Source organism: Idiotropiscis lumnitzeri, chromosome 18 (assembly GCF_059441095.1).
Source record: "Idiotropiscis lumnitzeri isolate Australia: NSW breed Sydney's pygmy pipehorse chromosome 18, RoL_Ilum_1.0, whole genome shotgun sequence".
Lineage (NCBI taxonomy): Eukaryota > Metazoa > Chordata > Actinopteri > Syngnathiformes > Syngnathidae > Idiotropiscis > Idiotropiscis lumnitzeri.
Genome location: NC_142408.1, coordinates 10,268,820 through 10,534,510, shown reverse-complemented (window position 1 = coordinate 10,534,510; position 265,691 = coordinate 10,268,820). Strand labels below are relative to the sequence as shown.

The window sequence follows — 265,691 nt, the reverse complement described above, 5'->3', positions numbered from 1 at the left end:
TATTATTTCAGATGGAAATGGTTAAAGATTGCTATCGTACGAATGCTATTCATTTAAATAAGCAATATTTGCTATTTATATAAAAAAATAAATTTTACAAAGTTAATTTTTAAAAAAGAAAAAAAAAAAAAATCAAATCATTTGAATAACACTGACTGTCTCAATAGTCAGAATAAAATAAAAAATAACGCTGAATATTTTTGCCCAGCTCAACTAAGACGGTAAAAAAGGACAGTGTCTTATTTTTATACGTTGGAATTTGGAAACATATCTATTTGTAAATCTCCTTGATAGACAGAGGAAAAACTAGCAATCAGTAAATTGTGTAATTGTAATGGGGTTTTTTTGTATTTCACTAGGAGCCAAGTGTGTCCAAAAATTTTCGATTTCAGATGCCAGAAAATTATTTTTTTTCAATAGTCATTTAATCTTTCCACCCTAATCTTCCTGAATTTGGCTCCAGTAAATGAGTGTTATTTTCCAACAGTGTTCTCCTTCTCCTGAATCTACACAGCATTTGTATACATCAGATTTAAACATATTATTACTGAATGCTAGCCTGGCATCACACCAGCACAAAGCAACTGTCAGTACTAAAAAAAAAAAAAAAAAAAAAAAAAAAAAAAAACGTACTGCGATTCCATGCAGAATTCTTCACAGCGCAAGTCCGATTCTCAATGAGAAGCCTGTAATGCCGCACCTGCAGAGTTAGATTAGCCCTCAATCGCCGCTTATTCACGCCCCCCCCCCCCCACACACACACACACACATATTCTATTCTCCTCTGTAATACCCAATTGGGAAAAAAAGAGAGGAAAAATATCATTATAAAAGAAGAGCTGCAAGCAAATTGAAAAACAGCGTCAGTTTTAACCATGAATATTAATGCACGTACCTTATCTAATATAGTTTTCATGCTGTGCGCTGCAGCAGCTAATTCATCCTTTGATGGTGAACAGAGGGGGATGAATGCGCTGAAAGGAATGCGATGAGCATAATCGACTAACCGACGACACCTTTGACAGCTGACGACTTATTTCACAATAAAATTCAGAAGCGCGATGGCGCAAAATGGAACTCGACATCGGGAACCGGGGACGGATGACTGACGGCTCGATTCAGTGCCTTCTTTAAAAAAAAAAAAAAAAAAAAGGTTAACATAAAACAGTCACTCATTGTACAGGTTGAGCCATTTAGGGATCAGCTCAAAGTCGCTTGATAAATAACGGATGCGACTTTCTTTATGTAGGAGTTAAACGGCAAACAACATTTTTAGTGGCTTTAGAACTTTAATTCTACAGTACCCATTTGGTACTGCTTGGGGGATCAGCTTGGTGGCATTAGCATTAACCTCAGTTCTAATTTTCCTCCGCAGAGTTGTTGTACACTAAAACCAAGAAACTGTTTTGGTTTTTGAATTCTCTGCGTTGTTTCCGAGTCTCATGTTGAGTCGAAAGCTACAGAATAAAATTGTCTTCAAACAAGTTTTAAAAGTGGACAGAAAGGGGGGGTTGTCTAACATTCAATGGGAGGTCAACCAAAGAGAAGGACCGGCAAAATGCACGATCCAAGATTGCAATTTGTCCTCGGCACCTCTAGTAGTATTTGGTCCACAGACCTGAGGCAGGTGCGTAGGGGTGGAGAAGTACGCTGGTGCGAGGCCATTTAAAGATTTCAAGACAAATCTCACAAGGAACTCTAAAATGCACTGGGAATCAGCGAAGAGAGGCCAAGATTGGGGTTATGTGAAATTGGGGCCTTTGAAATGACATCAGACCAACTTGATCAAACACCTCGACCCATTACAAAACCACAAGGAGGTTTAATATACCGTAGCAAAGTGACTATGAATGTAAAGCAGCACAGTGCCGGCCGGAGATTTGATGAGGAGACGCGACTTTTGGAGAATATGTCGGGTCATCAGAATCCTGTGATTGCAGCAGAAAATGCATTCGGAAGGTCCAGGAGGGGCAGAGCACAAAATAAAAAAAAAACATCTCTAAATGTAAATGGAAATGTAATGAGCTCACCAGAGCATAATTTAATTGCATCTACATATGAAAGCATCTCCGCAACGGAAAATATTAGGATGGGAGTTGTCGTAATTAGCTTTATAGATTGAAAGATACAAGCCTATTTACGAAGGCCCAACCTTTTATTGCGATTTTGACCCAGTGGTTGCTCATGAAGGATAGTTATTCATATTTGACTAAGTGCAGACACTTTAAGAAATAAGTCACAACTTATTGCATCAATACGGATCAAATAACATTAAAAAACAAACCAAGGCTTCATTTACAAATTAAAAAAAAAAACAATGGTAAGAAACGCCAAAATTGTGCATAATTTCAACATTAACACCGCGTTTAATTATCCATCCATCCATTATCTGTACCGCTTCTCCTCACAAGGGTCGCGGGGGGGGTGCTGGAGCCAATCCCAGCTGTTTTCAGGCAGTCGGCGAGGTACACCCTGAACTAGTTGCCAACCCCTCACCCTCATAACCACACCTAGGGACATTTTAGAGTGTCCAATCAACCGACTACACAAGTCTTCAGAATGTGGAAGGAAACTGCAAAAACCCGGAGAAAACCCACGCAGGCACGGTGAGAACATGCAAACGCCAAACAGGAAGCCTGCACAAGCTAACCAAGATTAACTTGGATAAACCTCAATTTTCAGAAGGCCAATCCCTATCTAATTTGAATTTGACAAATAATTTTCATTTGTTTCTGATGACAGATGCATAATGATTGGCCTTTTATTACTTAAATTATAATATATAATATTATGTTATTATAAAGGGAAGAGACCAGGAAAGTTTGCGCCCCAAACACTGTGAAAAACAAACAGCACAAAGCGGAGCTGCTCTTTTTTAAAAAAAAATGTTTCCACACTCTCTCGCTAAAAAAAAAACGGATCAATTAAAGCATTGTTGAGTTGTCAAGTGAATGTGAACAATTCATACAAGTTCATCCTATACAGAAAATATCGAACCCCTTATATTGTCTCATTAAAATAAAAAAAAATGAAAAAATAAAAAAATCAATACCAGGCAGAGGATCTCTGGGGAGGCTGCCTCACATAGGAACGAAAGCAGAAAGGATCCGGAAAAGAAAATGAATGTGCTGATGAAAGTCACAGCCCACACTGTGAGGGGTAAAGACACGAGGGGACCAGCGGGCGAGCTCATCCGTTAGCTTAAATTAAAGTGGCATGTGTCTCCCCGCGCTTACTTGAGTCAGGAAGCACACGTGGCGTCAGTCCGGTCGCAAACACTGGAGAAAATCCTGACGCCCCAAGAGGCCATCAACTCTTACCGAGAGCCCTCGTCGCTGTTCACTCACTCAGCTTCAAGTCCTCAGTGAAACCAAACGGATTTCATGTCTCTGTTTAAATCCTTCCGCTTTGGATACACTCGGCTCGCCACCCTTGAACAAACTATTTAAGGAGTCATTTATCCAATTTTTTTATTTTTTTTTTAAACAGAGGCACTGGGCCCAGATTTTACCCTGGACATGCTTAAAGCGGTGATGAATTGGTCATTTGACAACGGTCAGTCACGTGTACGCACAGTGGAATCTCAGTTTACAAACAAACCAGTTCAGTCACTGCCATCGGCTGGAGGAAAGTAGTAGCTTCGCTTTTGCTTTGTGAAAAATCGATTCTGAACTGATTAATTAATCTCAGCAAATACAATCCAGATAGTCGAGTGACTCGATTTTTTTGCACACGCCTCGTAGTTATAGTGTCTAGTTTATTAGTGTGTGCCTGTGACATCACATGACTGGATCTTGGCGTGGTTTACATTCGGGCGTTAGAATTAAATTTGGAGCAACGGTTCGTTTGGAAAGGTTGCTAAACGAGTGCTAAGCATGGATTAATGTCTGAAAACAGACATTATGGCCCACGAATAATCAGATATTGAGGATAATCTGATCAGACAGTTTGCCAGAGTCTTTCAATCAGATGCGTGTTTACAAAACGATTGAGCTGCGTCCAGATTTGGCAATGGCGAAGGCCTTGAAAATTGAATTGGACATAAGTGTAGCTCAGTGGCCGCCCCGCATGATGCGGGATGGGAAGAGAAGGCACAGCATGACACGCGTTCTTCGGTCTGTCGTTTATTCCAGGGCATGCGAGCAGGCGGCAGATTGGCCATTCCTTTTCCATTTGGATTGATCCCGGTGAGAATGAATGTATGGCGGTCTGGTAATTAAATTCTAAAAGAAGCAGAAGAAAGGGCAGAGATATCTGAAGATTCAAAGTAATGGGTTTGAGGGCGACAGGACAGAGGATGCAACGGACAAAGTGGAAATGTAGATAAAAGGATTCTATTCGGGATAAAGGGGAGAAAAGCATGATGGGTCAGCACAGCCGGCTGGTATGAGGCCAACGTCTTGTTGCGGACTTGGTACTGATAAAGGACATCATTAAATAAAGTGGGACAACCTTCATATAATCAGAATTCTAAATCCACGTCAAGGAAGCGCTTTATGCTTGTACTTGGCTTTTTATTTGTTCGTTGTTGGTTTTAACCAGATGCCTTCCGAAAGAAGGCGCAACCTCAACAAGTAATGTCAAAGAAAAATATGTCTGTCATTAAACGCAGTGTTTTTTTTATTGTTATGAAGTAAAAAAGGAGGTCACACATGACCTAGCATAATTGACAAATGAGTGACAAAAGATGCGCTTGATATTAAATGTGGCCATTAGCAGACATAATCGTCAAGCGCTTGATGATGTCACACATCACCCAAATGACAATGACAACAACATCAGTGTTCACAGTTTGAAGTGCGCTTAAGATTTACTACTACAATGTGCAACGTGTAATCGATTGAACTTTCAAAAAGGATCTGCATTTTGTTACTACGTCAAGCAGAACCATTAATATTATATTTTTTTCCCAATTGAGTGTGTTTAAAAGGGCATATCCAATTGTAATTTGTTTGCATCATCATTGTAGTGCTGCAACGCGCATAAACGATAAAAATATTTCATTTCCTTGGGTCGAAGTACTGCTGAAATATATTGGTTGCCATATAAAAAGACATCAAGATGGGAAACCCTCATTTTAATTAAAAATAAAAAAGAAAAGGCGGTTGAGCGAATTGGGATTCACTCTCTTTTTGATTTCTTGCAATAATGAGGTAACAGATCGAACAACTGCGATCGGGACATCTTGAGTTTAAATAAAGATCGTAAAAATTTGTAACATAAGCCAGAACGAGAAGCAAGGCGTAAGTAACTCATGATATTTGCATTGAACAGTTCTGAAAAGACAACCATCAGCCAAAAAGAACAATTTGGGCTTTTCACATCCAGCACCGCACATCACCCAACGCATAAACGCCACACACACACACACACACACACACAGACACACACGCCTATATCTTATCAGTGGAATCTATGACATGATTTTTCCTCATTCGTTGATGACATCTGTTCCTCCGCTCCACCGATTGCAATTTGAGGACCTAATAAGGCCGAGCAACGGGCCATCGGCACACTTCATTCTAACTAGAAACTGTCAAATTGCCATTTTCAAGGCTTCTCACAATTTTCAGCTCATGTCTGGCCTCAAGCCCACGGGATGGATCAATATCTGTGTCTGCCTCTCCTGCCCAATGCATCAAGCTGCTGAGGAAATACGCACGTGCCGCGGCTGGATACCAATCGACTACACCACAATAACTATATGAATGTATATATGACCCAACAACTCGCTGCGCCATAAAACGATATTCTTCATGTTTGGGGAGCAGCAGTATGGAGCTCACAGCTCAAATTTACTCAGTAGTTATCAGTAATATTTATAGTTATTCATTTAATTGTTCGGAAGATTACTTTTTATTTTTACTTGAGTCACATTGTAACAATAGTCGAACTTGTATACAATTTTTGGCAAGTCTCCCCACCTCCAGCCCGAACAAAGGCACTACCAGCAAGGAATCCAAAAGTTACCAAGAATCAAGTTGACTTTATATGACACTCAAAACAACTAGATCCACAAAATTGTGTTTTGTTAGTTCAGTTACAAAATATCAAGTGATCCAGCTATAAAAAAAAAATTATAATAATCATAATAACAATAAAATAACACATTTTCGTGATTATCTTGATGTTGCAATAATTGGAATTTGAATTATTATTTCTATTAAAAACGTTACAGCTGTCATGTACCAACGAGAATGGCAGTACATCACGTTCACTCACTGAATCTTTCGCGAATGGGAAATGACCTCACTGATTCTGCGAACGCCAATAGCATGGCAGTATTTCTAGTAAAACCCCTCCTCCATCCGACACTAGCTGCAGAGTGATCGTTCGTGATGATTGACGAAATGCGCATATCTGAGCTTTTATGTTCTGAGAAAAAAAACAAATCACTTGAGGAAGTGACCCATTTGCTCACGTTCACTGAAAAGATTCAGTCTTTTTGAGCAAATTCTTCACGAACGACCCAACACTAGTAGTGCTCCTGCAGTCCCCCCTCCTTTTTGCTCCACCAGTGGGGCATGTGTGTTGAACGAAAAATAATTATAAAATACAACCGAGTACCATTTTTAGCTAAACTGTCTATAAACAAAGAGGAAACTTTTTTTTTCTCACCAAAACGGCACAAGTTCATAAAATGCAACTGTAACACGAAGTGTGTTGCCCCTCCGGTGAGTTCATTGATGATGTAGACAAATTTTCATTGTTTCCAACAGAGCCGAAAATATAAGCCTCAGAATATTGTTGGACATTCGGTGGTCTTGCATAAAAAAAACATTGGCGGTCCCGCCTGTGACCATTTTGACTTTTCTTTTTGATGACAGTCCTCCGTAATGTTTCCCTCTCCCGAAAGTAGCTCGGCCGCAATTGGCGAGGCAATTGCATCCTTGCGAGCCACTTCCCCATAGGTTTTGAATGTGAAGTCGAAAATGATGAAGTAGATGATTATAATTTTCCACAATCCCACTGTGGCTGGATTCATTAGAGAGAAAGGGTGTTGACAAAATGGTTGCTTGGCAATTTTCTCCACGGACCGTCAACTAAAACTATGAGGGGTCTCAAACCCACAATTTTGAGATTATCGCTCTCCTTATTAATCGCTCCTCACTTTGGCGGATCTGACTCATGGGCTGAAAGGGATCTGCTCGACAACGGCATTCAAAATGATCGCTTTCCACAAATGTTCCTCTGCCTTGCTTTTAGAAAGTGTTTGCCCTTTCCCAACAGTTGATATTGTCATTTTGCTTCGGATTTGTGAAATGAACTATTTATGAGGAAGAAAGAAAATAAACCCATGCCACATTATAAACATAAAAAAAAACTATAAGATGCCACAGTCGACAAAATCAGAATTGATCACTTTCTAAAAATGTAACTAAAACAACATGAAGGAGTCCCCTATGCAAGACAGATGCAAAAAAATAATTCTGCCAAGCGGATTTCTTTCCTTAATTGAAGACGCTCTGCTTGAGAGACTCCGAGAGGAAGGTTGATGTTTGCAAACATCTGCTCCCGTACGACTGCACTCTGCTACCAGTTAACTTGATATGACAGACGCCTCTCTCTCAGCTAGCCTGTAGCTAGTTTTAATGACATTTCCATTTAAGCAATCAACTCAAACTCAGACAGACTTCATACTAAACCACCCACCACCGCTTCATTCGGTCGTTTGAGATAAACGCGGGATGACACTTGGATTGATTTGAACAAACAAAATCAGAATAAGACTAACGCAGTGGAACCTTGAAAGGATCGGGCGCGCAAGCTGAAGTGCGAACACAACGGTGAAAAAAAAAAAAACCCAAAGCATCATACATGACGAGATTTCCCCAAGTGAGTTTTGCTTTTTTTCTTTGACCTGTTTATTATGTTTGCGATACATACCGGGTGCATCAGAAAAGTATTTCAAATCCAAACTGCAAAATTCCCCCTCACATCCTTCCCTCTTCCAAGCCTTGATGCACTCCAGGAAAGATTCATCGGATCTTCTGCAACTCATTCTATCCACGTATTCCAAACAGGTCCCTTTGACGACCCCCCCCTTTAAACTCGAGAAAGCAGAAAACCAAATTAACATGTGAGTTGAGTAGAAAGGTTGCCCTTGAACTGCGATGCTTCTCGGCCGGGAACTGTAGGATGCTCAGGGCATTGTGAGCAGTTACGTTACAATATTAAGAAATTCTTCCGCCATTGCAGTTTATTGCGCACCGTTCATAAAAACAAAATGTCGTCGCTATCGGAAATTGAGGACCAGCAACTCCGCGGCACCGTTTCTACTACCTCATTAAGTGGGGTTCCATGTGTGCAAAGCCGAGACCCTATGGTGTCTTTGACCGTGACTCGTCACTTTCATGGTCACGGCTAGAAATGAGCGAAATGATCATGCCCAACGTCAGATTATTCTGTTGCTGCGGCGTATTTCAGGACACAGCAGTAAAATGTTCCACTCTCCACTTCTCTGCACAATTTGCCCTCTTGCCTTTTCTGCCGAGTCTCCTTTCGAAATATATTTTTAAAAAAAATTAAAAAATCTTCACCATATACAGGGGAGCATCATTCTCCTTCATTGCAGTTGTTGGACAGCGGATCGTTCAGAGTGATGCTTTCAAAAAAATGATAACTGAAAAAACTGAGTGTGGATCGTGGCTGCCGACTACAGTAAAGCAAAGCCTTCAATAATTAAACTGAATTTTCAACGGAAAAAGATTCATTGATCATCAAGGATACCGGCTGCAATTTTTTTTTACACTTATATGTAATAACGTTAACAATATCAAACTGTAACTTAAAACGACCCTGAATGGGTTTTATGGTAGTGTGTTTGACCCCCGAATGGATTACTCCCATATCCATTATTTTCTACGGTGAGAAATTAAAATCCAAAGAAGGAATTTCCCACTATTTGATGAGCTGGCAGACATTAGATGAATGACAGATGAACTAAAAAGTTGTCATGGCTGTGGAGAGTCGCAGTAGCACGAACAGACTTTATGACAGCGCAGCCCAGCGGGACTATTGTTGATGGAATCAATCATGTTCTCCTGATGGACCAAACAGCACAAGGCAATTGCTTCTTGTTCATAAAAGTGGCAGAAGTCTCCTATCACGACTATATTTGGCTTTTCTTTGCTAGCTTCGACATTTACTCTCGCAAACAAAATGTAAGGAGCCTCAAAGTGATGTAATGTCAAACCACCCGTGTGACAGACAGGACATGAGCTCCGGGACAAGCGCAGGTGATGCCAGATATGTCACTACTATTCCGAACAGAAAAAAACTGTGTTAACCTTTTTTTTTTCTTCTCCTGTGATTGCGCAGCTTCATTAAAATTTCCGTTTGATTTGCAGGGTGTGTGGCGAGCTCGCGCTTGCGAGTGTTACGTTAGTTATGCTAATAGTCGACAGACCTCCCGCTGGTGTGCGATCCCTTCCCAGTTGGAGGCATGTGAAGATCTTTGCCCGCTGAGACGGGGGTCTGTGTGTTCGTCTCAAAGTAACTATGTTTACAGTCGGGGAGCCACTACTCGCGGCGTTATCGGTGGCGCGCATACACGCAGCGTTGTGCGACTGCATGCGTCAAGGCGTATTAGCTCAGATCTTCATGCACCAACCATGGTTGGGTACACTGTGTACATATAACAGGTATTGCTGATTGTTTGGGAGTAGGAGCACTGGGCCCCACTGAAATATTAAAGGTTGGCCAAGATGGCCCATTTTTCACTAACAAGCTCAGTTTATAAATTTTTTGATCAGGAAACTGAAATTAGTTAATTATATTTTTTTAGTTATTCATTTTGGACAGTGGTGGAGCTTCAAGGCCTTCTCTGTTGGCCTAAAATAAATCAGGAAATCATGATGATATGCTTCACATTGATGTCAGATTATATCCTAGAGTTGAATTTTTAGGTTAGAGTTTTGTATCCAATCAGAATTCAGCTCGCTCGTGTTGCCAGGCAGATTTCATAATACCAGTCGAACGCACTATTCGTCCTTCAGATACAATCGTGCGGGCGTCTGTTCTGTGTGAGTGAAGGGGGCGCTTACAGTTGATAGACAGTTGCGATAGCCAATCAGATCACAAGTTGTTTACAGTGAGCTTTCTCGCATGCCTCACGTTGAAGGAGTGAACGCGTCTTGTGATTGGATACTCACTCACGAGGGACAGCGATATGCGGAATCAGCACACCAGAAAGTCATAACTGGCAACTGTTCAAAAATAAAAATATTCTTGCTTTTTTAAACCACTGGCCAAAGGAGGGAAAGGTGTGGATTTAATTGCAGATACACTTGTGAGGCCATTTTCAAGACGGCCCTTTCAAGAGAAGCTTGGTCGTCCAACACTCACACAGTCGTGCGTACGTTTCTTTCTGTATATTATTCCTCCAGCTGTGGCGTCCTAAAAGAAGGTAATATGAGGGGGATTTATTCAAATACGACTAAGTGGGACTTCACTGAAGGCCTACGTGTGAAATGCACGGCCCGCCACTGATTTTGGAGAAATTAGGAAAGAAGAGACGACTTGAAAAACGCCTGCTTTCAATGAGGAATATGGCCATGCCACCCTGCGCTCCCCCCATTTTACTCGAGTCAATGAAGGTACCGATTACAAACTCTCCATTGGAATTCATTGTACTTTCATTGCTTATAACGTCCAAAAACGACGATCAATTGGCACCAAATTTCATGTAGATATTTTAGTACTTGATGTCATTCTTATATGCAAGGCGATTTTATAAATTCCAATGTTAAACCTTTTTTTGCTTTGCAGAGTACCTGAAATATCCTTGCCCCCCCAACCTCCCAGCCACACCCCCAAAGGACTCGGAAGGAAAAAAAATCCTAGCTCTGCCAGTGCCAGCCAGGACACTTACCATGTTGTACTAGAATTAGCATCACCACCAACCCATGCTTTTCAAGTAACTTTTGAAAGTTATTAATGTTGTCATCATCTATGGTCATAATAAAAATATGTTTTATCAATAGGCGGCGTGATAATAACTCCAGGGCACGAATTAAAAACAATAAAACATGCAAATATAAAATATAAATATTCTCACCGTTATGATGATCTTCAATAAAATGACTAGCACTGTCAGCTAAAGTGATCCGCAAATGAACATCGCTAATTAAACCCCCCCAAGACTTCTGCAGTTGTCTACTCAGAAAGTGGCGGAACACAAAATAAGAAACGCACCTCAACATGTGCTGAGGGGCCAATTTCTCCTCAAATACCTGCGAGAATGTGTTTTTGTTCTACATTTTTGTGTGCTTACACAAGAAGAAATGTTTTTCTGGGTCAATCCACACATTGGACCGTTTTGAAAACAAAATGTTCTCACAATGCGCATCACAAGAATTAATATTCTGTTATGATTTTGCAACCATTCGACTTGCCAGATAAAATACTAATAATTGTATCTATCAGCTAGAAGGTATTTTCAATGACACCAATAATTATATTAAATACAGCATTTGCCAAGTACTCAATTGCAACCCTAAACATCCACAAAATGCGTCCTTTTTTTTTTTATAATCTACAATATCTTTCACATATGCAGTACATCTGCCTTACACTGAGACCAACTCATTGTTAAAGGTGTGATCATTCCTGCGGACTTGGAAAAAAATTAATATGAGCACTCTTGCCAAGAGAAAAACTAGAACAAGTGGTAAAAATGCTTAAAACATCCGCAATTGAGTGGTTTAATGGAAATGGTTGAACGGTGTGTAATGCGTGATAATGGATTTTTTTTTTCCCTGAATGAAACAGCCATATTGGCAATTTTACAAACATGTCGTTCCATTAATACGTCCCATGTCCCCATTGTAGTTCAATGTCCGTCAGGTCCCATTGGTCACACTAATCAATATTTCTATCATTAATGCTTCAAATGACTTCATGTAATGACAAGCGCGTCCGTTACGGTGGGAAAATAAACAATGCAGTTATTTCTCCACGCAGCAGTTCAGATCCAATCAGGTATGTTTTTTATTTTTAAACTTGAATTTCCATTTTTAAATCCAGCTTTATTTATTTATTATTTTTTTTACCTTAGGCAGTTGGCTAAAATCAAGCCTCTTGTCTCATTTAGAAACAGTAATCAATGCCTTTGTCACGTCTCGCCTGGCTTATTGAAATCCAACTTCATTTTGGAGTCAGCCAGTCTTCCCTCAAGCATCTCCAGTTGTTTCAAAATGTCGCTACTTGCCTCCTTACTACTAATGTTAACTTTTTATGGTATTCATTTCTTGTTTCCAGATGGATCATTTTTACTTCATGTACAGCACTTTGTCTGCAGCTGTGGTTGTTTTGAAAGTGCTCGATAAATTAAGTTGAGTTAAACACCTTTATTCTGAATGGTGATAATTGTTTATAATTTACTATTTTTACTATGTTTGATATATACTCTAGTTTGACTGAAAAAAAACATATATATCTTTGAGATGCTATTGATGGTAAATTTTAATTTAAAAAAATTTAATTACCTTTTGCCGTCTATAATAGAGTGACATTTATGAAATTTTCCAATGACCGAAATGACGCCTTTTCGTTTATTACATGCATACATAGAGAATACCAAATGATATTTTGCATCATTCTGACAAATGTTTCGCACGCAGCATGTATACTAAATCCATTTTAATCCCATCCATTTTATTTAAACCATTACACCGACGGGCATAAAATTATTTCTTTCACATTTGTACTTTTTTTTTTTTTTTTTTAACACGTTTGGCAAATAAATATCACACACATTCCTAATGTACATTGAGTTTTTGTATAGAGTACAGCCTCTGCGTTACGAGGCATCCAACATGACATATGGCTCACTGGTGCAGTGTTTGCTCGTACTGCTCCCTGGAGCCTGATGTGCAATACACTGCAGCACAGAGGCCAAGCCAGCCTTCATCCATCACTGCATGGTACTGCACTTGCACTGGAGTTTGGAAATTACTAGAAAAAAGTTTCTCGGTTACCATGCTGTGCTAACAGGGAGGTTGAAAAATGAATTGACAGAAAAAAAAAAGATATCAAATTGTTATAGCATATTTAACATGCTCATTTATATTTCTTTTATGTTTCTGAGTTCAAACCTCAGCTCAGGCCTTCGGACGTGGAAAATTGTCCATAGAGTTAAATGTGAATGGTATTTTTAACCATTACACCATGCCCGAGGAAAAACAACCAATCAGAGACCGAAGGCGTGACTGACAAGGTTTCAGTCATTTGCCATGCATTTGCGGGCACATCCTCGCGGCCTCAAGCGGACGGGTTTCCTTGGATTTTAGGCGGTTTGCTGAACCCATGGAAGAATATCCACTTCTGGAAAAACAACGGTGAACATAGGATTTGACCTTCAAAGATGAAAGGACCTCACATTGCTGCAAGGATTTAAAATCGGTGTCTTAATTAATTGAACATTCACTTCAAACCGATACCATTTAGTGTTTCTGTAACAGTCCATTACGAATAAATTAGGCTACCAACAGAGTGGCCATGGCTAACCTCAGCTTGTTTAAAGTGCTAAATTAGTACTGCGCATGATTATAAGTGCACGCCATAATGGCTATGTTTGGAAAGCTCGTGCCCCGCGAGGGGCATGTTTTGGTTAGAGATTTGAGAGTTTGTGACATTAGGCTTATCGCAAGCAGTTTTAAGACTGCACACTCGTCCTTTAAGCAGCCAACAAGAGTAGAACTGAGGAGATTTTTTTTTTTCGCTCCATGCAAGAATATTTCAGAAAATCAGCTTACATTTCAAGCTTCAGCTATAATAGCAAACCCGCTCCTTCAAGTTGAGGAGTTGTTCAAGTAATATCCCCCAAGACTTTAACCTCCAGAGTTTATATTTCACAGCTGTAATGTTGGCATAAGATCATCTGTTTTAAATCTTGGGCTTTCCACCTCTTTCGTCAGTCTCCCACTGAGCTAACCCATGTGAAGCAGCCTGGAATAAGCATAATCCACAAAATCCACTCCAGCCTAAAGAAAAAAAAAATGCATGCTCAATAATGCCAAGTGAAAAATCAAATAAATAAACTTCCATGGGGATTCAAAGCAAAGAAGGGCAGGGCAGTGAACTGCGAGTGTGTATCCAACCAAAGCACATTAGCGAGAAACAAAGCTGAACAGACAAAATCCTTAATGTACGATGCAATAAAAGAAAGCACAGTGAGCTCCATTATGCAAGGCTGATTTGACTGGGGGCTCATTGGAAATGTGTTAATTGGGGCTCATTAAAGCCTTTTAATTCAAGAACGACCCATCAAACATAAATGCTCTCCTGTTATCGCGCTGGAGAAAACTAGTCAGGTGTTGCCTGAATACCCTCTCTGGGTCGATTTGACCAGGATTGTTTTTGTCTCATCTTGTCTGTCTTAAATTAAGACTCAAGTGGACGACACGTTTACTTTTATTTCATTTTTGAGAGAAGATGAGCACATTTTAAACATGTTGGATGAATCCCATGTGCACTCAAATGAGGTTTAACACATTCACGACCAGCCCAGGTCAAATCAATGTACTTTTTGACGTCGATATTCGTCAATGGCAATGAATGAATAGTGCAGACATTCAAACTTTGAGGCGACGCGTGACTTTTTAGGGTATTCTTCCACTTTTATTGTACCGAAATGAAATAAGAAGAGTGCCACCTTCTGGTGCTGATCTAGCACTATCTCTCATTTTCAAAAGGAGCCAATTAACTTTCAGCATCTCCGATGCATTGTGATGATAGCGGATTGAAAACAATGGATTTATTTGATGCGGAATGCACAGATCTTGGCATCAGCGTTCTTTTTGAGCATCATTGATCGTTTATATTACACCAAGAGACACATCATTAAATCACAACTGATGGAGTCCTATTCTCATTTGGAACAATGCCCCTTTATTAAACAAATGCAGTCAACTAGCAATTAAAACTTTGCAGCATTAAGACAGTGAGAACATTTGGACACAATGTCTATTTCCACAGGACCATTGACCACGCAAAAATCCAGAAGCAAATCATGTTTGTATTATTCTAAGATGTTTGGAATCGGAAGAGCAAAATTGCTAATGCAAATCTGCGACTATAGAGGATTTAGAGAATTATTTTTTTGGATCATTGAAAAGCGTACACTTATCAATTTCTGCCTTGCAAAAATGTCATACCTTGTCCATCCTCTTCCCTGAGACCTCTTTCTGTTCAACACAAAAGTGCCTAGCCATCAGACTTTTATACACCGCCATATATGACAGCGGACAGTGTGACAAGTCATCTTTATGGGAACATTTCCAAATGATTTGACGGCTTGTGTGACAGCATGCCTGAAAGTATCCATCCCCACCACAATTTGACTGTCAGTGTACACACCTCATGGAGAAACCTGCAATTTGGTGCATGGTTTTAAAATTACAATACTGCATCAAAACCACAAACAAACCCCCGAAACTCAATCTCTATACTCCATTTACACATGCAGGCGCTCAAAAGGATTACTACAAGCATGTCTGAGTAGTCATCATCATTTAATGATTATTAAAAAACAAACACAGATTTCCTTTTCGTAACCTAGATTCATTAACATTTCAGATTTTTCCATTCTCAGAGGATTGTGAATTCCTCCAGAATAATGCAGACATCAGGTTGTACTCCTTTTGACAGCAAACCAAAAATAACGACGGCATCCATTTTGACCCCATTGCAAACAATCAGCCAATCGATTCATCAGTTACTCCGCCCATCTCGATTTCTAAAGCCAAACTATTCCGAATAAAGTCGATAAAATTAAAAATATCTTCGAGGGGAAAAAAGAAGAAGTCTGCGGGGGAATAGGCAAGATTTAATGGGGGTTATGAAAACATCAGTTTGGTTTAGAGTTGGGAGATTATTTGTATGAAAAAGGCGTTGTGGAAAAGATCAATACAAGATATTTCATTCGCCGCTCACCTCACCTCGCTATGCTTTATTAGCTATTTGCTTTTAGCGTAAGCGCAGACAAACAGGTTGGTGCCATCATAAGAAAGCCCTCAAAAGTGTAGCATCTGGAAATAAGCACATATCTATTTGCTGCTGCAGACACGCAAAAGGACATTTAAAAAAAAAAATAGGAAAATAATCAAACAATGACAATGACAAGAGCAAAAACCTTTTGAGATGCATGGTCACAGACAACCACATTACTTCAAGTCCGGAACCGCCCATGTCACAATTTGGTCAATTTCATATTTTTTCACAAATCTGTATCGCCCCTCAGTTCAGTCTCCTGTGGGTGTCATTTTGGACAAATTATTGACTACTGTGAAGTGTCGAAAATGACGGTGACATTAACGATTGAACAAACATGCCATTTTTGGTGTATCCTGAAAAGGGATGATTTTGGAGCGTTCCGCCTGACGCCAGTCATGTATATCAACTATAAAACCTGTTTAACAAAACAAATGGACTCTAGTAACAATCCATCAATCAAACTGTGACCTGAGTTGTGGCACAAAGAGCGTCTGTCATGGGAGGCATCTATGGATTCAATCAGTCTCCAAGGTTACGCCAGTGCGATCCAACAATGACAACATGCGACACAATAACTATGGCAAAAGTCAACAACAACAAAAACAGAACCAGGAACCTAAAAGGCACTCCGGTTAATCACTCAATTGATGCAAGGGTAGGTCATGGAAATTGAGGGTGCGGCCAAACAATCTCAATTTGGGCCGCCACCAAATTGTACTGTAAGCTTATATTGACTTTGATTTAACAGCTCGTTTTAATCACAGATGGCTCTGTGTCCCTAAATGTATTCCTGACGCCAATTTAAAAATAAATTATCTTACTTTTTTTCCCATACTATGAGGTTTGTGAGATATTGCACATTTTTTGTTGTTGTTTTTAAGTTTGACCTATACAAGCTTGCTCAATATGGATATTGAAATTACGTTGCAATTTATAGCCAAGATGTTTCAGGACAAAATTCACACTGTTGCTGAACCTAAGCCTTCATTAATAAATGGTTACTAAAAATAGGTTATTGTACACTAAACTCCGACAAATATTTAAAAAAAAATAAATCAGTGTTGACAGTTGACTTTCCTGAGCACGGACTTGCCGCAAACTCGCCGTAGTAAGACGTGAAGCCACTGGCTGCCATTTTGCCTTGCCACATGCTAAGCGAGCCTTTCTCTGTGGCGTTTTCCCATTATTTTCCGTCTCTATGGCAAAAATGCCACCCTAAAGAGCTACATGCATATTTCACCAGTTTGAACGCAATTATAAATTTTCTCTTTTAAGGTAAATCTTGATGATTCATCGCCGTTACGTTGTCAGAACCATAAACAATGAAATTAATGACGGCGTGCCCTCAGAAAAAAAAAATACATACAATACCTAACCTCTGTAAATCAGGATTGAGGGGTTATTTTGGCAACAGTATATAAATTTACTAGCTTGTTGCCATCGAAATGTATGTTCAGTTCCTTTTACAATAGATAGTTCATCATCTTGGGATCAGAGATTGCGCTATCCTGCAGCCAAGATTGTTCAGCCACAGTCTGCATCTATTGCACACTCAGCCTTCAACAAGTCTCCATCCCTCATATTGGAGACAGTTGTGAGGATCAGGCTGGCACAAAAACGGGCACAGAATATTTGTGTGACAACTGGATGCTGAAGTGTGCTGGATTAGTTCTTGGCCAGGGCGAGAGGCTTCCGGGAACTGTGTCATCGGGCTATCGGACTGACAACTGTGAAGTCTCTAAATGCCTTTTAGTGGCCAATAAACTGTATATCCACTTCACCACCGCGGCTGTGCACAAGAGCAGAAAACACGTGTATGCAATAACACTCGGGTGTTGCCCACAAGAATAAACAAACATCGATCCATTTTCTGTATTGTTTGCTCTCGTCGATCCAGCTGACTTGAAAGTGGTCAACATGAGACTTGACGTGCCAACCTCTCATCCACCGTGCTGCCCGCAAGCAAATATCAATGCAATTTCACATTTTGTCCACAGGCAAACAGCAATTTAGGACACCAAGAAGACACTTTTGGATAAAACTGTGAATCTGCTCTTTTCTGTGAGTGCCATTTTTAATGTCTTTGATCTTATTAATTGACTGGTGGCCAGTCCAAGGTGTACAGTACACCTTCTTTTGCCCCAAATCAGCCAGATAAATTCCTCAAGCTCACCCATGCCATGGCACTGAGGAGGATTAATAACATTAAAAAAAACGAATGCATGGTATCTTGAAGTTATACTGTAGTGTGATACTTCGAATTAATCTGTCATTCGGAAAACTACACGTTTGCTTTCCATTAGTGCTTGTTGTAGTGCCTTTTCTGAAAATGGATTTAAAGAACACAGCCTCCATCACCAAAAAAGTAAAAAAAAAAAAAAAAACAAGTGCACAATCCAAAACACGAGCAGAAGTGTTATGTGTATATTTATATATAAATATGCCGCAAATCAAATATATGCCTCATTTCGGTTGCAGCCTGCTGAACTGCATGCAGCACCATGCATCACATTCCTCACACTCACACACACTCGCGCGAACACACACTCCAGGCAACTGTCACGGCGCATTCATGTTAATATTACAAGTCATTTTGTATTCTGCCACAACAGCTTACAGCTAATTACGAGGCTCATAAATTATCTATGTCCGCTTGGCTGAAAGGGAATCATTTGCATTTCATGATTGTTCCCCACCGACTCAAACGACTCCATAAAAGTTAAATCACATGCACTATCCCGTATTATGGGGCCATATATTTTACGTAGCGTCTCCGCGTACTGCCTATATCACGCCAAGTGACGTGCACGCAAGTGTTCCGTGAATGTGGCATCTCGTCGAGCTTTCTTACCTGTGCACAAAAGTGCTGCGAGTCCCACGCACCGAAGCGGCTGCATGTCTCTTGGCTTGTTATCGTCTTTTATTCGAGAAGAGCCACAGGATGGTTCCCAAAAGCACCAAAGCCTCGCTACTTGGCACGCAATTTATCCTCTCCCGAAGCTGGTCTCCATTTGAAAGTGAGCAGATCTACTGGCTGCGCCATGTCACACAAGAGAATGGAAGTGACATTCGGCGTCCCCCACCACCTGAAGTCGAAATAAAAACAGGTGCAATTAATTAGCCTGTTTATCACCGGAATTATTTATTCAACTGAAGTTTAAGCTATATAACACATATATATATATATATATATATATATATATATATATATATATATGATATACAATATAATATGAGTAACCGAAGATGATAAAACAAGTGATGGGCGCTTTTTGGTTGTGCGTAAAAACGCACCGCGTTGTTTGCGTTTACCTTACTCTGTCGTTTGCGTACGTCGACTCGCTCTCGTTCCTTGCAGTAAAATTAAACCTTGTTCACTAAGTTTGTAGACACACCCACACTAAAAAAGGTCTTCAACCATTGCCAAAAAAAAACAGGTCATCCCCACTCGCTCCGAGGGACAAGTGTGTGGCCGAACAATGCCAGAATATGTGGGTGGTGAGGGGGGTTGGAGTCCGTCAACTTTCCACGCGGGGAACAAACAATTCGTGCACAGATCCGTGGGTTTGGATTCTCCCTGCACCCTGTGGCGCTGATCGGAGAGTGCGGGTGCACAAACTGAGGGCTTGAAAGCATTCCAGGCTCGGATTGGCAAACTGGAGAGTCACGTCATTGGACAGTTTAATTCGCGGCTGATATCAAACGGAAATATTTGGCTTGTAAGTCTTTTTTATTGAGATATTAAAATTACATTTAAAAGAAGCTCAAATATTCTTAGTTTTTTTTTTTTTTATCAAATCAAATTCTTAAAGATAAATTGTACGTAATATGCACGTATGCTAAGGAATCCTCGAAGCAAGTGTTTGGACTTTAGAACCATTTTAATAATATTGTTTGTTCAAATTCAGACATGATACGCTCGGTGTGATGAATTTAACTTCAATCTGCCATCTGATTATTTTAGAAAGCATCATAACTTCCCACACTCTGGCTTTAAAACAATGACTCAGAAAAAAACCAATAAAATAACACTCCCATAACTAGATGAATCATTAGTATCATTCTGAGAGTGCTGCAACTGGTTGGGCCAATTGTGGTATCATGAGAAGCAACAGTGCCCCCTAGAGGGGAACTCGGACTGCAAGCAGCTGTCCTCTGTTTGCTCCAATGACTCATGACATAGACAGCACTGTAAGCTCTTTGAGGCTCATTTTGAACAGTAGGACAGAGACAGACGAGAGAAAGAGAGAGAGAGAGAGAAAGAGAGAGCGCGCGCGCGAGAGAGAGAGAGAAAGAGAGAGAGAGAGAGAGAGAGAGAGAGAGAAGGAGCATATTGTTTGTTTGTGGAGTCACTTCTAATGCCATGCAGAAGAGGCTTTTTGTTGTACCTGGGATATTGTCAGTGTGTTCACATATCTGAGAGGGTGAATCACCAAAGGTGTTTGTTCATAAGATGAAAAATGGCTCCGGGAACAGAACATGCATACACTTCCATACATTGCAAAAACAATTACTGCTATAATGAGGAACACACAATAGTTACTAAATCAACCAAAAAAACTCCAAATGAAATGAATGAATGAATGAATGAAAATTAAAATGCATTAAAAAAAAACAAAACAAAATGATACCACAGCTGCATGGAAAAAGAGACGTCATTCTCAACACCGTGTTTCCGAACGTAATTATGCTCCAGAATGTAGGGGAAATCATCTTTTTATCATCTCTCGTCTACGGAGGAGCGATGCGGGAGGAGGTAGAAAGATTTTGGGGAAATGAGATGAGGCTTCCCCTCCTTCCATGGAGATGTCTACGAAAGATGACATCACGTCATTGCCGCACGTAATAAATGAACCGTCCCCGCGGCTCAATTACGACTATCATCACTTTATGCTTTGTGTTCCAAATCTGATTTGGGTCTCATTTACCCGCAGTCTGAATGTAACTAAAGCAGGAGTCTGTTAGTGGCAGGGGTCTTGGAAAATGATACTTTCATCTTGCAGTAGTGGGACCGAAAGTGAAATTTCTTTCATGAGGCCCTAAATTCCTCACAAAGTCCTTACTAACGGACACAGAAGACATATACACACACTGACATCGTAACTCCAGTGTTGTTTGCCAGTACCTGAGGAAAGTCGGGCTTCAATAACTTTCTTTCAGGCTCTTCCACAAGTCTAGTCATGAACCTTGTTTGGAACAATTTGACCCTTCAGGGCCACCATATTTTCTTGTCTCTCACAATGCAGAAATGAGCCGCATAAGTCAGAGTCCATCCAGCCATCAATTTTTCACTGCTTATCCAGCTCTGGGTCACATGTGGGCTAGAGCCTAGCCTATAGTTGACTTTGTGTGTGCACCACGCGTCTCTCAAAAACCTAAAATGAGTGGGTGTCAAACTCAAGGCCCGGGGGCCAGATCTGGCCCGCGACCTCATTCTATGTGGCCCGTGAAAGGCAAATCATGCATGTCAAATTCCTGTTTCTATCGCATTTTCTTCACTTTTAACAGGTATGAGATATTGCCATTTATGTGTTCCCAATCCCCTCCTTTTAAAATAAATTGAAGAATTGTTGAACAAACAATTACTGAGTGGTTTGTGATTTCAAAACTGGCTTTCCATCAATTGGTTGTGTGGATGCGATAATGAAAGGTGATCATCCATTTGTACGGGAATAGAGTCGTAACAGCCCTCGGAGTGAAACCAGAACTACGATGTGGCCCGTCCACAGAAATGAGTTTGACACCCCTGCTCTAATTAGACTACTCTTGCTGTAGAACAACATGACTCGGGTAAATGCAAAAGCTAAAAGTGTAATTAATTACTAGGTTAAGAGAGTCACTTTAATTAAAAAAAACAAATCTGAAATTTTTAATTAAAACAAATAATGGAAATGAAGCCTCAAATGTCCTTAGATTAACTGTTTAAAATATGAAAAGGGAAGATTATTATTTGCATGACTTGTAAATAATTTGATTATAATGAACTTTGACAGGAGGGTTCACCGAAAATTCTGCTAATATCTGCTTCATTGGTACGAAACCAATTTGAGAGTTGGAGACTTTCATCTTAAAATTTAGCGCTTTGCATGCAATGCGGCTTGCTTTCCTCACAGCTCCTTTTGAGCTCTCACTTTCTAGGGAGGAGGAATCAAGAGCTCAAATGGTTTGAGTGGGTCGGACCAACTGCAATTCACATTCACGTGCTGTGGGTGCACGTGCTGGTTTCATTCCGCAGAGCATTTTTTTATTTTTTGCAAACATGGACCGTCTGAGTGTATGTATCTCAAATTCCAAGTGGGATTCTTGACGGCTGAAATGTAGACATTTTTGGCAAGCACAGATGACAGGGTATGACATTTTTGTCATCCTTTCATCCATTTTCTACACCACTTATCCTCATTCTGGTTCACGGGTGAGCTGGAGTCGATCTATAAAGCAAATATAGATTTCCGGTGTTTTTTACAGAAGTAAGTCACGCTGAACAATTTGCTACTGCATGCGCTCATGGGACCCGCCGGGCCCTGTACTTGGTCAAATGGAGTCTAACGTCATTAGTTGTTATGCTGGATTGGTGAAAGATTGTGACAAGTAAAAATACCTTCAGATCACAGGTGTCAAACTCAAGGCCCGGGTGCCAGATCTGGCCCGTCTCATCATTTTACGCAGCCCGTGAAACCAAATCGAGCATGTCAACTTTGGTGCTGCTTGCTAAACCAAATTTCAAACTGTAATTAATAATTCCATTGAATATTGCAAGCATTTTCTTGTCACGTTATCAAATGATTTCAAAACAAGCTATGCAGTTTATTATGTACTGACAAATTTGCTGCAAGAAAAAATTGTTTGACACGCCTGCTTTCGTTAGAAATTAACTTGTGAGAAGAATGCAGCCACAAATTGCAGCTAAAAACTCAAAATACAATTGCATATGTGGTTGTTGCAACATTTGGCTTGTCCAATCAGGGCTTGTCTCAATAAATCACTCGCATGACGGGAATCAAACCCACGCCGGCTGCACAAATAACCTATAAACTTCCCAAATACTGTAGTACATTGTCCGATCTTTGTTCTCAAGCAGCCTGGCCACATCTCTGTAAAACAGCGGTTAAAGGTTGTGAACGGAGCACAGTGGCCCAGCGGACGTTGGAGGAGAGGGGCTCTCCCTTCATCCGCCCCTCAAACTTGCAACACTCAGCTCAATACAAGGAGAATGAGATATCAAATGTGTATCGGATTCAGAATTCCCCTCTCGGAGGACGTCACTCGAGGAAGTTGAGTCAAGCGGAGGAGTGGATGTAAAATATGAATTATGACGGGTGTTCTTTGATATACTGACACACAGTGCTTTAGCTGTATTTAAGATATCACGGTTTCGCGCGAGATATAACGATCACATTTCCTGTATAGTCCTTAGAATAGTGATCATTTAAGGCTACGAAAGATTGTTGATGACGTGGATGCGTCAAGGCTGAAAGTGTTTTTTTTTTGTCTCAGTTGATTATTAAGGGTACAGGGTGCATCTGCTTGTAAAGCGGCAGCAAGCAGCTCTTGTGTGAGTGTCTCCTGACGTCGGAACAAAGTGCTGTTCCCCCTTTACAAGCCATCTGTTAAAGACATGTTACATGAACCTCTCATTGAATCGCATTACAGATTAAAAGCCCGCGTGGATTCTCCGTCATTAAGGTCATGGTAAGCCAGGAAAGTGGAATAGAACACAACAGGATTTCGTTTTCGTTGAAGACAATTCACCTACTATATCCGAAACACTTGCCCAGGAGAGAGCCATCAATAATCCAGAGTGGTCGCACGTGAGTCCTTTGGTCCGAAATGTGTCTGGCAAGTGACTGACTTGCATAATAATGAAGTCATTGAAGAGTTGTTGACCAGACTGGAAACAAAAAAAAGTTTGTTAGAGGTCGAGGTGGGATTTGCGCAGTGAAAATTTAAAAAATACAAGTTTAGAAAAAAAAAAAACCTTAATGCACTCATATTTTGTTTTGGGAAGAGGGAACTTGACGATGAAATTGTGGCATTTGTAAACTACTGTAATTATAAATGTAGATGGCAGCGTTGCATCACTTTGGATTAGTGATCAGCACAGCTTTTTGGTTGAAGATAAAGATTGGGGGTTAATCTATTATGATTTGTTGCATATGTGAAAATAAACTGCTTTTTTAGACATCAAAAGCCTTTTCACAGTCATGCTTTTGTTTTAAAGTTTGAGATCAGAAAAGCAAAAACTTTCAGCTTCAAAGTCACTGTCCTGCTTGATGTATGTTTTAAAAAAAAATGTTATCTCTGCTTTTGGGACAAAAACCTGTGTTTTGGTGGAACCAACACATTTTCTACAGCTGTTTACAAAAGACTGATAAAAGCTAGAAAGAAACTTTTTTTTCCCTGGTGAAAAAAATGGTCTTCTCTATCCTTCCTTATATTGTCACACAACACAATAGTCTGATCAGTCAAAATGCTCCAAAATGGCTGCCAGTGAATGCGTTAACAAAAGAGGGAAACCAAATGTGATGTCCAATTGTTTGTTTAGTTCTAAGCCCATTTGTTGGTTTACTGGAGAAGGATGAAAGGCAGCATTTCCAATTGTGGACACTGACATAGATGGCATAGGGCTTCAAACCGGGAAAATCAATTACTGTGACTACACTTTTATCAGGACTCTTTCCAAAATTTAATGAGCTCCTTCTTGGCCCATGTGCCACCCCTTTTTTCAAAAGTTCACAATTTCTGGTGATAAACGTGAGCTGTAAGCAATAGACTGGAAGCTAGAAGAGCTGAATTTTCATTGACGGGCAAATTTTGTAGTGACTCAGAGGCCTTAAGATATGATGCAATGCGATTTTGGAGGCGTTGTGCAATTTTGAAAGTCAGAACACAACAAAGTCTCGACCACCAACCTATGTTAACGCCAGTAAAATCATAATTGCTCTCCACGCTTCAACTGTAGTCTTCTACGGACATACCGTACTGTAATTCTCCGTTTTGTAATTGACTTTATCTAAATACTGCTATCCTCCAAAATTAAAAAAAAATAAAATAAATCCCTTCTCCTTGAAATCCAAATGAAGCGTAACGCGTACATGTAATGAAATATAGTGCGTCTCATTAGGTGATGTTTGCCAAGTAAATTGTCCGGACACAACTGTATGATGACGTAACCTAACAGCTCATCCCTCTTTGAGCCGTTTATCAAAACGCAACACGAGCTGATGTGGAATCAGTCCTAAAACGCTCTGAGTAAAGCTCACATGACGTATGAATCAAATTGGTGTTATTCCATAAATTTGGAAATGTGCAGATTTGTTGGAGAGCAGCTGACCTGTTACACTTCCCAACAAAACATACAGCGGACTCTTCCTTTTTTTTTTTTTTGATCGAGTATAGTCACATTTCTGTCATACTCCAACCCATTTATTAATTATAGCATGATTGCCAGAGGTCAACTCACTATGAATTGATGTAGAAAATTGTTTTGTGTCCTTCACACAGCAGGGGCATCACCAACGAAACAATATCGTAAAGCTTGATGCATGAGGCGATACAGGGTGTATGCACACTAACAGCATTACGTTGTAAATAGAAATAAAGTGCTCCAGTGGAACACATTTTTGCTGGCTGTGTGATGCACCTTTTAGATAACATTCAGTTCACACAAAAGGAGCACACACAACCTCGCACAAACGGCGAAATGGGAGCAGCTGGAAAGGAAACGCATATTGCGATTGAGCTTGTGACAAAGCTAATCACGACTACAGTGCAATTTATTCATAAGGCACGGTTATAAAACCGAGCCGGGGACCCGTTTCAACATCTTGCAATGTCTGTGAGGATATTTTTTTTTTTTTTATATATAATTCTGGTCACATATCCACAAAGGGTTGAATTGAGGGCATTTAGTCTCGGGTGTTTCACCTCTCCTCCAAGTTCTAAATGGATGGAGAGGAGTGGGTTGGAAGTTGTAAATTAAAAAAACTAAAATTCTATGATGGTAGATTTTCATGAACATACATACAAAATACGTCTTTAATAGTCTTTAAAAACCCTACTGGCAACTACCAACTTGGTTTAAGGCTGGCTACTAGTTAGCTATCATTTAGCTAGCTAGATATTAGTTGGGCTATTGATAAAAAAAAAAAAAGCAAATGACCTTATTCATTTTGTTTGAGAAAAAAACACTCAAAACTATACTACAAATCTGATATTTAAAAAAAAAAATGTCAATCAGTGGCAACGTGAAAAAATACAAGTTTCCTCATGATACAAGACAAGCAGCTAGCATTAGCATCAGGGCCTTCCATAAGTGAAGCACGTTATTTCCTTAAAATATAAAATTCATAAAACGTTAGGATTTTTCTACCATATTTGTTTATTTGTTGTTGATTTAAACAGTGAAAATAAGAGTTGCCACATCCAGGTTTAAAGAGGAATGTACCGTGTTTGATTTTTGGGAAGACTTAATGATAAAACCGTGATTCTTACAACAAAACTGAAAAGTCATGGAGGATACTGTTTGGATTTGCCTGTCTGTCTGTCGGTAAAGTATTAATCACATATTGTGGATGTGCACAGTATTCACAAAGAATCCACTAATGGCGGGATACAAAATGGATGGCTAGTTTTGTCATTATCCTGCTGACTAATAGACAAACAAAGAGCAATCATAATAATACCTGTTGAATGAATACTGGTCCCCAAGTAGATAGGGTAAATGCACCTTGCATCTCGACTGCTGCTTTGTTTTTCTCATTTTAAGTCATGACATTTTTCTTTGTGATGATGTCAGACCATAAAATACTTATCAGAAGACAAAACGACATAGTAAATAAACAGAGAGGTCACTGCTGAAGCGGTTCTGACATGAGGGTGTAAGAAAACTCGTTTCTTTAAAGCTGTCTGGTACTTTTTGATAAACAAAAACCATAAAAGGCGTTCAAGGTACTCTCACGTACATACATTAATATACACACAAAAACAGTCACAAGAGCAAAACAAAAGATACTCATCAGTAATCTCTTGCTTTCTGTTATCGGGCCTTCTTGGTGCCAGGTTCCGGTTTCTGGCTCATGTCAGAGTGGAGTAATTAACATTTATCAGTCTCGAACAGACCTTTCTCCAGCAGACGATGAGTAACCTGCAATGGTCTTTTCTCTCTCCCATTGCAATTCTCCCTCGCCCTTTTAGCCTTTCGGGGTGAGGGCTCCGATCAAGGCCCTCTCAGCTATTCAGCGGCTAACACCGATTCACTGGCAAATGTTTGACGGTGTGCTACCTTCAAAGTTTACCATCAGTTATTCTGCGAGTTGAGGTAATGAGCAGAACACTGAGGTATTGCCAAGGTTTTTAATTGGCTGTTTGTTAACAGCAGGGGAAAAAAAAATGACACCCATTTTTGGACTCTTAACAGGAAGTGCCTCTTTAACAGAAACATTTAAGAATAAAGTTTGTGAGATAAAAGAGTACAGTTGAAATACACACCGGAATCAAAATTGTTTTGTCATTGTTTACTTGTTTAAGGTCATTGGTGAAGGCAGCATTTTTTTAAAAAATATTATTTGGATTTACATCAGTGATACCATTGAGGACTTGTATATCGGCTGCTGTCGGTAATCAACACTGATGCGACAACATTCACAGTGACACATGAAGGCTCCTTGCTTATTAAAGAAATCAAATAAGCGGCAAAACTGAAAATGAGACCCTGCTGTGATTGAAACACTTTAACCGATGCGCAATTTTGACACATCTTTGCCGGGTGACCTCATTACCGCTGATATTATCGTATCCTACAAAGTCATAGAGCGCAAAATTTTAATTGCATGGAACCGAATTCCAGGTAGCGGCAAATTAGCAGCAAAATATGACCAATGTAGACTCTCATTTAGAGAACACTGTTATGGAAATGTTTCTTCCACTGTTGGTTATTGGCTATCGAAAGGTCAGCGCTATTCTACCTTCTGTTATATTGATTAGTATGTCTGAGCTATGAGCTGCAGGTTGAACGGAGTGGATTGTTTCACATAACATTTAGGTACTTAATGCGCCGTTTGCCTCTCAATCATTGACTCATTGAAAAAAAAAAAAAGGAAAAAAAATGTCGCATTAAAAGCAAAAGAAATTGCTAAAGGATTAGAGTTGCAGTTTTTGTTCCGCTTGTAAGGACTTTGTTCCAGTTCAAAACAGTACAACCCCTTTATGGTAGTGGTTCCCAACCCCTGGGCCACGGCCCGGTCTCAGTCTGCGGCGGGGTAAAGACAAAAAAAAACAAAAAACAAACAAAAAAACTTGCAGTTGATGCATGTCACGAATTTATTTATTAATTTACGCTAAAATTAAACACACAGGAAATACAACTTGGACAGCAAACTGTTGCTAGCCTTCTACCACTTGTCCATTGAGAGTCAGCTGACTTACTGTGGCTCCACCTTGTACAGCAGCTGCACTGAGGCAGACAGAGTGAGACTCCAGAGGACAGTCAAAACAACGCAGAGGATTATTGGCTGCCCTGTCCCGTCCCTGTCGGACATCTACACCACCCGGTGCCTCAGCAGACCTCACAAGCTCCTTAAGGACAATATTCACCCGAGCTTACACCTGTTCGACCTGTTGCCCTTTGGCAGGCACTACAGGTGCATCAAAACAAAGACAACAGACTGAAACGCAGTTTCTTCCCGAGGGTCATCTCCATGCGGAACTCTCGCACGTAACTACCTTTGCCTCGAAGACCTGCAAGATAATGTGGCACCCAGCGCACTTTTTTTTTTGTTATCTTATTTTTATTATCTTTATTTGCTCTGGAGAGGGCAGCTCTCCAGTCTTGTTGTACACTGAGTATAATGACAATAAAGGACATTCTGATTCTGATTCTGGCAAACTAGCGAAATGAGTACTGATAGCACGTACGAAGCCCACTGGTCACACGGCAACCCCGCCCCCAACTCCTCACACTATGTCGCCTGCACCCGGTCCACAAAAGTTAGGGTCATATATGAACCAGTCCGCGGCGGAAAAAAGGTTGGGGAGCACTGCTTTAGGGCATTCAAATTTTGAGTTCGCACTGTATCTGTTTCCAACTAATGACATTCCGATGTAACAAGACTATATTCTTTCAAAACCAGGCTCCATAGTGAGTTGCTATTATGAAAGAACAAAAAAACTTTTTTTGTGGTTGAGGACATTGGACATTGGAGGAGTGTTGAACTGCAGAAGCAGCATGTTTCATAATGAGTCGGCAACAGTCGAGCGCACTGCAGCAGCATAAAGAAAGAGAAGCCGTGTTGCACATTAACGTCCAGAGTGTTTTACGGAGCAGATGAAACCTTTCGACTAATCACGTTTGCCAGGAGCTCACTATCTTTCAACCAATACGATCTCACGGATTTACCTGCATGAACAGCATTTCCTCTTTTGCGAGGCTCTCATCAGATACAAACACGGAAATTACTTTGATGCAGTCATGCTTGATATGCAAAATTTGAATGTTGCTTTTGGGGAGATTTTGTCACAGCATTAGAAGAGGCTGTGACTCGGGTGCATTTAAAAGACTTTTTATTTATTTATTTTATTTTATTTTTTATTGAATGTTCTCCAAACAAAATACAAAACAACTCTCTCCCCACCACCGATGGATGACAATTCTCCCTCTTTGTACCAAAGACACTGACGCATTCATGAGTTGCCTCGTAACGGCGTTCGTGACACAAACGCAGTTAGCCAATGACACAACAACACGCGAGTGGCGTTTGATGATTCATTTGGCCTCGCTGGATTCGTAGCAATTAAGATTCTCATTAATTTCAAGGAGCTACTGAACAGAACAGGAACGTGGAAGGATTCCTGCGGCAGGATGACGCGGAATCACAAACGCAAGATGTAATCAGGTTATGATATTAAGCCATCTTGTGTAACAAATCTACCTGCTTGTTTAATTCACGAGACACAACGCAATAATGGATATTTTGATGCAACATAATTGGTTCAAATTGGCAGCTGTGTGCATAGCAGTGTCCTCTTGCCATCGTTTATTATGCGACAATTGTAAGTATCTACAATGCGAATATAGAATGCCTTTTATTTTGCAGTATTTTGTCAATTATGTATGTACAGAATTGTCACTGCAAAGAAATAAACTAACTGACTTCACAACAAGCAGCAGTTTGGCAGATAATGAACATCATCCATCCATTCATCCATCATCCAAGCTGCTTTTCCTCGCAAGCTTTGGGGGCATGCTGGAGCAGCAGTCTTTGGGCAGTAGGCCGAGTACACCCTGAACTGGTTGCCACACAATGGCAAACAACCACTCGCAAGCACAATCACACCGAGGCCCAGAGTGTCCCATTAAGCTACCACGCATGTCTTTAGAATGTGGGAGGAAACCAGAGTACCCGGAGAAAACCCACTCAGGCCCAGAGAGAACATGCAAACTCCAAACAGGAAGGCCGGAGCCAGAATCGAACCCTGGACCTCTGTACTGTGGAGCGGACATGCTAACCAGTCTCCAACGTGCCACCCTGGTGAACATCAATTTTTCAAAAAGCGCCTTCCCGTTAAACTAAAAAAAATAAAGATAATTTGTTCAAATCAAATGAAAACAACTACGGAGGTATGCCTTTGGAAAGCTAACAAACACTACCAAACAAGGCGAAACGCCAGAGGCGGGCTAATGAATAATACATCATGGCGGTGTTATAACCCGTAAAACAATGGATAATTGAACACAAGTAGATGGACTCAGAGGCAAATATTATTTATCCTCTGCAAAGATCAACTAATATTACTGCTGAGGAGTTCCATCTCCATGTATACTGTATCCACACTCGAGAAAGAGTAGCCCAAAGACTATTGAATTGCAGCAAAAAAAGTCACTATTGTATTTCATTAAGTCTTTAAATCTAACAGATTTTGGGGGAGGGTGCAAATAATTATTTCCATTTATTTCAGGAGGGAAAGAAGATTTGATATACATGTGTTTTGAGTTACGACCATGGTCAAGGAATTAATTAAGCTTGTATCTCAAGGCTATATTGTACAGTGACTCGGGCAGCAGAAAACAATCAGACTCATTTCCGATAGAAGTTGAATGCTGATGTAACATCTTCATGCCATGTTTTTAGTTATAAAATGGAAAATTCAAAGAAGAGAAAATGGAAAACTTAAGCATTGTGAAAGATTTTTACACAAATCTAATAGTCTGAGATGTGTCTTATAATGCATCAATTTTTGAAAGCGCTTATCCTCACAAGTTTTGCGTTTATAAAAATAAATTCACCAAAGCCATAAAGACTGACTTTCAGTTGTTGATGAAGATGCGCAGTTCTAAAAGGCCACCAATGAAATACAAGGTTCAACAAAAACATGTTGCACACTATATTTTAATACGACGGTTACAGTCACCCAACAGTTATAGTGAGTTTTTTTTTTTTTTTTCCGAGCATTTGACTGTAAGTTATTTTCTAAATTTTAAATAAAAAAAATGTTCAAATCCAATCTACCAAAATGTCAAAAGCCTTGAGGTCTGTTCGGACATGCGGTAAATATTTGAAAGATATTCAAATATGCATTCTCAAGGGCCACGAAGTTCAATGGGGAGAGGCAGCATCTGCATCTGACGGAGTGAACCATCTCCCCCTCCAGCGATCATTAAGAAAAGACAAGCGAGCGTTTCACCTTCCACACAGCAGGGAATGTGCAACATCATATGCACAACCTCCAACAAAAGGTTACAGGGGGAAAAAAAAAACACAATCAGACTGGAAAGCATTGTAGGAACCAATAACTAAGACAGAATGTTCCTTTTCCTCCAGAAGAAAAGTTAGGATAAGACGAAGTAAGTACAAAGACATGATTTCTAATGTTAAATAAATCATTTAAGAGTGTAAAGCTTAAAAGACGAGGTGCGGCCACAAGAAAGGGAAAGTACAGGAGGATAATTGAGGGTATGGGGGTGTGAAAGTACCCTGACAAGATAAAGAAGCTTTTCTTCTTTTTCTTTGACATCCATTTTCACCGCACGGCTCTTTCCGGACCAGCATCGGTGCAAATGTATGCTGATAAAATTCTTACATGTATTGTACTGCACATTCAAACGGAACACTTCATTAGACACTCTGGAACAGTGTAACTGAAACCAGTCTATTAAAAAAAGAAATTGGATTGGTGGTTTTTTTTACCAATATAGGTCAGAATTAGTAATAATTAGATTCATTATTTTAGATTTTAATAAGGTTTAAGAACAGTTTTTATGCTTTCAAAAATGCTTCTTTAGGCCTTTTTGTTTTAGTGTTAGTTTATTTATTTAAATATATAAGGAGTCCATATTCATAGAGCGCAAGATTAAACTAAAATAAAATAAAATAAAATAAAATAAAACAAAATAAAAAGGTCTCAATAAGTACTGTATAATAAGGAAACTGCAATTACTACCTAAAAAGAAAAAACAGTTTGACCTTCTTAAGTACGGCCGTACAGTAGGAGAAATTCGGTCCATAGTAGGGGTGATGTACCTCGATCAGGAAAAAAAATGTTTGAGTACCCGCTTATTTGTCAGGAAGAGACAGTCAACAAAACGCAGCATCAGTTGTTCATACTATGCATGACAGTAACACGGCAACGACGCGGTGAGAAGGCGAACTTCAAAATAATTTTTACCTTACCATATATGGACATCAAAAGCTTGCTATGCTTTTATTTTGAAGTTGTTCCCAGCAGCGTGTTGCGGCGTAACGGCTGACTTGATTCGCCTTCTGGACTAGTGACTGTGGTTGGGGTGTTTATATTGCCGTCACAAACTGTTACTACCGACGTCAACAACACGTCATCATTCTGAAATTGAGTACAATCGCTAATTAAGGACAAAAAAAAATCATTTTTCTAACATTGTATAACACGACGCCTGATTCCAGATTTTATTGTCAGCTCTAGCGTTAGCAGGTAGCCACTATGCAAGTGCCCCATATAAAGGCTGGCGAGAGCTGTCGGATTACCTTTCAAGGCAGTTTAAAAGATGAAAATGACTCAGCACATTTGGATGCTGACGGCCTGACACAGTTGCCTTTCCCTACTGATCACTTTATAACAAACCAGGCTTTCACAAATGTATTGTTTCAGCCAGCAAAAACCGCTAGCCTACCGTGGTTCTGACGTCACTTCGCCTCTTAGGCCAAAATCTATGGGCAGGGATTTGTCTAAAATCTCACTAATGATTCTGGTAAGGAAAACAGCATGTTGCGAAGCACAGCTTGAATTTAAGTAAAAAATATTAATTATGTAAAAATGAAGACCAGTTGGTTGTTTCTTTTGAAGTGGAAATGTGATTTATTGTTGTATCTTCTGTATAGCGATAGTTCATTTAGCAAAAGAGGCCTCCTCAAGGCCTTGATGTCAGAGGTGGGCCGCAGCCACAAGATCCATCATTCATCTGAAACTCTGCTACAGTGGCAGTCAGATCAAAGATACCGCGAATAATAACTACCACGCTGTCACCCCTGTCTCATCATCCCGACTGACACACCTTTCTGCAGATTGCCTTTGCAGATTAGAACTGCATTAGACGGGCTATTTACCCACCTGAAGTCCCCCCGGGCTACCCACCTTCATTTTGTTTGCCTACCAAAAACACCCCACAAAAGGACATTACAACCATTTTCCAAGTGAGAAATCACGTCTTTGTGTATATTTTTCTGGAGGCTACGGATTAAAACGGGCTAGGGAATGGCAGTTTGAGGTAAGCCTGCAGTGAAGACGGGCAATATTTAGGTTAAGGTCAAAATTCAGATTTCGGAGTCATTCGTAATAACCAGTTTATATAGCTAGAGCGGACTAAGTATAAATAACCCGATTGTAACGACGACACGGGGGCAACGTCACGGCGCAATTATACATCCTCTCCATTTGTTCTTTCGCTTTGTTCCTTTCTTTCTCCCAGCGCCAAATGTGAGGTGTCGTACTTGCTCTAGCTTTCGCCAATGTTATGTTTATCACTAATTGTCAATTTCCCGCGGGTTGCACTCCAAACACCACGCATACAAGCACTTCCTGTACTACAAAGAGCAAGATTCCTAGCAGTTGAGCATGCGCAGTGTGTCCCGGGCGATCGACGTATTCAGGCGCACATATTCGGATTGTTGCGCATGTTTAAAAACTTAAAAACTTAAAAACCCGAATTTTGGCAGTATTCGACTTTTAAAAGGTTTATTGGCTGTGCATGTAAACGCACTTGTGGAAGTTTGAGCGTCTGGGAGCACTTTTCCCACTTGGTGTGCGCCATTCATTACATTGCCAGCCTATTCACCTGTGGCATCATTGACACATAGTTAAAGGTTAGCTTGGAACAAAACCACTTGCCCTTTTACTCGAATAAATATGCAGAATCCTTGGCTTCGCGGCAATGAAAAAGAGCAATACCCATACAAACCTTTATATATCAGGTGTGAATATATATTTTACAAAGTCTCACAAAAGAATGACCAAACTCTGGTTCAGCATCATTCCTTCCACTCGAGGCTCGCAATGGTGTGACAGAAGAAGAAAAAAAAAGAGCCATTAATCACTTGGCTTGGCACCCCGGCTCAGTGCAGCTCTCACTTGTAACCATCATTAGAACAAGCAGGCCTATCGCATCCTTGCCCTCCCCCGACGTTAACACTTAGCCATTAATCACCTACATCACTTTGGAAGGAGCAAAGAAGGGTCCTCATTTCCACTGAAACAAAAGAAAGGAATTATTTTCCGGCCATTACATCATTCGGAATGCGTCTTTTGTAATGAAATGGAAACTATGGTGACAATGAATGACAATGAATTTTACTAAAGCATGATGAAGGCTCCCATTATTTTGTCTAATTAAGTGATCAGTCGAAACGGTAATCTATGCATATTTGTGACGCAAACCAGTTCATTAGGGATGACATTTCTTATAACATTGAAGTTGATAGTTTAAATGTGGAAAAAGTGAAAGAGCAAGATTTTAAACGGTGCTTGGAAATATGGCAGCGCTCCATCTGATTATTATGGATGCTGCAGTTTAATCAACACTGGGCAAGGGATCTTCAATAAAAAAGAAATTGCTAACTTTTGTGTCCTGCTCATGATTTGGTTTAAACGAACGGCGTGTAAACCATCGCAACACCTGAAGAGATAAGAATGGAGGGTACCACGTGAGCAGTTTTATCAGAATTCACAACAAAAGAGAATCAACCTTTCGGGCCTCGAAGGTCTTGGTCGTTTTTAAACACTTTCCGTCAGCTCTTGTCCCAATGGATTTGTGAAACAAAACATTTTTGAAGCAATCCATCTGGCGTGACAGATTAATTGTTCAAAAAAGCTATATTTATTCAGTATGGACTATGAAAAAAAATTCTTTCAACGGAATCGGTATTTAAATACAAATGATGCAGGCTGATAATGTAATTCTCTTGTTGTTCATATTTCCCAAAAGGCAGAAAAGGTTGTTTTGAATTTTCCGCTGCCAATCTGTCTGTGCATGAGGAGAGAAATTACTTGAATGAATCTCGTCTCTGGCAGTCCATTATCGGTTCGGCGCTCTCTTGGAGATTTCGCTGCCGTGCGACTAGTCCCGATAGACAAAATGGAAAAGCGAAATGTCATATTTCCTCCACCACTCTTTAATTCATGAGTGCTCTGCCTTATCAGACCAATGGAGTCTTGACCCGTTTTACTTTCCGCCTGCGTCCATTGTGTGTGGGTGTTCTTCCATCCCTGAAGACTTCTGTCTTTCCCTTAAAGAACACTGTGCGGGCCAAGGGTCCCTTGGTTCCCCCGTGGGACTGATAACACCTCACGCATTCTGAGTCAAGGGGATGGGGTAGGATAAGGCTTTCAGAATTCAGAATTGGTTTTCTTAAATTTGATTAGCATTTCATGGTTCCATTCCATTTTCTCACTGTGCTCCAAGGGCAAGGAGTGGGATTATGCGGTCTACTTCACGTGCCCGATGTACGTAACAAATGCATTAAGCCGTGGTTGGGAAAGCCACGGCTCCAGAGCAGCATGCGGCTCTTTGATCCCTCTGCTCTGGCTCTCTGTGACTTTTAAAAAGGATGAATAAAGAGTGCCGGTATTTAAAGACGAATGTTTTAGAATTAGCATTATTTTCCTTTTTTTAAACAAATTTTACATTTCTCGACCGGTTCAAAGCATTCCAACATTAACATTGTCCAAAAATTCACAATTTGTGGGCTATTGTGATTCGTATTCCAAAAGTTCACAGTTTTCCCACAATTGCCACTTATTCACCCAAAAAATGTTCAACATTTTGTTTCGAAATGTTCATCGTCATTTTAAAAGTGTCACAAATTCCCACATTGCAAAATCTTTCAGCAACATATTGCATTTTTTTACCAACAAAATTCCCATTTTAGGCACATTCAACATGTTTTTTTCTTGCCCTTTTCCAGACCAATCAACACCATTCCAACTTCAACATGTTACAAACAGACACACACACACGAGCCAATCGGATATATTTTCATCACACAAATATTTTCACATTTCAAACAAGTCTGTATTTTTCACCCCAGAAATTCCCATTCATTTCCAATGAGCATTCCACAAAAAAAAATTCTATGCAAGAATTCAAAACATTCAGCTCTTTCAATTCAATCCCCAATCTTTGACTGATTCAATCTTAAACTATTCAGTTGATCAATACCATATATATTTTTCAAACCCTCAAAATAAAAGAGAGAGAACAAAAGATTTCTTGTGGTCTAATTTCTAAATTTTTTGACTGATTCAAAACACTCCAACTTTAAACTGTTCAGATAATCACGACTAGATTTTTCCTCTCAAAATTTCCAAATAAAATCCATTGATTAAAAAGCTCGTATTTTCCATATTTTTGAGCGATTCAAACCGTTCAACTTTTCAGCTCATCTCTACCCATTTTTTTTTTCAAACTTCAAAATAAGCTTTGTATTATTACACATGATTTTATTTCATCCAATGCCCTTCCGCATCATTTCATATCATTCAGTGTCATTTGATATAATTTGATGCCATTTCACATTCTTTTCCTTCAGCATTCACACATATTTTCTTTAGAAATTGCATTCTCTAGTTTCAAAAGGAACCCCCATCATTTCATATGGCAAAAAGTAAATAAATAAAAATAATAAAGATTTCTTTTATGCCTGTTAAATTCTCAGGTGTTAGATGGTATGCACCAAGTTTGAAGTCAATGGGATGACATTTTATGAAATTGATTGCAGCAACAAACTGCCAGCCATTACCAAAGATACACCAAACCTTTTTTGACAAACAATTTGGCAAACTGAAATTTTCCCTCCATAGGGCAACTGCTGAATATGTTTACTTCTAATAGTTTAATTTTTTTCTAAATAATATCGGACTCAAACTAAAAAAAGAAAACAATCCAGCCATTAATTCAAAGGCAATTGTTCAGTGGGGGAAAAAATCCCACAAAGAAGAGAATTGGTGATATTAATTCATGTGTGACACAGTTACGAGCACACCTATAACTTTTTTGTACAATTGCCTTTCACCAATAAAACAGCTCCTTAACTTCCGCTGTAGTGTTTCACAAGATGGGAGAATACAGAAAACGTGATCTTGGACCATTACACGTTTTACAATTCCTCTGAATACTCCAGCGACCTCTTTAACTCACTTGACATAATTTCAATGGGGTTGAGGTCTGGGGACTGAGCTGGCTTTGGTAGGAGCTGGAGTTTGTGTCCGGCGCACCATTTCTACAATTTCCAGTATGAGAGTATGCGCCTGCAATAATAACTGAATTCCTTTGAAAATGGGTGCCAATAATTACATCTTTGCTGCTCATCATTTCATCCAGTGCTTGCCCCAGCTGACATTGGAGTGGTCAGGTCACCAGCCAATCAAAGGCATCATGAAGATAGCCATTATCTCACATTCACACCTGCGAACAATTCTAAATATATTTTTATTTAATTAACCTAATCAGCATGTTTTTGGAATGTAAGACAGGGAAAACATGCAAATGACACGGCAAGGTCAGAGCTGGGACCAGAACCTCAAAATAAACTGTGAAACAAAGACACTGCTGACCACTCGACTGCCATGTTTCCTTTCTCCAAAGTCATTACGTCAACATAACAAACCATATATGCGATCCATTTTCTATCTTCTTATGGGTTGTGGGAACGATGGAGCCCATCCCAGATGATTCAGGGCGAGTGGCTGGGTACATTCCGGACTGATTGCCACTCAGTCAGACGGTGATTGCGATGGCCATTGCAGCTGATTGTGCATAGTTGAAAATTACCTGCCTTATTTCCACATGGCTTCACTTCAACTGCCGTATCTGAAGGCTTGCGGGCTTTGGCTGGCTTTGGCTTTGGACTTCATTTATCATTTGAAAGCTGAACGTGGGATGTTTTGCTCGAGATATTTAGATGACTCTTTATTCAGTTATTGGTAACCCTCAGTAGTTTTATATAGTCACATGGAACTTACATACCATGGCGATCTAGTAAATAAAGCAGTTCCAACTCTATTTTTAAGATGATGGATTCAGTCTAAATGAACTTTGTTGAAAATACGGAATTAAACACCATTAGTTGGCGTCACTCTAGTGTTTAAAAATCAAAATCTAAAAACAATAAAAATCGCAATCTTGATCACGATCTGTACTAGCACACTTGTTTTTGTTTTTTTTTGTTTGTTTTTTTATATAAGAACGGACTTGCCCGGGCGACTGAATCGTGAGTTGCAATGAACATTCAACAAAATTGCCATCCATTCAAAGCTATCGCCAACGCAACAACTTCTGATCTTTACGCGTAATAACGGGACAACATAACATTATGTTATTCTTAATGTGATAATGTACATGATGATTGAAGCTGTTTGTTTTGACAGCTGCATGCAGGATGAAGTGGAAAGTGTGAGCTATTATCCCGGCATGACTTCTCATCAATCATAGTAGGCCGAGTCATGTTTAAAATGATAAGAGGCACAGCTGCAACGACCGCTGAGTTATTTGTCTTGCTCTTCAATATTGTCTATCTCCATTAGCATTGATTGGCTATGCAAAATGAATGACGGCAGAGATGGGAAGATTTAGGAAAAGGCAGCATGGTCAGGAGACAAAAGATATGCTGAAGGAAGAGGACTGGGAATTCAGCACTGGCAGGTTAGGAAAGCAAAGAGGAGTAGCCTCCAGTGGCGAGACGAGGCATGTGGTTTTTTAAGAAGAAAAATAGCAAAAGGAGCAATTTCGCCAATCAATGACTTCATCTGAGGAGCAATCTACTAATTTCAATCACCTTTTTTTGAGGGTGCGGGCCAGTTAATCCCAGAACCTGAAGCACTGGTTTTATTAAACATTAGAAATAGGAAAATATTACGAGGAGGTTGAATTTAGGGCTGCAACTATTGAAAAATTCAGTATTTGATTCTCTTACCGAACATTCTTCAGAATCGTTGTGAATTCGGATTAACTGTGATTTTACTTAATATATTTCACTTACATTGGTCGTTTTCATTTCAATTCGCCTAGGATTGTTTTACATACAACGCATTCTTTTTTCATGTTTAGTTCAACAGTAGACTTAAAATGGGAGGGGCAACAAAGAAGTTAGTTGAGTTTACTTCCAAAATAAAGTGCTAGTATCTTTTTTTTTGGCAAGAACAACGGCTGGTATATCGAAAAAAAATTGTAAATCAAGTGACTTGTATTTCAAGGCACCACTGTATTGTTTTAATTAGAGGACCGATTTTGGGTATGAGTGAAATTAAACAGCTGTTTGCAAATAATTATCCAGGTTTAGCGCAAGTTCGTCCCTAGTCCGGGTCACATGGAGGTCAAGCAGTCCGCATCCATCAGCAAGAAAATACCGGATGGACTCCTAAATGGCCTTTCGCAGCCCTTGCAGCCATTTCAGAGTGATGACGGCCTTGTCGGAGATAAAACCAGATCCACTGGCGTGATTTGTGGACAGTGGGTCTATTTCAATACCTGTCTCTGGCTTGATAGATGTGGCCTGAGCTTGGTAAAGGGCCAATTTACCATGGGGCCAATCGCAATGAAATTGCAGCACCCTGCATCCGTTGCAAAACAAGGCTGAAGGAAGGGATGGCTCATTATGCAAAGTAGACACAGTCAAAACAAAACAAGTTGTGACTGAAACTATAACTGCGTTTGATCATAATGTAATTTTCAGTTTCTGGAACAAACAAGATTTTAACATAGAAATGTGGAGAAACCAAAATAAACGTAATCCATAGTGCGCCACAGTAGATATCAAGAACCCAAATCAATAAGCCCATTTGAACTCAAACAGGGCGATTGCACCTGACAGCTTCTCTCTGGACTGGCGTGCCCACAGTATAACTGTTGACGACAGTGTCATCTAAAAAAAATAAAAACGCAAAAGATTTGATGCCGAGTCCATTCTTGCTGCGCGCTGTCGGATGGAAAAACAAATCTGCCTCTTCTGCCAACGTACCCAGATCAATCTTTTGGATTTTAAATGATACCCAGAGAACCTGCATATTGGTTGAATTCTTTGGGGAAATGTTATCGTCTTAGGGGTTGAATTTAGATTGTTTCAATTGGACCAAGTCAGGCACCCAATATTGGCTCTGGCCGCAGGGAGCGACATCCTTCCTCGTTCATTCCTGCAGCGCTTGTATTGTAATTAGGAACATATTTGCTTTACCTGGGAGCTTTGGAGACAAGGAAGAGTGGCCACTGCAAAGACAATTCATTTGGTTGTCGGTCCTTGTCTCGGCAAAATCCATTGAGCTTCGAGACCATTGACGAACTGAAATGAAAAATACATTTTTCTAAATTTCCAGGGCTTTTGTTTTGGGTGTTTTTTTGTTTTTTTTAAGAAAAAAAACTGTGGTCTAGCATGCTTACAGGTTTGGCATCACACAGGTCCATGATTTACTGTCAAGGATTATGTTTTCAAGTTTATAAACAGTATGCAATGATTTTAAGAAAATATTACGGGCTCAAAGCAAGTTGACGTGTTTGTTGTGGCTTCACAGCTTTTGGCACTTTATTCAGCCTGACGCAAGGCAACAAGTGCTCTCCTTTTTGTGCGTGTGAGTGTGTGTGTGTGTGTGTGTGTTCATGTATGAAAAACGCAGTACAGTACGAGCCAAATGAACCACAAGTACTTTTTGTCTGTCAATCCATCCATTCAATTTGACTGAAACACAAAAGTAAGGATGCAAGAGGCTTGTAGAATTTTGCATGGAATACTTTTCAATGGGAATTCAAGTCACAATTGCACTTTAGATGTTGACAACTTGGCAAACAAGGGTTGAAAAGGGAGACCAGCCGAGCTTTATAAAAGGTTACTGTTATACTTATTCGACTTCAAAGTGTGTGAACTGTTATACTGCATCTGTATTTGATTTGTGGAGAGTGGTTGAATAAAAAAACAGGTTTTTTGAGTTTCTTCTAACAAAATACTTAGAATAGTTTAAAAAAAACTTGCACAAAAGAAACACACAAAATAGAAAAAATAACCAAACCCAAGACTAATACAAAAAAAATAAAAACTAAACCTAATAAAAACGAACAAACCCGTTCTGAAAAAAACTAACCAAATAATAAAAAAAAAACTCCAAATAAAATAAAAACTAAACATTATGAAAAATCTGAGATCACAGAAGTAGACATTATATTTTCTCTAAATTGTATCTAATCGTAAGACAAAACAATGGAGCAACAGTAAAGAATATTTAGAATAAAGGAGTCAAATGTAAAACACACAATTCTTGCATTGAAAAAAAACTCCTAAGGGCACCTTATTGCAATATTTTTGCTTTCTTTTATGATGAGGAATATTTTGCTGCCGATAGCCGAGCCAGGCGGCCCTTTGTCCGGCCGCAAATATTGCACATGCCGCAAATCGCCACTGGTCATGCGGCACACACATTCATTGTCGTATTTTCATGGTTTTGTTTTTTTTTGTTTGTTTGTTTTTTTTCAAACAAATATTGAATGTAACAAAAACATGCACAGAAGTAGATTGGTGATCGACTACCACGCATTCTGAATTTGAGTCACATCACCACCAGAGGAACGGAATCACATCGCAAACCGAGGACCATCTGAGTTCTTTTCTAAACGAGAAACATGCATTGTGTTGCACAAATACTAAGAGTGCACTGCACATCGCGAATACATATTTAAGTATGATATATGAGCAAAAACTAAAGGAAAAAGCAGCACGAAAAGTCTAATGACAACAGAGAAAAATCACACCAAAACGACAGAAAAGCAAGCGAGCAGAAGGCGGGAAATGAAAATGTAAAATGTGTGATTTGTACAGACCTCGAGAATAAGTTGAGTGCCAAGGCTTATTGGCATGAGAGCCTAAATGTGATTATGCTAACCCTCGCTCTGATTGCAACACCTGTGCTCATCATGTTGTCAAGTAATAACCTCAAATTCAGCGTCTCAGACAGAGATTATCCGTAATCTCATTTCTGCCTCTTGAGTCTCGATCGTACTTGAAAATGGCCCGTATTGGCAAGCAAAAAGGCTGAATTCATTTGCATGGATTCCTTCAAAGCAAACACCTGTTTAGAGGAAACACTGAATACTTTGGCGCCGAACAAAATTGGACGTCTTGGAACAATTAATACACACCGAAGCAGATTTTTTTATGAAACCTGCGGCAAGTGTAAGAATTTCTTATGTCATAAGTAGCGGGAATTTCATCATAAGTGGTCACACTCTGTACTGAAGCAGAAGTACTGTACAAATATTTAAAGAATATAAGATACAAGTAGACGTGCTTCAATTCTTAAGTACAGGAGTAAAAGCAAAAACAAAGTAGTAATGCTACTTATACACAAACCCATCTTGATAAGCCAGTATTAAAAAAAACATATCTACACACAAAGTTTTCCTCTTCTATTATATAGTGTTTGTACTTTGTAGAAGGAAAAAAAAACAAATCACCTTACATGTCGCGTTTTGTTCTTTCAGAGCTAGCAACATGCTATGAAAACAATGCGTTCACGTAGCCGCGCTAACGTCGTGATATGAGTAGCAAACAATTGCCAAATTTGCAAATGATAAAAAATACCTTATTTGTATGTGTTTTTTCAGATGGCATTTTTAGCCGGGTACTAGCCACAACTCAGTCACCACAAACCCATGTTAAAGCCAACAACAAACTTTTCGCAAATAGTTGGTCCTATTTATTCATTTATTTATTTATTTATTTATTTCAGTTTTATAAGATCCCAAGAACGCAATTAGGGCTGCGACTAAAGATGAATAATTGATTAATATGTTGAATATTTCCTTAATGAATCAGATAAGAAAAGAATACATCCTTGAATGGTGAAAATGTAGAAATTTGACAAATTGATTCATTTATTGGTTTGGCCAATAACATGTCAGGCAATTGGTAAAATGGGACCTGAATATGGAATTTTTCATGATCGGAGGCCAATCCATTGGTTAGACGTTTTTAAAGCTGTTGTGATCAAACTAAACAGAAAACAGAAGAACATTTCACATTATGTAGTCAAGCAACCCCCGCAATTATTAGTATTTGATTTATCTCTCTCTCTCTCTCTCTCTCTATCTCTCTCTCTCTCGCTATCTCTCCCTCTCGCTCTCTCTCTCTCTCTCTCTCGCTATCTCTCCCTCTCTCCCTCTCTCTCTCTCTCCCCTGCATGGATGATCTGTGTAGCATGATGCATTAACCAGGCCAAGTGTGTTTTCATCCCGTAATCTTGCAGATCAATGTTGTTGTTGCTTTTTACGTGCACGCACAAATTGGAACACTGATAAACAACGAATGGCTCACATTGATGACCAGCCACCAACTGAGAGGACAACAAGGGCATCTATTTCGGGTGCCCAGCCTGAGGGGCCCATTTTTTATTTGATTTTACAATGTTCCGTTAAAGTGAACCAAACACCAAGTGTGGGGCCATTAAGAGCCTGTACTGAAACAAACCAGCAACAAAAGTTAAATTTAGATTTTACAGAGACATTTCATTTATCCAAAGTTAAACATCAAATCGGACTCCTCGGGGTAGGACATAATGTGCACTCAAGTTGTGAGCAGTCTGAATTAGGCCTGTTTTTCTCCAGGGATGAAAAAAAAGTAGCTTATTCAATAGTTGGTTTTTCTTTAGATTTTTGTTTTTATTTTTAATTTATTTAGAAATGGCCGAGCACCGATACTAGTCTCATATCAATATTTATTTATGTAATAATAGTCTTATTTTATGGTAGTGGGTACTTGTGGAGGCTGCCAATACCAGTCACGATACTTAAGGCAGAATAATATCTGACATTGAGTAAGTCCTCTTCGGCAGTAGTTATCACTTATACTGCTGCAGTTTGACACATCGGCGAATTGTCTGCATCAGAAAGAAAGATCGTTTTTCACATTTTGTCATTTTAAATGAGATTTTAAGTATGAAAAGCACTCGACTCGAGTACTTTTTACTCTATGGCTGATGTACGAAGACATCACGTGCATGGCCGGATCTATTCTGGTGAGATAGAGGGAAGTTGGCCACCGAAATATTTTGACAAAACCTCAAATATTTGCTTTATCACCTTTAACAGAACATTTATCAAATAAAATATAAAATACAAACAACATAGAATTACTTTCTTGATTGACTTTGCCATGTTCGAAAAAGTTGAAACATTTGAAAGTCGACCATTTTTTGTAAGCGGCCCTCAAAATTAAAACTTTTGGCCACCCCTGTATTGGAGGTATCTCTAGTCACGTGGGGGGGGGGGGGTGTCATGAGTGACATTCCACGCACATTTCATTTCACAGTGATTATGCAAATAAATGTACATTCAGGCAAACCTCACACTATACTTGTCACATGCACAGTTCTTTTTATTTTCTGACAGTGTTCAAATATTTTGATTATAATTTATGTATATAAAAAATTAAGTCTAATGACGGCGTACGACTTTGACAACAGTGTTATATATCAAAATCACTATCATTATGTAAACATTTATTCCATACTGACGTGAGATGTGTTGGTTGCATAGTGACCACAATCCAATTGAATTACCAGCTATTTGTTAATCATTTTTGACTGGGCCAATAATTTCCGGCCAGATCAGGGAACTCCATATATGTGTATACAGGGAGGGTGAATTAACGTCAAGGCAGGGTGCAATCAGCCTGGCAGGGGGTTGCGGTCTCCCCCTGCAGGGGTTTAATGCTCCATTATTTAAAAGAGGCCATATCAATGGGAAAATAAGTACAATCAAGGGGTTGGACAGGTCAATGAAACAGGAACACCAGATGTGCGAGACTCACGAGGGGTGATTGCGCCCTTTCAAATATGCTCATTTTTAAATGATTGCTAGTCAAGCCATGACCCGCTTCTCCTCACGAGGGTCACTGGATCCTATCCCATGCTGTCATTGGGGTGCACCCAAAACTGGTCGCCAGCCAATCGCAGGACACACAAAAAAAAACGACCAAACAGCTAGGTGCAATTTAGAGCGTTCATTCAATCTACAATGTATGTTTTTTGAAATGTGGGAGGTAACTGGTGTACCCGGAGAAAACCCACGCAGGCACGGGGAGAACATGCAAACTCCACAAAGGAAGGCCGGAGCCTCTCTGAACCATCTCTGAACTGTGAGGCCATCATGCTAACCAGTCAACCATGTGCCAAGCCGTTGAATTATAAATCTACAGTTTCTCCCAAAAAAATAAATAAATAGGAAACTCAGAAATAGAAAAACAATTTAAATGTTAAAGTAAACTGTGTGGTGTATGGTAAGCCTGTATTTATATTTCCACAAACATTGCATCCTGACATTGAGAAAAGAAGTGAGACTGCAGGTTTGTCGCTGCACTCTCCCCAAAGATTACACTGGACGTACTTTAAAAAGTGATGTTCTTATCTTTCATATTTACTTTGCAGGGATAATGAAAAGTGTTGTGGGTGTTGGAGTTTTCCCTCCTGTGTTGTTTGACTTGTACAAATGTAGAATAATCTTTCATGCTCACCAGCCGCACTTGGAATGATGGAAAAAGGAGATAGCAAAAAGTGCAGCTAGGGGCAGCACCGTGACCAAGTGGTGCCCGTATGCCTGCCTCGCTGTTTTAGGTTTGGGTTCAAATGTCTGGAATAAGTTATCCTTCCATATTCCATGTTTTCGGTTGGTTAATTGAAGACTGGAAGTTTTGATGTGAGTGTGAATGGTTGCTTGAGATCAGATGGCGACCAGTCCAGGGTTTCATCCTACCTCTTCAGCTTCTGCTAATCGGCCACCCGCATGAGGACAAGCTCTTTGAAAATGAATATAGAGCTGCTGAGGTGACTGTATGAGGAGTCGTCTCCTTTCTGTTCAAAATCTGTGGCACGCTGCCACCTATTGAGATTTACCAACAATTGCAGGTTGCTTTGAAGAATTGAACGTAATAACGTAATAAGCTTTAGTTTTCATTTGCTCTTCTTCATGTCACATTTAGAGTGTTGTGTTACGGTAACAACTGCAATAGACGTCCATCACAATTGTCTGTTGCAGAAGTTCAAATACACCAAATATTTATATTGTGTGCCTTATGTATTGATTAATAAATGATTATTATTCAATTGACATATCTAAATTTTAAAACAAATAACGTGTTTTCAGGAGATATAGTTTCATGTGATATATTCTCAGGTCATATTTTGAATACATTTATGGATCAATATAATATCAGTAGCTCAGTGCTTTCTGTTTGGCAAGACAAGAAGCAAAATATGTCAATGCCGAGAATATCTGTATTTAAACATATAATATAGCATACTATAATCATCATCTTTAAGGGGAAGTTATAAAAAAAAAGTGCAGTAAAATGCTTTATTTACCTTAAGCAGTAAAATTTTAGCCATCTCAGAGAGCGGCCATTTTGTCACTGCTGTCGACTGAAAATGACATCACAATTGTTCAGGGTCAGGTAATGGCCAATTATGGCTCACCTGTTTTCTCAACCTGAGCCATGAATAAGAAATAAAATGAACATGATTACATAAAAAATGTTGGGACCGATAACATAGCGGCTAAATTGTTCATCTTATCCATACAATTGCAAGACATTGGAATTCATGCCACCAATATACTCCCAATTTAAAGTGCAAGAAACTTTCAATCCCAACAAATTGTTTTACATTAAAGCGATAATGATTAACGGCGGGTAGAAATGAACAACATTCAGTGACCTTTAAGGCAACCTTTATTGAAGACGCTTAACCTTTTCTTTGAGAGGAAATTCTCATTCCCAGAATTCAGCCAAGGAATAATAATGCTGTAGTATTAGGTGACATATGTAGGTAGGAACCTTACGTATGTACTGTGGGCTTGGGGGCAAATAATAAACGTTACGCAATAATACGGCACGGTGTGTGTCGTCCCTCCTGTCGCCTCCTGCCAATATAGTTCGGCCAGACTCACGAACCAACAATACATGGTGTCAGGAGTGGGAGAAGAGGGTCTTTTTGGAGCTGAATCTTACCGAGAGAGTGTCCCGCGTACACGCGAGTTTTCGTTTCATACGAGACAGTTCAGGCTGCGGGGGCGAGCCCGCGTAACGGCAAGATGTCTCAGTTTCAAGTCTCTCCACCTGAAAAATTTACGTTCAGGGCTGAAGACTGGACGAAATGGATAAAGCGTTTTGAACGGTTTCGCATTGCGTCCGGGCTGGAAGCGCAAGCAGACGAGAATCAGGTGAATACGCTTATCTACACCATGGGGGAGGAAGCGGAGGACATACTAGTTTCTCTCCACCTGAGCGCCGTGGAAGCGAGTGACTATGTCACAGTCAAAAATAAGTTGGACACCCACTTTGTGGCTCGCAGAAATGTCATCTTCGAGAGGGCAAAGTTTAATTTGCGTCAACAAGAAGAGGGGGAGTCGGCTGATGGCTTTCACACGGCACTACATTGTCTCGCGGAGTACTGCGGATACGGGGCTCTTCACGACGAAATGGTGAGAGACAGATTTGTTGTCGGCTTGAGAGATAAACGTTTATCAGAACAACTGCAGTTGGACCCAGAATTAACACTGGTGAAGGCAATTACCAGAGCTCGTCAAAGTGAGCAAATAAAGAAGCAACAGGAGGTGTTAAAGTCTAACTTTAAAGTTGACATCGCCAACACTCAGCTGGACAGCGTGCACGCGCGTCACCGCGGAGGCGCGCGGCCGAAACAAATGCCGCGACAACATGGAGGAACATTTAAAAAAGCACCGAAGGACAGACAGACACAATGCAAACGATGCGGTGATCCAAAAGGACATAGTCTGCAACAATGCCCAGCTAGAGAAGCAATGTGTAATTACTGCAAGAAAAGGGGGCATTATGCAAGAGTGTGCAGAACGAAGAAAATAACAGGAGTGAATGCTGTCATAGAGACTGATGATGAGGCAGAAGTTGCATTCCTTGGCTCCTTGTCAGCCGATAAAATGACCAGTCCATGGATGACAGACATAAACATGGACAATTACAGTGCAGTGTTTAAGATTGACACTGGCGCGGATGTTACAGCTGTTTCAGAAACACTTTACAGCCGTGGTAAATTCAGAAGACTGGTGAGACCTCTTAAAGTTCTGAAGGGACCAGGGGGCGCACGTCTAAAGGTCAAGGGCATGTTCACAGCCACACTCAGTAAGAACAATAATTGCGTCAAGGAGAACATATATGTTGTGAAAGGGCTGAGCACACCACTGCTGGGCGGGATGGCTGCGATGAAACTGCAGCTGGTCGCTCGACTGGAGAACATCAGCCTGGTCTCCATGGAATCCATAAAGGAGGAGTTTCCCAAGCTTTTCAGTGGATTAGGTAAAATGGAGGGTGAGTACAACATTGTACTGAAGCCTGGGGCACAGCCTTTCTCTCTTTCGACGCCCCGACGTATTTCTCTCCCACTCCTGCCAAAAGTTAAAGAGGAGCTGAAGCGTATGGAGGCGCAAGGAGTCATCTCTAAGGTGGAGGTACCAACGGAATGGTGTGCACCAATGGTGGTGGTGCCGAAGCGGACTTGCAAGAGCAGAGTGAGAATATGCACAGACCTCACTGAACTGAATAAATCTGTCATGAGAGAAAAACACCCTCTTCCCTCAGTCGAACACACCTTAGGTCAGTTGGCAGGCGCTAAGGTGTTCTCAAAGTTAGATGCCAATGCTGGTTTCTGGCAGATACCGCTATCCAAGGAGTCTTCTTTGCTGACTACGTTCATCACTCCGTTTGGACGCTACTGTTACAACCGTCTGTGTTTTGGAATCTCATCTGCACCGGAACACTTCCAGAAGCGTATGTCGCGCATTTTGGAGGGCCTGGATGGAGTTGTATGTCAAATGGATGATGTGCTCATCTGGGGAGCAACGCAGTGTGAGCATGATGAGAGACTGAGGAGGACTTTGTTACGTCTACAGGACGCGGGCGTCACACTGAATGAAAAGTGTGAGTTCTCAAAGAACACAATAAAGTTCTTGGGACAAGTTATCGACTCATCGGGGGTCAGTGCAGACCCTGACAAAGTGAGTGCTGTAAAAGTTATGAAGGAACCAAGCAACATCAGCGAGGTGAGACGTTTCCTAGGGATGACTAATCATCTTGGCAAGTTCCTACCTCACCTGGCGGAAAAGACGCGTCCTCTCAGAGACCTGCTTAGGAAGTCCAACATGTGGGTCTGGGGACCACAACAGCAGCAAGCATTTGATGGCATTAAAGCGGACTTGACGTCGACCCCTGGGCTGGCGTTATATGACCCAAATGCTGAAACACTGGTCTCTGCTGATGCATCCTCCTTCGGGTTGGGCAGTGTGCTTCTCCAGAAGCAAGCTGATTCTCGTTGGAAGCCAGTGGCGTATGCTTCGAGAGCCCTCAGCAGCACCGAACAGCGATACGCCCAGATCGAGAAAGAGGCACTAGCTTCGACATGGGCCTGTGAGAGGTTCTCAGAGTTCCTCATAGGGAAGCAGTTCCATATCGAGACAGACCACAAGCCTCTAGTTCCCCTGCTGGGCTCCAAAAGTCTAGAGATGCTTCCGCCACGCATCCAGCGTCTTCGTATGAGATTGATGAGGTTTTCTTACACTATCTCTCATGTAGCTGGTAAGAACATTGCAACAGCGGATGTGCTGTCACGGGCCCCTGTCAGCGCCACGTCGGACGGGTTGCAAGAAGAAGAGGTCAACTTGTATGTTGATTCTGTCATTGCGAACCTTCCTGCTACTGAATCGAGGCTGGTGGAAATACAAGAAAGTCAAGACAACGATGCCATTCTCCTGCAGCTGAAGAAGTTCTGCCTGGAGGGATGGCCGGACAAATTTTCTGTGGACCGTACAATCCAGCCCTATCTGCCGTTTTCTGGTGAGCTCACAGTTCAGGATGGACTACTGCTGTATGGCTGCAGGATTGTGATTCCAGCGTCGCTTAGGGCAGACATGCTGTCCAAGCTTCACGAGGGCCACCTTGGGATTGCTAAATGCAGGGAGAGGGCGAAACAGTCTGTGTGGTGGCCAGGTCTCAGTACAGATCTGTCCAGGACGATTGCGGACTGTGATGTGTGTGCCAAGGAGAGGACGACTCTCAGAGAAACAATGATGCCTACTGAGTTCCCATCGAGGCCATGGTCCTTGGTCGGGGCTGATCTGTTCCGGATAAATAACAAAGATTATCTGGTCGTAGTGGACTATTTTTCAAGGTTCTTCGAAGTGGCTTGGCTGACGTCTACTACATCGGAGGCTGTGATCGAGCACTTCAAGTCTATCCTTGCTCGTCATGGAATTCCCGAAGAAGTGCGCTCCGACAACGGGCCACAGTTTGCTTCTGTGGTCTTCAACAAGTTTGCCTCGGAATGGGGTTTCAAGCATGTGACGTCCAGCCCACGTTTTCCACGGGGTAATGGTGAGGCTGAGCGTGCGGTGAGGACCATAAAGGGTCTTCTCAAAAAGTCTGCAGACCCGTATCTTGCCCTTATGGCCTACCGTGCTGCTCCCTTGGCGAATGGCTACAGTCCCACGGAACTCCTCATGGGGAGGAGGATAAGGACACCTGTTCCTGTGATTTCATCTCAGCTTAATCCCAGATGTGCGGACATTGAGGATTTGAAGACTACAGAACAGAGGTACCGACAGATGCAGTGTCAAAATTATGATCGCAGACACAGAGCGCGTGATATGCCACACCTTCGACCAGGAGATCAGGTGTGGGTCAGGGACACGCGAGAACGTGGCACAGTTGTGTCTACTGCGGGCACACCGAGGTCCTATGTTGTCGAGACACCCGGCGGTAGGCTGCGAAGGAACCGTTATCATCTCTCGCAGACCTCTGGAGGAGCCGAGACATCAAAAGACTTGCCAGAGGCCCAGGTAAACGCTGATTGTCAGGAGGTGAGTACACCTGGCACACCTGACATTCTTCAACAACCAAGCGGTCAGCAGAATCCAGTGTGTGAGAGGCGTTTTCCCACAAGAGTGAGGACACCTCCCACATTCTTGAAAGACTTTGTTTGCACATAGCTATAGGAGCTGAGTGAGCATGAGGCAGAATAATCCTCACACTCAGTTGGAGGGTTTGGGCAGTCTACCCCATCCCTCATAGAACATATAGGAATGTGTGATGACTTTCCGTTTTCCTTGAGTGGATTATTTTTTTGGGTTATTAATGGTGTGCATTGACGAATGTTTGATAGTTAATATCATATCTTGAGTGTAGGTGTTTATATGCTATAAGGCATTCCTCAGCTAATGACTGGAATGCTGTTTTGAGTTTGTTTACTGACTCGGTATAATACATGTTGTTGTGTTTGCCTATAAGTGCATATGCATCTTCCCTAGAAAGATTCTTTAACCTCGAAAGGGGGATGTAGTATTAGGTGACATATGTAGGTAGGAACCTTACGTATGTACTGTGGGCTTGGGGGCAAATAATAAACGTTACGCAATAATACGGCACGGTGTGTGTCGTCCCTCCTGTCGCCTCCTGCCAATATAGTTCGGCCAGACTCACGAACCAACAATACAAATGCGACATGTTTTCGCCCTCGAAAAACCAATGAGCACGCGAAAATCAGTGTTTGTTGATTAGTTGAGTGCTGGTGAAGGCCAGGCATATGGAAAGTTGTTTGAGAAGTTATTTGATACCCAATTTAAGATCCGTGTACTATTCCGTGCTTTGTCCTCAGTAATAAGACCAGGGCTGGGTCTAGGCAGGGGCAAGATGGTGCCTGGCCCCCTCAAATAAATGTGCAGCCCCTCCTCCCAAAAATATGAATGCCCGAAATATATTATATTTCACTTATTTATATGAACCCATGTCATTAAAACATTTTAATGAAATTAGCACTGAACATTAAAGGTACTCTAAAATGGCTGCATTTTCTTTCATCGTTGAATTAAAATTTGCAAAACTAAAGTATGACTACAAACCAAAAGGAAAATTGTCTTCTTAGTTGTAATTTTACATAAAAGGCTCATTGTGTTCGCATAATTGGGGGAAAAAAAGTAAAAAATAATAATAATCGTTAATAGTCTTAGAATTTATTTTTGGCAAAGATAATTTGTTCAAGCCCCATTTCTTGTCTGCCAGGCTTCTGCTTTGATTTTTTTTAAGTGCTGTTTTTTTTGGTTTGTGTTTTAAAACGTTCAAAATGTTGGCATTTTATTGTCAGAAATCTGGCTATACCAGCCATTCAAACGGGTTTCTTGAACATACTAACACGAGGTTTATATGCTAGCCCTCAGTGAGGGTAAAGTGAAGCCCGGGATACTTCCTGTGAGCTTTTTCGTCCCACTCGCTCGTGTGGTCGGCGTCACTAGAGAACGACGAAACGTGGATGTTGTCAAATGTCTTGTTTACCGGGGTCTGTTGCTTGACACTGTTTAAAAGAAACTTCCTTAAAACCGTAGATTGGGGAAGTTTTAGTTAGAGGGGGAGAAAATGACGGGACAGTCGGCGTTGTTGCTACGTAAACAATTAGCAGGTAAGTTAGCAAAGCGGCGCTACGGCCAAAGAGAGGCAAAACTCTGTGACGTAACCAACTACTACGTAGACATTTAACTTTTGGCTGTGTTGGGATCCAGTTTTGTCTCAAAGTGTGTTAGCAAACAAAGAGTGGACACTTACAAGTTAAGCTAGCTGTTATTGCTCGCACGTGAAGTTGTCTCTCTGGGCACGAGGACCAGTGAAAAGATTCGATCAGCAGCTGTTACATGGCTTCACCTTTCAGATCTGAACAAGAACCCGGTGGAAGGCTTCTCGGCTGGACTTGTGGATGACAATGACATCTTTCAGTGGGAAGTGGTCGTCATTGGCCCCCAGGACACGCTCTTGTAAGTGACGTTACTCCAGTCGTTGGCGACCAAGTTAAAATGCTTAAATTGGTTTTGATTTCAAATGATATAACTGCTGCCATATTTGCATTTTGTAGTGAAGGAGGGTTCTTCAAGGCCACTTTAACCTTTCCACGGGATTATCCGTTAAAACCACCTAAAATGAAGTTCGTCACAGAAATCTGGCATCCTAACGGTTTGTATTCTTAAATGAAAGTCTTTTCCATGCACTGCTTAGGTTAACATTATTTGTAGTCAGACACGGGTAAAAAGTTATCATCCTTGGAATTCAATTCCCATCTAAACCTGATCTGTACATGAGTCAAAATGCAGTTTTCTATTACTAACATACACAAATGCAGTAGCAAATTCTGTTAGCAGTAAATATTTTTATAAATATTTCCCACTATAATTTTGAGAGTAGAATTCAGAGAACTATAGTGGGCTAATTCAAATTTGGTTATTTTACATGACTTAAGATTTTATGGCTACAATAAAATTGGAACCAAATCAGTGACACAAAGAACAGCAATAATTGTGGATGCCTTCTCGCATTTTTTAAGTCACTTTTTGTGGGGTTGAAATGTTTTTGTTTCACTGATTTGTCTTTTGGTCAGTTGCAAAAAACGGTGACGTGTGCATCTCCATTCTGCACGAGCCCGGAGAAGACAAGTATGGCTACGAGAAGCCGGAGGAGCGCTGGTTGCCAATCCATACCGTGGAGACCATCATGATCAGTGTCATCTCCATGTTGGCAGACCCCAACGGCGACTCTCCCGCCAATGTTGACGCTGCAGTAAGTTTGTGGCTAAACCTTGATGACTTTCATTTGAAAGACCAAACGCTCACACTTGTACGTGGCGCCTTGCAGAAAGAGTGGCGAGATGATCCCAAGGGCGTTTTTAAGAAGAAGGTTGCACGTTGTGTACGGAAAAGTCAAGAAATGGCTTTTGACTGACGTCGCATAAGTAAGTGCGACAACTTGTAATGTGACTGGGTGGCGCACAAACCATGGAAGCTTGATTTGGGTTGTGTCCTTTTTCAGTTTGGGGACTAAACAACTTGCTGAGATGGACCAGGAATGCTGAGACGCAGACCAGAGTCCACTTTTGACCCTTCAATGACATGACGTGTTTGCGGATTTCAAAAAATGTAACAATTTACCTGCGCAAGCCATTTTGATTTTTTTTTTTTTTGCGCAGAATCTTCTTGATACATGCATCATATTCAAATCTTAGTTTTTCTTTATACAAACTATTTATTTTTAAATGAGAACCAGGGAAGATTTTTTTAGGCTTTTTCAGGGGGGGGGTGTACTCTGCCACACTGAGCCATACAGCCTACAGTGCCTTTTATTAAAAACTGAGGGCTTGTGTTGTGCTAAAACAAAAGGGCAAATCAGAATATAATTTATGTGGTTTCATTTATAATCTTTGCTCTGGCAAATGTAGTTGTGTGATGTTTGCAAGGATAGAACGTCAGTATGGAATAAAGTGAACCATTGTTCAAATACATTTCGCTTCCAACTGCATTTACTTCACATGCACCTGTTGTAAATATAAAAGGCTGAGTGTGGAAAAAAAAAAACTATACAAGTGTTATAATAATCCTGGATAATCCCTTGCTCTCTTACAGGATGAGAACGATCTCAGTAAACAACTGTTGATTCAAAAGGCATTTTAAGTCAATCCAAAAATTAAGTACCATCACTTAATATCTGACGTTGATTCTTGCATTGTTATTGAAAATGCCCTACTTTTGTGCCTTACATCATCCACCCATTATCTGTTCCGCTTCTCACAAGTGTCGCGTGTCTTTGTGCAGTAGGCGGGGGTACACCCTGAACTGGTTGCCAGCCAATCACGGGGCACACAAAGACGAACAACCATCCATCCTCACACTCATACGTAGCTAGGGCCACTTTGGAGTATTCAATCAACCAACCCTGCATGTCTTTAGAATTTGGGAGGAAACCAAAGTTCCCGGAGAAAACCCACGCATATGGTTGTCATCTTTACCTTACATCATGTCATCAAAAAATGTTCTTGTCGGCTCAAAGATGTTCCCTATACCTTGTACAATTTCAGCGTGAACTTGACTTTCTTTAAAACGTTTATTAAGAGCACATGCATTAAGAACACAGTACAAAATTATCCCACAACCATAATTGCTTTATTGAATTAAGCACCAGCTCAATTTAACGTTCACTTTTAAGCGAGGACACATCCTTATCAACTCTGAGAGTATAAAATTGCACCACAAAAAGCACAAATCCGACCATAAGAAATAAAGTGTCCATGTGGCAGGCACAGACGAAAACACTGCACGCTGCCCGTTTATTGTCCTGGAGCTGACAGACTTTTGTTCATGAACTGCTTCTTGACGAAACACATCCACCACTGAAAGAAACAATCAGACCCGGAGGTTTATGAATACTGGTCCATTTCAACCTGTCATACTGTTGTAGACGTGAAATGTATAGAAATGGACCTCAAGCAAAATTGAGATATTTTGATATCTATATCAAGCCACAACATTTGGTCCAGAAATGTACAGAATGATAGATTTCCTTTTAAGTGCGTGTACAAAGTACTCACCTTGCTGGGTTTGTCTGTCTGGGAATCAAACACACGGTCACATAGCCTCAAGCCGGTCTCCTGTCTAATCTGCTGGAGGTAGAGCCTCATCGTGTCTGGACAAAGTTGGAGAACATCAGTCAGATTTTGTTCAATTGCTGGAAATGTTCTTCACTGGATTGTCTTTCAGGTGCATAAATCACACACTAGACTAGTCAAACGGTACTGTTTACACGTTTTGGTCTTTTTTTTTTAATTTTCTTTTGAACAGCGTCTCACCTTCCTCTTGCTTGTTAGCGGGCTTGGCGTACATGGCATTGAGCGGAAAGCCAGGCTCTCCGGGAATGGGAAAGTTGGTGATGCCGAGCGTGTACATTTCCTTCTCCCCTTGGCCCCTGGAGCTGCACTGCAAAGTGTAACACACAAACACATTCTATGATCAATGAGAAATCAAGTTGTCTGTTGCCTTTTGTTTTCAGAGCCAAAATGTGACAGACAAAAAAATAATACTTTGATTGCATTGAAATGTCAAACTTGATTTACTGTAGACAACTTTAGGGAGCCATTTATTCATTGATGGTTTTATCTAATGTTCTAAGACATGTTGCTTAGCCTGTAAACTCCCCACACTTTATGTTCAAATTTTAAAACAAAGACAAGATTAAAAAAAATACAAAATAATGTCGCAAACCTGAAAAGCAGGTTAAACATTTTGAATGAATGCCTGATTTGCTTTTATTACAGACTCAGCGTCCAGACACAAACAAACTAGATACACAACATAAGAAATATAGGCACAGACCATGCTCGGATTTTTGAGTCATTTTGATGCAATATCTTCACTTTTATCAACTTCAAATATATTTACCTTTTGCAGCTTCTTTAGACACTCAGAAATATAGAGCGTGACGTAGATCAACGTCCTGTCCGCCTCATTCTGAAAGAAAAACCATGTTAAGAGTTAAAAATTACAAATAGATTTTATTTAATTTATACAGGAGTATTCCTAATTCCTAAACTTCAACTCTGGGCATTGAGATGAAATAAGCTTGGGCTTGTAAAGGAATGACGTACACAGCTACTTCAAATGTGTATTTAGTCAGTGAAGAGCTGTTTTGTCCTTGAACATTCTGTCTGATAGCGTGAAATTGGGGGGCAGCTTGTTTGTGCAAATGTCTCACCTTGATCTCATAGTTCTTGAAGAAAACATTGGCCTTGAAGTAGTAAATAGCTTCGTCAATAATGTCAGAATCTATGCCTGAAATGGACAAAAAAAAAGGCTAAATCATCTACATTTGTAAATCATGTGTCATAAGATAAGTAGACAAGCAGATAGGGACTTAAGAGAAGTGTATCGGGGCCACACAGAGTGGTGGGATTTGAAATGAGAACATGGCAATTGTTTTACCTTGAGAATATATTTACCGTATTTTCCGGACCATAGGGCGCACTTTAAAGTCCCAAATCTTCCAAAATGTCCTCAAAAAGGGAATTGACACGTACAAGTAGAAGTGACAGGTACACGTGTCTATTATGTTTTTTGTTTTCCTTATCCAATTGGGGGGGCCTAGGGAGCATCTGATGCCATTGCCCTGTAAATCTCAAAATCGTTAATTTTACTCATGCACAACCATCAGTTGTGCATCTTTTTTTTTTGGGGGGGGGGGTGAAAAAAAAAAAGAGTATGTCATTTGATAGTTTGGTGTGCATCTATAATATTCGACCACAGCATCCTGTGGGTCTTGAAAATGTCAGAATGCTCTAGAACGGCTGAATACGTTTAATGTCAGGGTGCCAATTGAATGTATATGTGCCACAATGTTTCGCTGGTTAAAAAAATTAATACAACTTGACTGTAATGCTAGTGCTTCACTACCTCAAACAGGAAGTAGCCACCACACCACTCAATTATCAAGCTTGAGCAGCTAACTTGATTTAAAGCAGGGTAAGAACGAGCACACTCACCGTCTCCTCTCGCTGGTCCCTTAAATTGTGTTTTAAGGGGCAGTAAAGCCATGTTCCCCACCGTCCTGGTGTTCTCCTCCTGCATGGTTGAGTGATACGCCTGACGAGAGAAGTGCAACTCAGCTGCTGACATACTCCAAACTCACAGCGTCTGCTCGCATCTCTGTCGAAAAGTCTTGACTGCTGCGACGTCCAAACAAACGTCGCAAACGCTCCCAACAAGGTTCAACATCAAGAGATGCGGACTGAAGCGGTGACACGCCATTACATTTGGGAGCGACTGCTAACCCTGCTAGCCAACGATGCTAACATCAAAGATAGCACGGTCAATGCGGCGTCCCTTTTTAGTTGGTCGGTCTTGTTTTGAGTTATTATCCGAATACGGACGACTGTAAGGCACTTACCGGCATGTTGATGTTGAAGGACAAATAATCAATTCAACCACTCCAACGACTAACGTTAGCACCGCAAGATGCTGCTTCCGCCTGTCCCACCCTTCTCTTCAAACAGGAAGAGGCCACACGACATTTTTGCAATATGGTCGCAAGAGGGCGCCAAATACGCTGTTTGGACATTTATTTATTATTAAAATATATTTACAAAGTATTTTACACAAAAGTCGCATTTATAATAATAGCAAACAGGATTAATGAAAAAGTAAATCACACAATCAAATCCCTTCGTCATTGAGCCTCACTTCCTGGTTCTTCATTCACCTTTTAATGGAAAAGTCAAGTCAATGCAAAGTGTCGAAATGACATCGATCAGCTTTCCCCTTGGCCTTGAAAAAACTCATCATAATTGGTGTCACCAGCGTCCTCGTCAGTCTCCTGTAAAAGAGCAGGGTATAGTAAAAGTTGAATGCCCATTAAATGAAAAGTCTACATATAAAGGTGGACACCAGGGTTGACGGTCCCATCGTACACATTTTGAAGACATGAATGGGGCGCAGCCTAAGCATATACTATCACGTGGCAAAAGAAAGCACACCGCTGCTGTACATAATGTTTTGTGTTTGACTGAATTATATTCAAAGCCTAGAAATGTTTTTTTCATGCAAATATAATTATCGCATTTCAAAGTTACTAACGGTGAAGTAGTTTAGCTGCAAGAAAACGTAGTCACATCTTACAAGGAGACAGTTACCACACTGCTTAATATTTTTCATTTGTTTTTTTTCTGGCCTAGAAGTGCTTTTCATAAAACTATTTACTCTAATTGGGCATTTAGTCCTGCATTAGCGAGTGTATGTTAGTGTTAGACTACCACGTGTTCCGGTTTGCGTACTGATTCGGCTCACATCGCCACCGTAAGAACTGAATTCCATCATAAATCAAGGACTCCCTATAAACGGAATTATGGTTGTTACCTTCGGCTCCTTGACCTCCAGATCCTCTCCATACTGAATAGAGAAGTCAATATGTTGTAGCACTATATTGATTCCTTCCTCATCCGTCCGGTCAAACGGCATAAATCTCACCAAACTGTAGTCATCAATCTGCAGACAAACAGAAAACAACGTTCAAACGCCCACATCTGTTCAGATTCCATTCCAAATCAAGTGTACTTTGTGGAACTTCATTTCTGCAGCTGTAGGCGCTTGTGTGTCATCAACACATACAACAAACAATTCTGGCAATTAATGACTTTCGTTAAAACAATATTGCAAGTGATTAATCGAAAATTAATCAATTATCAAATTATTCAATAATTATTCTCTTTGTATTTTTCAAAATAAGAAATTTGCAAACATCTGCTTTTTTTCTGGAAAATAATGATCAACATTTTTGCCCATTGTGTAGCAAATCCAAACAGTAACTCAATCCAAATTCATTCAAATTTCTGCAATTTCGTCACTGCCAATTTTAAGTGAAGACCCGTTTTGGAATCCAGTAAAGTAAAGAAAAACATATTTTAAATTGCCTTACCAGATCACAAATAGCTTTGGTCAGCTTTTTGAACTTTTTACTTCTGATGGTGTCCGAGTTGTCTTGCATCATGGAGTACATATCAGGATCAAGGTACCTTGTGAAAACAGAAGGCTGCATTTAAGGGACAACCACTTTGAAAATGTCTATAGTTACTGCCTGCTTCTGCTTAGTGAGGTTTAATAAACTACAAAGTAATATTAAGTAAATGGGAAAAAAAAAAAAAACAAGATGCAAATTGCAGAGTTTCAGCTATGCCTTGAGGGTATTTACATCCAAATCAGGTGAACCTTGTACAAATAAGTTTAAAGTTTTCATGTGTGACAGGTCTCTCCCATAATAGACACCGAGCAATCTCTGCCATTAGATGAGGAAATATGGTGAAAGGCCAGCAAAAACTGCAGTTTACTGTTCAATTTCTTTCTTGGCTTTGGGACTGAGCAGATCCATTTTCGTCATGATGTTTATTTGGGGAATCTCCAACGACACCATGGCACTCAGGGCTGCCATGACTCCTGAGATGAACTGCAGTCAGAGGAACGGCCATGTCAAACTAAGAACATATGAAATGGTGTTTTACATATGAAAAATAAAAATGCAACCTTGAAAGACTCCACCATGAACTGGGAATCCACCAGGAAGACTCCACACACCCGAAACTCCCACTGCTGTAGCTGTTCCACCAGCTGCTTCATGACGGGCAGGTGAGTGTACAGCTCAATTTGACCTGGAAAAAGCAAAGCTGTTCATCTCAACATTGTATGATATATTTACTTGGATGATTATTCGACATTTTAAATGACACTGAACACCCCACCTGAAACGTCCAACCAATCCTTTGTGTATTTTTACTAACAAAGGCCAGATACCTTCAGTCAAAGATAAATGGACATGGTTTGAAATAGTGAAAATAAACATATTGTTTGTTCACCTGGGCAGTCAAACAAGATGTAGTCATCCTCAACATGACCCAAGGCTTCCTCCAGCCAGTCAAAGTTGTTGGCAAAATATTCCATGCAGAAGACCAGACCGCCATTAGGGCCAAATCTGAGAGATTGATCTTCCATCACATCTTCAACCTGGATGAGTTCACGGATGTCTGACAACATGGATACCGCACCGTAAGGTTTTTATCTCAAAATCATTATCATACTCAATAAAGATGGGATTATATTTCATGTTAAACTATATGGATGGCTGGATAAAAGTTACAAAAGAGATCCTGTTTACATACAGCTATACCAGGGACTCTCTAATTTAAGGCCAGGACCCAAACGCTGACCCAGGTCAATTTTTAATGGGCCACAGATTGTTTGAAATAAAATTGTATTAAGCATCAACTATTTTTTTATCGAGTGGATTCGTATGTACTATTACAATACAACATCCATTTTATCCAGGAGGAATCGCATTGCTTGAAAGGCAAATAATACATTAAAAAAATATTTACTTTGCATAGCGTTGTGCCATTTTGTCTGCATAGGGACATTTATTGAGATCAAGATACATTTAATGGTCTCACTCCCTCACCTGCCATGACAGGGTAGTCAAAATGCTCTGCTGCGGGGTCCAGATTGACCACTTGAACCGAACGGTTCAGAGACTCAAAGTGTTGGATCATAGTGGCGCAGTAGGTGCTCTGTAAAGTAAAATCAAACAATTAAAGCACGTGTATCTTGCGTTGTTGTTATCTTAAGAGCTAGCAAGCTAATACAACATGCCATCTCGAATATGTGCCTCAAAATGGCATTTAGGTCAAGAATCGTCCGTTAACTTACCTTACCGCTACCCGCAGGGCCCATCACGATCTGAGCATAACGAGGCATTTTTTTTCTTTGCCAAAAAGCAATAAATGTGTTTGTTATTGTAAATCGATCACTCTATCAAGAATAACTACATTTTCTATTACGACGTGAGGCCTGGTACTTCTTCGCGATCGTTTGACGAAAGTCATATTGTTGTTCAGGCAAACTTCTGCCATCTAACGTTAATAGTGTGAACTACTACAATAACACTGTCGCGATGACCAGAGATGTTACGCAGTCGGGAAATGCAACTGCAGAACTAAAGCAAGCTGAAACGGATCTGTGAAAACGTTTGCTTTTTATCATTCAAATCCTACGTGATCAAATTGACCTTATCAGAAGCTTTAAAGAAATCTTAAAATAATGATTGTGTTGTGAATGTGTTCCTATGTACACAGACACCATAATACCTCCAACTAAAAAGAAAAGTTTATGTAGAAGAGGAAGATAATTGAGCATTTATCTTAATAAATACACCGAGTAATTACTTAAAAAAATTATAATAGAACCCAGTTTTACTAACGGCGCAATGGGATTGCCTCATACTTCCAATGGGCGTCGTGCGTCGTGGAACTAGAAATCTCATTCGCAGAACATCTTTGGTAAGACTCAAGGCGCTTGTCAACCAGGAGAAATGGTTGTAGCTAGCTTGTTATGGTTTCACTAAGCTAACAACAACCCAAAATTTTGTAACTGTAAATTATTTCGCGTCCGAAGACTTCGTCTGATCTTACGATAACACAACGATACCCAGCATTCACTTATAACCGTAGCTTCATGACCGACTGACAATAAAAGTAACGCCTTTAAAAACCGACTTCTGAGGTAGTTTGTTGCAGTGGCAGAACTGAAAGGTGAGTAGATTACGATTAAGAATATCCACCTGGTGCATTAACTAGACCGACTATTACTATACAGCTATGGGAAATGTAACAATTCATCGATCACCAATAGGTGGTTCTGAAAATATAACTTAGTGACGTGCAGTAGATTCATGTGAATATTGACATACAGTGTGCTATGCAATAGTGCAATAATTCTTTTCCTTATTCACCGCAGAAATGGAGTTAATGACTGGGTTATGAAAGTGGGTGATGGAGGACAATCAGTGTGGGGACGTGGACTATCTCATCCAAGATGAAGACACGTTAATAGAAGGTGTGAGCAACCAAGTTCTGTTTGTTGTGGTGCTCACCATCACCTTCCTGGCAGGCTTCCTCACGCTGCTCTGCAGGTAAGCAAATACAACAAAAGATATCAAATGACCTGTAATCACACTGTAGCACCCCTCCGAACATGATTAGGTACACGCACTGCTCCGTTGTTTGTATTGTTGACTACGTCATATCTACATATTGATATTTCAGAGAGGAGCAGCAGCAGAATATTCATCCTGAGAATCAGGAGCATGTTCGAGCTGTCCGACAGCAGCTTCAAACAGAGCAGGTTTGCTGGCAAATAACAGATGTGATACATACGGATACCTCAGTATATGAAAATCACATAAATACAAAAAAAAAAAAAAGTCAAATAGTGCTACTTGAGCTGGCTCTCTATAGTTAGCCCTGAAAAATGACATCGGCACAAATTTTCTTGGTATAATATGTCACATGTAATTGTAGGTCATCTAAATTATAGTGATAGGTATCTTCTGTACATGCTTTAATTTAAATGTATGTATCTCAGGAGGAAAATCCCCAGCCGGAAGCCAGGCAGCAGTATTATAGAGACATGTCTTGCCCTGTGTGTTTACAACAAGCTGTTCTACCCGTTGAGACGAACTGTGGTCATCTTTTCTGTGGTAAGGATTTAAAACTGTCTAACAAGTATGCACGCTGCTAATCAAGAAGAAAAAAAGAGGTGGTTGACTAATCTTCTCACTTAAGCAATTTATAAACTTGGGTCGAGGTACTAATAGTCGAGTAAATTTCTGAACTTTTATCAAATATATTACTTGTCCTTAATTTGAAGTGTTGTCATATCATGAAGAATTCCCCTGTCCCATGTAGGTTCCTGTATTATCGCCTACTGGAGGTATGGTGCCTGGTTGGGTGCCATTAACTGTCCTATATGCAGACAAATGGTGAGACTTGACTTCTATTTATTTGTTGTTGGTATTTTTTTTTTCCATCTTAGATTTTCTTCAAGACATTTTTTTCTCCTCCTGTGCCCAGGTCACTTTGCTCTTCCCGTTGTTCCATGAGCATGCCGCTCCTCAGAGGGTCCAAGAGGGCGAGGCAGAACCTCAGCTCATCTTAAGGGACATCAACGATTACAACCGTCGTTTCTCAGGCCAGCCGAGATCTGTGAGTTTTGAGTTCCCTCACAAAAATACACAGGAAGGATTGAGCAGGTGCACTCCATGCACTAATTGTGCAGTCAAACTGTCCCGAGTTTGTAGCATTTCGAGTTCTTTTACTAAAGTTGTATCTTCTTTGACTTATTTTTTGACACTTAGTCCCAAAGAAAGCTTTACCATGTAAAAATAGATGGTGAGGAGACAAAAGCAGTCAGATGTGTCCCAATACTTTAGTCCAGAATCACCATCAAGCAAATTGTTGCCTGTCAAAGTTAAGGCAGGGTGTTGAATTGTTTCAATGTTTTATATTATCAATTATGAAGTCATTTTGACACGTCACTATAATGGTTATTATAGTTGTGGTTTTTGTTTAGTTTTTAATTTTGTTCTATTTTTAATTCAATTTATTTTTTTTAGACCAAGTGTGTAAGTGAGCAAATGTGTAAGTTTGTATTACTTGGTATTTTTTTCAAAGAGTTTAATTTTTTAATATTAGTTTTAGATTTTTTTAATATATGGTGTGTTTGTCGTGGGCACAATTTGAGAAAAGAAAGTCATTAAGTATTATGTAGTAAACTACAAGTCTTTACTTCTCTACAGATATACAACAATACCAAAATAAATACATTTAAATTGATTTTTCGCTATAATTATACTTATTAAGTTAGTTTTATAAACATAAGATGTAGTTTCAATTAATATGGCATTTTTTTTAAGCATTTTCATTTTAGTTTTCTTAACAAACATGTTTCTTCAATTTTACTTAATTAGTTTTAATCAAAGCTCATATCTCACTGAGTGGCCACGGCTTAGCAAGTGTTTACTCACGGCCCAAATGTTGATATTTTATTTTTTATTTTTTTCGTCACGGTTCGTTCAAGATTGCAAATGATCGTGAAGACCTGCGGCGGACATGTGCCAACAGTTTGAATGGTCGCAAAAATTTTTTTGTTGCGACCGTTAAAGCTATTGCCGAACGTCTTTTCGACCATTTGCGACATTAAAGGAGCTCTGAAAAAAAAAAAGATTCGCTACATGCACACACTCGCAAAGCTGCGCCGCTCAGTGAGATACGGGCTTAAGTATAATAATGTCGGTGACCATTAAGAATGTTGAACATGAGAATCATTTTGTCTTTGTCAACAATTATTCAAGATAGAAACAATTTATCGTATAACTTGAATCATTTAATCACAAAAGAAGGTGGAAACAAAATCTGTCTCAAAGCCAAGTTTTTCCACTCAGACAGCTACATGTAGAAATAAGTTGCAGCAATGCCGGCATCCCACCGTAACTAATAAGAATTTCTTTTTTTTTTCCTTTCCCCTGCATTTCTCCCAGTTAATGGACAGACTGCGTGACGTACCCACCCTCCTCCGCCACGCTTTCAGAGAGATGTTCTCCATGGGCGGCCTGTTCTGGATGTTTCGAATCCGAATTCTCCTCTGTCTGGTCGGAGCTCTCACCTACCTGGCCTCGCCGCTCGACATCCTCCCCGAGGCGCTTTTCGGCCTTCTCGGATTCATGGACGACTTCTTTGTCATCCTCCTCCTCTTTGTCTATATCTCGATCATGTACAGGGAGGTGGTCACGCAGAGACTGAACGGCTAGGACGGCGCTTGCCGTTGAAAGACGCTCCTGTGCCCTTCATATGCACAAAGTCGCAGCTCATTTTTGGGGGAGGCATATGTATAAATTACCAAAGAGAGGATTATCAACACTTGGTTTGCTTTGCTTCTTTGGTAGCCTGTGCGGTCAAATCATCAGTGGTGTCGGATTAGAAAAGATTGACTTTATGCAAGGCAGAACATTTACTCTATTTCCTCAGCTAGGGGTTTGTTGTTACTCAACTTCCGTACCAGGCAAAACTGAATTATAAAAGTACAAATAAATCAAAATGAGGGAATCCAGACGACCATCGTAATGACATGTTTATCATAGTAAAGAAAATTATAGGCACCCAGCTTTCTTAAATGGTTTTGTTTTGAGGGGTCAAAGGGATATATTTCTGTCAGGTGTGGTGTTCATTTTTCTTTTCAAGTTGCGGTTAGTTAGGCAGCAGGCCACGATTTGAGGAAATTCGGTGTTGGCGTATTTGTGTGATGGGACCTTGTTTACAGTGGATTCAGCACAACAAAAAACGTGTGGTATATGGGGCTCATAAAAATGTAGAACTGGACGATTCACCAACCAAATGTGTGAGTTATTATTGTGCGAATCTGTTCAGCGGCTGGCAAATTGTTAATTTTGTTGAATATTCTATTCATGTCAAAAACCTAATTATCCATATCAGTCTTTGGATGTTTTGACTTTTTTCTCTTATGTTGCACCTGTGGCTGTGAACTGGTGCTTTCTGTAGACTGGACAATTGGTGTATTTTTTTGTAACCTGCACTTGAGAAATAAATGTGACGCTTGAGCAATGTGCAATTGCTACATCTGTGACATTTGATTTATTCATTTGTGATTTTTTTTAACTGAAGTGGCAGTCATGAAGACCTCTGGGTGGAAAATGGCTGCTTTTGAGATTACTGTGTGGTGTTAACATGCAATTTAAAATCATTCAGGTGTTCCTGGCCTTTTTGGTGTGTTGTACCTGCGGTGTTATTGATAATGTAAACTGGTTGGGCAAAAGTCCGCTGACACTGACTCCAAGTAAGTCAAGGCTGTGGTGCACTCCACACAAGTGTTTCAAACTTGCAACAATCACTAATACAGTCCTAGTGATTAATAGTGCAACTCATCATTTTGGAATCAATTGTGCAAATATTGCTCACTGGGTGTGATCATAACTGAGAAACACAGTTGCAATAAAGCAGGAAAGATTAATACGGTTCTAATGCCTCTGTATTTGGGGGTTTTACTGTCTGCCCAAAATGATTTTTTAGACCGTGTCAACAAAAGGAATGGAAGTGCAGGAAGTAAAAGTCAGAAAAATAAATACTCAACTACAGTACAGATATCTAAAAAAGCAGTAAAGTATTTCTAGCTGTGACATTTTTTATAATGTCGAATATTATGTGCATTGTCTCAATAAAGGATGGGGAAACGTAAACATCGTTTACAGTACAATCGAGTACAGTCCAATCCCAGAGTTGTAGTCTCCGCCCACACAGCCCGTCTCGGGCAGACGCCGGTGTCGGATTGTGAGACACCCAGAAAGCGAGAGACCTCGACAGCGTCTGAGGTTGCTAATAACTTTGAGGCGCGATATCATCTCGATTTCGTCTAATTTTATTTACAATGTCTACATCGGGGTCATTGGATCGAATGGAACTCTGCGAAAGCCTTCTGACATGGGTAGGTCATCGACCACAACGTCCGGTATTGTTCCCCCCCGTCCGGCGCTGATGGCTAGCTAGCATACGATGCTAACCATAGCTAGCGAGCTAACAGTGAAGGAAAAATGACACGAGCTCACGCCGCTGACGTATGCAGGCCAGCTGTTGGCTGCCCGGGCTGCTGATGTGTTGTCAGCTAGCCGCTTGCAAGCCGTCATATATGGCGAGATTTATCATTTTGGTCAACCGGACAGTTAGCAAATTCCACGATCGATATCAGTTTTGTGACAAGCGGGTCAAGAGGTTCACAAAATAAAATCTTTCTCTCTTGGGATCGATCGTGGATATTCCACCCTGCTTTTTATTTTTTTTTGTTCTCAATTTGACTTGACTTGCAGTCATTCATATCCTGTCTTTTGTTTCTGAAGCAGGAAAGGGCATCTTTAAAGTAGCATGTGCTACCGTGTATGCTTATGTTTACTTCTGTTTACATGAGTGACATACAACTTAATGCATGCAATGAATACATATTCATGTTACATATTCATTCTAACTATCATTGTTAATATACCTCCCGCTGACTTCGCGACAAAAAACGTATTACTGTATCGTAGGTAGACTACATTTATTATCAGTGGTGGGTCGAGAGAAATTGTAGTCACATAAGAGGACCAATACTTTAGCAGAGCTCATTCTTTTTCTTTCTTATTCACCACGAACGTGCCCAATGCAAGAAAGTATGCACTGTTGGTGTTATAGGAATTGTGGTATCTTTTTTTATTTATTTTACACATTTTGGGTCACATTTATAGTGTATTTTTTTTTTTAAATCTGCAATAAAGAAAGGTGTGTAGACTTTTTTATAGTCATTGTACATGTAATGCATTATAACACCATAACTGACACCCAGTTGTAAGTAGGGAATGTCAAGAAGGGTATAAATACCGACACACGACTACGTCATGTCAACAAAGTAATGAAATGGCATGTTTTCGATAATACATAGCCTGCATTGTCTCGCGTTGACAGTAAAAATATGCAGCGTTAATACAACGCTTTGTCCAGCACAGTTGACTACTTCGGAACCAAACGTTAACGTTACCAATTACGTGTTTGTCAGGAAAGAGTACGCGTTCAAAAGTTCACTTTTCATTTTTATCACTAATTGCTAATTAAACAAAGAATGATGGCTTTGTTTCGATGCAGATGTTTTAGTAAACGGTGCACTTTGCGTGTCACATCTCTGAATTTGTCTGCCTGTTAATGCACATAAAGCAGCAGTGCTAACTCATTTACTTTTACAACTTTTATTAACAAAGTGGCATCATTTGCTTATGCACCAAATTGCATGCAAAACAGCAACAATTAACTTCCAACAAGACAGATCATGACATTTTGAGTTTGATTGCGTTTGAGAACTGTGTTCCACCTGACCAAACAAACCACGCAAAGAGGAAAACAAACTAACAAAGTGTGCTGGTCTGAAGGCACCGAAAGCTAAAAGGTAACCTGGTGTCAGGACCGGAGCAGTAAAAATGATTTGTCACAGGTTGGTGCGCACATTTGTTTCAGTGCCACTGTGGGAAATGCCTGAGTGCTCAAATGTGTCACAAATATCAGACATGCACAACAGGAGCCATCACTTTTCCGACATACGTTTTTCGTAGCTATGTAATTACAATGTATTTGTCGTGTGTGCATGTCGTAAATGAGGGTAGTCAAGTTATGTCACTGGCATGTACTCAGTGAAAGTCTGGTCACCAACTCACTGATTAACTTTGCAAATCTACTGCACACCACATCAAAACGCAACAAATCAGCCTGTCTTCGTTTTAGTCTTGGGCAAACATTTTTCACATACTTGTGAACTACACCGCCCACAACACCATGATCACTTGTGGAATGTAAACATATCCAATACAAGAGTTGTATCTAAAATGTTACTCTTGCAAAGGGAGCTTTTTTAACCACAATAGGAAACAGTTCATATCTGTCTGGCAGTGTCAAAACTGAGCATTATTCTCTGTGGAAAGAAATGACGTTTCATCAAGCTTTTTTTTTTTTTTTTTTTTGGCACTGATATTATATTTTGCATGATCACAGTGTTGTGGCTGCTTGGTATTTGTAGTTAATGTGAAGTGAGCACAGCAGTGGCGTCAATGTCATGACTTTGTTGCTATCAGAAAAGCTGTTCTTCCTGTTGTAGAGCAATATCGGAAGTGCAGTTGAGGGTTTCTGCGTGTCATGTAGCAAAATTATTATCTTGATTGAAATATAAATATATATTTTTTTAATACTGATCACATTTCAAATATAGGCCCAAAATGATATCTGTTGCTTGGCTTTTCATGAAGTTATGACATTGACTCTCATGTTGTTTCACAAGAAAACTGGCACTCATTAGATTTGTATTTCATACAAAATAAAGTCGGAACATATTTAGATAAAATGTTGAAGAATGAAACTGTTTGGGAGAAATGTATAGTACAGTTTCTTCTGGTCTGCACGTCTCGGCCACAACGAGTCAGCTCATTTTGGTAAACAATAAAATAAAATACAATGCAACAATTTGTGTAAAGGAGCTCAGTTTGCTGCAGTAATTTCTTAGGGGTTTTATCCACAAAGGATAAAGAATATATGCCTGTGAGTTTTCACATATTGGTGGTTGCGCCACCATTTGTGTTTGAGTATCTGTAACTTAAAATGTCTCAACACTGCACCGCTGCTTGTTGTGAATCGTGTGCTACACAAATTCCTCCAACAGGCCAGTTGAAAGTAATATTCAACATATTGCTTTTCCTTTTGTTGTCGTCGTTGTTATTGGTGGGGTCGGGGTTATTTCTTTGGTCGTAACTCTGGAATGATACCAAAATAACTGTTATTGATTGAACAGCGACTAAGGCTTTCCTTAAAGAAGAGCTCATGGGCTGGGCTAGAAACTTTGCTTCCCGTGATGCCGCTCAATTTGGCGAAGACAAAAAGCTAAATTGTATTTCAAAACTGAACAGCTCTAACACACGTTAAGTGACTTTTGCTTAACTCCTACTTTTGTTCCATTACACCCCTTTCAGTGCCTCTGGCCGCTACCTCCAACTCCGACCTCTTTTTTTTTTTTTGCACGCTGAAGCTAGCTTGTCGTTCGAATCAGCATCCAGCATGGCTTTGTGGGTCTGTTGCTGCCTGGGATTTAGAAGGTTAAAAAAGAAGGGATGATCTATTACATCAACAGCGCTCAAAAATAAGTGTTGCCATCCTGCTCCCGGTGTATTATATGGTGACGGCCATTTATCGTAAAGAATGCTTCACGTTCTGACAACAGCTGGGAAGTCTTTTTAATATCATCATTGTCGCTGCCGTGGGTTTCTGTGTTGGTTGTATTGAAATTTTTGTTTCCTTCTGCTTGGTTTCTGGGGAGTGGAGTGAGTAATGTGACCAAATGTTGCAGAGCGGTATCATTTGCCGACTTTTCCACCATGAAATTGGTCTCTTTACTTTCAACCGTGGGCTCCTCCAGAAATCAACTGAGCAACACATGAATGGGTAAAATATACCACAGCAAAAAGCTCTACTGCTCCATTTAGGACAAAATTGTGCTGGGTTATGCTGCTGTTGTCATTTTGAAATACAGGAAGTTTTTTTTCTTGATAACCTGTCACCAATAGAACTTGCTTATGTAGCTAATATTTATATTAAGAATTGAAGCCAATGCAGTTAAATTAATCATGTATTGTTTTATTCACCATGACCTTATCAAAATGATAAAATAAATACATCTGCCTTGATGCTTGATGGCGCTGACGTCGCCGCTTCCGCCAATTTGTTTTTGATACGCTACTTTTGTGTAGTGGCTCAATTTTGCGTGACATGTAAAGTCACGTAAATTTATGGAGAAACCGTTGTTATCAAAAGTAGCGATATATGGTTTTATGAATCGATATCGGGCTATGAAAAGGAACATGCATTCAAATCGAAATATTGATTTTTTTTTTTCTTTTAAACCCAGTCCAAATACTAGTGTACATCCTGACATGGATGGTTTTGTGGGTGCCAAAAAAAAAAAACGTGTTATGTAATAAAGGGGTGTTGTTTGGATTCTGTCTGCTGGCTGTGAGCCAGCAGCTAGTCTTGAGATATTTGTTTGCTAGACACGGATCCTCTCAGACCAACTCTTGGAGTATTTTAATTTTTTTGGGATTATTTGGACCCTTTTTGCATTTCAGTTCATCACGTCAGTGTAGCACAGTCATGTTGTTGGTATAGTAACAGTATGAGTGCCAATTTATTGACATGTTTTCGTGCTTTACAGCTTTTCTTTTTTGAACAATTCCTGAAAATAAATAACTGTATTAATTCAAACTACTACAAATTGGCTTTTTTTCCCTGTATTTTTTTCCATTCATCCTTTGAGAAAACAAAGACTTGATGGTCTTTTGACTCTTGTTCTAAAAAAAAAAAATAGGGAATGTGATAAATGAGCCGGAGTTCCAACTTTTCATTTCCTCCCTGTCAGATTTCCAACATTCCTGCTCTCAATGTCACCGCCTTCTGTCACACGCATAAACTGTTGGCATGTGGACTTGCCATTCTGCGCCACCGATTTCTTTCAGCTTTAAGTTTGAGAAGACAGAAATGGGTGAATGATTGAAATGAGTTTGAACTGAATTATCCCTAAGAATCTATGGCCATGCGTCATTTTACATTTGAGCTTGCTTTCATTGAAATCACATACTCCACAAAATTTTTAGTTTGCCAGGTTTAATTGATGTTCTATTGTATATTGAATTACTTTGTACAAACATGATGAAAGGCAGTCTATTTGTTACCCTCAATCCAGTAATTATTTGTTTCTTCGTTCAGGTGCAAACATTCGGTGTGGAGGCTCAATGCAAGACTGTCGAGGACATGACGAGTGGCGTCGTTATGGCGCAGGCTCTACAGAAAATGTAAGTTGGGGATTTCAAGTGTTGCGCCGGATGGATTTTATCACGACGTGCATTTATTTTGGCGGCACACTTGGGAGCTTCGTTACACTCGCAATGGAAACGCGAAATATTCCATGATGCTCACGCCAAGTATAGTTCACTCAAATGGCACATTTTCGTTGTTGTTCTTTTATAGAGACGAAGTGTATTTCAACGATGCATGGATTAGTCGAATCAAGCCAGATGTGGGTGACAACTGGAGGTTAAAGGTGAGGATAATTTTGCGTTCAGAAAGAATGATGCGTGTTAAGTGGTGTGTTTTTGTTTGGTGCTCACATTCGTTCTTCTCCAACCACTCAATGTCACATTAAAAATGTGATGCAGTTTTTATAAATTTGTTTCAGGTCAGCAATTTAAAGAAAATTCTCAAAGGTATCCTAGATTATAACCAGGAGGTAAGACCGATCACTTTTTACACCACCCCAATCAGTTTCCTTTCTACCTCAATATTAATTTTTCTTTAACAGAAGGATTTTTTTTTTTATGATCTTAACATCAAAATTCTTCCCCTTGGTGCCCAAGGCTGTGATGTTTGAGTTGACTTATCAGGAAACATTGCTCCAAATAATCTGCTCTCCCATTCAAGATTCTCGGCCAGCACATAAACGACTTCACGCTCCCCGACGTCAGTCTCATCGGAGAGCACTCCGACCCGGCAGAACTTGGGAGGATGCTTCAACTCATTCTAGGCTGTGCTGTCAACTGTGAACAGAAGCAAGGTGCCCACCAAATATTTTTACGCTCTGACAGTGCTCAAACGTAGCTCATCATTTTTTGTTTGTTCCTCTAGAATACATCCAAACCATCATGATGATGGAGGAATCGGTTCAACACGTCGTCATGACAGCCATACAAGAGGTAGATTTCGATCATCAGGCCTTCCATGACTTTGTGAAGCACTCTTTAACAATCAGTGTTGGTCAAAATTGAGGAATTTAGAATTTCTTACTTTTCCCCCAAGTGCACGCTAGACGTGTGACTTGATCTCATCTTTCAATATTCCTGACTCTTGTGGCTCTATGTAGTCATATCTTTAATCATTTTTTTTTTTAAATGTTTTTTTTTTTGTGTGTGTTCTGTCAGCTGATGAGTAAAGAGACTCCAGTGACAGGAGGGAACAACTCTTACATTGATCTAGACAGACAGGTATGCACGCCTGCATTGACTTCATATCTTTCCTGAGCTGCTGGCAAAACAATTTGTCGAATGATTGTCTTCACATATTTGCCAAATCTGCATATTCATGGGATGTAAATGTGTTACATGCTTGAATGCATCTGAATGTCACTTTTTTTAATGGTCAGTCCCATGTCTGTTCTTTTTTTTTTTTTTTTTTTTCCAATTGTGTGCTCGAATTGACTTGAAGAGGACGGAAATGAAATGAACAATTTCTTTGCATTTTTAGTTGAAGAAGTCTGTGGAGGAGCTGAATGAAGCTTTGGCCACAAAGGAGGAGATTTCCCAGCGGTGTCGTGAGCTAGATATGCAGGTTGGTTTTGTGTAATTATTATTATTTTTTTGGTGTTTAGAAATCAAAGGGAAGTGAGCAGTTAGCCTTTTCACACCTACCATAACATTTTTTTTCCCTCTGCCCTCTATTTTGTCAAATTACAATTAAATGTTATCTTCACTTGCCTTTTCCTGCCGGTTCTTATCACCTATCAGCCTTAAAAATGCTATTATACCTTCAGTGTGTATCAACCTGGCAGATGATCAACATTAACTTGTTTTTTTTTGCATGCATGTGCATTTCCCGCCAGCTCCAGAAATGAGCTGTGGTTTAAAGGATTATCTCATCTCCTGTTGTGTTCAGTCTGTTTCCTCTAATTTCCTGACTATTTCAATTACTTTGTGCCTTGCTTTAAAGGCCCTCCATGTACAAGAGGAGCTCGATAGACTGAGGTTAGAGTTTAATGAGCTAGAAGAGAGGGTAAATTCAAATTTTATTTCTGCCTCTTTCTTCCATTCATTCTGTGTGGTGTGTCTACTAAGCGTTCTGGAGTTTTTTTTTCTTTTTCTTTTTCAGTTTGCTTGCATTCAATGACCCCTTCCGTGTTATCTGTGTGTGCGTGTACACGTTTGTGTACAACCATGCACACGTCTACACCCAACTTAAGATATTCCGAGCAAAACTGCAGATTTGTGTCATGTGTCAGCCCTCCACAACTAATCTCCTGTGTTTTCCTCTGTATCACGCATTCCCACAGCATTGGTAGAGTGAAACACTGGCCTTTTAGGCCAGGAATAGGTTTTTAAAAATTAAATTGTGTACAAACATGCATTTCCACATGAACACAGGTATTTATAATTTGTATAGATATACGCTATTATCTGAAATCGAATTAATGTGTGTGTTTTAAATTAATTTGACCAAACGCGGTAGTATTTTGGTTGAGTGAACTTCAACTCTTTTGTATTTTGTTGACATTATGACACATATGCCAGAGAGAGTAACTCCACTATAAGTCTCATTTTTTTTTTTTTTTTTTGCGTGTCCTCCCCTCACGTTTCTTTCTCTAATAATACATCTGTTTGTGTGGACATAGCCGTAAATTTCAAGATGATTCTATTTTTAGGGTCGTGCCGCATAGTAGTCACGGACTAAAATTAGGATGAGGCTTGTGCTTTGCTTGGTGTGGAGTTTGATACCCTGTCTATTACACAGAGACGACAACATCAAACCATATGTAGCCCTCTATGTTGGTTTGCCCTGTTGAGAATTTGCCGTGTGTTTGCCTTGTTTTTCCAGCACTGATATTGCAGCGTAGCGACTCTTTCAGGTGTCATCTAGGGCTGGGTGATGCGACGTTACGATAAACTTTCTTTTGGATTTTACCCGCAGAAAAAAAGCACACGACCGTTTTTCTAAACCAGTTTTCCTTTTATTTATTTTTTTATTTTAATATATTTATTTTTATTTATTTATTTTTTGCCACTTTTCGATTAAACTGACTTTTGCTTGTACGAAACAAACTTTCAAACAGCAGCGTTTTCCCATTGCCTTCCTCTGGTCTGCTTTCATGCATTAATAAAAACAGCGTGAAAATGATTCCGCTTATTTTCAAAAGTCACAAAGCGAGCCTGTCCATGTTTGCAGCCATGTTGTTTAAAATATGTATGTAGTATCAGTAAGGATGCATTTTAAACTATGCAAGCCACAAAAAAAGATAAAAGATCACCCTGATGAATAAAAAAAAAAAAACTTGAATTCTTTAATAAAACTGATTAATCACCCAGCCCTAATGTCATCTATCTTGAATTTCTTAAACTTTAATGGCATTAATTTCACCTTTGAACTTCAGGTCGCAGCCCTGCAGGAGGAAAAAAGTAGTTTGCTTGCGGAAAACCAGCTTTTAATGGAGCGACTTAACCAGTCGGACTCAATCGAGGATATAAACAGCCTGGCTGGCCGCAGGCACCTCCAACTCCAGACACAACTGGAGCAGCTCCAGGAAGAAACATTCAGGTGCGGACCCCCCCGAAAAAATCTTATTGGTCTCATGAAGGAGTTGGACGTCATATAATATTGCTTGGTCATCTTTTTCCAGGTTAGAAGCAGCTAAAGACGACTACCGGATCCGTTGTGAGGAGCTTGACAAAGAACTTTTGGAGGTGAGGTCACAGAATGAAGAGCTGACGTCTCTGGCTGATGAAGCCCAGTCACTGAAGGATGAGATGGATGTGCTCAGGTAAGCAGCCTTGTTGGATGTATCTACTAGTTTTATCTATTAATGTTGGAAAAAAAAGTTTTGAAATGATTTATGGTGCTCTCATTTCATTATACCACAAAATATAATAATATATCACTTGTATACAAGTATCTGGTGGAGAATAAACTACTTGTTGTTTTTCCAACCAGGCATTCATCAGACAAGGTGTCAAAGCTTGAGGGCACAGTCGAACACTACAAGAAGAAACTTGAGGACATGGGACTTCTAAGGAGACAGGTACAGTGTACAAACACGCTCTGAATCTCTTTTCCACCGAGCTGATTATTGTTTGTTTTCATCTTATATTTTCATTTAATTGTATATTCATTTCCAAAAAGTTGCCAAGGTTGCTTGAAACCTGTTCTCAAATACAAATTGTCTTCCCCTACTAAAAAGACAGCCATCAGGATCCACTGTGTTGCACTTTTGTAATAATATGCAATTCACGTTGCCGAGGCGTCTTTCACCATCGCGCTATTTTCCGAAAAGCCTATTCTGAACTGCTTGGTGAAAATGTAAATCCCGATGACTTGTTAAAGCTTTGGTTGTGTGACAGTTTTCATCAACCAATGAATTGTTTTATTTGCATAATATTCTGCGCATTTAAAAAAAAAACAGTTTAGTCACATTTGTGTTTTTATCAATTCAGAGTAAGCTTTTGGAGGAAAAAAACACGGTGTTAATGCAGACCAACATCAGTTTAGAAGAAGAGCTTCGGAAGGCGAATGCTACCAAGGGCCAGTTGGAGACGTACAAGAGACAGGTAACTCCAAAAGCCACACCCGCGTGACCTCTCACACCCGCCGTCGTGTATGTAATCCACACCACCTCGCTGGGGCGGTGACCATCTACCTCCCGCTATGTGCAGGTGGTCGAACTTCAGAACAGATTGTCTGAGGAATCGAAAAAGGCTGACAAGATGGAGTTTGAGTACAAACGTGTCAAAGAGAAAGTAGACTCTCTGCAGAAAGAAAAAGATGTATGTACAGGATTGCAACACTTGTTTTCTATGCTGTGTTCAAAATCCGAAACGGTGTATTCTGTCATTACTGACAATTAACTGATGTTTTTTTTTTTCCTCCACGTAGCGTATGCGAACGGAGAGAGACTCTTTGAAAGAGACGATTGAGGAGCTGCATTGTGTCCAGGCTCAAGAGGGACAGCTTACGTCAGGTACAGTGCTAAAAATGTGGCCAAATGTGATGAGTCTCTTTCAAAAGTTAAGCTTCGTTTTAGCCTAAATAGACAATAATGTTTTTTCGTTTTTTTTTTCTGCCCAGGTCTTTTCCCACTAACCAGCGCCGATGGCTCCGATTCGTTGGCGGCTGAGATCACAACGCCAGAGATTCGGTATCTTCTCTGCACCTCGCCACTTGTGTACCTTCGTGACGATCAAAGCTATGAATCCAAAAATCTTCTCGAGGGACATATGATCTGAGCTGCTATTCAATTTGCAGCCAGGTTTTGTAGCTCATTCTGCTTTCCACCCCGGCTGGTGTGCGTTTTATGAGTGTGGCCTAAAAAGCGCTCCTCCTTAACTGAGTTATGTAACAGCAACATTCTAGTTACATCAGCCAGACTGCTGCTTTCCAAGAGGGCTTGATGTTGTGCTTGCACTGTTATTTTTTTTTATTTTTATTTTTAAATACTTCCGCTACACATGTGAAACCTAAAAAAAATGTTGCTGGCCCTCCCGCCTTTTTTCCCCCCAACAGAACCTAATAGCGATTGTTGCTTTCAATTTTAATCCCATCAAGTGTTATGGCTGCGTGGGTACCAGAGAATCAAGTGGTTAAAGATGGGATTACCACTACTCATTGAAAGGAACACAGTTCTCAACTTAATCACCTTTTCTCCGATGCATTTTCTTTCACACAGGGAGCATTTAATTCGCCTTCAGCACGAGAACAAAATGCTGAAGCTGGCTCAAGAGGGCTCGGATAACGAGAAGATTGCACTTCTGCAGAGTCTGCTGGAAGACTCGAATAGGAGGAAAAGTGAACTGGAGACTGAAAACAGGTCAGCAAAACACGAAGCCTATCGAGACATATAACCCTTGATTACTACTTTCTTTTCGGAGCAAAGTACGCTATTACCTCCATACATTAACAGTAACCTGTTTGCCTTTGTGAAATGTAATCTCATACTGTCAGCCTGGAATCCCCGTGCTATATTCAAAGCAATGTTGTCCAACTGGTCTCTGTGCTTGGCGTGTTTGCAGGTTAACCAATCAGCGCTTGATGGAGGAGCAGAGTCAGATAGAAGAGCTACAGAAGCATCTTCAGGAACAAGGCTCCAAAGTAGATGATGTACGTAATAAAAATGTTCCGTTTAATAGCCGCATATGTGTCACTGGATTTAAGAGACGACAACTAAGTTCTGCACAAATATTTATTTGGATTAAACGCTTAGTTCTCTACTGGTAGTATTCTTCTCTTTGCCACTTTGACAGTCACTCCGGGTTGTCTGATGTAATAATAATAATTCAAATAATGTTGGTCCTACAGCGAGATTTGTATGCTGTGACGAAGTTGCTCTTTCAAATTGTTTTCCATCCACTTTTTTTGTTCAACCCGTACATAGCAATTTGTATTCAGTCCAGTGTAATCTAAGACAAATTCTCACACAGGTGCAAGTTTAATGAAACTCAATGATGAGTTCAGTCATGCGGTGTGGTATGTTTCTCTATTAATCCCGATTTGTCTTCCACATTTCAGTCCTCCATTTTGAAGAAGAAATACGCGGAGCACATGTAAGTCCGGTAATCGTTTTACAGAATCACCACTTGGCATTGTTCGTTGAAATTTCTTCACTGAATATTCTTGGAATTCAAACTGGGCCATCATCTTTGTCCTCCTATCCAGGGAGAGGCTACAAGAGGTGAACAATGAGTTACTCAAGAAGAATGATGAGATGGAGCCCAAATACGCGGCCAGCTGTGAGTTTGGAGCCCAGCGCACCGTAAATTGCGGCTGCTGCCGTCTTTGAATGTCGTTTAAGACAATGTGGCTACATCTGATTCAATGTGTCTTTAGCGCAACGAGTGGATGAACTGGAGGAGGCCTTGAAAAAGAAAGATGACGAGATGAAACAAATGGAGGAGCGATATAAGAAATATCTGGAGAAAGCCAAGAGCGTGAGGATTTATTATTTTTTTTTGAACATTTAGATCTATTAACCGATAACAACAGAACATGTATGACTGATTTCACTGGTTACTCAGGTGATTCGTACCCTGGATCCTAAACAAAACCAGGGCTCAGGTCCAGAGGTTCAAGCCTTGAAGAACCAGCTGCAGGAGAAAGAGCGGATGTTGCACTCGTTGGAGGTAACCAGTTTGGCTTTCTGACAGAAATGGAGTAGCGTATTTTGTGACTCGGTGACACTGACAACTGTGTGATTCCGTTGTACAGTTGAGTTTAATCCTGAACATTTCTTGATGTGACAGTATTTTCGCTTATTTTTTTCTTCGCAACAGAAAGAGATGGATAAGACGAAGAGTCAGAGGGATTACGAGGAAAAACTGATCGTGTCGGCTTGGTACAATATGGTAAGAATGACGTCAACTGCTTGAAAACGAATGAAACAATCAATTCATGTGTGTGCCCGAAATACTGAACAGAAATGACCAAAAATTAGATGTTTTCTGACAGAACACGTGCACACACTGAATTAATTTGAAATGTTCTTGGATTCCGGAATTGGAATTTATAGGGTCCGCCCGCGGCCCATTTAATTCATAAAGATCTCCAGGGAATTGAATGGATGTAGGAATTAGTTCAGTGATGCAATTATATGCTTCAACACTAGATGGCAGTATAAGGCTAAGCATAACAGATGTTTGCGAACAGCTGATCTGGTGGAAATGATTTGAAATCATTTCACCAGCATTAGCAGACTGGCGATCATAGATTGAGCTGATTCTGTTTAATACTCATCTTCCCGTTTGTTTTCCCAGGGAATGACTTTCCAGAAGAAGGCGGCAGAAGACAGACTGGCCAACACGGGCTCTAGTCAGTCTTTCCTGGCCCGCCAGAGGCAAGCCACCAGTTCCCGTCGCGCCTACCCAGGCCACGTCCAGCCAGCTACCGGAAGGTAGAAAGGCAGAAAAACACGACAGCAAAAGTTCCTTACCAAGCCCTGAAGTGTTCATTTCAACTTCTGCCTATTGATTTTCTTTTGTTTTGTTTTCCCACCCTTCTTCCTGATCAGATCCGTGAGGTAGAGATGCCAGGCAAGACTGCCAAAAACTTTTCGCCACTTTTATTCCCGCCTAAACTTATTTTTCCCCCGGACTCAAGTGGTGGCAGAACGCACGTAGCCCAGCATTGTTATATCATCAGGCATTATTAATCACCTGGAACGCATTGCTTACCACTTAATGTCAACCTCTATATGCAGTACTCATGCACAATTTTACCTACATCAGTCTTAAAAGGTTTTGTAGTTTGTTTGTTTTTTTAATTTTGCGACCACCAACTACTTATATCAATTTATGATAACCATCCTGAGAAAGGAACAAGTCAGACATCCTTTTCAACACTAAATGAGCTCATGAGTCAAATATGTTGCCTTAAAGTGTTGACATCATTTCAGAAGGGACAAAATCTTCACCAGCGTAATACTTGGTTCTCTCATAAAACATGTTGTGCCAAAATGGAAAAATCAACATACTATAAAAGACAAAAGCACCTGCAAGTGGAAATTGAAGAAATGATGGAGTGGAGCACCTCTCACAATTTTCCTTTTTTAGTCAAGACTTTCATCCAGAACAACATTCATAGCTCACAATCTTTTCAAAAGCGTTTTTACTCTCAGTCTTACAAAAATTAACGCTGTTAATTTGTCATGTTGGAAGACCCAGACCTGACATGGGGAGATTTGTATTTATTGTTTTTAACTGAGGCCAAGAAGAACTCATTTGTGCCCACAAATGAGGTATAATGTGCGCACGAAATGCTAATTAGATTTCCTGCGCAGTTATATGAATAAATTGTTCAGACCTTCTTAATAAACTGTAAGGTTAGATCGAGAGGACTTTCTTTAATTGCTGTATTTAGATTAAAGTGTGCTTTGTGCACCTTATACCCGTTTCGTGGCCACAATTTAATTCCCCCCCCCGCATCACGTCTGGGACGCGTTAGTGATCCGCTTAATTTTCCTGCTAACATTCCCTGCTATCTGACCGGTATCTCCTGTTCTCCTCCCTCCCCCTAACAGCAATATCCCGGCATGATCGGCACTCCAGTGACCCGGCCTGATACGGCCCGGTCTGTGCTGGCGAAACCCGAGGCGCACGATGCATGAAATGCCTGCCTGCCAACACTTTGCATGACTTTGCGTTGAATGTGAGTTAACCCGGCATACGGCAACAGCAGCATGAGCACTAACATTCCCTCTACAGCGTTGCAATGCTCCGTCGTGCCACTAGAGGGCGCCGTGAGAAAAAAGATCCTCTCCTCCATATGACTTCATTCATTCTTCTCTTGCTTTCCTCTTGCCTAACTCCCATCATTGTTCCTTTCTTGCTCCTCACGGACATGCCTGCTCGTGTTTCCAAACTGCATCAGGTCTGTTACAACTCCGTCTGTTTCGAAGGCCTCAGACAGAGCCGGGGAGGCACGGTGATATCTGCCCTGAATACCTCAGCAGCATTTTTCCACATGTTCAGTCGTGAATTGATGTCAGTATTTGAGAAAAAAAACAACAACTTTATATCAAGATTGCTCTCCTCTCCAATTTTGGGCACTTTGTCATTGTGTATAAAAATCGATGAAAGACATAACTTCTCTTTAACATGACCCGAGGGCATGCTAGCTGGGCTTTTACCTCAAGTTTTAGCAGATGGGCATAGGATGGGAAAATGTTTGTATACAACATAAAAATCACAAGTCCACTTTTAAGTATTTTTCTAAGATAGAATATGTCTGATTAGTATGTATTTTGTGATGTAATGTTGATTTGATACAAATGTGTATATAGAGTACTTGAACATAAAGCAGGCATCCTTTGCGTGTATGTCCAAGGAAGTAAGAACCAGTATTGAGCCAAACGCAAGTGCTCACACATGTCAAGCATCTGTGAAAAAAAACTGAGAAAACTACATTAGGTTATATAGGCTAATGCATAGTACCTTTTTTTAATTAAGAAAGGCTAAGCAGATGGAAATCCCTCTTACATTTTTCTTTCTTTTCCATTGCATGCAACAATAATCATGACAAAATGATCATAGGTCAACTTTATCATTCAAAATATTTTACATTTGGTGTCGCTTTTCAATGCGTATTTCTATTTTATTTGCGGGGCTCAAAATGTCAACTAAGGTGAAAAGTGGTGGTGACATATGCATGTTACAAGCATAAATGCATATTTTGAGATGGTTGAATCCTCCTCTTTAGTGCCTTTGTTACTGGTGCGGTGATTTTTTTTTAAGGCAGTGTGTGCAAGCTGACCTTAAACGTCACTTTTTTTCTTGTTTTATTTGAAAAAGAAAATCAGAAAATGACATCAACCGCCTCCATATTCATAGTTGATTAGAAAGAAGAGTTGATGAGGGCTCGTCTTTTTCTTATTTTACTCAATCATGTGTAACGGTTTATCTTATGCAGTGCATTTTATTATTATTATTTTTTAATCTTACCTGGTTATTTATTCTTTTGTGACTTGTGCAGAAGTGTTAGTTATTATGTTACCACATTAACAATTCATATGACATTAAATTACTGTTTGATAATTGTCTTCTACAACGAGGAGGTGTTCTGCAGTTGAATGGAGTGACACGAAGCTCAGAACAGTCAAGACCAGTGAACGGTGTGGTTGTGATTTTTATTTCTTGACAGGGATAACACAGTTTCAGGTCTTAAAAGGATTGCTCAATCTTGTAAGAAGAAAAGCACATTTTAAACCTCTAATGACCTTGTTTTGGATTCACTCTGGTTCTCCAAATCGAAATAGCTCCTACTTTGTGTGGCTGTTTTCTCACTGGGGAATTTAATAAAATGTTCTTTCAAGGTATTAGTGCTAAACAGTTATTTGCAGTGAATAGTCATTTGATTTAAGAAAAAAAATGCAGTGGAACCTCCAAAGTTGAAACGCTTTTTTCTTAATGTGGTTAATTTTTCATTTTTCAGACATTATCCCATCGGATGTTTTTTTTTTAAATTAGATTCCTTCTGTGCTGTCTATTTAAAAAAAAAAAAAAAAAACGAGAATGCGGATTGTTTTTAATTCATCTGTTTAGTCTCTTCTCGTTTGTAAGCGTCTTTTATTATTTATAATCATAGCAAGGGAGGAAGTTACATCTGATCGATTTATTTGACAGACTAAGCTCTAATTGAGCTGATCTTTGGTGCTTGATAATCCAATTATTTGACTCCATTTTGCAGTTGAACTAATGTATCAGAGGACAAAATAATTGAGAATTTGCTGCATTACTTATATGCTAAGCAAAATAAACACTCGGTGTTCCTGAACTGCTAACTGAACAGAAAACACTGTCCGACGGCATAACATTATGCAATGTGTGTTCCTTTTTTGGGAGTGAGGTGAGGTGGGGTTACTCATTTGGACAATGAAGGTGAAACTAACTTTCCATTTGCCAAGTTTTCTATTGTTTGTATACAAACCCACTATGTGCATAGTCCTGTCTTGCAGCTGCAGTATGAGGAGGCCTTTGAACGCTTTTCGGGAGGGTGATAAAAGTGGTTAGATGGGTCGCATCTCTCTGATAATGTGCTTCCGACACTGTAAACTTTTGAAGATGACATTGTAAATAAAGCTTATATTAAAATATAATGTGCTTGTCTATTATGGGTCTTACCAGGCACATGCACACACTTTTTTTTGGGGGGGGGGTGTGCTCAAACCCCCCAAAATTAAATAAACAGTTGCATATCTTTTTCAACAATGTAGTTCCATGATCCAAATGTTTTTTTTTAAATAATATAAAGGGTGACTTTGTGAATCTCCAAGCTCTACTGTTTTCTGACAAATTTGAACATTAAACCAGGGGTGGGAAAACCTTTTGATTGACGGGCCACAATGGGTTCTAAAATTTGACAGATAGGCTGGACCAGGAGCAGATGGATGGAGTGTTTTGGTAACCTCACCTCATCGGAGAAAAAAAAAATACATTTCATTTTCAATGAAAGTGAACAAAATTATTACAACAATATACATGTATTTGAAAAACCACAGTATTTAGAAAAATAAAACATTAACACGGTTTATTCATTTAATTTTTTTCTAGTTCATCGGGCCGGATTAAAACGTTTAATGGGCCGCATGTGGCCCCCGGGCCGTAGTTTGCCCAAGTGCATTACACTATGTATCTCTAATATCAATATATATCTCCAAATTGTAATGGATTTCCTGCCAGCAAACCAGCCTTTCACACGTCACTAATTGCAATGAGCAAAGGATTAGTGCCAGTTTTCATGATTTTATTCCCTGATAGCGTGTTTCCTCTCCGGTCAATTAATCCTGGATTCTCTTAAAGACTCAGACATGGAAATTGGAAACGTGCCCGGGTTGTCATTCACATATTCTTCATTCTGCAGAGCTTCTTTTTTTTTTGCCTGTCTCTTGCCTCTGGGTGTGTCCTCTTGGCATGTCAAAGCGCTGGTCCAAAGTCAATACAAGACGCACTCTTCTGGATTTTCGCACATCCATTACAAACAAATGGATAAGCGTTTCATTGTTCTTTTTTTCTTTTGTTTTTTTTTTAACTAGGCTTTTGAGTTTTCATGTCAATTTGAGTACCTGAGTCAATGCATACTTCAAGTACAGCTTGCAACATTTCACATATATCAGTATACAAATTTGTACATTGATTTATAGATTTCCTAAAATTGGCCAGTTTTCCGTGACCAAAGAATTACATACCGTTAAATGTCAAGGGACCCAAACTTGTCTGTGACATCATTGACCCATTATATCAAAAGGTGCAAATGAGGCACTTTAATTTTACAAATGCTTATTGTTAAAGCACACCACAATTACCAAGACAAAAAGTCTAGATGAAATATGAGCTTTGACACAAAAATGCGGCTGTGTGTTTGGAAGGAGTTTCAACCGAGAGCGATTTAAACCCTTGCGTAGTGGTCACGAAAAATTGATGGTGATTCAAAAGTTTTCTTTTACATGCTGATCAGCTAAATGTAGAGAGTTTGTAAGGTACATTATGTACTTAAAAGAGGCTGAATTGTTACCTGTTAAACTAACTAACAGCTTAACTTTTTTTTTTTTTTTCCCTCATCATCCATGGTTAGAATTTCAAAATAATATAAATCCGGAATCAATGTTATAACCACCCCATGACAAAAATATAATATCAAGTGATGCATCAACTGAGGCCTGAAAAAAAAGCTGCAGTAGACAAACCTCTCATCTTTTTACAGTGCGTCTCAATTCCAAATGTGTTTAGCCCGCAGAGAATCATCATATTCATCAGAAGACGAAAAAAAAAATGACAGTGAGAGACATTTATTGAGCGCATGAAGACACCGCAGGCAGACAGGGACAAATATAAATATAGTGACTCCAACCGCTGCCACGTTTCCTTACAGGCCTCTCATTTTTTTATTTATTTTTTTTATTTTTTTATTTTTTTTAGTGGCGACTGGAAGTACCACACAAGTCTATGTGTTTCATTATCACTTCACTAAAGCCAGGCATGCTCAGATGCCCAACAATGGGCAAAAGTATTGGGACACCGCCTCATTAGTCTACATTCATAAAAGTTGTGATCTGAGTGTGTCTGTGGGAATTTTTATGGCTTCATCCAGAAGAACTTTTATGAGTCTTCTCATGGATCTTGCATTGTGCACTTGACTCCAGTCATGAAAAGGTTGCAAGTGGGGTGTGCAAAATTTACGGGAATTTTCAAAGTGGAAATCAACCATTGGAATAACTTTTAACGTCTTCATCGAAAAAATGTTACTTAAATATGTCTGAAAAACAACTTGTTGCCTAATCTTAGTGAGAACCAGCACCCTTCCTGCAAATTAATAAATAAATAAATATTTTTTTTTTGCGTTGGAATTCCCCACTTGCAGAAATTTGAGGGCCAACATCTGTCAAAATATTTAAATTTCAATTTTGAGTACCTTTTTACACTCTCCCATTTAGTTGAGCCGCATCTAGTATACAACTTGTCTTCTGCTCGGCTTCACCCACTTGCATCTAGATTTCGGCCTGTTTTACTACCGCTTCCTCACTCTTCTCCCTCCACTACTCAAAACCGACACTGAGATGTTTTTGGACATTCCGGAAAGAAACATGGAAACGGCATATTTTGAGCTCCAATAAGTAGAAATGTGCTCTTCAGAAATTATATTTCAAATGTGAAACTTAAGTAGCTTATATGAAAAATGTTCTACTGCTGGATTTACACGATCAATTTAATGTCTGGATCCGTTTTTTTTTTCCGTTTCCATTTACTTTACAAATGCCATTCACTTTCATTGAGTACGTGAAACAACCCACATACACTGAAGTACAGTAAATAACTCCACAAGCGTCAACACCAAGCAGCGACAACATGGAAGTGAACCATATTGCATGAAAAAAAAAATACAATGATTAAAAGTTTCATACTGTTTATTTCCGTAACGAACATTTTTTTCTTGCAACATGGAGGAAAAAATTTTAAATAAATCACTCGAGCGACCGGAAAGCTGGTGCACATGGAATTCAAGGTAGCGCTGTATAGTTTGCGTAGCATCAAGACGGCAGCAAAGCACTATTTTTGTGCAAATGAAGCATCTCAACCCACTTCGAAATAGTTCCCAAGAACTAAAACGGGGCCAAAGCAATATAGTTTAACTGCTTTGGCATGAGCACAAATATCGAAAAAAGAATAATGGCAGACAGCTGAGCAATTTCCAACCCTAGTTGGAGGCGTAAAATTGCTCAAAATGTCCTCACAAGATAAAGACTTAATATTCAGGGGAAATGGAGAACCGTCACCTGATTAATTAACGATGAATAAATGCGAACAAGAACGAAACCACAAACCCTGCAAAAATCCATCTTGAGAAAAAAAAAAAAGCTTTGACACTTTTGACCAACTTAACGAACATAAATACCCAGAAAACTGTCGCGCTCGCAATCTTGGCTTTGATATATCAAGCGAAAAGTTACCATGGACGCCAGATGTTCTTGTTTTTACAACACTCCTCTTTCCAAATATCAAAGTAATTACTGAGACATTCCGCCGGGAAGAAAAATCAGAGCAAAGGAGAACCTTCTATTATTTCTACGCAACATTGACCGACAACGTGGCCTTCATGGCGCGATAACACAATGCTCTCATTGACGCGCACAATCAAGACACTCCCACAAAATGATGTTTCAGCACTTTGCGTCTGACACGTTCGATCGCACAAAGCGTTCCCTCCAACAAAAACACATCGAGCGCGCGCAAGCCACCGCCGCCGCTCGCGATCATTTTTTTGGCGCCGCTTCACAGAGGCGCAGGTGGGGGAAACTTAAACCTCGCGCCCGGGCCTTGTTGACACAGTCGGAGTCAAGCAGAAGACAGGCACGCCTCTTAGGATTCTATTGACCTCCGAGAGCACAGGCCAAGCAGGTCGACGTGACTGACAACCGCCGCGGACGAGCCGAGCCGCGTTCGGGTCGAGTTGGGATAAGATGTTCTTTTCAAGACAAGAATCCCTTTCATTTTTTTTTTTCTCCCTCTCTCGATCCTTCCTGCTGTTTAAACACGTCGAGCGGAGGTGTTGATAGGATACGATGGACCGGCAAAGAACAGTGATCCGATTTTTCCAAAGTTAGGCATTGCTGCCATGTTCACATCCCTCTGGTACGCTGATAAGTTTGCCGCGTGAGGGCAAGATGGAAAAACAAAGATACCGTTAATCATTCAAGCAGCCTTTCAACACATTTGGGGTTCACGGCAAAGTGTGTTCTGTGTCACATTCAATCACACTCTTGCGCAATATCACACTCGAGAGGTCGAACCACAATGAAGTCTACTGTTCTAACGTGGATTCTTCGTTTATTCAACCTAATCGGATGTACACGATCCTGGAAAACAGTGAGTTACAGTAGTGGTGCCCAACCGCCGGTTTGCGGCCTGGCACTGGTACCAAAAGGTTGAAAACTAGGTTTCATACAAACTCCGCCAGCAAGTTTATTTTGTCATGTTTTTTTTTTTTTAGTCGGTACATGCGAAGAAGTTGATAGATAAAGCATTTCAGTGTTTTTTAAATGTGACATTTAAGACAAAAAATATATATAATTGAATAGAATATTCCTTTTTATGATTTATTTATGTCATCGTTGTTCTTTAAATTGACCTAAAATGGCGACGCAACACACCAAACAAAGTTGTCATCGACTAGCCGTCGTGTGCCGAAACATTCATGGCGGCCGTGAAGGCCAGGACAGTTCAGGAAATACACCGGGGAAATTCTCAAAATCTCCTGAAGTTCCCGATGGCCATCGTGCTAATAATTAAAATAAAATTCTGATCAGCTGGTTTGGCTCAGGATGTATTTTGCATTTAGTGCAAAATCGATGATTGGTTGTATTGTTATTATTTTCCAATTGATCAGGTCCTTAAAATAAGACATTAGAGCAAACACAATCTCGTTCAAGGACATTTTATGGTGCCGTCGTGAATAATCGCAGATTTCTCAGCATATCTTTTTTTTCCCAATATTTTTTTTTCTGCTTTTCATTTTTAGTGCAGTCCATGACACTTTAGACATATTGGTTCATCTTCTGATCATTTTATTTATTTATTAATTTTATACCTGTTCATCAGCTCGTGCAAATCATATATTCTGATCTGATTTTTTGACGATGTTGGAGGTATGTTTAAATCTTTCTGCATATCCCAGTTCAAATTCTTGGCACGACTAATCGGATTTACGAACCACAAATATCTTGCGCAGATACATCATGCCTAAATGAAAGCTTTTAATCGTTTCCACTCTGTTGACGTCTTCTACAGTCCACCCCCTCCCCACACCTGCATTGAGAATGCATCCGGCATGAGTGCTCTGCACGACCTGTGATCATAAAACCCAATATTAGGTCATTAAGTCGAAAACCTTTAGACAGGAGCTACGGAGCAAACATTCAGGTGATAAAAACAGACATTGGAACAATAATCGTCTTTGATTGGAGGCATTTTTGTTTTTAGGCCTGGCTGGGTGCAAGCACTTTGAAAGTCATCTGGGCTAAATTCAGAATATGTAGCTCAAGATGTCACAGGGCAGGCAATCATCTTCAAGACAGGGCGGATTGATTGGGTTAATATTAGCTCTAATTGGCTCCAGCTTTCCAAAATAATTTTTTTTTTTTTTTTTAAAAAGAAGCTCAATCAAACCACACGCTCTTGCTCACAATACAAAAGACAAGATGTGGTTTGCAGAGGATTCTGCTGATGAGAGGAACTGGGATGGTGATTTCATTTGCAGGTGGTTCATCAGGAATGCAGGGCAGGGGGTATTAACCAGAGGCACTGGTGCGTTACGAAAGATTCCCGAACTTATAAAATGGGCGACTCACATAGAATTGAACAAAAACAGTTTAAGACTGACAAAGTGCAACAAATGATGCTGGCATTAAAAAAATAAAAAATAAAAAAAACACTTGCAAAAGTCAAGGATAAATATGATGTAAAAAGCTTGCCGTCAAATGTTCAGAAGGCCAAAAGAACAAACAAAACAGCACTTGTGAAAACTGCAAAACCTCAGCAAGATGAAACATGACTAAGTGACCGTCCAGAGAATTCGACACATGAGACAAAATCATGAGGAATAATCCAACAAAGGTTTGTCAGGTTGGCAGTGCCTTTATACCCCGCTAATTGAGATACAAGACAGGTGCGCCACTGAAGGGAACCGCCCAGCACCGCAGCTGGAAACAGAAACCAAACAGAACAGACGTCACGAAATGCTCTGCACAGACACAAGTGGCTTAGTAATTGGTGTTTCTGCACAATTCTATTTTGATAGCTCAACTTAAATATTAATTCAAGTTTTTGGTTATCTATTTTTACATGACTCATAAAGAGTCAAATCCAACTGCATCTAAAAAAAAAAAGTCCGACCACAGAAAGAGAAACCACGTCAAGTGAAATAAAGCACGAGACAAACTCGATTGTATGCTTTTGATTGTTTGAGACATGTGGAACAAAGGCCAGCGGGCGAAGCAATTCAAAAATCAAAAGCAGAAGCAACGTCATTAAGATCAGACTGACGGCCCTGACCTCACTGAAATCTTTTTGGTGAATCTCCAAAAGATTTTTTTTTAGGTGTTGCAGCCACACAGAAACAACATTTTATGAACCCAAAAACATTGAACTAATAATAAAAGCATGTGAATGTCCAAAGTCAAAATGTTTTCAAATCCACAAGAAAAATATAAAGAATTTTAAATTTGCCACACTATTGTAATACTTTTTTGTATGTTGTACTAAGATATTATAGAGTATTACATATATATATATATATATAATTTATTTAATTATTTATTTTAATGAAATGTTTCCGATCTCTGGTCATCTGTTCACGTTGACTGCGTGTTCTATTCCAATCTGCCGGTTACATGCGCCACTATATTAATCAGAAAGTGTTTTGACCCACATTCAGATCAAATCAATGTAAACACATCAACACATTTATGGAGCTGTAGTTCCAATGGAGTATTTAACTTAAATTGTGCTCACTTTTTTGGAATGTGTGTTTGCGGTTCAACTCGTAGGCAAGGCTCAACTTTTTTTGCCTTTCTACAAAAGTGTTTCAACCCATGAAGCGGTTGCTGACTCGCCATCTGGTCATCTTCTTCCTCTTTTGAGTTGTTTTAAGTGTTTTTTTCTTGGACAGGGTTATTTCCTGAAATGGCTCCATCTTGACAGACATGGCTTGAATCATGGAACCAATTCAGACCGACCACAGAGACGAACGTTGGCTTGGTAGAGTACCAAACTTGATGAGAAGAGTGACGTGAAAGTTTGACACTCACTTTCAAATTCCCAAATCTCCTTGACAAAACTGAATTGCTGCAAACGCCAAACGTGTTATTAATATTAGCATCTCGACAATCTGTCTTGCAGACAAAGCCAAGAATTTGCAACATGAATGTTTTTAAGAGCGACAACAGAACGCGGGGTGAAGGCGGTCGTCATGTTACAGTTGCGCTAATTCACTACATAAGCTCGGATCAAACCGTGAATGTACGTGGCATGTGTGTCAGACCACAAAGACACCGGGACATTGTGGGTTCTCGTAAATGTTTTTTTAATTAATTTTTTTCTACCGTGAACACCATTTTGGCTTTGATGCTGTGACTAACGCTGTCGTCACACAACCACTCCCATCGGAGATGACTGTGAAGCATCAGGCTGGTTTTCAAACCCCCCTAAAAAAGACACATCGCAATTTTGAACCTCACCTGCCTTGATTGTAGAAATCCTACTGAAAAGGAAAGCTTACAACCTTAATTGCTGATAGTGCAAAAAAAACTGTTGTGGCGTCATTTTCTATCATCAGTCCGTTATCTTCAAATAGTGTCCCGCCATTCGTCAGTGACAGACTGCTCAATCACTCTGACGGGATGCACACTTGGACCCATTCTTAAAATTTAAACCTGATTGGCCGCATATGAAGGTGTCATGATCCGCGTCGGGCACGACAGGTTTTTGTTATTGTTTTTTTCGTTCCATGCTTTTGTGTTATTGTTTTGCTTGTTTTCGGGGCGTTTCCCCTCAGCACTCATCCTCGTCAGCCACACACCTGCCCCCCGTTAACAATCACACACCTGACTCCCATCTGCTCCCCTAATCAATGGACTATTTAACCACCCCTTGCCGACAGCTCAGCGTTGGAACATTACTCCATACCAGGACTGTCACGGATGCTTCCCGAACTCGTTCTTGCGCTCGTTCACGTTCATGTACCTCAGTATTTGTTCACTATCGTTGTTCCTCGTCCTTGACCCAGTTTAGTCACGTTTAGTTTGTCTTTGTTATTTTGCACCCTGCTCCGTTTGTTTGTTCACGCCACGTTGTTTGTCCTCGTTTGATTACTTTAATAAATTCCCTTTAGTTTACCCTTTGCCCTGCTTCCTCGCATTCTGGGTCCACCTCCTCCTCCTCGCCGACCGGCGACCGAACCTGACAGAAGGTTTCCAAAGCTCAAAGCAAGAGTCGACGGCAACAGCAAAATAAACTGTCGGTGGCAGAGAAGATTTAGCCTCAACGTCTACGCTGCTACTTATCCCACAAATGCATGTTCCTTCTAAATGTCGCGCAATTTTGAAGGGAAATCAACTTTATTAAGGTGTCATATCCATTTGTACCATAAAGACATACATTTCCCGTAGGAAATATTCATAACTTTTATTGTTTCACTAATCCTGGGATGGACATAACTCATTTTTACGAATTTGTCGATTGTCTGTAATTGATTGTGCATTACAAAGTGAACTACTCTTGCCTTCATTCCTGAAGGACACGCAGATGTCATGCGGAAAATTCGCATCTCGTCATTCCCCAATGGTTGTATTCATTTTGGCTTCCAAAACCATCCAAAGGCAATTGAGCGTCTTCCCAAAACTGCGTTAATGCGCTACGTTTGTACAACAACTGGGGACCTCTTGATTTGCAATTTCGTGGCATTCTGAGCCCCCATGTGGAGGAAATCAGTCTCACTTCTAAGCAACCGCGCACACTCCAGCTACGGCTTTTCAATCAGAGTTTAATGCACTGTGAAAGAAGCGGGACACGCTCGATATAACTAACCATCTGTAATGGACTGACTCAGAAGATGTGGAGCTGTTGTTACTGGAAGAAACTTTGCTCGAGTCATGTCCTCATGTGGTCACTTGTGAGGATCATAAAAAGAAAACAAGGAATGTGGAAACGGGAGTGCGTGCAGACATCCAAACGGTGTAATCAAGAGATAGGAATCTCAGCTCTCGCCCACAGAAACACATTGAGGATTCTCGTACTTTGTTTATTGCTATGCTGGGCAGTCTGCTTTGGCGTCAATCAATCCACATTGAGAGAGGAAAAAAAATGTAGCAGAAGAAAAACAAATATTGTAATCTATGCGTGTTTCATGTTTTCACTGGAGAGGTTTACAGGAAATTGTTTGAACTTGACTCGTTTCCAGTATAAAGAGTAAAACTGAGGCGACTATCCAAAATAGCTCGCTGTCAATCGCACTTTGAGACAAATCATAATTCACACCTAAGGAGAATTCTTCAAAAAGTCCACACAGGAGATTTCAACATCTTTGGATTTGCATAATTTTATGGAGTGTATAGTTTGGAATATTTGAAATTGTTTTTTTTTTTTCAAGCAGGACAAAAGAATGTTCAGTAGAGTCCTAACACAAATAACATCTTGGACATTTTTTTTTTATTTTTAAAAATGAATAAATAAATATTTTTATGGTTACAAACTTACCACAGACAACACAACTGTGATATATAAATAAAGTAAAATAAAATAAATGCTAAATTCAGCTACATTTTCTTGTTGCTTTTGTTGGGACAATTTTGTTATCAGATTTGATTTTTTAGGAAGATTTTAAAAATAATATAAAAATATGTTAACTAGGTGGACTTAATGGCAGGAATTTAATAAAAGTTTAACAATGTGCCGGAGAGGTAGGTCAGGACATGCTTGTTTATTTATTTTTTTAACATTTTGTCTAAGTCCCTAACAAACAATGCAAGGCGATTTTCTAATATATCGCACATTTCAATAACCCAAAAATATTTCCGTCTGGTCGATTTTCTAATATATCGCACATTTCAATAACCCAAAAATATTTCCGTCTGGTCTATTGCAACAAGTCCACAAACATGGCAGTCGTATTACATTTAAAAACTATATTTTGTCATTCAGGGGGTCCTATGTTAGAACAGCTATGTTGTTGTTTTGCAAACGTTTTTTTTTTTTCAATTCACCCCAAATATGTTAGTTCTGCCATCCACAGACATGTCTGAATTACAACAATGCGCTATTTTTAGGTTAGGACAATGTTCTTTGGAATATGGTGGACATGCTTCACAAAACATAGTTACATTTTGCACCATATTCCAAGGGGTGGTCCTTACAGCATATCTTTGTCCTAAATCATTCACTGATTTAGGAAAACTGCATATTTGTTTCCGAAAGCAATAAATATGCTGCACTAAGAATGCAATTGAACTTTTTTCAGAGTAAAAGCCACAATACGCCAGTTGCAAACACCAATTAGGTGACGGATTGCTTTTTTTCTGACATCCAAGTGAGCTCTCCGGAGAGCAGATTTCACTTGTTTAGCATCAAGAATTTGTGTTCCCGTGGCATCCACTGCTGCGGGGGTCACCTGGACTTGACGGGATCAAATAGGTCCACCCCCCGGCCCGTATAAAACGAAACATATGTGGTTATTTCCATATTGTGCGAGTCTTTTTGAAGCCTGTCTCCCATGGAGGCAGGCAGGCAGAATGAGATATTTGCGCTGGATTCCTCAGAAGATTTATTTGATCTTTGTTTCGGACTGCCACTTTAATGTGGAAATGTGCAGACGCAGCAGCGTATCACTAGTGACAATGTCATAAAGGCCAAGGTGGTCTTTGAACACTCTCCCTTTCATTCAACCAAAGACTGAATTAAATGTGATTTTGAAGCGTGGGGAGACTTTCAGGTGGGTGATATTTTCAATTACGCATTTATGCTTTTCATGGCTTGGCTCTTTGCTCGTGTGATATATTTATGCTTTATTTATGTATATATATATGTATATATATATATATATATATATATATATATATATATATATATATATATATATGTATATATATATATATTTATATATATATATATATATATATATATATATATATATATAGTCAAGCAGACTTAAACTACTATTAGAGAAAATTTAACTTATTGATGACCGCCCTTGTCTTTCCGTTAAGGCTATCAAACCACAGTAAAGCTCGTGGAAATAGTTTTTCTTTTTATTTGAAAACTTAATCGAGTCTTCAAAAGATACTGTGTGTTTCCAAGACTAACTTCTAAGTACAGTTTGCCTCTTGAGCATTAAAAAAATATGCTTGTTACATTTGTTGCGCCTGTTGTGTAAGAACAAGAATTGCTCAGCTTGTTTTTTCCCCCCCAACTCGGGGTAAGAGAACATCTATTGCATTTTAAAAAGCGTCCACTGGGGGGCGCTTTAAGCGGACTTGGTAAAATTGTGGTCCCACTGCACGTTTACATCAACTCACTGCCCCATTAAAAATGTATTGAATAATCCACTTGGTTTGTGTGTATTGTCTTCATACAGTTGAACTCGTTGTGGTGATACAATTCCAAATTTGATGGCAAAAGATGACTAAATTAATTGCTAGTAACTTTCTAAAGACAGAAAGCAGAGCAGAGGCCAACATGCTAACGTATAATAAATGGAGCAATGTTCACGATATATGGCGAGACATCTGCTTTTTGTGCAATAAGATCCACCTAGTCAACAACACGATTCATGCATGTGCCCACTGCCTCGTCGGAACATGTTTCAAGCAAAGCATATGATCTACATCCAAAACAATTCTGTCATGATCTGTTTTTGCTTTTGGTTTCATGTTTTTTCCTTGTGTTTGGTATGTCTCGTCATGTTCATTGTGACCACCTGTGTTCGTCTCCCCAACACTGGGGTGTTAATCGAGCAAGGTGCTCCTCGTTGTCTGTTAATTTGTTTGTATTGAGTTCCTTGTTCGCTTTCAGTTCTTGTCGGTTCATTGTCCTTGTCAGATGTCCCCGTCTGTGCTTCTTGAGTTTGTTGTCCGTTTTCATAGTTTTGTTGCAAGTGTTTGTTTTGTTACTTTGATCCTTGTTTTGTACTTTGTTTCCCAGTGCCTTGTTTCCCGTTTTGCTTCATCAATAAAGTACCCCTTGAAGTTACTTCTACCTCACTTCCCTGCAATTTTGGGTCGTCCTCTTCCTCAACCTCCACAAAGACCGGACAAATTCAAATAAACTTTTCGAAATTGTTCTCATTTGGCTTCAACCAGCACCAGTCATCTGTCAAGTTTGACTTTCTTGTTAAGAGTTGTAAAAGGCGTGAGCCACGTGATACGACTGAAGAGAAAAATATCATGCATAGAATAAAATGTAATTATTTTGTGTTATTGTGTGTACAGACCTATTGGAATTCCTGAAAGTCCGACTGTTTTCTTTAATTCCCCGCCTCTTTAATTCGATTTTGTTAACGTGACTACTGACAACACTTGAGAACAGCGCGACTGGGCTAATTGAGTGTCCGCCCCATCTTCATGAATTTGCAGTGCAAAGCGCCTCGTTATTGCAATGTTTTCTCATGTTAATGGCGCTTACGTTGTCAAGCTTTATGCAAATCGGGCCCCTGGCACCTCTCGTCTTTGCCTGCCGGCATCCTGCGACTTGCACCAAATATGCATTTATGCATCAAATGATTGCGCCTGTTGCTTGTCTACTCGATAGCAGCCGGTCTCATCTTCTCTCCATCGAAATCAATGAAAGGAGAGAAAGTTGCCAGATTGGTGTGTGGGAGGGGGCAGAAGGGCGCTCGTCATAAATCTGTTTGCACGGTCACACTGTCCCTGTAACGTTAATCATTCAATGTTAAGGGTCTGAGAATTGGTGTAAGGTTAAAGTAAGGTTAGAGGGTGTGTGGGTTTGTTGGTGTATGCGTAAGGGGGTCTGGTGGGCGGAGGGGGGGGTGCAGACGACACGGGGGGTAGACCCCTGACAGCAGAGATGTTTGTGCGCACACACACGGACTCAGCGGAGATGTAGACACATTCACAGAGATGCAAATAAAAACAGTGAAGCAGTAGGGAGACTTTTTTTGAGTGCTTCCATTCACGTCAGTCGAACTTTTCTAAGGTCCGCTGAGACGCGCGCGTGGTTCTGTGTGTTTTACGCACCAACTTTGGATCGCCGCGCAGGAGGAGGCCAAACAGAGAGAAGAGGAGCAAGGAGAGAACATCGACATGCAGACGATGTGACGTGACCCCCCCGTGGAAGGAAAGGAAAAAGCCCACCAAATGACCACCACGGCGCCGCCCGAGTACCATTGCGGGCTCAACGCGTGAGCATGACCGCTTTGTTTTGCGTGGCCGCGTGGAGCCGTGCACGGACCAACTCACCCATGCTTTCGGTGGAATAGTTCGGAATACTTTTTCTTTCGGGGGGGAGAAAGTCACGATGATGCGCGGCACCCTGAGCGCACTGATCCTTTGCAGCCTGGTTCTGTTGGTCGGAGGCGACCCGTGGAGGATCAGACAGGACTCAAGCAACTGTGAGCTCAACAAGAAAGTAAGTCCAAGATAGATAGATTGATAGATGCCATAAAATAAATTATACATCGATTAATGGCACAGGTTATGGCCAATTTATAATATAAACTAATGATACTGCCAAATTTCAATGCATGAAAAAGACAAGCATTAATTAAAAATGTTTTAATCAATATTGTATAGGCGACCTGAAACATTGGACCGTAAGCCATTTTTGTCAGTTTGGCCCAAATTTTGTCAATCCCGCCTTCCAGTCAACTGTCAGGCAAAACAATAATAAAATATGTGTTTTAGATTTCCTCAAGGCAGTTTCTACAAATCAAACCAACAAACAAACGAAAAAAAAAAAAAAAACAGTAGTTTTGAAAAGACACCTCACATAGTAGTGATGTCATTTGATGGTTGAAAGAAAAAACAAGCAAAAAAAATGGGGATACCATTTTCAATGTATGCAAATATTGCAGAAAATATTAAATCTTTCCAATACTTTTGCTACTCTTTCATGCACCTTTATTCAACCACTTATATAGCAAAATATGCGGTACAATTTGCCCAACTTGAGCTCTTTAAAACTAATGCTTCTGTGTTACTAATTGGTTGAGAGGCTTGTTAAAGTGAAATGTTTCATACATTTAAAGACTATTTTGCTTAGCCAGTGAACTCAAAGTGATCATTCCACATCCCATGTACATTTGGGCTACTAGGTTTTAGTGAATCAATTTACATTTGAAAAGGTAATATGATGTCAGAAATAGATTTCTATAGACGTCAATGGCCCTAAAGGCAAACAAAAGCGCTATTACAAGGTTCATTATAGTTACTTTTTTTTTTCAAAGCAGTTGCCCAAATGACAAGTCATGCAAAGTCAAAAGTGACAATACCCAAATAGATATAGTAAAATGAGGATGATGATGATAACAAAAAATCAATGTGAATGAAAAGAGGGATGTGTGTGTTGGTGGGTGTAAAAAAAAAAATGTTTTTCTTTTTTGTTCATATATAATCGTTAAAAAAAGAAAAAAAACTTTTGGCCCCTGAAATTGAATTCCTTGCCCTGCAATAGTGTAGAATGTGCCCAATCATGGATTCCTAATGTAGTGCACCATTCTTCATATTTTATTGCCGAAAATTGAAAATGCTTTAACGTACACTTTGAAATGTTTTTCATGAATATAGAATGTCCGAATGTAATTCATTTTCATCACTGCAGTTGTGACCACAAGTTTGGGTTGTGACTCACAAATTTGCAGCTTCTGTTTTCATGCTTGAATATCGTTGTAATGAGCCTTAAGTTGTGACTTGCTGGGTCAAAATAAATATTGACTTTTTGCACAAATTAGATTAATCCTCCCCCACCCACCACAAAATATTTAAAAGAGCTGAAACTCAGAATTTGAGTCACTTTGGGCACTTTATTACAACTGTAATAAATACACGCTCTATAATTAAGAACGCCATCAATTATACACATTCAGTCTACAATCGGTCTCTAGTTTATTATTGCAAGTCAAAAGCAGCTACAAACATTAAGACTGCTAATCCGCGGTCTGATCATGTGACATCGTGTGTATTGTTGGTTTGACACTTTGTTCCCAAGTGGCCTGTTAATAAGTCATTATGGCTCTGTTAGCACTTGGCTAATAAACAGTCTCTTGGGTAAGTGTCAGACAGCCCCGGTGAGCGATGTGCAAGGCGTGAATTAACTTTTCTTTGAAAATTGCTGGCTTGCTGCAGTGAAATGCTAATTCAATTGTTAATTGAATTGTCACTAAAGTACAAGTAGACTGCTAAGTGAAAGTTCTATTCAGATCTGGTTGAATTTTCAAAATCCCGATAAATGTGACTGAGACATTTTCTAACCCTGATTGTACACCACTGCTCCAAGTGGTCAACACAAGTCCTTTAAATCTGTATTGAGACACAAAAAAATGACTTCATCTCTAATGTGTAGTCTATGAAATAGCAAACGAGCCTTCAGTATGTTGCTGAACACTGGCCTTGCGCTAGAGACACACTCGAGTGTGATCTCCAACGGCTCAGTGTTGGAATTTATATAGAAATATATAGAATGAACTGAACCCAGGCCTAAAACCCTCTTTTTACACCACAAAACATGTTTGAGTATTTTGTTAGTGGTTAGCACGTCTGCCTTACATTTCTGTGGTATGGGCTTGGAATTTCGGCACCCATGTGCAGTTTTTATCTTCTCCCTATGCTTGTGTGAATACCCCCCCCCCGTGGCTTCCTCTTACATTCCAAAAATATGTATGAGGTGTGTCAGAGAAGTTCCAGGATTGGTGTCACAAACGCTAGATTTTAAATCCAAACTACAACTTATAAGTTTTCCACTTCAAGACGGGCCTGACAGAGTTATGATAGGACAACTCGTGGCTCCTTCAACATGATATAATCTACCTGCTCAAAACGCCCTGAGCATCTGACACTTCCTGGCTTAGATGAACATTGCTGTGGTGACGTTAACTCACCTGACATGGCATGGTGCAATTCCCCCCAACCCATTTATAGACTATTCGGCATCGATGAACCATGTAAAATCTTAAGTTTAAATAAATAAATAAATGCTAGCAACCTTCTTCTGTTTTAATTCATCTTAGTAATTACTGGTGAGCTATTTTTAGAATAGACCCGTGGACTACTCATTGTCCTTGGGACTAACTAGTACCCGCTGGCACCAATTTATTTATTTATTTTTCTAGGACTATGCACATTTAATCAGAACAAAAAGGCATCTGTGTTAGCGGTGTCTTTCATTTTGCCCCCTCGCTGCTCCTTGTCAGTGCGTAACTGCTTACCCGTTTGTAACTGCTTACCCCTCCCCTCTCTGCTGGTGTCTATCCTTGCTGACTCACGTCGAAAGCCAGACAACACCCAAGACCGATCACTTCTGAATCTTAGTGCAATTGTTAATTATAAGAGGCGACCAATGATTGCAAGTATTTTCCCATCCAGGAATATTAACATTTATTTTCTACTTGCAGCAAACTGACTTGAACTCCTTCTTGTGGACTATCAAACGGGACCCTCCCTCATATTTCTACGGCACGATTCATGTTCCCTACACTCGGGTGTGGGACTTCATCCCTGAAAACTCCAAGCAGGCCTTCCAGGAGAGCAATATAGTCTACTTTGAGCTTGACCTGACTGATCCTTACACCATCTCCGCCCTGACCAGCTGCCAGTTGCTTCCTCAGGGTGAGAACCTGCAGGACGTTCTACCCAGAGACATCTATCGCAGACTTAAGAGGCACCTGGAGTATGTAAAACTCATGATGCCTTCGTGGATGACACCAGATCAGAGAGGGAAGGGACTCTATGCGGACTACCTCTTCAACGCCATCGCTGGAAACTGGGAGAGGAAGCGGCCTGTCTGGGTCATGCTAATGGTTAACTCGCTCACTGAGGCGGACATTAAGACTCGAGGGGTGCCGGTGTTGGACTTATACCTGGCCCAGGAGGCAGAGAGGATGAGGAAAAGGACGGGAGCTGTCGAGAAGGTGGAGGAACAGTGCCATCCCCTCAATGGCCTCAATTTCTCCCAGGTGAGTGTGAAACAGCAGCTGCTACGCTCAAATGTGTGATTCTTATGGGCAGAAGTCACTCTTTTAACCAAGAAGTAAGATTGGAACAAATTTTTTACAGTTTTCTTTTTAGGCATTGATTTGCACAACACTGTTTTTTTGGTGTACCAGTCACAGTGCAGTATGGTTAGCTAGCGTAGCGTAGCGCTAGAGACACTGCAGTTCTGCTCTGTGTTCACCTCCGTGATTGCGCGACAGAGAATTGTCAAGTCCGTGTTACAATCGAATGGAAGAATGATTAAGAAAGAAATGAAATCATTTGTTTATAAATAGCACGATGGGAACAAGTTTGATTAAGATTCATCAAACCAATACATTGAAAACCCAACTGAAGAGGGCTAATGTTACAGATGTTGAGTGGAGCCAATAATCATGTCTTGTTCAGCCTTTTGACTTTAGAGGGGAAAAAAAATATCAATACTTTGAGATGTTTGGCATTGTTCAAGTGTCCTGGGGTTTAATATCGACCGTAGTAGTTCCAAAAGCACTTGAGTCAAACTGCTCGGATCTCGCCAATGTCTGAGCAAATTTTTGAATTTTTGTCTCACAGCTTGAAAACGATTAATTCATTCTTCATTTAAATTTATTTGATTGTAGTGGTTGCGTTGACTTGCCTTAACAAAGGGTTTGACTTGACGCCACTTAAAGCAAGATACGACCTGGAAAACATGACTTGGGTTATGCTCAACACGTCAAGTCGTCATCAAGCGCAACAGCATGAATGTGTGTAGAAGTTAGAATTGGTGATTTAACTAATTGATCATTTCCTCTCCATTACCATCAATCAAATGCAACATGTTGCATTTCCCTCCGGAGAAAGTGATAATTTTCTTTTGGAGTGGTTTTTGTTGATTGACTGACGGAATTGGAGCACATAACTTTTTTTTATTTTTTTATTTAATACGGCCGTCCGTTTCTCACAAGTTTATAATCAAGTCAATAGAACAACATCTACAATATTTATTTTATGCATTTCATGCATGTGAGGTGCGGAGGCATAAACAAGGTAATGTACTGTGCTTCACATAGTTAAAAGCATGCATGACATAATTTGAGACATTTAAAAGCAAAGTAGAGAAATAAAAAGCATCTTACTAATTTTACAAAAAGAACACACTGCACAAGAATTGGTAAACAAAACAAAAAAAATTAAAAAGCTTTAAAAGACCTCAATCATGGGTATGGGGAAAAATGATTAATTTCAACCTGATTTTAAAAGTATGTAAACTTGATGCTGACTTCACTTCTGTTGGCAGCTTATTCCATTAGCGTGCAGCATAACAGCTAAATGCTGATTCACCGTGTTTGCATTGAACTTTGGGCTCCACTAATGAATTTGAATATGTCTGGTTTGAAATGACAGGGGCCTGAGAGTGTAGTTAGCGCTCATTGGCTCAGGTTCGTCATTCTGCGCATTGAGTCACTTGCGACCATCATAAATAAAGTCACTGAATGTGCTGATTTAATTTTTTCATTTGGTCAAAAAGACGATTACAACAGTTATGACTCATCAACCTTTTTACTGTGTTATTTTCCATTTCATTGCTGTTTTAATGTCAATTACTTTAGCTTGGGGACAAACATTCTAACAGTAACCGATCCAATTCCGAGTTGCGTGTACCAAAGCATAACATATCAAGCTGAACCGAACTCTTCCGCCTCTCTGAAATGTGTAAACAAACAACATATGCGCTGTGGTTTAGCAGCTCATAATCCTTCAAGTGTTATTAGTAGCCTAATAAGTGGACCTGCTGGATATCATTAATCATTATTTGTAGCGTGACAAGCAATGATGATGCACTCATGGTATGTATTCTGCTGAATGACCATGAATGCAACAAAGTCTTAATAGCGTGTCCACTTAATGGATGTCACCTGATGTATTACCATCCAACATGTGTCTGCCCCCCCCCGTATTCAAACAGTTTAAATTAGTCAATTTTTTTGCACATGACGTGAAGTCCTCCCTCACAAATTGATTCCACCCAAAGACTTTCAATATAATTGACAAAGACCAAATACATGGATTACGCCTCAACAGGATTGGAGTCGCAATGCCACCCCGCCCCATCCTCTTGCTCCCGTGGCTGCTTGTTTGAGCGGAGCAAGGTGTGGTGTTAATAATCAGCTGTGCAAACAGTTAGCCGCTCTCCACCTCGCCCTTTGTTATGATGGAAAAATGGATCCTGATGGTTCAGGTCTGAAATCACCCGAAAAAAAAAAAAAAGAGGCATCTTGTTCCCCAAACGAGAGGCACACTTGAGCCTCCTTGTCCGCCTGCCTGTCTGTCTGCGCCCTTCGCTGACCCTTCCAGTATTACAAACATCTCACTAAGGCATGAGTCCCTCCAGAGTCATGTTGCCTATTATTGAGGAATTTCAGTTGGGAGCTGAGGGGATTATACGCAACCATTTACTCTAACACCCAGAAGCTTTAAGTGCTGTTATTTTAAAGCGGGCCTTGCCGGCCTTCACCATATAATTCTCTTCCCCCAAACCACCCAGCAGCATTTGATTTTTGATCCTGGGTGGCAACGAGCAATGTGTGAATGTAGAAAAAAATGACAATTGAATGGCATCTTTTATGTTACGCTTCCATTATTTTAGCTGGTGTGCCATTTTCACTGGGTTGTATGGAACAAGTTATAGCGTCCTTGGAAAAAAAAAAAAACGCCCTTCAGTCACCCGATGAAGTGCTTTGCATGCTGTGTTAAATGTGGGAATGAATGAAAAGCATGCAAATGCAGCCCTTTTGAAGTCCTCGCCCTCACAGCTGATACATGTGTCTCATATTTTGCAGCTGTATACATCTTGCGCATATGTTCTTTCAAATCGATGTTGGCTGTTTTGAATGAAACGCTAAGCAACCATTGTCATTGATGTGTTTTGGGAAGGATGTTCAGATTTACAATGAGAACAAGAATAGCACTCAGTGGAGCACAGGCATCCGCCACGGTTGGATTGTTTGTGCAACCACATTGTGGCGAGCAACGGTTTTTGCAGTGTGCACTTTTACAAGAATGAGGCAGGAGATAAAATAAAAGTCCAAAACTCCCAAAAATGTGCTTTACTCTGGTTTCTGTTCATTGATAATGATGTCATTTAAAATTGAATCGACTGCTGGTATTCTACCATTTGGTTCCATTATAAGCTGATTTATCATCATTTTAGTTCTTCCTGGTCACATTTGACAGCCCTCCACAAAGCTTTACGAAATGTGGGCTCAGGATTCTGCGTAATCCTGCTCGGAAACAAACGAGCAGCAATGAAAAAAAAATGCCTCTCAGCTTCAGAGTTGCTAAGGGATGAGCAAACTAAATACTGGAGGGAGCCAACATTTTTTCATCAGTGATTTTGAGGGGCCACAAAGGACCATTGCACTTCCTAACCATATGTATAATAGAAATGCTATTTTAAATATGGACAAAATCTGTGCAAAAATACGGGTTCTTAATGTGTTTCAGTTTTGATAAGAACATTTTTCAATCCACTATCCCAGTGCTTAATTATTTTATGTTACGCCCCCCAGCAAGAAGACAACAATTCGCGCCCCCACCCCACCACCCACTCTCCGCCGCAACTATAAATAATAGCAATTTCGCAATACTCACTGCGCACAATGGCCAATGAGAGCGCCACTGCCAACTACTGGAGTGGATGTGCAATTACACAAGGGGGGGGGGCACCCCAATATTTGAGAAGCACTGCACTATCCTAACCCTACAACAAAACAACAAAATGAACATTTCCCCCCTTGCATGAAAATTACCATTTAAGGACGGCAAAAGAAACTGTGAAAAAAAACATTAATTGCCAGAATTCATTTTGTACATTTTGTCACAAAAATGAACTCATTCAACATTTGAATATTATCGCAATACTACCAAATGAGCAAAATTATTATTTGGTCTACTCACGTACGTCTAGCACAGGCATGGGCAAACAAAGGCCCGGGGGCCACATACGGCCCGCTAAACGTTTCAATCCGGCCCGCCAAACTTGAAAAAAATGAAATGAGCAAACCTTGTTCATGTTTATTTTCTGAATATTGTGGTGTATCAAAGAGAGATATTTTGTTGTAATGCTTTTGTTCATTTTCATTTCAAATTAAATGTATTTATTTTTCCCAGATGAGGTGAGGTTACCAAAACACTCAATCCATCTGCTCCTGGTCCGGCCCCTCTGTCAATATTTACAACCCATTGTGGCCCGCCATTCCCAGCACAATTTTTTGATTCCTCCTGTTTTTTCAAAGAATTTCCCCCTCCCATTTCTCTGCCCCCCAGTTGCCCATCCCTGGGGTCGCTGTTTCATTTAACTTCGTTGAACACCAAATAACTTCCTAAAAACTCAAACTCCCCCTGCACAATAATGGTTGCTGTCATCCTACTACTCAAATGAGGGTGTAGGGTCAGAAGGTTTACTGCGCCGATTGCTCCGGAGACGCGTGTTATACAAATGGAGCAGACCGCCGGTCTTTCCTTTCCACTTCCTCCACTTTGTTTTCATCAACAATCTCCACAACAATCTTAGGAACTTGTGAAAGAAAGCAGAAGTAACCAATGGCACCGCTTGTGGTCAACATGTGGCGCCTGCGTGGAGATCAGTTTAGGAGAAGATGCACTTGAAAGTTCATTTGCGATCTGGAAAGATTTTTAGCATTTCAGCTATTTCGTTTAGCGTGTCGTTTGCTTCGATGATGAGGGTTTATTTTTTTGTGTATGATCAAATATTTGGCAGACAAGGTTCTCACCGCAGCTCCAGAGGATTACTGGCTGCTCCCTTTCTTCCTTGGTGGAACTCTTCAGTTCTCTCTGCCTAAGGATGGCACCGTGCATCCTCCGGGACTTTGCAGGAGATGAAATTGAGATATTTTTCGTGTGATATGCAAAAAAAAAAAAAAAAAAAAGGCACCTTCAGAGTATTCAATTTCGTTCTACCTGCTACAATGACAATATACACATTATTGATCTTATTAGGTTTAAAAAAGCACAGCTGAGGGAATGATCATAAAATATGAGTAGGTGCATTTGAAACATTTGCCCATTCAAGTGAGTTCATATTCATCAGATGTAAAGTGTAAAATGCACATGACTGATGAAATGAAATTTGTCCAGCTTAGCAAACTGAGAAAACACACACACGCACTCTCCTTAAACCAATCTCGAGTTTCTTCCACTAAATCTAATTAGCAAGTTGCAAAACCCAAATTACACGACCATAATACTGGTGTTGCGGTAACACTTAATGCAGGGTGACTTGAATTCTCGTGTAATCACATCCTTCATTGCATTTAAACCCTCTAAAATCTCCTGAGGAGTAAACAACGACTTCTCGTGTCCCTCAAATAACCTCCACGCCGACAATACGCAAACACACCGCGCAACTTGGCACTGCCTTCCGCTGGCACTTTTAGGCTAATCAGCGGCGGTTTGATGTGCGCCCAGATTCATCTGACTTCAAGCGGTCGGCTCAATATTTCAATAAACAACCCCCCACCCCCCTCCCACCTCAGCTCTGCCGTGTATAGTTGAAAAGGACAATCTCTTCTTTGAAATCCTTTAAACTCAAATCATCTGCAAGACTTGTAGCAAGAGTGTGACGAGTGAAATGCACCCCTAAAGGGACAATTATGCTTTCTTGCCCGTGTTTTTCTTTTATCCCGGCTGTGACTGAAGAACAATGTTCGTGATCTCTTAATGGGCTCTGTAATGTTTTCACAAGGAAATTCCATCGAGCGTTAAACCAAACGAAAAGTACCCAATGGAATTTATAAGTAATTTTCATTTCATATCTGCTGCTTTTGTTTTGAAAGATGATGATGAAGAGTGCTCGCAATATAATATACAGTGCGTCCCAAAAGTCACTCTACACCTTGTTGGAATTTAGTCGCCAAGCAAATGCGAATTACGAGGGAATAAACCCTTGATTAACTGAATGCATGTTCGTTTTTTGTTCAAACAAATTTGTTCCGATAGTCTCTTCAATTCTCTGACATTCAGGAAGTAGTACAAGTCAGATATCCCCGCTACTATTCTTATCCTCGCGCAGACCCGCACCCAAGATGAATGCAGACCGGAAAGAAGCATTGTAGCCCTTCAAAATATGTAGGGTCCCTCACACAGTTTTTCATCATATGTCATGTCGGTTGAAATCGTTCTTCTTCTCTTCCTCTGTCTCACGGGTCCAAGGCCAGGTCCCACGGCTTGGCATCCTGCAGTCTTGTCTTTGGTGTGGGAGTGTATGTGTTCGGATCGCAAAGTCGAAGTGTGAAGGTGTGTTTTTGGCGATTGGGCCCTCGTGACTCCTGTTGTGCATGTCTTGTGTCTGATTGGTTGTGTCTTTGGCTGTACTGTCTATGTGGCAGATGTGCTTTCGGTTAGGGTGAGGGTGCAGAGTAAGTGTTGTCCCGTGTATATGCAGACTGACTATGAGAGTGTGTTGCAAATGTGTCATAAACCGTCGACAAAATTCAACACATTTAAACTAAGTCATATATGGAAATAACGCGAGAATAAAAAAAAAAAATAGTAAACACACTTGTGCACGTTACTTCTAGTTTTATTTGCTAAATGCTTTGTGTTTAATAAATGCTTAACACCTGTAGCAAATGTTGCAAATTTGCCACTTGGCAAGAAATTTCTCAATTCCCGATTGCAGCGCCAGTTTGCAAAATGTCCGTGGTTACGTTACCAAAAAGACATGTTTTACCAAACCTCACCTTCAGAGAGTTTTATTCCCGTTGAAGATTTTTTTTCCTTTATCGCTCTTTCAACCCACTATCTCGAGCTTCTGTTGATGCCGAGTTCTTGTTCTACAAGTTCAGTTATCGTAGTCATGGGCATTCCACTGCGTGGTTTGTCAATAAGAGATCTCGTTTCGAGAAATTCCACACAGAAAAGCGATACTATGCCTAGTGTGATGACCATAAAGATCCTCAAACTGGCGCTAGACTGTAATTGTGGGGAAAAAACCTCTTGCCAGGCGGCAACATCGAAATGCTGCTCCAGGGTCAATTGGCTTTGCTATGCTTAGAAAAATTGCAAAGTACACGTCAAGTGATACCAAAAACGGAATCGAGGATAATCACCCATCCACTTATTTCCCTTTACCCCTTATTTTGTTCTTTGGTCGCAGTGATCTTGATCCTTTCCCGTCTGCCACTTTAGATTCGTTACCAGGCCACATATAGAGACAGACAACTATTCACACAAAAATTCTGACCATCGACTAGTGAACTACTGCCCCATTGGGGAGTGAGTCAGAAGGACAAATAATTGCCCTTCTGGTAGCTGCCAAAACATTGAGATCCAAATTTATGCCAGAGTACAACAAAATAATAAAAAGCCCTTGTTCTAAATTTACGACTGCTTGATGATCATTAAAATCGCTTTTTGTTTTGAAATCAACCAGCGAGCCAAAGACAACTGACCTAATGATAACCCCATCAGTGGTCTGCGGTCTCTTTCAGGCTGAAATGATCCCAAATGACATTTCATAATTCAACCATATTTATATAGCGCGTTTCATAACAGCTGGAGCTGTAACAAAGCACTTTACATATGGTGTAATATAGATTCGCAGTAAATTAGAACACAAATTAAAACACAAACACATATACAGTAGATACCAGGCCAAACAGCAGAGCACCGGCATTCTCATGTCGAGTAGAAAGCCAAAGGATAAAAATGTGTCTTGCCTAACATTTATTGGAAGGTCATACCATAGAGATGCACAAGAAACAGAAACGGTGTGATCCCCTCATAGGCTCCGCTTAGTCCTCGGCACCTCCAGCAGCATTTGGTCCGCACAACTGAGGCAGCAGGCAGAGAACTCAGAGAGGTCTGCTGGGCCGAGGCCATTTAAAGATTCAAAGACAAACAGAAGTATCTTAAAATGAACTCTAAGGTGCACCCAGTAAAGCGAGGGCAGAATTGGAATTAAGTGGTCCCTCTTTTATGTTCCAATTAGAAGGCAAGCAGCAGTATTATGTACCAACTGGTGACACTTGAAGGAGGACTGGCTGACTCCAAAATAAATTGCATTACAGTAAGGCATGGATTACTATTTCTAAGTGCTGCTGAGAATGAAAGGGCTTCCTTCACCTTATCCAGCTGCCTAAAATGAAAAAAAAGCTGGATCCAACGACAGCACTGAATTGCCGATCTAATTTAAAATCAATGTCAAAGTAAAACAAAGGTTTGAGATTGTTGGCTTCAAATAAGACGCCAGATGACCAAGGTCAACAGGGTTGAAACAAGAAGTGCCACTGTGATCGAACACCAACTTCTGTCTTTTTTTCGTTGAAATTCAAGACCTCAAGTGACATCCAGGCTTTGATTTCCTCTAGACAGGACAAAAATATTTATTACATGATAGTAATGTCTATTATTGAGTAAACGAGGCCCGTTGAGCGCTCACTCTTTACACCACAACAAATGATCCTCTCTGTTCTCAGATCTCTAATCTGCGTAAGCATGACTGCTCTTATTCATGCACTGTGCCCCTTGTCTTTTGAAGAGTGGGCTCCACCAAACCCATTACACTAAGTGAGCTTGTTGACGACAACAATGGGCGCATGAAGGCCTCCTTTCTGTGTCCGTGTTGTTGGAAAGCCACGGAACATTCCGCGTCTCACTGGAGCAGAGCTGCTAATGAAAGTGTTGTTTCTTTCCTGCCATCACTGGGAGTAATGGTGCATGGCGCCGGGATGAATGCAGGTCTATGAGGAATGTTTGAAGCCCATTTGGTCTATTCATGACGGCTCGGAATTGGCACATAGAAAAGTGAGATGTGGTCTTGGATCTCGGGGAGAGTCATTAAGGAGGGTAGGCGTGACTCCATCTGCGTCTTGAAAAGGCGTCGTGATGTTACTTGCTCGTTGCTGACTTGAGTGTACGCTTCACATCTTTGGATCGTTCACAAAGTAAGGTCTGAGGAAACCCCAAAGGAAACCCAGATTCATAACCCGAGAGTAATACAAGGATGGCTGGTTGAAAATAATGCATCATTCACAAATGTAGTGCGCATGTGAAGGAGCAATTGAGATCCCTTTTCCTGCTCTCGTGACCTATTTGCCAAGTACCGTGTGGCGTAAATGTCAGCTAGCTTGGCTGTTGTCCTGACATAATTGCACAGCAGTCATTTTGGCATAGTAAAATTGCAACGAGCGAGACATTCCAGTTAGGTTCAAGAACAGGGGTGGGCAAACCTTTTGATTGGTGGGCCACAATAAATTCTAAAATTTGACAGAGGGGCCGGACCAGGAGCAGATGGATGGAGTGTTTTGATGAGTGTTCATCGGAGAAAAAAAATACATTTAATTTTAAATGATAATGAACAAAAGCATTACAACAAAATAACTCTTCGACACACCACCGTATTTAGAAAATAAAATATTAACAAGGTTTATTCATTTAATTTTTTTCAAGTTTGGTGGGCCAGATTAAAACATTTAATGGGCCACATGTGGCCCCTGGGCCGTAGTTTAATCATGCCTGTTCTAAACAAACAGTCCCGCTTTTGCTCAAGTTTTAGTCTCCAGTAGAATTTCTTCGTAATACCTTCTATTTTCCTATATTGCTAAACAGCAAGGGGAGACTTTCCTAATGCGCAAAAATGAGCAGCAAAATACTTATGACACTAATTGATGTAACGGTTAAGATTTCTAGTGGTAATCGGGGAGAAAAAAAACAATTATATAAGTACCGTATTTGACGTGCCGCACTGTGACCTAGCGGTTAGCATGTAGCAAACGTCTGTAGCTTGGTGTTCAAATTCTGTCTTTCTTCTGTGTGACGATTTAGTTATAAATCACAATCAAAATGGACTTATAAGTATCATAGTTAGATGAGAGGGCAAAGCATTAAAATATCTCACAGGATTCAGACAAAACTGCATCATACAAACAGAATGTTTGGTTGTACTCAAAGCGCTTCTTCTCTGACGGACCCTGAGCAGATAGTGAGCATGTGAACTCATGCGTGTGTGCGTCCGGAAGAGCGTGCTGTCGCTCTGCGGTGATGCTGGCACGATGACAGTATCTCACTGTAACACACAGGCAGCCAAACTGATGACATCTCACCCAAAAGAATCACATCCTGTTCCAGCCTGTGATGGCACAAATGGCTCAAAATCTGTTGAACTTTTTGTGCAATGACGTATTTATTCTTTAATGTTCCCCTTACATGAGCAAAACTCATTTGCATGATAACGTGATGACATCATTAATAAAAGTTTAGCGGTCTTAAAACTTGGAAACATCCCATGGGAATACGTGGGAATTTGGCGGTTTTGAAGATTTAAGGGGGATGAGATAAAAGGAAATTAAATATTCTTAATTAAAATAAAAATCTTATCTTGCCTTCTCAAATTAAAATATTTTATATTAAACTAAAAAAAAATGAGGCTAAAAAATACAAATAGTGGAGTCCTACCTGTCACTTTCTAACATCATAATCCTGCATGAACTCACGTTTATATGACTTTATTCACATATTTTTAACATCCAATGCACAATAAAACTATTCCACCTGCTCTACAATGCAGTCATGTTCTAATCTGAAAAGTTCACATTATTCTTTTGAAGTAGAAAATAGCCCGCTTAGTGAGAGACAAAAGCAAACTCTATGTTCCAAAATTGTTTTCACTTTTTTTTCATAAAGCTAAGTCATCTCTCATTTCCATTCCAGCCACGATCAAACTTCAGATAGTCAAGTTCTGTCCATTTTTTTCCAAATCATTCCGCATGAACCAGAAAGCAGCCTGCTAACAACACAAATGCACTAATCCATAAACATTTTACAATTATGCAATTCAATTTTCTTTCAAGCATTTCAATCTCAAATTTAATTATTCCCCAATACAGAATCCATATTGCTAGGTACTGACTTCTGATTGACAGGATTTTGCCTAGTAGTTGAAACCAAGTCCAATGAAGCAAAAAAGCAGAGGAAGAGGTCCCCCCCCCCAAAAAAAAAACAGTCTATTTATTACAAAAAAGGAGGAATTAACAAAGCTGGTAAATTAACAAAAGTCCAGGGGGAAAAAAACAAGTTTACAAGAAACAAAACAATCCCTTTTTTCATTTTTCCTCACCCTCCTGGGGTTTCATTAATATTTGTCGACCATATGCATGTGAAGCCCTTTGAGACTTTCTTGTGATTGAGGACTATATAAACAAATTTGACTTGACTGGAATCAACATAACTGGGAATGTGACTGACAAGAACAGACGTAACGACAACAAGTAGATGCAGCGATCAACAGAAGCAATGAACCAACAAAGACAGAAAAGAAAGAAACCAGGGAGCTAAATACAAATAAACCGACGAGACAACGAGGAACACCTGGACAGGAGCTGATTGGTCGACACAATGGACCCAGCTGACAAGAGGAACAGATGGCGACAATAACCTAACGAGACTCAGAGAAAACTTAACAAAACTAAATCCACTCAAAACCACACCAACAAAAGCACACATCATGACACTTACGGCAAGTCATTCACCATGAATCAGGAAGTAGCTAACTAGCGAACAAACTAGCAAACTGATTATACCAACTAACTCCCTTTAAATAACACAAGGTTCCATCTTTTTGTCTTATCTAAACATCTGTTCCAAGTAGAATTAAATGTTAATGTAGGTCTTTGTTTTTTAGCATTTGTTTACTTTAAGCATGTACTATGTGTCTGTCACGTGCTAATTCCATGATTAGGCTTCACTTTGTCATAACAATGGTCCCGGAGATCTTGGTCACATTCAGCCTGTGAAAATCTTAAGCTACACAACAATGGAAAAGTGATGGGCACTAAACATGTTGAAATAAGCATCGTAATGACTTGAATGGCCTTTTACGATATAACAGCGATTCACTTGCATTCAATTCAATATGAAGGGGTCTTACTGACTCTTCAATACATTTGTAGATGCTGCGATTTAAATTCATAAATTGAAATATCCTACAATGATCAGCACGTCTCTCTGCAGCTGTTTGTCCTTTGGAAGATTTCAGAAAACCGCTTCAAATGTTGCTTCTGCTTTGTCATCAATTTTCCTGAATTAGTTTATTTTATGTCGTCAACTCAAGCCAGTTTCCCAAATGACGCATCGTATTTGGTTCAAACACAAGACGGCTACTCTCACACGATCGGCATTTACAGTAATTCACAGAAAACATTTACAAAACATGCTGCAATGACTACAGTGGTCACACATTGGAAGGAACTTCACCACTAATCTCAGAGCACACATGCACGAAGAGTTTGTTCCCTGCTCTATTTCAACACAAACAAACATTTATTTACACAGTATCACGTATAAACGATATGGATTTCTACAGTTTGCTTAGCAGGGATGCCAAAACGATGCCAAAGTCAGGGTGGTGAATTTGTTTGCTGTCAAGCGCATGTAAACGGCTCAGTAGGTTGGTTTGTGTCCTCTGGACAAGACCAACAGGGTGTTAGCAAAATAGCTCTGGAGGCAGCTTGTATCTTTTTTTTTTTTTTTTTCATTTAACTGATATTCTTTTTCTTCTTCCCAAAAGTTAGAACACATTTACAGATACAGATATTAGTTAGTTAGTCTTGACTTTTTGAAATACATTTAAAGTTAACCATAGGTAGCTTAAATGGTGAAAGGTGTGTGCTGACTCCCATTGAACATGAGCTTAGATGTGAATGGTTTACAAATATAAGAAAACACGTGAAACGGATTCCCCAGTTTTTTTATTTTTACTTATCCCCTCTCGAAAAGATTTAAAAAAAAATCCATTAAATTTATTGAGTTGTATGGGTCAGGAAAAGGTTTTAAAATCGTTTTCGTCTTGGTGTCATTTTTTTTGTAGCACAGAAAAACTGGAACAGGGGTGTGTAGACTTTTGAAATCCACTGTATTCACTTGAAATTGCGTTGTTTGATTTGAGCATTTATGAACGCGCAAGGCTATAAAATTTCTTTAACAATGCCTGCCTTTTTTTTTTTTTAACAAAGATTTAAGGGAGTAACAGGATAAAAAAAAAAAAAAAAAAAAAGGAACTCGGTGTTGTGTATCCTGAGTGATGGGCAGATAATGTCAGAGGAAGTGGCGGACATCTAATATGGGAATGTTTGGTCAACAGAAGGGAGGAAATCAAGCACCGTCATGTGACATGATACCAGTGGCTCCAAGCGAACTGTCAGGGCACTTTGGAAATTCAATCACTTACGCACACATACCAGCCCATCTGCAATTACCCCAACCGAAATGAAAAACTGCACATAAATGCGCACGTGCACAAACAAGCATGCCTACCCAGACACAAACAATAACAAACACACTCACTCAATTACGGACAAAGTGGACAAACACAGGCTTTGCTGTAATTAAAGATGGAAAGTTTATACTTCCTGTCATCAAAGCTCAATGAAATGATTGCAGACAAGAAAAAAAAAAAAAAAGAACGCAACAAACAATCCTTCTGAGATGTGCGACATAAAAGCCGAGTACACAGTATTAAGAACGCTCGTTTCGTAAAACAACATTGTCATAATTTGTCCTCTAAATCATTTGAATTGTACGCTGGCTTCTAATTAGGTGAGTCGCACGTTGTGTGCTATTTGTGTTTTTATCTTCACATTGTCGTTATTACATACACAATCTGTTTTGTTTGGTCGGAGAAAGCTTCACCAATCCAACGAAACAACTTGTGAGGAGGTGGGCTGTCACATGACTGCACACAATATTGGCATGGCTCCACCCAATCAGTTTTCAAAGTGACTCATTTATATGAAATGACCTGTAGGATAAGAGAAAAAAAAAAAAAAACAGCAGTCATACATATAGCATAGGTGTCAAACTCTGGCCCGCGGGCCAAATTTGGCCCACAGTGTAATTATATTTGGCCAGCGAGGCTAAACCAAATTACTAGTATAGAAACATTCTATATGATAATCATAACATTCAAAATGATATTAGTAATTTTAAAAAATAAATATTGTATTGCATAAATAAAACCACTTAAAATAAAAAAAAAAATCTATTAAAAAAATCAGCATTTATATTGTTTTTAAAAAAGTTCATGCTGGCCCGCTTTGTTTTACTTTTCGGCCCACTGTGTATTTGAGTTTGACATCCCTGACATAGAGTGTGATCGCGTCTGCCTAAAAATGTGAATATTTATGCCTACAGGAACTCCACTTTGAATTTAAATAAAACATGCAATAGGCTGCCTTGGTCTACGTTTGCTAAATATAAAGCTAATAAACACGGTAAACTTCGCCGCGTGAATGCAAATCGCAGTTCATCTGACCCACTCAGGCCCATTTCATTGCTTTGTCACTCGCTCTAGAAAGGGATGTGCACGTTTAAAAGGACCAGGGAGAAGAAGAAATCTGCATTGTATGCACAGAACAGACCCTTAAGATTTAAGTTGGCACAAGTAATAAAACAGATGTCAGAATTGTTGATAAATGAGCAGAAATCCAGCTGATGAAGTTCAATGTAAATCAAATTACATATAAGAAAAAAAATTGTGTTGAAAACTATTGGCACTTCCCTCCAGATGTTTCGCCCCGGATGCTGTCCCGGATGTCAGCGCATATTTAATTAAATAAGTACGTAACTACCGGAAAGCGGCACGTCTTTATGAAAAAGGCGAAACGATTACACGGTAACAAAAGAAAGTGGTGAAGCGTCACATCGTATCGCATCTGCTAATGGTCAACTTTAAATTCGTGAATAAATAGTGCGCAAACCGAATGAAACCGCAAACCAAAGATGTTTTGTTTTTTGGGGGGGGGATAAATCGATTCCCCAAGTGCTCAACATGTCAGGAAAAATATTGGTTGACGATTGTTCTCCGACAGGCTTTATTTTCCAAATGAGCACGAACCTGACATGCGGTTTGAATATCTAAATGTGCCCATGTCTTTTTGGACGGCTCCATACTCGCCATGTTTGTTGCTGGTCTGCTTTAAATGCAGCTTCGTCAGCACTTAGCAGTAATGAGCCAAACCTCGCTGGACTTCAGCCGAGGGACCCTAAGCCAAAGTTGCCCGCAAGCGACCGACACAGTGGTTTAACAGTTTCTGCTGCCGTGTGCAAACTCACCTGTTTTGATTTATTGGCTTGGATTTATTTATTTTTAATTACAGCAACAGGTTTATTTTTTTTGTAATTTGTTTTAATAGAAAATATTGTGTATATTCGAGTCAATGCGGTTCCATATTTTCATACGTTATTGGTTTTAGCAAAAATGAATCATTAATTACATAAAATCATCTAAAGGGATGATCAATTATTTAAGTTTGAATTTGCCTTGTGTGACAGATATCATTTTTATTTGTTTATTATTGTAGTTGCAGTGCTGCAGCATCATATGAAGGATGGGTTTATCATTTTTTTTTTCATGAGTCTAATTTTACAAGAAATATAATTTGTAATTAAATTAACTTTTTATTTGTAAAGCCAGCGTTGTTACCACAGCTCTTCTCTTGGCTTACATTGAATTATGCAAAAGTATGAGTGTATGTAAATATGTTTAGCTCCACTATGGTATTTGGACTAAACTAACCATAAACCTTCTATGTGCTCAGTGCACATTTTTGGTGGGTTTTGTGGAATTTCACATGGGCGCACCACACAGGAGGCATTTGTTGCATCCCCACAGATGTTTGGACCAGACACGGAAATGTTTGCATAGTGTTACATATCTTCAAGAGTAAAATCAACAGTCACCATAAACATCAACGGGAATACCTTCTATCCTGGTGATAGTTTTAAACCCGAACTGTAATGTTGTTAGCTGGCGAGCTTGGCAGACTGAATATCTTCGATTAGACCGGTGCTTCTCAATTATTTTCTGTTACACCCCCCTAGCAAGAAGAAAACAATTTGCTCGCCCACATGACCACCCACACTCCGACGCAACTATAAATAATAGCATTTTCATTGCAAAACAAAACTCGCTGCGCACAATAGGTAATGAGAGCGCCACTGCCCACTACTGGAGTGGATGTGCAATTACACTTTATTGCAGTACGCCGAAAAAAAAAAACATGTTCCCCAGGTGCACACACGCCCCCTTCAGTATCGCACCATGCCCCCCCAGGGGGGCCCGCCCCACTATTTGAGAAGCACTGGATTAGACATTAACATGTTATAATTTTTTTTATAATTTCAGACTATTCTCATTGGCAATAAATCAACGAAAAATATTCTGAAATTATTGAGAAGCTGTTAAGGCCCCAATTTAACTTCCCTAGATAACATCTGCTAATACTCTGATATATGCGGCATCTGCAAAGTTATGCTTTTTGTAATAAGGTTTGTACAAGTTGGTCCAAGCCTGTGAAGTCGTGGTAAAAAAGCGCAATGACATTTCTCTCATGTAATGAGATGACGTGTTCTCCACCATTTCAATCTTTCAAATTAAATTTTTTGTTGGGTGCCCCCCAGAGTGTTTTCATTCCCATCAGTGGTTCGAATTTCAAGTTGCTACTAGGTAGATTTCTACCACTACGTGCTAGCTCGCTATGCCGACTTCCGAAAATACATCTTGTGTCGTTTATTAAATTCCCAAACAAGGAGGTAGACGTGCGCAGGTGAATTAAACTAAATGAATTCAACTCAGGAGTGATGACTAAAACTAGAAAATAGGCTTAGCTGGCAGCAGAGAGGCCAATTTGACGGTCCATCTGATCGTCTGAACTGGTGGAACAATTTTATAGGGTGTTCCGACAGCAATTATGCAGCCTCAAAACGGTTTTGGCCGTCCTTTCGCTTCATCTGTGATTGCGATGAGACATTTTCTTCAACCAGACAAATTCAACATTTTTGGGTGTTTCTCCCATTTTGCTTGTGTGCGGTTAAGAGGTTGCGGTCAGTGGCAGAAAGCTGCGCATCAACAACCACCAGTCAGTGTGTTTGGTTTTTTTTTTCTATGGATCGCGCTGATGGAACACGCTTGTATGCATGTCGGAGTGACGTGTTTTGGTGTGTGTGCAGTTGATTAGATTCGGCTTGTCAGCAGGCGCTTCAGTTCCAAGTGCGACCCGGTGGTTTATGCAGTCTGACTTTGCGCTATGATTATTGCTGTCTCTATCTGTTCTGCTGAGCCAAAAGTTGCACGTTTATTTTGGGTTGGGCTCTTTGTGTTGAGCTGTTGTGAAAAAAAAATGTTGCCTTTGCAGCGTTATCCCAGTCAACTTGTGAAGTTGCGGAAAAAGCACACAGGAATAGTATGGGCATCGTAACACTTATTTTATGAGGCATAAGAATCTAAAAGGCGCATATTTACTTTTTATAATATGTCATTATGTAACTGATGACAGTTTTTTCGCTCTTTTTAGCCAGTAAAATCTCAAATAACTGTAATTCACAATTTATGAGATTTGAACCACGTAAATACCTCCAAGGTTTATCTTTTGCAAATTTTAACACAAATCCATCTTTTTCGGTCGTTTCATTTCCCTGCATTCTGCTCGTGAGGATTTTGAAGTCATGAAGTTGGCTTGCATCGACAAAATGGCACATACAGTCTGGCCAAATCTTATCATACTGCTCTTCGGCGCGATTATTAGGTCTGTCCCCCTTCACTCTGCTAGATATTTTGCATTATTACAAATCTTTGTGTTTTTGTCTAATGGACAAGATGGTGGTTATCATTAATAACTCATTCATTCTGCCGCCAAAAAGCTTAATAATCACCTCAGCCACCTCAGCTGTATCAATCGGCGTGGCAAAATGGCCGCCCCGACTGAGATAAAAACACGCGGATCAAGATGTCCTGTTTGGACTCGTGTGGCCGCATTGAACTTAATGTAAATTTGATTTGATTTGACTTCTCCTTCGCGTGAAATAAAAAAAGCATTCATGTGAATGACTCCATAGCGAGATGACCTTCGCATAAAGATACCACATTGAAGACAACGTGCACTTTATTTACGCTTTGGCCAACGTGACGTCTGCTGACAGCTGTTGTGGCTCACCAACTCGATGGACACAAGCGCGGGGTGTCTTGGTGCTCTGATGTGAACGAGCGTGAGAATCACACACATAAAGAAATAAATCAGCTCGTGCGGTTTCATCAACTCTCCGCAGTGATGACAGGTGCCGTCGTTATGTGTGTGTGTCGAACTCTTATTTTCATACTGAATCTTCACACCATGGTTGAAAAACTATCATCCGAATATGAATGGCGACCACAGCGCTATATCAGGAGACCACAGTATAAGCTCAGCCATAACTATTAGTATCCCTGTCATTAACTTGTCCGTCCTCAGTTGTTTAGTCTAAGACGTCAGAAGAGAGTTCTCCTTTGCCAAAAAAGTGGCTTATTCAACATTTTTGGTACGTGTGACTAACAATCAAAGTCATTAAAAAAAAAAAATAGGAAAATTAAATAAGGCACAAACCGTCCGATCAGAAATTAAACTGTGGAGCCTTTAAAATTGAAGCGGAACTGCGCTTAAACAGCTTTTTGGGGCGCAAGTGAGGAAGGATAGTGTTCTAGAGGGATTGACGTTTCAATCAAACAAACTCCAATACACGCACACACGCGCACGCAGACCTCCAAGCCATTTGGGTTGAGGCTGATTTCCCGTGACAGCCTAAATATTTTGGCTGCGTCAGGGCACCAAGGTAAATGCACCCTGCGAGAATGTTTTTACAGGGTGAGAGACTTAGACGAGAGACAGTGAGAGAGAGAGAGAGTGAGAGAGAGAGAGAGAGAGAGTGAGATAGCGAGAGAAGAGAGAGAGAGAGAGAGAGAGAGTGTGAGAGAGAGAGGGAGATAGAGAGAGAGAGAGAGAGAGAGAGAGAGAGAGGCTTTGGATGAAAGTAAAGAGGTGAAGGCAAGCTGGATGACGGGACTCTTGGTTTATGAAATGTGGTTTGTATATTTGACTGAGGGCCCAGGGTGACTTTTGTTCAGCGGCTAAAATGTTCATGTTCATTGAAGACAAATCAGACCGGTGAGAGAGTGTATGTTGAGCTTCATGTTTATTGACGCGTGTGGTTACATTCTACAGACTGACTTGTTAACAATGTGGATGTATTGTTATTATATCGGATTTATTATACAGCAGAGGAGTTGCATCACTGGATTGCTTATTTGTCTGACATTTTTTTTTTTTTACGCTTATGTGATGATTGTGATGGTTAAGTGCCGATAATCAAGTTAAATTAACTCGTTCACGACCAGCCGAGTTAAAAAATAAAAAAAAAGGATCTTTGACGTCTTTAACCGTCAATGGTAGTAAATGAGTTAAATGAGGTATTGAATGAAGTGAAGTTATTTCATGGAGTTCGTTTTTCTCAAGTAAAATCTGATTTTTTTAAAATTATTATTATTTTTTTTTTTAATCGGGCCTACAATGGCATTACTGTGAATGCTTGTCTCGGCATTCACACAATTACTGTATGTGTTTCAGGTAGCTTCACACTATCTCTTTGTGAGCTCAGCATGAACGAAAGTACACACAGTGGCCGTAGATTGACAACGGTTACACAAAATCAACAAAGATTAGCCGATGCATTAGGAGCATTAAGTAGTTTAAAAAGCTACACCCAGAAATCCAGGACGATGATTATTGCTATTTGAACTGAAAACACACAACACCCCATTTTTGAGGCTGCTAATACTGAGCTCATAGACCAAAAATAATTGAAAGGCCGATTCCATGAATGATATCATTCATAACGGGGCTCAGCAACGTGGGGCCTGCTACGTTCTTTAATCTGGCCATGCCAATGTAAGGATTCTTTTTAAAACAAAAAAAATGAGAATCCATTATTTAATCATTGAAATCTAACTATTTTAAATTGATTTTGTATACATTTAAATGCCCCTTCACTCTCCCATTATTAAAATACGCCCCTTGAGCACGAAAGTTTGTCCATCGCTCGTCGTTGAATCATTTGCAGGCCTTTTCCTTGGTGACAAGTTAATAAAAAAAAAAAAAAAAAAAAAAAAAAAAAAAAAAAAAAAAGTCCACCATTGGCTCCGCGGGAGGGCAGCAATAATCCACAATATTGAAGCGTTTAAAAAGACCCACGTACACCCGCCGTAACATATATACGGCCGTACTCCATGTACACTCGGAGCAAAGCGCTAATCTCACGCAGGTGTACACACACTTGCGCACACAAAATACGCACACGCGAGCACGGCGAGGAGGTCATTAGTGACCCGAGGAATGCAGGGGTCACGTCTTTAAGAGAGCTGGCTGATAGAGGGGATGTTTAGGATCAAAGCATCGAGCAGGGGAGGGAGAGATGGTTGGAAAGAGGCGTACGAGGCGCGGGAGGAGAGGGAACGTGCTCGATCAAAGGGGGGGCTGAGGAGGGGCGGAATGAAATCATTGCGTGAACGTGTTAGTGAGAGTAGAAGGGGGGGGGAGGCCACGCAGCGAGATTAGAAAGGATGTAGGATAAAGCGTGGAAACAGTATCGCTAAGTTAAACAGACAAGTGTGTGTGTTTATATACGGGTGAGTGTTTAAAAGCTGAGGTTTCAGCGTAAAAGCGAAAGCGCCGCGCTGAGTGGCGTGTCGGTTAAAAAGCTGCTGAATGAAACTTGGAGCGTGAGCGCCATTAGCTTCTCTTGACACAGTCGTCTGTCTGCAAACGGTAAGAAATGAGCAGCTAAAGCTCACGTCAAACCACATAGTCACTCGCGATATCATCACGGTGGAAATTGCAACCATAAGGATGATTGATAAACTTTTTAGGAACTAAAAATATGACAGCGAGCTTGTAAATACAAGAACTCTTTTGCATTGGCAAAATTCTCCAGAAGAGAGGAATATTGTTCATGAATAGCTTCCAAAAAACCAGGACGGTGAATTTGGTGCCAGAGCCCGAAGTGGCGACTTGAATGATGATATAGCCAAGATGGCGTCGACACGAATGGTCGCTTTCGGAACTCCTCTCCTGTAATGTGTCTCCCGTCGGGGTGCTTGTGCAGCCAACGCAACCTGGAGCTGAACACGCTCAAGAGACGATCGTGGACACATTGTCCTCACGTTGTCCGACTTCCCTGTTCCAACTGTCGAGACCTTCAAGTCCCTGGGAATTATAGTCTCTCTATAGACTGCCCTTATACATCGATAGAGGGAGGGTATGATACGGTATTCCAGTGTGGAGATGAATTCAAGGCATGGCTTTCAGGGATGAGACAGGAGGTGTGAAAACCACACGAAACTACTACATAGTCTCTCTGGACCTGAAATGGGACGCCAACATCGAATCCATCCTGAAAAAGGCCCGGCAAAGGATAAACTTGATGAGACTGCTGAGGGAGAACTGTTGAGACAGCAGTTATCGAATCAGTCCTGTGTTCCTCCATCACAGTCGAATTTTGTGCCACCACAAAAAAGACAAGATCAGATTGCAACGGTTATGAAATGTGTGCAGATCGCTACGTAGAGACATGTATTGTTGTTTTGCAACTTGACCGACCAATCAGAAGATGGAAAATGTCATTTAGAGCTAGTAGCCTGTCTTAGGAAGTCCGATTTTTTACAGCACGGGTGTCATCACAGGGATCAGGCGAGGTGGTCCAAAATGTCTAGGATGTAAAAGAAAATAAATCATAACACTCGAGAGATGGTGTGGCAAGAGTTCTTTTTTTTTTTCTAAACTGCTGAACACTCCAAATCTCCACATGTGGGAATCGGAGTGCGATAATGTTTGCGGTGCATGCACACTCCCACCCCACTCAATCTCAACAAGAGGGAGCATTTCCATGACAATGGACAATTATTGACTTTCATTGGCTCCGTTTGCTTTGATATCAGCGAGGGGTGTGTCTGTGTGTGGATGTTGGAGCGGGGGCAAGCGGGAGGAGGGGGGGGGCAGCCATGGATGAGAAGAAGGAACGGGGGGGACTTGATGAAAGGAACGGGAGTGGGAAAGTGCACCCACTGACCCAGAGTGCACCAAAACAAGAAGAAGAATCACCGGCAGAAACAAAGACATCATTCGTTCGGCTTTTCTTTCCGATTCTGTATCCGTCTTCACTTTCATGTTTGTTTGCTTCCTCTCCATCTCCCGTCCTTCTCTAAACGTCGCCCTGTTTTTAGCTGCCATCCTTTTTATCTGGCCAAGACTGAGCCCCCCCCCACCTTCTCCTTTACCCCCTTCTCCCCTCACAGCCGTAATTTAAGGGGCTGAAAGGCACGGCGAGTGGAGAAAGAGGCGAGAGTTGAGAAAAAGAGAGTGGAGACGCTGCAGATGAGGGCCTTCCTTCAGGGACGGGGCACAGATGTGAGGGTGTTATTGTGAAATGAAGTCGGGGAGGGGCGGCGATAGGCTAATTTGCGGGGGCCCTTTTCATATGCAGAGTTCCACTTTGATGCGCGGCTGATGAAAGCTGGAGGGTGCGCAAAGGAGAGGAGAGGACAGAGTGACGGAGGGGTTCTTTGTCCCCTGACAAGAAGGCATCTGCTCCATGCTACCCTCCTCTCCGCCGCTATCCCGAGGCTCCCACAATGGGGCGGCCGAGAGGGAAAAGTGTCATCGGAGGACCTTAGAGGCCAGAACATGAACAAAACAGACGCTCGGGTCGGCCTGTTTGGAGTGAGGGTATGCGCGGTGAATTGCAAAAGCATTCATTCATAGTGTGGACACATCGACTTAATTCCACAGCTGTCAACACACATCTTCACTTTGAAGAGACGTTCCCACCAACTTCACTTTCCTGTGCTTTGTGCCGGCGATGAGATCAGAGACCACGCGCAGAGGTGAGTGGTGGTTTCGGTGTATCTAAGACGAGGGGGGGGTGTGCGTGTGTGCGTGCGTGCGTCGCCCTGATGGACGGCAGGCTCACCAGGGTCCTCTCACCGAACACTGGCCGATTTCACGCTCACACAAAAGCTGAATCTCCGCGGCTATATAGCGTTAAAGGAGCTCGCGGGACAAACCGCCTCTGTCGTCTTAAGAAGTTGTTAAGTAAATCTTCAGGGGTTATCACTTGAAGATATTATCAAGGGTCATTCTCTCGGCATGGCGTCCCATCACCTCATCAACATGGGTTTTCATTCACTGGCTCGTCAGTTTTGATCCTCCAGATTTGGTTGGCACCCATCTATCCTGAGCAGCTCATAATGTTTCGGTTTTTGTCTGTCTGGTTCTCATTGAATGCCAAAATATGTTTTGTGGCGTTGGTTTGTCATCACATGACCACCCGTGATCATTATCTGAATCCAATAAAACTACACAACAATGCAATCCTTGTTGACAGTCATAATCCGTTTGGATTTTGAAATCACTTTTAACACAGCGTGATTGAATTTCTCGTGAAGTGTGGATTCTTCTCTTTTGTGGCTCTTCTCCTAACAAACATCGCTAATCATTTGACTCGATTAAGTGCCATAAAAAGTTTGAGAAAACAAAACGCACAGAGATTTAATCAACTGTTGCTCACTGATGTGAGGTCATCTGTGCTCGGCAGAGGTCAGTTCGAACTGCGAAGCTCTGTGTGACATTCCCGGCGAGTTTTATTTTTTTTTTTTTCAGAAACTTTTGCTGGAATGTCAAATAATGCAACCTCACTGATTAAAGTTGAGCTGTGGTGGAGTTCATTTTTTGCTGTTGTACTAAAACTATTTCAAGTTGATGTTGCCTGTTGTACAACGGCTCCACAAAATTGTGGGATTTGAAGTCACGCAATTAACTCCGACAAAGTCAAGTGGTCTCATTTATTTGTATTACTGCTCTACTGTGATTTAAGAACATTCAAATCATACTTGCTGGTTTTCTTCTTCATTTTACAGCATGGGAGATGTCATATATTCTACAAATCTGTGTATATGTAGACCAGGGGTGGGCAAACGTTTTGATTGGCGGGCCACAATGGGTTCTAAAATTTGACAGAGGGGCCGGACCAGGAGCAGATGGATGGAGTGTTTTGGTAACCTCATTGGAGAAAAAAATAAATTAAATTTTAAATGAAAATGAACAAAAGCATTACAACAAAATATTTGTCTTTGACACACCACAGTATTTATCAAATAAAACATTAAGGTTTATTCATTTTTTTTTTTTTTCTAGTTCGGTGGGCCGGATTAAAACGTTTAAAGGCCGCATGTGGCCCCCGGGCCATAGTTTGCCCACGCCTGATGTACACAAAATAAAATATTGTTTTTCTTCCTCTCATTTTAGGTGATCTTTGCCCTCAATCAGACTTTACTACAGCAGGAGTCTTTAAGGGCCGGGAGCCTGCAGGTCCCGTACACAACAGAAGACCTCATCAGGCACTACAACTGTGGAGACCTAAACTCCATCATTTTCAACCACGACACCTCACAGGTGACTCTTATTTCCTCCACCAGGGAAGTTGATTATATGTTAGTGATGAGGTAATCCATTTTTTTTCGTGGAGTGGTGGGTGGAGCATCAGCCGAAAAAGAAGTTTGGTGCAGATGAAGGATCTCTGTTCAAATATCATCATCAGCGGCTTTCCCTCTCGCTAATAGGCTAAGAGTCATTTTGACCCTTTCACCCCATGGAGTGTTGCAATGACACGGCCCTTGACCTTTTGTAGTAACCCTTAACCCCTTTGCCCAACCTTTGCATCCCACCAAACCTCCTCCTTGACCACCCCCCCATCTCTTCTGAAGTCACAATTCAGACAGGTTTTCTTAGCTTAATTTTGGACTAATAAGAACACTGTTCCGTTCAAAAGTGAGTCCAATGCTAGCCTTTCTGTTATACTTGCATCAAAAAAAAAAAAAAGAGTCCTCAATCGGTACTTTGTTCATGACAGGTCCCAAACTTCAAAAATGTAACATTGCCGCCCAGCGAGCAGGTGACCGCCCAGGAAATAGACAGCTACTTCCGACAGGAGCTCATCTACAAGAGGAATGAGCGGATGGGCAAAAGGGTGAAAGCTCTGCTGGAAGAGCACACAGACAAGAGCTTCTTCTTTGCCTTTGGAGCAGGTTGGTGTCATTTAGATGTTCTCGCATAATCTATGCTAGTGTTCCAAAAACGTATTATTCAAAATACTCTGCATCACTTTCATTGTTGGAAAGAATTTTTCACCAGCTTCATTAAACTCAAATTATGAGTGAACTCCCTCATAGTTGCCAACTTCTCATATTTATTCTTCAGTTACTTGCTGGAAAAATCACCAAGCACCCTTTTACCATCAGATGATGCTCCATCGAAATTTAGGGCCCAAACAAATTGAAGCTGCATTTGATCTTTCTAGAGAGCAGAAGCGCCAAGAAACCAAGTTGGGGCCAACCAGAACTGTGCTCGTTGACTGTTTGAAGTCTTTTGCAAGGTTTCAGAAATGTCGTTTTAATACTCCGAATTCCTGTGTAACTGCGTAACAAGCTGTTAAGTCTGATAAGAGACAAGATGTGAGACAGGGCTGGATAAAGACAGAAGATAACAGCCCAAGTTAGTGTTTGCGTCCATGTTTCTTGACTGGCTGATGTGTATCTAAGGTAGACAACCTTTGTCCTGTCGGGAGTCTAGTTGCTTTGGTTGCAAAAAAGCGTTGATCCCGCCTCGGAAAGTAGACAAGGCAGGGTTGTAATCATTTACTACGGCAGGTTTTCAGTCTGACATTTCTGCCGTGGACAACGTTTTTCCACTTTTGCAAGACGGCTGGTCTCATCTTATCTTCTATATCATGTTATAGGACACGACATCGTATCCAAGCTAAAAAAAAAACGGAAAAAAAAACTGTTCTCTATTTCACTGTTTAAATTTCTCTTTTTCCATACGCTGGCATTGACATAACATGAGAAATCGTACTGTGGCGATTTAAATAGCTGAAGTTGCAGTGGCTATTCTGATCCAGCAACATCTTATTTTCATTGTCATCTTTATTTTTTTGTTTTATCTAGTACATCAAGATGTATAGATTTTTTCGAAATGATGTTTTGATCTTGGCTTAGACCCTAAATTTTCAGAATCAAATCTAAATTAGTGTGAAAAATATAGTTTCCTCACAATTGTCGGTTAAGATTAAGAATATAAAGTTTGCTAAAAAACAAAACAAAAAAAAAAAAACATTTTTTTTTTCACTTTCATGTCAAATACAAATTTGTCCTGAGAATGAATAATTCGGGTTTAACTATATTGTCTTAATTAGTGGTCGTCAACTGCTGAGAGTTTTTTGCATTTTCTTTAAGTTGGTGTGAACTGGAGGAAAATATATTTGCGGATATACTGTATTCTATTTAAATGTGTTCCTAAATCATTGTGGCCTCACACAAGAAATGAAGCTTTGCAAAAGGCACCATTCACAGAGTCAAAAAGAGACACATGGAAAAAAAAAAAAACATCACGTGTAAAAGTCATGTTTATTTAACATTAAATGAAATTGTGCTTGAACATTTTACACTTAAAAGCCAATTAGAAAGTACCCAAAACACTGGAAGGCAATGGAAAGAACGTTTCAACATGTTTTGTTCTAACGATGGCGTACATTTGGTGGGGAGAGGATCAGATTTTCGTGCCATCCATTTTGCTGTCACTTTTTCCCCTCCTCATGAAATCGTCCGCAGCCAGAGTTTCTCACTAGGTCATTTCGTAGTCCAGAAAGCAGCTTTAAACAGAGTCGGGGAGTAAGAGAGAGGCCTTCACAGGCTCCTGGCAGGAAACAGCTGAGCAAAAGCAGACACACACACACACACACGCACACGCGCACACAAACCGAGAGTACATTTCATGACGAGTCCCCAAGGATGCACCTTTACAAGGATTTGGCCTCAACATGTGTGTGTGTGTGCGTGTGTGTGAGCTGGTGAGTGAAAGTGATACGACCAATCAGCCCAGAAGCACTAGTTTTAGACAAATGGAGGGCAGCTTGGGTCAGCATGGACAAGGAATTGGATGGAGGACATTAGCGTGCATTCACTCTCTCTCCCTCGCTTACTCTCACACACACACTCACACACACATGCAAGCACATTCATGCACCTCAGCCCCCCCCCCCAACCCACACTGAAGACAAACTACGGTAAAATGTGTCCTTAATTATACCTGGAGGGGTCAAAGGACACACACGCATGCACACACACACACACCCCCCCCCCATCACAATGGAGCTCATTATGGCGGCTTACTCAACTTCTCTGTTACAATCCGTTGCGAGACAGGTCTTATCCGTTATCAGTGACCATGTCTCTGACCACCAAAATATCAGGCTGCAGATTATTCGATATATTTTATTGCCAAAAATTGCTTATGTTTGCACACTGCAAATTGTGGACTGATCTTTATCTTTATTTTTATCTTTATCATTCAAGCCATATTATAGTCATCCTAGATTTTGTGTTATGTCTCGAAAGTGTATTGCCCAACATTAAAATGAAGTCGATGACTGGAAAATGATCCCTGGTACTCAAAATATAACTACTCAAATAGTTGAGTCCATTCTGAAACAATGGTTCTCAACTTTGGACAACGTGGAAGCCGGATTTTTCTATTACTGCAAAGTCAAAACGCACTTTTATAAAAGTTAATAACAAAGAAAATATATTGTTGAAAAATATCTTTGGGAGCATCTACAGCATGTCACATTTTTAAAATAACCACACATGCTTACATATAAATGTAGTGATGGTCAAATGAAGCTTCGTGAAGCATTTGTGATCATTTTTGACTCAGCTAGATAGCACTCTTTGTTTAAAAATGCAGTGGAAATGTAAACAATTTCATTGGTTTACCTTTGTCTTTAAATCAAAAAGAACCATCAAGAGAGGAAAAAAATCTCACAAGTTCATTTACCCATCACTACTTCAGAGCACATTATTAAAAAAACTGAGAACAAAAAGAACGTATATAAAACTGTATATAGCAACTGCACAAAATCGGGTCATAAAATGTCATATTTCTGGCATTGATCTCTCTTTTTTTTTTTTTTTTTTTAATTTATTTATTTTTATTTTTTTTCCCTACGCCGGTTTAAAAAATATTTTTATCTTATAGATATAGAATAATCTTAAGTTTATATAGTTTTCTAATCATTACATTAACTTGCAAGGCGAACAAAGCAGTGTATGAAAACTCAACTTCAAATTCCATGATTAAATGTTGATTGTGCCTTGGCTTAGTGAAGCATAAAAAAAAGAAATCACAAAATTCCAGAGTGTAAAAGAAGTGTTTGGGTTGTGTCAGCTTGTATTTGTGTTTGTCAGGGGTGATAAAATGTGGCGGGAAAATGTCCTACAACAACAGTCCAAGTGACAAATGAAATGGTTATGGCAACAAAATGCTCCTCGGAAAAGCACACATCTAAAACTTCATCTTCACGCTTGAGTTGGGGCAAAATCACAATGCTGCGTGATGAGTGATGCAGCAGTGGAGGGAAGTGGACCGATGTTTCTGCCGAGATGTTATCCGAGTCAAATGGAAAGAAATACTCAATTGTTGAGATTGCTTAAGGAGAGGGGATTAATGTTCCACTGGCGAATCTTGCCAAACTGGAGCCCATGTGTCTTATTCTTCACACATAATCATTGTACTCGCTTATTGTTTTTTTGGTTTGTTTGTTTTTTTCCCTCCAATTGTTTTTATTGTGAGAACATTTCACACCACAATTGCTGGACACATTCATCACCAAAATGAGACTGGAACCCCGTGTGACGATAGTTTGTCACACACGCTAGTAGGCATACTAGAAAGGAACATGTGTTATAAAAGCAAGGACGAATAGTAACGAAATAACTTCCCAAAAAAATTGAAGAATTTTTGTGAACAGAATAAAATAATAAGTATAATCATAAGTAAAAAATCTTAAAAACAAAATAACTATCTATATATATATATATATATATATATATATATATATAAATATATATATATATATATATATATAAGAAAACGGACTAAGAATGACAATAAAAACAACAATAATTATTACAAATATCATTTTTTAGTGAAAAAAAAAATACAATCCATCCCGACAGAAGAACGAAAATCTAACGATTGTGAATTATAGCTTACCTTATTACATAATACCTTCTTATTCTTCTTTTAATCTTGGATGCAACTAAAACAAAATCTAAAACTAAAACTAATAAAAACTAATAAAAACTAAACTAAAATGAAGCATTTTTTAAAGCCTCATTTCATCGAATCACTGTGTTGGTTCCTCAACGAAAGGGTAACAAAAGATCAGACACTGTATATTGGAACCCTTTATAATGAAAATGCGTTCAACATTCTGTGATTAATGCAGCATCGCAGCCTTCAGCTATTTTGTACATCCATGTTTCAAGGAGCATTTTGGAAATACGTCAGTCCTCTCAGTGATCCGTCTCTATATTTTTTTTAAGCCACACGGCCTCAACATTTGCATGCTTGCAAAAGTATTTGCAACAGACAAAATGTATCCATTCTGCATTTGTCAGATTCCATTGCAACATTTCACTTTGAAGGTAGAACAAGAAAAGGTTTTCATTTCATTCCAGTCTAAAAATAACACCTCAGTCCTCTACCGACCGATGTTCTGTATTCAGGTTTTGTCAGTGCGCTGTGAGTAAAGGCCTCCTAAAAGCTGTCTTTTCTCCACGTTTGTCCGAACCGCTGCAGTCATCACTCGGGATAAATGACAATGTTGAAAAGGTGCCACATGTTCCGAGCGACATATGGAAGCAGTTATTGGTCTCCTTCTATAGGTACAGTAACCCAATCCTTGTATACAACCTGAACCCGTGTTCCCGTCATTAAGTCTGCTGCATTCCTGACTTTAATAAAATGATATGTTAACATATCATTGAATACTTAAGTCTGCTTTTTAGTTTTCTTAACAAGTTCCATTTCACTTTCCCAAGCTGTTGAGCTTATTGTAATTGACCACAAAACTGCTCCAAAGCAAAAAAAAAAAAAAAATTATTGGCCTGACTATGGAAATTAATTACAGTATGTCAGCCAGGAGGGGTATTTAGTATTATTAAGATGTATTCAATTAGTAAAAAAAAAAAAGTTCCACAAAATTAGAAAATTGCTCCTCAAGCGTAGCCATTGATTAGCAAAACTGCTCCACAAAGAAAACAAGTTTTTTTTTTTTTTTTTGCCTTGGATGACTATGATTATAATGAATAATTTGTGAATGATGCATATTCATAAATTTTCAGTATAGCAAACATTTAAAACATTCAATTTTTACGAATATTTTTGAACAACATTAAAGAACGATAAATTTCTTATAATCATCGATCCAAAAAGTTCAAGTCCCATTCAAGACAACAAATCGCTTCCACTTTTTATTTATTTATTTTTTACAAGTGCAAAATCTTCACACGGTTCAAATCAAGAAGAAAAGATAAAAGGGAATTAATCCGACATAGACCAGCCAGACCCGAACCAGAAACAGGCGCTGAAGTTGATTCAAAACAAATCACACGGAAACAACACGATAGCGAGGAAGCATTTGATTGGTTGAATAGTATAAAATCAGGGCGGGGTTTAACAAACAACATTTTCAAGGTGAGCTGTAACGATCAACATATGCGCACACTTGCAACATGCAAAAACTTTAACAACCCAAAGTCCAAAATTACAATTGAAATATTATTTGCTCATTCTGATGACCATTCCTTGACCACCTTTCCCAAATATTCAGGCCAAACATGACACATACCTGAGCCAGAAATCCCTCCAGTATGATTTCACACAGAGCACCACAACACTGTGGGGGCCGCCCTCCGTCCCTCACATTTTTCTCTTTCGCCAGATGGTGTGAAAGTCAAAAAATGCGGAGCTTTTTTTTTTTCACAGCAACTCCCCCTCATAAACAGCTAGTTTACAACTGTTTGGGGCAGACGCTGACATGAGTACACACATGTCATGGAGTACCATTAAAATACAGACCCGACCTACCACACACTTGGCTTGGACGCCGGCCGGCTGGGGCCCAAACATGGTTGAAGTCCCAGAATCAGATTTGAACCACATTTGTATTTCGCTTGTTGCTATTCTTCTTTTTTTTTTTTAAACTTTGATCACTTGGGTTTCATTTCCTGTGGAAAATATTGTGGGTCTGTTCTGTTTGGTATTGATAAATATGTTGTTTCATATTTCAGTTGAGATCACCAACAACCAAATGTTGTGATTCATAATACGGCCTTATATTTAAGACTTATTATTATTATTATTATTATAAAAAGCACATTCAGAACTGAGACATCAATTTGTTCTGCTTCATTCACGCACCTCAACATATTAAATTTGCGCTAATCCTTATTGCATACAATCAAATTTTGGATCAGATACATTTTAAAATCTCAGATACTTCCGACTTTGTGTTCACAAGGGTCATCTGTGAAAGCAGAGCTCGTGTGAGCTGGGACGAGTATTGCACAACCCTTTGTGGGCCACATTGTGATTGTTGACTTGTTTTCCTGGAAAGTGTTCATGGAGCCCACCCCTTTTATTTCGGCTAGCAAAATAAAAGTTTTCAGTTCAAATATGTCAAAGATTTTACATGATAAACAAATTGGGCATACGTAGTTTCATTAGGTGAGGGACGACAGCTTTATTTCTATTGTACATTTCAAACAGAAGCCAAGTTTCACACAAACTAAGACACAACACATAAAAAAGCATTTACAAATACAACAACAGAGCCGGGCACTTGACCCGTTTTTGCCGGTCAGTCCCCCACCCTCTGGCCGTGATCTCGGTACAGTTACCACATTAATAGACGACTTTAAAAGTACAAGTTTAAAAAGACCGTATGTGGAATTGATTTATAAATGTTTTAAAAATGCCTTAATAAAAGATAAGAGAGTTTTTAAACTGCTTTTAAAAACATTTAAACTCCAGTTTGCTTGACTTCATTTGACCGCTTATTCCATTTGTGTGCAGCATAACGGTTAAATGCAGCTTCACCATTTGTGCTTTGAATGTTGGGCTCCACTAATTGACCTAAGCCTGAAGACTTCAGACTCCTCCAGATGTTATATCCAATCAGTACTTCTTTAATGGATTCAGGACCAAACCAGTAATTCATAGACCCGTAGCAGAAGTGATTAATTTTAGGACCGGAGTAATATGTTCTGATCGCTTACAAAGTGATGCAGGTGAAAACAGGTTGGGAGCTTTTTCAGGTTCTTGGGAATTGGGATTGTTTAGGAAACATCTGTACACAAAACCTTTCAAAAACTTTTTTTTTTTTTTTACAAGACTGCAAGAAAAAGCTCTTTTGATGTTGCCTCTCCCTGTCTCCGTCAAAGTCACGTTACCAAAAAAAAAAAAAAAAAAATGCTATGATGAAAACCATCGCAGCGGCTCAGGATGTCAGGAGCATCTGTGACATCTCCTGTGGAGCGTCGCTCACTCTCGGATAAACCTGTCAGCCCCTCCGAAGAATGAATGCGCCATAAAGCTCAGGAGTGAACAGCACCTAACACGTGAACATTTTCTTACACTCGAGGGGTCAAAGGTCCAAGGACTTAAAAGACATATTTTATATAGCATACGCTTCTTTCTTGGTCATCGAAACTTGTCACGACAGCTCAGGATGAGTTATTAAAAGAGTTGGACTCCTCACCCTTGACCTTATTCAAACCCAAAAAATACTTCCTTTTGCACCTGGAATGAGCTCTTTACGTACTTGCCCAGCGGCTACACTCACTTATTACTCTCATTCGGAGAAGAGACACCGTGCAGAAAAATTATATATTCAGTTGAGAAGCAGTCGTGCAGTTATTGATAAGTGCAAGAGGGGATGATTTTGAAGCAACAGTTCCCTTTCATTGCAGGACTTGTGTGATTTATGTCCTCCCCTGTTTGTCTGCTTTCTCTTTTCTTTCCTTATTGAAGGAGTGATGTATGAGAAATCAAGAAAAATTAAGAGCCAGATTTTTTTAACTGGATGATTTTTCTTATCGTTAGTCATTTCTAAGATTCACTCTGGTAATAATGGATACAAGCAAATCAGGGTACTTGTATTAGGCACAAGCACAGAAAAAAAAACAAACAAAACAGCCTTTTAAAGGAGATTTTTTTGGGGGAGACACTGAGGAGGTTTTTACTCACAAATGTGGCTCAATGTCTTTAATAAATAGAATTGAAATTGACAACCGCAAATGTGATGAGGAAAAAAAAAAGCCTATCTCATGTTTGCCAACATCTGGGATTCCGATTAGAAAACAGACGCATATAAAAGAAGGAATTTGGACAGATCCGCAGATAAAACAAGCGTGAACAACTTGTGAACAAGTTTTCTTTGGCTGCGTAGAATCTTATGGCTCCAGAAGTTAAAGTATTTTTTTTCTCGACAGTTAAGCTTATCACATCTTTATATTTTTTAATTGACTGTACATTCCCCCCCAAAAAACAAACTTCAAACTGTTCCCATTTTATGTTATAATAACACTCCAACAGTTGTGTTTATTGTGCTAATGCTAGCTTGGTTGCTAGCGCTGCTACCGTGTTGAATATGAAGTCAATGCTTAAAATTGAATTATGGAGCATTTCTTATAAGTGCCTAAGTTCTACCTTACGTGCTTATAAAATCTATTTTAGCTGCTGCTGAAAATTCCCTCACGAGCAATTACAAGTAAAATGAGACTTCCAGTGGCGGCGACATTAAGTGCTGGCAGCACGTTGCTTGATTTAGTCAAAATTGCTCACTTGTACAGAAATGTCCATCTTTGATCAGTTTTTGACGCGGCTGCATTGAATGACTCGGTGTGTTGGAGCGCCTAAAGTTGTTGGCAAAGAGAGCAGAAGTGAGGCTTGTCCTGGGATGGAGACAGCGACTGGACTACAGCCGACCTGACAGACGTAATTCCTTACAAGACTCGCAAATGCGGTGCGCTGCCACACATTCAGAGCGAGAGTTTATTTAGAAAACACCCCTCGCTAGCAGACCTCTTGTGTGCTCGCTGTCTCGTTTATTCTCATCCTAAATTCAATTGCTGCCTTTTTCTCACTGTGTGGCCGTTAACGATAATTCAGGTACATGACTAGAAGTTTAGACGTGGTGAATGATGGGTCTAATTTATTCTTCACAAGAGAACATAAAGCTTTGACACATTGCACTATGAACGTGCCAATTGACTACTTAAGCTTTTTGAAGTGAAACAAACTTCCCTTTCCATGGCACACATGTTGCTGTTTTGAGAGAGCAACGATCTTAAACGTTTGTCTACGGACAGGTACTAAATATCTTAAGGTGTGCAAATTGTTCATGAAACCATTTCCAATCAAAACTCCTTGAAATTATATTGCTAATAGCAAAGGCTTTTTCAACCTTTCTAAGCTACGCAACACCTTCAGGCATGACCAAGCAACACATTGTTAATGCACCTGTTACGTTTGAGCAACAGGTGGAATAAATTGAACTCAATTAGTCAGCCACAAGGGTGGTGTCGTGGAAGACAACGTTGCATTGGCATCTCAGGCGCTACATTTGCGTAGGAACTTTAATTGATTTATTATTTATTATAATAATTGTGGTAATTTATTTAATATATTATTACTATATTTATTATTTATCATTTAAAAATTTAAGATGGTGTTCTGAGCGAGTGTGGCTCACATACATTGTGTGTGTTAAAAATGAAGACCTTCCAGGATCGTGAAATGTCATCCGATGACTCAACAGCCTCGCGTTCTTTCGTTTTTCTTTCCCCTCTGTCTTTATTCGTACTTTTCTAAATTCAGCATTGTCAGTTCTTCACATCCGGCTGCCTTGCCTTTTGTTTTTTGCTTGTCTGCCATGTCTAACCATCTGTTCTACTTTGGTCTCTTCTTCAATCGTCCGCGTCAGGTTTTTTCTGTAGCGGCGATCGAAATAAGTTATTTGTCATCCGACTTGAGAGAAAATGGTCACAAAGTGTGTGAGAGCTGCTTGTGATTTTCACATTATTTCTTGGTGGTCTTGAAGACAAATGGTCCCGTGGCTTTGGCATGCTATGCATTGTGATTCTTGTCTGTTTATCGTTAGCTCTCTCATTCCCTCTGGTATGGCTTCATCAAAACCTCTTCTTGGAATTTGCATGAAGGTGATAATAACAAGTCCCATGTGGTTAAAAGTGAACAACTCTTGATGAAGAAGTTAAATATGTAGCAGGAAAAACGTACCAGGGCTTTAATCCGTGACATCAACCCTCATTGTGTTTTCCCGCACTTTATTTCACCTCAATTGCTTCAGTGCATGATTAATCAAAAATCAGAACGCAAGGATTTTTTAAATGATCAATTAAGAAATTAAGAGATGGAACATCTAATTAGGAAGACTTTTATTTTTTATTTTTTGTGAAGATTAACTTGTGTGGTTGTGACTTGTGAGCACATTTTGGGATGTTATGTGCTGACCAATTAACTCCGACAGGAATCCTTTTACTTACGATGATCGGAATTTTGCCGACTGTGTTGGTCAAAGAACTAAGGAGAAATCATCTGATCACTATTTTTACCCTACTTTTATAATCCATCTAAATCAATTATTGAATGATTGTTCAGAGGAGAACACAGTCCTACATTGATTTGATTCAATACCTCATCATTGCTGTCGTTTTCTGATAATATTCTAGACATGCAAAAAAAAAAAAAAGGATCATACTTTGTCTGATTTGCAGTCATAAAACGAAGATCTACAAAATCCCCCAACTTCCCCCAAATTTGCAAGGAAATGATGACATCACGTTTGTGAAACGAGGCTCATGCAGTCGTCCATTAACCACTGAGTAGCAGTTTGCACTAAAACAACACAAGTGCGTTTAGTTTGGCTCCATCTGCGGCTTCACCCTTGCACTGGACTTCACTACGGCTTTACGTCAACCTGCTGCACGTTCTTCCGCTGTACTCGTAAGTGGATGACTAAGTCACATGTCATTTTAAGAGGGTACAATTTCCTTTTATTAGTTTAACATGGAAGACATTGGATTTGAATTTGTATTCCTTATGACGGGCTTAAACAAAACATTTACCCAGCATGGATGGGATTAAAACGACATGCTATTATTACTATAAAAAGTTGCCAGATATTTTCAAACTTGAAGTCGCAATTTGAAAATATCCCCACATAATTTAACCAGATGTAGAGTATTAAAAGATGATTTCTTCTTGACTGTTTCGTCTACTAGGCTCCCCCTGAATCGCATTTAAATGAGTATTTTCATTTGAACTGACAGGTCAGTACTGCGCTATGAATCACTCCTATGACAAGTTATCGGAGTAAATCTGCGGTGTCAAAAAACCAAGACCAAATGATTTACATTCCGTGGTCCAACATACAGTATCTACTATAGTACATGGTACATTGCCACATAAGAGTTACCGTAAAAGGCTGGCACTCAGCATATATCAAATATCCTTGAGTAAAAAAAATAAATAAAAATAAAACGATTCATGAACCAACATGAAACTATATCCAATATTCATTTTAGACTATTTTCTCCTCCGCCATTTGGCGGTGAAGAATATTTTCTGCAAGGACGATGATTAGATTAACATTAAAAGACTCTGAAGGATCAGCACCACAAGTTATGAAAGTCTTACAGTACTTGAAATAATATTTTACCGCTACTCACAGTAATTTAATTGTGGTTGAGAACACTTAACATGAGCCACTCAGTTCATCTGTGCAGCCTTTCCCGCATGTCATCTAATATATTCCAATATACCCGTGGTTGGGCTTCCCCACTGTTGATAAATCTGGAATAAGGTATCTCTCAATAACTGGGAAGATTTTAGATGAAAATGTCAAATGAGATGTTAACGTTGGTGGTTGTCATAAATCAACGTGAAACGTGAACGTTTCTAAAATGCTTGATTTGCAATCTTTATACCAGTCCAGTTTGCTCTCGAAATGATCGTCACGCAAGCCGAAAGGGCTCAACTCTTGACTGACAGGATCTGCATGACACTTGAGCAAAAATCAATCTATAAAACACGAGCTTAATCCATTGTGTGTGGACTACTTTTGAATAACGAATGTTTGTACTCGTTTCTGCGTGTCTGGCCACATGCCCGTAGGACATCCATCACAGTCCACGAAAGACTAGAAAACACCAGGCACCTCATTCTCATCCATTTGAATAGAGGGCTTCATTCAATGCCGAGTGATGGCGATAATGGGCTGCTGGAAGCAGCTGACTATGGCAACATGTGTATTTAGCACAGCTTGAAAACGCTAAACGGGGCCGAATGGCCTCAGCGCTGCCTGTAGCGTTTGTTGATCCAACATGTCGTCATGTTATGAGAAGTGCCGTCTGAGTCCTGGTTACAAGTCGTAATGTAAATATAGATGTGGATGGAAAAATGAATACTATTTAAGACTTACCATATGTTCTGATACTTTTAACTTGCCATTGTATCGAAAGGTTTTCTGTGCGAGCACAAACGCTACTGTCAAGTCGTCCTGTTACCGGGTAATGATTTGGAAGAGTCCGTCCTATCGCTAAAATGGGAATAAATGTGACCTTAGCTAATCGTTGACTTTATAAATGGTCCCGTGTACGTCTTGGATGTGCTGCGAGAAAGAAATAAAAAAAATAAAAAAGCTTTCAGGCTAGCTGTTCCTGGTCTTTATCTCAGCCATCTTGCCTCTCAAAATGTTGGAGCGGGGTACAGTGAACTTATTGTACATTGTAAGCGTTCTTGGCTCATTTCAGCAATGTGAAATGTATGAAATCGGACTATATAAATAAGCCGCGGAAAAAAACAAACAAAAAAATCTTCAGGCTTCAGCCGTTGTGGGTACTACGGTACAGAAATTATATTTTTAGATTTGATCTGAAAAGTAGCAGAAATTTGGACGCTCCCAGGTTCTCCCTCCTGGTGCAATTTATTTTAAAGACAAAACAAAGATGAATCTCTTAAATAGTCTGGTCTGGTCCTCGAGAGCCTCTCCCCAGCCTGCTTTCGATGTCTCCCTCCTCTAACACAACCTGAATCTAATGATCAGGATTGTTTATCAGGCTTTATCAGGCAAAGCTTGCTGATGATCCGATCATTTCAATCAGGTGTGCTGGAGGAGGGAGACATCTAAAACAGGCTGCTTGAGGGCCTCTCGAGGACCCGACTGGGGACCCCCGGGTCTTGTAGTTCTACTCACCACTAAAGCGGAAGGTGAAAACAAATTGGAATATTTGTGATCTCTTGTGTGAAATGGAAACATCCCAGGAGGCAAAAACAGAAATTTGCAGTCACAAATGAGTTTTGGAAACATTTTCAATCAGTCTTTCATCATAGGTCAGTTATGCTGTTTGAAACCGACACCGAACGTTACGTCATACTTGGGGCCTTCTTTTAAGAAATAGGCCCAGACATACTTTTGAGGCTTAGAATTTCAGGGAGATCAATCATGTTTAAGCAAAGAAGTCTAATTTTTGGTTGACATTCGGGCGCTGGGAGGTGGCAAGTTTGACTTCTCTCGGGGTGAAGAATGTTTTTGTTAATGCCGGGCTCAGGCCTTAAAGTCTCTGACTAAAAAGTCAGAAGGAAGTTTTTGAGATTTACTGCAGTCACAGCTTAGATTACTCTCGGCTTTACGACAATATCAAACACGATTGATATTATTGCAAGTTGTTCAGACTTTGCGGTGACGAAACACAATCGACAACCAATAGATGAGCTCTAACAAACCTGAAAATTTGCAAACAATCACGAGAGTGACACGGCTGAAGGGGACACACCGGTAAAAACGTGACTGAGCATAATGGAAAAAAAAATGTGCATTGTGGGAGGAAAATGGCAAAAGAATCTAGATTGTAGTCTTGCAAAACAGGCTGTGAAAAAGTAGGCTGTACTGAAAAACTCTTCAACTTGTCTTCAAATGTGAGCTGTTGTGAGATATGAGTTCTTTTCCAAATCTTCAAGTCTTCTGTTGTTTTGGAGTGCTAAAAATGGCTGACAGGAGGCACTTTCTTTAAATTTCCCTTTCTAAACGTTCATTCATTTAAAAAAAAAAAGCAATTGAGGAAATGATTCTTTCAACTTAAGCGTGAAATTGTGCATTTATTCACCTCATAAAAGTAAATGCAGCTCCCATCACTGACTGACTGTACTATTGTTGAAGCATTTCAAAGTGAGAACATTAAATCGGCTTCAGGCCTTTTCTTTACGACTGACAATTAAACGCTTTTAATGTAAAAATACAAAAATGCGATTTTTGTGCAATCTTCTAATAATGAAAACTACGACTGCATTTTCTGGCATCGGAGCACAGTATTGTATTTTGTTGTTACATTAACATTTATTTCTAGTTCTGAAATCCACATTGAGGCCTTTTAGAACGACAGAATTCATCCTAAGAATTTGCATCCACTGACATTTGTGTGTGTGTGCGGGCGTGCGTGTGCGTGTGCGTGTGCACCCCTTTGAAGTTTGGAAGTCCGCCCACCCTTCTGAAGCTCGACATTGTGCTGAACAGCTCCATTTGTCCCACCTTAATCCCCTGACGTAAACGCACATAAATCACATTGAGATGTTTCTAAACGCGGGCTGGCTGGAGAGCTTCATCGCGCCGTCTCGCTCCGCTTTCCAACTTCCAAAGAATGTCAAATGGGCTACTGGCTATTCCGTGAATGCTGTTCAAAGAAATCACTGTGAGGCTGCTCCAATTAAATACTAAACACTGCCGAAATAAGAATATCATTCAGATAAGTTAGTCCTCAGTTGGCGATCAGCGTAAAAGTTCATCGTGACACATTTTAGCAATGGAAGATCCCTATCATGGCACCAGTGGTGCATCTTGGCCCAGCCGCTCTCTGGCAATAGCTGCGGGCCAGATTAAAGTGCCGGGTCTCATTGTTCGCAGAGCTCTATGGTGCCACGGCTGAGCAGGCCCAAACAATGGCTCCCGGCTCCCCTTTGTCACGGCGAGGCTAAGAATGGAGACCTCTTGACACGGCAACCTGAAGCCTCAATGGTCCCACTTCACCTAGCAAGAGAGGGTCAGTGAAAGACAGGGAAGGGTAAGGCAAGTTAGCGATAAGGAAGAGCGGGTGGTGGACGTTTGGTGGAAAGGCAGGATGCGGGTGGCCGGGGTGTGGGGGTATGAGAAGGATTGCCAAGAGAGATAATGAAGAGGCAGGAATTAAAAGAAATGCTTTCCAGTGAAGTGACACCAATGGTTGGCTATTAATTCACTTTACATTCATTAGTGAGCAAAAGCGGTACAGAAAATGTATATATATATATATATATATATATATATATATATATTTCATAACTAATTATTTTAATTGCAAGAAAATTCCATAATTAATCGCAATTAATCAACTTTTCAACTAGAATTTTTTTATAACCCCTGTAATAGGTATAATAGGTATTTCCTTGGATAATATCATGTAATTAATGAAAAATCAACAAATATTAATATTAATATTATCCTTGAATACGATCTGAACGGTGTCGGGCATTTTTCTTCGCAGCAATTCTGCAAACTTCCACAGTACAGTTAGTTCTTCTGACAAGCACCACACTCCAGCAGTGTTAGTTTGCAAGGTCCAGAGGTAACTTGAGCAGGGTGTTTTTGTTCTGAGATGACGTGCTAAAGATGTAAAGCTACTATTTGAATTTGTCTTTGCAAAGTATGCAAATTATTTTTTAAGTAAATATAACTGAGTTAACTGAGTTAAAATATATGGAAACACTTTAGAATATTTAATTGTGTTAGTTTTTTTTCATATTAATCTCCAATTTAAACTTTAATGTTGACAACCCTGATATATATACATATATATATATACATATATATATATATATATATATATATATATATATATATATATATATATATGCATTAATATTTATTTAGAATTCATGAAGCTCCATGAGCTGTCACCTTATCGTGGTGGAGGGGTTTGCGTGTCCCAATGATCCTAGGAGCTAAGTTGTCTGGGGCTTTTTTGCCCCTGGTAGGGTCACCCATGGCAAACAGGTCCTAGGTGAGGGTCCAGACAAAGCATGGCTCACAAGAACCCCAATGATGACCACAATATATGGACCACAATTTCCCTTGTGACCGTGGCCCCCCTCTGGAGCCAGGCCTGGAGGTGGGGCTCGTTGGCGAGCGCCTGGTGGCCGGGCCTGCACCCATGGGGCTCAGCCCGAAGAGGCAACGTGGGTCCCCCCTCACATGGGCTCACCACCTGTGGGAGGGGCCAACGGGGTTTGGTGCAATGCAAGTCGGGCAGCGGCAAGAGGCAGGCACCTTGGCGCTCTGATCCCCGGCTACAGAAACTAGCTCTTGGGACATGGAATGTCACCTCTCTGGCGGGGAAGGAGCCTGAGCTGGTTGCGAGGCAGGGAAATTCCGACTAGATATAGTCTGGCTCACCTCCACACACAGCTTAGGCTCTGGTACCAGTCCTCTTGAGAGGGGTTGGACACTCTTCCACTCTGGAGTTGCCCAAGGTGAGAGACGCCGAGCAGGTGTGGGCATACTTATTGCCCCCCGGCTTGGCGCCTGTACACTGGGGTTCACCCCGGTAGACGAGAGGGTAGCCTCCCTCCGCCTCAAGGTGGGGGGGACGGGTGCTGACTGTTGTTTGTGCTTACTAGACTTCTGTGCTCGTCATGGATTGTCGATAACGAACACCATGTTCAAGCATAAGGGTGTCCATATGTGCACTTGGCACCAGGACACCCTAGGCCGCAGTTCGATGATCGACTTTGTAGTCGTGTCATCGGATTTGCGGCCGCATGTTTTGGACACTCGGGTGAAGAGAGGGGCGGAGCTGTCAACTGATCACCACCTGGTGGTGAGTTGGCTCCGATGGTGGGGGAAGATGCCGCTCCGACCCGGCAGACCCAAGCGTATTGTGTGGGTCTGCTGGGAACGCTTGGCAGAATCCCCTGTCAGGAAGAGTTTCAACTCCCACCTCCGGCAGAACTTCGCCCACGTACCCGGGGAGGCGGGGGACATTGAGTCTGAGTGGACCATGTTTTGTGCCTCCATTGTTGAGGCAGCCGATCGAAGCTGTGGACACAAGGTTGTCGGTGCCTGTCGTGCCGGCAACCCCCGAACCCGCTGGTGGACACCGGCGGTAAGGGATGCTGTCAGGCTGAAGAAAGAGTCCTATCGGGCCTTTCTGGCCTGTGGGACTCCTGAGGCAGCTGACAGGCACCGACTGGCCAAGCGGAATACGGCTTCGGTGGTTGCCGAAGCAAAAACACGGGCGTGGGAGGAGTTCGGCGAGGCCATGGAAAACGACTTCCAGACGGCTTCGAAGAAATTCTGGTCCACCATCCGTCGTCTCAGGAGAGGGAAGCAGTGCACCATCAACACTATTTACAGTGGAGATGGGGTGCTGCTGACCTCGACTCGGGACGTTGTGAGTCGGTGGGGAGAATACTTCGAAGACCTCCTCACTTCTACCGACACGCCTTCCATTGAGGAAGCAGAGCCTGAGGACTCCGTGGTGGACTCATCTATCTCAGGGGCTGAAGTAACCGAGGTGGTTAACAAGCTCCTCGGTGGCAAGGCCCCTGGGGTGGACGAGATCCGCCCGGAGTTCCTTAGGGCTCTGGATGTTGTGGGGCTGTCATGGTTGACACGCCTCTACAACATTGCGTGGACATCGGGGACAGTGCCTCTAGATTGGCAGACCGGGGTGGTGGTCCCCCTTTTTAAGAAGGGGGACCGGAGGGTGTGTTCCAATTATAGAGGAATCACACTCCTCAGCCTCCCTGGTAAGGTCTACTCAGGGGTACTGGAGAGGAGGGTCCGTCGGGAGGTTGAATTTCAGATCCAAGAGGAGCAGTGTGGTTTTCGTCCTGGCCGTGGAACGGTGGAGCAGCTCTACACTCTCTACAGGGTCCTTGAGGGTGCATGGGAGTCCGCCCAACCAGTCTACATGTGTTTTGTGGACTTGGAGAAGGCGTTCGACTGTGTCCCACGGGGAGTTCTGTGGAGCGTGCTCCGGGAGTACGGGGTACCGAGCCCCTTGATACAGGCAGTTGGGTCCCTGTACCACCGATGTCAGAGTTTGGTCCGCATTGCTGGCAATAAGTCGGATTCGTTTCCAGTGAGGGTTGGACTCCGCCAAGGCTGCCCTTTGTCACAGATTCTGTTCATAACTTTTATGGACAGAATTTCTAGGCGCAGTCGAGGCGATGAGGGGATCCGGTTTGGTGACCTCAGTATTTCATCTCTGCTTTTTCGCAGATGATGTGGTACTGTTGGCTTCCTCAGGCCGTGATCTCCAACTCTCACTAGAGCGGTTCGCAGCCGAGTGTGAAGCGGTTGGGATGAAGATCAGCACCTCTAAATCTGAGACCATGGTTCTCAGTTGGAAAAGGGTGGAGTGCCCTCTCCAGGTCGGGGAGGAGATCCTGCCCCAAGTGGAGGAGTTTAAGTATCTTGGGGTCTTGTTTACGAGTGAGGGGAGGACGGAGCGAGAGATCGACAGGCGGATCGGTGCAGCCTCCGCTGTGATGCGGACGCTGTATCGGTCTGTCGTGGTGAAGAGGGAGCTGAGCCAAAAGGCGAAGCTCTTGATTTACCGGTCGATCTACGTTCTTACCCTCACCTATGGTCACGAGCTGTGGGTCGCGACCGAAAGAACAAGATCTCGGATACAAGCGGCCGAAATGAGTTTCCTCCGCAGGGTGTCTGGGCTCTCCCTTAGAGATAGGGTGAGAAGCTCGGCCATCCGGGAGGGACTCAGTGTCGAGCCGCTGTTCCTCCACGTAGAGAGGAGCCAGATGAGGTGGCTCGGGCATCTGTTTAGGATGCCTCCTGGACGCCTCCCTGGGGAGGTGTGTCCCAGGCATGTCCCACCGGCAGGAGGCCCAGAGGACGACCCAGGACACGCTGGAGGGACTACGTCTCCCAGCTGGCCTGGGAACGCCTCGGTATCCCTCCGGCAGAGCTGGAAGATGTGGCTGGGGAGCGGGAAGTCTGGGCTTCCCTGCTGAAGCTGCTGCCTCCGCGACCCGACCCCGGATAAGCGGCGGATAATGGATGGGTGGATGAAGCATTAGCCTGATTTAGGTTGTGCAAAAAGGAGGTGAAATTACGTGATTAAAATTCTGACCGTGTTAGTTTCATAGTTGAGTTGAAATGATATTTTACAATGTGTATCAATGTGAATGTGAAGTTATTGGCCAACACTGTGGCCTGCTTAAAATTAACAGAATAAAAAAAACAAGTGTTGCTCATTTGATTGCAGGTCACTTCCTTGGTAACAATACAGTAATTGATGTGCTTCGTCGCCAAGGATACGAGGTTGCGCACACCCCTGCTGGGCAGCCCATAAACAGGTACCATGCGATTTCCCACCTTTCATACATCCACACACCACACACTGACCGTTGCATGACCTGACTTATTTTCCTCATTTTCCTCCATCTTAAAAAGTCCTTCAAGAAAATCGGTCTTTGCGAAAAATGGTTTATGTCAACGACTGGTCCACACAAGAATGGAAAGAGAAGTCGGCAGACACACAAAGCTTGTATCTGTACAATTTTATGTTTTTTCATTTGAACAACTTTCAGGTTTCTGACACTAATATTTCTTGCAACATTTTCTGTGAACTGACCTCCAAATAGGAAATCGTTTGTAACATTCATTACTGGTGTGTGCTCATCTCCAGACCTGAAACAGATGTTCTGTAATACTTCACAATGTGTTGCATGCAAATAATCGCAAAACAGCCGCCGGCAGTTATCCACTGATTAATTCTCATTTCTTCCAGTACGCACTTCCTCCATATGTCCTCAAACACGACGAGTAGTGTCATGGCTTTCCTCAGCTCGAATGAATCATGACTCTAAAAATAAGTTTTATGTTTTTATAAACAGTCGGAAAGATTTTTTTTTTCTTAAATCATACCAGAGCGGGGGGCCTTATGTGTGCAGTGTTTAATTTTATACAAAGCGGGTTTGTGGCAATTTAAAAGCTCTTAGGTGTGACTTTCAAAATTTAGGACCTAAAAATTTAAATAAAAATTCAAGTGCTTATTATTATTGTGTTAAAGCAGTGGACATGAAAAATAAGTCATTTATTTTCAAATTTTTGTCATATCACATTAAATCATTAATTAATCATTTTCAACATGTGAACAGTGAATAAATAAAAGTCTGACTTTTTCTTTAGATTTGAATACGGAATATAAAAAGTGACCACAAACATGATTATTCTGATCAAAAATTGGCGACTTCAAAGTGGCGAAAATGTATTCACCCTCTAAAACCTTTTATGGTATTTTCCCCTAGTGAACATTCATATCCACATTATGGCCATTCAATTTCTAGTTAATGCGGCATTCTCACCGACAAAATGCTGCTCTTTCGCTTATTTAAGGCCCACATACTGGACTGATGTCGAAAGTGGGCAGGTGTCCATGGGATGCTTGTAAGGGTGTGATGAAAAACGACTATTTATAGTCCCCGCTGTTTCCACCTCAGAGACGACCACCACTATGACTGCATTGGCCACCTATGAAGTGTTGTGATGTGAGTCATGTTACGCAGTGAAGCATAGCATAGCATGAAGGCCGCTATCTTCAAAAAAAAAGAAAAGAAAGAATGGAGCAATTCATCAATTCTAAAATGAAAATTATGTTTAGGAAAGCAAAAGGATGGTGAAGTGTGATTTCTATCATGACATATCAAGAATATCTTATATTTGTTATCAACCACCCAGAAGATCATCTTCATCCAGATCAGATTTGACTGAGCCAGACGACCAACATGTCGAGTCTTCTTTCCTGGAGCCTTTCCTCCACGAACTCCCGGAAAGGGAGCGGGATCAAGGGCGTTCCCCGGAGGACGAGCGGTTGACTCACATGCTTCTGCCGTCGGACAGCCTGGAACTGCTGGAGAAAGCGGAGAGGAAGATGCTGAAGAAAAGAAGGAGAAACAAGCAGAAGAAACAGCGGCACAGACATTTCAATGATCTCTGGGTCCGCATAGAAGAGAGGTAAGACGATAAGATGACAAACAATAAAAAAAAATAATTAAATAAAATAAAAAAAATTCTAAAAAATAAAAATTCTAAAAAAAAAGTATTAATTAATTATTATTTAATATATATATATATATATATTAAAAAAAAATATATATATATATATTTTTTTTTTAAATTTATTTATTTATTTTTTTAAATTATTGCTTTGGCCTGAGCTTTGGTAATCATTGGCACACGCACACCAAATTCTGTTAAAATGTTATCAGATTTGGCAGAGTTAAGTCTCACCCCTTACAATGATTTATTTCTTTATATGCAATTTCTTTGTAATTTAAAGGAAATTCCTTGGAAGAATATAATATGTATATAAAATACATGGAAGTAGCATTAAAACACCCAAACATACTCACAGTGAATCAAACCCCCCTCTGAGGTAATCATGGTAGTCAAGGAAGCGAGTGATATGGGAGAATCAGAGAGGGAAAGGTCCAAATGTGTAACACTGCCCCCCTAACCCCCGTTAACCTGTAGAATAAAACTGACACTTCCTGCTGTGACGCTGGAGGCTCAAACAAGCAACATATCATATCGCCATATGCTTTATACACTCCAAACACACTCTCGCTTAACACACATGGCCTGCGGTGACAAATGAGTCCTGACTAGTTACTGGCTGGTATAGGTGACTTAAAGGTGAAAATAGCTGCCTGGGAATTCCTCGGAAGAATCCGGTTTTGGCCTTTCTGTAGCTTCAGGCAGGGACTCACCGGACAACGAAACAAGCTCACCTTTCAGATGAGCTGAGACGAGAGCCCCGTACAGGTGTGGTCCGCGAATATTTTGTGAGTGATTAGCCGCATGGCCACCACAAGTTAATTTGCTGACATTCTATCCTGCCATTTATCATGTTGATGGTGGGAATAAGCGAGGGCGGGAGAAGGAATCTGAGTTGTGTTTGTTTACTGCTCTATATTAAATCAAATTAAATATGAACTATGTCCCCCCTCCCCATTCATGATAGAATGCGTTGCAGTCTACTGTTACATTTTAGCTCCCTCTGATTAACCCTAAAGAAAGTTTAAACATTTTAGTCAGCTTTTTCAATTTTTGCTTTCTAGCAGAGGTATGTGAGTTTTGACTTCTATTGATAATTCCTTCCACCTTGTTCACAAGGCCTTGAGTTCCAGCTGAAGAAAAACAACCCAAAATAATGACCCTGCAACCACCATACTTCACTGTCGTTGTGGTGATTTTCTTGTGATGAGCACGGTTGTGTTTGTGCCAAGCAAACCTTGGGGAATAATAAGCAAACATTTAGCTTAGGTTTCATCAGACCGGAACAATATCTGCCAAAACACTTGCGGGGAAAATGTGTTCTGGTCCAATGAAATCAAGGTTAAACTTGAATTGATTAATTGTGGAAAAGGTTGAGAAGCAATATGTGTTTGTTTTATCGCAAAAACATTTTGAACAGGGGTGTGTAGACTTTTTATATTCATTTTGAAAACATTATCTCTACTATTACTACTAATATATATATATATATATATATTAGGGTTAATGGAGACAGATTTGTATTTAGGCTGGTATATGGTGTTATTTGTATTCCAAAGTCAGTGCCATGCGTGAGTTTTAGATATTAGATTAGAATATTCCCCCGAGACTGCTGTGGTGCATATACAAGTATGTCATGATTTAATCAAATCCAAAACTATCGCGATTTGCTCATCGTGGAAACAGAGGATCCTTGAGAGTGTTTCTTTTCATCACGTCTGCAGAAATGTTTTCTCATTTTCTATGAGACCTTGTCTTTTTGGGCGGCAACGAAATGGACTGTTTGTTTCCACGTGTGCCAAAGCGTACAAGGCTGACATCTTTGTATATTTGAATGTCTGACCAGGTGCCTGAATGGGAAAGGTAGAGGTAGTCCAAAAAGGATTACTAGCACATATTCAACATTTCAGCCCAAGTCAATTAGTCGAAAGCAAAAGTCACTTGATGTGTGAGACATTATTGAAATGATAAATTCTGGTAAGGAGAGAGTCCAAAAAAATAAACAGTGAAACGAAGAAGACTGGATGATGAATAACAGCTCGGGCTTGAACATGATGTCCTTCATTTCAAATTCATGCTTGTCTGGTTTCCAATTTTTCATCCTGAGATGGTTCTTGTGACATGTAATCTTCATCATCATATGATTATCATTATCAGAATGTTGTGTCAAGTTGCCGTTCCAGGGCGCTGCATCGCAGAATTCACTACTTCTGAGGGCTGCGTTTGTTTAGCCTGGCGCTGTCCCAGTCCAAACAAACAAGCCCCGCGGGTTCAACATCAGAACTGGACTGAAGAAATGACTCAAAAAGGGCGTCATTTTTAGGAATGGGCATAATAATCAATAATCGCTTGATAATTGGTGTCTCAAAATACAGGTGATTAAAGGCAAATGGAGTGCACTGCTAAGGTGCAACCAGAGGAGGCGCTGTTGATTCAGTTTCACCCTCAAGCTACACCCATGTTGATGTTGACTTTGGCATTGAAGCAGGAGATGGATTAAAATTTTTTATTAAAATAATAAATAAACAGATTCCAAGGATGGCCTTTTCCGGTTTCTCTGTATCTCCGTGAATTTTTTTCATCATGGATCAAATACCAGTTGTGTATTTTGCCGTTCAGCATCTTGTTAAGGATATGCGAAAAAAATACTGAAGCATCCAATAATTTGACATTCCAAAGTTTACAGAAGCTCAAATAAGTTTCACCTGTAAAAGACCGACGTGCATCGTCATATATGTACGATATTTTCTATGTATTTTAAGCTTGCAATTTTGTGTGTGTGGGTTCCAGTAAAATGCGATCGTGGGCCGATTTGGATTTTTAAAAACAGGAGTTTCAACCAAATCTCTCTTTGCTCTACTTTTTTGTCGCCTCCATAGCGCCACGGCCCAGTCGCCGCCTCCGCCTCGCATCGTCAACGGTTACATCACAGCGAAGCCTCACAGTCGAGACTTCAACCACTACAACTATTACGCCTTGCCTTCTGCCTCGTCGCCGTGTGGCTGCTCACCTCTCCTCCTGTATGTGTCACTCGCACTCATCCGTCACACGTGGACCATGCTGCTCTAGCATAGCAAAGAGAATCGTAAGGACTCCTTTGGCGAACGCGTGGCGGTGATGTAATCAAACCGATGGGTCGTAGAATGTAAGGGCAATATAAGCGTATGTGTTTTAAATATCAATATGGTTTCTTAAATAAATAAACAAACAAAACAGAAAGATACTACACACACGTTAGCTTCTTTCTTTGTGTTATAGCACAAACAGGCGAGGATCATTATTGAGAATTACAAACGTTAATTGTTACAACCGCAACATGAGTGTGTGTGCGTGCGCGCATGAGTGTGAATCTTATCAGCTCTTACGTCCCCTGGCCTTGCCGGAAGCAGTGTTTCCCGATTTTTAATTTATTCTTCCATTTTAGAAGAATCTGAATTTGTGCTTAATATGTTATGAACAACTGACATCAGGGGAAATTTGTATATTTTGTCTAATATTATAGATGTATTTTAGAATTATTAAAAAAAATAAATAAAAGGAATATTACGTGTTGTTTATATGAATATATAAATAGAAATGCAGTATATTTTTGGAAAGAAGCAGGAACTAACCACCATAAATCAATTGTGTGTCTTACTGTAAAGCATTATTTTGGAATGGTCGGATGATATTATTGCATTTTGTGTATCAGTGTTAATCACTCACTTGGCTGTATGTGTCCAAGGACATTTTTTTTTATGATGTATTTGTTTAATTTATTTAACTGCTTTAGTTTTGCTATAAATTGAGTGACACATTCCCGAAGTTTTGTCTAGAATTTTCCCATACTGTCATAATTTTTGTGACAAGTTACCTCCCAAAAAAAAAAGCAAAAATGAAGGTGAGGCTTTATTGCTGGTTTTATTACAATAATGGAAAACAATGACACTGATTTAATTCAATGGCACATGTGCAAAAAAACAAAAACAAATATTGCGCAAATGGGAATGTTATTTTATATCGCCTACTGTTCTCATGATTTTTAAGCGATATCTCAATCCAGCAGGTAACACCTGACCCCGACGTTAGTATTAACCGTTTTCTTATTGGAGCTTTGGCTTGAGTACAAAACTACGATGAGATGAGATTTTCAAATGGAGAATATTTTACCCCAGGACTCAACATGTTTTAAATTCTATTCTGTGATTATTTTTCGTATCTAAAGGGATAAAAGGCATTTTGAGAAACATGCTTTTCGCTGACCATATAATGAGAATAAGGTGTTCCAAATGAATCGTTCCCATTTCAGTTAAAGCGAAAAGATGGTTGTAATAGAATGACCATGTCAAGAATAAAATATTTATCAAAATCCACGCTGAATTCTGTTCCTTCTTTGCATTTACTGCAAACAGCCAATTTGCACGCACATGCTGCCTGAGGGAGGCGGGTTCACGCCGTGTTTATATGAGGTCAATGTGGTGTGATAAGGCAGCTCTAAAGAAGCCCTCTGATGTGTGCATGTGGCCGGCCGCAAACAAGGCAGCTGCTCGGCTGCCAGTTCGGCCATCGTGCGGGAAACAAACAGGAAACGAGCGCTAAAGACGTCTTTGCATGTGCAGGAAATGAATGTTAATTGGTTCGTTATATCAACAGGAAAAGAAAGCCAATTTTTGCGTTTGATATATGAGTGGCTTTTTTTTTTTTTTTGCTTCTGATCGCCTGCATTATTTTCTTTTTGATTTTTCTTTTGCAATGCAACAAAGCAAGGGATTTTACGAGCGGTTAAATGAAGTCCCTCTTTAAACGCTCAAATGTATCTTGGTGCTGTTTACGACGTATCTTCCTCGGTTTATTGTTTTATGTCCAAGTGAGAATCGTTGCAAGTAGAGAATGCATATGTTCGGCATAAAGGGCATCGACGATGATGACACAAAACATTAATCAGGTGTGTGATTTGAGACTATGCTTTGCTTAGTGGAATACAACACTCTGGCTAAACATACCTCTGGCAAGAATCAACAAACAAAAATGCTGTTCATTGGTCAAAGTGCCTCCTGTCACCTTCATTTGCTGACAGACATTTAGTCAAGTCCAGAAGAAACCGCACAGTTGCTGCATTTTTATTGTCGGTGACCAGCATCCCGTTTGGAATTCATACAATGTTTCCCATTAGAAATGAATGAAACTTACTGAAAGATATTGTGGCAGGGCCAACATGCTGACCTTTTTTTATACTTGGAACTCCTCATGTGCACTAAAATGATCGGCAAGATACAACGAGGTGCTGAATTGGAACCTTTAAAAGAAAAATGAAATCACATCTTGCACTGTAAGGACATCAGTGCGGCTAAAATCAGGTCTCATTCGGCCATTGAATTATATATATATATATATATATATATATATATATATATTTATATATAAATAATTACAATAAATCAATAAATATATATATATATATATATATATATATTTATATATATATAATTACAATAAATCAATCAATATTTATATATATATATATATATTTATATATATATATATATATAATTACAATAAATCAATATATACATATATATATATTTATATATATATATATATTTATATATATAATTACAATAAATCAATATATACATATATATATATTTATATATATATATATATATATTTATATACATAATTACAATAAATCAATATATACATATATATATATATAGATATATATATATATATATATATATATATATAGTTTACTTATTTAGTTTTTTGAAAATATTATTTATATTGTCACACATGCACGGTGGCCCACTGCAGAGGTGTAGAGGTCGTTTCCTGTGTGGAATATGCATGTTCTCCCCATGCCTGCGTGGGTTTTCTCCAGGTACTCCGTTTTCCACCCACATTTCAAAGATATGCATGGTAGGTAAATTGAACACTTTAAATAGTCCTAGATTATGTTTGTGAGAGTGAATGTTTGTCTTTGTGTGCCCTGAAATTGACTGGCAACCAGTCCAGGGTGTACCCCGTCGACTGCTCGAAGTCAGCTGGGATAGGCTTCAGCACACCCGCGACCCTACTGAGGAGAAACGGCTTAGTGTGTATATATATATATATATATATATATATATATATATATAAATCAATGATGAACAGCTATTTAGCTTTCATCCTCCCATGTTAATCCAAATGAAATAAATGTCCATTTCTCTCTAAACCAAAATCAAATGAGAATACTAAGGTGCTAACAAGTCCGTCCCACCGCAGACGAGTGTACGGAGTAAACCTGGAAACGTAGGAATTGAAAGCAGATGTCCACGCAGACGTCTGTTTCCTGCGAGGTGAGTTGAAGCAAGGCATAGCATCCAATGGGACAGTTTCAAATTGTTAATTTTCAGCGGAATCTGAATGATTCGGGGGTTGTGTTTCCGAAAATATTGGTTTGCTTTGTGAATAGCTGAATGAATAGCTTCATTTATAGGATGATGGACTTGGAAATACATGGAGCGCTTCTGGGTTTCACAACTTTGACGACTTCCTGTTATTAATCCAATCCTCACTTGAATGGATTTAGTTTTTTTATTCCCCCCCCCCCCAATTATGACTAATCGACTTGAACATATGATTTTGCCCAGTGCAAAAAAGACCCAGAACCTCCGTTCAGAAGGTCAAGCAAGCACACTGTTGAAACAACTCGGGTTTATTTTCCAAGCGGAGCTCTGGTCAGTGTGTGTCTAAGCGTGGCTATTATCAGTACATCAGTCACTGCAGCATGTTAGCTGAGACCCGTGTAATAAGTGCTCTGCTGACTGAGTCCCTCGTATATTTACATAGGAAATCTCCTTGGGTTTATTTCCAGCTTCAACCAGTGGGAACTGTTGATTCGTCTTTGAGCGCTATGTTCTCAGACTTTTTCTTGTTGATGCAGACGAGAGTCAAAGGTAAAAAGAAGTATTCAACCAAATATAGTCCACATCAAAAGGATCGCATTCGAAAGAAGACGCTTCTGAGCCGGCCAATCAAGTTCATCCTCAGCAAGCGCTCTCGTCGATCTCATCATTGACCTTCGGACATTTGAACAAACCAATGTTTTGTGCAGATGACAATTAGAGGAGTCTGATTGATATTTGCAGGTTAAAATTAGGTCATTTTGTAAACGGAATTCAATGTTGAATATCAGTGCTTCGCGTGTGCACACTCACAAACTATTTTCCACTCAAATTGCCTCCATGGACAAATGAATATTGGAATAAATTTTCTGGCCCTGCATGACAACTAGTTTTGAAGATGAGCATTTGAGGTACATTTCATCCTTGGTACACTAATTCTGATTTGATGTGTTGGTGATTGCGAGGTGGCTAGTCCTGCTGGGTGTGCCAAAGGCATCGCGGGGTGTCCACGAAGTTGTCGTCTTCTGTGAGAAAATGCACCGTACATTCAAAACTTAAGGAGCCTCACTCTGGCTGAGTTTAGAGATTTTCTAAATATGAGAAAAGATTTACTGGAAATTACTCATTCAGGAGAGGGATTAGGATTTAAGAAAACCGCAAGTGGATGAACATTATTGAGTCTTGGACTCGCTGAAAGCTATTTGAAAAGAAAACAATTAGACTAAGTACAGGTTTAAGGAAGCTAAATTCATGACAAAAAAAAGATAAAACATTTTGCTACAAAAAAACAATAAATGTGATCAAAGTGGGCAATGCAATATCACTATATCATTACATTATTGATATTCCATTCCAAATATTATGAAATTGCCTTGGCAGCTTCCAGTTAGCTCTTTTAATATAGCAAACTACATTCCCGCATTGGCATTTCTTCACCTATCCAGCCGTTTTGTACAGCCCGTGTCGTCATTAGGATTACCAAGGCCTTGACATTCGCATGTCAACTGTAAGACTCTTGTTGTTACATGACTGTAGACCTTTACTGCCATGATGAGTGGTGGGGGCAGCTCTTGATGATCTACTTGATTTTTTACTTCTTCTGACATTTCTTTTTTTAAATTCCTATATATATATATATATATACACACACACACACAGTTCAGGCAGTACGTGTCCAATGCTGCTCTCTGCCGGTCGTCTGAGGTATTGTTTCAGTTGACAGAAGTAATACTGATCATGCGTATTATCATCAGGTGAAGTTATTCACGCTTGATGAGGTGCCATATAGAATTGTAATATATAAACGTGTTGAGTTGAATTTTGGAACGTACTGTTTGCAGGTCGTTGTATTTCTTAAAAGTGACCTTTAACATGCATTGCATTTGCCCTGTTACTTCGGAGGCCATTATTTGCTTGACGGATCCTCACGTTATCTGTACTCGAATGGACCTACGGGTTTAAGTGGGATTTGGCAGGATATGCCGTGGCGGTCAAGCGTGAAATAAATGACTCACCTCAAAATAACTTTCAAGTGGATTTGTACTTGACTTGCTGTAATTTGATGTGGATTTGACCATTTTAAATCCTCAATTTAATAACAGATTGTGCAGAAGAATCACACTACTATCAGTTCCATTTCAGATCGCTGTATTTGATTATGCAAGGTAGTCCGTTACAAGATAGTTTTTCTTAATACTTCAAACTTGGAATAAAAAATAAAGTTTCATCCTCCAGGCCTGATAACTGTCATGATTTGTATTTGTTATTTTTGGTTTAGTATTTGGTTTCATGTTTTGGCCTTGTTCATGGGTCTTGTCTATTGTGTCCACCTGTGCTCGTTTACCCAAGCCCTAGTGTTAACCAATCCGGTCCTTCCAACCCTCCATGTCTTGTCCAGGTGCTCCTCGTTGTCTCGTCAATTTGTGTGTATTTAGTTCCCTGGTTGCTTTCAGTTCTGGTTGGTTCATTGTCATTTTCACTGTTGCTTGTCCCTGTCTCTTGTCCCTGTCGCCTGTTCCTGTCGCCTGTCCCGATCATTAGTTTCCGGTCGTTGTCTAGTTTTTCCAAGTTCCCTGTTTGCCTTAGTTTTCTGTTAATTAAATGCCCTTTAAGTTACCCCTGCCTTGCTTCCTTGCGTTTGGGTCCTCACCTTCCTCAACCCTGACAATAACAAACAGCCAGAATAAACTACATGAGCTTTTTTTTTTTTTCTTTTTCTTTTTTTTTCTGCCAAATCCCAACCCGCTCAATTCTTCGCAGAGCTGCCGTGATTTGAAAATAGAATCTATTAAAATGTTCTTTAAAGGGAGATTATGCTAACCGCATTGAACCAACATATATTTGCAGCCTAGCAATGTAGTGGCACAAGCTTTGCTCATCAATACTCTTTAGAGAAGTTCCCATACCTGTCAACTTATACGGTTTCCCCGTATTTTATACGTTTTTTGACAATTTCTAATCACATACGGCGTATAACGACTTTTATACGGGAAACCACAAAAAAGTTAAACAAAAAAAAATCCCAATGACGTTTCAGTCCAGACCGATATCGACTCGCCATTCGGATCCAACCGGTATCGACTGACGCTTTTCGGATAAAAAATGTCTCGTCTCGTCTCGTCTCGCTGGTCCCTGACGACGATTGGCGCAGCGAACTAGCGAAAGTTAACACAGAATTTTGGCCTAAAATCTTTGAGCTGAAAACTGGATTTGGCCAAGAGCGTTTCCCCCTCATCCGACAGCTCTACCAAGTGCTCCTGTGCCTGCCTCATAGCAACGCTGACAGTGAACGTGTGTTCAGCAACGTCAGAAAGATTCACACCGAATATAGAAAGACAATGGGCAGTGACACTCTTACAGCTCTACTCCAGGTGAAGTTAAACTGTGATGACCTATGCTTCAAAGTTAAACCATCTCGGGAGCAGATTATGTCAGCAAAATCATGCACATCGGAATATAATAAAAAACATTAAACGTTAACACTGACTATGAAAATAAAGGTGAAATTGTTTATTTGAATACATGCTGGGCCTGGAAGTACAATGCAAGAATGTTATGCATACTGCCTTTATTATTTTCCATTACATTGTCTTTCTTGCTAAATACTTAATAGTGATAATAAAATATAATTAAAAAACGCCGCGATTGTGTTTATAAGGTTTTTTATCCATTTATAAGGGGAACTACACTGGTTTATAAGGGGAGTCACTGTCCGAGGTTGACAGGTATGATGAGTTCCTCCCCGCTGTAACTACCCATTTAATTACATTTTGCTCCTGTTCACACCCAGCATCCAATATTAATCAATTCAATCAATCAAAGGTTTTGCTGAGACCTGTCATTCCTTCGTTTTTGTCTTCTATAATTCATTTCCGGTGGAATGGCCAAGTCGAACTCAGCTTGTCACAACTCACATTAAGTGCAATGACGTCTGTCACCATTGGGAGGCAGAAGTGCACTTTTTGTTAAGTCTTATCACTTATCTGATGAAAAAAAAAAAAAAAAGAAAAGTGGATTAATTCCTTGTTCCAGAAAAAAAAATCTGAAATGTTTTGCCTGGTAATACATCTCAATAGAAGGGTAAGGTCCAAAGCATAATGTGAAAATCCTGTTATATGTTAAGGAAGAAGACACCATTTGAGTAATTGCTACTTTGCTTTAAGCATTCAGCGACACACATATGTAGACACCAATTTCCAACAAGGTTTAACAAGTTGTGAAACATGCTGGTGTCTAGGATAGCCCAAAAATTAAAGATGAATATATTTTAAATGAATTGAGGCTTTCTTATCATCAACAAGCAATTTTCTCTGTTCAGTGCGTGAGAAGAGGTACAAGCTGTGGAAGGACAGCTCGGAGCGGCTTCAACATGGCAACACGACTGCTCACAATGTCCAGAGCATCTGACAGTTCCTCACCGTGAAGATCACCTGACCTGCCTAGTTTTTATTTATTTTTTTGGGTTGATAGACAACATGAATGGATGAATGGATGGATGTATGCTTGTCTGCCATTCTGTTCATTAGAATATTAGGTTTTAACTGATGGCAGAAAAAGAAAATTGTAGTCTCTCAGTTTGATAACAAGCTACTTTCTAATTTGTGTAAAATGACCCGCCGTTAGCGATAGATGTACACGGCTCTGCGTAAAAACGGACAGATGATTGCACAGTTGATATTATGAAAACCTAAAAGACAACTATAATGTTGTCATGGTGTGAGATAACAATCAGTCCCTCAAACTCATGCCTCCTCCAGCGGAAGGCAAGGATTATAAATCAGGATTATTTTCCAACACATCTCTCATCTCATCCAATTTACTGTCAAGCATGCTCTTGTTTATCCAATGGCAATAATTAACGAGGTAAATCCTCCCTGAGAGAAGCGATGGAGCTGAACAATTACATGACATAAGGGCCAAAACAGTACTTCAAAAACAGTCCAGCGTCACAGATTGATCAACCTAACGTATTACATATTTAATTAATCAAACAGACAGTTTGATTTACTTGAAGTGTGTCCTGCCTGCTTCCAGGAAAATTTCAAGCAATTTCCTCCCACTTGTCTGACAGTGTTGTAAGGTTTTTCTCGAAGGCCCGTCTTTCTCACCACAGGGTTCTGTCGGACCACTTGGTGATGACACTTTGGGGAAAAACAGCATCTGGGCCTCAGCTGGCCAAATCAATTTCAGAGCAGAAATTGAGGGGCAAACGTAGCAGAAAAATCCTGGGATGAAACTTTAGAACATTCGCTGCGCTTCTCTTTCAATGCATTCCCACCTCGAGAGCCTGAAAATTTACAGGTAGATTGTTGGAAATGTTGACAATGAAGAAACGGTGCAGATAAAAGATGATTTTTAATTTTAAGGTTGCCGCTTCGCAGAATTGTGACTCTTAAAATAGTGCAAACGTGACTAAGAAAACACAGAAATGCATTTTTTTTTTAAATCAAAATACGTGACCACTAAATGCCACTTTGACACAAGTCACAGTAACTGCTTTTTTTTTTTTTTTTGGTGACTGTGGCAGTCAATACTTCCTCTCGGTATTCCGATGAGGCTCCCTCCAACTGGACTGAGCCACCTTTAATTTCTGATCAGTCTGGAATATTAAATGGTCTATGGTTGGATATATATATATATATATATATATATATGTATATATGTTCTCCAAGTTGTTTCAGCATCTTCAACAGCAAGCATGAGCATGCGTATCAGCAGCTTGCAAAAGTTGCTGAGATTCTGCACTTCCTACAAGATGGCACGTCCACAAGCATCAAGGTCGATTGGTTCCAAGTCTCTCAGCACAATGTAAAGAACGTCAAGAGTGTGGAAGAGATAACAGAAGGCAGTCCAGCACAGCAGGAGAGTTGCAAGGGGGGGGAGGTGTCTGACACTCTGTTCTCTTCACAGACTAGAGAGAGCCTGCAGATTAACGTTCTACTCCCTGCATTATGTTGTGGGATGACAAGTTTGGTTGACCTCATTGTAGGGAGCGTATGGGAGTCGATATACACACTACAAAGCAACACAGTCTTGGGACATTTCAGAGACGTTGGATCAGCCAAGAGTGACCCCACCCCAGTCCAAAAAAAGTTTCATTTTCAAGGATCACAGAAAGTTTGATTGGAAAAATATTTTGTGTTCTTTTTTTATTTCACAGCAATTCCAAAAAGTTTTTACTCAATTAAAAATCCCATACAAACTTTGTAAAAAGCAATATGGATGATTTAGTGATTAATTAGTGAAAAAAAATCTAACTAACACGAATATATATATATATATATATATATATATATATATATATATATATATGGAACAAGGACCATGAAAAAAATTATTGCATATTAAATCGCAATATTCAGAGGGTGGAAAAAAAATTATATTTGAGTATTCGAAAAATAGCTAAGCTCTACTATACTATGTAACCAATGAAGATTTTACAGTGGAACATTTAATTCGTTTCTTCGTGTATGGAGCAGTGAGAAATCTGGCGCGCTGATAACTACTAAAAGTTGCCCACTAAATATGCAGTTAAAATAAAACTCGCGATTATTCAAGTTCCTCATTTGACAACAGCAACTGGAGTGTCGAGGGAGCAGCTGCACTTTTTACGACACATTCATGCATTTCTTTATGTAACAAATTCTCATAATCGTCCTAAACTTGATCTGCAACCAAAACTACTTGATTATGCATTATCCTCCTCTGCGGCCCTGCCACATTTGTCAATAGAGCTCACAACACAATGGTAAGAATGCACTCAGCAAAAATTGGCAAATTAAAAACACGATGGGAACCGCATAACGTTTAATATAAAGTCATTGTAAAGACGTTTAATAATAATCAGGGTGGAAACCCTGAAGGGACGGCAACGCCTGAAAAATATAATTGATTTGCTGTTTCTATCGCCATTCATGTGGATATGTTTCATTAGGAGGGAAATTGCTTACAATTCTCAACTAGCGCGCAGGCAACACGTTTTTTTTCCATTTCCCGCATCAGCACGGCAACAGAATGCCAAATTCAAATGTTGTGTGTTGCGTTTACGGTGCATTGTTTGTCACACGTGCATCAATGCGAATACAAAGTTTCGTCGCTCACCATACAGCTACTTCACAGTCGGCGTAGCGAACAAGATAATGGTTTCCCGCTGATTGTGTTCATTTGATTCTCGTACGTCTCTCATTTGTTCTGTGCAGTGCTTCAGCTTCATAGAGGGATTGAGAAAGATCATTTACATTCGCAACATTGCACTCCACACACTCTCAGGGCAGCTCTGTGGATTACCCGTTGGCATGCCCGGCTCGTAGTCGATCGAGGGAGGTTTGCTGCATACTCAAAATTGCCCAAAGGTGTGAATGACATTTTTAGTTAAAATATCAACGCAACACTTTTGCCACCAATTTTTTTTTTTTTTTAGCTATTTTTTTTATATATGCATAGGTGTATTTATTTACTAATTTGACTCAATCTGTGTGAGTGAGCACTTCTCCTTTGCTGAAATCCATCCACCTCACAGGTGAGGCATATCAAGATCCTGATTCAACAGCATGATGATTGCACAGGTGTGCTTCAGGTTGCCTACTCTAAAATGTGCAGTTTCATCATGTCGGGCACATTTGGGAGGTGCGAGTTGGCTTGCTGACTCAACGAAGGGCCACCAAAGCTGTTGCCTGTGAATTAAATGTTCATTTCTCTACAAGTTGACTTGCGTCAATTAATGGATCCCTGAGTTTTAACCAAACATGGTGAAGCGACATTTAGCAGCTATGCTGCACGCAAATGTAATCATCTTTCACGAGCATAAATGCTTTTGAATCCAGATTAAAAATGTCGCGTTTCTTCGTCCATACCTTTGCTTTAGGTCTTTTTGTGAGTAACGAAACGTTTCTTTACTTGTAAATGATTATTATTGTTTTTTAAATCTTGCAGACGCTTATAAGTGTTGTATCTTTGCTTGTCTGAAGCACATTGAGTTGCCTTGTGTATGAAATGTGCGATATAACTAAAGCGTCCTTACCTTGACTTACAATGAGCCATCTCCAAAAGTGTTTCAGTTCATTTGGCAACTGGCCTCCAAAAAGCATAACGTGCACCCGTCGCATCCCAGGACCTTCACATCCAACATCGACACCTTCAAGACCATCGGAGACCACCTGGACTCCTGCAGTCATTTTGCTGAACCAAACAATTTCTACACAAAGAGTCAGAAACCGTGTCAAGGAAGCTCATTTGCATGCTTGTCTTCCTCACCGGGCTCTCGACCTGAATGCACTTCGGTGTACAAACTGACTTGAGTGGAAAATGCTGACATCCCTGAATCCATGACTGAATGTGTGACACAATTTAGAGTGGCGTTTAATTTTGGCCAGCCTAAGGCACATCTGTGCAATTCTGATGCTTTGTATCCAGGAAGGGGGATGGATTATGGATGGATTTGTGGATAATATTGGAGAGAAATACGGGCATTTTGTGTGCATAGAAAAGTCGTAGTAGCTCTTTGAATTTAGCTCAAGAAAAATACATAAAACAAATATATTTTGTGTTCATATTTTTGACCTGGCGTCCAGTCCAGGGTGTACCTGAACTGTCAACTCGGGTAGGCCCAAGATCACCTGCAACAGTAATATTGACTCACAAGGACGGCCGAAGCTGAAAATTAAAAAAAAAACAGGAGTGTTGGACTTCTCAATTGAAATGATTAAAAAACTTTCTATCATTTTCGGCACTTTCCAGATCAACAATGAAAGGCATTGCTCAATTACCTGAAAAAGAGTTTCTCTTTGGTCATTTAAGTTAAACGACTCAAAATGAAATAATATCACTTGGCCATGCAAGTCCTCAGCTCGTAAGACTTTTAAATATAAAATATATCAATTTTATTTTCCGGGTCATACAGCTGACCTATAAACGCAGACCGGTACTTTTGTACAGTCCAAACAGTACAACAGTCGTCAAGCCAATTAGCTCAATGCTTTGATTAGAGTCCTCTAATGAACCTTCAAAATGATGTTGTCAAGCCGTCCGCAGCTGAGCTGTTTATATTAGCTTTAATGAGCAATCAGGAGTCACTGCGTGTTTGTTGCAAGAGATGACTCTCTCCAACAGTGCGGCGGTGTGAGGTGCATTTATTATTCAAGCCGTCTGCAGAGGATTGTCTGGAGGAGTGAACCACTAAAAGAACTGCACACCCTGCTGCTAAATACACTTGCGTGCGTGCGCGCACGCACACACACACACACGCACACCCCCCCCACACACACGCACACACACACTATAAAGTGCAGACAAACCATCTAGGTACATATTACTAATTTATATCATGCATGAAACATGATTTTAACACAAACGGCATGAAGGAGACACAAAAGAAATTATTAAATAATTCCAAAGTAATTACAAGTTAATTACTATTATTAAGGCAGATATTACAGTCATGCATAATGGAGTGTTTTTGTGATAAATTTAGAACATTTTCAGGATATTGCATTTTAAATGTTCAATAGATAATGCTAGGATAAAATTAATGTGTTGAGTTAACTGCTGGATATGAAAGAGAAAAATAAAAAAGATTTTAAAAATTGGAAGCTTTCATACTTTTCAGACTGATTATTTTATTGCAAAAAAAATCTCCTCATTATAAAAAAAAAAGTATTCATTTTTTTGGTAATGACTTGTGATTGGCTAACTGGAATTGGAGTTAGGAGATACAGCGCCTCCTGCTGGTCCACATGGTCTGAGCTATTTTCAAAAGGATAAAATGACAACATGGCGTTAGATGCTGTCTTCCTAGGAGGTATCACATGTTGGAAATGGATCCAAACGCAGAATCAGCCGAGTAAGTCGTATTACCTGGTAGACTGCGAAAATTTTTTTAAATAAATAACATGAAAAGTACATTTTACAGGAAAAAATCCAGCAGCTGGGTTGCAAGAATATTTCCAAAATAAAAAAATTGGGAAGAACGTTCTCGTATACGTTCTTACAGGTGACCGTACTTGGCGTCTTCACAAAACCGTACTTGGCATTCTTCATATTGAGATACATTTGTCATTTGCCAACATATTTTTTTGTGTGGGTCTCATTTTACTTACTGGCTCCAAATGATAAATTTGGTTCCAAAATCAAAAAAAGAGCAGACGGTTACAAAATCAGAACTATGAAACAGATTACAGACTACGGTCAAACAGTAACACTGGCAAAAAGGGGCCACAAAGTCAGCCAGCCAAAACTAATAATTAGTGAGAATCTTGGCTTTTATCACAGGAGTGTCAGTTGGACAATTGGCAACGGGTGAGCGACTAACAGAGTATCGGTGAATCGTCAGTCTTTGAAGGGAAAACTGGTCGCTGTTGATTGTGAGGCGTCTGGGTGCGAGCTTCGATCTAACTTTCTATTCACATGAGTCGAAATACATTCAGATTCCCTCCACATCCGCACATTTGGACTCATGGACAGAGGTAGACAAGTGGATAAAATTGGGGTTACTGCATGAATCAAAGTCATGAAGGTGACAAGAGGCCAAAAGTGAGACGGTTCCTGCATAGCAATGGAACCTTTCAAGCAGCAAATGCTATCGCGCTTCATCAAATATGTGCATACAACCGTTAGCTGGGGCAGCCTGACACCAACTTCTCAGAATCTGAGCTATCTGAATGAGATATTGGTTAAACATGACTTTGCGCATTTTTATTGAGCCGAAGCGGGCTAAACATTTCCTAATTTTTAATATGGTAACTGATTTTTTGTCTTTTTATTTATTATTTTTTTTAAACAAAGGGAGTAAAACAAAGCACACACCACACACACACACAAATGTCTGTTGTAGTATCAACACTGACAGTTTTAATGCAAAAACTTTGACTTGAGTATTTTTTCTATTTTTACTCTGTTGTTGAGCTATATTTCATGTGCGATATGTGTTTTTATTAGTAGTAATTTTTGTATTGTTTGCGTAATCTTGTTTTGTCAAAGTAAGTAATTGTCCATTTCACCAATGAAAAATCAAATGAAGCCCGCCAGTCACATGACCCCACAGTGACTAATTTAAATAATTTTTATCTTCATTTCTGTGGAACAGTGCAACATTCAAAAGCAACTTTGAAGAGAGAACTGAAGATAAAGTTATAACACTAGTTAGAACACTTACACTGACGTTTTTTTGGGTTTTTTTTGGGGGGGGAGAACCACTTTTTACTTGGACATGAATGGTTGGACAAAACACATAATGTGAATAAAAACTACACATTGCGGAAAATCAAAACTACAGCAAAAGTGTAGCGTAGGGCCATAATGGTCTGAATATGGCATGACATTAGCGCTACATGGACCATTAAACCGATCGCTGATGGCAGGCAGTGGAGTCATCGCAAGACTTTTTAATCGCTTGCATATGAATATTTGGGTCTCTCAAGCGCCTCCTCAACCATCCAGTGTGAAATTACACAACCAAATAAATGATTTCATGAAATGTGGGTAAGCAAGCCATTTAGATTGGGATGTCACAAATAATACCGCCCCCACATCAACGAGTAGTTTCACTTGTAGCGCGAATGTAGTGCTAGAAAATAAATGAGCATTCATATTTCCGTGAAATTAAAAACCATTTGAATGCTGCAGCGAACTCGGTGCTCTAGACACTTCTTGTAGTCTGACTCACATCAAGAGTGTCCTGGGACAATGAGAAAGTCAACTCATGGAAGACATCATTGCAACTTGCGTTTATTTTCGAAACGTAAATAGAAAGGACCAACATAACTCTCTGACTGCTCTTTGTTTGCTGCAGTACGTTGGCAAAGTTAGAGTGCTCACGTATTGCTTTTGAATACTTCTTTGCCCTTTAAAACAAAAAAAAAAAAAAATCAATTCCATCTGCTGGTGTTGATCGACTACTGCAAAGGTTTTGTGAAAATGGGAAAAAAGCTGTGAGAAGTTTGTGGCTTATGTGCTCCAACACCGAAAATGTTGTTTGAATAGCGCACCACTCCGTGCATAAACATGGTACGGATCATGTGACACTGCAAAATTCAAATTGGCACAATTCTGGTGGCGAAATGCTTTGGATTTTTTTTTCACAGTTTGATTTTTGATCGAGTTAATCATAAAATAGTGGGGGGGGGAAAGTAGATTTTGTTGCCGTGGCACGCTAGAAATGGGCTAACGATCACGTCATAACAGTATTCACAAGCTTACACTTGACCCCCACTATTTTCAATGAATAGGCCTGCAAATAGCTAAAATCTGTGTAGAATTAATGACAAGTGAAGTACATTGTACACAAAAAATAATAAATTAAGCATTTTAAATCCAAGAAGAAAATGTCCTAATCTATTTTGGTTGCTTTTGATTTGGTATTTAGCTTCAGGTTTTCCTTGTTTCTCTGTCTGTCTCATTTAAGCTTCCTGTCTCCACCTGCGCTTGTCATCTGGGTACCTCATGTTGACCAATCAGCTCCCTCCAACCCTTTGCGTCTTATCCAGGTGTTCCTCATTGTCTCGTCAAATTGTTTGTATTTAGTGCCCAGGTTCCTTTCAGTTCTTGTCTGCTGTCGCATGTTTCCCTTACTCATGTTCTGTCCAGTCAAGTTAAGTTGCTTTTTGTTCATCAATTCCAATTGTTCCTTTTGTGTAGTTTGTTTGTTGCTTTCATCCTTGTTGTTCTGCACTTTGATTTATAAACACCATCGATGTTACAGCTGCCTCGTTTCCCTTCATTTGGGTACGCCACTTCAGTTTAAACCTGACAAAAAAAAATCATCAAAAAATGCTGAGAACAAACTCAACAAAAACAGGTGTGAAAGTTTGGATAAAAACAAAAATAATAAAAAAACAAATAAATCTGCAAATATTTGAATCTTGTTATATTCTATACTATTTGTCAGTGTAGAGATATTAACGTATGCTCTTCTGAACTTTGAGGTGGACACGCTCACCAGCCAGGAAATATACTGCGGAAAATATACCTTAGCAACATTCGACTTGTTAGACGCCTCTGACGGTCTTCGCTACTATGTCATAAAATTTGAACAAATACTTCAACAAACTGATATTTATTTGTAGTATTTTCCACCCATTCGTTCACACCCAACTTTCAGAATTGATTATGGGCAACAGCGCATGATTGCCCATCTGTCAAACTCTTTACATTTGGGACCCATTTAAAGAAGGTACGCACAAGTCATGGCAGCAAATCACTCACATCGCTGTTACATCATTTGGGCAATAGAACAACTTGCACTCCTTATTATCTGTGGCTATAGGAAAAAAAAAAAAAAAGACTTAATATAGCGCATTTTAAATGGACGGCTGCACTCCAATTATTCTGCTTTGGACCAATGATGAATTCATCCAATAAATTGAGGGTAACAGGTGTAAGTAAAGCTTCCTCCAAAGCCGATATTGACTCTGTGATGCAGTGTAACAAGCCATACAAATTCCCAATTACGCTTGTGACAAGCAAGGTGATGTCAAGGCCATTTGCATACTCGCCACACTGATAGCGAACCAACGTTTTTGTGGTCCTTTGATGTATGCGTCAGGCGTCGCTGCTTAGTGCTGACACACAAGAGGGCCACCGGGCAAAGATAACAGCGATTTAATCGCCACTGCTGATACGATGACAGCGTGAAGTCTGTTTCATGAGAGTTATTATCTTATAGTATCTGACTGTCAGATTTGTTTTCCTCGCCAAAATGTAAGCTGTCTCTTTTCTCGCCGTCAGTGGAGTACTAAGCAGGAGTCAAAGAAATTTGAAGTGACAAGACTTCTCAAGGCTGCCAAGTTTTCTGAACAAGGTCCAGAAGTAACTGGATTATGACAGAGTTTTTATGCTTTTTCTTTTCTTTTTTTTTTTGCATTCAAACACTGTCACCAAACTTTCATTAATTTTACAGGCCAGTGGAAATCGTTGTTTTCAAAAGAAAAAGGTACAACTCATGACCCAAAACAAACATTTTTTTTTAATTCTGATTTATTGATGTTGTGACAAGTAACAAGATGAATTGTGCGACGTAAAAGCGCCGCATAGTGCAAAATATAACAACCCTTGACATGCTGCGAAAGAAAGTGAGGACTTAAATAAATGGCACATTCTTTATGATATCAATCCAATCAAGCTTGGTCCTCAACCACAGTTTTCGCAGTCATTTAATACCGAGCCACACAGAAAGACTGAACAAAAAAAAAAAATAACAGCACTGAAGGAGGTTTTGCTTCGAAAATCATGCACGTCCACTTGTGTTTCTCCCAACACGCGTATTACAATCACAGGAAAAAACTCACAAGCTTGCAAAAGAGAATTCAAAACAAATGTCTTTGGAAAGATTTTTTTTTCATAGGAATTCAACTTCAAAGTAAAAAAAAAAAAATGAAGAGTCTTACTTAGGAACAGGTTAACTGTTACGCAGCAAACCCGCTCCGCCTAATATGTGACAACAGGCTCGCAAATGAGCCAACGAAGCCATTAAAAGTGCTTCCGCACGGTTTTTTTGTCTGTTGGTTTGGGGCCGCTACAAAAGACTTCTGTTGAAAACTTCATATTTCTTCTTGAAACAATTAAATGCAGGCTCAATTATGAAATATGATGGGATGATTATTTGGGTCTCCACACAAACTAAAGGTATTTTGGACGATAAGGGGCAGTCCCAACAAACAGGTCGATTTTTTATTTTTTTAATTTTTTTTTTAATGTCCACATTTAGGGAACATTTGTGCACTTTCAGGGAAACAGTCCAGCAAATAAGTCAAAATTCTATCCACATCTATTCAACATCCATACATAAGGCTCTATAAATTTTTAAGCAAATTAAAGGATTTTAAGTGTGCCTTATAGTCTGAAAAAAATGAGGTAAGTAAAGAAAATGATGTGTAAATGCATCATGCTGTAGCCATCTAGTGCGTAAATAAACATAGTGCTGCTCAGCTTTCGGCAAGCAGACATGATGGCTAAAAAGAAAAATTACAAAGTTAAGCAGAAAAAAAAAATTGGTTATCTTCAAATGGAGCCAAGTTCAAACCGCTGAACATCTCTGCATTGTGGAAGAAAAGCTTTCAGCAGTTTTGGGTACTTGAAATATCGTGAAATCTGTTCACTTTCACACAAAAGTGAAGCAGTTTGTTCCCTTACTGTGCCAAACTCAAAGCCAAGTGGGAACATAAAACCAAATTACACACTGTATCGTCATTTCGGGTGTTTCCTTCTCAATGAATGAATGAAAAATGAAAATAGTATGTGCAAACTTGACGCAAGAATGCTTGAGCTGAGATTCAAACCGCAAATCTCCGAACTGTGAGGCAGATGTGCTTCTGTTCCCTTTAAATCATTTTCCGGACAGATGACCCAAATGCACGTCAGAGGGAGTCCCACATTGATTCTGCATTTTTTTTAATCGACCACTGATAAACAAATGAGCATAAATGTTAAAATAACACAAATTTAGCGTTTCTCTGTTTATTCTCAAAATACTCCCATCCACCACGTAAGCATTCCCAAAAGGCAAAAATCTCTTTTGAATACAGCAAAGCAAATATTTTTGGGTGTAGAGCAATTTCCCTAGGCCATTCCTTCCTCTGCCTGCTGTAATTCTGTCAGTGTTAAAAAAAAAAAAAAAAGAAAAAGCCACATGAAATGTTTTTTTTTTTTTTTTTTATAACATCTTCAGCAGCTTGACAGAAGAAGCTCGTCTCACTTCACTTCCTGCACCATTAATATTTACACGTCCTATTTTGAGTCAGCCACGAGAAAGAAAGAAGTTGTCCGTGTGACACAAAAACACGCGCACGCCTGCTCGGGACTATTCTGACGTATTTCACTGGAGGCATCTTGCAGCTGTGTGGTGTTGAGAGACAAGAGAACGTCAACGTTGAGGAGCCATGGCGGGCAAAATAGCCACTGGCAAATTCATCTTAACTTTGAGGAATACCAAAAGTTGTTGAGCTAACCGAATAAAAAGACACTCCACCGTTATAATGTGATTGGACCTGAAAATTCCTGTAATCGGGGTGGGGTTAGGGTTAGAGCTGGTTTTGGGCAAAGACTCATAATTGTCGGTGGAAATAATGTAATGCGTAGGGCTGTTCTGTTCATCTAGTTTACATCGGAGACTATAAGAGGTAAAATTGGTTAACTTGAAGAAAAACAAAAGATGGTCTTTAAATTTCACACGTCACGATGAAGAGCGCTGTTCGCAACCTTGTTCTGCTTCAAGGGTGGGCAAACTTTTTGATTGGCAGGCCACAATGGGTTCTAAAATTTGTCAGAGGGGCCGGACCAGGAGCAGGTGGATGGAGTGTTTTGGTAACCTCACCTCATCGGAGATAAAAAAAAATGAAAGTGAACAAAAGCATTGCAAAAAAATATGTCTTTGACACGCCACAGTATTTAGAAAATAAAACATTAAATAGGTTTATTCATTTCATTTTTTTCAAGTACGGCGGGCCAGATTAAAACGTTTAAGGGGCCGCATGTGGCCCCCGGGCCGTAGTTTGCCCACAGCTGTTCTACATGCTGGCTTTCAAGTCGGCGGTTTGAACAAACAAACAAAAATAATTCCCTTTGTGCATGTGATGTGCGTGCACTCACAGCCTACCACGAGGCACTCTAACTTAGCATTGCGAGCACAAAACCCCGGTGAACACGCTGACTGTCAAGTTGGACTTAAAAAAATAAAATTTAAAAAAATCTTGCTTCTTCGCGATTCCAATTTTCTCTGAATGATGTACGCACACTCACAGCTGAGAGAACGAGACACTCGAAAGGCAACCATGCCAGCAGGCAGTAACTGATCGTCACCATTGCGCCAAATAGGTTCCAAAAATCAGGATAACTAAAATGGTGAAATCTATATAACCACGTTCGAGGACGACATAGCGCTCAGTCTTAGCGCAAGTTTTTGCCAATTATCTTCAAACATATAGAAAGGATTTAGAAATAAATATCTGACATGACTTAAAAGGCTCTTTAAGATTGAATAAATCTTCACGTGTGCACCCTTCCTATGCCAAATCGTGGCAACTCCATTTGGCCAAGCCCAGTGCAGCACAGAACCTGTTGTAAGTCGTAAATTGAATGAAAACATTTTAAAATTTTCAATTTTTGAATATACAACTGCACTTTAAAGAGACATCAACCCACTGCAACTTCCATTATCGTCGCATCGAAATGCTCAAGTTGGACGATCCTCACTCGGATAAAGCTGATTTGTGTAGAAAGGGAGGAGACCACCATCCTGGTGCGAAGATTGACTAAAAAACATCCGTTTATTCCAAACCGTCTTCTGTGCAAAGCGCCTTAATTGAGAAAAAAAATCATCAAAGCAGACTCTAGCTAAATAAAACAAAAATGACCACAAATGCAAAATAGTTGCAACAGATGTGCGGTTTGTGGCCCAAGCAGAAAAAAATTCAGATTATCATTTATGGAAATTGATACTTCAAAATATTAAGGAAGAAGAGAAGAGTAACTCTTAATTAGCATACAAATACACAAACTCACATCTTTTCAGGAAAATAATGTAGAAATATTATAAAGCTTGAGTGCACAACGGCCGATTAATTAATCTACAGGTATTGTTCACGAAAACGGCCGTTGATAGATAAGTTTGAAATTCAAGAAAAAAAAAAAAGGATTTTGTTTTGCCACTTTCACGCAGCCTCCCTCTGTACATCTTGTATAATTTGTTTATCTTCCTTGTTTGCCGTTTTCATACGCGCTTCCTGTAAATAAGTCTAGCTACTGTTTAGTTTTCCTCTTCTGCATGATGAGAAAGTAATGAGCTTGTTCTTCATGTGCTTTGTTGTCGAGAGTCTTTCCCAGATTGGTGATTATGTTAATCATCAGACCACACTTGTTACTAATAAGTGCATGCAAAGCGCAACACACATCGTTGCTGATGTACAGATAGCATAGGAATGCTACACTGTAGTCTACTCATTAAAAAGTTTTGCGCATCGAAAAAACTTGGGAATTAAGTGAGGATGCAGTTAAAACGAAGTGTGTTGTCGGCAGGTTTTTGCAGGACATTCAACAAACTGATTTAATGTAAGTATAAACATTGCCTTTAGGATTTATATTTCAATTTTGCAGAGAGCTCCACTGAGGGAGGCTTAAAATGTGTTGACGGCATTGAGTGAAAAGAAAATCTTCATTCATCACAATCCCAACAAATCACAAAATTGGACATGACAGCGGCAAAGTAAGTTTTTGACAAGGCTGCAATATGCCAGACCCAAACTTGGCGTTGCCACTGAAACACTAATAAACACAATGGTATGTAATTTATGGACGAGAGAGAGATTATTCAAGGAGAAACGTGCAAAAAAAACGTTCAGGTATAACTAGTTGGGGTACAAAGAACATATTGCAAAAAAAAAATATTTGTCGTGATTTGCCATTTGTCCATAAACTCCGCTAACATATAATTTGCACCCAGAGAGGTTTGATCGTATTTTCACTTCTAAAAACGTCAGTTAGTTTACCAAATACCCCAAACCCAATATTTGAATGTGTGCAGACTTGGAAAAGGCGTCGCACGGACGCCCATTTTGGGATTGAGGACAGAGGATGAGAATTTTTATTTATTTATTTTCAAAGGGACAGCCTAAGCAAGGCCGGAAGTGGGTTTTCATCTATCCCATTTGCACTGGCCCTTTCACTCAGAGTTCAGTTGAGAGAAACATGGAAGCGATATGCGCGGCTGTGCGAAGAAGCAATTGAGAGTCAAAATGAGTATCATGAGTTGCGTTTAATTTGAGCAAAGGGATGCTGAACTCATGTGTGATCTTTCCTCATGTAGCAAAAAGAGTCCAGGAAAGTTTCTGGTATGATCTGTAACTATAGCAGCATTCTGTATTGTTTGTGGGGTAAAAAGTGTCTCCCGGTGTTTTGATAGGTTATACCCCTTTTAATAATGTGGAGACCTATGCCTATTCGTCCAAATCAGCACATGTATCAATCTGTTTTCATGGCTAAATTTGCCTCTTGTGGCTTTTAATCAGGTGTGTTTTGTAGTTCGGGAATTACTGTTAGGGAATGTGAATAAGAAATTAGCCACCTAATGAGCTTTTAAAAAAATATATTAATAATAAAACCTCTGCTGTTAGCAGTTAACTTTTATTTATTTACTTTTTTTTTACCTTTTATTTAAGTTTTATTTTTTCTTAATGGTAATATCATTTTTTTGCATTAAACAATTAAAGTAAACACAGATTTTATATGATCCGATTCATTATCTTGAGCAGCACAAAGCAAATTTCTTTTCATTTTCTTTCTTCTTCTCCGCTTTTTGGTTGGCTTGACTGCAATCCAAGTGGGTGTCATTCCTGATTCTGCGCCAGTGACAAGGTGGTGACTACTTTCATGTCACCTATCATTGTCCCTGGGCTGCACTTAACACTTGAATTGCTTCGGATCTGTGAGAGGATAATTCACTCCATTAAGATGCAGAGAGTGCTTTTGTGTTCGGGGGTAGTTGAAACGGTAACTTGGTGACTCACACGCAGCGACTCAAAGGGAAGAGGTGAAGCGCTTGACATGAATGACGCTTTAAAAAGCCTGACTGACTGTGACTTAGCGCTCATCAGCGTACTCTGTGACGGAAATGCTGATTATATCGACGCGAGCTTTCTCGTAGTCATCTTTTGAAGAGCAAACAAGGATATCGGGAATCGACTAAGAATCTTGCTCACAATGACAGTAGAAGGAAGAATCGTTGCACTTGCATACACACACGCGACTGTGACAGGAAAGTCACATTTGCCTTCAGGGTGTGAAAGGCAGAGTTTACCGAGGAAGAAAGATGGAATATGTAACTTGGGATCTAATTTAATCTTGTGTAAAATGAAATATCGAGGCCTCTCGCTTCACTTAATTCAAAGTGACGGCTCCTCCTTTCATCGATTTGTCACACGTGTAATTATCTGCGCAGTGCACACACACACACACACACGCAGACACACACAGCCATAAACACACCCCGCACGACAGCCATATCAAATTTCTTTAAATTAAAATGTCACCTTCACCTGCAAAAAGAAGACCTCGTTGTCTTTTTTTTGTTGTTGTTGACATTGCGGTGGCGCAAAATCCATAGTTCGTCAACAGACGCTGAATAAACAAAGATATTTCTAGGTTTGGAACCCACGTTCACCTCAGCGTGTCCTGGACAAAAGTTTACCCAGAGTTCATAGCTCTGCATTACGATGGTAAACAAATTGCAAATGGAGAGACAAAGTTTAGTGGCCTGCTCAGCTGTGAAATAGACTGCAAATTGCCTGTAATTACTGTATAATGAGCTTAATGCATTATATACAAGACCCCTACTGTCAACCTGCGTTAATTAAAAAGACCACGACAGAGTTGGTTTGCTTTATTTTTGGAGGGAACAGTTAAAAACATTATCGAAGATTAGAACTAATGAGTGCCGCTCAAACTATTACTTAATATCAAATTCCATACGCTCAGTGTATAATTTTAAACAATAGAACAGCATATCAATTTATCGATATTGAACATTTCCTTTTTTTTTTTTGGGTAGGAACAACAACTTGCGCACACATGCTCTGGCTTGTCCTTTGGAGACCACCATGCATACGCAGGTAAACGTAACGAAGGTAATGGTTGCCTCAAGCTGCCGCTCCAAAGGAGAAACACTACATCAGCTTAATAAAGTGACAGAAATGTTGGTTGGCAGAGCGGCGTCTCGGTCCCCGGAGTCACTTTCCCTTGTTTATGCTGCTGAAGAGCAACTGCTGTCGTTCCCTCAACTCTGTTGTTCTCAGCCTGGATTGATCTCTGCTATCAATTGCTGTTTGCAATCCCTCTCAGTGTGATCTTGAACGTATAGGTTGTAGAATGGCAAAGCTATATCTTCTGGTTGTTCAAATGCACAAGAAGAAAAATGGGGCTGTTTCATTTTTGGGGGGTTTCCAATAGGCCTACAAAACAGTACATTCTAGTTCGTGTGAAAATTTGAAAAAAAATAAAAATGATCATTCAACTGCAGCTGGTTTCCCACGACTGAATTCCGAGTGGCCTTTTGATTTATCACTCCTAAAAAAATCAACAATAAAAATAATGGCAGGGCAATTATTTATTTATTTGACAAACACCCAAAATAATCAAATAAGACTAATAATTATTCGGTATTGTGTCGCATGAAAAATGGGGTAAATGGGGAGGTGGAAAAATGGGAACATTCAGAATATGAAAAAATATTCAAAGAAAAATAAATGAAAAAAAAAACAACTGTGAAATATGCAGAAGTTAACTGTGGTTTTATGTTGTAATGCCGTCAATTACCACTAGATGGCAGAGACATCTTAGTTGCATTTACACTGGGTCTTATTCTGCCGTATAGTTCAGTTACTCAAAAAAATGCCACCTGCTTATCATCACTGTATTGAAGTTGTCTTAGCCCCCAAAAACCTGTTTTCAGCTCTTTTGGATGAACTGTAAAGACTTTCGATCTTCTGTCCGTGACCGCATTTTGTGGGACATAACGGATTTCAACATCCATGACGGAACACCAAGTTCCATAAAAGTGGAGAGATTCTAAAACAGAATCAATCGCTTGTTCCTTGAGTCTGTAATTGGACAGGAAGGTGTTCCATCACAGTCCATGACAACAATTTTTTTTGTGTGTGTGTGTGTCTTTGGTATGAAAAAAATGACAAGACATTTATAAGCGGATAATTTGTTGACACATAGATGCCCTCCAACAAAGCAGGAAATAATGATTTGGACAGGGGAATTCACACCTATTGAAAGAGACATCTCGATCGGTGAGGTAGCAGAGAGCAGCGAGGAAACTTCTCTCCATCACGGGCAATCGTTCGCAGCCTCTCCCGGAGCTCTTTGTCAAACAGAATTATTCTGCTTCGCTGCCAGAAACAACGGTTGAAATCATATTTCATACCTTTCACGATTCACTTTGATAAAAATTCCCAAATGGGTGTGAGGAAAATACTTCTGGACTACCTTTCTTGCTACCACGCCTGCTCGTTATTTATTTATGAATTTTAATTACAAATGCCAGCGCTGCATATATATTCTGACGTGGTATGTGGTGCCCTGCAAAGCTGAGGTTCAAGAAACCTTTCCGTAGCTTTTTCAGCATCTCCCTGACGACTTTAAGACCTCTGTTAGTCTTTTGTGTGAACGGCTTGTCTGCAGCAATTCAGCGCAATGTAACATCAGAGCAACCTTTTGACAAAAGAAGGCCTGGAGGAGAGGGAAAAAGAAATATATTAATGAGACTGACCTAGCTTAGCTTCCACCGACTTGGCACCTGTGCTGAATGTAATAAAAAGAAGGTTTCGCGTGGGTCACCGCAGCACACGGTAACACCTGTGAAGGTATGCAGGCGGACTGCAGTAATTTGATGTTGGGCTTGAACAAAATGGAAGCAGAGAAGCAGCAAAAGAACATTTAGTAGTTGTATTGATGGCATTAAGAGTTTAGTCCCCATACGCTAGGAATCAAGTGATTACAAAGTGCAGCTTAATGAGCCCGACAAAGTGCTCTGCACACACATGTGCCCTAACAATTAACATGCAGAGCATATCACATCATTTTTCAATGGTGGATTTCCTGACCTGGCAAAACCAACGATTAAAAAAAAAAGATTTCATCGCACTCATCCCACCAAGCGCCGTATGCATTTTGGTACGGCTACCGTCATATTCATTGAAGCCGCACTCACGGATTTACGTCATCAGAAACTCACGATTGATTGAAAGTGAGCGTAAATTCTGATGATTGTTCAAAAATAGACCAAGAAAGCTGAAATTTGTCAGTGTGGTGATGTGTTGGTTTGCGAACGATCCCGTTTACACACACACCCACTTGAGGGCATAATATTTGTACGATGCCCGAGTGAATACACAAGCAAAACTGGACAAAGGAAACCGAAGCGGCTGTGCCTTTGTCACAATCATCGAGACCTTCGCAGTAAATGGCCTGAACACTTATGTCTCACAATGAAGAGTAATGCTCTGCCGCGCTGTTTTTTACAGGACTTTCAATTTTCATATACCTTAATTTCCATAATATTTTTGCTTTATGTATTTGTACAATTTGCGCAGTCATGAGTGATGGTGAAGTCGAGCAGACAGAATAAATACACCTTTCCCAGCATTTGTAATAGTTTGAGAAACTACCTCGACCTTTCCAAGTTTGGTCTTAAGAGTTGCATTTGGTAGTCGAGCCACTGCTGCGTACAACATCACCTTCCCAGCCACGACACACGCAGGAAGTAATGTCATATTAATCAAAGCCGTTCTTATCACAAATATTAATCTTTCAGTGCTAGTCGACAAGCCCATGTTTTATTGATGTGGCCTGACTCAGGCACTGCATATGATTTAATTCTTTCTGGCAAGCTAAATGGAAACTCCTTCAGACTCTAAAAAAAAAAAAGAATATATCTATATATATATATATATATATATATATATTTTTTTTTTTTTTTTAATTTATTTATTTATTTTTTTTACACTTGCTTATCACATGCACACAAGGCAAATTAAATCACACTTTTTACTTCCTAGCGAAATCAGGTCCGCCAAGGTGACGTCCCAACTGACCAGCACAATTTAATTTCTTTTACTCAACTGTTGGTACGTGAAGTGAGGCAAAACGCGCCGCCAATACGCAAATTGTTGATCGCGGACTGTTTGCTTTCATCCATCTACTTATAGACATTACAGATAACTCTTTTACAATATTCATATTTCACTTTATGAGCTGCTATGCGCATGTAAATAAGGAAAAGACCTTTTTTTTTTTTAAACGTTAACCTTTGGGAAAGAAAAAATAGCAATACTCTCAAGGTTGAATGGAAAAGCTTTATTTATAGAACAACTTACTATAACGTCTTCAAGTACATGACAAAGAGAGAAAAAAAATGCGATCTGACAGCAATGTATTTTCACAAATAGTGGCCAAGCAGAGGAGCTTCAGAGACTTTCACGCCGAGGAAACCGTCCGGCACAGCTCGAGTGCGCTGGGCAGCTTGGCCCCTAAAGAACAACCTGCATAATGACGGTGGTATTGTTTGGCCTCGTTCCGAGGTCTGCTCTCGACTGATTGCTGTTGTATGCCGGCCGCATGTGTTGCTTGATCCTGTCATACCGAATCCAGTATAAAGCCTCCACATCTCCCCTCGGACACATCTGTGCTAACCTGCTAAAATAACAACAAGTGCCCCTCACACTGAATTATTCACAGAGATTATTGATTCACAGTTGGCGTGCACTTCTTGTTATTGTTTCCAGTGACAGGAGGGGCCGGGCCGAGCGTCCCGCCAAGTTCCTCGATCGGCCAGCTAACGGCTGATTTGGTCTCGAGACGCAACAGTCTGGCCACCTCCTTTTCACTCCAGCACCTCTATGCACCCGGAATAACTCAAGTTTGATGTTCAGAATTCATCCCACAAATGGCTTTTGCTTTTCTTTTTGAACCCAAAATGCACACTCCCAAATGCACAAACGAAAAGACAAAGTTGCGTAAGTGAACCAGCATGAACCTGAATCTCATTTGAATTTAATGCGACTGTTTGTCTTCCTTCAAAAACATAACTTGTATCCGTCCCACTGCGCTATTTGACGATCGTTAGGAGACAATATTGCTGCGCGTTGGCCACTATGTAAACCCGAAAGAAGCGGGTCGGACGGAAAGGAAAAGAGCCAGACGGGGGAAAAGTTCAGAAGTGAGACAGTGGAGCCAACCAGAGAGAATGAATGAGAAGACGGCGCAGGGAGGCAAATACCCACAGCTGGTAGCAGCATGTGGGAGGATGAACAACAAAGAGAATAATTCTCCGGTCGCTGCGGGAGAAAGCAGAAGATGGGAAATGCGGAGGCAAGGATCCTATTGGGTGCTTCAGAGAGAAACAGTGGAAAGGAAGTCGAGTGCGAATAAATATGCTATAATTTGCTCTTGCCGTCATGTGACAGAGATCAATGGAGACTGGAGCGTAGTTGTTGTGCGGTCAAGAGTCATCTGTTGTGCTTTGGCAGCAGCAAATTGATGGACGACTCTACTCTTGTTCGATGACAGTTTGGATCAAACTCGTGACTTTTTTATTTACACATGAATGAACTGTTTTTGTTTTTTAGTATAAGTGAAATGCAGAATTTCCCTTTTATTTGAAGAGGTTTTGCAAAAATATGGCATTCACCCCGTGGGGGCGGGGGGCATGCTTGTGGTACCCAAGCCTTCAGTAGCGACTTAATCCACCTTTTAACACCACCATCATCGCAATAGCATCACAAGGCTGACATTTCTCTGACCGACCAATCAGAAGACCTACAAATGATGATGTCATTGAGGGCTGTGGCCTTGTGCGGACCAATTTGAATTCTGATTGGTGGAAGAAAGAGAACCATTGCATCAGTCAGCACTGGAACATTTTAGCAGATTATGTCGACACAAAGAGGCTGTAATCTGATTGGATGCATCCCAAAAAAAAAAATAAATAAATAAATAAATAAAATCGAGCCCGTACAGCAGGGCAGCCAATAGAAACATTCCAAAATCAGAAGAATAGACATTATGGAGTTCATACAATTTCATGGAGCGAATGTTTGAAAGCAGGGTTGCATAATTACAGTAAATTTGAAAAACACTTCATGGCCACAAATATAAAACGGCAACTTTAAATACGGTGGGCGTTTCTAATGTAAGACAGTATCACGCCACTGTATGACTCTATAACTCTACTTTCCATTGTCCCAAGTATACTCTTGGCCTAATTTGCAACACTGTACTTTGATCAAAATCCTCCTTGAGATGCTTGAAGGAAGAAATACCGTCCTCTTGCAAAATTTCCCTTAAATTGTGCGGCACCATTACCTGAGTTCCAAAAGTTGAAAAGCAGGAGTGTTACTATGACCATCATAAATGTGGTCATTAACGCTTATTAGCAGCAGTCGCCGTTGCACAACCCACCTCATTATTGTGGGACACCTCCGTAATTGAGTTGTTGACATCAATTGCCAAACATCAACATTGCTCTGCAACAAAATTAACTTTGAGCGCGCTCTGTTTATGCACACGGTGCATCATAATTATAGCGTGCACATTTTGCAAAGTGGCCACAGTGCATTCATACTTTATTAGTGGTCATTTGCTCTTTTCGGGGGTTTACACGTGCTGAAAGATTAAATGAAGAAGATGCCGCTTTTCTGCAAGGTTTCATATTGTCTGACCCTGTTGGTACGTTCTATACGCCGCAGAAACTTCAGTAGCATCTTTGATTCTGACAGGCTTCGTCTTCTTCTTAAATGTACTTTATAAAAGCGAATAGTAATTTTATAATTGCATAGATGGCGAAGAGATAACTAGCTCCTGCTACTGTGCATATAAAGTCGTATGGTATTGTGCATAACTTGCCCACTGGGGGCAGTATACAACAGTCGTGCACACACAAATGAAGAAGAATTTCACAATTACTGCAACAGACTCAGTAAGGTGGCGGGAATTTGGTTGTGTTTTTACAGAGGATAAAGAATAGCCTATATGCCTTTGTGTATAGCTATGCCTGTTTCTACGGAAAACAAAAAAAAAATGCTGAACAAAAATCATGCACTGAAGAAAATAGTAAAACCATAATATTACCAGTACATGTTCACTTACTTTCGAACATTTTAGTATAATGATGGCAAAATGCTAAAAAAAATAAATAAATTAACTTAAGTATGCGCAAGTTATGTGGAATTATGGGGAAAAAATGCAGTTTGTAGCATTTAGTATACGAATACGCTCAAACGTGTTTTCCAGTCAAACATGTTATCTCCACGTTGGCAGTTCCTCGTTTCTGTGAAATTCTTTGATTTACATTTAGTTTGACAGTAACCTTCAACTCTAAGTAAATAAAACAGCTTGAAGGGGCTTTTTTTTTTGCCAAACTGCTGCTTTATGTGAAGTAAATTGAGTTCATTGCCACATTACCATAGACATCAACGGCGCTCATATGTCAATTTTTTTGCTTGCAAATCAAAGCAAAAAAAAAAATGTCCAATGGATAAAATCACAAGACAGGCCATTTAAAAATGCAGGGTTTGCCATGGTATTCTTTATTTATTTTTTTCAGGGTACATTTAGTGAACTGTACTAACCCTTGCTTAGAATTTTCCTATGGCATTTTCTGGATGAATTTGGACTCAAAGTGAACTACAACATTATTAATCAACTACAACAAACCAGTCATGGCTTCCTGGAGGATATCAGCCTGGTATTCAATCAAACAGGCCCAGGTTTTACAGGGAGTTAAATTTGGGAGTAAACTGAAATAAGATCATCATTATTTTAGTGTACATATTTTTTGTGGCTTTTTTTGTTTGGTGGTGTGCCTTGACATTTTTCTCATAGAAAATGTGTGATTTGGCTCAATCTTGGTTGCTCCACCAATAGTGTTCCTATCAAAAATTCCACTGAGCACAATCACACCTTACTGTAAATGGTTATTATTGTAATTGTAATACACTATGCAAAACAACAACAATTCCGAAGTGTAAGTAACGCTAATGCACAATGGACCCGTAATGGCTTCACACTTGAAATGATGAGGCACAAACGCCCAACCGCGCACGAGTTATGCAATGTGTAATTCTTAGACACGTCGACACCCCTCAGCTCCCCTGTTTGTCTTTGAGAAATAATGAGCTGTGTCTATTTGTCACAAGTCTATTCTACTGCCTCGGGTTGATCTCATCTGCTTGCATGTGTGTTCCCTCCGCTGCAGTGACACGGAATGCCAAATAGAGTTTCGGCCGTGTTGGCCAAAAACATTTTGAATCTGAGACGATTGCAAAAATCAATCTTCCTAAGACCGAGAGGGTTTTACAAAAACAAAGTGACTGAAGGCATCCGCTCATTGGCACAAGACATATTGTCGTATGAAGTGAGGAAAATGAGACAGTCACGGGAGAAACGTGTTGTTGTTTGTGTTTGTGTCAGTTTTAGGAATTATTTAAATTGAGAGAACTGCGTCAGTAGACATCAGCCACAGAGGCCGCATACTCTGACTGATAGCATATTCGGCAATCCCGATGTGTCTGCTCAAGATTAAAGATCAGCAATTGACTAAATGCCCTCTTCGGGGAGAAAAGACAGAAATCTCCTGCATTGTATTCATATCAACTGGGAACAAGTCTAATAAATCGGGGCAATCAACCTGTGAAGGCAATTTGAGAGATGGCGCAAGGCACTAACAAGTCCAAATAAATCAAGTTTAACCAATCCACAGTAAATGGAGAAAACAAAGAAAATACATTAAAATGGAAACCATCTTGAAGTCTAAATTGAATGGGAAGTCAACTTGTCGTCCCCTTGTAACAAAACAGCTTTCCAAAAGAGGCATCGCTGAGATTAGCGAGAGCAGTGGAATGGCAAATGAGACTCTTAAATCAGTCATTAGCATATTTATATCGAACTCAGTTGATTTAAAAAAAATAAATAAATAAAAAAATCTCAACATGGAACATTTCGCTGCCGTCGGGCTGAAATCTCTTAATTCACAATTTTGTAAATTTCCTGTTTTTCCATAAATTTATAAAATTGCACATGTGGGTGTTATTTATTTAATCTATTTATTATATATTGTATAATCTATAATTTATTAATCTATTTTACAAATTGTTGCCCAATCTAAAGTGTTGAAAATAGCTTAATGGTTGATGTTTTTAGGGTCTTCTGAAAAGTGTTGATTAGGGACATGCGAGGCTTCCCGCCCGATGCCAGCGATATTCAAAATATTTTCCAACAAGGGATTCATGGGAAGAACATTAGAAAAGAAGTATGTACTGATGTACTGTATAGTTTGCAGATTCCTCAATTCATTCATTTATTTTTAAACATTAAAATAATTTTCCGATGTAATTCTTACTTCAGAGGGTGAATTTTTGTTTTCATCAAAATGATCAGAAATAAAGCCCTGAAAAAATTCAAGTTCTCTTTTTGTCGCACATTCGAATGCCACTCCTTGTCGATGTTTTCACATTTCAAATCTGTCCAGTTAAATGTGTGATGTGCATTTGAAACTCGACCTCCGCGCTTAAAATAATTGTTTTATTGTTTTTGTTTTAACCTAAGCATTGGCGAACAGATCTTCACACTCGTGTGGCATTTATCAAAGTAACTTAAAACTTTGCATGAACAGTTAATAACACTTTTAATATGATCCGTTTTCTATTTTGATTATTTTCTTTTGGGAAGCAAAATGGCTCACCTACCTGACTTCTGTGCCGGCATTGTGGCTTAAGTTCTTACTTCCCACGCAGTGTAAAAGTGGGCGTGAAAGGTTGTCTGTCTCGATGCCTTTCGCCTCAAGTCAGCTGCAGCTACCCCGCAGCCCTGAACAGAATAAATGGTATTAAAAAAATAATAATACAGAAATAAAAGTAAATGGATGGGGAAAAAGTTGTTCTGACTGCAGTCTTGGCGGGGATTAAGTTCATTTTTATCCATCCAACTGTCAAAGCTTAAAAGCTGAAGAGACATTTCAATGTAAAGTTTTTTTTTTTTTTTTTTGTGGTAGAAGGGGGGGGGGGTAGAAGAGGGAGTGATTGTTAGGAGATATTGAATTTGAGTGTCAGATAAAATTTCCACGGGTTGTAGCCGAGGCAGGCAGATTCAAACGCTGAATCAATCACAGTAGGCAGACCGAAACTGAAGCGCTCAGATTTATTGATAGTAACCGTAACAATGACAAAGAGCTATTTGGACATTAATAGAAAAAAAACCACGCAAAAACTTTCCTTGTAGCAAGATGGGAAAAAAAAAGTAAAACTGAGTAGAAGTTAATAAAAGTTAATGAACTGAAGCAGAGAACAGACTCAAAAACACAATTGAGTCATTTAAAAGTAATTTTGCAAATAAGCTATGAACATAAGTGATCGAAAGCAGATGAGCGTGATTCCAAGGATAAACGGATTCCTCATTCCCAAGCGATGCTTTAAGGAGGTTGCTGAATCACCGTTAAATACCCCAAAATTAAATAAGGGCAAGAAAAACACAGCCCAGTGTTGTACAGGGAACATGAAATTAAGGAAAAGACATTTTTAAATTGAACTCAATGAAATGTGGCAAGTTAAGAAATCAGTTTGGGAGGGCCTGATGAGTTTTACTTTTCCCTTTAGATCGTACCAGGCTTCTTTTTCTATATATTACAACATTAAAACATGACAGAAATAAAACCTTAAAGTGAAACTGTGGATGCCAGATGAAAGGTTATTTCAAAAGTGACTTACAAAAACGTATCACGATAGCGCTTTCAGTTTCCGATTTTGCTCCAAAATGACCCAAAGATCACAATCAGTCCAGAAAGCAGAACGTTAGTAACGTGAACGATTCAATTCCTGCAGTCCAACGACAGCGATCTGTTATCTGAAAGTCCGCTTTCTGCATGATAAATATTGATTTAAATCAGATAAATTACGAAATATCGCATTGGATTCCCGCACAGCAGATTTGATGTGAATGCGTGTGCGATTCGCATCGGTGTATGTTAAAGCCGTTGAAGCGATCTTAGCTTAGCGATCTTAGCGATGCGCTTGTGATCAACACGTGTCGAAGCAAAGTTCAAGTGTTAGTGTAAAGTGTTGGGATTTTCATGTGAAAACGTGTCAAGCAGAAATGCCGAAAGCTTTGCAGAACGGGCGAATAAATGCGGCCGTCAAAGTGTATAGTGTAAGCTTTTGAAAAGAACGATCAAGTATGAGGAAGGACCTTGTCGGACAAAAGAGGAGCGACAAATTTAAGTATAGGATGTCGTTTTCATCCCTGATTTTATGTTTCAAAGAGCCGGTTTGTTAACTTGTATTATGAACACGATTTCCAAAAGCCACTTAATCGTTTTGGATCTTATCGTTCTGAATATTGTCCTTGAATCGAATCAGCAACCACCAATCTTGATGTGAATTAAATAATTGATAAAAAAATAATTTTCACAACCTTAATCGGAACAGAAAAAAAGCGAATCGCTGTAGGCAAAATACAAAACATGGGAAAAAAACATGTTCGGGATAAAACAATGAGTGATCGATAAAAAGCAATTTAGGTCAGCAATGCTCACCATCACGTGATGAGGTTCGTAAGGAAAAGTGAGTTGATTTCATTTTAGGATTCAGGAACGGTGCTATGAAGATCAGGAAATGTGATTTCATTATTGTTCGTATTCTGTACGTTATCGTGATTTCGACACCAAAAATGTTCATTTTGGGAGAGCGGAATATATCAGATGTCATACACAACAAACTACCCAGTGGCCCGTTTTTTTGCCATCCCACATCAACTGGCCTACTTGACAGGAACACAAAAGAGTGAAAACTCAAAGGAAGGAACGGGAAACATATCACTCAGGGTTTCAAACTGTGCGCATGGAGAATTTTATTCCGTTTTATGTTGGACCAGAAGATTACCTCAAACGGCGATACTGCTGGTGTACGCACTCATATGGTGTCTTGTAACTTTTCAGAATGACCGGTCATACATTTTTACATCAGCAAACACACTCAAGACCATTTTGGGAAGCATGTGGCCATGTCGACATTATTATTTTCCATATATTGAATGTATTTTCTCTGAAATGATTTGTTGATGTGTTTACTTGGTGAGACTTACATTTAACATACATACTACTCATGTTTGAAATGACGGAGTGTTCTGTGTTTTGTTTTTTTTTACTAATTTTGCTAGTTTGTAGCTTTAATGTTTGCTTAATACAACTTATACAATTTGTATTTTGACATGTCAAGTGTCCGATGTAGCGGGGAGAAGTCGTTCACTTTTCCCCCCAAAATATTGTCATGAATTGGTTTATGTGTGTTTTTGTGGCAACAGTTGTGTTTTGCTGAGCTGTATTATTTCCAAGTTTTCTGAATGCCTCACAGGAGGTGAGAGGGAGCGAGAGAGAGACTGATGAAAAATGGCTGCTCTGTTGTTGCCGTCGGCACAGTATTTGTTTTGTAATAATCTAAGGGATATAACCGGAATTGGGCAGTCCATAACGGGGAGTGACATATTTTAAAAAAGGCCTCGAATAAGCAAGGCCAGAGGTGGATTTTAGATCGGCCCTTATGTGTGCACTCTGGTCACGAGGTTCATCTCAACCAAGTCGGTGAAATGGGCAAATGACAAAAATTGCCTCTGAACACGTCAAAAGCGTAAAAAGTGCATACTTACTTGTATTGGGCGCTTTTGTAGAGAAGAAGAAAGAAAGTTTATGAAAAAAAAAGTTTGTGTACAGCACTTGAGGATCATCTTAATGAAAAACATTTTGCAGTGTAGCACACAATCCCACAGTTAGCGAGAAAGCGTCAACAGTTCTCATAAGGGCAAGCGACGTGCGTAACGGGTATCGAGTAAAAGATGAGAAGAAACTAAGTTATTGTGAGGCCATGTGGGTTGTTGTTTTTAAATCACACTAAAATAATCATGAAACTTTTATGACTTTTATTGCAATTTTAGTGCTTGAGTTGACAAAAGGTGTTTTTCAAAACTTGAATCTGTGAATTTATGAGAAAGACCCCTGTGAATATTGTCAGCTCAAAATTCAGCTCGAAGTCATATTCATAAAAATAGCAATAACTTGAGGGAAAATAACGATTTGTGATGTGGTTTTGTTGTTTAAATGAACATACACATTGACATTGTTGAAATGTGAACATGAAATATGTATTCAACTGTATAATGAGACCAAAAAGAAAAAAAAAAGGAGCAGTCAAGGCATGGTTATTTTGAGGACATACGGAAGCCCCCGTTGAAACATCATGAGCGCACATCTGCAATTGTAAAAGAGGACGACTAATCTAAAGGTGTGAAGTGATTAAGATGCAGTGCCTTCCGCAATCTTCATCACTCTGTCTTTGAGCGCAGTTCATTTCAGGAGACAGCTGACAGCCAATTATCTGTCTGAGCGCTGCAGACAATACCTTGGATCGCATCCAACACAATGCTTAAAAAGAAACAACAACAAAATCAGCTTTCTGGACAAACACCTGCATTTTTGCAATTATACTTTTTGTTTGTTCAACATGGGAGATAAAGCTTGAAGCCCTACCATCAAAGTTTTTGCAGCATATCAACTTTCGTCCATCCATTTTCTAATGCCCTCGTCACTTATGAGCGTTGCATTTCTGCATCTTAACTGAGTCAGTTACAGTAGTTGTAAAACTCTTCTTGGGTCGTGTCTACATGATTGTATTTTACTGCCCCCTAGTGGTCATGTTAAACTTACCAAAAGGAGCATCAGTGAATTTACTGATGATGCATAATTTTTTGTTTTGATGTTTAGTTCAATTAAATATAATTTTAAATGTATTTTAATTATGTTATTACTATAAATTCTACAGCCTTTTTTAATTTTATTTTTTTTTTTTACTAAAAATACATTACAACATCAATTTGGGGTAATTTTGTCGAAGGTGGATCAGTGTGTTTTTACTTCTGAGCATGGTCACTAATTAAATTAGGTGAGACCCTTGAATTTTCTTCAACACTCCATTTACTGTAATCGAGGTTAATGACTTTGTTTTTGGCATATGATACAAGCGCCACGTTGCACACACAAAAAACAAGGTTCCAAATGGCACAACTCATTTGGAAACTAAATATTTAAGAAAAAGTTGCACAAAGTCGCATAAAAACTTGAATGAATGAGATCGCACAACAAATCTAGCGGGACTATAAAATATAATAAAATATTTTGTAAGACTTCAGCTCAGCGATTAAAACAAAAAGATGGCATGGGAGTTCCCGACACTCATTGCATGTAAAACTTTTGACATGTCCTTTACGCTAGTGTACAAACGTCCAATGGTGTACAAGTTTTCCCCTTTGGCAAAAAGAAGAAAACATTTTCTCCCTTCTGGCGTTATTGTTTGAGTTCTGACACATTGCAGCACATTTTCCCATGCCCAGTTTTAGTAAATTGCTGTTAACTGCCCTACTTTCGTCTCGAGCATTTAGCTGTGACACTTCCACAGGCTAAGTTATGAATTAGTCAGTGGAGAAGAACAACTTAATTACGGGGCTCCTCCACAACATTTTGCTCTCTTTAATCAGGAATTTGTTTCCCTTCTGTATCCGTCTTCGACACACAAACACACACTTCACAGCGCGCAGGGAGAAGCACTTATGTTTCATCATTAAGTGAATAATTACAACATGCACTGTTTGCGCAGCGCAATGTTTTGGCATGTTTGGCGACAGAGTCACTTTCAGGTAAACAAAATTAAGGCTTGTCAACAAAAATAAGCATCCTGCTTTTTTTTTTTGGGGTGAAGATTTGCTTTCTTGATATTATTCGAATTGGACAACTGTGGATCAAAAATTGGTTGCCTTGAAAATACATTTGATTATATATATATATAAAACAATAGTTCGGCTTTCTGGTGTGTTGATTCTTCTGCATACGCTGCCCCCTCACGAGTGAGTATCCAATCACAAGACGCGTTTATCCCCTTCAATTATATACTGATTAGAATTATTATCATAAAAAATATCAGGATTTCTTGCAAAGAAGGCCTGACCGCCCACCACAGATGAAATGTAATTATATGTATCTCCAACTTTTCAAGCAAAAAATCAGCTGAACGATTCCTATCTAAAGGCACCGTTGTTTCCATACTGCTCTGTATTAGCAAAATATCACACGTAGTCCCATTATCTGGAAGAGATTTTATTATTGATATGCGAGCGGTGTTGTTTCCCCATCATGCCTTGACAAACCTTAATTTTGACAAATGGCTGCAAGCAGCATCACGAGTCGCAAACTACGGTGGGAGTCATCATAATCACAGCAATTAGTGAAGGAATTAATTTGTGTCACACGGATCGTTTCACGTGCTCCACCAGCCTTATCCAAGTCCATCGCATGGCTCAGTAATGCCGATCCTCGGACCTAGGTGGCAGGTCATTGTTATCCATGGTGATGGCGAAGGCACGGCCAGCTGGCAACCGTCATCGCTCACGCCTCGGCGAGTCGGAGGAGGAAACGAGGAGGGAGTCTACGGCATTCAGACACACTTGGTAATCACTCATGTCGGCCCTATAATGCACTGAGAGTCCCTCCCAGTGATGGATGGTCATCATCTCCTTTGCTGCCTTATTTCTTTCACCATTCTCTCTGTTTCACACTCTCACATTCTTCCCGCATCGCTTCATTTATCTGCAATCCCCTTTTTCTTCACCTCTTCTCGCTGCCACTTGACTTCAATCTGCAGGTGTTAACGCCCTGACCTGTCACAATACAACTGTCCTGGCGCATGTGGCAGTTTGGGAGGGGGACTGAGAGACTCAACTGTACAATCTGATAAAAATGCCATGTTTATGAACGACCTCTGCCACCCGTACCAGTATCGCTCTTTTAAACATTTTATTCATGGGAGTAAAATGTGAGAGAAAAAATGTTGACAACTTTTGTTGCCGGAATTTTTCTTTATCCGAGGTCTTTACCACAGAGAATCCAATCTTTATAATGGGATGGATTCAGATTAGTGCCAGATCGCTCCAAGCAGCAATGGAAAAAGCAAGTGAGATTTTAAAAGCCTTAGAAGAAGGTCTTTGAATGATGCCATTTGGTTCACTTGGCTGAGATTCAGCATTCTAATTTCCAATTTCCGGCATATTTGCTATTAAGGCAGTGTAGTCTTACAACGGTAAGCACAATACACAAGAAGTCAAAGTAAAAACAATGAAACTTTTTTTTTTTTAGAAGACTACGCAAGGTTGAAAGCGGGTTCTTCCCTAACCAGGTCAAGTACCGTGTGTATAGAATTCAAATATTTGCACTCTGAGCAGAATAAAACCGTATAATGCTGTTGCGTGTCCTGGCCCTATAACTGCTAATTCAACTGAGAGAGAGAGAGCCAGCAGTCGAGCAAGTGAACGAATCGAATGAGAGAGATTAAAAGACTCGATGCGTAAAAACCCGGAAGCGATATGCATGGCTATGTGAAGAAGCAATTGAGAGCCAAAATAAGCATTCAAAGTTACGTTTATTATGAGCAAAAAAAAAAAAAAGCATCTCCAGGTGTTTATAATATAGATAATATCCCGTTTAATAACGTGGAAACTTGCAGCTATTTGTCCGAAGCGGCTAAAATCCAAGTCCATTTTTATGGCAAAATTTAGCTATTGCGGCTTTTAACCTGGTTTGTTTTGTCGGCCAGAAATAATGGTAAGTGCATGCGAATTGGGAATTAGCCAGCTAAATAGATTTAAATAATGTTCATGAATTGTAAAACCTCTGCCATTAGCCTCTCGTCATGCATAGACACTTTTTTTTTTTTATTTGAGGTTGGGAGGCGTGCACTGGTGAAAAGCGAGGACGGAACCCCTTTAAAGGAATGAGGATGGATGGGAACGCAAGAAAAATAATTTATGAATAAGGATGGAGGGAAAAAGATGGAAGGGTTCCCAGATCGCAGACGGTGGACGAACCGTCAAAATAGGGTAAAGCGCACATCTCTGCGTGCTAGTACTGGCGTGGAACTCAGAATTGAATTTCAAACAGGATAGGAGGACTCAGCCGAGATGTTGAACCAGGCAATGCAGCCCCCATGTTGACGGAATCTGAACCAGCTCTTCTTTGTCGTCCCTTAAATAGAATTTGATGCTGCAACAGTGAGGATGAGAAATAGTTAAAAAGAATAAAAGACTATGAATAAATACATCCATAAATAAATAGAAACATCATAGTCGGGCTTGTCCCCAAGATTGCTAACACATTTTCAGTCCAGAGCTAATACATAAATGAAAAAGAATTGATAGCGACTGCCTTAGGTGGTCGATCGAGAGATGTTCAAAAGGCTTCACGACCACAGGTGTGCGAGTCAAACTCTTGTAATCATTCAGCCCTGAAATGCAAAGTTTATTGCCGACTGAGACGATTACAGAACGTTTGAAGCTTTATGGGACTTCAAACAGTCCCCGAGATTCATTGGAGATCTTTCTGTAGATTGAACCCAGCTGATTGATCAGAGGGACAGAAAACATCTTTGGGAAAATTCTTCACTCTCGAGTTTTTCTTCATCTAAAAGATATGGCATGAATGTGGAGACTAAAACCTTAGCTCCAAGTTATTAATCTTCCATCTCGTTAGAACTATCTTGACGTATTTAAACTTCTTGACAGTAATTGCTCTCGGGGCATCGGTGCTAAGCTCTTCAGGAGCCACCTTTGTTTACAAGCTCCCATTTTCAGTTTGAAGACATTAAAAGCCTCTGGCTGCTGCCTTTATTTCTCCACAAAAATGTGGATTGTCATTGTGTTATTTATTTATTTATTTATTTATTTTTTTGGACCAGCCCCAAGCACATCAGTTGGTAACGGTGTGACCTCTATTCTCAGCAATTCAACGGCTTGCAAAAGTTTCGATGAAATGAGGATAATTTGCTCTTAGAACAGACATTTGCTGAAAATTGAGTTTGGTTAGAAAATAAAAGTCTAGTAAGAAGAAAAGGGAAAAATCTAATTGCACACTTATCCTTCATTCATTTTTGTATGCTCATACAAGAAGGATCTCCCTTCAAGGACCGGAGTTTTCAATAAACGCTATCGCTATCTTGCGTTTGGGTCTGGAGAAGCTGCTCTGTTGCAAGTGTAAGAAGCAAAGAGCTGTTTAAAAAGATGATTTCATTTTGCATTTTAATTCCTGTGAACAGCACGATGATCAAATTGGTCACACTTCAAGAGATTTTGTCCCTCTGTTTTTTATTTGTGAAATGAAGTTCCAGTCAAAGGCTTCGGACTTCAAGAATGTTGATGGGGGTGGAGCGGGAAATTGCGAGGTAGCAACGCATTTCTTGATTAGATTAGAATACTGTAATTCAATCGTGTTTCCATATGATTGGACAAAAACAACATCTCAACCTAAAATTTACAGAATATTACGTTAAAGTATTTTTATTTATCAGACTGAGGAGGTGGAAATAATGCACCAGAAAGACAAAACGTTCAACGAGATCTTGGCTTTCCTCGTGCAACACATGATTACAACCTTGAACTTTCAAGAAAAATTAGGATGATTAGGATTAGTTAGTAATAATAACTAATAACTACAATTTGCATTTTTGAAACGTTTCACAAACAGATGACAATGTTGTCAAGCAGATCTCATTCAGGAGGAACTAAAAGAGCAACTAAAATATCGCAATATACAGCAGTCTGTCATGACGTGCTGCGGTTTTATACGGTAACTATAATACAACTATTTTAAAAACCTGTTCAATTTGCATTTTCAGTCTCTAAAACACAATTGTGGTATAATCAAGCATGAAAAATGCCAAGTTGTTAAAGTGGCAGGGGCCTCCAACCAGTCCAGGGTGTATCCCGCTTCTCGCTCAAAATCAGGTGCGGTAGATTCCAGCAAACCCACAACCCTCCGGAGGATTAGCATTACAAAAAAATGGATAACTGGACATCATGCCGTGTTTGTTTGGCACAATAACTACACCCAAAAAATAAATGTGAAAGAATTCCTTTTGGGTTGAAAAGAAAAAAAATCAATTTAATTCCCCCTGAAAGGCAAAGTCCAGAGTGAAAACATCCATTCAATCAAGCAGAAATTTCTTCCAAACAGCAAAACACCTCAAGCACACACCTGATATTGGTTGTTTTTCTTTCAATTTGCAGCGGGCCCGATTGCGGATGACTGATGATTGTCGTGCTGTCATTCACCACACCGAATTCATCCGGGAAGCGTGATTTAGATGGTTTGCTGACTGGAGGTGCTTTTGAGTGGCGTCCGCAAAATGCACTCGAACGAATTAAATAAAGTGAGCATCACCTACAATAATTACATAAAGGATTCCCGGCAACAGGGCCAAGGACGCATGGGCATGAATTTGAAGTACATCGATTGAACCCTTTCCAAGATTTACACAAGCAATTTGGTGATCATGACCTTTTTCCTTAGCGGTAGTCCCTTTCAGCATGTTGTGATCCTTATGATGATTAAAGTCCGTGACCAGAAAGTATTGCGGACGTCTCGACCAACCCCAGTCTCACCGGGTTGATACGATATTCACATACGATAGAAATATAATTTTACAGTCGAACATCCAAAGTCTAGTGAGAAGTAACGAGTGTTAGCTTCCGTTAAAATACACAAACAAGAAAACAGGTGAAAAATCAAGACTTCTCTCAGTGGATGTTTTTACGAAGCACTTTTGAAGGTTATATTACAAGGTCTTCCACAACAAGTTTTTTGTATGATTTCCGCCTCCAATGTCATTGGCTGTGGAATGCATACTTATTGAAAAAGATACAAAACTGTTTCGTGCGATTTCAAAAGGAAATGGCCAGTTGATGCAGTCATCGTCTGCCGGGGTTATAGAATTTCACAGCAACTCATGCAAAGAAATATTTTTAGTTCGATGGAATGCACAAATTGCTCCAAAGTCCTGGCCGAAGAATTGCCATTGCTCTCTCTGCAAAGATGGAGGTGGATGGTGAGGGGATGCGATGCAAAATTTTCTTCCACAGTCACTTTTTTGTCTACAATTTAGAACAAATCACCATTTTGTTTTAGAATTCAAGCATCTGTCCTATGCCGTAAATATCATCCAAATGTAAGCATATCAGCTGCTACGTTTCTTGAAGAACACACAACATACATTATATCTGCATCGCGATTGAGGCTATTTGTGATTGAGAACTCACAGCATGGGTGAGGTTTCTAGAAAATTGTCATCGCCATTAAACATAAGACCCGGCCTCATGGTTTATAGATCAGTTACGTAAACCAGACCACATCGTCAGGAGTCAGTTTAGGTGGCACAGGTGATGGCTAGTCCAGATGGCTAGTCCTTCCAGATGGCTAGTCCTTCCAGATGGCTAGTCCTTTCAGATTACTGCGCATTTTATTTTTGGGAAATATATTGGAATGTAAATAACACTGAACGACAGAAGATCACAATATGCTTGATTATTATTATTCAGAACAAAGCATTTGTCAAGTTTTCAGGGTTTTTATGCGGCTCTGGTGCTTTGTAATAATGTTGGATCATAAACTAGCATCTGCCATCTTCGTTCCTGTCAAGGTCCTCGGTGGTGCTTTGCATCCTTTCTCCATCCTGATCTACAACTTGAATGGTTAGTCAACCATCCCGACCATGAACAACTTCACAGTTCCATAGCTGCAATCAATAATGCAACGTGTTTTGCATCCTCCACAGATCTCCAGAAACACGTTAAAGGAAGCAGATGCAGGACCAGCGTGTTTGACAAGAATAAGTGCAAAACATGAAGACACAGAGCAACTATAAAAACCAGAATACTGAAGTCATAATTTCAAAGGATTTCAAAGTCATGTGACTTCTGAGGTGTTTTTTTTCCTGATTGAATATGGGCGAAGATGAAAAGATCAATTAATTGCTTTGTGAATTGTTTTTCTCTGAAAGTTTTGAATGTTCAATGTTTGCAGTCATACAGAACTATTTGCTTGAATTTAGCTCAACTTAGCCAAACGGCAGCTGATTCTGTTTGTGTCGTTTGTTTTTGGACTGCGACCTTGAAACTGAATTATCAAGTCTTACGCTAGTTTTAGCCATACAATATGTATGAAGACCAAAAATGTGTTTTCTTTCGTCTCGAAAAGTGTAACTCATCGAGCCTGACATTCAACATCAATTACAGGTGAATGTTATCTCATTTTGATTTATTTACTTGTTTGTTTGTTGTTGTTGTTTTTTTTAAAAATGCCCTTAAACAGGTGTGGCCGAATTATGGCCCGGGGGCCACATGTGGCCCGTTAAACGTTTTAATCCGGCCCGCCAAACTTGAAAAAAAGGAAATGAATGAACCTTGTTAACGTTTTATTATCTAAATAATGTCGTTTTTCAAAGACATATATATTGTTGCAATGCTTTTGTTCACTTTCATTTCAAATTAAATGTCTTTTTTTTCTCAGATGAGGTGAGGTTACCAAAACACTCCATCCATCTGCTCCTGGTCCGGCCCCTCTGTCAAATTTTAGAACCCATTGTGGCCCGCCAATCAAATAGTTGGCCCACCCCTGCTCTAAAATGTCTTTGACATGACTTGACATCCATGCACTGACTGTTTCTCTCTTCCCCTCCCCTTCAGTTTGATTTCCTTTAAAATGTATTTGAACAATCGGGGAACTTTTTGGAACAAGTATAATGTCACAAAAAAAATAAATAAATAAAAATGCAGTTCGTAAATGTTTAATGAATGGTGACTGACTTAAGAATAAGTGAATTACTTTTCCATTATTTCCTATGAGACAATTTGACTCTAGAGATCCAGAAAAAAAAAGAAGTTCCACTGTATATATTTAATGCTTGAAAGTTTTTATTTTTGTTTGTTTTATTTTATGGTTGTTTCACAGCCAGGCATTTGAGTTTTATTCTGACAAAATGAATTGAACAAGAACCTCCCACCTACTTAGCGAAGCAAAATAAATGCCTTCCTCCGTGTCGTGTGACTCACACACTCCCAAACACAATTTTCATTATTTTAAAAGGGAATATGGGGCAGGAAAGGGCAAATGAACAATGAAACACAAACTATATTTGGAGACAATACACTTATTTTTTTTTCTCTTGAGTGGTTCTGCCGCCCTTCTACTTTACTATTGTTATTTACGGTGGAGCACTCAACAAAAGGCTTTTATTGTACTTAGAGAAGGACACACCCCACGGTTGCGTATGTTTATGCAGTATATTTCTGGTGCATGTAAAATATTTACGGCACATCTGAAAGTATTTGGTATTCATCAATCGTCAGTGACTCCTCATAGAGAGAATCAGAGAGACAAATCATTTCCTCATGAATTCAATATTCAATAAAGTCTATTTCTGTCCCATTTCATCAAAATACTTTATATGAGATCCAGAACTAGTATATCTTGTCAAAAGGGCCCCTTCCTTCCTCAAATATATTCCCATCACATATCCAAAAGTCAACGCTAATTTGTGAAAAAGAATAGGAAACGATGCATTCACGTGGCCTGACACTTGTGTGCTGCTAACGAACACGTACTGCAGATAAACAATTCCATTTGGGTTCCAACTTCTGCGTTTTCATGAATTATTAAACGGGGTGCGAGAGTCATTCAGCAGTCAGAATAAAAATAATCAAAACTCAAGAGAGAGTCAAACAAAAAGTTGATAATAATAATTGTAGTAGTGTTCCAAATGAAAATGCATCCAGAAGTTGAGTTTGAGCTCCATAAATTAAACCTGCATATTTGCATGACATGAAAAGTGGTGAGGAGGACGAAGAAGCTTTCTTACATTTGTCACCATGCTGAAGTAAAGTGGGATATGGGATCAAGTTACTTGCACAAATATATATATACGTATATATATATATATAATCACTTCCTCATAGAACACACCAAAATATTGTACTTTCTGGAATGCTTCATATTGTTCAAATGGACTGCACGTCATTGAGGAAGGCTTTGGTCTGCCAGCCTACACACAAATGAACCAACTCCTTCTTCAGGCTCAAACCCAAGCCTGCAAATGTTAACACCTAATGAGGCCGCTTTTCCAGCAGTTTGGCTCAACTCTATTCGCTTTGGCTTGGGTTGCTCGGACTTTGACTTTAAAACAGGGGCAGCAGAAACTGTCAAATGGATGCACCGATCATAACATTTAATTCGAGAGGGTACTGAGGGCCGAAGTACGGTTCTGAGGTTCAGGGTTCGAATTTTAGCTCCTGTTTGGAGTTTGCATGCTTTTTACATCTTTTGTCCAATGTGGCATCGTTATGAAAAATCTTCCTCTGCCTCCCTAATTGAAATCATTTCGATTCATAAGATCAACATCGCATCCAATTGGCCATTGCAAAGACCTTGATGAGTAACTCTTCAATGGAAATTCAAATATCCGAGCGTAAGCTGAAATTCCAATGACCAATTGCCGCTTCTACACCACATGCACTGGAATATGAATATTGACGTCAAAATCATTTCCAGGCCCTGCATCAATACAAAGCAAAAATGATGCTACTCACCTCAGAGCAACTCAGCAATGACAATTTCATCACGTTATTCAGCACTTTCTTCATGTATTTTTCCATTGACGCCTTGCACTTGTGACCTTTACATCACATTTAAACTGTTTATTGTGTGTCATGAACTTTGAGGAAGGTACTTTGGAATTGGCTCATTTTTGCCCATCTTCGCGCTGACATTTTGGTTCATTGTGCTCCATGCCGACTCGTTCTTCAAGCTTCGGAGGAACAACGCCGGTGTCGGTGGAGGGGAGGGGGAGTTGGTGGGGCTTTAGATTGCTTGATCTCATTGTGAAGTGTCCCCACTGACAGTTGTGTTATCGCACACTAAAGTGCAATTGATTTTTACCGAGAGAAAATAGACCTCCACCAAGGTTGATCTGTTCCTAATAGTGTTTGAGTGAGTGTGTGTGTGTGTGTGTTTGGTGGGGCGGGGATTGGTTTAGACATGGAGCTTTGTATTTGTATTTGGTTGTTTACCACTTCCTCAGTCCCTTTTGCAATGGCTACTCTAAAGCGAGGCATAGAAAAACACCTTGTCTTGCACCACAATAAAAAAAGACGGGTTTACAACAGATTTTCTTTCACCTTATACAGTAAGTACGCTAAACTTCCCCTGTTTCTTCTTCTTTTGTATTTTCGGACTATCTGGATGCCCTGTGGCACTCAGCTCGCCTCAACCTGGTGAGATTTTTCAACTCAGATGTTGAAAATGCGTATATGTGTAGCTGCACTGGGGGAAAAGAAGTCGACCCATGAATTTGACATTTTTTGGCGTCGTTTCACAGATGAAACAGAGGTGGAGCCGATTTTTGTCCCCCTTAAGAGTTACAATGTCAACAAGATTGCTTTGTTGAATAACTTTCAGAGATTGATCAAAACAGCGGCACATCAAAGCGTAAACGTTATTAGAGGACTTCACTACGATAATTAGTTAATTGATCCAGAAGACGCAGGATGATGTAACATCATTCTGAAGCAGCTTCTCAACCTAACAAAAGACTGGATGCTATTGAAGGCACGAGCAAAGAGTCGTCTCAGAACATGACTTTCACAGTGCTGCGTCAGACAGATGGCAGCGTCATCCACGCTAACATGACGCTACGCGGCAAGCTGCAGCAGGTCCAGAGCAATTTTCACCTGTGGTTGAAGGTGGACCAGAACCGCGCTTGCTATTCCGTTCATGATTGCGACATGAGCGCAAGGATCTTGGGTCGCCGGCTCCTCTGTAGTAACATTGTTGTAGTCATACAATGATTTAGGCTTCTGTGGTTGACTTTTTTTTATTTCTGGCTGCCCTTCTTCCAAATCTCATTGTGTCTGACTGCATTTTCCAACAAATATCCATCACAATACAGTTATCCAATAGGGGAGTTCATAACCCTCTCCTACTGCATAGAAACGAATTGATCCAGGATATATAAAGCTATACAGATGCTACATTCTGCATGACCAAACAGCTGGACAGCATATGTGAAAACCAAAAGGAATAACTTTAGTGGTGCATATGCATGTAGAGTAGCATAAACAAATGTTATAGTGATCTCAGCACCAAATTTCCACCACTGCACGTTTTCCATTCATTTCATGTGCATCGGTTTTGAAATATTTAATTATTAAAGTAATGTAAATTCTATGCAGCCTTGCCTGCGTATTTTCTACTCTCTGCGATGACCCATTTTTCTTCTTCCTCCAATGCCTTGTTCTCAAGCAAGTTATTTATTTTTTTAAAGGATGTGACTCTACAATATGCAGTGGTTAAATCTGATTCAATCAACATCCAATACACAGGTGTATCTCCAAACCCTCAAAACTATCCAGACTCCACTGCATATGGGAACATAAAGATGTCGTTACATTGTTGTTACATGTTACATTACATAAGCAGTAGAGGAGCACTGTACTTAATGGGGGAAGAAATGTTTTCCTCCAAGATTCTTTGCGTTTTAAATTGTTTGATAGAGTGGTATGGATGTTAGGAGGGTGACACAGGAGTGGATTTTCAATCAAATCCCAAACTGTCCTGGACCATACTAAAAAAAATTAAATTCTGTCCCAGTGAAAGGAACTCCCATTCAGAAGGACTCCTATTGCAGTCCTGCTCCCAGTTGGGAGGTCAGCTTCATTTAAAAAAAACAAAAAAAACCATTTTGTCGCCCTCTGTTCTTCCTGGACTCTCCCGCTCCCGTAAACTTTCTATCCTGTGCCGTCTCAAACCGTAATTAAAGGTGTGGGTGCAGATCACATTATGAGCATGAACAGTAGCGCTGCGATAATGACTTCATGAACAGTAGCTGAGCAGCTGGCCGATAAGAGTCAAGCTTGATTTAAAAAGAAGTGCAACGCGAGTGTCATTTGAAATCCTCGTCGTATTTAAAGAACTTGTTTAAAATTGGCAAAGCAATTCAAGAAGCTAAGAAATAAGCTAACGTAATAATAGAGCGTCAAAATTGTGTTTGGTTTGTATGTTATGATCAGTGGGAATATCAACAACAACAAAAAAATAATTCAGGATTAATTAAAATTCTGTTTCATGTTCATGTTGGAAATTTGAACTGAAAAAGTACCATTCAGTTTTTTTAATGCGAGCAGTGGAGCCAGCTGACTTCATGTGAAAAGCAGACTACAACCTGGACTGGTAGCTAAATAGTCAGAAAACATTCACCCCATTACTGAACCCACGCTGAACTGCCAATTCAATATGACCAAACTTGATATTCGTTTTTATAGCAATATTCTGCTACGCTCTCATTTTCAAGCAATGCATGCGAGTGTTTCCCCCCCCCAAAAGCAACTTCAATTGCCCATTTTTTTCCACTTTTATTAAAACTTATGCAGACTTGTTTGCAACCTTTGACAATGTGTTAGTCGTGACGCTTCTGAGGAGAAACAAATCATTAAAAGGACATGGTGGTGCCAGCCAAAAGAAAATACAGAAAGGGAAAACTTTTGCTGCCATAAATATCAGTCTTCAGTACCGTATTTTTAACTCTGACGAAGTGCTGCGTCTTCACCCGCAAACTTTCTTACATGCTAAACAATTTATACTGAGGAGAAAACAAATAGGTCTGCACTCTTCGACAAAGCAACATTTGTTCCATATTCATCACAGACAAAAGAACGCAGCACACTTCTTCCATTATTGTCGCTGGACGCGCATCAAATATTTATCAGTCTTTCAACAGGAGTGAACAACCAAAGAGGCCTCCAGTCTGTCAAGAAAAGACACAGGTGTATTGTGGGAATCTAAAACACAGAGAAATATCCAAATGTGAATTTGGAAAGCCCAAAAAAAAAAAAAAACATTACAAATTCTTTGCCTTTTTGGGGACCTGTGATGGCAAGAACAGGAAACCGAATTTAAACTAAACGGGTGTCTTTGTCCTGACTATTGAAGTCTCTTTGTTGACTGGTTAGTTTCCTCAAAGTCAACTTCAGTGTCCTAATCGTCGTGTGGACTTGAAGCCAACTTCATGCCACCCACTTTACGCCCAAACCAGTGAAAATAACCACCAGGCTACTTCCTATTCAGTTGCCTGGCAAACAGCGCCAAATATGGTCAAGCTTGCTCCGGGCCTCCATCGTGCCTGCGTTGCCCTGGCAACGTGAGCACCATGAAAAACCAAGCGCATAGTGTAAGTTTTGTGTTCAAGTGCACAGAGTGGAGGACATCATGAGGCCTTGAGGCAGTAGGAAATTAAACTCAATATTTATGATGGTTTTTATCTGCAACTTATTCAAATTTGACCTGCAAATAATAGAAAACTAACTTACAGGTATCTTTTCGGAATGTGGGAGGAAACTTGATCTCCGTGTTTTTATAAAATGTGGCATAAAGCAATATAAATATATAATATAAATGCATTTAATGAAGCAATGCAGGCGGATTTCTGGTGTGGTTAATCTCGCGGTCAATGCAGTGACAAAAAAATGATCTCAGCTTGGTTATAGTTGTCCCATTTGCGATGATTTCAACAAAAGTTCCACTCACAGAAAGCTCAGTATCAAGGTCACATACACTGCTCCGAGCACTCACTCAGTGAAGTAGATCCGGCAATGTCCTTTTTCAAGTTCCGTCAAAGATGGTCAGACTCACGCCACAATGTGACTCATATATTTTTTTTTTATACAAGAAAAGGTTGGTGCGGACCTAGAGGCCGTAGATAAAATACCCCATCAACATCTGAAGAGGACATGAAGGCCCAAAATGTTACCTTGTATTTTATTCCACAGAGCAATTATATAAAGTCAAACACTAAAGGATCTCAAAAGTATCCTGTTTGTGTAGCAACAGAAACAAAAACATTTCTTTCATCTACTGTCAGCGACATTTTCCTTGGCTTCTTTCTGCTTGCTATTTTATGTCCTCTGTCCCTCATGAATTCTCTGGATTATATTGTTGTGATTCTCGTGCTAAACGCCATCACTTTTAGGATTGCTTTGAATTGGGCGTTTTGAAATAGTTACAAATGACCCTGCTTGCCGTTGTTACCTTTGACTTGTCATTAAAAGTTGATATTGTTGATTTTGTTTGATTGATTCTGACAGTGGGTGTTTATTTTGAGCTAAAATGCGGTCCCGGATCAAACAAGTATCTGGCCCTAATGCGGAAGTTGTGACAGAATTTTTCGCAAGTAGACGGCACTGTCTGCATAAACACTTTATTCTAGCTTACTCAGACAAAAATAGCTGATTACTGAATTCTTAACCTCAATGCTTACGTGAGATGACACAGAATGTAACTGTTATACAAAGTATTGTAATAAAGCAGAATTGATTTGGCACATTAGATGCCTGCTGTTGCAAAAATGATGCGGACCTACCTTTGAAGACAATACAAAAGGCATCATGACAATTGTAAACTTTTTAAGTAACTTCAGCCCTGAAAAGCGTTTTCTTTCTTCCCAAGTGCTGTCTGCGAAAATTGTCTGCTGGCTTATTGGTCATGCACCCTGCAAAATGTCATAAATGTGTAGCGACGTTATTACACTTTTAGCAATGGATATTGTAACACAAACGGTGCATCAACACATGTAGCCTGACGATATAATAATATACTCACAGGCATATATTTTTTATATTATTACAATATTTGGATCTGTATATAATATAATACAATACAATTTTATTCATACTGAGCATTTCACAACAGCTGGAGCTGTAACAAAGTGCTTTACATATAATGTAAAATAAATTAGCAGGAAATTAGAACACAAATTAACAAAAACATTTATAGTAGATACAATTTGATTTATAATTGGTAGTGAGTTCTAACACTTCTCCAACAAATTCTGACAACAATTTGCTTCGCCATCTCCTTTTTTCTCATGGGCACAGAAGAGCATAGAAATACTTCAATGGATTCACATTTGATTTGAGTGAGTCGGACTGGCATTTCGGGTTCAAAGCACCCATGAGCTTGCATTTGGCCTCTCAGCAGCCGGCATGGATCGAGACTCTTCTTATTACCTGAGTTACATCACTAAACGGGGAGGTAAAACTTGTGTGGACAAATCTAATGGGATCCATCATGAATTAAAAGTTAACCTTCTAACGGTGTTACGTATGTCCTTATCTATCCCCTACTTATTGGCAGGGTAATAAAAAAAGCAAAATTACACTTAAACATTTTGAAAATTAGACTCAAATGTTAACTATGAGATGGCATGTTTTGTTTTCTCCTCCATTCACTCAGTCAGCACTTATTAACTTTTTAATGCACGGTCTAACTGTACCATTATGTTTTCAGTAACCGTCGCTGCAACATTGGCGATAGCTGACATCAATTATTATAGCAGGACAGCAGATTAGTTGTGATGTCACTCAGTGTGTGTACATGTTAAGCCGTTAACATCTGTCAAATAAATGTTATTTATTGTCGGGAGCCAAACATCGATTGAATGGAATGAAGATGAATCTTTAAATAGCAACGGTTGTCATCAGCTGTCAAGCGGATCCCAAAGCAGAACCAATAACCCTCGAGCAATTCAGCAGCTTTTAATCAAACCAAGGAAGCACTCAGGCGTGAAATGCAAAACACATGAAAATGCAAAGATGGAATCAATGGTAAGAAAAGAATAAACAAATATGAAGTACGATATTGAACTCAAGTAGGTGGACGGTACCCTTGTTAAAACAAATCTAAGATAAGCTTCACACGGAAATTATGCACAAATCTAAAACCGAATCTAAATCTAATGTACATAGGTGGAAATATGATAACACGGCTTCAGTAGTAACAAATCGACTGCTTTCCCGCTCGTTCCCAATGGATTGCCCCATCAACGAGCTCCACCTGTTGCAGCTGGGACCAATAAAAGGACCTGGGTACTGCCACTCAGGGCGGCTGGGACTTAGCAGTGCAGTTCGTCTCGCTCACGCGTCTTGTGTGGACTTTGGTTAATCGTGACACACCTGCTATGATATATATACACATTTGTGAACTTGGTTAATGCCTTTTGTTAAAACTCTTTTGTTACAAACCTACCTCTTTTTTTTATTTAAGAATACATTGTCAACTCTACTTCCAAACCATTTTACAACATGGTCTGTGTTACTTTCCTCCTTCCCTAGCAGAGCTAGTCGTAAATAGTTAATTAGTTTATTATTTTTTTTATTGAATTAGTTGATAATTAAATTAAACAACGCATATAATGTTTTTTTTATGTGTGTCTTTATTGGAGACTTCTAGAGACTTTGTACGGGATGTTCAATCCTCCACATGCGAGCGGGAAGCCGACTACCTAATTGAACCAAAGCTACTTCCTGATGATTCAATAATATTTTCCCCCGTGGAGCCGCCACACCTTCATCCAGCTGTCAAATGACACTTTGCTCGGCCAAGCTAGCCATGTCATGTGTATAGAACCTGTCATTAACATTTGCAAAACCGTCGGCACTAACTTTCCCCTGATATTTCAGGAAATTTGCTCTAAGGCACATTTTCAGAAATAGACACATAAGAAGAGATTCACTTGTTTAATTTCACACTTGATGGGTGGGCAGGAACGCCACAGACTTTTTTGTATGCAAGCAATTGAAAAAAATCTATTTTCCAAAATGTGTCCTCTTCAAAGGCCATTGGTGTATTGAAGTGTAAGGTCATTCCGCTGTTGAAGCTCAAAAGTGCCATCCGATACAATCCAACTTTTCTTTTTTTTGTTAAGCACTTTAAAAGCAGGCAAAGTGCGCCAAAGCGCTGTGCAAAGCGACAAATGCTTAACACCATAAACAGAGGTTACTATAAAACTCAAAGGTGGCAAGATGAATAAAACTGAAAGACACAAATGACATTGATGAAAGGAGTTAAATCAATAGCAAGAGATTTTAAAAGAGGAGTCTTTCAAAAACAAGAAAAAAATGAGGCCCGTCGAAACTGCTAGGTCAGAATTTTGCAACAGTGGAACTTGTGCAATAACATTAAGAGAGTAATATTCAAACTAAGCACAAATGACATGAAACCCATGTGAGGATACGGCGTTCAGATAATGGATGGATAGTAATATATAATGAATAACATTTTTGAAGTAACATCCAATGTTACTATTCCACCGGCGACTTGTACACATGCTTGATCGCAGCGGGTTCACATGAGGTCTCTGCTTTCAACTCCTATCCTGTTTTTCTGATCCAATTTGCAAGTATGATCAAACCGCACAATAAAGGAAACCTGCATGAGCACAAACACTACAAACACACTTGTTTTAAGTGTGTTTGTGCAGTCATCTCCTATTCAACCCCCATATCACACCAGCTGGAAGAAACATGAAGAGGACTCCACACCACCCGAGCCAGCTGGTTTTCCTCAGTTCAAAAAGTTAAAAAAGAAAGTTTTTAATGGCTTGAGCCGAGAGACAGGAGGCATCAAATATTCAAATATCACTCTTTAGCTGTGAACGCCACCGACCCAGTCGTCCCCATTAAATACAACTGTAAACTTCACGCATCAGTGTCATCTTTGTTTTTTTGCCAGGGATGCAATATTCTACAATCTTGTTGTATTTTGGTTAGTTCAAATCCATTTGGTGAAGTAATCATGAGATAGTAATTGAAATGCAACCAAATCTATGAACTAGTAATAACTAGCGTTCATTTGTTCTCAAATTGTTAGTATGCGAAAAATCGTGTACGCCTGAGTACGGGACAAAAAGGCACAAAAAGCACTTCAATGTATAAGTTTAGTTGTGTGAGTTATTAGTAATAGAATCAATAATTCAAACGTTGCATTTACATAACCAGTGGAATCAGAGTTAATTGTCTTTGCCAGCACCTGAGGAGTGTTTGCTCCAGGGGTGCAGTTTTAAAACGGACTGTGATTATTAATTCTGAAAAAAATGTTTTGACCAGAATATGTTCTATACAGCCCCTCTAGTCGAAACACGGAATTCTGATGAATATTGCTTTTGTGGAATATGAGTTAAGCAGTAAATTTGTCCGTATCAGAAGGCCGGCCATTTTGTCACTTTAATCAACTGAAAATTACATCATAGTTGCTCACGGTTCAGCTAATGATCAAACATGGCTCACCTGTTTTCTGAAGCTAGGCCATGATTGGTCGTTATCTGAGCCCTGAGCATCTGTGATGTCGTTTTCAGTCGACAGAAATTGACAAAATGGCCGCCCCATCAGATGGCTAAAATGTTGTTTTTGTCCCCATGAGATGGTTAAAATGTTGCTGTTTTTTGTTCTATTTTGTTTCGGATATGATTTACTCAAAAGAGTCGCTTTCAAATGTGAAATGGTTCTTTGTCTCTATCCTGCGACTGACTGGCTGGCGATCAATCCTGACTGTAACTCGCCTAGACTACATCTCAGCCATGAGGACAAATGAGCAAGCGGTTTCGAAAATAGACCGGTTGATGGAAGCAAGGGCTTGTATATGACGTGAGGGGGGTTCCGTGCCAGTCTCAGTTCAAAGTTCATCACTGAACACCATTTTGATAGTTTTAATCCAGACATGTCAAACTTTTCAACAGTTAGGCGCTAACATGTTAATCAAAGCCTGCAACCTTGAGGTCTATTTCTGTCTTGTTCAAATCAGAGATTGTGCCTCAAAACACATAAGGGGGCCACCAAATATGTATTTCCTCCCCGGCCTCCCATCTTGAAAGGCGTACTGATCCTCGTAACGATGTCTCAGGAGCCTTTTTCATCAGCTCTGATTTGCTCCAGGCATCTTTCTGCCAATCTCCCAGATCTCTGGTGAATATCCCATGGGCTGACTGCTGGAGATGGATTCTTGTGCAGTAATAGCCCATTATATATAATTTCTCTCTCACACACACATAAACACACACACGCTGTCACACAATGATTGACACAGCATAATCATTGAAAAATGGCTTCTTTCCAAGTGAGGTGAGAAAGCAGGTGTGACGCCCACTGACGTTTACGGCGAATACACATATGCATGCTCTTGCGCTGCAGAATTTATAAGGAGAAATTGAAATACGATAAATCCTTCATCATTCTCACGAGGAAAATTATAGATTGCCTCATGGCGCCCATCTGTTCCTCTGCTTGGCTTTTTGCTCCCTATTTTGGTAGACCGGCATACGTGCACTCAGCATAATGACAAGCGTAGCTTCATATTGGTGCTGGTGCAAGGCGAGTCTGCCGCGTTTAGGCCCATGTTGCGGCTGTCTGGGCGTTCATGGAGTTGCTTCACACTCAACTCACCTGACAAATTGATAGCAGAACATAGTCGTACTCGGTATGAAAACGGGTGCATCGTCATTTTCGTTAGTTTGTGAATTTGGGAAACGGGCCTCACTTGGGCGTTCCTGCTCCCCGGTGCAACTGCAAATTTGGTTACAACAATTAGACTCGATTTTAGACTTGGGGAAAAGCAGATCTTACTTGCGATGCAGGTGGTGTAACACAAACAAACCGCTCCGAGGATTGATCTCATCGGATTTCATTCATAAATAGCCATGTTGCTTCCTTATTATGGTACAAGGCATGAATTTGATTAACATCGAAGGATGTTTTTTTTTTCCAAAAGCTATATCCTGTTAAAAAAATAAATTTTATACATGCCCCCTGGCCAGTGCTCCTCCTGACTACTATGTACCTCTGCCATTGGTGTTGAGTGGTTCAATTTTTACAATATTTACTAAATGGCTTTATGGACTGCTCTCACTGATATGCGGGCTGAACTCTTGGGGTAAAACTTGAAAATTCATTAATTTCATCGCATCAGCCCCATAAGATGACAGCCTACTAGGCATCTGCCCAGCATACCCGACGGCCAGTCCTGCCTGACTCCTGGGTGTAACCAATTATTATTATTATTTGACACCATCAAGCAAAGGATTAGCAACTTCATGTCGCTTATTTCAGGTGATTTCACTGCTATATACAAAAGAAAAATATTCCTGTTCTCTGCAAAATCTATGCATTTTATTTGACCATTCCTGGCTCACTCAGACACCAACCCGCTTTAAAGTCCTTTTCCAGTGGAAACTGTATGGCAAAATGTCGTCAATTGGAATGGGAATGGATGGATGGAGAAATACAACGGTGCCTCACCCGTATTCTGGAACAGATTGCGTTTTACTTCCACTGTATTGAATCCATTCTCACTTTGTCCCTCCACCTCAATTCCCACACGCAAACATTCCCTTCCCTGCCTCCCCTATTCACTTTGGATGTAATTGAAATCTCATCAGCTCTCGGTTTAGTTACAGTCCATGAATAATTCATACATTGGTGACGTCTTGCTTTAGCTTCAATTACATCCTCCGTGACTATTTCCTGTGGGGATGAAATGGAAAACAAGCAGAGGCAACTCCTTAAAATGTTGTTTACATTTGAATAAATCAATCTTGTCCCATTATAAATATCTTTCCTCGTGCCCTCGGGCCACTGCAGTAGCATGCTTTTACATGGTTCTTTAAAGATTCACGGGTGATAACTGCTGCCTCTGCCACGCAATGCTGCTTCGAAAACAAATATTTACAATGCAAGCAGAGGGAAGCATCTATTGCAAAACTCAGATTACCGTTCGAGGGATATTACCTAGCCTAAATGAACGCCACAAAAGGCTTTAGTGAAACAAATAAATAAAATTAAAAAAAACAAAATAAAAAAAAACATCTGTGCTGGAGAAATTTTGTCTCGCAGAAGTCATTGCTTCTGGATTTCATTTCCTTCTCACTCCTGTATTCATCATATTGCTTCTGTTTATTCCCGCGGTCCCTGTTATTTCATGCACACAAGGCTATCATTAACGCTCATATTTATGGCACTACATTACTCGGCTTTATTAAACCTCGCTCCATAGTCTCACTCAGGTGCATTCCGTGTACAAATTGGAGCCTGAGAATCAGATTAGAAATATAACTTCCTCATTAGGATTGCAGGTGATCTTGAGCCAATCCCAGGTGAATTTGGGATGGTTGCCAGCAAATCACAGGTATATTTGACTACATTTATGATTCAAGATGTTCCATGAGTTGGAGAAAAAAAATGTATATATATAGATATATATATATATCTATATATATATATATCTATATATATATATCTATATATATAGATATATATATATACACTTCATATTTGGTGATTTTCCATTAATTCCAAGATATTATTGGTGTAGATATCTGTTATAAGCTTCACAAAAATTGTAGTTGAAAAACGTGATTAATTGCAATTAATTCCAGAATTGTTTTAATTAGTTAAAACGCAATCTATATATATATATAAATATATATAAAAAAATATATATATACATATATATATATATAAAATTTAAATGGCACCTCTGCAGAACGTCTTCAGTATTTCAGCACTTTTTTGTCCCACCAACATTCCTTTTTTTGGACTTAAATGTAAATGCACTCTCGATAACATCATCATCATCAGTCTCAGGCTTTTGGGACACCATTATACTTAAACTCGCATCGAGGGTAGCAGGTGGTAGGTTGTGAGTTTGACGGTTGAGGAATCCAAATTATTAAGGTGTTTACACACTGCACGGCGATGAAAAATCGATCCGCTCACTGGTGAATACATTAAATCTGGCAGCAATGCAAATTTGTTACTCACTTGGTGATAAATTGATGCGCCAGCTTATTTGTGAGTGTTTGTGTTCCAGTGTCTCATGTCACGTTGGGTTATTTATGTGCTACCCTGATGGTTTGTGTTGATTTTGATGTTTTGCATTTATCGACAATGCAAAGCGATGTGGTTGTTTTAGATTCTCGTTGTTTTGTTTGGTATTAAATTTCAATTGGGAGTGACAATAAACAACTTGAGGCCTCTTTTTAATAATTGTTCACTATCTGCCAAACAATTGTTTGTTGTGAAGTCAGTTGAGTTCACTTCCACTACATAGCACTGGTATGCATCTTAATTTCTTGCTCCTAAGTCAAAGCAAGTCAAACAAGTTGTAAGTTGGAGAACTCTTGTCTCAAGGCACCAGTGCATTAATTTGCAAAAATTGTGACTCGAACATCACATTTGCAACAAGTGGACTGTCGTGTCATGACGAGTTTGCATAACGGTTATCGTGATTACAGTTTTTGGTTTACGAGCTACTTCATTCTGGTGTATTACCCATCACTGAAACATTCTAAAATTCTTTTGGGAATTACCAATCGTGGCGGCCTAATAAATTTATAAGGCAATGTACATGATTGCCGACTCTCTCGCCTTCCACCGTTATTTATCCTCCTATTCTGAAGTCTCTGTAACACCATGAGCGCTACCCTCTAATCTCCCCATCGCCTCCTCACAGGCCGAACAATGTAGCCCGACAGTTGACAAGACCCTGTCCCCCCCAGGAGCATAAACCGCCGTGACTGGTAGCGAGATTAAGGAGTCCACGATAGCATCTTGCGGGGCAGATTGAAAGAGAGTGGGAGATTTACGACGATAGCAAGAAAAGTGAGGCGCTCAAAGGATAAAGGAGCAGCAGCACTTGCATTTGCAGTCCTGTGCACAAAAATGACATCTCATAAAACCGAACTGACAACAATAACTAGAAAGCCTGGTTGGGTTGGAAAACAAAAGGATATCAGGAGACTATCCCGATTTTCGGCTTCCTTGCTTCTTTTGTTTGATGAGTTAGTTTGCAGTTTGGAACCATGAGTTTTATTTATTTTTGTTTTTTGAATAAAATCTTAAATGGTAGCCTCTTTTACACTGACACCAAAATCAGTGTTACCGAAGATTCAGTATTGCACTTTTATCTCAGGTGTGACCTCACCTCTCTTGAAATTTTGAACACGGAATGCATTTTTCGGTTAACATTGTTCCCATCGTCATGACTGCAAAAAAATAAATAAATAAAATAACAAGTGTTGCATCACATCAAGGAAGTGTCATGCCCCATTTCACAAAATTTGCAACACTGGCAAAACAGCATTAGACCACAAAGTTATTGGTAATGATATTGATAATAATCTGACATTTCACAACAACAGACAAAGCTTAATCAACTCAACTGTCTTTATAAAATACTTTGTATGCAAAGTGCTGTACGTGAGTCCGACAAACAACAAAACAAATTAAAATGCAAGAAAAAGTAAAAAGCACAAATACAGAAAACCCAAAACCAAGACTCAAAATTTTAAAGATGGGAGCATTATTTGAATTTTTTCATATTGATTTGGTCAAACTGGAAATCTGCATTTATCCCAAACAACTGTGCAGAAGTTGCATTATTAGACTATCCTGCACAGTGGCTCTCTGTCAACTGGATAAAAATGGACTGGCAATAAAATATGTTTTCTTGTTCAATTGATCAACTTTAATATGATGAAAAATGTTCAACAACACACTCATCAAGTTTGTTGAGCATTTTCGTTGTTTTCTTTGCCCTGGGGAAAACTTCGGGAGTTTCCCAAAGTTGGATAATTCCGACTTCCCATCTGGCTGGAATGAAGTACGCCAGTCCTACCATTATCTTCAAAATACTGTCTGTGAAAATTGTGCTTACCTGGAGGAATTCCTGAGTAAATATAGCATACCAGTACATTATTTCTTAGACCAGATCGGTACAATGTGGTTAGTTCAGGATATTAAATCTAAAAAAGAGTCACACCATCGACCCCTACTGTAACATCCATTTCAACAGACCAATGCAGCAATATTCTGCTAAAAATAAAATTAAGGATAAGAAAGGTTGTTTTACCCTAAGGAAGAGAGTGTTTACACAAGGATTCACAAAGAAAAAAAAGAAACTAACAAAAATATAGGAATAGCGCCGCTGTTTGTTTTGGTTTTCTCTCGAGAGCCTCAGTTGGGTACACAGAACTCTAAATAGTAACCCTTCACATGTGTGTGAGAGTCACCAGACCGCAACAGAAGATCCGAGGCTTCAAGAAGCTGAACTTGGATGGGAAAAAATAAATAGACTTGAATGCGTAGCCTAGCGGAAATCCCACCCGGGACTGCCTCTCAGCATGGCGGGTTTTGAAAATATTCATCCATCCATCACTTTTTGCACTCATCCTCGTTGGTATAACACCTGACATTGAGCTGAACTGCTCGCCAGCAGGGCTGACAATATTCACTTCCTAATAAACGCCGGTTCCCTTGCTTGTGCATCAAATGCCCAAGAGGTCGCTATGGGAGCATAAATGCTCACCAACTTATTCTGAAAAGCCTAAAGTCGTTTGAGCGACATCTGCTTTCTTATTTCAAATTTTCGATCCATGCCTTTATGCAAGCCCGGAATGATTCCCTGCAGCTTCTGCACCATTGGTATTTCCTCTCTGCCACAATCAAGCCCCAAGTCACCAAATAGCACCCCCTACAGTCAACAAGCTGACATTTCACGATGACCTCATCAATCACACCTGTACAGCTTCACCAACAAACGACTAATCCACCTCAGAACTGCTCTGTGCTCAAGGCCCGTTCAAATGCCGCGTCGCGTTTGAACAAGCAAATCATTTTAGATTAGAAAATTGACGCCTTGTTTTGAGACCTGGTGTCGCACGGATGGAGCAGCGACCCTCACGAACAAACTTTAGTCTCACTCAATAGCCGACTGATAGACAGACTCTAGCTGATTTTGTTTGCTGACAAGATCAATTGCCTTCCTTTCAGTGAGCGTGCATACAGTGCCTTTTTTTTTCTTTTTTTAATGTACAAAGCACTTTGTATTCATTATAAAGTTTATATGAAAATTGCTGCATAAAGTCTGATTGATTGAGTGTGTGTTTTTCTTAATGTATATTTTCATCATTTTACGTCATAAATCATCATTACAGGTTCTTCCTTGGATATGGCTTCACCGATAATTTGAAATTGAAAATTAAATAAAGAACACTTTGGAAAACTATTGGTAAATTTTTGTTTTGGATGAATTTTTTCTTCTTACATTTTCATTTGTTAACAGCCAATCCATTTTAGTTTTAATGACCGCTCTCTGAAATTCAACAATATTTTCAGATTTTCTAGGTTACATTTTATCCTCATCACAAGTTGTTCATGGTGGAATTGTTTGCATGGAATGTGTTTTTGTTTATTTTTTTAAAATTAAAACATCCTGGGGCCTAATCATTGCTTAAAGCTTCTGTTTCTGCCAGAACTTTACTGGCACATCGCACTGCCATGTGTTTTGACATAATCCAAGCTCAACCCTCTAAAGTGTTGAATGAGAATTTATCACTTCAGTATCGGAAGGGTTGTTTATTGTTTGTACACTGCTTGGTTCCAGGTCCAATTCTAACATTCTGGCCAAAAGTATGTTTAAATTATCTCCGGTTAATTATTTCCTTGTGTCTGCAGGCAATCTTTCTGTGTATTTTGTGTCAACAATTATGATTCTGGGCATTCTTTTGCATTTGTGGATGGTGCAGCCATGCCGCGTCCCATGTTTCCTGTGCGCCAAAAGCATCCGGTGATGGGAGTAATGGGCTAATAATGTCCCATGCTGCACGAAGCCTTCAATCATCACGGTATGCCATTATGTTATTTGCTCACCATCTGTGTTAGATAACAGTTGCAGTCTGGTGCTTCAGACGTATTCCTTTGGATGGATAAGCCGTAGACCAAAATCGTTCTCGGAACTGGTGTTATTGAAAGTATCGATAAATTAGGCCTTAAATTAAAAGGCGCATATATTATACATCATTTTCACAATTGAAAACCACTCCCAAGAACGAAATTCAGCAGACTTGGATTTTTAATTATTTGTTTTTATTTGATTCCATGGCAGGCTGGTTTCTTCTGGAATTTACTTTCCATGATGTCGTTGCAGAGAGGATTTTCGGATCCAGTGTCCGCCAGCCTAGCTGAACCTGAAGAAATTGTGTGGCGATGTCATCATTACAATTATTGTTACATAACAACAGGGGCAAAAGTTTAGAGCAACTTTGACGCAGTTGGAAATCATTTGTCCTTGCTGAAATGATACTTCAGATATCCGTAATTCAGTTTTCATAAGACAAAACTGTAAAACAAGATAGCCGTCAGTTATTCTGTTGTTTTGACAAGTCACAATTACTTCACACAAATATCTTCAGTGAAAGTTCCAATGTTTCAAAACTTAATAACAATCTCTCGAAAAAATATTATTGACGTCTACAAGGTTAATTCCAGACGTTAACTACTTACAATATTGCACTTTGATGACAGTTCAAAATGTCGGTAAGAGTTTGTCCTTGGTGTTTGCACTTGTATTTTTTTTTTTATTTACTTTAATATCTAAGAGTTATGTGATTGGAATTGTGGACATGTGTCAAAGGTTTTATTGGCAATTAATCAAATGGTTGTCAAGAAAGATAAAAATTACAGATTGACATTGTCACTCCTGGGGACGTGTTACTTAAATGCTCCCCAAAAAAGACGGTCTGCATTGAAAGCATTATAGTATAGTTTGATTTATGACTTTGCCGTCTCGCTCCCATTTGTCTCACTCAGCAATGTGTGAAGGACATCCAGTAGACGAGTCGCCCGTGGCGATTAGTTTCCTTACATATGCGCTTAGTCACTTCATGCAGAACATCTGCAATCATTTTTAAAGCAACATTTGAGCCGATTTTGAATCAGTCAAAAGTTACCGGGTTCGAGGTAGAGCTAGATCACAGTACAAGCCTGCTAAATAATTTAGACGTCCGTACATTAACATCGGCTCACACATTACCCAATTAAGATCACAAAAAAACAACAGAAGAAGCTCTGTTTTTCTAATGTGCTGACACCACTTTGCATGTATCACACATCCCCGTTGGACACACAGATACAAATCTTGACGGAGACCAACAGATTGCGGTCTGTATTTTTAATGAGACTCAGCCTGCCTCTTTGTGAAAGCTTTTACCGCTCCGTCTTGTACAAGTATTGACTTTGGACGCTCAGAGCACCCATTTGTGAACATCTAAAAACCTCTAAAAAGAAGCAACACCAGGGTTGGATGTTGATGTTGTTGTAATTTCCGCACTAACATGCCCAAATAACCCATATAGGGGGGTCTTGGACATCGATACTGGATCGCTGCCACGACAAACGTGCATTGACAAATGAACGATGTTGTGGAGTCATCACTTGTGACTACCTGTATCTCACTGGAGTGTTCCCATTTCACGGGGAGAGAAGAGTGAATACAAAAATGAGACCAATTTAAACTAGAAAGGCTGTCGAGAGAGGGTAGAGACCTGCGCAAGTGTGGAAAGATTGTCTCCACAGCAACACCACGGTGATGTCCAAGCCATTCCAAACTGTACCAACTTCAAGGCCCAGCAATAAAATTGTGAAATAAGCAACTTTTTACAGCTACAACAAATATAATGAATTACCGTATTTTCCGGACCATAAGCCGCTATTGTTTCCTATATTTTAAACCATCCGGCTGATACAACAGTGCGGCTTTTTTGTTGGATTTTTCTTTCACCGGTATGGGCGCTCTACAGTTCAGAAAATACACTAAATGAATCTCGATTTTTTTTTCTCTCTTGGGTCTGTTCGGTTTTAATTAGCAAAGTTGTTGCCGTGTTAAAAGGCACTGTTTTAAGAATCTGTTTATGTATCTTTATGTGCATTCACAGTAAAAAAATGTTCTGTCCATGCAGTAAACAACAAATTTTTTCAACAAAGAAAACTGAGGCTGATAGCCTGGTGTGGCTTATATATCCGTTTTTTTGTTGTTGTTTTTTTCCCAAAAAAGAGTTGCTGCGGCTTAAATACAGGTGTGCCGGAAAATACGGTAATAATGACATATTTTGTGAACGTGTGAGGCACATCATGGCCGTAAAGTGGGGTAGAGAGTGAATGAGACCACGCTGTAAGCATTCAGGGACAATAAAGGAACTTCCTTTTTGTAATTCTGACGTGCACCAAAAATGTTCTTGTGAAAGCAATCATCCCCAACTTGTCAGGGAATTCAGTTTCGAACACAAGTAATATCAGTGAAAACAACACATCTGCCACTTTTGAGCTTTCACACTTGGCTGAGCTAATTATTGCAGAACTTTTACTAAATTAATGTGAAAATAATTACATAGCAGCATGTTAAAGTTAGCGGGGGTGGTGGTGATGGGGGTAATTATATTACAAGGAAAATAGAAAACAAATACAATTCTTGGTGCCCAGTGATGACTACTATCAACAAGTGGACAAAATAAGGCACAGCACTGGCATTACAAAGACTTCTGCACAGCTATTTAATATTAAACTCAAGGTAAGATGAAAACCACTCATTGCACTTGTTGGGTCATCAGACTTCAGGTAAGATGAAGTGAATTTCCACATATGGGTCAACTTTGGCAGACTTCTGGAAAACTGAAGATGACGCGAACATTTTCCTTTTAGCACAATGTCGACAACAATCTGCCATCATGATCGTGTTTCATCTCATTTAGGAACTTTTAATATGCAGCAGGTGCTGTTAATTAGCCCGTTGGACGTCATTGTACTGCTGTGGGGGTTCAGAAGAATAACATAATTTGTGAGCGGCTAATAATTCGGGAAATAAATGGTGGAAAGTTTAAGCAGCAGTTTTTTTTTTTTTTTATTACAAGCAGTAATTTGTTGACGCAAGCACAAGCCCAACGTTTTGTATGAGTCTATTTGATATAGACTGCATTTGTCGTTCAGTTACATGTAGCAAAAGAGCGTAATTCATGTTAACGGCTCGATTTTGTTTTTGAACCTTTACTTGCCCCGAGTCCACTATCGATTCATCCCAGTGCTGAGAATCGTCAGCATATCAAAAGTGACACATTCAATCCTTTTTAAATGTCTCTGCTTGGTGCATTGCTATGCTACTCTCAAGGGCTCTTGCAAAATCAATCGGGCTGCAGGCGAAACAACCAAATTGAAAAGTATAAGTGCTCACATCCAATGTGATGCTGCAATATGGCCTTGGCCATTACATTCATTGAGAATGGGAAAAAAAAGTGTTCCAGGGAGAGTGTGTTACTTGATGATAATATTGGTTTTCATTGTAGAGAATTCTGCCAAAACTACTTAGAGGCTCTCGAAAAGGACAACGTCATATTACACTACATAGGTTAGGTTGTCCAAAAATTGTCCCATCATTTCCACAGAATAGTTGTATTCAAATCTTGCAATTGGCTTTTCACTAAGCACTAAACACGTTCCTGATGTTGCTCCGTTGAGTGAAAATGTAAATCGAGACCCAGCCAGATTTACAGGAATCATATTGCTCCTTATTAGCCAGACAATGCGACGGTGCACTTTTGAAGATGTGTTAGAATCCGTCTGCATTTGTTACTTCTCACCATGAAGGAGGATTTTTTTTAAATGGTCAAATTCCGCAACTGGAAGCGTAATTTCAGAAAACAAAGGATGGCAGTGTTGTGGCTCATCAACAATAATCATACACCTAGTGGAATTTGTGATGAATAGAAATAATCGGGAAACAACCATAGAGGAATAAGTTGTACTCTGAAAAATGTGACCATTCTTGCCTTCTTTTATTTATTTATTTTATTTGTTAATATTTATAATATGATCTCACATCCTATGGCAATGTTGCGCGCAACACTGACAATTCCCTTTAAAATTTTCACACTTGAAATTACCTTTGAACCATCTTGCTTTCACGCTGCCGGAAAGAATTTGTGGCGCAGAACCACTTTTGCCCTAAAGGTCAATGCCAGTCACACCCTATTGGCTGACACAACAATATGAATAATGGAGTTATGTCCCTGGACTGAGCTGCGACGAACAGGAAGTCAGATAAAATAAATAAATAAATGAAAGTAAAAAAATCACAAATATCACTCTAAGGAATTTTGAATTCGCTATTGAATAACTACTCTGTATTAAATATAAATGATATATCACCAAGAAAGAAAACCAGTGCATTCTGATGGATGTATCTCTCTAAGGTCACGACACACTTTTGTATTGGATGCTCTGTTGATGGATGACGTTGAGCGCAGAGGAGCCTCAGTCTGCCTGGACAGGATTGTAGGATTGTAGTGTTGCACCATGTGGCTCAAAGTTAAAACTTTTCTTTTCCTAATAAGCATCATTTTTCTTTTCCAACCTCCAGCCATCTGCTCGCTCATATGTAGAGCGAACTGCGAGTTACAGTTGACAGCCAAGCATTTTTCTGACCTGAGGATGAGAACTAGTCGAGCCTACGGAGACCACATTTATTGATTGTAGCTTGCGTCTAATGATTGATTAGGAAAGGCACTTAAAGGGGAAGTCAACTCCAAAATGTTCTTCACAAGAATATGCAGGCCCACTAGTCTAAACATGGCATTCTGATTATTATTGTGTTTGTGGAATATGAGTGAAGCAGCGAAATCCAAACGTTTTTACCCATATCTGGCGGCCATTTTGACACTTTCTGTCGACTGAAAATGACATCACAGTTGCACAGGGCTCAGATAACGACCAATCGTGGCTAAGATTCAGAAACCAGGAGTTGCCACAGAGGAGTTACTGCCGCCCCAACGTGACAGCAAACTAATTTGCTTGCCTGCCTTCCACGAAGGCAATGTGGATTCAGCGACAGTATCCTACATCTGCATTTCGGTGGCAATAGATGCAACCTCAACTGGATCTAATTTGAGTATCTCCAAGATAACAATGCTCCTCACTCTCTTTCAAAGCCACGCTTGCCTCAATCCTCTCGATTCCTCGTGGGCATCAGGCCGTCACCGTCATCTTCAATACGAATGGAACCCTCGCTTCTTTTGTCTTTGTTTCTATTTCTTCTGCTTGTCTTGTGAAATTTGTCTGGTCTACTCACAGGGTGTGTCCAATTCAATCCATAAAAGTAATCTAGATACTGTGTGGCGGAAAGTAAGTTCTGGCTGTTGTATACACAACCTTATATTTTCTTCCCCACTACGCAACTACCTGGACTCTAACAACGGTGAGGGTGGAAACAAAGATTCAATTTGGAGTTCTGCTATCCGGCTGCCTCTTTCTTCACTCCAAGATAGGAAAAGTTACCCAAGACCAAAGGAATCTGATTTGGAGTTGCTGATTTGTTTTCCCGGCAGCCTCACACTCAGCTGCGAAATCGGTAGATATTGTATGCCATGTAAAATACAGTATAGAGACATGTCACCCCGACAATCGTAAAACACAGAATTTATGAAGACTTTTACTTCAATTTAAGTGTGTCATATCCATGCAACCATGCAGAATCAAAATAATGGGATCCAGCAATATGGCTGTTGCTCACCATTTTTCATTTTTCTCCGTGAAACATGCACCTGCACGTTCAGATGGTTCCACCCTGATGTGCGTTGCTGTACTCTTTCAGAGCCAAAGCTGAAAACTCACACTTGCATGGCACTCAAACAACCTCAAAGAGCATACAGCTCAGCTAAATGAGAAAGATGACAACTTGCGAGTGTTCGTGTGTGTGTGTGTGTGTGTTTGTTCATGTTTAAACAATTCACACTCACCAAGTCTCCCTTGTACTCAGAGCAACGCTGCTAGACCTTGAAGCTACAAAACTTGACTACAATACATAACGCCAACCAGTGTTAGGCCTACTATCTTGTCTATATTCTGTCATTGATGATTAAAAAATAAGATGTCTTATCAAAAGAAGAAATGTGAAGCACCTGATTGGGAAAGGTTTTGGAAGAAAGTGGAATAGAAAAGCGTTCATGTTCTTTCCTCCATTGCAGCGAAAACAATTCCTGTGGGATTGATGGCCATTCCTATGGGATACATACCATCACCGGTGATATACTACAGTACGTTGCCTTGAATTATTCAGTATTATACCGCAAGGAGAATAGACATAAAACACAGCAAAGACGATAAGAACGAGGCCGGTGGATGAATTTATGCTATCAACAACACGCAAGCACGCACACACGCTTGTATACACGCGCACTGTAGACAGATAAATATTGCAGGCCACAGAGGCAGGAAACATGAAAAAAGACAAGCTGCGAAACAAATCATGTGCCACAATGAAGACAGCTCAAAGTCAATATAGGTCCACGAAGATGTTACTGGTTGGATCTTGTGACAGGTTGGCATTCATTATGGTCAGCATTCTTCGCCCTGTGGATTTTGGTGTCTCTAAGATAAATATTCATGAACCAAGTACCTGTTTACAGCGTGGAAGTTTTGGGGTAAAAATAGTCTGAAGTAATGAAAGGAGCCTGCAGACGGAAAACAGGAAGAAGAAAAATAAGACCTCAGTAAGGCTAACTCACACTTTGTAAAAAAAAAAAAAAAAAAAAAAAAGGAAAAAGAAAAAAAATGTATTAAATTGAAGGTGGTCTGCAGGATGTTTGTTTGCAAAAATATTTTTTAGTATTACTGAGAATAGCAAACTGATTCAAAGATGCTACGAATACCAGTCAATATTGCAGTCTAAAGTCATGCATCAAATAGATTCTAATTTAGTAAGATTTCCTCAACTTAATGTCCCTTTGTTCAAATTGCAGGGCATAATAATAAGGATGTGCGTGAGCGGGAGGCATTGAATTTCCACATCTCATAGGTGGATGCTGAATATTTGACCAAGATTGGCACCCAAACTATTTGTGACGTTACAAAATCATGCGTCAAGGCCTTGCCTCATTTTCCAGTGAAAGTCAGAGAAAGTTTACTCTGACATCAAAAAATGTTAAAGCATATGTCAAACTTGTTTCAAACATCATTCTACACTGTGAAGCTCAAATATTTAATTATAGGAACCGGAGGTTCAAGAGAGCTAACTATAACTGCAGAGAAAATGTTTGAGGATGCAGCAGGGAGAATATATTGTCACCTAATTAAGTACCTGATGGGAACAGGATTAATGGATTTTTTTTTTCTGCCTGTCTACATGAGCACTCTGCCGCAATAAGTTGGCAACTTTTTTAAGACTTTAAATGTAAGACTCTACGAGTAGGAAAAGCTTTTGATGGATTTATGGGGACATGCATATTTAGCAGCCATACCAAACACGGGCCAATTATTCAGCACGTGTTTTTTGCACGACTCCACTTTTCTGCAGCAATCATTATCGTCGCTCTACAAATTAGGGATGTAAAGGTCAAGATTAGGCAAGTGAGGCAGTGCCGACCCCGTCCTGTGTGAAGAGTAAAAAAAACAAAAAAAAACGAATACGTTAAATTTGGTTCCATTTTAGTTCTGTGGTCTAATCTTTCCTTCGTTTTTCCTTTTAATCATTTTGTCGTTAAAATAGCTGAATGGGAACGTTACGCTGTTGTCGTACACAAAATTAATTAGAATTGATTGTGGTGAGTGATTCTATAATTGTTATGTAATGTTTATACTATCACTAATTTGGTGCAGAAAAGTCTATATATAGCATTAAGAACAATTTGCTCAGTTTAGACTCTAAACTTTAGAGCCATGTGATGCTGCTTCATTTATGAATCCTCGGAGGAAGCCTTCCGATAAAATGATATTTTACATGGTGAAAATTTCTCTAACCTCTCGGGCGGCATTTCCCTTCAACAGCTTCCTCCCAAAATTGAAGTTGTAAACTTTTTAAGAGCCTTCATTCCGGGACTCATTATAAGTTGTTAAATTGATCAGAAATGGTTTGAATTGCGCCAAAAAGTGACATCATGAGCAGAAATCCATTATTAAGGCTTAGTACAATAGTATGCTTCAATTAAAGAGCAACCCACCACAGCCAAAAAATGTTCTCTGGGATAGTACACGTGTCGCCACCATCAATGCATAACAATTTTCATCAAATCCTGACCATTCTAAACCAGCAAAACGGAAAGTCGTTACGCTCGAAGGTGACGTCTTCTCGCACTTGTATATGCTGATTAAGCCATGAACAGGATTTGTTAATTAATCACGCTGATGTCCAGCATCACATTTTTTCCAACAGGTCTACTCTCATGCATTCTACCAGTCAAAGTCTGTTCGCTTGCTTTTCCATTACAGACTCCCAAGACAAATGAGGCTTTTGTTTTGTACTGACCACAGCCACAGTCACTGGCACTGAATGGTGCTATACATCATTTACTCAAGGAAATGTTCACACGTTTCAAAGATTTCCCCACAGGGGGGAAAAAAAACAAATTTCCCTTAGATCTGTCCACTGGCTGTTCGTCTACCCATTTATTGGTTTGTCTCAACCTGGTGATCAGCTTTTGGCATCTCGCGGCCTGTCTCTTTCCATTTCTCTCTTTTTATTTCTCAGAACTCGCCATTTTGCTTTTTTTATTTTCGTCGCAGGTGCAGCAGAGACATAAGGGTGTTGTTTCTTGTTCTGTTTATCTGAATTCTATACGTTAATTTTCTGCATGGCGTAGCCCCGCTCGGGTCACGGGTGAGCTGAAGCTTACTCCGCTTGACTTTGAGCGAAAGGTGGGTTACCCCCTGAACTGGTTGCCAGCCAATCATCGGGCTCAACGAGACAACAAACCATACAAACCACATTCATAGCTACGGATAACTTAGAATCTTTCAGCTCTATTTTTGTACACAAGTGTGCATGCACTCTGCGTAAAAAAATTATTTTTGTGCTGGGACAAGTCTAGTTTTTGTTGAGGAATGTGGCAGACTGAGAGCTTCTTACATTACTAGCGCTTGATAATGTGGTGACAAAAAGTAGCCTAGACTTCAGACCAGATAAAAGCAGGTCTAAGTTTTGGCGCAGGTGGGATTTTTGTGAATTTGATTGAAGTGTAGGCAGATAGATTCTGCTCCGCTGATACGAGTGAGTGGTGGATGTCTTCTTATTTCATTCAGAAATATGACAACAGTGTGCATCAAATCCTTTCACTCCTTTTAGGAATATTCATTGAACACGTAATTATTATTATCATCTTTCTTGTTTTTTAAAACAGCCCACTGGTGCCACGACACAACTTTTCAACATGAACTCCATGTCCATCTAAAGTTATAGAGATGGAAATACAATCACCCGAAGGCTTCTTTCCGTGACTTCAGGAGAGGTGTCAATGGTACTTTTTGTGATTGAATAGCTGGAACGTGCAGCCCAGCGGACAAAATGCCAAGTCCGGGCCTTTGTGAAAGCATGTTCACTCTGAAGTCGGGATAAAATGGGCTCCATGCCACACTAATTTAATTCTGCCAAGAGCTGCTGTCACTCCGGTTATCAATTATTCATGGGAAGGGTCCTAAGGAAAAGGTCAATTTACTGAAAGGAAGTTTCTATTGATTAAATAAATGTAACTGGTTGCTAAAAGAATTTTCTAGCATTTTCCAAAACAAACTTTAGATTTAGCATGTGATGTGGTAGGAGCAAGGCAGTTCTTGCTACTGTATGAAATACAGTTGGACCTTCCAGTATCCACAGATGTAAAGCCATTTGATTCAAACAAATAAATGGAACAACCAAGGCAATTCATATAGAGTACATTTATCCTAACACCGTGAAGATGTGTGTAATTGGTTACTATGGTTACAGAAATGGCAAACATACAAGAGTATTTTGTTGAATTAGCTTGTAACGGGGTTAATGGAAAACAGTTATGTAGAAAGGGGTCTTGTCTCTTTCGTAATAAACGTGGTTGAGAAAGTGTCTAATGAGTCCTAAAGACCTTTTAGCAAGAGAACAAACTGGATGACATAGCATCATTATAATAACAAGAGTCCACACGCAACTCAAAGGCACTCTTTTAGTGAGGCCAACAATTAGCAACCAATTAACAGTGACAGAACAACATTAACAGTATCTTAGTCCGAAAAAGAACTTGACTGATAGCCCTGGGCTGGAAGAAACGGATTTTGATCCACATGCAGACCTGTTAGATAATGTAATTTTGCTGAAAGTGTGTAGTTTAAATACAGCACTTTTTGGAACATTTCCCATAGTGGAATTTTAAGCTTTGCAGTCATAATGGCAGACTACCGTAGTTCATCATGCATGAATGCCACTATAGCTATATGCTACAATATACAATGAATACCAAACACACATTTTTATATATATTTCTTCGTTTTTTTTTGTTTTTTTTTTAAAGAGCCTGTTTTGTTTGATACTCTCCGCAATCCACCTTGATCGATTGCATATTAAACACAAGACAGTTTTATAGCTGCGGCTGAACTGCATGTCTCTACATTGAACTAATGTAAATGACTTGTAAAAGAACAGTCCTAAAATCACCAAATCTAAAAAAAAAAAACCTCATATTACAGGCCTTTAAAAAGAATAGATTTGCTAATTGTAATCTTGGTCCTGTTAAACTGCTGACTAATCCCAATTAATGGACTTCCCTCAGCAAATCCATCAAACTTGATTTGTATTGTACCAAAATAATGGCGGCAGTTGCAGCTGCGAGGCATTTGTCCTTGTTGGCTCCACCCTATCTCACCTGTCAATCAAGAGATAGCATGCCAAAACTGATTCCATGGAATTTACTGGAAGAAAGCCATTGATGTGTTACTTGTCCACTAAAGCTGCGTAAAAGTGGTGAAGTCATTTGTAACGATGTGGGTTTTAAATGTCCATGTTGCTTTCCACTGAAAGCACAGCATGACTTCTATGAATTGCTGAACATGACCACAACAGACACAATTAAGTTAAAATGAAAGTTTCAGAGCGCTCATTCCAAAGCATTCCTACGAGGATAGAGTGTTGGGACATTAGCAGCACTCTTAAAATTGATTATCTGGAAGAATGCTACATTAATGACTTAGCTCGATTTTTGGGTTTGGTGGTTTTCTGGAATAAATGTAGCCATAGGGCATTATAAAAAGAAAAAATTGAAACGATCCATTTCAAGTTGGGATCATCATAAAGCCTAGAATAATTTAACTGTACATTTTTGAAGTCACATTTTAGGAACAGTAAAACATGTAAAATGTGTTAAAACAAGGAAACAATAAAACATGAATGATGAAGGCGAAATGCACAATTTTTCACTATTAACATAATCGTGAAAAAACAAAACACGCTCCCTTGATTTTGATCATTTGCTATAACGCTAAAAGTTATAAATTGCCTCTGTCTTGTCATCTGGCTCATTTTTACTGTTAGTACAAATTCATAACTTGACATTGGTTGTATAGCAGTGACCCTCAATCTTTTTTCCGCAAAGGACCGTTTCATACAACTCCATAACCTTTGCAGATCAACTACAAACTTCCTAAAAAAAAGAAAAAATTTAAAAAATAACAAAGATAACAAAATGCATCTGAAAACTTGAAATGTTTTCAGGCAATCTAGCAGGCTACTATTGGAAGATGCGATGTTTACACGTCATATAAAATGGATAGAAATGTGTGTTGGGGGGGTGGAAACAAGTCAGAAATGTTCTAGTGTGTAAAATAATTACCTAAGAATGATTATAATCATACAGGCCAGACCCATTTGTCATCTACATCTACACATTAAAAGTGGCAGTCAGCAGGAGAGACATAAATTATACTCATAAAAGCCTCCGGCATAAGGGGCTTTGCTGTGTAGCTTTCAGTCAGCCAGTCGGCTCCTACTAACTCCTGATGTATTACGATGCCTTTGAGGGAAACTCGATATCGCTACCAGTCCATGAGAGCCCGTAAAGGTGAAATGATCCGTTATTACCAAAGCTGTAACAAGGGCCCATTTCTTTCTCATCTGACAATTTTGAGGGCAAACTGAGGTGCACCTGTACTAGATGAACTTTCTGTGGTGCTTGTTATATGTTGCGTGTGTCGTATGTACATTGGAGCCTCTAAAGTTGCACTGCAGTGACGGTACAACTTGATTTAATCCACATTTTCGGGGGCATGCTCACATTTCTCGCAATATTTGAGCATATTGTGTCTCAGTCAACATCTAAAAAAATAACTAAAAAATGTGTTTTGCCTTTTCTCTGGCTTATTGTGTGTGTAAGTGTTTTGATTTATCTATTTATTTATTTAATTATTTATTTATATTTTTTATGAAACCTAGGGTTCCATCAACAGTATTTGGTGGCTGGCGCACAAAGAGACAAAAATAAAAAAATAATTTTTTTTTTATGAAGCATCATCAGAGTCATCGCTCATCTCGGACACATCATGTGAGAAAAAAATACGCTAGCAAGAAAAATGAATAAAAAGATTAATCTGTTTGGAGAGTTTCTTCAAAAAGAGGAACAGGCCAAATTGTGAGGTATAGAGGACGAGCCCACAACTTCCACAAGAAAGAAAGCTGCTGTCAAGAGTTTCAGTTATATTGCAAGAAGCCATTTTGTATAAAATGCTGGGACAGGCTTGCAAGAGGCACTGAAGTCATCAAAACTGCTTTGGCACATGGAGCTCAAGTAACCGTAAATAAAAGACAAGCCCTTGGAGTTTTGGGAAGGGAAAAGAAAAAAAAAAACATAATCCAAAATGGGAGCTGTTCATTGAAGAGAAACAAGTAAAGGGAGTAAAATAATTGAATTTACCCGAACAATACACTGGAAAGTGAGCTACAGTATCTTTGTAAATGTAAAATGTTTTCAATATTGTATTTTTAAGAGGAAAAAATATCTATGTCCAAACAAATGTGAATAAAATGAGGGAGCAGATTCATTTGCCCACATGGGGTCCCTCAATGAGGAAAACATACGGTAATCAAAAAATAATTTAGCTTTGCTTTGTCGGAAGGGAAATTGAAAGAAAAATCTGGAGCGCGATTATCATTACGTCACATGTTCAATGGTTGGTTGATTGACTCCCACCCATTACGCAAATGTCACTGAACAAAAATTTACTCTGTCAAATTCTGTTATGTAAAAGTTGTGTAATGACATAGTAATAACAGGAGTTCTGCGCTCCAGTGTTCTAATCTCAATTCTGGCCTTTCTGTTTGGAGGTTACATTCTTTCTATGCTTGTCTACGTTTTCTTGAAGAGTTTACATTGGCCATAAATGTGAATGGATGTGTGTCCATATCTGCCCTGCATTTACCGAGCGTAATGAGGAGAAGAGCTTTCAAAGATTCTGCACAGTTGGACTTGCTAGCCTTCGCTGATGTGCAGTCTGTTAAGTTCTTACGCATTTAAATGTTGCTTTATTTCTTATTTATTCTGTTTTTACATTAGCCCCCACTGGCTGAAATGTACTGTATTATTCTGATTATAACTCATAACAGTCTTTTAATAGGCTGGTAATAGACCATTCCATTCAGCAAACTCTGCTTTATTGATGAGCAACTGCGACTGTACAACATCAAGGCGACAGGCAACTCACTTCGCACAGTATATTATGATACAGTATGTCATTTGTCTTTGTTATACTGTAGCTGTGAGCATACTGCAGCTACGGACAAAGTCATTGTGGATTTGAATAAGGCAGCCTCAGAAAATTCAGCCTCTTTGCACCTTGTTTTCACACTACTTTCATGAGGGTGTTAGTCTGTGCTTAAGGGAGGATTTTAACAAAGCACTAGCAAAGCTTGTAAATAATAGAAGGGAATATAAAAGCTTTACAGCGCTTTGCTCCATTTTTGACTATGGAGAATAGCAGCTTTAATCTATAACCTTGGTTAGGCATGACATGCCTCTTTCCGGAATGAGACATTTTAACGGTGAATCATGTTCAGAATCTGTGTGTTTGTAACAGTACTGAGAGCTGCGTCCATATGGTTATTGAGTGTTGTTCTAGTTCTGTCATTGTTTCCCTCGTTGATTGACGCGATGTAGATTCCAGATGACTTTGGGTGAGAAGCAAGGTACACCGTCAACTAGTTGTCAACCTTAGAACTGAGACAGACGTGCTCAGGACTGGAGAACGGTGCTATCCAAAAGTGTTATGCTTGCTCAATAGCAGGGGTGTCAAACTTATTTTTCTCATGGGCCTCATCATGGTTTTGGTTTCGCTCGGTGGGCCATTATGACAGTGAACCTTTATAAATCATCAACATATTATTATTATTACATATACACAACAAACTGATGGAGAACTAGTTTTTAAAATCAGAATCCAGGAATATGTTATTTGTTTAACTACCATTGAATTAATTTTAAAAGTGTGATTGGTAACAAAGAAAGAAATTCTTGCAATATTTTAACATTTTTTAAATTGACGACAATTTGCAATTTAGGTGTTTTAGCGAGAAACATGAAGTCATGCAATATTTGCCTTTATGGGTCACATAATACGATGTGGGTGGGCCGGATCTGGCCCCCGGGCCTTGAGTTTGACACCTGCGCTCTAAGGTATACCTTATGTAGACAAGTGCATCTCTGAGGCTCTTTGACAGCAGACAAGAGAAAGATACATTTCCTGCTTTGACTTTCAAAACAGATTTACAGACCCTGTTTTGACAGAATAACCAAGTTCACTTTTCAGGTTTAAAAAAAAAGGGTGTTGTCGATACAAAAAAGTCGAAGTGTTGTGACATGTATTTTGTTTTTGAGCACACTTGCGATCTTTGATGAAGTTATCCGCTGAAAAACTGTGCCACACATCACAGAGGAAGGCCCGATTCAAGCTCCCAACCTCAGAAGTGAGAGGCAAGATGTGCAGCAGCGTAAGCAAGTAAACCCAGACTTAACTCCCCCCAGCTACTTCATCCAGCTCTTCCAGTGGGGGTTGCGAGATAAATTATAATATTGTGCGTATTTTGTTGGAAGCATTCTACAGACATGAAGACATGGACACAAGACAATTTCCATCCATCATCTGTACCGCTTCTCCTCACTTGGGTCGCGGGGGTGCTGGAGCCTATCCCAGCTATCTTTGGGGAGTAGGGGGGGGACACCCTGAACTGGTTGCCAGCCAATTGCAGGGCACGCAGAGACGAACAACCATCCACACTCACACTCATACCTAGGGGCAATTTACAGTGTTCAATCGGCCTGCCATGCATGTTTTTGGAATGTGGGAGGAAACCGGAGTACCCGGAGGAAACCCACGCAGGCACGGGGAGAACATGCAAACTCCACACAGGATGGCCGGAGCTGGGATTGAACCCAGACAATTTGTGGGAACAAAATGCCAAATCAAAGGCAATTAAGTGGGACGTAGGATATTCTAAACTAATCTGCACAATGATTAATATTATATAAGCACACATTTTAGAACAAATAAACTCAACAAAAGTATGTAGCGACATCATCCTCAGAGTGAGCGAGACAGAGAGAGATGACAATACATGAACATATACTTTGTCAATTTTGCAATAAATGAAAGAAGAAACAAAGATAATTCTTCAAAGCAATCGCTTTATCAATTTTCCAATAAATGAAAAAAGAAACAAAGAAAATACTTAAAAGCAATCAGACATTTCAGTTCAGTTACATCATTATAACTGTATTTGACTTTTGTTGTGTGGCACCTTCTCGTTCAAACGTAAAAGGAGGTTCAGACTGCTGCTTAATTTCTTACTCGCACATTTGCCACACACGAAAACGGGCAATTAAAAAATATGCACGGTTAATAGTTATTTATGACAAGTCATAATAAACAATTAAAAAGTATTTATGCAGAAACCCAAACGCTATAATTATTTTTGCATTTCATGGCAATTTTGTATGTGGCGTAAGTACCGGCCAAGTCACAAAGCTACATTTACTCATTTTCAACATGGCGATCGACGGCACCTAGCATTTAGTGCCTGAGATATTTTGAACTCCGATTAGCTTGATATCTGCTCCCGCTGCGAGGCTTTTGTTTCTGCATAATTACTATTTTGATTCACACATTAGCATTTTTTTTATCATTTATTTGGAGATGTATCGTCGTGGGACTGCAAAAAAGGACCCAAACAACAAACCGGCTTCGGATGCGAGTGACAGTGAAAAATACGCCGACCTTTTGGTGTTTGGCTACGCCTGTAAAGTGTTCCGAGACGACGAACGGGCTCTTTTCCACGAACATGGAAAGCATCTTATCCCATGGATGGGGGACAAGAGCATCATGATCGATAGGTCGGTTGAACACTTTAACCGAAACACTATGCTAACCATCTATCCTGTCCGTTAGCTTGTTTCAAAGTTGACGGACCTGGTTGGAGTTAGTCTCGCAGAAGCCGAGGATGATTCCCGAAACTGTCCAGAATGTTTACTCCATGTGTAATCGTGGTCTTGGACGCTCTACAGTGCGTTAAAATGAGTAAAACGACATTTCCAGAGTAACATGTTGATATGAAAATCCCACTTTTTCTTTGCTAGCTCCTATTATGCTCACATACAAACGTCACTTAATTTTCAATTGTTAGCTGATAATGCTCCTGATATTTTATTGTTCCTGTCATTCTATCAAATAGTTCTACGTTGGCTAACCAATTCCTTATGTTTTACTATCAATTGGGCTTTGCATTTGGCATGTTGGAATTGGAATTCCTCTGGAAATGTTCACTTGGAGCGTATATTTCTCCTGCATATGATGTAGTAACAACTGTGAATATTTTTATTTTGTTTGTTCTTTTCCCAATTAAATTCTGCCTAAAATACCCATCAATGAGCATGTCCTACCTACAAGGCTTGCACAACACACACACACTAACCTTTCTTTTGAATCACCTTGACCTGGAGTGGCCAAAATTGTGTTTCATCTGTACAGCCTTTGTTTGTGTGTCTTAATCACATAACCCAGTTCTTTCCCCAGCAAGGTAGGCTAAAGGGGTCCCGGCAAACCCTGAATGCCAACCTCAGCATCCCGTTTCTTTGTCTTCCTGAAGAAACTGCAACTGAGCGATGGAGTAGAGGGACGAACCCTGGAAAATGTCGTCCGTTTGCGTTCTTACGGATAGGTATTTATGTACCCGGGTTTGTGTGAATGTAATTCTCTTTACAGATGTAAAAGTATTGATGAGTGTTACAGGGGGAACCCTGTAAGGTAAGGGGAGTTGCTTTAATTGCTTTCATTTTGATGTAGGGATCTTGGTTTTAATTATGTTGTTAGCCTTCAGAGAACATCATAGCACTTTACAAGCGCACTCACTTTAAGCAGGCCTCCAGACTATTTCATATCATAGCTAGGGGTGTTATAGACCACCCGCCCCTGGTAAGTAGGCCTTTTAAGTAGATAAAAAGTTTTTGTCAATTTCCTTCTGCTAATGCGCCATTTCATTCAACAGATACGATGGGCGTGGTCACTTACATGGCCTTTCAGAGTATGACAGTGGGTCGTGGAACACATCCTACCAGCTGTCGGAAGAAGAGGCTAGAATCGAGGCACTCTGCGACGAAGAAAGATATCTGGCCTTTCACACTGACCTGCTGGAAGAAGAAGCGAGACAAGGTAGGCAATGGGAGTGTAACGGTACGCTGAAATCACAATTTGGTTCGGGTCGGTTTCTTGGAGGCTTCGGTTCTGTATATTTTCGATATAAAAACACAAAGAAAATTAAATGTTTATTTTGAAAAGATGTCAAGAAAACTATTTTATTTTAGAAAAAAACAATAGGCGCTCATTTAGTTTATATTCTAAGTAATTACACTGTAATAAAAAGTACACAAAAAAATAAAAGTATCTCATTGTAAACTATGTATTTAATGTGACATGTATGAATGTAAACCATTGGAGTGATGAAATCTTTGAACACTCAGCAGCAAAGTACTTTTTCACTAAATATTTAAAGCCTCTGCATTCAACAACTGAGTATGGTCGTAATCCTGTTGCCATAAAAATACTAATGCCATGCGTTTTTGCTTTGGCCCTATCTGATTTAGCTATCTGTGGTTGTACAAGCTTTTCTTCTTCCTCGAAGAGATTATCCACATATCTTTTCCTATCTGCGATTTTTACAGGGAAACCAAAATGTTCCCAAACAGAAGGTTGCAAAGTACGCGTGTTGGTACGAGGATTGAGGGAAAGGTTTGGGGACCTTCGAGTTCTGGCTTGTTTGCGTATGCCATAATGAAGCATGCTTTTTTTTTTTTATTGATCACGGCTTCTGGCGTGCTATCTGCTCTCCTGTGCAGCCTCACTCTTGTATGTGTACGACACTAAATAATTTGCATTTGAAAACTCACCTACTCGCGTATAACCCTTCGCTAAAAATTGAGTAGTTGACGGTACGTGGGCATGCTATACTCTAGTAAAGTGAGTTACTCATTTATTTATTTTTTTAATAAAAGCTTCCTTGTGACAGGACAGCAAAATAGCAGAATTAGTTCTTAGGTATATAGTATACATTTCACAGAAGTCTGGATGGAACTGCGTTGGGCGGAGATGGACAACAACCAGCTATGAACAGCAAGCGGTTCGGAGAATGAATGAATCAATCAATCAATTGATGAGTATATAAAGATAAAATACGGCAACAGCTACGTTTTAAGAACATATTCGGACACCGGAAAATAATTATTTACAGCAGATATAAACCATGAGGAGCTAATAAGGGCAAAAGTAGCTTAAAGAATTTATAATATCAGCAATGCTATTTATTTACACTATTTTGCTCCACAGAGTACTGACTTATAGAGAATAATAGTCACAAAATTACTTTTGTTTTTTTAACATGCTTATTTGTTTAATTGATTGCATTTACATAAAAAAACAAGCAGACATGATTACATGAAAATGCATTGGTATGTTCGCTGATAATCAATGTGAACTACAGAAGTCACTTAAAAAAAAAAAAAAAAAAAAAAAAAAAAAAAGAAGTGACCTCTTAGCTCATTAAAATTGATGAATCGCCCAGTCCTATGGACACCACATTCCAAATAATTATGCAAATTGTTTTTTCAAAGATTTTTATACATAGTCAACAGATGACAATTTTCAGTTCTTTACAACCTACAAATTGTCTTGAAATACTATTTTGCATAATTGTTTGGGATGGTGCATTTGGACAAAACATTTCTACTGACAGCAAGAGGGAGGTTTGTTTAAAAACCTTCCAAATATTCACTAACTGTTGACGACTGAGATCCATTTGCATAGCATATAAAAGTCAGAGGAAAACCCTCATTTGCATAATAATTGGGGAAGCCATGTACAGCCATAGCTGCATTTTTCAGTGCAAAACTGTACAGATGTGAAACTGTTCTACTTGGTGGAAATGAGGCTTAATTACAACAGATGGCCCTCATAAATGCACAAATCTGCTCCCAAATCCCTAAAGATAATTCCGATTGTCCCAATATGACAACCCCTTCTTTTTCCGCGCCTTGCAAGTCGTTATAGAAGCCATCTCAAGATGCATCAAACCTTGTTGCTAATAATTCCATTGTGACAATATTTACATTTATTTAAAGTTATATTTATATGCACTATTGCAACATTGCAGCTGTTATTTTGTCTTGTTGATGGATTTGTGTACACATTTCCTTTGCTGTATATATTTTGAGATGACTGATGGGAGCTGCTGTCATGATGGTGTTTTGCCTAAGCAACTATCCGGATGTCATATCCAGCTGTTGTCTCCATCTTATTGTGGAAGTAATTACATTTGTAGTAATTGCAAAGAAGTTCAGATTTTCCTATGGTTAATTAAAGCCAAATAGTTTTTTTTTTTTTTTCTGCCCATTGCCCAAATAATACCGTATGTACTGTTGTGAATATGACCACATGTTTTAAAACAATTTTGCATGGTAATTTACTGCCGTGTAAGGTGTATGTTTTTAAAGTTGAGTTTTAGGCGTATTTTCCTACAGTCAGAATTTATCAACGTCTCAGTTTTTCCATGATTTCCATCGCTAAAAATGTTTTCACGGGAATCACTTTTGACAACTGCCCGAATACTGGCATCGGATTCCTTTGACATTCTCATTAAATGTTTTTTTTTTGGATGACAGAGTATAAAAGACAAACGGAGTCTCTTAATGAAATGAAAAAGCCACCATATTGAATGAAAAATGGTGTCTTGTGACTTTGCTAACGATTGATGTCACACAATCTGAGTTCATTTCTTAAGAGGCTGCCCTTGAATTTGGGTGTTTTGACTCCCATTCATTCAGGCTATTACCCATCTGGCCACTAAAGAGACCACATCGGAGCATGAGAGATATTGATAGTTTTAGTGGGAATTTTGTCCTTCTGTCTTTAATGAACTTATAGGTATGAATTTTAATAAGGAACAGGCAATGTTCAGGTCAAACCTGTCCTGGTTGTTCACTTTAAGTTCTCATTTGTTTTGTTAATAAATAAATGGCAAAGTGATAAAAAAAAGTGTTACGCATTTGCATACATTGTATACAATATATTGTAGAAAAAGGCCAAACACCCAGGGTTTGATCTCTTTCATAGTTCAATTTTCTATGATAGGTGACAAAGCACATACTATTAATGAGAATTTCTTGTACCGACCAGTAATATTTTCTTTATTTCCTTTTCACTGCGGCCGTCATCCACCTTCATAATGCTCTGATGCGGGCCATGTTTCTTTTTCTTTTTCAAATGTGAGGCAGGCCATAACGAGCCGCCTGGACTTTAGACGCCCCTGCTCTAACATTAGTGCCTGTTGTGCTATCTTTGACATATCATATGAATAGGTTATACCTACACAAGATAATGGGGTGTGGGGGAGAAATCACAACATTGGACTTGGTGGTAAGGTACCTTATATGGTATTGTCTCATTTTCCTTTTTTACTAGTGTACTTTAATCTGGACCATTTGCCTTTTAAGTGTTCGGTGTAAATTAGTAACTGTAATAATGTTGATGTTGCTTGGCTTGACATTTGTTTCCCACAGAGGAGGAGTACAAGCGTCTGAGTGAAGCTCTAGCCGATGAAGGCACCTACAACGCCGTGGCCTTCAAGTACACCGCGGACTACTACGACCCCTCCCAGCCTACAGAGGAAGAGGATGCTCACAAGCGCACTGGTGAGAAGTCAGTGATTGTCACACAGTGATCATCGCTCTTAAACACGTTGCTTGTGGTGGACGAGAACCTCTCCGCAAATACATAAACACTCAAAAACTAAATATGACCACAAAGTGGGCTGACATTCAACCACTTTTAATAATGACAATCATCAAATTGTCATCACCAGTAATTGCAGGTAAATTGGAGAGGTTCTTATATTGCCAGAAGGTTAATTCCATTATAATTAACAATCATCTGTCAAAGCATGTCATATGTTGGTTGTGTTGCCCTTACTAATTCTCCCCCATTAATATAAAGATTCATCACTGCACTGGGGTTGTCTGTCCTCTTGACCATTTGTCATTAGAAGATGCTAGGGACTATTTCAGTTCCATCAGATGAGCTGCTGTGCAATAAAATACATGGATATTAAATAGTCACCAACTCCTAACATTCTTGGTGATATATCACTATATATATATATATATATATATATATATATATATATATATATATAAATATAGAATATATATATATAGAATATATATATATAGAATATATATATATAAATATAGAATATATATATATATAAATATAGAATATATATATATATACATATAGAATATATATATATATATATATATAAATATAGAATATATATATAAATATAGTATATATATATATATATAAATATAGAATATATATATAAATATAGTATATATATATATATATAAATATAGTATATATATATATATATATATAAATATAGTATATATATATAAATATAGTATATATATATAAATATAGTATATATATATATATATATATATATATATAAATGAATAAAATGTATATATATATGTATATGTGTATATATATATATATATATATATATATATATATATATATATATTGCATTCCACAAGACACAACATCAGATTATTGCAATTTTCTTGACTGATTAATTTGCAGTCACCTACTGACAGTGAACTCACTTAAGGCAAATGAGTCGAAACGGCGTAATACTTAGGACAATTTGTTATACAGTACGTGACCTATGTTCAAGGACTAATCCAATTTTCGACTCAATAGAAAAGCCAGAGCCTGAAGAGAGTGAAGAACCATTTGTTGCCCCCCCGGGACTTGAGATCCCCCCTGATGTAGAACTGGTGAGTATTAAGCATCCCATCAATATATTCTTGTATTTCCACATTTATGATGAACAATATAGTATAACGCACACCCACCCTTGTGTAAAAGTCGTTGTAATTGTCAAAATTGGCAACTGGAAAGTAATTATAAGTTCAAAAACATGGGCGAAAATAGTCCATGACGTGAAGGTGCAAGGAGTATAGCCTGGAGCAATTCTCTGTTGCATTATTATAATTGCATGAGTCACGCGGGGAGCTTCAAAACATTGGTAGACATACTGCACATCAAACTCTATTTTATAGACAGTACAGTAAATTGGTATATGGTACTGCACATAAATTTGTACATACTTTGAAAAGTAAGCATTTTATCCATTCCTCAGTGAATACAAGTTTGTGAAATTTGATGATTAATTCATCTGTTGTTGAATATCTATGAATTATATTTTTAATCTAAAATGTCGCTTTGCGAGACACTCGTTGGTGACACTCATTCAGACTCAGACACTCATTTTTTTTTCTCAGGAAAATGAAAAAAAAAATCGGTCTGCACATTGTTAAATCTAATTTGCAATTGATGGAGGATTTGTGGCGGCCTTTTGCAGTATGGTAAACTATAGAAAATGCTGATTTTGAAATATAAAGCGAGCATTAGAATACTCTTCTGTGCTGAAGACAGTAGGCAGGCTATCAGGTTGCAAGCTTGTATTACTAGCACTGCCGGCTCAAATGAGTATTGTTTTGCTGTAGCTTAGAGGACACTGACACCACCAAGTTGCTGTTATGCTTTCAGGACTGATAGGTATTTTAGGCTAACGAACCCACCGAGGCTTCTTTTGAAACTTTTTAAGCACGAGACGTAGTACTGAGTGCGTTTGTTGTGCAGCTCTGAATATGAAAGAGAAAATAACATCCCTGTGGATACATGCAAGCACTAGCATTATGAATGTAATTTTCTGAGGGTAGTTAACGAGCCAAGAGTCATGAAAGAATGTGTTATTGCTCCTTTTATTAAAAGAAAAAAAAATTATAATTAACCATTCGGTTTATTATGACTGGAAAGATGGATGGTGAAAAATTCCTCCAAAACCATTTCCAAGACAACTGAACTGATAATCCTGCCATGATTTAGAAACTACAAGTGCATTAACAATTCAAATGTATGTATTATTATTATTATTATTATTGTCATTATGTGTTGCCCTTGGTTTTTGGACTTAAAAGGCATTGCTTCCAGTTACCGTTTTGTTATACTGTATATTGCATGTGAATCACGGAATAAGGCGGCGATGGCGTCTTTGTTTGATGTCAAGTTTTATTGATTTTAAAATTGCTAAATTGTAAAGCACTTTCAGTTGCACATGCGTTATGATAAGGTGATGGTCAAATTAAAATTGAGTTGAAATGCCAATTTCTGCATCTTGCAAAGTTCACAAATAGGCGTGTGTTCGGGTCCTTTTAGGTCACAAAATCCATGCACCATAATCGACTCTCATTGTTTGACCCTGGCATCTTTTTTGGCGTGAGTCTTTAATAAGTATTTATTATAGCTTTTGTCTCAATGAGAAATGTGTCGGGTGGGACCTTTCTCCATGTCTATGTGCGCTCTCTCTTGGTAATGGCAAAGATTAATCATTGAAAGCACACACAGGGAACAATAATGAATTTAATGATAGACCATTTCTTGTTCCACTGATTTCCTCCCCATGTGTGTCTAAAATTTATGTTCTCAAAATGAGTGTTGGAGTGCTTTGTATGGAAATCCCCTGGGAGGTAAAATGGCCAGTGTCCTTGGTATTAAGTGTTTTTGTTCTGCAACTGCTAGTGGAGACTGATTGACCTCAGCGAACGGACACTGCAGATCTAAGTGCACAATTCTGATTTGTTGCCCATCTGATTTTATTTTGTTCTGTACAGTAAATGCACAAGAACTAAAGAACTCACAATGTTATGGATGGAGATGCCAGTTCAAGATTTTCATCATACAACTACGGATTTGAAAACAGTTCTTGTAATTCTCCATCTAGGTTTCCAAAAGTTTCAGAATGTGGATTGTGTCAAAATGGCTTGACTTATGTTTGTATTGACGCTTTTCTTTCAAATGTGTTTATTTTAGCCGGCAACCATCAAGACTCATAACATAATGGAGCGGACAGCCACCTTTGTATGTCAGCAAGGCGCTCAGTTTGAGATAGTGCTGAAAGCCAAGCAGGCTGGTAACTCCCAGTTTGACTTTCTTCGTTTTGACCATTACTTGAACCCTTATTACAAACACATCCTGAGGGCCATGAAGGAAGGTCGGTACAATGTGGCCTCCACCAACAAACAAGAACAACCAGAAGGTGAGAATATGCGCCATCTCCCAGCAACACTCATTGCAAGCTCAACTTTCGGACAAACTGTCAGGTGACTTTTCTTCTCGTCACTTTCTTTGTTGCAGAATCCAATTCTGATGATTCCGATGACGACGGGGATGGCAACTACCTTCATCCAAGTTTGTTCGCACCCAAAAAATGCTCGCGGCTGGAGGAGCTGATGAAGGTGAGCAAGTGTGATGTTTTGGGAAAATGCTTGCTAGGTAGTAAAACTTAGTAAAGAATAATCATAAATAGGGGTGAGACTCAACAAAAATATCCACTTAATTAGAGGCGTTATAATCCATTAATTACTCTCTTTCAATTTAATTTTGGTCAGTGGCTAGAGACAGATTGGACATAGAGTGAGCACTTTTGCACGACCACATCATCCTCGTGGATTATTCATTCTTGCCTTCTCCCAAAAAATGTGTTTTTCTCAATTGAAATGATATTGGTGTCAAACACATTCAAGTTCATGTAAAAGGGTTAGTTCACGAATTGGCCATTAATCACTTCTCATGTGATGTTTGCAAGCTGAGCCGTGATTGGTCATTCCCTGAGCCCTGACCGCATGTCATTTTCAGCAAGTGGCAACATGCATTTTTAAAGCTGTTGATTGTACATGAAAAATAATGACGCTATCAAATTCATTGAGTATTAAGTATTAACTTTTTACGGGTGAAAATAGCAAAATTAGTAAAGTATCGCCGTTAATTGTACCGATTGCATTGTTGCGCTCAAAATGAATTGTTTTAAGTTTTGGGAGTTTTTATGTATTGTTACTTTTGTCTGTTTATATTAATGATTGTTGCAGATTTTTCTCTCATTCGTAGAAGGGTGTTCTAACAGTTCCTGGTGGGTCTGTTCAATCTGATAGCACTGAACATTTGCAAATATGTATGAATTCTCAAAAATGAAAACCTGAACTGATGCTGAAATAAATTTGCTCCCCAGGCAGAGAAAGAACAAACGTGCTAAATGGCAGCTCAGGTCATGTCAGGGCAGTGAATCTGTTGCATCTGGACAGTTGTGATTATCTTAGAAGACGTTTTACCTCTCATCTGAGCAGGCGACATCAGTTCATGCACAAAGCCAAATGTTTGTCTTAACTGACAATTTAATTGTTGTCACTGACCCTGTTTGCAGCCACTTCAAGTGATGGACCCAGACCATCCCCTTGCAGCATTGGTGCGTAAAGCCAAGGAGGAGCAAAATGGCTTGGCCGCAGCACAAACTGCTGCTGTGGAAGTGACAGATCCAGCCGTGTCCAGCACAGTAACGCAGTACACAGCTGACCGTGAGTGTAATCTTGTCTTTTGAAGCATTACAACTACATGTTTGTTTATATTGTAGCCCAAATTGTACATGAGCAAGTACTAGCGGCTATTTAAAAACTGCCGTACTTTCATTATATGCGTTTGATAAATGCCATCCAATGCAAAAGTGTGACTCATCATTTAATATTAGTTAAGGTCTTAAGCTCAGTGATTGTCTTCCGTTGTCTGTTTCCAAGATAAAAAGACGCCTTGCTCGTGTGGATGGCTACAATGTCGTTGGTTAAGTAATGTTTAACTTGGCCTCATCCTTATTTATGGGAGGGTGTGCACGAATTGTTGCAATTGTTTATTTGTACGTCCCCCCCCTGTGTGGTTGTATCATAATAGGTTACATTAATCGTGGGAAGTATTTTGAAATTATATTATTTTTCTTCGTGATTTCAGACCAATCTAATGGTCCTCAGGAGTCTGGTTTGGTGATGGTATTTGTAAGCATTCAAAGGGAATTTCAAGTTGAATGTATTAATTTACCACTCTGTAAGCCGAGAATTTATGCCATTTTACCGTATCTATTTGGCCAGACAATCACGGGAATCCCTTTTGGCCTTTTTGTTCCTCACCATAAAAGTCTTCATCTCACCAATAACACACATTTTTGGAATGACGTCTTGTAGTGTTGCTTTTCCATTTTCTGATTAGGAAAAAATAGGATTTGCCGTTAAAGTTAACTAGTTCAGTGACTCATGTGTTAATATTACCATCTACTCATGACCATTAATTTCCTTGTCCTACTCCTCGTTCTCGCTTCCTCCAGGAAAACAGGCATGATGAAACACTACTTTGTATATAAATTAATTCTTGTAACTGACATGTTTTTGCATAAGTATTAAAAAACATGACAATGAACAATAAAGTGCAACCCGCAAAGCAAGCCTCAGCAGCAGTGAAAATATCACAGCCTCATAATGAGTACCTCTGCTTTGCTTTACTCTTGAGGGCTGAACACAAGCAGTGTACTGATGTGTTGTTCTCAGGAGACCAATTTGAATGCAGCTGCTCACACGACCGCCTCGACTCGATTACGCTCGGCACCGTTTACATGCTCCCTGCCATCTCCCAAACAACCATAAATCTTAAGATGACGCTGCAGTTTGATTCAAATTCTTGGCTTCTTGCTAAAACAGGTTTTTAGAAGGCACCGTTTGACTCTGGAACAGATTGTTTTCAGTTTCATTATTTGCTTAGGTGAAATTTGTTCTTTTAAAAATCTCGACAAATATATGTTCCACTGCGTAGTCATACATGGCTACAGTTCTGTTCGTTCCGAGACAATCTAATCAGAGTTGACCGGGGTTGGGGGTGATTTGCATATGAATGAGATCTGTTACTCTGCTCATGGTTTGATCTACTATGTCTTGCTTGTTTCCATGTATCAAGAGATTTAAATGGCAGTATCAAACTCCAAAAGACATTAATGTGGACGCATAGAAAGCCCTCTATTATGTTATAAATTAATTTGGTCAACAATCCCAAACATTAAGATGCTCTTATTTAATGCACTGCAGTTGAAATGGATGAGCTGCATTTTTTTTCATTTTGTTATTTTTAACCTTGATTGCTGTGACAGAGCTGACACTTGCCTTTTTTGTGACCGCTCAATTTCTTCCACTTACATGAAGAAGCACACTTTAAAACTATTTGCCTCACATGTCCTCCTCTTTTGTACAGCAAATACATCTGCCATGTACTATGGCTATTACATGCTTCCTGATGGAACATACTGCGTCGCGCCACCTCCCCCAGGAGTAGATGCCAGCTCTTACTACAGCAGTGTAACCTCATCTGGGATCACTCCCGCCACTGCTTCTGGAACATTTCCACATCCAGCGACAGCCACTGTCTCTGACAACATTGCCTTAGCATCACCGGCTACTGACCCTTCTCAGGTCACCACATCTGTTGCTGCTGTCACCATTGCAGGAATCAGGTAGCGCATGATTGATTGCATTTAGATCATGTGAGTCATCATACGATGTAAGAAATCAATTGGGTTGGTTAGATTATAGACGTGTGTCTAGATTGAGTACTGAGACGCATAAATGGACGCAGGTCACTAATAAGTTTAACTTGTCCAATCTCTTTCACTTCTGTTCTACTGAAAGCAATTTCAAGGCTGAAGCTGCAGTCGCCACAACCGCTATAATCCCCCCACCCCTGGACATCCAGGCTGTCATAGACAAGCTGGCCGAGTACGTCGTAAGGAATGGGCTGAAATTCGAAGCCAGTGTCCGTGCCAAGAATGATCCACGGTGAGTGTAACCCTGATTCCTTTCACTGCTTTTCCCTTTTCATAATGTAAAAGCACTTAGTCCGCCTTTGGCTTATTTTTCTAGGCGGTGAGATTGTCATACAGTGTGTGTTCTTCACTCTGTCCACTCTAGGTTTGACTTTCTGCAGTCGTGGCATCAGTACAACACCTATTATGAGTATAAGAAGAATTACTTCATGCAGAAAGAAGGAAAAGGCTTGCCAGAGGTATTAATATGTTTTACACGTGACTACTCATCTTTGGGGTATGAATGTACAAGGAAGTCCCCTTTCAGCTTTTCATCCAGCTGTGTCAAACTACTGAACCGTCCTGCCCTGACATAGAATCCTCAGCGTGTATTTTCATTGTGTTCCTCACGTCTCAAATCATAATTGGTATTGTTGTGATCGGTACTGGTTTAAAGTGTTTACCATGAGTGTGTGCGTTGTGCAATTTCATGCAAACACGGACAAAATTAGTGTGGCTAAAAACTAAAAAAAAAATAAAAATGGCACAATTATGAAGACAACAATTGTTCGCATAAGTCGAGTAAACAATACGGAACATCATATTATTCCATTTGTTTGTCTGTAGATAACCGAACAAACGACTGGGTGTTGTTGTTTTTTTTGTTGTTTGTTTTTCTTTCTCTCCCCACTTCTGGAAGGCGGATAGTTCCATTGAAATCGTAGTGACACAGAGCAACACCATCACATTTCTTGTATCACCAGCAACAAGCCAACCAACAATCAAAACAGTGCCTCTCTCCTCACAGATTCATACTTTGTGGAGTCATTTAAATCGGACATGTTATGGACAGTTGTCTTCCTTAGGTTTGTAAACAAATATTTGTCTCTTGAGTGTGTGAAAGCAGAGCAACCAAGCTCTCACCAGACATTAAAAAAAACAAAAGTTTCCCACCTAGGATCAACAAGACTGCACCCCCTCCCCACTCCCTCGATGACCACACTCAACCTTGTCGGAGTCGGCGACAGGCGATTATTTTGTCGCGCAAACATAGTACGGAGTGCTGAGTCATGCTTTCAACCATCTTGCAACCCTGCCACTCACCACACTGGAGGCAATTTCTCTCAAGCAGTCTAAATCTTTTATTCATTTCTTTTCCTCGACATGAATCGTGTTTGTGAGGGGGAAAATGTCTCTGTGCTTGGTGGTTGTCCGTCCGCTCCGGCACTCGACTGACCTGCCACCATCGGCATTGACTTGGCATTCTCCGTGCCGCTTTGACTGTCCTACAAGATGAGCATTTTAAAGAGGAAATGCATTAAACCGTTTTTTTTCCTCCCAAATAAGAAATTCTGTATTATCAGCTTTTCTAAGACGATGTTGCTACAATATAATTGCATTATACATTGACAAATGGTGGTTTTTAACTGCAACCAGCAGAATCACATTCAATTACCTTCATTTTTCTTTCCTCATTTAGAATACATGTTTAATTTCAATGAGGTTTATTAGAACAGACTGAAACCGGCTTGCAGTTAGTTTTTAGTTGGCACTTAACAGTAAAGTCTCAGCCCTCTTTATGCCTTCAAGCCAAATGACCTACACATCCCCCACCATGCTACTTTTATTCAATATTCCTTATCAGGAGCGCATCACCTTTGCAGTATTCATTATGCATATGTTAATCCTGCACAGGGGAAGAGGGGGTGGCCCTGAGAGTGAATAAAAGTTTTCTATGGCCCAATTTGCTTCTGATGAATCTAATTCATTATCTTGTCGGAGTGCAAGCGCTGTGACCCGTAATGACAGAATTTAGGATACAGCTGCTTTGTTATTCTGTCAGGAACCAAGGTTGGCAGGTTTGCATTATGAGTCGTTGGCGGAAGATACCGCCACACTCAGGCGGTTGTTTTTAAGTCCATTTTCTGAAAATATTTTTAATTTACTTGAAATGTGCCTTGTGCTTGCAGCTGATTTGGGCATGTAGTCGATGCACTTGTGATGAAATTGAATACCTTAAAATATGCTCCGACTTGCAGTAAACCAAAAAAAAACAAAAACACATTCTGACTTACTTCAGGGAAAACTAATAATAAAATACTGCCTGCTCTTCCATTAGAGGGTAGCATGCCTTGTGTACAACTTAAGATGCCGCTTTGAAAAGAAGGTTCAATCAGTTAAAAATAAATATTTCAATAAAGTTACAAGGCAGGCATCGGCCCATTGAATTAAACCCTTACCAACACAGAACATTATCAGTAACACAGTTGATGATTTCAGGTCAGGAAGGATTTTTGCTTCATTAAATTTGTACTTGGCCATTGTTTCTCCATAATTGTCTTTTTTCCCTCCGCAGTACTATTTATTATTGAACAGGTTGCTGCATTAGACTTAACTAAATGGAGCAGTTGCGTTCATTAGAATGAAGAATCAACCAGTTCCTATGTAGCAATGTGCTTTGTAACATTGGCATTCTTACCGATTATATAAGGAAACTGTAACACACTTTTGTAATTGTGCCTCTTCTCATGTCTCTTATTTAGATGGGTGAAGGTGGGAACCTCCATATGGAGGAGTCCGGTAGTGATTCTAAAATGAACAAAGGTATTTGTCATCTCCCTTTTAACATTTCTTCCGATGTAAAATGTTTTTTCTTTGCTATACATGAAAGTTATTGCAGTTAGTAATATTTGGCTGAAAATAACTGAAGTCTGCCAAAACTTGATGCGCGTTTGCAAATGAAGACAGTATTTCACAAAGGCAATCAACAGGCAACAGGCCACATAGCAGGCCAGCGAATATGAATAGCTGGAGTGCCGGTAATGATACAAAGAAAATGGCCAACCCCACACAGGAGCCATTAAGGTTTTATTTGAAGTTTCTTTCCTGTGTGAACCAAGGACACTGGTTTATTTTCTGTTTTGAAAATGGAAGTCAATATGACTGCATATGTCCTCCTTGTTTGTTCTTCTTTTCTCCATTTTAATTATCACAACACCAAGCCACTGCTTGCGGGTCACGTTTTATTCTAGCCCACTGAGCATTTAATGCACATGTTCGATATCCTTTCATATAGTTGTGTAAATTTAAATGTTTTCATGTAAAATCAATTAATTGAAATGTATTGATTATTTTCTTTTATAAAAAAATTATCTAATTTGATACTTTTATTTTGAACAATTGCATTTACCTATACATTTTTAGTTTTGTTAAATAATTGGTTGTTTTCTGAGTACATTAACTGAAAATATGATTAAAATAAGATTTTTTTTTTATTTGAAAGAAATTGCAAAAACGTTTTACCAATTAGCCCGAAATTTCTTTATTCAATTATAGATTAAAAAATATTTCATGCTTAAAATCAACAATTTTGCATGTATAAGATGATGTGGCTTTTATATTGTTTTATCTATCTATCTATTTATCGATCTATATTGTCCTTTATAATTTTTTGTCCGTTTTTTTTTTTTTTTACTGTTACAGCTTCTTTTGCACCAATTTGTTTTGCCATCAAGCCAAAGGAAAATGAAATGCTGCCACTGGAGAAAAACCGAGTGAGGTTGGATGACGACTCAGATGAAGACAAGGTTTTGTTTTGCGTTATATGGAAATGTAATCCTCCCTGCAGTGTGATTTGAAGTAGTTTGGCTTCACAAATATTGCATGTTTTACAGTTGCTCGAAAGTGAGAGGCTGCAAGCAGTGGAGGGTGATGGTGTCGAACTGGTTGAAAAAGAGCCGCCGCCACCAGTCAGTGCACCAGAGGAGAAAAGACCATGCCTTAGTTTGCAAGAACTGGAGGCAAAACAAGGTAACATTAAAAACAAACTGTTTAGAATTTATTTTTGTGATCATTAATTCTCCCAAGGAGAAATTCAGTTTTCACTCCAATGGAAAAACTGGATTTCTTTCAAAAAAGAAAAATGTTTTCAAATTTTAATCTGTATCTGTTATAATTATCTACATTCTTATTTTTTATTTTTTTTTTATTTTATTTCTTTTACCATCAATATTTTTCAGTCGGGCAATTGTAACATATGAAAAAGTCATTATTAAGTTGAAAAAGTTTTTAAAATTTAGAATTAGAATGAGGTCAACAATATCACTAATAGTAACCTTTGCAACAATTTGAACAACAACAAAAACAATGCTCATTTTAATTGCTCCTGTTGATTTATTTATACGCATAAATTTGTTCTCATGTCGCAGTCCTCATGTGAATTTTTATATTGCTGGTGTAAATGGTGTTATTTGTAACAGCCACATGACATGGGCTGGCAAAAATTACATAATACTTTTTTATATATGTACAGACACGTTTAATGTCTTGGTACTAAATGCTATGTCATTCTTTTTTTTTTTAATATAGCTATTTACAGTTGTAAATTGCTTTCCAGAAGAGATTGATTTCACTCTCTCTAAAGACAGTGTACATATTTAAATGGGCTTTTTTTAGAATGTATTATAGGACAAGGGGCTGAGGAAGTGAGTAAGAATCTGCCCTAGATCATTAAGACAGATGCCAACTCGAGACTGGAAAGACAAACACACAGTCCGTTCAGACAAACGTGCTACTTTTTAGCATTGAGGGAGCTGACAGGTCCACTTGCGGTTCAACGGACAAGTCTCAAAAGGGTCTATTTTTCCGGGCTGACAGACCACCAGAGAAAGAGGTTTGAAAAGCCTTAATAAATAGCTAACGGAATTTGCACGGCTGTATTGCAAAGTGACCGTCAATCAGCGCGTCGAACTTGATCAGATATTCTAACAGGACAATCAGTGGCAGGCAGCTGAATGCTAATCTGTATCGATGGGCTGGGTGGTTTCCAGTGATACGTTTAGATAGCAAGTATTTCCCAGCGATGTCCATGTGTTTCATGAAATGTTGAACATGTTCAAGATTTCTTAGCAAAAACATCTTTGCAACCGTTTGCAGCCTTGAATGACATCTAAGGAAAGGCCCATTGGACGTTGATTATTTCTGATGAATAGTTATTTTATGATACTTTATATTTTATGATGATAGTTTGATCCCTGCAAAAAAAAAAAAAAAACCTAAATTTACTGTTCCTTCCGTTATTTCTTGAGGTGAAATGCATTGTATAAAAGTCCACTGGATAAAACAATCGCGACTTTTGGAACAGACCTTTATTTTGGTCCAATATCCATTTGGCCATGAATGATCGTGTTATATAACCATTATTACCAACTGCAAATCTACATTCTATCTATTACTCCGTCGAACAGGATCATTATCTTGATGGTTTTGTGTACCCTTAAAATGGTATCTTATGTGCTTGTTTTTCCACATGCGCTTTCTTTATCCCTTCCTGTCTTGTCTCATTTTGCAGGTTTGCGAGCTTGTTCACATTGTCTTTTACCCGTTTCTGTCACTCTTCTCCTTTTCTCAGCTCTCGGGCTGTGAATTTATTCCACCCCCATTGTCATGCAGATTTCTCCACGCCTCTTCTCACATGCCTACTTCTTCGTTTCATACTCCATCACAAATCGCTTCAGATTATCTGCCACCACAACATAATATTTCTTAGCAATAAGAGGAGGCAAATCAAACCAAAACATCCACTTTTGTTCGGGTGTGGGAAATGAATCTTATCTTCTCTTCCTTTTCTTTTTCTTTTTCCCCCACTTTGCTACTCATTTGTGTATTTTCCTACTGGCGTTCACGTTCTTGCCTTACAATCCTCCTGTTGCCCATTATTCATCATTCCTTCCTGGAATGGCATGGTTGCATTAAGTGTCTTTATTTCTTTCCTCCCTGACCAACATCTAGCAGAAATATATTTAAACAGTGGGTAAAAAAAAAAAACGTTATTGGGAAAATATAACCGTCTGTTTGCTGTTTTTGCCCTTTCTTCTCAGCCAAACAGAAACTGGAGGATCGTCTAGCAGCCGCAGCCAGAGAGAAGCTGGCGCAGGCATCCAAAGAGTCCAAAGAGAAACAGCTACAGGCGGAGAGGAAGAGGAAGGCAGCGCTATTCCTCCAAACTCTCCGCAACCCATTAACGGGGGAGCCAGAGGCCAAGAGAGCTGAACTAGACTTATCCACACAGCTTGAGGTAGATAAATGTTTGATAAAGGAGCTTCGGTAATTGTCATTGTGTTCATGTTCGTACATAATTTAACCAGACCATTAACCTACTCGCCCTCCCTGGAATCATGGCTAAGCAATTCTTAAAGGAACAAATGTTTGGCACCTGAATGAGGCAGTGCTCGTCCATCTTTGCACATAATGCTACTTTGTTCCTACACATGCGGAAAAAAGTTGTACCGCAGAGCTTATCTGCCACCATACATTACTTTCGAATGTCAAATGTCAAAGTCACATTTTATTCTTCCCGGCTTTTCTATCCGCTATGAAAGGTAACAAAGTGGAGAGAAAGAAGCATGATAATAATATTACCTCATGTTATTAAAATAAACTCTTAACGGTGTAAATAAATAAAATGCAAAGTAATTAAACAGTCTTCAATTCAATAGATGTCTGGTTTGTGCACCTCTGCCACCTGGGGGCAGTATAATCCTGACGTAGATATACGTGGAGCCGTCTCAGCTCCTCAGTAAGCTGAAGTAATACTTGTTCTAGGATAAAGAATTAAATGCCTGAGTCGTATTAATAATTCGTCTTCAAATATCTGCTGCTCCAAGGGTTGCGAATGCAGCGACACAAACGCTGTTTGTTAGCCTCTTTGTGGCGTTTCCATGTGTTAGCATTATGGTAGCATGCTTTTAAGGCAAATTTATGAGGTTGTTTTAGATTTTATTCACATTCTTTTTATTGTTTTAAACCGATCTGTCTTGGTTTTATTGTACATTTCACAGTTTACTTATAATACAATAGTGTTGATAGTGCGATGCGATTTGCACGCAAAGTATTGTTCAATAGTCTTGTTTCATGGATTAGAGAGCAAGTGCAGTCGTTAGTGTATTATTTATTTGTTAATGTTTTAGCAATTTTATTGTTCATTTTGTTTGTGTCGGTTAACTACAATAATCTTAAACAATTTGACGTCATCCTGAACAGGTACTTGGATTACTTTTTACGGTCTTAAGTTCTTAATGTAAAGGGAAAAATACCTTCCAATCATTTTATTTACTTTTTTATTATTACTGTTTGGTTGTCCAAATTTAACGGTTAGTCCAAAATGATTTTGATGTTAGGTGATTTTCATGTGATTTCTTAGTGACAAAGAAAATAGTTTTATGTGCATCCATGAATCTTTGTGAAAGAACGTGCACAATCAATAGTAAACTAGAAACAATAAAACTAGGTGGCACCGTTCAAAAAAATGTTTTTACATTGTAGTACCCTTTTCAAGGTAAGTGTACCGTTCTTATTTAAGGCGGTGCAGAAATAATAGGTGAGTTAAGTTTCACAGGAAAGTTGCAATGATTATGAAATTTAAAAGCAGTCTGACAAACTCAAAATCCTGACCCGTGAATACAATTAGAGGCAGTCTTTTCATGTGCAAATTGGCTTACTTGACGGATGACAGTTCCTGGTTGGAATGTGTGTAAAGCCGGCTTGCTACCTTGTAGGCCAGGTGTGTTTGTGGCATTTCTGTCTCATTTCTGTTGCACCTCTCCAGATGTTCTGTGACTTCTTCTGCGGCCATCAAAGAAAAAAAAAAACAGTCCTCTCACTCACTGTGAAATTGTACTTATGTACCAGCAAAATTTAAAGTAGAGGATAGAGTAGTCACGCCTTAGCCTACTTTGTCTGAATAGCATGACGTGTTGGAAAACTCTGTTTCCAATTTAGTGAGAGCAATTTGGGGCAAGGCTTTTCTCTTTTTGCACCAAGACAGTCCAGTTCAATGAGTAAGGTGCACAAACCCATGACCGAAAATCCTTTATTTCAAGATCACGTGTTTGTCAGTTCTTTTGTGTTGTCGATCTTGGCTTGCCCTTTACATTTTGTACAAACATGAGTCCCATTTATCTCCCAACTTCTCTTGCGGAAAATGCCATCTATAACAAATGTTAATGAATGCATTAAAATGGCATCAATTACAAATGTTAAAGCTGAAAAATTTAAGACTGCTGTTGAGCTTTTGTGAATCCACATGCGATTTGTATTTTACTATCTAGTATTTTAGCCGAGAGGTTTGCATCTGCTATTTAGGCGTATGGTCTAGAAATCATCAATCATTTGCACATTTTGGATGATGAGAACCACTGTGGCACTCCTAATCTATAATAATGTACCTACCATCAACACAACACATATTTATTGTTCTTCTTGCTAGCGTTCCAACTTTAGTATATCTTGCCCAAGCAGGTGAGACACTCGACATTTTTTCAGTCTGGTGTTGGGATAAGCTTCCCATAAGTCAGACCTAATTTTAAACAAAACTTGCTTCCCGTCATTTCATTATCTCTGCCTTAGCGCAGACTCCCGATAACGTGCCAACAGAAAGGTGTGATAAATATTCCTCTCCCGACTTTCCTGACTGTTTTTAAATAGCTATTGATTGTCCTATGCACCCAGCACTCCACTTTGCAGACGTTGCCCCTTTATCTCATTTGCCTCCTGCTTTCAGCTGCTTTCTCCGTCATCCCGTCTGTTGTCCTTCATCACACCCCCTTGCCATTTGTTTAGTGTTCTGTCTATTTCCACAGTTATTTACTAGATTGAAAAGAAGTGGACAACTTTTCCACCGCTATATGCCAATTGTGTTTGAATGGAACTTTGATTTTGTTCATTCCATTTGATCCAACTGTCAGTTATGGTTTGATGATGAAGCATCATCCCCAAATAGGAAGTTTCCCCGAGTTCTAATCCTTTTTTTTTTTGGCCTACATGTACTCACTCTGTGTGAATGTTTACATCAGCATGAAAGTAAATAGAACATGTAAAGTAGGAGGAGTAGTGGTGCCCCACAGATTGCACTTCTGAAATGGGATGACCTCAATAGCAACTGAAGCCTTAACCCTGAAAATGAAATTTGACCTTGCAAGATTTAAGGTCATGTTTAATCCACTGATGGACCGAGGCCATCTTTACAACAGCCATTCATCCACAGCCATCCAAAATAATGTGAACAGGCGGGGCGGCACTGGAGTAATTAAAGGCGCTCTGCAGCTTAGCCAAGCATCTCCATTATATTGTTTTCTAAACAATGGTTTTCAATCAGAAGAATATCAGTTTTACAGAGGGTACTTGAAGTAATACATTTGCAAGAGAATTAAGATTTGGGCTGGCCTCACCAGGCCATTTGATTTCCATGCTCCATTTGGACTTCTTATTGCTGCAAAGTGCTCAATCTTTAGCTCTTAAAAAAAGAAAAGACGCAAGAGGAGATTTTCTTGGTTTCATTATTCCCTTCTCCCGATACAGATCCTGTGAGAAGTTTACATACACTCATCATGGATAGCACATAACTGATGAGCTACTATCTACACTTGTACCCGTTTTTGTAGTCTCCCTTCTCCAACTAACCTGCTTCAAACAATGAAATCATCAGCCGGATAATAATAGTGATCATTTGACTCAGGTGTGTTGGAGGAGGGAGACTTCTAAAGCAAGCAGGAGACGGCAGCCCTCAAAGACCGGATTTGCCCACTCCTGATGTAGACTCTGTCGGAACAAAATCCAACATATTTTCCGTTCTTTATCCAAATTTTATTTTTCAAAGTTATTGAAATTGTATGTTTCATAATCATTCCAGTCGAGATAAGAAACAGTTTAAATTCATTATTTATTTATTTTTTGCACCCAAGTCTGTCCAATTATTAGTTTTTATGTATCTGTCGATACCTCATCAACACATCACGAAGAAAGAAAAAAAACTGCCAAATTCTTACCTTAATTTTTCCTTCGATTACAGACATCCCAATATGACAACTTTTTATATGGCTGTAAGTCAGCAGTGATTCAACGCACGTAAACAGGTCAAATATTTTTATCTTGACTTTAGAAAGCCGATGAACTGGAAAAAAAAAAATAAATATCGCCATCAGCCCTGATTTCTGATCACATCCTCGGATCAGCACAACTCCGATTAAATGGCCCAAAAGAGTATGCCTATGATGAGCTGTATGTGGTGAATTCATTTTGTTTGAATAGGCTTTGTAAAACCATAAGTAACACATGTGTGTGACTTGAGATAATCCTGTAATAGCACCATCCTCTACACCCAGCTGGCCTTTTATCCTTCCTGTCCCACTTTACTGATTCTGTACACGTTATACTGCACTGGAAAAATGATGGTGTCACCACCGTGTAAAAGCGCTGACAGACACTGTACATTCATTCTTTCTACCCAATCTGCCATTTACACTAAGCTCTTGCATCTCACTAAATGGAAGGCCTTGTTATTGATTGTAAACAGAGAAATAAGGCTTTTGGGAATTCCTTTTCTCTCCTTTGCATCAAATTGACAGAGACTGTTGAATTCAATCAATGAAACGTCTTATTGTGTCTTTCAAATAATTACTAATAGAACTCAGTGCAATTGTGACTCCAAAGCAGAATTCCCTTACTGAATTTACCCGCTCCTGTTCTGCTTTTAGATGCAAGAGGCCCTCTCTGTTCTGTCTGATCTACCGCTGTCGCAAACGTCCTCCGCGACACCTGCGTATCTTAAGGATGAAAGGTCTCACACTGGGAGCCGAGGAAGCCGTCGCAGCAGGGAGGCGCCGTCCTCGTCGCACTACTCTCCATCCCGAGCTACAGACAGAGACTCAAAAAAAGGCAGACACCGAGACAGCGATCGGGAGAGACGCAGAGATCGAGAGCGGGAGAAAGACAGGAACAGGGACAAGGAGAGAGATAAGGACAAAAAGAAGAAAAAACACAAGAGGAGGTCACGGTCGAGATCCACGTCAAGGCCAAAGAGCAAACACTCTGTTTCCAGTGCCTATAGGAGGTCGCACAGGTCACGGTAAGACTCTCTAAAATTCACCAATCGCGTGTACAGACTTTGCTTATTTGTTATTTATAGCACTGGAAAGTGCAAGTCTGTTGGATTTCGTCCTCATCTCCAAACTTGCTGCATATGTCTACATAGCTAACCTCTAAAGAAATGTTACTCAAACTTCCTTTTTCTAAGCAATTTCTTTTGAAATGGTGTCTACAACAAAATGGCCTTGTTCCAAAATCAAATCAGTCCACATAATTTTCATCACCAGTGTTGATTTTGTTGACAAAAGTGTTCTTCCCCGTTATAGTCAAGGGTCCTTTTCTGAGTAAATGAAATGATCACTTCATAAAAATGCATTTCCAAGGACTAAATCGATGATATTGACTTTCTCGTCAGTTAATAAAAATGAGACAAAAAGTCTGCCAGAGATGAGATCCAGTCACAACTAATTTTGTTTGAAGAGGCTGGAGGAGTTGACGAGAACCAATCAGGGACAAGGACATAGTAACGACAGATGTTGATTTGAAAGAGTGTTTGTTTCGAGTAATACATAATGTGGAGCTTAAAGCGTTTTTTTCAAACATTTTTTTGAATTGCAATTCAGTTTTAATAGCTATGTTGGTACCATGCATGCATGGATGGATGGGGGGGGGGGTCAAGAAACATTCTATTTTTCTTTCGTCCTGTTGAAATCAGATGGTTTCAAGGAACTCTCATTCAAGTGATCCACTCTCCATTTCAACCCCTTTACTGCACGGTACACCATTGGGTTATTTAGACCATCAAATCAGTTTTTTCTTTTTCCCAACCAGATAAAAATGCTAATTTAAAAAAGCTCCTGGGATGGCCAACAAAGGCAGTAAGGGCATCAGTTGTATTTTTTGTTTAATCGCCAATCCGCACTGCACCGTTATAAAAAAAGACCTAGGAGTGTCGCTTGCGCTTTGTCTTACTGTTTTTATTTGTTTGACAAGATCCCGCTCACACTCTCCGGGCAGAAGGGGCCGGGCGGTTGCATCACCAGAAGGGAGACATGATATCAAGGATCGCGAGTCCCGTCATCACAGTGGCAGCTCCAGCCTGCCCAGGGAGCATTCTACATCCAGGTGATGTTACTAGCTCATGCTGTACGCTTTCGGAGCAGTGTCAATAATCATCGCCACCATAGTGGCAAATAAGCTATATTTCTGACAAGTATCGCTCTCACAAAGGGTTGACAAGTAGTAACTAACAGAAGGTGGAGAAGCCATGCTAGTTGCTAAGCTAACCTACGATTGACATGGAATCATGAAAACCCCGGAATTTAGTGCTTTGGTGACCGAGTACACTTTTCACAGAAGTCCGTTAAAGCGCAGCGTGTACTACTTTGATTAGCAAAATAGGTAAAAAGTGTCTTATTCACTGCAACATAGCTGAACGGGATCAAAACTGGAAACAAATTATGTTATGCCATACGTCAGCCGGGGGAGTGGCCTAGAAGATTGGAACTATTAATATAATTTAAAATAATTATATCAGAAGTCTTATTTGTCAGTTTGTTTTGACATCTGCTCAAAAACATGTCGCAAAATTACATTGCCGTTTACTAACGGACCATACCATCCATTAAGAAATACTCACTTTAAACAAAAAATTAAATTTGTTTGAAATGGCCTCACTGAAAATGTTTCTAGACATGAAAACAGTTTGCTGCTCTGCGCTGTGTGAATTTTAGGAAAAAAAAACTTGATGTTTAAAAAGAAAACCAATTGTTCGTTCCTAATATTGTCGTATTTTTGGTTTACTAAAATCCGTGGTTCAGATCCCTCTGCTTAACCTGCCAATAAATCGCTCCTCAAAATTAGAAAGTTGCTCCTCAATTTAAGTCAGTGATGAGCAATACTGCTCCACAAAGAAAAAAAGATTATTTCAAGCCACATATTGTGCCATTTTAATTTTTACTGAAACACTTTTAGCAGCGTCAAGACAATTGTAGACTCAACACAACGTTGAAAGTAATTGTTTGCTACACGTTTACTCTTGAGTAAGCTTTTGTTTGATAAACTGACTGACTCCGTTAGACACCGAATGAACTGAAAGCTAATTAAACACTGTGAAGAGTCTGCACTGATGTAGACCTTGCGTCGCCTATTTCGCAGTCACATCAAATTAATTCAACAGGGAAACTAGCTTCATGCTAAAATCAACAGTAAATCAATAAAAGCAATCAATTGTACAAATGTAGCCTTGGGTGTCCCATTTAAAGACATTGATACACCTCTGTCACTGCCTGGCAGCCTGATAATCAGCATAACGTTCCGTTGTGGCTTTGATCAGCGGAGATGTGGCGAATAATTCCCTGCCTGAAACAAGTAGCAAACACAAGACGGAGGGTACTTTAACCTGACAAGCTGCAGTAAACTTTCCTTGGCTTCTTTTCATTTCCATTCGGAAAAAATAAAAAGTGAGGCAAACGGTATAGAATCTTGGGAGGTAATTGTACAACGATTGTGTTAATCACGTCGATGAAAAGCCATTCAGACCAACAACCTACCATGCGGCAAACACCACCACCGACGAGGCCAAACAGGAGCCCAAATATACTACACTCTTTGACCATCAGTGGAACAATTATTAAAAAATAAAAATCAAATTCCCTGAATCCGGTTTTGGTTTTGATTCTGCGCGTGCCATTTAAAAGCAAGATGTATGTTTTGATAGCGTGTCTTTTCCAACTGGTGCTTAAGTGCAGTATGTTCTCATGTGGGGAAAAGGAACCACGCCAAACTGAGAAAAATTGAGCTTAGCTCGCTAATAATGTGCATTAGAAAAATGACATTTGAGTCTCTCTGTTCTCAATGGCCCTGTCCACTTTCCCAGAATCATCATGACGGGAAAATGGGCAGATCGTTCATTTGGATTCTCACTTTGGTGGAACATGCATTGCATCTGGACTCTGACTGTGTGTAATTTTTAGGCCATTGTGTTATCAGCGTGCGTCCACCTCCAGGTGGTTGCCATGGTAACGTTGTGCCAAAATTTAGTGCTTGCCGTTGTCGCGCTTATGTCTGTTTAAAACAATGACTGAAAAGTGGAGTCGGAAAATGCAAGCATTCGAAGCTCAGGAAATGGGGCTGTGTGTCAATTTACAGTTAGCATTAGCTTTGTCCAGCTAACACAAGCACATGTTTATAAAATTGCAATATAAAGCTTGACAAGATGGATTTGCAAACACTGAACCTTCATTCTTGTCAACTGGTCTTGAGGGGGCGTTGGTCTTTTAAGAATGAATGTGCTTCCCCATTGCTAATTAGCGTTACCTTCTGCACTAATAAAGCAAGAGTTATGCTCAGTTTATCAATTAGAGCAGCTCTCAATCACAAGTGCGGCTGATTTAAGTCACTTGTACCACCCCCTCTTTTTCACTCGGAAAAGGAGCAGTCGTCTCTTGTCAACAGCATCCCAAGTGTTTGCAAATGTCAAACCAATAATGCTGCTTTCTCTGAAGTATTTATGAATGTATTCCCTTGGCGCAGTAGTAGACCTCTTCCTGTTTTCTGGAGAGCAGGAAATCTGTCATGAGCAGATGTTCAATATAAAATTTTAATTGTTTTTTTTTTTTTGGTAGCGGTGTTGCTAAAATAATGGCAATAACTATTATTAGTGCCTCGCGGTGTTTAATGTGCTTTTGTCGACATGCTAACAAAAGTGACGCGAACTGGAACTGACAGGTTTTTCCAAGCATTAATTTAGAAAGCAGCAATCTGCTGAGCATACAAACCCATCCCCTATTTTAGATAAATTATGGCTGTCTCCCCTCAAAATGTTTAAGAGCCCTCTATTTGTCAAAATAATTTTTGCGCAGGTCTCCTCTTGTAAAAAGCAAGAGCTCCATTTCCTTAGGAATGAAGAAGACAGCAGGCTCCTCTGTTTCCCCTTACCCATCAACCATTAGAGCTTTGTCAGCATCATCAAGCCCCGTCTCCAGCCTGGCCCAGTCCAGGTAAGCCCGCACTTTGCTTTCCCGCTCTAGTCAGTATCAGTCTGTACATTCTAAGCAATCTTGCCCACCATTGATGTGACAGTTGGTGGTTGCTTGTTGATGTCCTGCAGGAAGACACGGCCGTTCCTTTTCTACAATTTGTTCCAGATTTCTGCATTGCGTTTAACATTTTAGAACATAACATCCATATTGTATGACTCCTCCCGTTCACCCGTTCGTTTTCTTTCTTCTTCTTCACTGCCCTGCTTTTTGGTTTTTGTTCCACACCACTTGTCCTCTTGTCTCTCTGCAGGGGTGCTTCTCAGGAGAAAGAGCCTGTCTCCTCTTCCATAGTATCTGCTGTTCAGTCCAGAATTACTCAGGTATTGTGCTCCTTGCAAAACATCACAATCAGAATCCAGCCAAAATAACTATTACTCTTACGTCCACATATTGTAAGATGATTATTTTCCACGATCAAAGAGCAAACAAATTGGAGGTTGAAGAAAATTGTCAACTTAGTTTCCACTGCTTTTCCCGAACATGAATAGTTCCTTTTGAATCAATCTGCAGCGATTTCAAAGCCTTTTTGGTCCACAACCAGGAAAGAAAGCGGAACAGAGTTTGGACAGGATGCCCACGGTTTGATCAAGTCTAGTAGCATGAAACCTCACATAAATCGTAACCACCTGTACTCATGTTGAATGTTTTATCAAGCGCATTGCTTTCAGTGGAAGAATGACAAGAGTGACACTTCCTAACATTTGAAAATAGAAATGTTTTGCATGCACTTAAGAGCTTAGAGCACTAAAATTAGGAGGTCCAAGCCACACTAAGGGAAACGGGCAGCTTTTAAATGATGGAACAGTGGGCATGCTGGGTAGTGTGGTGCCTGTTTCAAATATTCACCGTCATCCTTCTGTGAAAGCACAACACATTAGTCAATGTAATCGTGCGCTCCCTCACCCAAATATACTCTTGACCTTGGTCAACACTCTCTCCGCTCTGCCCTATTTAACTTTACAGTGTCAAATTTATGGCGCCCATCAAGCTGCTTTTCATAATCGGATGCACACGCACTATCATTCCTGCAAGCAAAATGTATTGTCTGAGTGTGGAAAGCTGTCAATTGGAATGTTTGGTTTGTTGTTGGGTAGTTAGTTGGGCGTTTATGGCGCCCCACGTGCGTCTCCAATGGCGTTTCCGGTAATGACTGCCCAGCCACTGCCCTGTTACCAAATCACGACTTGGACTTATTGAGGGAAGCAAAACATTCACAGCTCCTCTTGCCTGTATGACAGCACGGCTCTCTAACTCCTGCTGTTCTTTGCCGAGCAATTGTAGTCACAGCCACTTATTACAACTTCAACCCCCACCTGTGATGTTTTACAAACACACCGTGAATAATTCAACACTTTCTAATAGCCTTGTTGCTAGTCACCTCATCCCGCCTCGTCGCTGTCGTGTTTCTTTCTCGTCTGCTCATCCTCACTGCTGTTTGTTTGTTACATATGCAGCGTTATGCCTCCCATCCTGCAGCATTTTGTCTTGCATACTTGCACTTGCATCAATTTTATGCTTATCGCACCCCCATCCACCCTTTTTAGAGTATTTTTCACCATTAACATAGCCGGGTTTAAGGCTAGGCTGGTGAACGCAAAAAAAAAAAAAACGCAACCAAAAATATGAATGTTTTGTTGAGGCGGTGCTGCTTTGTCAGGATTTTAATGATTTGAGAATCAATTTGGCTGCTGTATCACTAGCACAAAGTGAGCCTCGGTTATTTTAGTGCAACCATACCCTAAAGAAACCTCACTCCTGTCGCTCTTTTCACCATACCGTTGCACTAAATTGGCACATCAGAGACGCAGGAGTGGAGCCGACATTTATTTGTCTGTGCCTTTCGGACAGAATTCACAGAAGGCAGGACATTGGTCCTGTCCGTATTGCACTTGCACTCAGTTCTTGCAGATTTGCTCATTGAACCAATTAGATAAGTAAGCCATGCAAAGAAAAGTGCTTTCAATGAGCGTGTGGTGCGCATCTTTACACTCTTGTCTTTATTTCCCCTGCCAGACTAGTGGGGGTCCACCTTTGTTATGCCTGTGATATAATGTCAAGCCAGAAAATTTGCAACATCAACTCCCCATTTCGCATCGGTACCTAACACACAGTCAGAACAGTCAGGGAAAAGCCAGCTCACATCGGCATGACTGCACGGTGGATAGCTACATGATTACTTAATTTCACTTTGATGTTAATGGCTTTGTTATTAATCATGGTGATAAGCAGTGTTTACGGAATCCCTGGAAATAATCACATTTCTTTGGTGCGTTTTTTAAGACTAAAAAAAAAATCTGAATCAAATTTTATTATGTAAATGCACTAATCATGTCAATGATGGATAAATTTCGATATGTAACACTTTCCATGAATTTCAAATTTTCACATTCCAATGATGAACATTCCAAGGAAATCACAATGCCCTATCAATGATGAGCTGCTTTAGAACAGGCCCGCTGGCTACTCAGGTGGTCCTTCGGGCCCACCTGGTGCCCGTGGGCTCCACATTGATAGCCTCAGTCTTGATACGTCTCACTAATTGTCTCAAATTGAGTCAGCGGCAATAAATAGTTCAAGCAGTTCCTTCAAGCAAAGCTGAATCAGATCTTGCAGGAGCTGACCCAGGCTGTTGGAACGTGACATGCGACGACAGTCGAGGTGGCACTAGCTGCAGGCATAAGCGAAACGATAATCAAAGGCAGAATAAGAAATGAGAATCGAAAAGCCTGCAAGCAGCTCTTTGTGGCAGACTAACGGTGGCTGGTGGGCTGACTCGGGCACACCTTGACATCAAGCTCTCACACCGTGCGGAAGAAAGTGTGGCTCCGGGCACTGCGTAGGCACCATGTCAGCATGAGACATCACTGACAAGTGTGTGTTTAGTGTACATTTCCAGTCACCGGAGGTTGGAGAGGGGAGGGCGGGGGGGGAGGGTGAAACGAAATGGCCTTTTGAATGATTTGATATGACAACTCCGGACTCCTTTGCGATTACAGCTGTTAATTTGTCTCCTCTTTCAGAAGATCTCAAGGGTGGGTATTTGTCCATGTGCGAATGAATCACTCCCGGGATGTGAGCTAGCGCATCCTCCGAGAGGAAGGGAAATGAAAGCGCTAACTAAAGACACTCCGTGACTGCCGGCGATATGGTGCCCGACTATAGAAGGGTTTGGGCGATATTGTGTGTGCGTTGAACAAAAGGCAGGAAGTGTATTCCGAAAGAAGAAAAAGGGGCTCCCTTCGCATACACCAACTGGAAAAACATGCCTCTTGTCGGCACGCAAAGGGTTTTTTGCATGTTTGTAATATCTGCTCTTGCAATCCATGCTGGTAAATCCCCAGTTTGCTTCCGCAAAGCGTTGTGCTGAAGGAGGTCTCTCAACTTCTTATTAAAAGAGGCTGTGCCCAGCCAGAGGGACACCGGGAAAACAGACCAGCCAAGGACATCCAAACTTGGTCGACTGTGGAAGAGAGAACATCTATATTAGTGATGTCAAACTCAGTTTCATCACAGGCCACTGCAGATTTATGCTTGGCCTCCGAGCGCCAGTTGGAACTGTGGAAAATCTCTATGAACTCTTCATGGTACAAACTGTTCAGTATTAGATGATAGCCCCTGCATTCGATTAAACTGGGCAGCCACTAATTTTAATTTTAATCACGGATGGCGTTGGCGTTTCAAAAAGATTAGAGCTTTTTTTTTTCTAGCACATCAGGTAAAAACCAAAAAAGGAGGAGCAGCATTTGTATTTACTTCTCGACGTGGCTGTTGGTTAAGGTTATAAAGATTTGAGCGAGGCCAGAAAATGGACCACTGAGCAAAATGAAGACTGCTGAGTACAATTGTACAGCGTCCACAGCTTCGGCACAGTAAGAGGGTGAGCTAACACATTAGCATGAGTGGCCATTTTTGTCAATTCTTTTTTCAAATTTGACAATATTGCGGCAGCACCAAATAAATGACTGACCAAGCAGCAGTGGTTTGTTGGCAAACTTGAACACCCGGTTGTCCAGGTACTTGAAGCTATACCGGTGGCTTTGCAGTGGAAAAGATGTTTTCAAGTGTCAAAGCCAGCGTCATGATTTAGCCATCCTTATATTTGTGCCAATACAATTCAAGTTTTTCCTCACTGAACTGACCCTTGTTTTTTTTCCGTCACTCTCTGTTTAGGATCTAATGGCAAAAGTGCGTGCCATGCTTGCCTCGTCAAAGGTTTTCCAGCCTCCCACTTCTTGAAGACAGACTTGGCCGTCTACTAACTGATCACACTTCGTTTCCTGGAGCTTCCTCAGCTCGAGAGTCTTGGAGTTCCTTTTTGTCTATCATCGCTTCATCTCTGAGATTCAGATTGCCTCAAGTCACCCGCTCAAGATGAAATCAAATTTGACCGCCAACTTGAGAAAGTGGCTCGGCAGTTGATGGTTCATTTCCACAGTTTTCTTTTTTTTCAGGTCTCAAATACATTTGTTGGGACATACCAAAGATTGTGATGCTCCTTCTATGAAGGATATTCAGTATTCACATCTGTCACATCTACTTTTCACCTCCAGAACGCACCTTTCTTTATATATTTGACTTTTATACTTGCCCTCAGGGCTAGTGTGGCCTTGTATTTCTGTTCCTGATCCAAGCTGTCAATAAAGTTGAATTAATAATTCTGTCACAGCCCAGACTCGAAGTGAGTTTTCATTCTTGATTGCTGGCCAATCTAAATATTGTGATGTTTTGCTGTCCTGATATATGTGAAACCCAAAATCACAGGTTGGTATTCTTCATTTCCCTTCATTTTGATGGAGACTGATAAGAGGGAAGAGTGTTTCTTTCCCTCAAACCGAAATCACTGACTAAGCTGTGACGTTGACGATAAAACCCCACAAGCCAATCCGTTCGTTGTCTGATATCCTCCGGATGTTTGAGTCTAAAATGGCACTAGTGACCAACAGTGCAGTGAAACTGGGTGCACAAATCTTTTTCAGACTTCTCCCCAACATCCGCAGGCAGAGTATAAGCTCATAAAAAGAGTAAATGTTCCGAAAGATGGCCTGGTTAAGACCCCACAGAGCCATAAGATGATCAGCAATAAATTCTCTTATAGACAAGCCATAAAGAGACCGTGAAACAGATGCGATGCTGTCTGTCTGCCAGCAACACTGGTGTTGCCTGTTTTTTTTTATTATTTTTTTTTTTATACTTTTTAAACAACTCCGAAAATGTAAGCGTTTTATTAAATCAAACCTTGATCATGGGATTAACTTTGACCGGTTTCACACCAAACATGAAATTAATTGATGCTTTTTCAGCAAACAACTGGAATGAAACTTTGGAACAATTCCCATGAAATAAAACCTTTTTCAAACGTGTTCTTTAAATGATTTTAATTTCGACAGTTTAAGCCGTGAAAACTTAATTTTGCACTAGGGCTGTGCAATTATTAATCGATATTCAATTACGATTATCACACTCAACGATTACAAAATTGGCATAATCGTCAAAAATGATTATCATATACAATATATGTTATTCAACAAAACATTGTTAAAATATTACAAATTTTATAATGTCTAATATAGTCAGTATACTTGAGTTCAAAATTTGGGTCTTCTATTGAAATTGTTTATTTCGATGTTACAACAGTTCTGTGGCAATTTATAAGTGTATAGCAAGTAAATTAAAGTTTGTTTATACACGATAAAATACATTTGATTTGTCTTAATATTGTTATGAATAATTGGGAATTCAATTATTACTAAAATAATATTAAAGTGTTTAATATTTCTTTCAGAATCGAGCAGCCCTACTTTGCGCGTACCGCACACCTGACATTTTAAAGCAAGTCTATCTGTAAGATATTGACTCTGAACACTTTGTCTGGGAAAAATCGTGAGACCGCATGAACATGCGTTGGAATTTTAGTCCTAATTTAAAAATGTTTGCCACAAAAAGAACAAAACTAAAGCAGCAGTGAAACGTCGGAATCATGCCTTAGGGCTATTTTTCTCACCTGGAACTGGGGCTTTAGTCAGGATGGAGGGACTTTTAAACACGTCATTGTCAATTAGTGTGCCAGATTACTGAAGCCCAAGTGGAGTTTCACTTCAAGCGTATTGTATGTTGACATAAAATCTTTAGGGGATATAAGAACAGCTGTACACAAAAAAAAATGCCGTCACAATTGGCAAATACAGCCAAGTGAAGATAACAGTATGCCATGCGGAAAAAGCTCAGAGCAAAAAAAGACTAAATGCTGTTTAGTTTTGACTTGATATATGAATTATTAAGTGCTTTTAGTTTTCTTTGTACTATGCTAGGGGAAATTTGTTTATTTTCACCATTTTTAATTTTTTATTTATCCTATTTTACCTCTCTCACTCTACGTCGCTTCAAGGATTTTTATTCCTGGGCACGTTTGGTTTTCCGAATTAGATTACCGTCTTCCATGTGTCCCGGAGTTCTTGACCCAATTCCGAACATTGCTATTGTAAGAAATGAAAAGCCCCCATCATTTGAATAAGGGGGGAGCTGAAAAATTGTGCGCGAGATCTCCACCAGTAAAAGCGTTTCATCAACAGCAGTCGAAAGACTTTATTGGTGCACTGTACATGTGACTTCATTTACTTATTATAAAGAATAATGTCTCACACTTTTAGACTCAGGATGTTTATTTAAAGACATCAAGTGTACTTTGTGACAAAAATTGTGAATGTTTTCCCAAATTATTTATCTACAGTGTCGTTCTCGGGTAAAAATGAATGTTCACCAATGTTCCTCCATTTTCTGTATGTTTATCATGTCTTGGTTGAGCGGGTTGCAAATGAAACCATCTTTTGGATGACTGCTAGAGTTGTCTGGCGAGGCAGTTCTAATCCGGCTCTATGCCGATAAATGGTTCAGGTTTCCGCTTTGCTTTTCTTCTCGCATCAGCAAGAGACTTCCCTTGAGGCGGTGTGGCATGCGGGTCAAAAATTCAGCTGGCAGTTCATCTGGCCAATTCAAAGAAAAGGCACTTATTTCATTATTCTCCGGCTTTATCTGCCTCTAGAGCTGCTACAGCTTTGATATGGAGAGCAATGCGGCTTCTTTTCAACATAGCTAATTATGTGCCACCACAAAGGAATCACAGTTAACGTAGAGATTTAGACATGGAATTGAGACATGGGGCTGCTGTTTTATGCCCATATTTGAGAATTCAAACAAATAATGGGGTATTCTGTACGTCTGTCGTCTCACCGTCCCCATTTACGCAAGTGACATGTTTAGCATAATGGAAACTAATAATAGAGCTCCGAGTGTGACCTACACGGTTTCAATATGTTTTGAAGGCAAAGTGAAGGTCAAGGCAATTTAAAACATCCCTCCGTCCTCTTTGGGATTTACTCTCCATATTCGGACTTTGTCAGCGCACTTACTGGCTCAGGTAAGCAATTAAATTGTTTTCACGCATAATGTGAACATGCAAAGAATAACTCTGACCCCTCTGAAAAGACAGACTCTGCACAGCGTTTTGCTTCATCTGTCCATTGTAAATCGGGATTCACTTTGGTTTCACATTTTATCGAAGTTTTTGATTAACTGTTGAAACGTATCGCTGGTTGAGTCAGGGTTGCTAGAAGTTGGATCCAAAGCCACCTAGAGGTCCTCTCCGCTGCTTGCATGAATCACTTGATGGTTTCTCTGGTATTGCCGAGTAGATTGTTGACCGCTCAGCACCCCAATCGGCTCACATTGAGCCAGGTAATTTGTACCGTTTCTGCTCGTTAGCCTCTTCACTTCGACCTTCCCACGGAACTCCAAGAGGAACTGTCTGTATTGTTACTGAACTTGTAATGATGTCATCTGGGAACTTGAGATGTCTCCTCTGTTTGCTCCGGCAGATTTGTTTCAGGCTAAGTTAACTAAACTGCAACATATCAAAAAGAAGCGCATAACGCCGTCCGGTGATCAAAAGAAATTCAACAACAAATGAGGAAGAACTTGATTGAAATCAGTGTGGGACTTTGAGACTCATTATCCACAAAATGGAGACAACTTGGAACAGTGGTGAACCTTCCGAGGAGTGTCTAACGTTTGCTTTGCACGTGAGAGACTCCACATCTTCTGGGTAAGCAGTATTCTTTTTTTAATTTTTTTTTTACCTCATTCTCCAGTGTCTGTGTAGGAACATTATACATTACAACACAACATTCAGTTCTGCTTTATCCGACAGCGTGGTCGCCAACCACCACTCATCTAGGACATCATAAAAGAATCTACGAGATCCAAACCGCTCCCACTCCACCCCAAAAACAAAACGTCAACAGTCGAACATGGTGGTAGCCGTGTGATGGTCTTGACCGACTATGCTCCTTCAGGACCTGGACAACTCGCTGTGATTAATGCAACAAGGAAGTTTGTCCACCAGACCAGAACATCCTGCAGGGAAACTTCCTTTCTTCATTTCTTGCCCTCAAGCTCAAGTACAGGTAAGCTTTGGAAAAAGTGTTAGATACATAACAGAAAGTCCTGCTCTGAATAGCTAAAACAAAAATAATAAAGTGATGGTTTGTGGTCAGATGCGGTTGTATATCCTTCTATGGGCAGTTAGCGCTCAAAATATATTTCAACCGTTTTGATTTTCTGAATTTTTTTTTTTTTTACCCCCCATACTACATTTTTTCAAAAACCTTGATGGGGACAGTTGTGTGTTTACTAAGTCCAAATCCCTGAATAACAAGTGCTGGAAATAATCACTTCACACCTTACCTGTTCGTAGCCCACTTTGACAATAAAACCCTGGGCCAAATATTAAATCCCAGTTTTATTTGTAATGAAAGCAATCCCATCGCATCTGCACAAAGCGACTCACGATGCAATTGTGTGTGACATTTGCAACTTCATTAACTTACACAAGCGTAGAGAGAGATGTTGTGCAAGTGAGTCACTGGCGGCGGAGTGGCTGAATTGGCCTTGCAGAGGGAAGTGACTCTCAAATTGTTACTGGGGAGATAAACATTTAGTCCACAGTGAAGGACGTTTGCATCCCTGCATGTTCATTGAACAATATCTGCCTAATTACTTATCTAAGTGATGAAGCTGACCTCAACAAACTCCAAAGGGAGCCTTGTATTTCATCTTACGATTCCTCCCGCAATCCACCCTTAACATTCTTAGACTAGTGACACAAAAGCCTTCAATTTTAGCTCACACCTGAACCATTTTACATACTTTATCTCACTGTCCAGTCTTCTTAAACCAACATCAGCTTGAACTAAACCAGCTCAACAATGAATCCTCTGTCTACCTGTTTAACCAAAAAGCCCTCCATAACCATTTCTAACTTTATTTACCTCAAAAGACCCCACAACGAACCCATCCTGCCACACATCCAAAGGTCTCTAATAACCAATCCGCCGTCGGAAAGTCGGTATACGGCGTCTGTTTGGTGTAGCGTGCCATGTTGTAAAATCGGTGCCGTTGTTGGGGCGTTTGGGGGCCATGTTCCGCCGATTCAACATGTACTGTCGGGTCGGGCTGTCGGGTTAAACGTGATTGGCTGTTAGCTAGCAAATCAGTGCACTGGACTTGTACGAGAAGTGATGAAAGCGAAAAAACGGTGAAAATTGAAGGTATTTTTCAAGAACTAAATGAACTTCGCTCATCTCCTCTAATGGCTGGTTGGACAGAAGAACACAAAGATGAAGTCGGATTGGTGTGTAGAGTTAAGACACCCCAATAACTCTGATTGACTTACCTTAACCAAGCTACCTTCCAAACCGATCAACTGTTGCTGACCCCCTCTTCAACTAAGCCAACAAACCGGCCCCGTTGCCCACTTATCTATACGGCCAACACCAAAGACTCCAACTGTGCATACCTGACCGGCTAAAACCTTCCCTTTGTCGCTTCAGACTGTTAATCATCTCACCGAAACGAGCAAACATTCATATTTTCATTGTCTGTCCTCCATCTTGCTTTTTCCTTTAATGAAGGTTGTACATATTTTGGAAGCTGATATTTGCTCTCTTTCACAAGGAGGACAATACACCTACGTCATGGCTGATGTCAAACGTGGTTGAGCATGACCTCACTCTGTCGTATTGTTATTTGAGGCAATTTGGACATTTGAAACCAGATCTGAGTTCTATCCAGAGCTCAACGGTGTATTGTTCGTTGTTGAGAAAATTGTCATGAAGCATGGAGTGGAAAAATGTACTATAAAAAGCCAAGTTTTGATGCCATTTTAATCGCCTCTCAGCAATGACAGCCTCTTGGGCCACATGGGTCTTTTATTTGGATGGAAGACTGAAAATAGACAGCAAAATATAACGTGTGCCAAGTCTCCATTCTTATCTTTGAGTAGGGGATTTGGAAGGCTTTCATCACTGGATTGTAAAGCGTTTATTACCTTAAATTGACTTTGTGTCCTAAATCCTTGGATCTAATCTTGGCTCCTTTGGGGACGTACAGTTCGCAGCTATTGTTAAACATGTCAACTCCTTGACAGTTTGTCTGACTCATCGGTCGGTGAGAACTGTCCCCAGCTGGGAGTCGCTACCAAGGTTTTTGCTGCAATTTTAAAATAATGATGTTTGGGATAATGTGGATTATTCAGCATCCTTTTTAGTGAATGACGCATAATGCTCTGTGTTGGACGGAAAATGCAGAGGAATATCATTGTGACAATTGTTGTCAATGAAAATTTCCTGAACATATGC

The 265,691-nt window shown here is 39.8% G+C and overlaps 8 protein-coding genes and 1 long non-coding RNA gene across 15 annotated transcripts in view; 5 read left to right on the top strand and 4 right to left on the bottom strand.

The window, feature by feature from the left end:
- LOC148319468 (transmembrane protein 132C-like) overlaps positions 1-19,624 on the bottom strand; it is a 127,305-nt gene extending 107,681 nt beyond the window's left edge. For all 3 annotated transcript variants that reach the window (XM_088281652.1, XM_088281654.1, XM_088281653.1), the window contains exons 1-2: positions 19,309-19,624; positions 18,848-19,082 (exon numbers count right to left, since the gene is read on the bottom strand). In XM_088281652.1, coding sequence (XP_088137778.1) covers positions 18,848-18,893 — 46 coding nt within the window. In that variant the 5' untranslated portion in view covers positions 18,894-19,082; positions 19,309-19,624. The remainder of the gene's footprint in view (positions 1-18,847; positions 19,083-19,308) is intronic.
- Positions 19,625-23,748: 4,124 nt separating this feature from the next.
- Positions 23,749-53,305, bottom strand: LOC148319467 (uncharacterized). Its single transcript, XR_015839810.1, has 3 exons — positions 53,109-53,305; positions 40,686-40,790; positions 23,749-23,884 (listed from the first exon to the last, which is right to left on the bottom strand). It is a non-coding gene; the product is annotated as an uncharacterized LOC148319467 (long non-coding RNA).
- ube2g1b (ubiquitin-conjugating enzyme E2G 1b (UBC7 homolog, yeast)) lies at positions 52,733-54,828 on the top strand. The gene is made up of 6 exons (XM_088282018.1): positions 52,733-52,965; positions 53,212-53,314; positions 53,413-53,510; positions 53,932-54,110; positions 54,186-54,282; positions 54,360-54,828. The coding sequence occupies exons 1-5, from the start codon at positions 52,923-52,925 to the stop codon at positions 54,270-54,272; spliced, it is 510 nt and encodes a 169-aa protein (XP_088138144.1). The 5' UTR covers positions 52,733-52,922; the 3' UTR covers positions 54,273-54,282; positions 54,360-54,828.
- Positions 54,829-55,464: 636 nt separating this feature from the next.
- arpc3 (actin related protein 2/3 complex, subunit 3) lies at positions 55,465-58,409 on the bottom strand. The gene is made up of 7 exons (XM_088281900.1): positions 58,260-58,409; positions 57,856-57,955; positions 57,072-57,148; positions 56,759-56,827; positions 56,170-56,296; positions 55,912-56,006; positions 55,465-55,713 (listed from the first exon to the last, which is right to left on the bottom strand). Exons 1-7 carry the CDS (start codon positions 58,263-58,265, stop codon positions 55,651-55,653), a joined length of 537 nt encoding a protein of 178 aa, XP_088138026.1. The 5' UTR covers positions 58,266-58,409; the 3' UTR covers positions 55,465-55,650.
- Positions 58,410-58,414: 5 nt separating this feature from the next.
- On the bottom strand, positions 58,415-61,753 carry gpn3 (GPN-loop GTPase 3). Its single transcript, XM_088281899.1, has 8 exons — positions 61,562-61,753; positions 61,314-61,422; positions 60,715-60,882; positions 60,386-60,510; positions 60,193-60,308; positions 59,784-59,880; positions 59,225-59,353; positions 58,415-58,685 (listed from the first exon to the last, which is right to left on the bottom strand). Exons 1-8 carry the CDS (start codon positions 61,607-61,609, stop codon positions 58,620-58,622), a joined length of 858 nt encoding a protein of 285 aa, XP_088138025.1. The 5' UTR covers positions 61,610-61,753; the 3' UTR covers positions 58,415-58,619.
- Positions 61,754-62,166: 413 nt separating this feature from the next.
- Positions 62,167-66,331, top strand: rnf170 (ring finger protein 170). Its single transcript, XM_088280552.1, has 7 exons — positions 62,167-62,442; positions 62,648-62,822; positions 62,956-63,034; positions 63,275-63,389; positions 63,598-63,671; positions 63,763-63,894; positions 65,229-66,331. The coding sequence occupies exons 2-7, from the start codon at positions 62,683-62,685 to the stop codon at positions 65,496-65,498; spliced, it is 810 nt and encodes a 269-aa protein (XP_088136678.1). The 5' UTR covers positions 62,167-62,442; positions 62,648-62,682; the 3' UTR covers positions 65,499-66,331.
- A 658-nt stretch (positions 66,332-66,989) lies between these two features.
- On the top strand, positions 66,990-83,653 carry hook3 (hook microtubule-tethering protein 3). 5 transcript variants are annotated; one of them, XM_088281245.1, is made up of 25 exons: positions 71,398-71,421; positions 71,678-71,800; positions 72,025-72,110; positions 72,286-72,358; positions 72,494-72,544; positions 72,736-72,868; positions 72,940-73,007; positions 73,233-73,295; positions 73,555-73,638; positions 75,452-75,615; positions 75,698-75,838; positions 76,009-76,096; positions 76,509-76,622; positions 76,728-76,838; positions 76,948-77,032; positions 77,140-77,209; positions 77,738-77,878; positions 78,081-78,168; positions 78,577-78,611; positions 78,724-78,797; positions 78,895-78,995; positions 79,083-79,187; positions 79,338-79,409; positions 79,818-79,954; positions 81,080-83,653. In XM_088281245.1, the coding sequence occupies exons 1-25, from the start codon at positions 71,413-71,415 to the stop codon at positions 81,093-81,095; spliced, it is 2,232 nt and encodes a 743-aa protein (XP_088137371.1). In that variant the 5' UTR covers positions 71,398-71,412; the 3' UTR covers positions 81,096-83,653. The 5 variants fall into 5 exon arrangements, with proteins under 5 accessions (XP_088137372.1, XP_088137373.1, XP_088137371.1 ...); XM_088281246.1 differs by lacking the exons at positions 71,398-71,421; positions 71,678-71,800 and adding an exon at positions 66,990-67,186; XM_088281244.1 differs by lacking the exon at positions 71,398-71,421 and having other exon boundaries at positions 71,587-71,800; positions 80,072-83,653.
- A 12,953-nt stretch (positions 83,654-96,606) lies between these two features.
- Positions 96,607-150,984, top strand: trabd2a (TraB domain containing 2A). The gene is made up of 7 exons (XM_088282216.1): positions 96,607-97,184; positions 100,165-100,725; positions 124,906-125,052; positions 125,510-125,684; positions 144,840-144,930; positions 146,315-146,590; positions 149,512-150,984. Exons 1-7 carry the CDS (start codon positions 97,074-97,076, stop codon positions 149,699-149,701), a joined length of 1,551 nt encoding a protein of 516 aa, XP_088138342.1. The 5' UTR covers positions 96,607-97,073; the 3' UTR covers positions 149,702-150,984.
- Positions 150,985-227,846: 76,862 nt separating this feature from the next.
- On the top strand, positions 227,847-259,665 carry sfswap (splicing factor SWAP). Its single transcript, XM_088281821.1, has 19 exons — positions 227,847-228,206; positions 229,358-229,521; positions 232,920-233,051; positions 234,127-234,203; positions 236,302-236,527; positions 236,626-236,726; positions 237,689-237,839; positions 239,548-239,806; positions 239,982-240,128; positions 240,261-240,354; positions 242,638-242,698; positions 243,578-243,681; positions 243,769-243,904; positions 245,974-246,170; positions 250,627-250,997; positions 251,951-252,082; positions 254,821-254,958; positions 255,251-255,320; positions 259,171-259,665. The coding sequence occupies exons 1-19, from the start codon at positions 228,010-228,012 to the stop codon at positions 259,234-259,236; spliced, it is 2,823 nt and encodes a 940-aa protein (XP_088137947.1). The 5' UTR covers positions 227,847-228,009; the 3' UTR covers positions 259,237-259,665.
- Positions 259,666-265,691: the final 6,026 nt, after the last annotated feature.

Coding starts and splice junctions, on each gene's coding strand:
- hook3 (XM_088281243.1), top strand. CDS start 71,639: ATGAGCCGGAGTTCCAACTTTTCATTTCCTCCCTGTCAGATTTCCAAC. Junction 75,839..76,008: donor GATGAGATGGATGTGCTCAG/GTAAGCAGCCTT, acceptor TTTTCCAACCAG/GCATTCATCAGACAAGGTGT. Junction 79,188..79,337: donor GGATGTTGCACTCGTTGGAG/GTAACCAGTTTG, acceptor TCTTCGCAACAG/AAAGAGATGGATAAGACGAA.
- rnf170 (XM_088280552.1), top strand. CDS start 62,683: ATGGAGGACAATCAGTGTGGGGACGTGGACTATCTCATCCAAGATGAA. Junction 63,035..63,274: donor AGCAGCTTCAAACAGAGCAG/GTTTGCTGGCAA, acceptor TATGTATCTCAG/GAGGAAAATCCCCAGCCGGA. Junction 63,390..63,597: donor CTGTGGTCATCTTTTCTGTG/GTAAGGATTTAA, acceptor TGTCCCATGTAG/GTTCCTGTATTATCGCCTAC.
- ube2g1b (XM_088282018.1), top strand. CDS start 52,923: ATGACGGGACAGTCGGCGTTGTTGCTACGTAAACAATTAGCAG. Junction 53,511..53,931: donor AGAAATCTGGCATCCTAACG/GTTTGTATTCTT, acceptor TCTTTTGGTCAG/TTGCAAAAAACGGTGACGTG. Junction 54,111..54,185: donor CCGCCAATGTTGACGCTGCA/GTAAGTTTGTGG, acceptor GGCGCCTTGCAG/AAAGAGTGGCGAGATGATCC.
- gpn3 (XM_088281899.1), bottom strand. CDS start 61,609: ATGCCTCGTTATGCTCAGATCGTGATGGGCCCTGCGGGTAGCGGTAAG. Junction 60,309..60,385: donor TCATGGTGGAGTCTTTCAAG/GTTGCATTTTTA, acceptor CTCTGACTGCAG/TTCATCTCAGGAGTCATGGC. Junction 59,354..59,783: donor CCAAAGCTATTTGTGATCTG/GTAAGGCAATTT, acceptor GTTTGTCTGCAG/ATTGATGACTACAGTTTGGT.
- trabd2a (XM_088282216.1), top strand. CDS start 97,074: ATGATGCGCGGCACCCTGAGCGCACTGATCCTTTGCAGCCTGGTTCTG. Junction 125,053..125,509: donor TCAACCACGACACCTCACAG/GTGACTCTTATT, acceptor TGTTCATGACAG/GTCCCAAACTTCAAAAATGT. Junction 125,685..144,839: donor CTTCTTTGCCTTTGGAGCAG/GTTGGTGTCATT, acceptor ATTTGATTGCAG/GTCACTTCCTTGGTAACAAT.
- sfswap (XM_088281821.1), top strand. CDS start 228,010: ATGTATCGTCGTGGGACTGCAAAAAAGGACCCAAACAACAAACCGGCT. Junction 234,204..236,301: donor TCCCCCCTGATGTAGAACTG/GTGAGTATTAAG, acceptor TGTTTATTTTAG/CCGGCAACCATCAAGACTCA. Junction 243,905..245,973: donor AGAACTGGAGGCAAAACAAG/GTAACATTAAAA, acceptor CTTTCTTCTCAG/CCAAACAGAAACTGGAGGAT.
- arpc3 (XM_088281900.1), bottom strand. Junction 56,297..56,758: donor GTCTAAAGAAGCTGCAAAAG/GTAAATATATTT, acceptor TACACTTTGCAG/TGCAGCTCCAGGGGCCAAGG. Junction 55,714..55,911: donor AGACAGACAAACCCAGCAAG/GTGAGTACTTTG, acceptor TGTTTCTTTCAG/TGGTGGATGTGTTTCGTCAA.